This window comes from Erithacus rubecula (genome assembly GCF_903797595.1).
Source record: "Erithacus rubecula genome assembly, chromosome: 25".
Lineage (NCBI taxonomy): Eukaryota > Metazoa > Chordata > Aves > Passeriformes > Muscicapidae > Erithacus > Erithacus rubecula.
Window position 1 is genome coordinate 6,375,677 of NC_136677.1, and position 280,815 is coordinate 6,656,491.

The 280,815-nt window shown below is 45.8% G+C and overlaps 1 protein-coding gene across 5 annotated transcripts; it reads right to left on the reverse strand.

Annotated features, from left to right (window-relative positions):
- Positions 1 to 3,665: 3,665 nt before the first annotated feature.
- On the reverse strand, positions 3,666 to 239,901 carry ARHGAP32 (Rho GTPase activating protein 32). Of its 5 annotated transcripts, none has more exons than XM_079326640.1 (23): positions 239,725 to 239,901; positions 149,915 to 150,023; positions 134,005 to 134,096; positions 132,919 to 132,960; positions 132,318 to 132,402; positions 97,627 to 97,713; positions 81,063 to 81,200; positions 79,156 to 79,248; positions 77,596 to 77,718; positions 75,492 to 75,569; positions 68,479 to 68,560; positions 40,787 to 40,936; positions 26,758 to 26,860; positions 23,854 to 23,998; positions 22,520 to 22,602; positions 20,260 to 20,367; positions 18,901 to 19,046; positions 16,726 to 16,927; positions 15,820 to 15,965; positions 14,827 to 14,901; positions 13,418 to 14,269; positions 11,916 to 12,775; positions 3,666 to 10,065 (listed from the first exon to the last, which is right to left on the reverse strand). In XM_079326640.1, the coding sequence occupies exons 2-23, from the start codon at positions 150,020 to 150,022 to the stop codon at positions 7,828 to 7,830; spliced, it is 6,036 nt and encodes a 2,011-aa protein (XP_079182766.1). In that variant the 5' UTR covers position 150,023; positions 239,725 to 239,901; the 3' UTR covers positions 3,666 to 7,827. The 5 variants fall into 5 exon arrangements, with proteins under 5 accessions (XP_079182766.1, XP_079182767.1, XP_079182768.1 ...); XM_079326641.1 differs by lacking the exon at positions 239,725 to 239,901 and adding an exon at positions 179,007 to 179,106; XM_079326642.1 differs by lacking the exon at positions 132,919 to 132,960.
- Positions 239,902 to 280,815: the final 40,914 nt, after the last annotated feature.

The window sequence follows — 280,815 nt, forward strand, 5'->3', positions numbered from 1 at the left end:
AGTCAAATACTCTTCTCCAGCATCTTTAAAAAATGGATGAATGCATTTTTGCTTGAAAACCTCCCCCTTTGCATAACCTGTCCTTTCTCCTTTCTCACCTGTCACACCTACAATCCTTGCATTATTCTAAATGCACAACCCCAGCAGGGTCAGATCTGTATTAGCACCTCATTCTTCCCAGCTACCTTTGGTGTTTAGAAGGGCAACTTTCCTTGTTCAGAAAGGAACTGGCTGCATCTGCCTGTAATTAATGAATTCAGATACTCTGTACAGGATGTTTCTGGGGGGATCCATCTTCCTCTTCCCCTTGTGAGGGAATCAGAGCAGTGAAGTTCCCCCTGTGATGTTGAACAGGCATGACAGGCCTGTGTCATGGCAGGTTGGCCAGCAGCTCTGGCCAGGGCCTGGAGGAGGCTTCATGGGGCAGGGAGACCTTCCCAGGGGAGCCTGTCCTGCAGTTTGACCACAGAACACAGACACAGTCTAGACTCAAGGTGTCTGCCTGAGGCTGCTGACTTTCCTTGGTCCATTGGGAAGGATCTGGAACTGGAAGGATTAAGATGCCCAGGATGGAGTTGAGGCAGCTTTCATTTCTCTGTAAAATGCACCAAGCCACTCCTTTTTCCAGGACAGCCCATTCCCTATTCCAGGGATGGAATAGGTCACACCCGTGGTTTGGGTTCAGCTGCCTCTTGAATTAATGACTTTAGGTGTGTGGTTTGGTCACCCCACAGCACACTGCAGTGACTGTGTGTGTGCTCAGCAGCCCTGCTGGAGCCTGCTGCCCCCAGGTTTACTCAGGTTGTGGATGATCCCTTTGTCAGGACACCCCAGCCTTTCCCAACACCCCTGACTTCTCCCACTGCCTCTGAGCACCCAAATGACATAGGATTAACAAGAACCCTTCAGGAAACGTTGATGAAGTGATGGCAGAGGGGCAGGGGAGCAGTGCTGTGACAGTTCCTGATGCAGAGCTGTCTCAAAGCTTTTGCAGAGGTAAAGTAAAGGGCAGGACCCTGCCCCCTCAGCTCCTCCCGAGGGAGGAGTGGGAGGAGGCTCCACAGCCCTGGAGCAGGGAGCTTGCTCCTGCTGTCCCTGGGAAGGATGAGAGGAGCAGGAAGGATTACTTTTCCCATCCATTTTGGCTGCTGCTCTTAGCTCCACATCACGAATTCTCCCTTAGGAGTGGCCAGGCTGTGCTCCCAGGCTGTGCCTGGGCAGGATCCTTGCCCTCTGTGGCAGCTCTCTGGAGGGGCAGGCAGGCAGTTCCTGCACCAGGAATGCCAATCCAGGGGATTTGTGTGACCTTCTGCATCTCTCCCCCTCTCTTGAGATGCTGCCAAACTCTGTCACCCCTGCTGGAGAGGGACCCCAGCAGCTCCCAGTTTGAAGGGATCTGGGGCAGTCACTTCTGTCCCCCTGGCCCTGCCTGACCCCTCAGCCCCTGGGTGATGGAAGCTGAGAATACAAATGCAGGCTTGGGTTTGGGAAAGGAGGAAGGGAACGGGAAGGGAGGCTCAGCAGTGGCATGGCTGGGATGGATTTGCCCAAGCCTTGCTCTGGCAGGTGCTGGGCTCAGAGCTTGTGCTGGGGGCTCTTCTGGCTCTGTGAGCTCCTAATGAATCTTAGCAGGGCATGCGTGCACCAGCTGGAGGGAGGGAGGAAGGACTGAGCATCTTCCTGGCTCTGCCAGCATCAGTTGCTGGTTTTAGATAACTTTTATCGTAGAAATGAACATATTGTTGTGTTCCTTAGGGATGGGGCCCTGGAGAGCAGCAGTGGTGGGGCTGCTCAGGGTTTGGGGTGAGTGAGGCTGCCCTGCCAGGAGCTCACATGGGGCTGCTCCTCAGGATGCTGCCGGCATTTACCACTCTGCACATCTCTTCTAAAATAAAAAAAAAAAAAAAAAAATCAAAGGAAACCCATGCTTAGACGCAAGGAGTTGAAAAACCGAGCAGAAACTGCTAGAAAGGAACATCATCATCCTTTTCAGTGGCCGGCCAGGTCGGGTTTGGGAGGCAAAGGCGGTCTAACAGCGCTGCCTGCTGGAAACTCCTCGGGAGGAAAAGCGATTCTGCGCCCCGGCTTCTACCAGTCCTTTGGCACAATTCAAATCCGTCTTCTCTTTTCCTCAACCTGCTCTGCTCACAAACCTCAGCTGCTCGGGACAGGCTGATGGAGTTTCCATGCGGTTTATCCTTACAGCAGCAGCTGGAGAACTGGGTGGAACCCGAGCCCTGTCCCGGTGTTGGAGCAGCCCCGAACCCTGTCCCGGTGTGTGAATCCCCGAGCCCTGTCCCGGTGTGTGGATCCCCGAGCCCTGTCCCGGTGTGTGGATCCCCGAGCCCTGTCCCGGTGTGTGGATCCCCGAGCCCTGTTCCGGTGTGTGGAGCCCGAGCCCTGTCCCGGTGTGTGGATCCCCGAGCCCTGTCCCGGTGTGTGGATCCCCGAGCTCTGTCCCGGTGTTGGAGCAGCCCCCAGCCGCAGCTCTCGGCTCACCGGGATCCCGGTGGCATTCAAGGAAATTCCCGTGGTGCTGCTTTTAGAGCACTCCAGGCCAAGCCAGGCTGGGCTGGGGGATGTCACTTTGGGGCTTTCCCTGAGGAAACGCCCTTGGGGTTCATCCTCCAGCTGTTCCCTTACCAGCCCCAGTGTCCTGTGATAGATTCACCCACCTCTCTTGGCACTGTGCTGTGCAGAAAACGGGCTGAGCAGCTACCAGCACTTCAGTTAAGATACCGTCTACTGAAGTTAAAAGGCTGCCAAGTCAGCCTGGTCAGCTCTGGGGTCCTCCCACGAGAGAGGGGCACTGAGCACAGAGGGTCCCCGTGCTGCAGCTTCTGCTCCAGGCTCTGGAAGAGCAGAATTCCTGGCTCAGGCAGGAGGAGTGGTGGATGGGTTTGCTGGTGGGACCTTACAAGGATGGCAGCACAGTTTGCACATGCATTAATGAGCAGATCTGGACTGAAAGTGAGGATCTAGGAGCAGATGAGGCAGATTTCCAAAGCCCTAATGCAGCCCCCCTCTGGTCACACAAAGCCTCTGGGCAGAGCTGGACTGCACAGGCGTCACCCCTGCCCCACAGGCCCACGAGCAGTGGGGTCACCTGTCCTCCAAGAACAGAAGGATTATTAATTAGGCTTTTATTCCTGGCAGCAGTTCTAAACTCTGTAACATTGACTGCATGAAAAGACTCTGAGAGCTCCTTCTTAAGAGTGTTAAAAATGTCTAAAATTCACTTCATTTAATCATCTTTTTGCTATTAATTAACTATGAGCAGTGTTACTGCAGTGCCCAGTATCCCTCCTGGCCAACTCGGAGGTGGTCTGTGCCATCTGTTTGTCCTGACTTCATCTGCCCTGTGCCTTCAGTGCCAGGGCCAGGCTGTTTCTGCTCATGCTGTCGTGCTAGGTGAGAGGAAAGGGACACTCAAACAGCCCAGGCAGGTTTATTTATTGTTAGGAAGCAGCAATGGGCACAGGTGGAATGGCACAGATGAGCCCAGGCCTTGGCATGGGAATTCAAAGTCACCTCCCTCATCCTCAGCTGCCTGCCAGGATCCCTCCCTCCAAGGCATGGCCCCAAGCTGGCTCTTCCTGTTTTCTTTTTTAAGCACACTGTTAATTAACGAGGCAGAGGAAAAAATACACACAGGCACACCTGAGTAGTTTTTAACCTGGCTTGATTAATGCTGTCAAGTTGCACATCTGAGTGTGAGCTCAGTGGGACTGTTGCTTTTGTTTAATACCACAAGACACCTCAGTCTGGATTGTTGCATTACAGTACAAATAAAAAACAGAAACAAAACCACATCTGCATCATACAAGGTGAGAAGAATATGAGAATTCTAAATATTTACAGAGAAGGGCAAGTGGGGAAATCACAAAAAATATTTACATAAAAATACATGAGCTTGTCGGCATATACATTTTACACCAGTTCACAAAAAAAGACACTCTATAAATTAAAGTGAAGGGAACTCCAAAGGTAACCCAAGACTTTCTGGGATGTTTCTCTCATGCGGCTCAGGGAAAGAAAAATCAAGTCTTCTACAGCAGGAGAATGAACGGCAAAACAACCCTTTTCTCCTCCCCTCCCTCCCTCCCTCCCTCCCCCAGCTGGACGAGGCAGGACTCTGCACACAAGGAACCGTGGTGTCAGCTCACACCACACCGTGCCCTTCTCACGGAGCTGGGGCTCTGGGGAAACAGGAACATGCCTAAGCCGCTGCAACCAAAGGAAGGAAAACAACTTCTCACCCAGATTTCCTGACATTTAACACACCACTCGAGTCAATGCCCTGTCACCAGCCCGGGGATGGCAGAGCACACTGGAGGTTCTGTCCCTTCTGGGGTCAAAGAGGAACAGGACATCTTCAAGTCAGTTTTGGTTTTGTGCAGCAACTTACTACCACTGTGCAATCCTTACTGATCCCCCCAGCGGTGAGCAGGGCAGGGGGATCGCTGCAAAGACATAGGCACAAAGTTGTGGGGGTGTTCTCAGAGATGCATATAGATATCACCTGATAAGACTCTGCAAAAATCAGAAATTAATGCTTTACGTAAGACTTCATAGGGGCCAAGTCCTCATTACTCACCTATGACTTCCCTTCCCAAGGAAGGTCTCCTGTGGCTCACATCCTGCTCCAAAGCAGAGGTGACAATCCAGAGCTGGAGTACACTCCTGGAGCCCCATTCCTGCATGCACTGGACACCCTTGGCTGAAAACAAGAGTGAGTGGCAACTGAAGATGCAGGCAGTGCATATGTGAGGGAACTGCTGGGGAACAGAGCTGCTGTCACCTCATGGGCATGTGGTTAGGCAAGGAATGGCTGAGCCTGAGCACAGCTGCACTTGGATTAGAGATTCTTTGCGTTGCTGGCCCCTGCTCTCTCCACTCTGCCACACAGAACTGGGCTGTCACCATTCTCCAGCTCAGCCAAGACTCCTGGTGTCACCTCCCTGCCTCACTCTTATGCACAGCACCCTTTCCAACCTCACCTATGAATTCTGGGGTTCATAAGGACGTAAAACTCTCTGTAGGACCAGCAGACTGAGCCCAGAGCAGGAGCAGGACTGCATAGTTCACTGTATGGCTTGGTGGGATGGGATCATGCAGGATGCTGCTGAAGCCATGGGCAGGAGCAACGACAAAATAAAGGTGTTGGTCTGTGTTACCTGGGAAAAGCTGGTGCCTTCACCTTTTTTAATTCTGCACTGTGGCTCAGCAGTGCTGGACATGGGTTTGGGTTCTTTGAGAGCTTCCACCCTTGGAGCACACCTGGCTGTGGCTGTGTGCTGAGGAGGAGATGGCTCGGAGTCACTGCTCTGCTGTCTTCCTCTCATGCCCACAAGGCTGTTTGCAGCAGCCCTCTGGGTCAGGGGCCAGGTGTGCACCTCCAGAAGCCCTTTGGGAGAGGAGCTGAAGAGTGTGTTTGCAATGGGATGGGCAGGTGCTTCACACAATGCAGGGAGAGCCCAGCTCAGGGGAGCAGCACAGCACTCAGGAGCAGAGGCTGTCCAGGGATGGCACTTGGGCTCTACAGGGACTAAGTGGCTTCAAGCAGGAAAACCCAGAGGTTCACAATTAGCAGGAGCTGGGAGAAGCCCCTGGTAGTGGCAGGATAGTCCTGGCTGAGTAAGGCCCAGGCACAGGGAGGGGGAGGCTGCGGGGTGGGGGGAGTTAAGGCTTTCACGGAGACAGAGGTTGGACCTGCAGCTCTCATTACCTGAATCCCAAATAGCCTGAACCAAACACTTGTCCCTGCTTCAACTGGAGAGCTGGCAGATAACCAGGGGCTGAGGCTGGTCCTAGCCATGGCACAGCACAGCTCTGCTGGGAGCACAGATAATCCAGCCTGGCTCCTGAGGAACTGGGGCAGCTCAACCGTTCCTGCCAGAGGAGACAGGGTGGCTCACCCAGTGGCCCCTTTCTGTGCAGTTCTGTCAGTTTTCCTTAAAAGAAAACTTTACTAAAAGCATTCCCTCACCAAAAACCTCAACCCCTCTACCTGGGAATTCCTTGTGAGAAGACTGTGGTAACCTGGATCACAGTGCTGCTTTTTTCTCTTTTTTTCCCCTCTTTTTTCCTTTTTTCTTAACTGCCAGATTTCCTTCTGTAACATGTGAGAACTCTTCTAAACAAAATGCTTAAAACACCAGCATTGCACAATAAAATAGAACCAGAGAGCAGTTACTGAAACAGCCCCAGACAAGGCTCCAAGATTAAAAGAAGCAAACAGATAGAGAGTAGTCAGCAACTAGAAGCAGGTTTTCCTTAGGATTTAAAAGTCCCAAAATAGCCATGAAACCTTTTGTTCAAAAAACCCCACCCAAGCAGCTGTGTGCAAACTGCAGGACTTCCAGGTTTTTCATAAAACATTAGAGATTCAAAACAGGTAGAGAAGTTCTTCAACCACGCAGAACAGAAATGGCCTTATAATTTATCAGTGAACATTTAAAAACTGCTAAATCTCAAGTATTGCTTGCAAGCCCTACCTAATGGAATGGATGTGCTTTATTTGTACAGGGGGTGTTGAGTCCAGGGGAGTCTGAGAGGCAGCTGTTTTTACAATATCAAAGCTTTTCAACAGCTTGGACACCATTTTTGGTGTGTTTTAGAGTGCACTGGCCTTCTGTCCCTACTCACTGGGTACTGGAAGAGCAGCACCTGGGCACATCACTGCTCCATGTGTGCCACAGCTCCTCGGGGATCTCTGCCCAGCATGAACTCAGAGGCTGCAGAGAGTCTGGAGACCTCCAGCTTAAGCTCAGCAGGAGCATGCCCTGATGGAATTGCTGCAGGACCTGGCCCAGGGTAGCTGCTCATGCAGACAACTTGTCACACACAGCTGGCAAGGTGGGCTCTGATTTACATAATGCTATAGAGTTTTTTTTTAACTTATTTTTCTAGTATTTTTTTTTTTTTTTTTTGGTGAGATGATGCAGTCTTGCCAGCCATTGGATGGAATGAGCTCATCTGGGCCACGAACAGCCTTGCAGCAAAGAGGAAGGACTGGCATGGAATTGGTGTGCTGTTCCCAGCTCTGGGGGTAGAGTTTGGTGTAGTTTTGTGTTTTATTTCTTTTGGTATGAGAAATGCAAACCTGCTCTACGTGGCTCCCGCAGCTGGCCTCTGCTTACAACAGAGAAATGTGAAGGAAATGAACTTCTTGTAGGCAGAAGCAGCTTGTTAATAAGCAAGAAATGTAATGAGTGTGTCATGTTCTGAGCTGGCTTTGGAGCCTATTCCACAGGCTTGAAGTCAAACCAGGCTCCCACCGAGCTCAGAGCAGCTGCAATGGGAGCACTGTGCCCATGGGAGAGGCAGGGCCTCAGCAAGGAGAGGATCCCTGGGGAGCCCTGCCCCAGCCCCCTCTTGCTGGGGCTGAACTCTGAGGTTCCTCCACGGCCCTTTCCTGGGAGCCAGCCTGGGATGGGCAGTTTGCAGCAGGACAGAGCTGCAGGCACAGTCCATCGTGCACAGCCCATCGTACACGGGACTGTGGGCGTGGGGAGGAGCAGCCAGTGTCATGTCTGGGAAGGGAAAACTCCTTCCCTCCCTGCCCCAGCATCCGTGTCAGCCCTGCCCAGCCTCTGGCAACCCCTGTGTGCCAACAGCCTGCCCTGTCCTCCCAGGTGGCTCAAAACTACATGAAAATCTATAGCTCTACTACATAAAAACAGTGAGTGGGGGCCAGGGGAGGGCTGAGGGGGGTTTGCTTTGCTCACTGGGGCAAGGTCGGGGAGTTTTTCTCCATCACTGAAAAAATAAAACAGTCCACTGTCCAGCAGAGGCTGCTTAGACTCTATCCCTAGTCCCCCCAGCTCACTCGACGTGCACCTCAGTTTCGGGCCTCTGCAGACACAGCTCTGTGGGGAGGAAGGCTCCCTGCCCCAGCGCCGTGGCGTAAGTTCTGCTGTGCACGTGGGGGAAGCCGGGGGGCACGAAGCCCCCCGCTGCAGCATAGCCCCCTCTTTGGTGCTGAGGCAGGGTATGGTAATCCTCCAGGTTGTCGTACTGGGACACCACAGTCATCGTGCTTTGGCGCTTGCCCAGGGTTTGGTAGGGGTACAGCAGGGCAGAGTCCCTCTCCATGGGCTCGGGGTGCTCCCGCATCCGGAGGCTGTGGCTCCGCTCGGGCTTGGGCGGTGGTGCCACGGGAGGGGCGGCGTGCTCCTCCTCCTTGTAGCAGTCTCTGGAGTGCTTCTCCACGGACGCTCTGCCTCGGGGCCTCTCCAGATCCAGCCTGTCCTCTGCCAGCCTCCCGTCCTTGTGGTTCAGCCTCAGGGTCTCCTGGCCGGCCGGGATGTATTTGCTGCCCGCGTGCTGGTAGCCCATGGGCTCGGAGGGCTCCAGGGTGCCCTTGGGCCTGTAGTCGGGGTAGGGGGGTCCATTTTTGGGTTCGGAAGGCTGCCTGTGGTTCGCTTCCTGCTGCAAATGCGTCCTGTGCTCGCTGCTGCCGCCGCCCGGCTCGTGCATCTTCCTGTTCCGGATGCTGCTCTGCTTCTGGGGCAGGGACGGCTTCTCGGGCTGCCCGTTCCCGTAGCCCCCGCCGTGATAGTGGGCTCTGTCCAGCTCAGGCTCCGCGTGCTGCCCATAGTAACGCTCGTCCCCTTCGGGCGTGGCCGCCTTGGCTGGGTACCTGCCCTCCTTCCCTTCCGCCACCGTGAGCAGGCCGCTCTTGCCAGGATCGGATTTGCTGCGCAGGTGGACGGCGTCCAGGCCCCCCAGCTCCTCCTGCAGCAGCGGGGCCACGTTGTCGTACTGCGACATGAGGGGCCCTTTGACCTTCTGGCGCGTGCGGCTCTCGCGGCGGATGGACTGCATGCGGTACTTGTCCATGTCCTCCAGGTCCCAGGACATGTACATGTGCTTGATGTCCGGGGCGGGGGGCACGTCCCTGCTGACGAAGCTGTGCTCTTTGCCCAGGTGGTTGATGAGCCCCGCCCGGGGGTAGGCGGCCAGGCTGGGGTAGCGGTACAGCCCCTTGGCCGGCAGCCGGGACGCGTAGGGGCCGAACTCGCGGCCGGGCAGGCCGTGGAAGGGCCGCACCCGCACGGTGCTGTAGGGGTCCAGGTCATAGAAGCTGCCGTCCGCGGTGTAGTACGGGGAGCTGGAGGAGCTGGAGTAGGGACTGTAGCGATAGTGGACCCGCCCGTTCTCAAAGTAAGGCTGGAGTTGCGTGACGTGGTAGTCGGAGTGGGGCTGATAGGGCTTGTACTGGTAGAGGGGCCGCGGGCAGTACACGGGCTCGTCGTCCGGGGGCACCTCGGTGCGGGAGATGGGCACGGAGCGGATGGCGGCGGCGGCGGCGGCGCTGGGCACGTGCAGCGACTGCACCCTGCGGATGGTGGGGTACGGGGGGGCCTCCTCGGCGTAGCCAGCGCCCCGCAGCCCCGCGGGGCTCACCGAGGACACGAAGTCGGTGCGGCCGCGGGGCTTGGGGTGCAGGCCTGCGGCAGAGCCCTTGCCCTGCGTGCCGTAGGAGCCGTAGCGCGCGCCCGCGGCGACGGGCGGCTCCGGGCGGGGCGGGTAGGGCTGGTGCTGCTCGGCCTTGCCGTGGTAGCCGTGGGCAGGCCCGGCCTCGGGCCGGTACTGGTGCTTGCTGTGCAGATAGCTGTCAGGCCCCACGGGCTCGGGGACGCTCTCCGGCTTGGGGTGCGGCACGTACACCGGCTGCAGGGAGGAGTGCTTGGGAGGCGGTGGCGGCGGTGGCGGCAGCAGTGCCTCCTCCATGGACGATGCCAGCATGGAGGAGGCCAGGAAGGAGTGGTAGTTGGAGTTGTTGATGGACTCTGCGTTGTTGGAGTGCATGGCCGCGGCGATCTTGCTCTCCAGCGTCCTGACGGGCGGCACGGGAGGCGTGAAGCTGTAGGAGGAGGGAGCGGGCACTGACTCGGAGCGCAGGTGCAGCGGGGGAGCCCTCGTGCTCTCCCGAGGCTTTTCCATGTGGCCCTGCTGGCCCACAGGCACGGAAGAGGAGCCACGGGCACTGGAACTGCTCTCAGAGACAAAGGCAGGCGTGGGCTCCAGAGGCTTTTCAGGTGCAGCGGTGCTCCACATCTGCAGGCAAGAAAGCAGACAAAGTCAGGGACAAGCAGCTTTTCCCTGCTATTCTGTAGTCAGAACATCCAGACACTTTGCTGTGTGGAACAGCTGCATTCCAGCATGTCTGTGCCTGGTTTCTATTTGCTAGGGAAGGACACAGATTCCCTCTGCCAGTATATGCAGAAATTATGCCACTGGCAGACTTTGGGACCCATCACAACTGCTGTGTTCTGCAAATGCCAAACCAGAGGAAGGGGAGGAGGTGTCTGTCTCTTCACATGGTGCTCTCATTGTTTTGTTAGGTGGTCTGCTTTTAAATGTCTAGTGTTAATGAAAATGTTCCTGGATGTACCCTCCTCAGGCCCTGGTGAGCAGATCGAGAAGTACAGTAGAGCAGAAATTCCTGCCTTAAATGTGGCTGCTGGGCTCAGGATGAGCTGCAGCCAGGCACGTTTCATGGGCTGGGGGGGGTTTCAACTTCTGACAGAACGCTTCCAATCCTGCACAAGGAATCTGACCTGATTTGTTTAACAGAATCTCTGAATTACTGAAGTTGGAAAAGACCTCTGAGACCATTGAGTCCAACCTGAGACCAATCCCCACCTTGTCACCAGTCCAGAGCACTGAGTGCCACATCCTGTTGCTCCCTGGACACCTCCAGGGATGGGGACTCACCCCACCAGCTCCCTGGGCAGCCCCTTCCAGCACCTAATAACCCTTTCTGTGAAGAAATTCTTCCTGTTGCCCAATCTAAACCTCCCCTGGTGCAGGGTAGGACTATGTCTTCTCATTCTGTCACTGACTGGACAAGAGCCTAACCAGGATGCTGGAAGAGGACCTTGTCAGAGGATGCAAAAATTCTTCTGAGCACTCTGAACTATCAATCCCAGTTAGCTGCCTATGCAGACACTTTGTTAAAACCAAGGAGAGTGGGTATTCTGGGATGCTGCCTTAGGAAAGCAGCACAGGATTTCCTGCAAGGATGTGCCTGTGTTACACCCATGTCAATCCCGGTGTCCTGCAAATCCCCCTCCCCCACACCTTGCAACGTGGATTTGGATGGATGTTCCTGTGCTGAGCATTCCAGGGAGCAGTGCAGGGAGCAGTGCAGGGTGGGGAGCGGGGCAGGGAGGAGTGAAGGGAGCAGGGCAGGGAGCAGGGCAGGGAGCAGGGCAGGGAGCAGTGCAGGGAGCAGGGCAGGGAGCAGTGCAGGGAGCAGTGCAGGGCGGCGCAGTGCAGGGAGCAGTGCAGGGAGCAGTGCAGGGCGGCGCAGTGCAGGGAGCAGTGCAGGGAGCAGTGCAGGGAGCAGGGCAGGGAGCAGGGCAGGGAGCAGGGCAGGGAGCAGTGCAGGGCGGCGCAGTGCAGGGAGCAGTGCAGGGAGCAGTGCAGGGAGCAGTGCAGGGAGCAGTGCAGGGCGGCGCAGTGCAGGCAGCAGGGCAGGGAGCAGGGCAGGGAGCAGGGCTGGGAGCAGGGCTGGGAGCAGGGCTGGGAGCAGTGCAGGGCGGCGCAGTGCAGGGAGCAGGGCAGGGAGCAGTGCAGGGCGGCGCAGTGCAGGGAGCAGGGCAGGGAGCAGTGCAGGGCGGCGCAGTGCAGGGAGCAGTGCAGGGAGCAGGGCAGGGAGCAGGGCAGGGAGCAGGGCAGGGAGCAGGGCAGGGAGCAGTGCAGGGAGCAGTGCAGGGAGCAGGGCAGGGAGCAGGGCAGGGAGCAGGGCAGGGAGCAGTGCAGGGCGGCGCAGTGCAGGGAGCAGGGCAGGGAGCAGTGCAGGGAGCAGGGCAGGGAGCAGGGCAGGGAGCAGTGCAGGGCGGCGCAGTGCAGGGAGCAGGGCAGGGAGCAGGGCAGGGAGCAGGGCAGGGAGCAGCACGTACCTGGCCGGAGCCGCCGGGCGCTTTGGCCGCTGGCACCTGTCCCACGGCTGCCTGGTGCTCCTGTCTCTGTGCCGGGGCCGTGGCTGTGCGGGGTGCGGGCGGGACGGTGCCATCGGCCGGGGGGGCGAGCCCAGGCGGGGCCGCGCTGGGGAGGGTGCTCAGGTAGGGCACCGTGCCCGGGGCGCCCTTGTCCCCGGCAGGAGCCACGGAGGGAGACGGCAGCTTGTCCTCGGCCGCGCAGGGAGCCTGCAGCTTGTCCCCAGGCAGGCCGGGGCGCGGCGGGGGCTGCTCCACGGGCAGCTCCGCTCCGGGCGGCTCCCGCTCCGGCGGCGCCCCCGGGCCGCGGAGCGCCGCGGGCTCCCAGTCCCCCGCCTGCGCCGGGAAGGGCTCCTTGTCCCCCGCTCTGCCGGGCTGGAAGGCGGGCTGCTCCTGCTCCGCATCCCTGCTGCCCGCCGCGTCCCCGGGCACGCCCGTGCGGAGAGGCGGGGGCTCCTGGCCTCCAGGTGCGCCGGGCGGGTGGTTCTGCTCCCCGGCCGTGCCTTGGCAGTCCTGCTCTAAAGGTGCCCCGGGCTGGAAGTGCAGGTGGTTCTCGGGCAGAGCAGTGAACAGGTGGAGTTTGTCGGGAGCGCCCGCAGAGAGATGGAGCTTTTCTAGAGCTGTGCCAGCTTCAGCCTCTCCATAATTTGTGCTTTCAGCATGAGCATCTCCTGGCCTTTTGTGGGACTGGGCCGATGCTTGCTGTGCGGACTCGGCTAATGCTAGGGCCAGCATGCGCGCTGCGTTTTTCGGAGGAGGAGGAGGGATAAGAGACACAGAACTGACGGGAACAGGATCCTGGGGGGAGTCGAGGGCAACTGCTCCTAATGGGGGGAAAATTGAGAGAGAGAGTGATTTTATGTTACCCAATAAGGAGAGTGACCTTAACGACTATTATAAAAAAATAGATGCTCTCCACATTTTCACAGTGGCAGTTCCTTCTGATGTGAAACGCTTGTGTCTCACAGGCAAACACTGCTCGACAGCACAGCAGTTCATCACAAAGAGGAAAAAACCCAAGAGATTGTCTAAAGGCTCCTCTTGCTTTTCTAGAGAGGTAGGAAGGAGGTAGCAGAGAATGAGATACCCTTACACAATTTTGATCATAAGGTTTTAGGCGGAAAGGTCCCTTCTTCGAGTGTTGCCAGATTTTTAATTTAAAAAAGGAGAAGTCTTATATGGTCTATTGGCTGAAATGATTGAGAAGGATATGCTAGAGATTTTCACATATGACAGGATGGGGGGAAAAAAAAGCAGAATATAAAGCATTATGGAAATTATCCGAGATTTGTGTGATGTAGGGAGAAGGCAGAGGTTAAGACTTTACTGATCTGCACAGCCCTGCAAGACACTCGTGACCAGAACTGACGGGCAATCCCCTCTCCTAAAGGCACGCAGAGGAGGACGGTTCTGAGAGCAGCTCCCCTTTGGAACTTACAGAAAGAATGGAGGAAAATGCACTGTACCTGGCTGGGTGTGTCCACTGGGTACAGTCTTATTCTGACTGCTTGGCATGGCTCTCTCCCCTTCTTCTGGCAAATCTGCTTTGCAAGCAGCCACTAGCTGGGGATGCTGCAGCTCTTGGTGGGCTCCTTCCCCTGTTCCTGTTTCACTGTTTTTCAGGGGCAAGGACATCTGGGTGGGGGACCTGTTTGTGATCTCAGTGATGCCAATCTCTTTGCTCCAGCTGGAAGCAGAGGAGTTCCTGGATGTGGTGGGCACTCCTCCTATGGCCTCTGGCACACGGCTAGGCAGCACAAAGGAGGCAGGCTCTGTGCTCAGTGGTGGTGATTTGATGGGTTTTCGGGCTGTCTTGGGCGAGAAGCTGAGGGGTTTGCAGGCTTGCTCTTCCGTGGGGCTCAGGTCCAGCGTAAAGAAGGGACTCATCTTCTCCTGGAAAGGGGACACTGGCTCAGAGCTCGTGGCACTGCCTGGGGTCTGGGACTGGCTACCCGATTCAAAATCCTTCTTGAGCAGGCTGGGCTTGTCCTTATTGATATCGACAGACTCCAGCAGGGAGGTGCTGCTGTCCAGGCACTCGGACTCCGCCTGGGGGGGGCTGCACTGGAAGGACATGGGGTCGAAGTCCAGGCTGGCGACGCCGATGTCCGGCGGGCTGAGGTCCACGTCCTCCGAGGAGCGGGGAGAGATGAGGGCAGGCACGTGGATGAGCCCCTCGTCGCCGTCGCTGTCGTCGTGGGGGAGGTTGTCGTAGGAGTTGCAGCGGTTCATGCTCCCCAGCAGCTCCCCGTTGAAGGAGGCAGACAGGGCATCGCTGCTGGACCTGGGCCTCCTGGGCCGGAACAGTTTGGATTCACCTGGAGATGAGGAGACACCCTGGGTTAGGGAGAGAACCTCCTGTCCTGGGGGGTGTCACAGCAGTCTAAGGCAGCCAGAGGCTCCCCTGGTGATCTCTGCACACAAAGTAACATTGTTGGCACTCACTGCTTACTCCATTTGCTTAAACTCTTCTACAGCACTTGCCAGGCACGATTTGGTCTGAAACGAAGCTGTGTGCCCAAGCAAAGACACTTTAAATGTGCTGAAGGTCTGACTAAGAGAGCACTTTCCTTCACAATGCTGTCCTGTCAACCTTGAAATAGCAAGGAGAGGAGCCAAGGAATGAACATCAGCAGTGCCAGCTACACCAGAACAAGAAGTTTTCTTTTTTTAACCTTAAAAGCAGGAAAAGCCATGAAGAGCACTTCTGTGAGACCCATCTGTGCTGGGAGCAGGAAGCTGCTTCATCAGTTAGCAAGTTCAGCTTCCCCTGGAGGGGTGAAAAACCTGCCCTGCTGAGTATCTACAGCCAGAGATGTCCAAGTGCCTCCCTTAATGCCCATTTCTCAGGGGTGCAGGGAGGATTCTGCCTTACCATCCACAGCATGCAGGGAGGTGAGGGACTCCTCGCTCTTGGCCGAGCGGAGCGTCCCGCTTTCTCCTCGTCCTCCTGAGGGAAGGAACCACACAGAGACAGGATCAGTTAGGAAAGGCTTTACATTCAGCTGGATAATGGTGGCAGGAAAAACACAAATGCATTTCTAGCACCATCACTGTCCTGAGAGTAATTCTGTTTTGAAGGCAGGTTTCTGACTCTCGTTTTACCTAGAGATGGTAACCCATGCACATGGTGACTGCTGCAGGTGACAGGCTGGAAAACAACTCCCCACAAGTAAAACCCCTCAAAAAGGGAGAAGGAAGGAACATTTACAGACCCTGTTTTATGAGCACTAAACAAGCATAACTTCAGTATCTGAGGAGACAGTCTTGAGGAGGATCATAGAGAGTGTGAGGACTGTGAGGGTAAGAATTTAAAGATCAACCTGGGAGATGAGGGAGTAAAAGTTCTCCCGGGCCCATGTTTTGGGATTTGTGGTGTGTTTTACTGCAAAAACAAGTTGATGCTATTTTTAAGTTTGGAAAGAGACAGAAAATTATATTTGGAAAAGGCTGAGAATTCCACCTACATATCCTGGCTGTGGCTACAAAGGGTTGTTGGGCTGCCTTCTCTGGGTACGCTGGTAAAGCTTTTGGAGGGAATGTGTTTGTGGGAAGGTGCCTTTCTCTTGTTTCATCTTCTGAGAGCACCAAGGGGAGCCAGAACTGTATTCTCATTTCATAATGGGAGTGTCAGAAGGAATTATCCTGTGACTTATTATAGCAGCAGCCACATCTTGCCTTTCCAAAGCTGCTCCAAGCAAAGCACAGAGGTGTGAGCCCCGGCAGGCTCCAGAGCTGCCAGAGATCCATGGGGAAAGAACAGCTACTGGAGGTGTCATGCACGGCTTGGACGCTAGAAGGAGGTAAGAGCCCACAGGAAACATCACTCTGCACTGCTGGAAACCTCGGGTTTGGAAGAGGGCCTCACCTGCCAGGGCTATGGCTTTCATTTCTGAGGGCTCGCTGGGGTTGCGCTGCAGTTTGCGCTTGGACACGGAGGAGGATTTTCCCAGGTTGAAGAAGGAACGCCAGCTCCCCACTGGAGACTTCTTTATCTTGCTGGGAGGCCTTTTCCTGGGGAGAGAAAAGTGGAACACATGATGGAGGGGGGTGCTGCAGCTCAATTCTGGCTGCTTGTTATCAGCACACTCTGCTTTCTGCTCAGGAGCTCCTGGTTTCTGCTTGGAAACTCCCTCTTTTCCACAGCTGAGGAAGTTTTCATTCTTCCAGCTCGGCCCTAAAGTCTTGCTGTGTAAATTCTCCCAGCCTCTGCAAAGCAGCTGCAGTGCAGGTGAGGAAAGGCTCTTCCTTGTCTGATCCAGCAGCCAAGGGATGGATTTTATGGAAGAAGCCCCAGCTCTCTGGGAAACTGGGCAGCCATAAAGGTGTTCAAAAGCATCTCTCACTCCTGTTATAAAACCACCTCAGTCTCCTACACTACCATGTTTAATTTCCAGTGTCCTCAACTCTGTCCAAATGCTCCACTTCAAAGGAACCTGGATTTGTGACAGGCAGTTAGTCCTGGAAAACCCCAACGTCTGCAGGTGCTAACCCTGTTTACATCTCTGTGTGTGACTCATCCAGGCACCTCTGCATCACAGACAACACAGATTTATATGCTAAATGATATCCCTGCTGAAAACAAGAGGGAGTGGAACACAAATTATTTGGCTAAACCAAGACCACTTATGTGAGCTGAATCCTCCCAAAGCAGGTGGAAAACTGGCTGCAATACATCACATATTTAACAAGTCTCAAATCACTATAAGCAAATTCTTGTTGTATGCAAAATAACACAGTTATGACACATGCTGGGAAGGAAACCTGTCTCTACCTTTCAGATGGGAAGTCAATGACAGTGTGGAATTTCCCCTGCAAAGCTGCTGGGCCTTCTCCCACTTCGATGTACTTGCTGTCTGCCACGATGGGAGAGTTGATCTGGGCCTGTGTCCGTGCCTGAGCCTCCTCCAGGGTGAGCAGCTTGGTGGAGGGGGAGGACACCAGCAGAGACTTGGGCCGGGATAAAGAGCTGTGCCCTGCAAGGGAAAACCACAGGCAACAGGGAGAGTCAGCAAGCAGAGTGCAGAGATCAAAGCTCAGCTTGTGTGTCTAGGGAGGTGCTGTGTTTTTCTGAACCTTTGTTATCCCAACCATTGAACGATGTGGACAAAACAGGACCACAATGGCAAAGATACACTGATGACTAAAAGAATAATGGCTTAGTGTATTAAAAATAAAAAGCAGAGAGAAGCAAGTAAGATGGAAACCTCTGTGACATACTTTCCTTCATCTACATGCAAGAGCCTGTAAAGAAAACTGTATTTTTCCTTTGCATAAAGCCTGGCTGGGTCATTCCCAGATTTCACCTCTTGGTGCAGCAGGAAATGCCATGTGTGACTGAAGCTGCTACAAACAAAAGTGCACCTGGACACAGTAAATACAATCTGTGTGCCTTGCCCATGGTCTTTAGAGCTTGTGCCTGAATTTGGAGATGAATGTGTAAAATCTGAAAGCAGCTGCTGCTGCCTCCTGCTGCTGCCAGCTTCAGTGGACAGATTACAGGGAGCCTTTCCTGTGTCTGTCATTGCCTCTTGTACAGGTATTTCTAGGGTTATTCCTAGCAGAGTTCAGGACTGTGGGGGAGATGTGCCAGTGCAGAACATCCTGCTTGGGTTCCATGGCTGTTCCTGGAGCAGCACAGCTCTGTGTGAAGGATGCACAGTCTGGGGGGTGTGGGAGCTGTAAATGCTGTCCTGGGTGAAGTTTAGGTTAAACAGGTTTGGCAGCATCACTTCCCTGTCTCACAGGCAGGTGCAGGAGCTGTGCTCACACCCAGAGGCTCCCAGGAAGCCATTCTGGAATGCAGAATTCCTGCATTTAGCCAACCCAACAGCCTGACCCTCCTCCCTGCCAGGCCTGTGTCAAAGCCACTGAATGCAAATGATCAAGTCATTAAACAATTAGCCGAATTTACAAGGGCCATTCTAAGCCTGGATAATCATCTGGCTGGGATTCTGAGCATGCTTATCTTCCTCCTCCTGGCAGAGTCAGCCTGCTGGGGCTGGCACTGCTCAGCCAAACTAACCTCTGGCTTCCATGGACTTAGAATTGCCCTACAGCAGAAGAAAAAGCTGGACTTGGATCAACTCACCCAGCCTAAAGAGAGGTAGGGTTTGTTTAAAAGAAGGGAGCAGCAAATACAGTGGAAACCCAGCTCTCTGAAATCCCCAGGTGGTGGTAACTGCAGTGGCTGTGCATGTTCCAGGCAAGGGGAGGTTATCAAGGCAGATGGTGCAGCCCTAATGCTGCTTAGGAGTAGAACAGCTTGTGGCAGCCACACTAACACAGAGAGTAAACTTTCCTCCTGGTGCTACTCTGCTCCTCCATGCAAAGGACATATGGTGTTGGTTGCTCAAGAGAATTTGTAGGCTCCAAGGCTGCACAACTTCCAGGTGTTCCAGGTTCATTCCTCATCCTAAAGCAACAGCAGCCTGAGCTGTGTGGCTGCTCAGCCCTGCTCACGAGCCCACACAGGCTGTGCAGAGGGAATAACCAGCACAGGAGCTGTCAAAATAGCCCTTTAAGAGCAAGATATAAGTTTCTTAGCCTCAACATTACTGAATGCAGAGATTCATTCCTATTTGTGTTCTAAGGTATGGATGAGGGCAGACAGATGGGCACACTTACCCACAGCTCCAATGGGTAAGTATGCAGGAGCATCAGTAAAGATGGTTTTAAAAAGGAGAGGGAGCATGGGAGACAAAGATTTAAGTGATTCCTTGCAATTTCTCAGTGGTAGGACATAAAAGTAGAAGGCAAACATTCATCTCTGCATTCCTGTGGGGCATCCTTGGCTTCTAAGAAAGGTCCTGACAGCAATGGCTGAAACCAGGCCATTTCTGTGTTCTGACACAGCCCAGAAATGTGTCCTCGAGGTGAGAATAAAGCATGTCCCCATGCAGAGGGGCCCAGGCAGCCATGGAGCTGCTGCTGCTGCACAGACACAGACCTGCCCCGTCGCGGATGACGGAGCTGAGCTTGGAGCTGAAGAGCACATCCACGTGGTTCAGGATGAACTCCACCACCACCGACTGGATCCGCACCTCCATGAAGGCGGCCGTGCCGCTGAAGCACGCTGACTCGATCTGCTTGGACCTGCAAAGGGACACAGTGAGGAGGGGCTCCTGCTGCTCAGGCACCTGGGGGCTGCAGGACCTGGGCTCAGGCACAAAAGGCTTCAGAAAGGGCACTTCTGGGGATGAATCTCAGCAATGCTCACAAATGATCACTGACTCTGGGCATTTATGGCCAAACTTCACATCCAGGTTCAAGTCCTACTGGCAGGGCGAGAGGAACACTGGGCTGGGAGGAAAAGGGAGTGGGACAGGTCTAAATTGAGGTTAATACACTGAACACCCAAAATGAAGAGCTTTTGTTAACCCATATCCATGACTGCCACAGTTTAAGGCAGTGCTGCTGTACAAACATTCTGTGGCCTCTAAGAGGATTTTCCCTCGAGCAGGGAGTGTCTCCAACTGATCCTGCTGAGTGAATACCCCAGGACTCACCAAAGCAAACTCAAACACAAGGTCACTCCACTGCTCGTGGAACTGCCAGAAAGAAGAGCCCACCTGCATCAACTGGGAGTGCCAATGCCAGGTTGGACAGGGCTTGGAGCAACCTGGGATAGTTAAGGTGCTCCTGCCCAAGGCAGCTTTAATACCTCTCTCAACCCAAGCCCTTCTGGGATTCCCTGATGAACTGCACACTCAGATTGCTAACAAGAGCAGTTCAGAAATTAGTACAGTAAAGGGCAGGGTGATATTCCTTTTTTCTTTTAAAGCACAATTTTTAAGTTACACCATTAATTTTAAAGTGCAGATATCATGCAGATTCAAAACAGATTTATCCAAGATCATTTCTGTAAGTTTGAATTCTTGCAGCCAAAAGCTGTCAAATTAGATTCTAGAGACTTATGCAGTGTAAGATTAGTGATGCTACTGCAGAAATTTTCCTGGATGACCAAGGACACATCAGTCTCATCTAACCAGGAGATGAGAAATTATCCTCTAAAAGAGGGTTGAGGGAACTCTTCCTTGTCACTACTGACAGAACTGCAGCCAGTGGAACTGTTTTGTGTGAGACAGGATAATACAGGGGCTGTTTTATATCACTAGGTCAGGAACTTGCCACTGATCTTAAATCCTGCTTAGAGTAATTTCCCATATTTTACAGGAGGAGAAGACGACACTGGGTGAAGAAAGGAAGAACTCTTTCCAGCTGCTGAAAGCTGGGATTTTCTGGAGTATCTGTTGCTTATGAATGCAAACATTTATCTTGTATTGAAATGGGAAAAATCCCAGAGTACCTGAGGAGGTTTGGAGCCCAGACTATGGCCAAATTCTTGGTGTGCATATTTGTGATGGAGCAATAATCAGCCAGACGAGCCAAATGTCTCATTAGGAACTCCAGTGTCCTGGAAAACAGGAGAGAGGCAAATGTTCAGCACCACTGAGCAAAGCCAGGCTGTGATCCACAGCACAAACCCAGCTCATTATTTCCTTTTGCTCTGACAGCTCCCAGAAAGGATCACTGCACTCCTTCCCCTCAGCCCCATGGTGGAGCTGCCTTTGGCAATGCTGACACAGCCTGGGGGGACTGAGTCTTGTCTCCTGACTTGGCCAGGCCTCAGGAAAGGACAGCTCCAGAAAAAGCCCTCAGCAGCTGTGTGACAGCCATGAGGGTGTGCTCAGGGATGTGTGGGGAAGGATGTGGAATGCTAATCCTGGGATGGGGGGTGTACTGATTTAGACCCAGGATACTGAAAACCAGCCAGCTGTACTGAGTTCTACTTGGGAGGGTTCTGGCTGCAGGTTTCTCAGAGTAAGGCAGATAGATTAAACTTCACAGTCTTTTGTTCACATTAAAAAATGGTGGGTTCTGTATATTTAAGCACTGTTGTGTTTGGGAGGAGGTGAGCAGGAGGTGAAAGTGAAAATGCTGCTGTACCCTCCTGGTGCCCCTGGCTTTTGTCTGTCTCACAGTCTATCCTTTTGGGGGAGGGGGGGGAACTGAGATGGAGCAGAGAGGCTCAAAATTCCACAAATAAACAAGATTGGAAAGTGAAGAAAAGGGCTCTGGCTGGAAACCAAACACCTCCTGCCTGCAACTTCTCATCACTGAGCAGCAGAAATATAAAGTGTTTTTTCCTTCTCCAAGCAAACCCCAGGAAACCAGAGCAGCACCCTGTGACCTACAGCATCCCATATCCAGCTGTTGGCTGTGCCCCCTCTCTGAGACTGCTGTGCTGCTGGTACCAGCACCCCAGTTTAACACACCCCATAAAGGAAAAATCATTTCAGGGAAAGGTGAATGGAAAAGAGGAATGGTTTGTTTTTGAAAGGGCCACATTCCCTCAATTAACATCAATATTGTCATTAGTTACTACAAGCAGCAGCTGTTGCACCAACTAGCCAACCTTATTTAAAGAGCAAGTAACACAGTTGTAGTTTATAACAGTTACCTTTTATAATTAGTTATTTACATCATTCATTGCAGCATTGTACACACATCACAGTAACTGAAATTTAAACATTTATTGGAAGAAATTACTATAAAGAGTTATCAACAGCTGTCCTTATGTGTTACTACACCTGACCCTTAGACCAGAATTCTAACTTCACCTGCAGATTAACATACATTATAACAATCAATTGAGGATTGTAATGAAGTATTCTAATTAGGTATCAACAGCCAAATAACTCCTGCATTCCCCCAATGGTCACCTAAACCACTGGGACACATCAGGGGAGCTGGCCCAGCCCATTAAAATAGTTACCCATCTGTAAATAACTTCCACCACATGTTGTCATCAGCTATTTCTACTAATTACAATTCACAATTAGTGAACACAACTTACCATGCACCACTCATTATTAATATTAAAGTCTCATTAATGTATTATACTGTATAGAACAGTATTCAATATAGTTATTAAAACCATTCATGAATACCAGTTTGTCTGATGCCTTTTCCCCATACCCTGCCATAATTTTTAATACTAAAGACTGTTAAAATGTTGTTCTTCTTAGTCAAGACTCATTACCATACAGCACAAGTTCTTATTATAACTAATTAGCTTGAATATAGTATTTTAATTGGTGATTTTTAAACACTGTATTATGCTACTCTAATATATAACATTAGTATAATTAATTACATCAGTTATTCTCAGAGCATTGCTGTTATTTGCTAGTTATTATTTCTGCAGGGAGGGGGCAAATTGGAGACAAAATACAGTTGCCCACATTTGGCTGAAGGCAAGCAATTTTTTGGCTATATTTAACTTTTTTTGAAGTGCTCTAAGCACTGGTATTGTGCCCCCAGTACAAAAAAAGAAAATGTTTCCTTACTCTGACATAACAAGCTCCTATTTCCCTCCCAGACAGAGCTTCCAAGGACATTTATTTATTGTACAGTGTTTGGTGAGGAGCTAATTAAAATATAAAAAACTTTCTACAGCTATAATCATTTGGATATGCAGAGGCAGTGTGGCTGTCTTGAGAGGGCAATTGGAATTACAAATTCCTCTCACAAAATGCCCAAAACAGCACTAAGGCTGCACTCACCTGTAGTGGGGAGGGGGCAGCTGCTGAATCACATCATGGATCTTAACCAGTCTCTCCTCATCTGTAGCAGCAGAAACAGCATCCTGGAATGAGGCAGGAAAGGATTTAGCTGCAAATAACCCCCCAGTCTTGGTAGCCAGGTGGGTTTTGTTGCTCTTCTCCCCCTTGGGTGAGGGGTCTGTCTGGGGGACAGAGGAGCATATGGATCATGTAAGGAAGGCCAAATAAGACATGACCTGGGGCATGTTAAGGGCACAGAGAATTCCTGCAGAAGACATTCAGCTCAGAGCAGCACTTGCTTTCAATTTCATTCCTGGGAAATGGCACACAAGAGGGGAATTCCTGCAGTGTGGGAGCCCAGGGTGTATCCCTGGCCTCCTTGGGGGTCTCAAAACCCCCCTGGCAAAGGCCTCAAAGACCTCTGAGTGAGACCCTGGTGTCACAGGTGCTGAATTCTAACCGCTGGGGGAAGTTGTCAGCACAAAGAGAATGGAAACAAGCTACCAAAATTAGTGAAGTGTAAATTAGATTGTTAGAACATAGATAAATAGACTTTTTGGAATGTTTATGTTAAGGGACACATGGCCAAGATGGAGAATTTGGGGGGTGGACACCTTTTCCTCCTTCTTCTCCATGTCATCCATGTTGGGTGACACATTGGCACTCTTGGATTGGATGGGGTCAGGGCTGGACAATTTAATAAAATTGTATTGTATTGGGAAAATTTTGTAAACATGTAATAGGTAGTACAAACTATATAAGATAAGCCCTGCCTTCACCAGGCAGATTCCACCATGGATGCCAGGCTGAGCAGACCCTGCTGGCCAGGCAAAAAGTCCCTGAGATAAGAAATAATAAACAATCCCTGGAAAAAGAAAAAACCGTCTCCAGCAATCTCTCTTTGGCTGCTTTGGGGAGAACCGGGGTTTGAAGCACCTCATGTCCCTCTGGGGTGATCTTGGGGCAAGGGAGGAACCTCAGAATGGGACACTGCAGAGCTTGGGAAGTGTGCCAGGGACCTCTGCTGGGGCTCCACAAGTGGAACCAACACAGCATGGCACAGGGGACAAAGGCAGCTGTGAGTAACATGAAGGGGACACAGAAAAGGCCCCTCAGACCCCAGGGCACTGCCAGCCCTTTCTGGAATGGCAGGATGGACTCAGCAGTGTGGGCAGCACAGTGTCACACTGGGAATGTTGGTGCCACGGCTCCAAAAGCCCCAAGCAAGGCAGAGCAGAGAGGGGAGTGTGTGGAGGCAGGCCCAGCTGCCAGGATTTCTGTGCTCCAGCAGCTGAAGGCCCAGGGAAGGGAAGTGCCCCCTGGTCTGCACTCACAGAGAACTTCTCATAGAGCTGGTAGGTGAGCAGGGGGTTGGGCAGCTCACGGAAGTACAGCTTGCACAGCGAGCCCACGCAGTGGATGTCCTGGATGTAAATGTCCTTGGTCAGGTCGGGGATCTGCTCCGAGTCAAACTCGTGGCTGCCAATGAGAACAGGGAGATGGGTGAAGGGGGGGGAGCAGAAGGAATGAAATCAAACCCAGCACTAAGTACAGCAAGGCTTTCCTGATTTACAGGAAAAAATAGAAAAATGTCACCAAAGCCACATGACCCACGGTTGTGGGGCAACCAGTGGGGATACTTTCCAAAAAAGAGACTTTCCACTTTTCTAGTAAAGCATTTTCAGTTGGTTTAACAACCAACTGGCTGCAATCCCTTTTGCTGCCTCAGGGCTTTTCACAAAGTCTCCAGAGAACACCTTCCAAAACCACAAGTATAACTCCCCAGAGCTGTGACTGGGATTGCCCATAAGAATGATGAAAGCTGCTGTTCCTCTGCACTTCAAATGCCTGGAAATGGCAATGATATAAGCCCTGCCAGCAGCACTTCCACTGGCTGCACATGGAAACCAGTGAGTGCAGGAATTCCTGGGGCATGAGCTGGTGAGCTGAGCCTGCCTCTGCTAGAGGGAGAAGACAGCCAGGAACCACATGAAGAAAACCCCACAGCACTCCCTTGGTTTTCAGAGAGAGAAAAAACCCCAATCACCGATGTTTATGAAATAAAAGCTGAGCTCAGAAGGCCAAGGGCTGGCTTGCTGCTGGAATACGTGCAGAGAAGTGCTGTTTCCAATTAGCAGGACACTCTAGGGGCATGAGAGTGATGAGCCAGGCCCTGGGAGCTGCAGAACCTCGGGGTCCCTGCCAGAGTCTTTAGGCTGCTCACAGCCATGGGGACCCACCCTGCCAGCACAGGAACTACAGCTGGGGCTGGGTGTGTGGCATGTCCCTGTCTTGTCCTGTCCCTCACCCAAAGCTGGCAGGTCGTGCCCAGAGGGTGACACAACCCCTGAGCTCTGCCTGAGGAGCAGGATGTGCCCAGGGCAGCAGGTGTGTGTAACTGAGCCCTCCTGGGACCAGGACGAGCTCTTTGCATCCCTGCACAGGGACACTGTTTGTGGGAAGCCCTTCACTCCCCACACAAGAGGCAGGACAGGTCCCCCCCTGCTCAGGGTGAACAGCCCATCCCTCCCTCACCCTGAAGACAGCAGAGAAGGCAAGGAAGGATTCAGCTTTCCACATCCCCAGGGTCCAGCACACACCACTTCCCACACTTTTTCTTTTTTACACACCATTTTTCTGACTCACCCCTTGCTCATATCTGGCACAGAAACTCAGCTCCTGCACTTGGCTCTACAGAAAAGCTCAGGAAGGCACCAGCCCACCCCACACAAACACACTCAGCCCTGGCTCCAATGCCATGCCCATATCCTGCCCTACTCCAATGGTTTTTCCTAGGAATAAAGGACATTTATTCACACTGTGTCAGATGTTCCCCTGCAGAAGTGAATGTGCAGGGAAGAGAGGAATGTCCCACTACATTCAACTCCCCTTCTCTCTGCACTGGCAGTTTCCAGAGTTACATGCTATTCCTTCAGACCTAAAGGAAGATTTTGTTAGGTGAAGAACAACTCCACAGCTCTAAGGAGGAGTCAGGATAGCAGGGATCAACACCCCAAATCAACAGTGGCTGCTTGCCTACTTGCCAAATAAAGGCAGCTACTGCCCTACAGAAGAGCCAACCTCTGTCCCATGTGGAATAAATTCTCTAACCTTCTCTGCAACCACAAAGACATTTAAATTCAGGAGATCCAATTCTTCTATGGGAAACCTAAGCACAGTGATTCATTTATGAGAATACTGCAGGCCCAGCTTTGGAATGAGCCTAATGCCCAGTTTATACAGCTGGAAAAAGCAGCAAGACACGTCCTATGTCCATCAAAACACTCAAAATCTGTAGTGATTTACACATACAGGACAGTGTCAATAAATTATTCCATGTATTCCCTTCCTTTTGTCTTTGGAACATCTCAGTAACCTGGAAAACTGGCTGTCCCTTCATTGTCTGCACTAGAACAAGGAATGATGTCATCACAATTTTAGAAAACTGTTTTTAAAGCACCTTTGATACACGATGAAGGAGAAAATGGTCTTGGAAACACAAATGGGAAAAATAGACTAGAACAGAGATTAGAAGGGTGGTCCAGCACAAGTCCAAATGGGGAATAAAGGGATATAAGTGAAGCAATGGCAAATGTTTTATTCAGACACAGCTCCAGTCAGAGCCTTTGGATCCTGCATATCAAAACCTTGGGACCAGATTTTTAAAATGGGACTTGCTGGGAAAAGAAACAGGATTAATCTGAACCAGAACAAATCCATCCATCCAAGGGTTTGAACAGTCACTGTACCAGCTCAAACCTGCCCTCTGAGCCAGGGGACAGCTGGTACAGAAAAGGTACTCTGCCCATGCAAAGAGCCCTGTGCTGCCTCTGCCAGGCCACAGACTGGAGCAGTGCTGCAATGAGTCACATGCACTCAGCACATCACAGCTCCACAACAGAACACTCCACACCAAACAACAGCAGGAAAACAGCCTCATGAAGGAATAAAGGAAGTTTGCTGTGGTGGGAACAGCTCCTAACCAGAACATCCTCCTGGCCCTTCCCTGTGCAGCCAAGCAGTGCCACCCACCACACTCAGGCACACACGAGCACATTCCCAGGGAAGTGCTGGCAAGCCAGGAGCCCAAGGCAGCAGGGAGAAACTCCACTGCTCCTCAGGGAACAGAACTGGACCACCACAGCCCAGTGGCAGCAGCACCCTGACCCTGCACCCTGAGGGTGAGGCTGCCTGAGCCCAGCAGCTGTGCCCTGCCAGGGCTCCCAGGCATTCCTTACCGCAGCTTCTGGATGTTGGAGGCGATCCCGGAGAGCCGGTAGATCCCATCCACGATGCCGTGCTTCTCGATGAACTCCGTGCAGCTCTTGAGCACCTGGGGCACTGAACAGCAACACCTGGGTTAGCAAAGCCCTCCTCCAGCCTGTGCTCTTGGCAGCTGCCTAAACTACTCCTACCTGGCCCCTGGCTTCAGCTCCTCCTTAGGGGAGAAAGCCTGTAGGAAATTTAACTTCAGGAGGTCAGAGGCATTCCTGCTTTAACACGGGAATGCCAGGATATGAATCAGGTCAAAAAAAGCCAGTGCAGGTCCCATGACAACTCCCATGGGAACTGTGGTGTGAAATCCCATTCCAGAAGAGCTGTAAAATGGAATAAATACTATCTTTCAAATCTATACAGGTTAACATATCCTGCTTGGTTTAAGGAAATATAAACATCAGAGAGATGCTACTTTTGGCAGCACGGACAGGAGAGCTTTTACAACTGATAATTTCATCCTAAATGTCTGCTGGAGCATGGCTGGATATGGAGAGCTCCACAGAATCCCACACTCACAGAAAGTGCAGACAGAGGGGGGCATGACAGAATGGAAAAATCAGCCCAGGGGATATAATTAGGTGTCAAGTTAATATTGCAGCCGCTTCACCACCCCATTCCTTCCAGCTGGCTTCCCAGGCTCATGCACACCCAGTGCTGGAGCCCTGTGTCCACCCATGCCAGCTTGAGGAGGAGCACATCCCTGCATTTCCAAATGGCAGCAAAACTGTTCCAAACACAGAGAGAAAATCAGGCTGGAGCTCCTGTGAGCATCAGCAAACCTTCATGGAAGAAGCTGAGATCCCTGTGGATCCCAGTGGCAGCCACTGTTTTGCAGCAGCTGATCTGTGTGCTGTTCAGATGCCAGGTCTGATCATTGTGCCATGTGACACAGATTCTGAGCAGGTCATGTGGCAAATCCCCTTACAGCATGCAGCAAATGCCATCTGCCAGGCAGGGCTCCCAAGTGCTGCTGCACTTGGATGCTCTGTGCTCCCCAGCCTCCACAGAGCTGCTTTCCCAGCCTGCAGCAAACCCTCACAGCTGGAGGAAAGGCACAGCTGAGATGGTTCCCTGGAAACCAGCAGGTGTGTCCCAGGATAAGGGCATGCCTGCTGCACACTGGAGCACAGCACAGGTGAAAGCTGTAAATCCTGCAGCGTGTGTCAGTCACAGGCTCAGCCAGAGCAGATTAGACCCTGCACCTGGGATGCTCCAAGAGCCAGCCAGGCTCCAGCATTGCATTCCCAGGGATTTACAGCAGCTCTCACCATTTTCCAGCCAGGCCAGACTTTGAGATGAGTAGAACCCTTGAACATTAAGCCAAGAGCCTTGGGAAGCAAGTGCAGCTGTTTTGGGGAACAAAAACTGGTGGAGGTGAAGCCTTGTGCTACCTCAGCATTGGTGAGCTCCAAGGAGGACCACAGAGGTGGCTTCAGGAACCAACAGACACACCCTGAGCCATCTGAGCTGGGACAGGTGAGAGGCTCTCAGCAAACACACACACACAGCACATGGGGGATACATCCATCAATTACCTACAAAGACAGATCCAAGCAGAGCAGGTGGAACACAAGGCCTGGAATTCTAGTGACTCAAAAACATTTCTGGAGGACAACACTTATGCCTTTATTCAGAAATATTCAACATCTCTTGAAGGAGAAAGTTTTTAAGGCTGGAAGTGGACAGGGAAGGAGTTCTGTCCTACCCAAGCCGTGGCCAGAAAGGGATGAAGTGTGCACTACAGCACTGGGAGAGGAGTGGAGCCCAGGTGTGAGTGTGCAGGGCTGCAGGGTGGAACAGCTCCATCCCATGCAGCAAAGGACAAGGACAAGGCTCTGTGTGCTGACACAGCCAGTGGTGTTTGTCCCCTGTGGGAGAAGAGCAGACTGCCAGACACACCTGAACCAAGACCCTCAGGTGTCCCTGTGTCTGTCCCACCACCCCCACTACAATGGGCACAGATCTCACCAGTGACCTGCACAGGGCTGAGCCCCCATCAGCAGCATCTCCTATACACAGGAGTCCCAGAGGATCAGACAAAAGGAGTTTTCCCAAGCTTTAAAGTGCTGTGGCAAGACCTGCTAAAGCTGCAAATCCCAAAGACCTTAATGATCCATACTGCAGCCACAGGAGGGGCCCTCTAGAATCAGCAGAGCTTGTTGAAATAACTAAATCAAAATGCAAATAAATAAACAAACAGGCAAATAAATCAAGAAGCAGATAAATAAACAGCACTCTCCCTGCTTGCCCCATTCCCAGCAGGAAGCCTGGAGTGACAGTGGAGCAGGGCAGGGGAGCCAAAGAGAAGGCAAGGGCTGCAGCACCAGTGCTCTGCCTCAAGTTCTCTTTTGGCATGGAAGGGCCTGGGCACAGTGAAAGTAATTAATGCACCCTGAAAAGATCCCAGCAGGCTTGTTCCAAGCATTTCCTCATCTGGTTACCAGGACAATATGTTCTTTAAGCTAAATATACCATACCAGCACCAAGGATATTTTGGGAGAATTCTGCATGGTAGAAGAAGGGACTAAAATTCAAGTAGAGCTAAAATTGTACCTGAGGAGCCTTTGCTGGAATGGTGACTTCATTTTTCAGATTTCTGAACAAAGATGACACCTGGCCATTAGGTGTGTGTTTAACCTCCCTCTGTCTGTTAATGCCTATTTTAGAGATGTAAATTCACACACGGAGGGAATAGTGACTGTTCCCTCAGAAGCAAAAGGCAGGATGACAACACAAGCCAAGACTTAATTTTACAAATGTCAAGTGTGCCCAGACCATCACCCACAGCAGCCTCTGACACCACACTGTGACTTTTTCAGGCACCTGTGTCCACCTGCTGCAGAAATCCCTCCCCTGCAGGTGAACTTCTCAGTACAGGAACTGATTTTGGCTTCCAGATCCCAAACCACAAGCCAGATTTGAAGCAGACAGGTACCTCAGCCTCATCCCAGCAGGGAACCAAAGGAGATTTCCACTCACAGGATGCAACAGCAGCAACACTAAAGTTCTCCTAATGGCAGTTAATTACTGTGGTTTCCTGCAATTACAACAACAGACTGGATGGCACATGTGGTTTGCATTAAGAGCCATAGAGGCTCACCTGGGTCAGCTCCTGGTGGTGTCCAGCAGCTTTGGGAAAGTCAGGAGGAGGAGGGGACAAGCACAGGGTGACAGGATATTCCTGCATCCTCATCCAGGGAGCCTCTGGTGCCTGGGTTATCCAGCTGAGCACACAGCCCTTTCCAGTGCCTCATTCCTAGGCAGGTAACAAGAATCACTCCTCAGTGTGATTTTAGTCCTTTTCTGAGCCAAGGGGTGTTCAGCCAGTGATTCCAGAAAACCTCCCTGCAGGCAGCTACAATCCAGTGCCAGGTGCTGCCTGGGAACCCCCAGCTCTGCAGTGGACACTGCACATGCCTCCCAGAACAATCCCCCCCTTCCCTCTGCTTTCTCCAACACCAGGTGGTTCCAGTGCAAAGGGCTGCAAATGTGGCTGCCTCACCAAAGGGGACCCCAGCACATTTCATCACCACAGCAGCCAAAGGAATTCATTCCAGTCCTTCCAGAGCATCTCTTCAGCTGGTTTGAAGGGTTTATTGCATCTCCCAGGGCTTGTTAACTGCTTAATTCTCTGCCATCACGAGAAAGTAGAAGTTCTATGGTTTTCAAAACATTTTTATTCATCCTCACATGAGGCATATTGCTTTTCCTATCATCTTGTTGGGTGTTTTGTTTGTTTTTGGATTTTTTTTGTTGGTGGTGGTTTTTTTTAGTATTTTGTCATGTTCTCTCCCTGGGCTTTGTGAGGCTTGCTTGTGTTGTGGTTTGTTGGGTTTTTTTGTTTTTGTTTTTTTTTCCCCCTTAGCACATTACTGGAACCAGAAGTGTTTGTTCAGCCTGGGGCACAAGGCCTCCCACCAAGCCCCCCTCTGGCACTGGCATTTTCCCAAAACACAGCAGTGGGGTGCAGGTCCCACCAGGCCCTGGGGCTGGACAATGGCCCAGAGAACCCAAAATGCTGCTCCTCACTGAATTCCACACACAGCAGAGCCACAAGGGAGCTCAACCCCCAGGGGCAGGGAAGCCTGAGTGCCCAGCTCTGCCTCAGCAGTGACACCAACATGCAGAGTCAGCAGCCTTGGGACACACATGGGAAACCCACAGCTGGGTTACAGAAGGTTAAAGGCTCTTTTCAGCCATCAGGTGAAATGCAGGTGGAGGAGCTCAGCCCTGGCTGCCCAGGCTGCCTTTGGGAACAGCAGAGAACACACACACCCAGCACAGCACAAACTGTGCCACTGCAGCAGGATGAGCTCTTTTCTTGGAATTCTGGGCCTGGCCAAGACTGACAACTTCCAGACATCTGGAACTAGCCATAAATCCCAACCCCTTGCCATTAATGCAGAATTATGCAAAAAACTAATAGGGAATACCCCCTCTTGAAGAAATACAGTTGCTTTTACTCCAATAATTCCCTATTTTAACTCAATTTTAGAACTGTTAGGGTTGGAAAGGACCTCTCAGATCATCAAGGACATTTTGCAAAAAACTGTCCAAGTATTTCCTTAAAAAAAAAACCCAATAATATTTCAGCCTGTGACTTCTACATTTCTCATTTTTCTCTCCACCTTAGACAAGGGTGTGAAGTATCAGAGGAGAGAGGTTAAGGATTTTCTCTTTATTGCTGCATGATGAGCTCCCTGTCACACAATATTGTACCTGCACAAACCCTTCCACAGGCACACCAACCCCACCAGCCCCTGCACATTCAGAAAAACATCAAACTTTAAAAGACTCCCTTCACAGGACTTTTGTCTCACTCCCAAATCCCCATCCTCATGTTTGAAGCACCAAATGAAATACAAGACCAAACAGACATTTTCTTTCCAAGATGCCCAAGAGCAGGCTGGCTGGGGCAGTGGAAGGTGTCCCTGCCTGTGGCAGCAGAGGGGATTGGGTGGGATTTGAGGTCCCTTCCAACCCAAACCAGTCTGGGATTCTGTGATTCTTCAGGTCCCTGTCCCTCATTTGAGTCATCAGCCACATGTACATCACCCACAGTGATGAGCTGGGGAAAGTCCAAGCTGCTGCTCACACAGCTTTATCTGGAGTGGGACTTTTGCACCTAGGAAGTGCAGAGTGGATCACAACCCAGAGCTGGATCCTGACCCATGCAGGGCTCACAGTGCCATCCATCAGCACCAGACTCTGCTTCCTCAGCCTGAATTGTCTTTTATGGCAGCTGAGGCAGGACTGTGGAGGCAAAGTGCAGAGTTCAGGCCTGGCAGTGTGAGGCAGGCAGGGCAGGGGGCTGGGCAGCTCCATCAGCAGATCAGCACCATCCCTGCTGGGCCAGGACAGCCAGAGCTGCAGGGATCCTCTGCCACCAGCCAGGATGGACAGGCACAGCCCACCCCACCCTGCTCCCAGGGCTCAGCTTTAACTGTCTGTAACACAAAATATCACACAATCATCAAGGCTGGAAAGGCTCTGAGTGCAACTGCTTTCTAAACACAGCCACAGCTGAATCACATCCCCAGGTGCTACAGCCCCACAGCTTTTAAATACCTGGGCAGTTCCAGTACTTGACAACTCCTTCAGTGAAGGAATTTTTCCTAATATCCAACAAGACACTAATACTCAGATTTGGCCAGTGTGATAGACCAATTACACTCCCTCCAATAAACTGACTGGGGGAAATCTTTTCCCTGTGCTAAGAACAGTAGGATAAGAGCACAAGCAATTCCTGTACTGACTGGAACATTTTTCCTCATGTTTGTTCCCCCCACAGCTGTAGTGTTTTGAAATGCAAATTAATTTTCAACTCCCAACTGTCCTCAGGGTCACTCAGGCACAAAGAATCCTCTCCTCTTGCAGCAGCAGGCTGGGCAAGGGAGAAGGGAGAGACAAACTGGGTCTTTTTGAAGAGCAAAGGCTTGTGTTCCCTGCCCAGCAGCCCCAAGGATGTCCCCCTAAACAAGGATTCTCCACAGGATCCCATGTACCCCTTTGCAATGCTGACCCCATACCCAATAATCTCGAGCTGCAGCAACTCAGAGGGCAGATGGTAAAGCAGTAACAGTGTCTGTTGTGGTTGGAAATTTGCCCAAAATAGCTCAAAACTATTTGCCTTTGAAAGTATCAACTTGTGTCCAGTTATTTTGTGCAGCAGGGAAGCTCTGCAGCAAGGGCAGCTCTCTGCTCATCCCCAATTTGGGTCAACTGTTCCCTTCTTTTCCAGGCTGCTGGATCTGCCTTTGATGTCACACCAGGCTGGTGTGCAAACACACTCATCACCACATCCAGGGGGACCTCAGGCACCTAAACCACTCTGGCTTGCCACAGTTCAACATCAGAAATGTTCAGACTTGGGATGCAAACCCAACCCAAGGAAAAAAATGAACACGGGGGAACACAGAGGGAAATTTATTTAATTCCTACATGGCACTGGATGTCACATGCTAACCTGTGCTGGCACTTAGATAAATACTATTTGATATTTATATCCCACTACTAATCTCCCAAGTACCTCCTGGGTATTAGGAATTTACTTTGTGGCACCCTGGGGGCAGATACAGGTTATTAGTTTGGTTGTACAAGCCTGGAGATGGAATGGGAGATAACAAACAAGTTCCCCAAGGCCAAAAATTTGTGGCAGGGACAGGTTTGAGCTGCCAGCCCAGGGCCAGAACTCTGTGCAGCTGTGACCATTCTTTTGAATTTAAAAATTACTATAAACCAGGAAATACCAAAAGGAAACTGGTTTTGGCATGTTTGAGGCTGCCTGGTTTCAACATACTGAAAATTCAATTGAAAAAGGGACAGCCAGGACAGCAGGATGGAGGTAAGGGATGCCTAAGATTACCTGGGACAGCAGTTCCACAGCATTCCTGCTCCAGAATTCAAATTTAAAACCTTTTCCCCCTCATTTACATCTGTGTGCACAGAGCTATGAAGTACAGGAGTCACTCAGGTGCAAGTGAAAATGCTGAGAGAGGCCAGTGCTTCTTCAGTGCTAACACTACTGTGAGGCAGAGCAGGAGCATTTCCAGTGTCCCCAGTTAGGTGGCCTTGTCAGGAAACAAGATCCATCCCTGATTTGTGAGCTGCAGCTCCATATTTAAACAACCAAGCCCAGATACCCAGGAGAGCTTTAAAGAAATTACTGGATGAGTAAGGGTGCATTGTTTTTCTTGCAGTGCTGATGGAGAAGTTAGCATTCCCTCTTTAAAATACACCTGGAATGGGGCAGAGAAGGTGAATCACCTCCAGATATTCCCACTGCTTGGGTAACAAGTGTAAAGGAGACAGGGACTTTAAGGGACTTGCCAAAGTCACACTAGAAACGTCTCAGCAGAAAAGAGAACTGCAAACAAAAACTTCAGAATGAAGATTTGTGTCCTTATCACTGACTGCTTTAGACATACAAATACTTTAAAATAGAGACAGAAAGAAAACTGGGATACCAGGATGCTAGAGCTCAACCTACTTGGAGGTTTGAAACTTTTCAGTTCATTCAGACTTGTCAGCTTGGATACTTTGAAAATACGTATGAAAGCACAAAGATGCCTCAGGGGTTCATTCCCAGAGTGAGCACATCTAACACAACCCCCAGAACCAGAGCCAACATTCCCTGCCCCTGCTGGCATGGCTGTGGCCCATGTCACCATTCTGAGGGAAATGTCACACACACATCACATACAACCAACACTTCAATAAACCTTTGTACAGGAACAAGTTGTTACTGCCTGAACAAACCCAGGGATGTGGCTGCCAGCAATCAAGGCATAACAATTCCAAACATACCTGGGAATCACAGACCAGGCTGCTGAGCTGCCACAGACCTCCATGGCAGCTGCAGGTAAAAACTGAGGGTCTACTTCACATAGAAGCTCTGCAAATATTCCCAAGTCTTTCTGAAGAGAAAATCTTGGAGCAAAGCCATTTGGAGCAGTGATTTCACCTGAAATTCACTGAATCCCAGACAGCTTTGGGTTGCAAGAGACCTTAAAGCTCCCTCAGTCCCATCCCTGCCATGCACAGGGACAGGGACATGGCAATAACAGGGAGTGGGAACTGGTCACATTCACTCTCTTGGAGTTCAAACGGTAAGAAAAACTAAAATTACTTAATCTGTAAGACTCAGCTGTCCTGAATTCCCAATCAAGGCTTCCTTCAGCATGGCAAAGATTTCAATCCAGCCAGGCAGCCTTCTCTTATAATGACAATTCTGAGCTGCTGAAAGGGCTCCTCACATCAAAACCAGGAGCCAAAGGGGTGCCAGATTGCCAAACCTGTGCTTGAGCTGAGGGAGCCAGGCTTTCAGAGATCCCAGCCCAGAGGCTGCCAAGATCTCATTCCTTGTATTCTCTGTTCTGGTACCAGCTCCCTCTATACCCAGCTCTGCCATAAATGACTATCAGAGGCAAATGCACCACCCAGCTGCAGGGACAGGATGGCTCCAAGGGATGGATAACTCCAGAGTCCCCCAAACAAGCCAGGATGTCACCAGGAACCCCAAGGTGCTGCTATGGACCTTTCTGAAGAGCATCAGAACCAGCACAGGACAATAAAACCACCCCTGGCAAACCCTTGCTGCTCCTGCACACTATATAAAGGAATGCATATCCTCTATCTGCTATTTTCTGCTATTCTCTTCCATTTTTAAAATTCAATTCTACCCACCTATCCAAATTAATTCTGAATAAGCATGGGGAACTGGAAGAATAGGAAGGACACAGAGCAAGATCAGGTGAGTTAGTGAACTTTGGCTTTTGTAGGCACTTACATCTTCAGAAGAAGTCAATGTCTCTTGCTAACCACACAGCATGGGTATTTGATAAAAATTTTAAAATCATGCATCAATCTTTCACTATAGGAAACTTATGAATTAAAAATTTCATTTGTGAATTTATCTTTTCCAGTCACATAAGCTGATGATGTATGAATATGACAAAGGCATAGAGATACAAAAAATGTCATGTGCCATTAACCTACCAAAGCCTCTGTGGATACAGCTGGTTGTGTGATGGGTATCTCTGCAGGTGAATCCTGACACCAAGGCTGGCCTGTGCTTCAGTCCAATGGCTAAGGGAGAAAGGGTCATTCCCAACAAGTGACAGACAACAGGAACACCTCTGGCTTGGAAGAACAAACAGTGTCCCCACCTCTGCAGTCAGTCCAAGCAATCCCAGCAGCATTTGAAAAAGAGGACATTGTTAAGTAACCCCTCACATGCTGCAGCTCAGGGGTCCCTCACTCACAGAACAGCAAAGTGGCTTTTCCCTGCTGGGTGCTGACCCACCCAGCTCTGTGCTGACCCACCCTGCTGGGTGCTGACCCACCCAGCTCTGTGCTGACCCACCCTGCTGGGTGCTGACCCACCCTGCTCTGTACTGACCCTTCCTGCTGGGTGCTGACCCATCCCACCCCTGGGAGCAGCCCCAGCCCTGCCTGGGCTCCCATGGGCATTGTGGCTCCACCTGGCCCCTTGTCCTTCCAGCAGCACATCAAGAGCATGCCCAGCTCCCTGAGCCTCTCCTGCAGACCAGCCCCACTCACTCCCACCCATGTCACCTCCCAGGAGCCGTGGGGAGCTCCCTGGCCAAACATTCCAAGGCAGGAACCAGAGCATGGTGCAGCTGCTGCAATGCAGCATTCCAGAAGCTCCCACACTGCACAAACATCTCTGCCAGCACAATCCTGTTAATTGGGGTCTACATTTAAGTTCTATTTAGTTTCCTTCAAGAGAGAAAAACTTGGGGGGGTAAAAAAATCTCTGCCTACAAAGGGAGCAAGAACAAGGTCTCTTCAGGAGCCAGGGACTGGGGTGGTTTGCTCTATCTCACAACTCCATGCAGCTGTGACAGCACACAGGGAATGGCTGGAGCTGTGTCAGGGCAGGGTCAGGCTGCATTTAGGGAAAGGTTCTTCCCTCCCCAGAGGGGCTGGCACTGCCCAGGCTCCCCAGGGAAGGGGCACAGCCCCGAGGCTGCCAGAGCTGCAGGAGGGTTGGACAGCACTGCCAGGGATGCTCAGGGTGGGATTGTTGGGCTGCCTGTGCAGGCCAGGAGCTGGGCCAGATGATCCTTGTGGTGCCTCCCAACTCAGAATACCCTGTGGATCTGTAAAACAAACCAGCAAGGCAGGTGGCAACTGCACCAAGCCCACTGGGAGCATTTCTGAGGGCAATGGAGAAACAGCAGCTCCCTGCTGAGCCTGGTGTGCTGCCAAGTGAGGTTCCCTGGCAGGGAAGCACACCAAGCCCAGCAGCAGCCAAGAGATGAGTAAGGCACTGCATGGGAGCCAGACAGGACTCTTCAGGCAGGCTCCACGGGGTGTCTGGAGAAATACTGTGCAAACCAACATACTTAAAGGGAGCATTAGGACAGGCTCTGCCAACAGACAAGTCCAAAATCCCTCATATCAAAACTGGTTTTACTCCTGCAGGTCCCAGCCCATCATTCAGCACTGACATGTGACAAGAGAGAAGAAAAGGACACCCTGCTGAGACTTTCACTGGAAGCAACACACCTATGCATACCCAGCCCCATGCCCAGGAGCCTTATGACTCCCAGTCCCCTCTTTCCCAAGCAGCTTGGAGCACAGATGATTTTGAAAAATAATCCTGTGATCTGCCCATGACTCAGAGCCTCACCAAAGAGACTGGACAGCAATGCTTCCTTCCCTCCTTCCCCTCACCTCCAAGGGCTTTTGGGGAAGGACTGCTTGTCACCTCATGGAGGTGTAACTCCTACCCTGGAAGGGCTCCAGCAGCGTTTGTACAGCTCAGAGTGTCAGCACAAACCAAACTGGAACTGAAAGCAAACACACCAAACCCAACCCCCAGGACACTGCCCAGCACTCACCACAATCCCCACCATGAATCACCAGAACACAGGAGGGTTTCAGGGGCACTGCTCATCCCTTACATGGCTATTGCAAATACTTGTTAAATCCTCACCTCCCTCCCTGTAGCTGCTCAGTGTCCCTGCTCAGCCCACACAGGAGCTCAGGAGAATGACAAGCCACATCCTGCCAGGGAGCAGCACCACCAGACTGCTGCTGCACTCCTGCCTTCCCCAGACAGCCTTCCCTAGGGAGAAACCTGAGTACAGACATATCCTACCCTGCTCTGCAGAGCTGCAGTTGTGTCCCACCAGGCTGGGAGGCACCTTCCAGCAGGGAGAGCATGGCTGCAGCACAGACCCATCCCAAACCTCAGGCAGCCACCACAAATGTTCTGCCAGGCCAGGACTGGGCAAGTGCAGCACGTGGAGCTCTGCAGAATGGCATGCCAGGGCTATAACCAGGGCACATTCCTGCATCACTTTCCTCCTGTGCTCCCAGGCCAAATCTATCCTCCTCCCCAGAGCAGCTCCGAGGATGCAGAACGAGGGATTACGTGCTGAGCCCACAGAAAGACAAGGTACTGCACTAAGTGAAACATCTCCTCTGTGCTTGTAAATCCCCTCTGGGTACACAGCAAACACCTTCTTCTCCTGCTAGGCAACTGGGACAGATGCCTCAGTGGAGGGTTTATTAAAAAAATGTTACACTTATTGCAGTTTTTGTCCTTATCCCTTTTATTCTCTCGTTCTGCTTCCTGCTCACTAAAAATGAGCACAGTTCCAGAGATTCATGAGTAAAGAATTTGGGCTGCTCATGCTGTTTCTCAGCAAATTCTTGAAGATTTGTCATCTCCACAAAGCTAGTAACTAAGAAAATTCTTAGCATCCAGTTTGTTTCAATATTGCATTTTTGAGGTGCACATGATGCCTGGTCACTCACTGCAATCACTAGTGGCATTTGCCCCTTCAGACCAAATTATTAATATTTTTGGGGATTGGGATTATTTTGGGGCATTGACCCAACAAAACTATAATGAGCTTAAACAAACCAATGAATGTCCTGGGTTCTTTTTGTTCTTCTGAACTCCCATGTTCTAAGTTGTGTTTCCAAAATATCACCAGAGTACCACACACAGACTTCAGCCAGAGTGTGCTATGAGCCTCTGCAAAAAGCACTTGATGTTCTGATTATGAGAAGCAGCTTCATTAATTCACCTCAGACCTCTTTCAGCAGGTCAGCACTGCAAGAAGCTCCACAGATGAGCTACAGTAATGCTGCAGGAGATCTTAAAATGCTGTGCATGCACAGAGCTCAACTTGCAGAGACCCAAAAATATCTGCAGGAGCCCCATGGTGGGGATGACATCACTTGGAATATAGGTCATGGAGCTGAACCACACAGAAAACAACAATCCTGCTGTGGGAAATGGAGCCATGCCCCTGCCAGCAACACTCAAACTGGATCTGCTTTACTCCAGGGAGATAGGAAAGGGTGATTAAATCAAGGGTGAAAGCAGCTGGTGACTCCTGAGCTGAGGGACCTCATTAGCCCAGCCCAGAATGTGTCACCCCAATGTGTGGGATGGTGGGGAGAGACCAGAACAAGAACAGAGCTCCCAGAGACCATCAAACAAGAACCTCCAGTGGAGTTAAAGCAGTTTAGTTCAGCTCAGGATGTGTCTTTGAATGCTAAATAAACCACTCCTTGAAGGCAGGGGAAGAAGTCAGTGCAGGGGGCAGGGACAAGCTTTGGGCAATGCTGCCTTGTGCCTAAGGAAAACAGACAGGAGGGCTGGGGATGAAAGTGAATTCCCTCCTTCCCTTCAGTGAGCTCACCCTGCTGGCATGGCTCCTGCCCTCCAAGAGTGCTCCCACTGCATGCACAGAAAACCAGCTCCAGAGCCAGCCAGTGCTGTGAATTACCTACTCCTGATGCAGCTCCACATGGGTCACTGTCTGTTCCTGACTCCAAACCATCTCCAGTGCTTTTCAAGCCCCAATAAGGATCTCTACTGGTTCCAACTGAGCCAATGAGCCTTGCCACAGCTCTGACTCCATAAGGACAAGCACATACTCTGCTCCAGCTGGTAGTGAAACATATCAGGTGAGGGAGTGCACATCACTGTTACCAACCAAATCAGCTGGAAAAAGAGCAGAAATTACTCCCTGCCCTTTACCAACCCTTTTTCAAAAGGCATCTGAACAAACAAGGTGTCTGAAGACTCACTGAAAACAACTTTAACACAGAAACTCCTTCTTTGCCCCACACATCCTGTCACTTCTCCCTCTGCCTGCACACAAAAGCTGGGAGACATCAGATGGACAACTGTGGCACAAGAGATCTGCTGTAAAGCCACCCAACAGATCCCACCACTGCTTTCCTGGTGGCCTTAACTCCTGGGCACACCACGTAGAGCCAACAGCTGCTCCAGGCTGGGCTCCCAAATATCCCTGGCTGTGGGTTCCCAACAGGAATGGCCAAGCCTGGGGACCTGGGACAGCATCCCAGTGCTCTGGCTGCTCCTCAGCACTGCAGGACCCTGCACTGCAGGAGGCACAGGCAAAGGGCAGGAAAGAGCCTGTGAAATCAAAGTCCATCCCAGGAAGAGTGGTAACAACTGTGTAATTTTTTTCTTGCAATGGAGAGGTTTTCTCCTCTGCCTTACTGAATTGTTAATGGGGAGGGAAAAAGGACTCTGAACAGAGAGGAAAAAGCAGCTGTGAGGAAACACTATATCCAGTTAATTCCTGTAAATCATGTGAAACCCAAGGAAAAGGCAGATGAAGGATTTACACAACAAATTATGCTAGAATCATACAAAGGCACTGAGTTAAAAGAGGTGTAGGGGTTTAACACGCCTGTTAATTAACCACTGATATTGACATACAAATAAAACTTATATTCCTGAAAAAAAATTATTTGAAGACTTGAAGAGGTTGGAAACCCATCTGCAGGAGCTGCAGCCACATTCCATGCTCCCTCATCAACCACAGTGCTTCCCATGCCAAAGCATGTCTGCTTCTCACCAGCCTCAGCTTCCCTTCCATGAATTTGTGTCACAGTGTGTCCCCCAGCAGGCCCCTGAGCAGCCTGGCAGACCCCCAGGAGAGGAGAGCTCAGGAGCAGGCTGTTCCTTACCATCATGGCCAGAGTTGAGCAGGTGCTCCCCCAGGTCACAGCCAAACACCCTTTCCTTGAGGATCCCCCGCTGCTTCAGCTTCTGCTTCGTTGGGCGCGACTTCATGAATGTCCTGAGGAAGGTGATGAGCTTCCCGTGCTTCTTTGACACTGCACAAGACAAGAAACAAACCACTTCACTCCACACCTGGCAAGCACTGAGCAGAACTCCTTCTACAGAGCACAGAGCTGTACTGACATTCATATCAATTATTTACAGGAACAGATTTTCCAAGGTTCAACGCTAAGCAGAGACTTGGCTTTTGTCCCAACCCTGGGCTAGTGCAGAGTTACCAGGACCAACACAAAGAAGGACCAACACCTTTCTCTGCAAGGAGCTTCAGGCAGGAGCCACCTGGGGGGCTGATGGTGGGCAGCACCTGGGAAGGGCAATTTCATCTCTGGGAAAGGCAATGAGGCTCAGCTGAGAAATCTGGTAATCTCCTTGTGCAAACCACTGTGGAATCTACACACAGAAATAAAGCTTTGTGAGTGGCCCTCGTTCTGCTGTGAGGCCCCTCCAGAACAAAGGGCTGACTGTACTCTCTGAGGCTGAGCAGGTGCAGCTCCCTGGGAGCCCAACCTGCCCTCCCAGCACATCAGGGCCTCCCTGCACCTGCACAGGCACTGCCCTGAGCCTCAGCCACTCCTCTCTCAAGCCATCACAAAACAAGAACACAGAAACAGTCAATGAGGTTGGAAAAGCCCTCCAAGGCTGTTGAATCCAACCTGTGCCAAATCCCCACTCTGTCCCCCTGTCCAGAGCACTGAGTACCACATCCAGGTGTCCCCTGGACACCTCCAGGGATGAGGACTCCAGCATCCAGTCCACTGAACAGGTCACTGAGGCAGCTGATTGAAGAGATGCAGTTTATCCCCTCTGGAATCAACACAAGCAGCCTCCAAAGAGATGAGAAGTGGCTCAGGAGCCACCTTCCAAGCTCCTGCTCTGTCTCCCTGGGCTGAGCTGGGGAAGCTGGTCCCTCTGTAAAAGCACCTGCTCAGGAGCTGCATCCCAGTGCAAGGCAAGGAGAGCAGTGGGTGACACCAGTGACCTGCCCGGGAGAGAAGCTGCTCAGGTTGAACGGGAGAAGAACAATGCCCTGGAATGTCAATGTTCCTCCAGAGGCCCCGGCAGCCTCCCAACAAAAGTGCCACTGTGTAACGATTTAAAAGCAGTTTAATTCAACAGAAGAGCTCTGTTGAAGGAACAAACCGCTGGGTACAAAGGGCCATGCTTTGTAAGGAAGCCTTTGCAGCTCGGGAAGTCAAAGGCTCCTGCAGCAGCAGCAATCCCCTCCCCTGCTCCTCCCTTTCATCCCAGACAGAAAAGCAGGGCTCGTACATTCCATCTGCATTAAACCCACAAATACTGCAATCAAGTATCAACGGAGTAACACCTTCCAAAGCAGCAAAGACCCCTGGGGACAAAGGTTCATCCCCTCAGGGCCACCTCTGCTGCCCAAGGAAATGTGCAATACAGAGAGCAGCTCTGAAAGTGGGACTCAGCAAAGCAGAGATGGATGGGCACTGCTTCACTCAGGGGCTCCTTCAACCAGGGAACATGGAAAACCTTGTCCCAAGATCGTGGTTACACCCACAACACTTCAGGATGCTTTAATCCCTTCAAAAAGCTGAATATTTCTGCTTCCATTTTACCAGGCATTGACATGGTCCCTCTATTGATATATATAATAAACCTAATATATTTATACTTATACCTATAACAAACCTGATTCCACTGACCTTAACAAATTTGTACTGACGTGAGAAAAGCAAAATTCTTCTGCACAAAGTCTCCTGTAGCAGTACAACACCAAACTGATCCTCAGCACCACCTGAATATCTGAAATCCCAAAATCTCCACCAAACCCCACATCTGCATCCTCAGCAATCAAACACAATTTACTTAACCACAGGAGCCTTGAGCATGACAAACTGTGGCTGTGGGGGCTTTAATTAAAGGAGTTTTTGCAGTTTGATGGGGTTTTTTAATTGCATGCAATAAAGGAACATATTGTGCTGACATGCCAAACAAAGTTAGGATAGGGTTTGGTTGTATCCATTGCAGGAAAAGAAGGGCTCATTTATCACCTCCTAACAGCAGGGCTCAAGGATAAATGGAGACAGTCTGATCCTGACTTGTGTGGAATTCCCAAGGTTAGCACCCTGGGGTTGGAGGTGAGAGACCTGAGACAGATGCTTTTACAACAGGCAAACAGAGCACCCACTAATCCAAATAAAGCAATCATTAATATGTGTGTATTCACTTGAATAATTTCACATTCTGTATACTATATACCTTGCTTGACTTAATGAAAAATGAGCCCATCAGAGAATGGATTTTAAATGAAGAAAAATGTATCCAATTTAGTACTGAAGAAATTCTACTACTAATGCAGATCAACAAGTGACTTTTGGGTGCCACCTCAGCTCTAAAACCAGATAAACTGTAATGGATGCACTTCCATGGTCCAAAGATGTACTTGGTATTGGCAGCAGTGACCAGAAAAGCAACCCGAGTTTTTAAAACACAATAAATCTGCTCTGCCTTTAAGCCACTCAGCACAGGTTAAAATAGTTGTCCTGCTTTCTGCACCATTAAGCAGACTCCCACAAACTCCCTGCCACAGACAAGTGGTGCAGCAGGCAAGGACTCTGTGAGGGCAGGTTCAGCCAGCAGAAATTCCCCTGTGCCCAGCCTGTGGAAGTGTTAGCTGGGCTCCTTGGTCACCCAGAGCCTGTTCAGTTCACCCCAGAGCAGTGCGTGCCCTGCACAGCCTCTGAACCCAGCTCCCAGGGCTGTACCCACGCAGAATGATTCACCCGGGCTTCAGCTGGGAGGGGAGAACAAGAGAGGAGCAAGAAAATCCAACAGTCATCTCCCTGCTGACAGGCTATTAAGGAGAACAAAAGCAGGTAGGTGTCTGGGAGGGATGAGCTGTGCTGCTGAGCTGTGGGAGCTGCCTCCTGCAGCACCATGGAAGGTGGGACCCCTCCTCTGGCATTACCCACCCTCCAACCACGAGCACATCCTGAGGGATTCCCTCCTGCTGCATTCTGCTTTAGGGGAATGCAGCACAGCAGCCCCAGGCTCTGGATAACATTACTGTCCCACCTAATATAAAGCAGGGACATGATAGAGCTGATCCACTCACAGCTTGCATCTCCACATGAGGTGCTCATGGTAATAAATTTGGGAACAAGCATTACTAACAGACAATTCCAAATGGTTGCTGTGCTTTAAGTTACCAACTGAAAGCCAAACCAAACTAAACAAAAATTCCAACATTTGTCCATATTATTTTCCACCTCATACTTAACCACTATAAAATACACTGTTTACCAAGAAACTGAGACTTTCCTAGAAAGAGTAAGGGCTGCATTTCCTCAGAAAGGCAGATTTGGCTTAATATCCTGGCCTGAAGAAGCAAAGAGAAATTCTCCATCCAGTGGACAGAGCCTGGCTGCAAAAAACCCCACATGAAACCCAACTGAAAAACCCCACCTGAGTCTGGATCATTTCTGAAGTTTTGCTGGCACAAATGTGTCAATTAGGAGCATGCAAAAATCTCCCCTCCTTTGCTGTCATAACTGTGCTGGCCAAAGGCTTTACGGGGTGGGAAGGGGGGAAAGGAAAAGGGATCCTTGTGCCAGGTAGTTCATTGTGGCTTTGGGAAGCTGCCCAGTGCCTTCCCCAGGAGTATTTATGAATCAGACAGTGCTGCTGATGCTACACCACTAGCACTGGTGGTGCAAGGGAAGCTCCAAATCCCCCTGACACTGCTAAAAGCTATTAAATAACACTCACTTCATTAACAGTGGGACTCCTTCACCCTCAGGACATGCTTTCTGCAGCTTTACTGGAGAGCTGTGATCAGCTCTTCATCACCTTCACACTCCTGGACAGCCCAACTCACCCTCCTGGAAGGTCACAGGGACTCCTTGGGATTTGCTGAGAATTCCTGAGCTCAGCCCACAATGGCACTCCTGGGTGTCCCCACACCAGGAGCTCAGCTCACAGTGGCACTCCTGGGTGTCCCCACACCAGGAGCTCACTCAGCCCACAGTGGCACTACTGGGTGTCCCCACACCAGGAGTTCAGCCCATGGTGGCACTCCTGGGTGTCCCCACACTGTTCTCTCAGGCTGAGCTGAGCCACTGACGTGACTTGGATTAGGAATAATCTGCTGCCCTTGATGCTCTTAGGGCAGAGCTGGGCCAGCCCAGGTGAGACTGCCCAGAACTGACCTGCTCCCCCTGGTCCTGATCCCTCCTGGGTCCCATGGATTCCTTAGGGATGCAGTTATTTGGGACTCACAGCACACTCCAACACCACCACGTGGCTCAGCCCAAACTCCACGAGTGATGTCTGGCCACAAAATCCTTCCCAAGATCACTGCAATATTTAATTTTAAGTGCCCAAAGTGCTGCCCACAGAAGGAAAAGTAGGATGGCAAAGAGCACTGGCTCCTTCTGATTCCTTGGCTTTGGATCACAGAAAAAAAACAGGAAAAACTTTTAACAAACAAACACAGCCTTACTGTGTCCCCAGATTTGCTCTGCTCAGCAAGAAAGGTCCCATGAGGCAAAGGCTCGAGAACAAAACACAACCCTGCAGCAGGGCAGCATCTCCCAGCTGACTCATCCCAGAGGCCAGGGGACACCCAGGCAAATGGTGACCTGGCAACACATTGTAAACTCGGAATCCCAGAGTGGTTTGGGCTGGAAGGGACCTTTAAGCTCATCTTGCTCCAAACTCCTGCCTCTGGCAAGGACACCTTCCACTAGAGCAGGCTGGTCCAAGCTCCATCCAGGGCAAAGGCAGCTTCCTCCAGGACACCCTCCCAAACTCCCTGCCTGTTCCCTGCAGCCTCATTAGCCCTTGCCAAGGGCAAACAAGCCCCTGCCCCACGAGCCAAGAGCACCTGTCCCATTCCCTGCTGGCAGCATTCATATGTGGGGTTTGATGAAATCCCCTTCTCAGGGTTAGAGCACCATGTTTTCTGATGCAGGGTTTGCAAACCTGGACTCCAAGAGAATAATCTTGAGGGTGTTTGCTGACCCACATTCCCAGCACATGGGCAGCCTGTTTGCCTCTGTTATTTCCAGTGATTTTACAGGTCACAGCACCCAGCTGGCCCCCGCTGGGAGCCTGGTGCTCAGACCAAAGCAACAACACATGTGGCTGCAGAGCTCCACAGCAATCAGCAAACTGCACTGGCAGGCACAAAATCAAAGATGGGAAAAGGTGTGGGAATGCCATACAGAAAAGCATTACAAAACAAAAGTGAAATTCATCCTCTCTGAAGGGAGATTTACAGCAAACCAGGCAAAATTTTTCCAGGCTATTAGTCCCTCCAGAGCCATTCTCTTCTAAAATTAAACTGCTGCAGGAGAGAAGAAGCAACAGACTCTTCTAAAAAAAAAGAGCAGCACCAGGAATCAGGAGAAGAGGAGCTGGGGTTGTTCTTGCCACACATTCCCTGTGCTCCTTCCTGATTCTGCACACTCAGGACCCCACTGAAGGGTGGGAGCTGAGTGAGGCCAGTCCCCACACAGCATCAGTATCCTGACCCCTCCTGAAAACATCTGCCAGTACACTCAGTATCCATCCCCTCACACTTGGAAAAACCCTCTCTGCAGACCCACATCTCACCAAGCAGAAACGATACCAAGCCAAGAACTGAGTCACATCTCCCAGTTCTCTGTCATGTTCCTTAGCAACAAGACACTTTCCTCCTTCCCTCCTGCCACAGCACATTCTATTTTGGAAGCTCATTTACACAGCCCTAAAAACCCCAAGCAGAATGTGGAACCACGCATCACCAAGCACCATCCCTTAGTCCTTGAACAGGATGCTGGGTTTGAAGAAGGACCAACCAACACAGCAATAATCTCACTAATCTCTATACTGGGCTCACTTAGCAGGTATAAAGATTTTCAAGTGATAATTTTAAATTCCATAGATATGAGAGTCTAAAAATATCTTTCTATCTCCAATAACTTTCATAAATGTGTACTGACTGGTTTGTCACAAACAAGAGCAAAATAAATGTGTGTTTTCTGATCCTGCAGCATTTCTCTTGTGCCAGGCTGCCATCAGTTAAGGCTGGGCTCTGAAGTGAAGAAATACGTTAAAGGTGATTGATTTTAGTGTCATTTGATAAAAACCATTCAAATTAACTAAGACAAGAATCAGGAGAGATTTCCAGCTACCACGAGAGCCCCACATATATGGAGAGTAAAGTAGGTCATTGATAAGAGCTGGTGCTGTTTATTCACAAAGCCTGGTAATAAGGAAGCTGCAAGTCTTGCATCTGCCCAGGCTCCTGCAGCCATCCTTTGGGCAGAGTCTGTGCAATGACCTCAGCACAAATCCAGCTGTTCCCCATCCCTGGCAACAGCAGTCCTCAGCCCAGGTTGGCTCCCCTTGGTCAGCACAGGAATATCTGGCACCAGAGATCCACCAGGCTGGCAACTCTCAATTACACAATTCCTTCAGCTTCTGCTGCATCTGGGTCTGGTCACTCCTCTGCCAGAAACAGGACACTGCAAATCCAAAAGCTACCAGCATAGTGGCTACTTCCATTTAACAAAAATCACATGTGGTGCACGAGGATCATCAACAGTGTGAATTGCCAAGAAGTTTCTTTATGGCCATGAGAAAACACAGACATGAACCAGGAGCTAATGGACAACATCCTCTTCCTGTGCTCTTCTGCCAATTTTTTTGTGTGTTTGCAATGGCTTAAGAATGATAACCACCAGGTTAGTCTGATGCAAAAGTCTATCACCCATGTCTGGTACCAAGAAATCTGTGCTATTTCCCAGCCTTAAGACATGACTGATCTTTGCACAGAATCTAAGGCAATAATGGTGCACTGAGATGATACAACCTGACCTCCTGAACAAACAGACCCCAGGACATCTTTGAATGCATCTCTGAAGGACAGCACACCTGCCCCAGGGCAGTGGTCCATGGCCAGAAGATATAAATCAGGTATTTATGTAGCTGAAGGCTAACAGAGACATGAGAGAGGTTTCAAAGGTTCCAGGGCCAGCAAGGTCAATCTATTAATTCTATTAACAAGTTTAAATTGTATTTTAGAAAAAAACAACAGTGCTGACTAACAGAGTCCCAGTGATGATGCAGCAGGGACAGGCTGGGACAGGCACTGAGGGAGGAAATAATGATGAATGAGGCTGTGGTGCAAAGGAAACCAGTTATTAGATGCCCAACCTGGAAGAGGACTGGGAGGCAAAAACAAACCGATAGAGGTTTAGCACACGTGGCAGTGGGGTCAGCAGCTCAGCTGACACAAAGAGGTCACAGGGCCAGCAGCAAAACTGGGAGACAAGAGGAGCAAACTGGAAAACATGGAGTTAGGAGAAAAATAACCAGAGGGACACTTGAAATATCTTTTTTCTCTTTCATTCTAGCTAAATATCTGTGTTCTAGCAGAGCTTAAGGCAGTCCTTTTGCTTATCACATCTACCTTGGAGACTGAGGAAAGTCTTTAGAAAGGCTGCTCTGACTCAGGTAACCATCACAGGCAGAACTGAACACCAGACCTGCCCATCAGGGAGACAGTGTCAGCCTCCCACCCAATTCACTTTGGCACATCAGGATTGTTTAACCTCCCGTGGCCAAGCACACACCACACCCAAAGCTGTGAGATCTGACAACAAAACGTGCCTGTGTGCAACACTTCATTCCCACTGAAGAGAATGTGACACTGTGACTGGAGGGTACCTCTGACACACAATTCACATGGTTTGAGAAGAAACCCAATTTCAGAACGACCCCAAAGGTTGTGGTGATGTGGCCCATGAAGGGTGTTACTGGCTAAAGGAATTTCTAGAACCCAGCTGGGGCAGCAGCATTAAGGGTAAGCATGAACACCAAGAAGCAGCACCCTGTGCTAGATAACTCTGCAGACACTTGCACCCCAGGGAGAAACGGAAGAATGCTCAGTGTCACCTGGGCATCAGGTGACAACAGAGCAGGGCCATCTCTGCCAGAAGCTTCTCCAACTCACCAGTCATCACCAACAGGAATGTGATCCACAGAGAGACAGTGACAGCAATGCCACACATTCCCTGCTGGAGGTGACTGGAGCTGCTAAATCCACACAGATGGAACTGCCTAATGGACAACCTCACCCTCTCTTTAGGACAGCCTAAACCAAACATTTGTTTGTCCCGACCCCAGCGGCCATGGCCTCAGAGAAGTCAACAGCTGACTGCTCCCAAACTCACACTCTGTTGAAGGCAAAGTGCCTTTGCTGTGCCCAGTTCACAGCCCAGCTATGCTCCATGCAGCTCCTTCCCTGATTAAAACACTTCCCACCAGCCCCGTGGAGCTGCAGCTCAGCCGAGCCTGGCCCACGCAATCCTGCAAGCGGCAGCAGCACTGCAGGAGATCTTCCAAAACCTGACAGTAACCCAAGCTGCCCTGCATCACATCAAATGCTCTGGACACAGGCAGGCAGCCCAGAGCCTTCCCAAGGCAGCCCAGGTGTGGATCAGCCCCAGTGTGGATCAGCCCGGCAGCACCGCGCTCCTCCAGCCCGGCGCTGGGAGGAGGAGAGCCATGGAAAGGATCTGACAGCAGCCAACAAACACCCCAGTGCAATACTCAGGAGCTTGGCAGATGGAGCCCAAAGCCACAGCAAGAGGGTGTTTGCTCTTACATAAGGCCTTGGGAAGGCACGGGGTAGAACAAACCCCTTGGATCCCACGTGGAAGGAGGCCCGGGCCAAGGCACAGTGCCTCGCTGTTCCCGATGCCCAGGGCACAGTTTTTGCCTCAGTCCTTGCCTACAGGCTGTCCTAAGGTAGGTGGCAGCCCCAGTATGCCAGGGAACATCCCTGCTACTCTCCCAGTCCCTTCCCAAAGCCTCTCTCATTTTCACTGGCCCGAGGGCAGGTGTGTGCAGCCCAGAGCAGTCACTTCTGAGCTGCAGTGTCCTAGCCTTCCAGACTGACAGGCCCTGCTTCTTCTCCTGTTTACAGCCCTGACTTCCCAAACTGTTCATACTTTAGCTATTAACCCCTGCATCCAGCCCTGAGACGATTCTGCCTCTGGAAGTCAAGTTTCCACTCACCTGGAGTGGAAACGAAAAAAATACTGAAGAGCATGACCACACTTTTCACTCACATTACAGTCACTTTATACAGCTCAAGAAAAATACAACAGCTATAAGAGGATAAAAATTACGTTTTCATATGAATCCTCCTTGCACAACTAAAGAAGTGCAAAAAACTTCACTGAAAGTGAAAATTGGATGTAAAAGTTTGGGGATTTGAGGTGAATTAAATCTGCTTTTTAAGACTTAGGAATGCAGATAATGTATTGTTTTGCCTGCTTTATATTCTTTTCCTTTCACTTCCCACTGCAGGGCTTTGATTTCAAATGAGCTTCTTTTATCAAGCCTGTATGGTGCCCAGAACAAAGGAAGAGTGGAAAGGAAAGGCCTCCTGTCTTCTCTGTCACAAATAATCAGATGCTGCAGGGCATTTAGTCCTTAAAATGGGCTCTGGCTTTTAGGAGGTTTTCTGAACAAATATGAACAGACGAGCCGTGGCTACTTGCAAAGTGTCTACTGTGATCACAGTAACGTCTCTCCCTGGGAATTTTATTTTCCAGAGTGTGCATTCCCTGCCCCAGGGCTCCAGCAAACAACAGGCTGTCTGTTTTCAATAGGAAGCCCCTTTCTCCCGACCACAGCATCGATAATATTAATGCTTAGGGATGTGCCAGTCTGGGGAGGGAGGGAAGACAAAAGGATAAAGTGGATATGCAAAAATCTATTGAAATTTAAATTGTAGACATTTCCCTCTGTCAGCTGCCTCTTTGGGAGGGAGGTACACATCTGAGAGGGAGGCACTGAATTCCAACCCTGCAGCCCCAGCACCATGGCTGGGGTACGGGGGTCTGCACACTGGAATTCCTTCCCTGCTGGGACCCAGCTGGGGACCCTCTCTCAAATGATCCTGGACATGAAACAGGCTCCCTTTAACAGCTCCAGTTTGCTACACCCTCATGACCCAAGAACAAATCCAATAAAACCGTTTACAGCCATGGACCCAGTGCGGAGCAAGGTGGAATAGAAACCTCAAGGCAGAGATCAGTTAGAGGGAAACAAAAGTAAACAATTAACAAGGAGGGGGAGAGGAGTAAGTATGTGAATTTAATCGGTACTTGGTGACCAAGCCAGAGAACTTGCCCAGGGGCACGGATCCCCGAGGATCTTCTCCCACTGCAGAAGCACAGGTCTGTAAGCAGCAGCCAGGGATGAGAGAGACATTCCTGACACCAGGTATATTCTACCTGGCTGGAAACAAGACCCCAGGCAGGGAGGCACCTGAGCACCCCAGAGCATCCCCCCGTGCAGGAACAGCTCTGACACCCAGCACAGCCCAGCGCCCCTGGGCACAACCAGGCGGTGCCAAGTACCACCAAATCATGGAACGGTTTGGCTTGGAATAGACTTTAAAGCCCATCCAGGGCCACCCCTGCCATGGCAGGGACACCTTCTCCTGTCCCAGCTGCTCCAAACCCCATCCAGCCTGGCCTTGGGCACTGCCAGGGATCCAGGGGCAGCCACAGCTGCTCTGGGCACCTGTGCCCGGGAACAATTCCTGCCCAACATCCAGTGTAATGTACCAAGAGCCTCCTTCCCGACGCACCACCACCACCGGGAAAAAAGAATCCTCATCCAAAGGCACCCATTCCCCGCACAGACATTGAGTACCTGGCAAGTTACTAAGCAACAAGTGGCGCAGACACCCCCGCGCCGTGCCCGCGCCCCGGGCCGGGCGGCCCGGCCATCGCTGCTCACCTGGCCCCGCTCCCGGCCGGGTGTCCCGCTGGCTGGCCCCGCTCCCAGCCGGGCTGCGCTCGCCTCCGCCGGCCCTCGCAGCCTCTGCGGCTCTGCCAAGCCCCTCCCCGGCTCCTCCTCCGCAGGTGCCTCCTTCCTTCCCTCCTCCCCGCTTCCCTCCCGCCGCCGCCCCTCCCGGGCCGGGCAAAGGGCGCGGGGTGCCCGGGGCGGCACGGAGGGCAGCACACGGCTGCTCGTCTGGAGAAGGTCTAAAATACCTAACAAAATGCCAGACACAAACATCTAAAAAGGGGGTGTTGAGAAGATGAATCAGGCTGTGCAATAAGAGGAACGCGCAGTTCCAGCCGAAGGTGAGAGGAAACTTCCCCGAGCAGTGATCAAGCGCTGAACAGATTGTCCAGAGCGGCTGTGGAGTGTCCCTCAATGGAGCTATTCCAGAGCCACTGGACACAATGCTGTGCTCTGGGATGGCCCTGCCGGATCAGGGAGCCGGGACCTGGTGACCCTCTGAGGTCCCTTCCAGCCTGACCCATCTGGGATTCTGTGACAATCTGGTCGCTGCCTTTGCTCCATGTAACCTCCGCCATGGGGACAGCCCAGTGCCACTCCCTCGGCCTGTCAGCACCTGCAGGAAACACACCGGCCAGCAAAGCTGCACTCACCTTTACCCACCTCCTCCTTCCTTGCTCCTTCACTCCACAAAAACTGCCCAGGACACTGGTGAGGGCCACAGCCCAGCCCCAGCAGGACAGAGCTCAGGGGCACATCTGTGCCCCCATCCCTACCCCCAGTCACTGCTCCCCTGCAGATCCCGAGGCCACGCTGCAGATGTGTCTCGGCGTGTCCAGAGGAAGGGAGGGACACTGGGCACGCCTGGGTGCTCAGACAAGCGTGTCCCAGCTTGCAGAGGGGACAGAGGCTGGCCCAGGGCCCTGGGGACCGTGTCCCTGCTAGTGACATCCAGGAGCAATGCCCCCTCCACTGTTTGCACTGAACTGAATCGATGGTCAGATCACTGAAAACAAACCCAATTAGAAACTCTCTGGGAGTTCTGCTGTTGGAAAGCAAAGCCAAATGACAGGATCATTTCCCAGTGACCCAGTTCCAGCAAGCTCCAGCCCAGGGCAGAGCACAGAGACCCTGGGACTCAACCCACCCCAGCACTGCCATCCCTGCTCAGGCTCGGCCAGCACCTGGAGCAGGGACAAGAGCCAGGAGGGCAGGGAGCCTCAGCCAAGGCTTTTCCTAGTGCCAGTGAAGCTGTGACCTTGTGCCTTTACTGCAGGTTTGGGGGATAAGGTCATTGTGCTGCTCCCCCATTAGCACCACTACATCAATCCCAGTAATTGCTGTCACTCACTGTAAAATGTGGGCTTGCCTGCTAAAGGTGGGCAACCTCAGGGTCAGAAGGATTAGGGAAGAATTTGTCTCTCCATCTGAAGACATCTTGATAAGCAGAAGGGGAAAACTCATTTCTTTGGGTGCTCATGCTTTCTGCTCTGTGCTATTTTCAAAACAGTTTGCTGACTCACATCTCCTGACAATCCTGTTCTCCAGCTACTCCCTACACTTGGTATTCACTGCTGGACTTGTTTGGCCTGGACAAGGAGCTCACTATCACACCAGGGTTTACCTCAGCAGCCAAGCACGACCCCTAAATCCATTTCTCTCTGAATAATTACAAGCACAAACCCTTCTCCCTGGTAGCAGCTCACCATTCTGGGAATGTTCTTCCTATCAAACCCATTGATCAAAGCTGGGAAAATCCCCACACAGATGAATAGAGCAGAAGCAATGCTATTCCAAATTAACATGCAAAATGCACATACAATTCCAAACAGCAGTCAGGACTTCAGAGCAGTAACACTGAGCTGCCCAAAGCTGACAGGATGTGTTGTATGCTCCCTATATAAATGCATTTCTTTTTACTCGAGGCCAGGCTTGGCTAGGAAGGCTCCTTCAAGGCTGGTGGTCCCCCCATTCACACACTTTGCTGGTGCCCAGTTTCAAACTCTGGCCAGGAGTTGCCCAATCCTATTTTTGCTAATTAGAGCAGGAATGTAACAGCTGCATCCTCAATAACACAGAGCTGCCTCAGCTTCAGGTTTGGGTTTTACCTTTGCATTTACTGCTCTGAGGAGGTGTTTTACTACCTGGTGTACAATGACACACCTTTCCCCCATTTGCACTTTGTTTCCTGTAAAGGAAAATCTTTAATCCTTCTTAGAAACTGCCTTTCTTTTAGAAATGAAACCTGAGCAACCAAGACGTGACTCTTCTGCACCTGAGACCTTCTGCACCTGCACAGGGGTCCTGCTCTCCACTGCAATGAACACTTCTGTGATGTCTTTTGCTGCTTCTGAATATTTGACTGGAAATAAAAAAAAAATCACGACTCTCATTTTTTGTTCTAATTTCCTTTGCCTGACAATTGTAAGCATTATTTATTTTTTTTTTAATTAAGCAAGTGAAAGAGATGCATTCCCCACTCCTGAGGAGTTGGTCTGCTTGCCATGGAGCAGAGGAGGCAGACAATACCTTTTACTCTCAGCTAAGAAACCCAAGCACTTGAAACAACAGAAAAAAGGGTCCATCCATGTGCCTGTCAAAAACTCAATCCTCAAGTTCCCCTATCCATAAAAAGTTATTTCAGAGAGAAGAACTGGAAAGGAAAAGCAACCCAGAGAATGTTATTAGTGCAGCCTGTAGCTTCTTCCACTTTCTTGTTTTGCAAATGTAACCTTGAAGGAGGTTCAAGCAATCATTAGGAGTTGGACAGTCAGGATTTTTCCAATGCTGCTTCTTACTCAGCTGGATTTATCCTGCAGTCAGCTGCTCCCAAAACACACACACACAAAATAAATAAACAAAAACCCCTTTAAAAACAAGGGGTGTTGCTGAGAAACTATAGATGAAAGCAGAGTAGGGTGTCAAAAAACCAACAGAACTGAACATCATGGCATGGAATGCCTTAAAATGACTGGATCTGATTCAAAGCTGACAACAACCAGATCTGACATCCAGGTATCTCATGCCACAGAGTATGGAATCACCAAATCCCAGAAGGGGTTGGAAACTGAAGCTCATTCAGCCCCACCCCTGCCATGGCAGGGACACCTCCCACTGTCCCAGGCTGCTCCAAATCCTGTCCAGCCTGGCCTTGGGCACTGCCAGAGATCCAGGGGCAGCCACAGCTGCTCTGGGCACAGTGCTACCATGTGGTGGATGAAGCCATGGTCTGTCATGGTTTGGAAAAAAAAAAATATTCCAGCTACTCCATTTATGAAGTCTTTGTGCACAGAGGGATGGTGGTGTAACCTTTATGAACTTCCCAGGACCAGGTTTTAATGGGAGAGTTGAGCTATGCACTGGCATGACCCTTGAAAAAATTCAAAGGCCAGAGAAGAGATCAGAACTTTGTGCCATCATTTATAGTTAAAGCTGCTTGAAGTACTTTCAAGCTACAGTCTGACTCCCACACTAATTTACAGAATTATTCAGGAGAAAAGAAGAAGGAAAGCAGAGCAGAACAAATTCCCTCTTGCCATTATTTCAGAGCTTTTAGCATAACTGCAGAGTTTTGCTAAGCCAACTATTATTACAGTTAAGTCCCATTTTGACAGAGCTTGTGAGAAAGGAAAAAACCATCTTGTTTAAAAATAACAGCCCCCCCCAATCTCAGTAAGTGGAGAGCAGGCAGAGTGAGAAAGCAGCATAGAACAAGGGAAAAGGAAAGTGGCCTTATTAAAGCACATTGGTGCCTCCAACACTCTGCACTCAGCCAAGTTTCACTGCTTTGCTTCACACTACTCAGCCTATTTTGGGGGATGCAGCCTCTCAAACAGAAAAGGTTTCCATAACAGACACAAACACAGCTCTTTCTTACCTGCACAGAACACAGATCTATGCAATTATTCATGAACTGATGTGTACAGACTCTGCACAGATCCACACACCACACTTGTTCCTCTTCTTTTCCAATTAGAATTTCCCAGGAAAGGCCAAGGCTCACCACAAAATTGCCTGTCAAAGTGTGAGATGCCTGAAGCTGTTTGTTTATGGGCTCAGCTCCTTTCCAAAGCCTTGGTGACCACACACACAGAGAAACTGCACTGTAGGGAACACAGGAATGAATCTGCCTCTTCCCTCTACCTGTGTTCCAGGCATTTCCCTGTGCCTGCAGGCCAATTTCCAGTTCTGTAATTGCACCAGCAGTGCCTCCCAGTGGGGATGTTGTAGGATATGCTGGGATGGAGCAGAGGATGCTCCTCAAGTGGCAGAGCTCTGCTGCTCCCCTTGCTCCCCAGAGCTGCTAAATGGCTCCTAAGCCAGGAGCCTGGATCCTGACAGGGGATTGGGGTGGGCAGGGATGGGGTTTTTTGTGCCAGCTCTGTGTGGGATCTTTTCCATACTTCCAGGAGACTCAGTGATGCCAGGGAAACCTGAATGCAAACTTGGGGGCTGGACACAGAGGCTCATTGACTGACACTCCACCTGTGCCTTACTGGGATTGTTCAGAGAAGGCAGAAGGTCCCTGAGGCATCCCCAGGCTCAGCCTGCCCCTGATGGTCCCACAGGACAATGCTGGTGTCCACCAACTGTCCTGGGACCAGTGACTTTGCACTCATGGCACTTTCTGAGGGGACACAGGATCCACTCCCTCAGAGCTGAGAGGGCTCCAGAAGGGCCTTCATATATTAGAAAACTCTCTTGGAGTTCAGCTAAAAAAGCAAAGAGGATATGACTGAAACATCAGGACCAAAGGGTACCTTTCTCTTGCTCCTGGGTCCCTGAGCCTGAGGGTCCCTTTTGTTTCAGTCCAGCTTCTCTCCAAAGGATGGATCTCTTGCCCTGCCCCAGCTTCCCCTGTGACCTGCAGACATAGCACTAAATCTCAAATCCTCCTTTTCCACTCCAGGCTTTCAAATCCAAGCCTCTTGAAAATGTCAAGCAACTCACTCACAACTTCCTGAGAACCACCCAGACAGTTTCCATAGCACCCAGGAAATGTCACAGAAACATGGATTTGTTCTCACTGCAAATACTGCATCAACATCACCTAAAACTCCTCAGTGTGGGGTAAGGAACAGCCAAGGCTGCCCCTAAAGCACTGCCAAAGTGCACTCCTGGCTCTCACTGCCACTGTCAGAAACATCTGCACCGTTAAAGGATTAAAGGATTACAGAGCAAGAAGAAATACACTGACTGCCTAATGCTCTGCATCCTTAGGAACTTTGTGAAATACAATTCCTGCTTGTCTCTCACTTAGGAGTTAGCCAAGGCTTGGAGATTTTGTTTAGGTGGACAGGAAAAGTGTTTCAGATTTGCCACTGAAGGCAAAAGGCAAAACCAAGTTACAAATAAAAACATGTCCCCATGAGACAGAGGGTGCAGGAAGAATATTTGACACTTTGTAACTCTAATACCTGCTCCTTGTAAATCCACTCTTTGTCCCAGTTTGGTAAAGAACTCCCAAAACTGCAATTCCCTGCTATCCTGTGTGTATGCAGCTCCTACCATGGTACACTATGCAGAACCCTCAGGTGGATTTTCATGCAGGTCTAGAGGAACATCCAAACCCCACCCCCTTGCAAAAGGGAAACAGGACATTGAGAAGATAATTCACAGCTTCAGCTGCACACCTGGGAATGCTGTGCTTCCATGGAATGCCAAGAGCATCCTGCTCTTGTGGGGAGAGGGGAGCAGCAGACCCAGACCCAGAGCCCTGATGGTTCCTTCTCCCAAATTACTGCTGGAGCAGCAGGGTAACACACATGGTGCTGGCTGGCTGCAGCACAGACTTTCTCCAAGTCCAGTCCCACAGAGAGGGCTGCAAGCAACTTCATCCCAGGCAGGACAGATGCTGCTGCTGCTTTTGGGATGCTCCTACATCCCATTCCTACTTGCCCAGGGAACAGAATTCTTGCCATGTCTGTTCCCTGCACACAGGCTCAGGAAGCTGTTCTCTTCAACTCCTACTTTTCCAGCAGAATCACAGATTTTATGGTGCAAATTTCATAAAGGACCAGATGAATCCTCTATTTAGCAGCACTTCCACAGATCAGCCCACAGCTCTCATCCCTTTCTGCCAAAAAAAAAATGGGAAGGAACAAAAGACGAATTGCTTGAAACAAGGGAGGAATAGCAAAGAGAAAAAGACTCCAAGGAAATTAAAAACTCAGGAAAATGCTGCTGCAGTTCTGATCTGCAGATTTAAAGACTTAAAAATACTAAACAGTCTTATAGTCCTGGGCAGTCCCTGCAATAAATCCCCTTCTCCTAAAACCAGGTACTGCAGCAGTTCAGGGTAAATAAGCACTTTCCAGAGCTCACTGCACTGAAATCCAGCAAAACGACACAATTATTGAAGGTGAAGCTTGGCATTCCTAATGTATCCAAGATTCACAGTACCAGCAAAATACTATTTTTTTTTTAAAGCAAGCTTTCAGCACTTCTGATGGGAGTGAAATAAAGCCCTAAAGCCTAGTTTAAGAATAAATCCCCCTGTGATGACTGGAAAAGGTACAGTAAGAATCCAGATAAGGACTGCAGCAGAAGCAGAGCTTTATACCTAAGCTACAAGAAGATTTGCAATCAGTTCAAATACAATTAGAAGAGATGCCTGGCACTACCAAGCAGTTCAGTCACCCAACTGCACCAGCACTGGCTCCTTCATAAACTGAACTGTTCCACCAGTGCTGCTGGGTACCAGGAAAAGGTTCTTCCTCTGCCCAGAATGGTCACAGCTCCAAAGCTGCCAGAGCTGCAGGAGCATTTGGACAATGCTCTCAGGCACAAGGTGGGATTTTGGGGTGTCTGTGCAGGGCCAGGAGTGGAACTGGATGATCTCTGTGAGTCCAGGACAGGGGATTCCATGATTCTGTGGTTTAGTGGATAGCAGGATTCAAATGAGCTCTGACTGGCTGTATTGCTTTGATGTCAAATATCCAATAATAACCTGCTCATTTAACCCAAAGAACAGCTTGGGATGAGCTCTAGGAAGGTGCAGTTCAACCCCAACCCCAAGGGAATGGGGGGAACAAAGGGACACAGGACAATGTTGACTGAAGCCTGTGCAAGAACTGCAGCATTTGCCTTGGTGCCAAGCCATGGCTAGAAATAAAGCTCCCACACACTGCTGCTCTGCCTCTCCTCAAATCCACCTACAGCCTCTTTCCAAGCACTTAGGAGATCCAGGGAAACAGAAGTCCCAGGATGAACACAACAAGCAAATAAATTGAAATGTCTGTTGTCCAATACCTCTCAATAACTGAGGATCAAATGCTTAATTATATAAAATGTACCAGGGACACATCTCAGCTCCTCAGTTCCACTGGAACACTTTAATTTTACCTAGTGCCAGTTCTGACAAGCAACAGCCACGTTGTCATGGCAATGACAACACCACACAGTTGTTTTCTGCTCTCCCAATGCACTGGGCACACAGGAGGGTCATTTCCATTGCCATAATACTATATATATATATATATATATATATTTAACCACATTTCTTCACTCTCTTATTCAAGCAAGCTCTTCCCTCCAGAGCGTGGTCACAGACATGGTTTGGCAAACTCTGCACAGTGAGGCACAAATTGAAAGCCTGGGAAAAGAAGAGTGTTTTATATTTAGAAAGGCGGCAGCTGGGGGGGGGAAAGAAGCTGATTTCTGATACACAGATTAACACCCACATGAAGGCTGCTGATACTGCAGAGTGTGCACAAGGCAAGGCCCAGGTGTGACAAGCATCACCTAAGATCTGGATTCACTCACTGGGTCAGATAATCTGCCCTTAAGAAGATGGGCTCTCAGAACTGGCTTTTCTACCTCACAGGTTTAAATACAAAAAGAAATCAATAATTCTCTACTTCACTATTTATTACACTGCATCTAGTCACTGTATATAAATAAATGACTGCCAGCAAGCCTAGGGGTTAGTGAGTGGTTATTGCTACCACAAACAGGGTTAGCCATGGTTAGAACAGAGAGTGATGGCACAGAACAGGCTCTACCTGAGCTCAGGAGGGACTGGTTCAGAGCCTCGGTAACAAATGCAGAGCCTGGTTTTACATTATCCATCTCCAAATCTGATAATCAGGGTCCAGGGAGGGGGCACAGGGACAGACAGAAGGCAAGAGAGGACAAAGTTAAAAATCTCCTGGAGGGACTGAAGGAGACCAACAATTCAATGTGGAGAGACAGCAATTAGAGACAGAGCTGGAGAAATCCAGAGTTCAGTGCTGGGCATGCAGAGCTGGGGCCTCTCTGGGCTGTTCTAGGCCTGAATTGTTCTTGCCCATCAATGTCTGTGTGCAAACAGGAGCAGGAGGGAGGTGATCCACTGAGCTGACAGTGTCAACAGCAGAAAACAATGAGGTGAGCTGATCTAAGCTGAGTGAACCCCCCAGTCCCTGGAAACAGCTGCTGGAGGTGCAGAGGATGGTGCTGGTCTGAGCAGCTGGGCTTGGAGCTGGCTCAGGAGCAGCACAGTGTGGGCAGGTAGTTCCCAGCTCCAGTCCTGCCCATGGCAGCACGTGGCACCAGGTGATCTTTAGGCTCCCCTCCAGCCCAAACCAGTCTGGGATTCTGGGATGCTGTGCACAGACCACCCTAAGCAGGAGTTTTGACTGTAACAGGAAATTAAAAATTATATAAAATAGATGTCAGCTTATGTTGGCAAATGCTGGAGGAGTAATCAGTGATTTTTAACAGCACAGCTCATGCAGGAACAGCCTTTGCTGTGCCTGGGACACCAAAGATTTTGGGCTTGTGGTCAGGGGCACTTCCAGCCCCTGCCTCCCTGTCCAGAGCTCAGCTCATTTATCTGAGCCCAAAAAAGAAGTTCAGACCTAAATGAGCCCAGAAATGAACTTCCCCCTCACACCAGCAAAACCTGAGCAAGACCTCAAGTCTTCATACTTTAAAAAACCCAAATGTTTCTAAATTTCTGGCAGTGGAAGTCATGCAGCCATATCTGTGGGACACAGATATAAATATATAATATAAACCAGCCCAGAGCCCAGGGGTGCTCAGCCAGGGGAGATGTGGCTGCCCAACTCTCCAGTGCTGCTCCTGGAGCAGCCACAGCCAAGTTTGTCATCTCTGTGGCAATTCTGTGACTCACAAAGGGACAGGGCTGTCACAAGGAATTAATTTCACAGGAAAAACTAGCAGTACCACTGATAAGCCTCATAGCTTTGAGTGGAAATATTAGAGCTGCTGTGTTGTCAGAATCTTCCTTCTCACAGCTGAGAAAGAGGGGGACTCAACACTGACCACTTGCATTAAATAACCAGAAAGGTGGCCATTCCTTGTTTTTCTGTTAAAAACATAATTCAAAAGCCTGCCTGAAAAAATAAGACAGGCTAAAGCCTCCTGTATTATCTGAATTTAACTGCTGCTGCTCTTTGGCAGGAATTGCTCTCTGAAGGGCTCAAGGATCCAAGGAACTTGACTATACAAATGGAAAAACATTAAGGAAAAATCTTTTCTCCATATTTGTGTGCCCAAAGGGAGCTTCCTGCTTATAACAAGATTCACTATTCTGATTCACCCCAAATTTTCTGTCAGATTATTTATCAGTGGACATGGCCAGTCACAGCAATAAATTCTTAAAACCTCTATCCCAGTTTCAGCATTCCCTGGCTCCTGTGGGTTTGGGTATGTGCAGTGGAAGAAGCCTCACCTCACTGTCCATGACATATCCCAAATACAAATACACTTGATATATCCCTGTTCTGCCCCTCTGGACTCTCCTTCTGCCTGGAGGGCTCTGAAACCAAATCTTCACACCAGGAACAGGTTTTCTTGTCCTGGAGGGAGCAGCAGGAATGGGAAGCACTGCCTGTTCCCCACTCCACAGGGACACCAGTGGGTGTGTGGGCAAAGGATATATCTGTGTATATTTACATCAATAGTAAATATTTTATAATTATCTCTTTACAATATTTGCAGTTTTCAGACTGACTTAGGGAATCCAAACAACATCCCAGCGGGAGCTGATTTCTGCAAGTGAGGCATTTACTGTAAAAATGATAAATCAACACAACCAATCCCAGATTTTACTGACACCAGGTTATTGCTGTGGGGTTTAGACCAGCACTAGCAGGATCTAAAAAAGACCATGGCAAGGTGAAGCAGCACTCTGAATAAATAAGCCACATATTAGTTCACTCTGGGCACTGTTAGATGTTAGGTGCAAACACCATTCCCTCATTTAAAAAAAAAAAAACAACAAACACCAAAAGGAATTTTGGCTTCTGAAGGTTGTCATGTTCTAACAAACTTCAAGAAATATGTTTAATTCCTCCCCATCACCCTTTTTCATCTTCTCTTTCTTTCACACTGACATTCATACTTGGTCATCTGGCAGTTAATTTCTTTCTTTTTCATCTTTTCAATCTTTTTATGGATTCAAAATGGTTCTAACAACCCCAGAAAAGAGTTATAAGCAGCTTTGTTCTTTCCCTCCTGTATTATTTTATGTCCAAATATCTTTTAAAAAAGCACCTTAGAACAAAGGCTTGTTTTGGTTTCCCCTAAATATCCTTCAGGGCATCAGTGCTACTGACCTGCATGTACAGAAGAAGAAGGAAAGAAAAAGGAGACAGAGAAACAAGGCAAGAATGAAAGAAGGCCAAAGGAATAAATGAAGACATACAAGGGGGGAAATAGCTCCAGGACGCTGGACGGGCTCCATGGGCAGGGGACACTGGGAAGGGAGAAATAAATAAAAAGGAGAAAAGCAAAACAAAAAGCAGCTGGTTAAAATATGAAAATGGGCTCATTTCACACAAAGCTGAGCTAGGCTATGAATAGCACAATATAACACACCCAATCCTTCAAGTTATTTGGTGCTTAACACTTGGGAAATTCAGCAGGACCCAGGAATTCCCACCCTGTGTCCCAGCTCAAAAACCCCCCCAACCCTTTGCATGTTTGACCTTTCAGCACAAGGAACATCCCTGTCCTGCCAAATAGCACAGGGTTTGTTCTATACTGAATTTTCTTATATATTGAATTTTCCTTCATTTTCACTGCTACTAAAGTAGAAGTTGCAAAGAGCAGAGTCCTTGTCTCAGAGCTGTGTTTTGCTGCTGTGTTCTTGAAAATCATGAACTGCAGAGGAGGGAGTCCAGCTCTGCCTCAGCCCAGCCTGTGCTCTGTGTTCTGGTGTGGAGGTGGCACTTGGGGACATGGTCTGCAGGTGCATGTGGCAGTGCTGGGTCAGCATGGAGCTGTGCAGTCTCTGCTGCCTTCCAGCCTGGGGATCCCTGCAGCCCCTGGACAGGGGCAGTGCTGGAGTCAGCCTCCAAACCCCCTCTCTGCCTTCCAGCCTGGGGATCCCTGCAGCCCCTGGACAGGGGCAGTGCTGGAGTCAGCCTCCAAACCCCCTCTGCCTTCCAGCCTGGGGATCCCTGCAGCCCTGGACAGGGGCAGTGCTGGAGTCAGCCTCCAAACCCCCTCTGCCTTCCAGCCTGGGGATCCCTGCAGCCCTGGACAGGGGCAGTGCTGGAGTCAGCCTCCAAACCCCCTCTCTGCCTTCCAGCCTGGGGATCCTTGCAGCCCCTGGACAGGGACAGTGCTGGAGTCAGCCTCCAAACCCCCTCTGCTCCCGATTCCCTGCAGGGTTTTGCTCCTGAGGCTGGCAGGGCTGTCTCAGTTCCTGTCTCAGCAGCAGCTCTGGGTGCTCATCCCTCTGCTTCCTCCCCTGGAAATGGAGACCTGCCTTGGCTCAGCAGATTTCCACTTCATTCAGCTTTGATGGGACACTGGCAGGAGCACCAAACAACTGCTTTGTTTACTTCAGATTAACAAGATTGGTACTAATTATGTACACTTTCACTTCCCCTGTTTTCTTTATAAAAGCACTAATTAAAACATGATGCTCTTATCAGTGTCAAATGGCTGCTCAGCCCGGGCATCTGCAGATTTTAAGCTCTATTTGCACTTTCTTCTTTCTGATTTTTTAAAATAAAACATTGACCACAATATTTTTTTTTTTTTTTATCCAGGGATTAGAAATAAGAGCTTGTTTCAAACCAGGCATGACCTTGTTGTGATTACAACAGGTCAGTGAATGTGTCTCAATTTGCATTTTTGCAGTTAAAATTAATTTTTCCAGCACTGACAAGAGCCTGCAGAAGGTCAGGCCAGAGCCTGTGGCCTGATCCAGAGATAAATTTTCAATCCTCCTGAAATTCAGTGGATTATTTGTATCAGGTGTGCTGACACAGATCAATCTGTTACTGATGTTTTAAAAAGAAAATTAGTCATTCACAACAGCTTGTAATACTGACAGGGGACCTTTTAATGCTATGTCTCATAAGAGCACCTTCACCTCTCAAAATAAATGGATGAGACAGGAATCTGAAAACTCCTCCATAAAGCTGGGCAGAGCTGCTGGGTTATACATTCTTTGTGAGAATGACCCCTGAGACTTTAAAAATGCTTATTTTGGGGGGCAGGGAAGAAAGTGAAACATTACCTTCTAATCCCCCATTTCTTCTCTTCAGCTCTAATTGTCCCCCTGCAAACTGTAGCTTAATTCTGTGTTTCCCCACTGAAAGCAGCTGCTCCCCAGCAGAGACCAAGTGTAAAATCTTCCCCAGAATGACCCTGCCAGGGCCCCTGCAGCAAAGGTGGGTCAGAGGAAGATGCTGCTTGTTAGGAAAAGACAAAAACAAACTGCAGGGATGAGTTAGTTGAGAGATGTGGGTTAAGATACTGCTGAGCTACAAATATCCAGAATTCTGAGGAAGAAAGGGACTGAAAGAGCTGAGACTGCCTGTGACTGAGGAGTGGGGACAACATGAACACACAGGGACATAAACAGACTAATCCCAAAAAAGGGAGATGGACAGAGGGGGATGAGAAGAGTCAGCACAGCCAGAAAGTTCAGGCAATTCACAAATATTCACTAGAAGGAAAATCCAGAGCAGCTATTCACACTTTTCCTTCTGAGCAGCACTGAATATTGAAAAGGTTCACTTCTCTCTGAATATCTGAAATTCAAATGCAGCCTTTATCCTGATCTCTAAAAATCTTCATGAATATGAGCTGATTCCATATATCTGGGCACTGAAATTCAGCTAAGTTGATAATATGAACTATGAACTAGCAGATATCAATCCAATATAATATTTTATTCTAAATATTTTAGGCTAAAAATTATAATTAGAGTATTGTGTCCCACTAAGAATACCAGGAGAATTTAGAGAACAGGAAAATGCCCAAGAAATGTGGGATTTGATGAACCTTCCTAGATCTTCACAGGGCTTTTTACATAAATAGAAACAGTCAGGAAAGCATTTGCATCCCAGCTGGAAAACAAAAAAAGCATTTTCTTAAAGGACTGAACATGAAAAAAGATAGGGCACAGGCTTAGTCCAACACAGGATGGAAAATACCTCTTGACAGGTACCTTTGTTTTCCTGACTCCAAACTTTATTGTCAAATATATTTGAGAAGTGACTTGGAGCAAAACTGGTATTTTTTCATATGACTCTGACTGTTCAGAAGTGAATAAAAAGCTTTTCTGTATGGCCCATTTTCCATCACTTATCCCAGGCCCTGGCTCCATCACTTCTGGTACAAAGCATGTCCTGCCACAGCCCATGAAAATATTGTTTCCAAAAGCAGAGTTTGCCCTCAATCCCAGCCCTCCTCTGCCTGCCCTGTGTTTCATCTCCATGGAACTGCAGTCACTGCCCTGCACTGCAGACCACTGCAATATTTCATGGCTTCATTAAAATGCTGTCCCCATCCCTTGTGCACATCAAACCCTCTAATTATAAATAATAATAGAAACCCAGGGCAGGAAGTTCCCTGCTTTCCATCTGCTTTTCATTAGGTTCCTCAGCCCAGCCAGATCCAGGGACAATTAAGCAGCACGAGGAGTTCTGTGTTTGGAAATTCCTCTGTGGCAAAGAGCTTTACTCTGCACATACACAATGTCCTGCATGCTCCACACATCATATTTTGATTAAAGAAATCAAAGTTGGCCTGCTGATAAGTGCAGCTCATCAAGGCCAAACCTAAAACTTCACATTAATTCAAGATGAAATACCCTGCTGATGTCAAATGAGGACAACAGCTCCGAGTGAGACATTTAGGAAAGTCTCTGTTCCCTGGGGACACAAACTGATGTTTTAAATACAGGTACACAGAGAACAGTCATTAATGGGGGTATTGAAGTGCATGTGTGTATAAGGTAATTGTATATTGGAAAAGACAAAATGCAGGAACATGGGTGAGGAAAAGTGCATTAATTAGCCCAGCAATGCATTCCCACTGGCCCTGCAGGGTGCTCTTGGGGAGATCCAGTTTCCCATCTGGCAGCACCCAGGCTGCTCCAGCACCTCAGTCCTGCCCTGTGCCACTTCCCTTGGCACACCCGGAGCTGGAACTCCTTCCTGCCTTCCTCCTCTCACCCATCTCACACAGCACTTCATCCAGCCAGAGCTCCTGGAGTCCTGCAGCACCACATCCAACATTCCCCAACTACAGGAACCTCATCCCTGACTCCTCTCCCACCAGCTTTTGCAGCATCAAGGAAGGAATTTGAGACTCCTGCCAACATCACCCAAGTGCTGTCACTTCCCAAGGTGCACAAAGAATGCACCCAAGGAGTGGCATCAGGAATTCTGTCTGCAGAGGAGGGGCAGGGTGACAGAATCAGCTGCACCATTCCTTACATCTCAAAGCTCATTAGAGTTCTCCTAGAGCAGCCACACAACAACCATCAGGGAAGGTCAGGGGACACCCTTGTGACTTGGCAGTATCTTCCAACTTACTCCTTTTCATGGGACATGGGATTGTGGTGACAACTTTATACCAAACATTTCCCAGGGCTGAAAAGGGAAATCCACCCCCAGCACGTTGTTGAAGCCAAATACAAACTGTTCATCCATTCTGCTCCATTATCTCCCTCTTAGGCAGACACTGCTCCCCAGCAGCTCAGCACACTGTCCTGCCTTGCAAAGCAGGCTGTAACCAGAAGTATGGATTCTATCACCATCTGTTAAAACCAGCTGGGGCAGTGATCTTTATCTTTCCACAGCCCATCCTCCCTCCAGGAGATATCTCCTGTTCATGCCCAGTGAGTCCCAGTGCATGACTGATAAAATTCCATCATCCCACTGGGAGATGCTCCAGCCAGGGGAGGAGCCAAGCCTTTCCTACCCAGAGAAAAACTGAGATTTTGGACACCAAGGTACCTTCTTTCCACTGGATTCCAGAGGAAAGCCAGACCTTTCTACATCATCCCTGGACCTTCAGAGGAAACTGCACCTTCTCCAGGAGCACTGCTGCAGCTGAACCACATCTGCCACTGCAGGAGGATGCAGCACCATTGAATGGGACTGCTGCCACCACCCTGACTGACTGATGGGTGTCAGCTTGGATTCTGACTCTGGCAGTGTTTGGGATTGTTCTTTGTAATACTGCATTTCTATTTTAATTTTCCTAGTAAAGAACTGCTATTTCTATTCCCATAACTTTGTCCAAGAGTTCCTTAATTTCAAAATTATAATAATTTGGAGGGAGGGGGTTTACACTGTCCATTTCAAGAAAGGCAGAAGCCTTTCTTAACAAACACCTGTCTTTCAAACCAGGGCACACACCAAACTGCCTGAGTCAGGTTTAACAATAAACACTTGCTGGTGCTTAGGGTGAAAGCTGCCTTTCCTGCTTTAGCTGACAGAGCAGTGACTGAGCACAGGCAGGTCCTGGATCCAGGGAATGCCCATCTCTGTGCCTCTGATTCCAAATGCATATTCCCAGGAATGTCAGAGGCTGCCAATGCCAATGGCTGAGGACACCCTTGCCCCAACCTGCCAGCTCTCCAAAGCACACAGATCACTGCAAAGCATTCACAGCTTGGGCAATCCATGACTTTCTATCAAACTCCAGAGCTCTGAGCTGTTAAAATGCTGTTATTTCCCTTGGTAGAAGTCAAGCTTTTGAATTTGTTTTAAACTACTAAGTCAGCAATCTGCCAAGATAAGGAACATGGTTAAAATATATAGAAGAGGGATGAGAAGCATACCAGTTCAACACCAACTCCACTTCCCAGCTGCTTGGCATTTTAAGAAAGAACAGCACATTCAAACTTCTTCTCAAAACTAAAGATATATTACAGAGCTCTCAGTTATGCCAGCACACCTAATGCCAATCACTTGGAATGCTGAAAGGATGGGAAGGTTGACAGTAGAGTCAGATCCAAAATCCCATTCTCTGTTTATTTTTTCTTTCTTCAGCAGAGCTTTGGATGAATTTACCTGTTTTTCCTACAATACAGAACTCTCCAGAAGGCAGGAGGAAGCAGATGGAGCCATGTACCCAGAGCACAAGCAACCAGCATTCCAATTCTGTTACATCCAACTTCCTGCACTTATCCTCAAGCAGAAAGAACCTTCCAGTACCAAGGTGATCTATTCCATCTGATCAGCACAAATATTCTGGCTCATCTATGTTCTGTATAAAAAATCCTGACGTGCAACACTCCCTTGATCACCCAGAACTGGGATCATGGTTTCTCTCATTACAGACTGCTCAAAGTATCTTGAAATTCTGACCTTGGAGTCCAACAGGTCATTGACACAGGCCTGTAGAGCAGGTGAAAAACATTCAACAGTGGGAACTCCCCAGAGAGGGGCAACGTGTGGGTGACTGACACACAGAGAGGGGCATGAGGATGTGCAGGGGATGATCAACACTCAGGACACGTGTGGAGGAGTATTAAACATGGAACACACAAAGAGAACTCCAGTCCAGTTCACTGCATCCAAAAATCTGATTTACACACCTGGTTTTGGCACCGAATTGGTCACAGACTGAGGGACTTTGTCGTTGATGAGTTCAACACATTCACTGGGAAAGAATCCAACCTGGAGTGAAACAGAAAGAGAAAATGGAGTGTTATGATCTGGATGTTCAACCACCATCTCCCCTCAACTCCCCCTGCCTGATGCTCCCTGACATTATCCAGCACCAAATGACCAGCAGCCATGGACAACTGCAGGTTCTGCTCTGCTGCCAGCACCCTGAGAGAGAACAATCTGAGAGCCCAAGGCACTGCAAGCTCCTGGAGTGATTAACTTCAAAGGTTAACTTGCAGTGTCCCTGCACTGACCTTTAACTCAGCATTTCTCCCTGCAGCCTCTCAAAGGCAGAAAGGCTGGAGAGTCCCTCTAAAGCAGCATAAGAGTTAAAGGCTATGGGGAAGGATCCTAAGGTTTTCTTGGAGTAGGATGTGCCTGCAGACATTCCCATGCCACTCAGGAGGAGCTGCTGTACCTGGGGAGAAGTGAAATTATTTCCCTTTCCCTGCTGGAAGATTCAAGCTAAGCTGTGACCAGAGAAGAATTTGGCACTTCCTTGCACCCCACCTTCTCTCTTACTTCCCAGCATCTTTCTTCTTACTCAGACCAGAGCAGACCTTTGGTAACTTTAATCCATGGTCCATCTTTCCCCACATTTTCTCTGTGTTTCTCACCCAGCACAACTCTTGCATTGTGAGATGATGTAACTCAGGCATCACCACCTCCCCTGACTCCTCATCTGAGGCAGGGCAGGATTCCCTGTCCCATGTCAGTGACTGGGACAGGTGGAAGCACCAAGTTTGCTCAAACACCACAGGAACATGAAGGAAAGAGCCAGAGGATGGGTCCTGAGCTCATCTGAGCAGAACTGAGCCAGGACTGTGCCAGTCATGTCAGCACATCCATGAGATCTCTGGAGGCACAGGGCAGTTAGCACCAAGCCTGGCAGACAGTCCCTCCTCTATTAATTCATCTCACACAATTCCCTTTTGTCTCCATGGGAAAAAATATTGATCTTCTTCCTACTCCAAGTTGATTTTCACTCACCAACCTCCCAGCAGTTAGGTGGCAGTGTCATGTGTGGGATATCCAGACTGAAGTTATTCCAAATTCCCCAAAGGAACAACAGTTATCAGAGCACACACCTTCCTCTTCCCACACCCCAACATCCAGCAGGGCAGTGTTCTGCACAACCACAAGGACAAGCTGTCACCCATTACACAGTGTCACAAATTTGAAAGTGTCAGGACTCTGGGGGCTCAGGGCAGAACCTGCAGTGTCAGCACTCTGGGCCAGCAGCACCCAGGCTCTGAGCTGGGCTCCTCTGAACTGTGCATCACCAGGGACTCACAGAACCCACCCCAAACCCAACCACTACCCCAGTTGGGTGTACCACCACTGCAAGGACATGGCATCCTGGAGTTAGGGAACACATTGGGGGCTTCTGTGCAGTTTATAGACAGAAATGTGCCAATTAACAGCAGAAAATGAGCATGAACAGCAGCATCACATAGAGAGGTCCTTCCTCTGGCAGTTCATGGCTCAGGAGTCTGCTCTGTTGGGAGATGCCAAGGAACAGGTTGAGTGGCACAGACACTGAAGTGCTGGTGTTTAATCAAAATAAACTTCATAGTTTTAGATAATGGAATACCACCATGGGTTGGGAAGGGACCTTAGGTATCATCCAGTTCCACCCTCTGCCATGGGCAGGGACACCTTCCACTGTCCCAGTTGCTCCAAGCCCCAATGTCCAACCTGGCTTTGGGCACTGCCAGAGATCCAGGGGCAGCCACAGCTGCTCTGGGCACCTGTGCCAGGGTCTCATCCTTCTCACAGGAGGAATTTTCTCCCTATATTCAACCTAAATTTCTCTTTTTTCCATTTTGAACCATTTGAACCATTCCCCCTTGTGCAGTCACATCAGTTCCTGATGCCAAGTCCCTCTCCACCTTCCTTTGTAGTTTCTCCAGACACTGGAAGGTGCTCTGAAGTCTCCTCTCCTCTCCCTCTCCCTCTCCTTCCCCTTCCCCAGGCTGAACAGCCCCAGCCTGACAACTTCACTGTAGCTGAGACTCTCTGCTGGACATTTCCCATGTGAGAGATACAGGAGGCAATTTCTAAACTGGGAAAGATGCACAGATCCAGGGAAGGTCAGCCCACCACACAGACATCACCTGGGAAACTCCACAGCTGGAGTGATGAAGTTTCCATCATTTTCATTGATTGCCCACATTGAATGTGTAAAGAAACCCAAAGTCCTGGGACCCCAACCTGCCACTAATCATCTAAATCTGGATCTAAACCCAACCCCAGATCCCACACTATTGAACATTTATATCAAATGCTGGGCATGAAATCAAAACTCATTTGCCTTTGACTGTTAACACAGTATTTCTCTCCTGTTTCTGGATGCACTGAAAACACAGTAACCAGGAATTCAGAAATGAAAGACCCTGGATGGTTATGTCATTGCTTCCAGATATCCCAGAACTTTCTCAAATCAAGCGTTCTACGTGTTCTCCATGTATCACTTTTGCCATGTTAGCATCAATAATTACAATGGGATTTTTAGGGGCAAAGAATTGTGCTGGCTCCCTAATGTTAACTAACTTCTAAAAATTAATTATAATTTCAGACTTACTTATTCTAACTTTTCTTGCAAGATGCCCAGGAGATCCTTGTTGGGGTTTTAACCCACAACTTGTGCCTCATTCCCACCCACTTAAAAGTGCTACTTTCCCTCCCATGGGAGGTTTTCCATGATTTTGTATAAATAAATGAGTTTGGTCCAAGAGTTAATCTCAACAGATGTAGCAAAGCACTATTAGAGCTTGAGCCAGGATTAAAGGATTTGGCAATGTAGGAAAATTAATAGCCAGGGTAGTATATATATTTAGATAAATGCAAGGTCATCTAAAGGTTAAATATATCACTGCAGACCTTCAGCAGAGGAGGCAGGTACAGGCTGCTGGTACATGAGAACTGTTCTGCAACCCCTATTGCAGCTTTATCTTTGCACTGCTATGCCAGTGGCTGCTACAGCTGAAGGACACAAGAGGCTTTAAGGGGGAAAGTCAGAGCAACAATGAAAATTTTCAGTTTATGGGGAGAGAACTCAAACAAATTAGGAAGTACCAGCAATGCCAATGGCACATGAAATATTGTTTGAGACATTTGGATTGGGTTTTTTGGCCTTGATATAATCTAAAGTATGGACTCAATTGAAGTAAAAAAGTTTTCTCTTTTCATTTTAAATCTGATGACAGTCTAGCAAAACCTGACAGGGAAACTGCAACTTTTTATGGCCTGCTTGGTCTTTCTGAGCAGAATTTTCACTATTTGCCAAGTGACTACACAGAGAGCAGGACACCCTCACCTGATTCCCAAAGGAGCTCCTGCTGAAATGCTCTTCCACTGTAGAGCACAACTGACAGGAGGAACAGACTGTTACTCCTCTTATCCCACTCCTGTTAAAGAGACTTGAACACCTGGGCCACAAAACTAATTTGATTTCTTTTATTCACAAAAAACTGTCTGTGTGGGATGGTCCTTGCTGATTATCCATTCCTGACTAGTGTGCCAGCAGCACTTTGGGAAAGCAGGGAGCTGGAGAGGGACTGGGGACAAGGGATGGAGGGACAGCACACAGGGAATGGCTCCCACTGCCAGAGGGCAGGGATGGATGGATACTGGGAAGGAATTGTTCCCTGGGAGGGTGGGCAGGGCTGGCACAGGGTGCCCAGAGCAGCTGTGGCTGCCCCTGGATCACTGGCAGTGCCCAAGGCCAGGATGGACATTGGAGCAGCTGGGACAGGGGAAGGTGTCCCTGCCCATGGCAGGGGTGGGTCTGGATGATCCCTAAGGCTCCTCCCTACCCAAACCATCCTGAGATTCTGTGGAATTGGGACCTGCAGTCCCAGAACCAGTTGAAGCTGTTGCAATCACAGCCTGATTAAAAGCAGCCCAGACCCCCCTGGCTGCACAGCCTGGTTTTGTTACCTCTCCAGCAGTGCAGGTTGTGGGGCAGCTCTGCACCTCAGCAAACTATTCCTAAAAATCAGAATAATTCAGGACAACCAAAGGCAGTTGTGCATCAAACACGAGCCTGTCCCCAATGACTCAGCTCCCTGACACAGAGCTACTGATTGAAAAGACAAAGCATGAAGCAAAAGCAGAGCAGAACAAAGAGAGCTGAAGGCTGTTAATGTGGAGGTGGCTGTAATTTAGGTAACAATCTTACAGAGAAAGCACTGACTCACACTGAGGGCATTGGAAGAGAAAAAATCATTTTACTTGAAGCAGAGCAAATGCTAAGAAGCCTCATGGGTTGTTTTTCACACAGGATTAGGTGTGTTGCAATGCAGTCCTGAGCTCAGGTATGCAGAGAGCAGGCAGGTGCCAGAGAAGTGTGATGGATACAAAGCCAGTGAGTCATCCCTGAAGGACAGCTCTGGCTGGCAGAACACTCTGAATTCCACCTGAATCCAAGCTGCAGGTGTTGCAGCCTGTCAGATCTGGTTTTTGGCTCACACCTGCACAGCTGCCTCCAGTTCCTCACCACAGCCCTCCCATTATCCCAAGGGATGCAGGACAGGCAGGAGTGAAGGCACTTCTGCCTGGGCACACACAGCTCACACCTGCTTCAAATGCACAAAAACAGTTCAAGTCAAGAAGTAATTTTTTCCCTTTTCAGTGAAACAAGAAATTTTTTCCCCTGTTCTTGCTCTCCTCCTATCAAGACATGATTTATAATGGAAGCTGTGGTTGCTTGATAAAACCCTGCTCCTTCCCTAACATGAAGCAAAAACCCAGTAACAGGACAAGCTGTCCAAACATTTGGTGGCAGGACCTCCTCCTTTTATCTGCTCTCAGAATCACAACTATCTGGCAAGAGGGCTGTGTTGATTTATTTTATTAATTCAAATGACTGGATCAACAGATTGCTATCATTGCAATGTTCCTAAACAAGAACAGAACTGTTTGCCTCTAACAAATGGTTTAGAGGCTGCACAACTTCATCTGTCCCTACACCTCTTGCTGTAATAACATTCTTCACCTACACACTTTTTTTGAGCATCCATCAAGCATACACTTCTGTCTGTAACTCATCTCTAGGTCTGCTGTAGCAACAACAGAGATAAATTCCCTTTCTCTGAATTCTCACTTTTCCTGCCATCAAAAGCCTTTGTTCCCTCAGGAAATGTACACTTTCTGTACATTCAGAGCTCATGAGCCCTGAACTCGACACACAGGTTAAGACAGAGCTGCATCTCCATGGTGTGTGTGGCTGTCACCTGATCACACTGTGACCACTCCTGCTTGCAATTAAGGACACACAAGATTACTCCATCCCCAGTTCTCTGTTAGCCAGAATATGGTGCTGTATTTCTGCAGCTGCTCATATCTGTTGTGTCAGGAGCCTGACTGTGCAGGGACACAGAAAAATCCCTTTTCAGGCAGTTTGCTCATCACCTTATTTTTATGCTGGGAAAGCACAACAGGATCACTGTGGTCTGAGAGGCACAAAGCTGGCACAAACTGCAGAAGGGCTGCCTTGCTTCTGTGCCTTTAATCAGCACTGCTATTGTCCAGACCTGGTCCCAGTGTCAGCCAGCCTGATGGTCACACTGAATTAAGGGATCTACATCCCACACAGGGATTCCAAACCCTGTGCAGTGTCCACACTCAGGCACACACACAGAGTAGCTTTGTTTTGCTTTACTGATTCACTTGGAAGTTAATCATGGCACAGGTTGATCATTCCAAGCACTAGCACAGCATTGAATTGATTGAGGGTTGGAACTGATGTCTGAGATCCCTTCCACCCCAAGCCATTCTGTGATTCTATGACAATACAGCATATTCAGCTTTAAGACTTCTAAGGTTAGAACACAAATCCAGTAAAGGCAAACACGGTTCAGAAGCAGAAGTTTGTTGAAGTAGTACCAGTGTGTGAGTCTAGAAGCAAATGGAATTTCAGAGCAGGTTTTCTATGCCCATGCTGCTCTGATTCCACAAATGAGATGTCACCTGAACTCCCACCCCTAACACAAAACCAGCAAAGCTGTGTCTCCCATGCCCAGACAGCACGGGGATGCTGCAACTAGTGCTGGGATCCAGCTGGGATTGGGAGATCCAACTGCTGGGCATTGACAACAGCTGGGCCACAGGCTGGCTCTGGCACAGAAAGGGAAAACCTGAGGAGCCTTGAGAAGACTTTCCATGCCAAATTACACAAGTGTCTGCTCAATCCTGAGCCTCTGCAAACTCCTCATCCCACCCACTCACAGCCAGCAGCTGCAGATGGAAATCCCTGTGGCTGAAAGCAGCTGAAATGTGAGATGGCACAAGTCAGTCCCTCAACCCCCAGGGGCTCTGGGGCTTGCTTGGTTAAAAGAGACTTTTAAAGCTTTTGCATTTCCTAACAGCAAACTCCAAAGGATTAAAAACTCATTGGAAGGACAGTGCCATTTCAACACACAAGGTTTGGTACCTAACCCCCAGGTATGCTTAGGACCTTTTGAAAAATTCAGTCTCCATCTCTGTGCTGTGACATTTACAGGGACCAGAAACATTGACACCACATAATAAACACAGACATGGATGGGTGGCTTGTCCAAGTCAGCAGCACTGTTTCATCAGCTGGAATTCTCCAAATTCTCTATGTTCTGCCTGATCTGGTTTTAGCTACTGGAAGGAAGGGGATGATGTGAGTAACAGTGTCAGCTGCCTTGGAGAGGGTGCAGCACAAGCTTCCACTGCCATCAGGCCAGCTGTCCATCACAGGCCATGGCCAGTCCTCCTTCCATGGTGAGGGGGGAAGGAAACTTCCAGTGGAGAGCCTGTGTCTGCTCCAGCCCCAGCCCAGAGAGAAGAGAAGTCCCCTTACACCAAGGCAGGGACACCCTGCTCATCCCAGGCATGGCAGCTCCAGGAGCACAGCACTGAGCTCCTGCTTTTATTCCAGTCCCACTGCCATGGCTGTGCTGGTGCCTACCTGGAACCCATGTTTTCCTCTCCACCACGAGGTCAGCTCCTTTGGTGGCATGTCAATGACAGACACGATGTCCCCCACCTGCAAAAGGTTGACAGCATCAGTCACAGCCAGGAGGAGAGCACAGTTCCCATAACCACAGTCTCAGGACTGCAAAAAACTGCAAAACTCTGGAGCAGCTGCACATCTGCCTTTGCAGAGCCAAGCTGGGAGTGGGACATTATCCAGCACACAGGATCCAGCTGTTCCTAAGGAAAAGGACCTGAGGAGCAGCAGGCCCCTGGCAAGGGCTACAGAAGAGTTCTGGTTAAAGTGTCAAACACTTGGGAGAACCTGCTCAAGTAGCTGAGCTGATTTTTACTCCCTGCCCTATCCAGGTGTCTGTGGGCACTCTCATGTCTCCTTGCCCCCTCTCTCAGCAAAGAGTGCAGAGCTGAATCTGCAGCTCCCAAACTGCCCCAGATGAGCTGCCCAGGGTTAGGAAGTGAACAGAGGAGAAGTGGTGCTACAGCAATGGGATGGAAAATGGCCAAGGACACCAGACAGGTTTTCTGAAGCTTTGCTCATTCCCATAAAAATATAATACTGCAATGGTTCAAAAAGAAATCAGTATAATCAATACTAAATTTGGCTTGGTTTGAATCAGACTCTGTGTGGCCTCCATTACAGAAAATGAGAAAGGACAGCACCTAAATAAATACTGCAGGTAGTTAGGGCAAAAATTCATGCCAGCAATGCCCAACTTTCAGCAGATATTTTAAACTGATTGATCTCAAAATGTTTCACAGAAAACACAACACAATCCCTGTTTGCAGACAGAGATGAGACCTGGGGAAATTATTTCCTCCAGAGAATAGTGAACCAAAAGCACAGCAAATGTCCATGAAGGAACTGCTGCCACCACAGGAGCAGAGACACTGAGGATGTCCCTCAGAACTGGGGAGCAAAGCCCAGTCAGCTGCTTGTGCAACTGCCCATTAGAAATTTAGAATAGTACACACAGAGATAATTTGGCTGAGGGGGCAGGACTGAGCACTGTAAAACACCTGATCCTGTTCTGTGTCAGTCCTGCTGAGGTGTCTCACTGCACACCCTTGGAAGCCACACGTGCCTCAGTTTCCCCTCTGCACAGAGCAAGATGTACAAGCAGGAAGTGCCATTTCAGGGCTCTCACAGCTGCCAAGCAGCCTGGATCCTGTGCTGCCTGCATCCCAGCTCAGAGCTGCTCTGACCACCCCTTCTTTGGGGAATGCCAATACTGCCTTGACTCCAGCACCAACAAACCCCTGGCAGCACCAGACTATCACTGTTATTTTTAATTCCTGTGCTGCACACCAAGGATGTGATTGCAAAGCTCCTCAGGGTGTTTTGTAGAAACAGAACCATTGCACAGGGCAACCAGAGCATAATTATTGCTTTTTGGGTAAAACAGATAACTGCCAGACAACCAAAAGGTTCCAGAGTCTGATCTGGAGATCTCAGATGGGATATGGAACAACCCAGAGCTACTCTGGGGCTACTAGAAGGTGACCCTGCCACTGGCAAGGGGTGGAATGGGATGGGTCTTAAGATCCCTCCCAAGCCAAACCATCCTGAGATTCAGGGATTTGCTCCACAGCAGCTCCTGTGCTGGATTTTCAGACCAGTTTTAGTTCATCACCTGCCCTTGAAGTAGCAATCCTTTGCCAGTGTGGTTCTTTACTTCTCATGGGGGCAGAAGCTCTTAAAAATGGTTAGCAACAGGGACTTGCTCAGAGGAACCCAGGTGGTGTAACCTGGGCAAGGAGAATGAAACTTGTGTCCACACACACAGGGACAGGCCCTGAAGAGAAAACAAACAGGCTGTGCTCAGGGACAGCCCAGAGAAGCTGGCAGGAGCTGGTTAATCAGAAATAGTAATGCCAAGTAAAGCTGTATTTTATAGATGACTGAACATCTCCCTGTATCCAACTCTTTGCAGATCGAATATTTAACTCAGTCTTCCAAGCCTCACCTCACAGAACTTTGTGGAAGTGTCTGGACATACTCCTGATGGGCACACAGACCCAGACAAACAGATTACTCTCATCTGTAGCTGACAACAAGGAATGCAAGTGCTTTTATTTACCTCAAAGGACAGTTCATCTGCTGCTTGAGCAATGTATCTCTTAATGACATGGGCAGCAGCAATAGCAGGGACGTTAATGGATGATTCCTCATGGACCAGCAGGTGATTCCCCTTGTTATCAATCTGAAACAAAGAGCACAGGGGACTGTGAGGCAGCTGAGGACAAGTAAGAAGGCACTTCAGTGGTGCAGAGGCTTCAAGCTGATTGAGAGAGACAGCCCAGCCCTGGGCCCCAGGAGAGAGGGCACAGCACAGACAGAACAACTCATGGGGGGTTCCAGAAGGTCAGGGGTGCCCATCCATGGGCTGGTGCAGCTTTGTGTACAAACAGCAACACACAGTGAGGGTCTGCACCTCCCACACCAAATCATAGTGGTTTTTCATGGCAGTACAAAAATCCTCTACAAGGATTTCCTCAAGGGAAGAAGAAAATGCTGTCAAACTAAAATCCAGTGTTGCCTTCCATTTTCCCCATCCTTTTTTTTTTTTTTTTTTTTTTTTAAGAAAATAGGCACCCCTGCTTGCAATCATCAGCCTACACCCAAAACTCCCAGATTTCTCTGTAAAATTCTGTAGGATTCTCAGTGAGTCACAAAGGTTATTCTGCACTGCATGTGCATTGGGTTTGCTGTGATCTCCAAGCCTACTCTTTGCTGTGAATCCTACATCTTATTTCTCTCCACAATTTCCTCCCTCCTTTTGCCACTTTCCAAGATTTTTCTCATCCCAAGGGATTTCAGGGTGAAGAGGATATCAGTGGGGAAAATTGCAGGAAAACACACTGATAAATCCTTATCAGAATTTGAAAGGAGCTGCAACAATCTATTAATAGCTGTTTCTATTCCTGGTGTGCAGGGATGGAAAGCCACACGTCTGCAGGCAGCCTGAGCAGGGACAGCTGGACACTCACTCAGCCTTCCCTGCCCTCCTCCCACTAAGGGCTATTGTTTAAAGGCTACAAGAGCATTAAACCTGAAACCAGAGCTGCAGCTGCAGTTACAACACACAAACTGTGACACTGCAAGCACAAGGCTGCCTCTGTCTGCAGGGCTGCCAACAGGAGCACGGAGTATTTACTGGGCTTGGAGCTGCCACAGGGAAAAATGATTAAAAAAACCCCATGACAGAAGGGAAACACCATAACAAAGACAGCTGAGTTTTAGAAATGTGCCACACTTGCAGCATGGCCTTGGCAAAATGGAGAGCAGGAATAAGTGAGCTTTGAAATAAGTGAGCTTTGGAATAAGTGAGCCTTCTACAACCCACCACTGGGAGGTTCAGCCCTGAACCCAGTCCCACTGGGACTGCCACCTCCTCTATTTGTGAAAATCAGCAGGAACAATATGTTTCTGAGAGACAAAATCCAGGTAACTGAAAAAACTCAATATTTTTAATACTGGTTCTGATTCTGTATGTTCTACACTTCTGCGTGCTGCTAACAAGGGAATAAAGCTTTCAGGATAGAATTGCAGTGACAACAACAGATCTGGAAAGAGCAGGTGAGTGCCTGCTGCATTTCCAAGGTGAGGAAACAAGGACCAGCCCAGGTTTGTGCTGTACCTCCATCCATGTGAGGGCAGGGCCACAGTTGATCTTGTTGCCTGCGATGTTGGAGAGCCGAGCCAGGTAAGCCATCAGCATCTGGGTCACCAGCTGGGACACAAACACACACAGTGGTTAATGCACCTGCCTCTGGAGAGCCTTCTGAGGCTCAGGGAAGAGCAGAAACCACCCACTGCCACAGGCAAGAGTTACAGAGATATATTCCCTTCTGCAAATAAAGGGCATTCCAAGGACAGCAAGCTACACACAGGGTTATAATGATCACACCAAAAGAAAGGGTGAGGAAGCATTATCATTTTGTAAGATTCATGCAGATTTTCATAACTTCCCTTGTCAAAATACCTTGAATCTACTTAACACACAAACAATTCATGTGTCTTAGGGCCACCAAACACACCTGAGAACCACTCAGTGAACAAACTCCTGGCTGCCACTTCCTCATGTTCACAAAGCCTTAAGAATGTGGCAACTCAAACTGACCCCCTGGCCAAGGAGCAGTATTTCAAGCAGTAGAAGAGGGGTTTAAAAATACACTTTGCCATGTCCCTTCTGTAACAGTAAACTGGTTTTTATTACAGAGAAGCCACTGAGGTCTTTCCAAAGTCTCACAGTGACAGTGGTATAAAGCAGCATTGTAGCCCAGAATCTGTAGGACTATTTCAAACATTGTTTTCCTCAAACATCTGTTCCTATGTGGCCAATTCAAAATAAAAAAATTTGATGAGACACCCCACAGCTATAGTTACATTTCACAGCATCCTCACATCCTCTGTGCTTGTAGACAGAATGCAGATTTTCAGGCTCATGCTCTAAAGTCCAATCAAATCAGTGGTACAAGTAAAGATGCAAGAGATAGGAATGTCTGAAATATAATTAAAAATAAACCAGAAATTCATGGTCCTGAATATTGCTGCTTCTGCTGAATTTAAACTTTAAATCTTTCTCAGAAATACCCTGTGTGAAGCCAAAGCAAGTGATAAATCAGTCTCTCTGCTGAGTGATGGGGCTGCATGATCAGCTCCTAAAATTCCATGACAAATACCCTGTAAAATTCCAGGGGGTACTAATTTCAGTGTCCATGTCCTCCAAAATGATGCAGCCAAGATTCACCTGCTGCTTTCCAGGAGATTTTTCTGGACATGGATAAATCTTCCAATTATCAGCAGCAAGAAGCTGAGGTAATTTCAGCTCATCATACTCTGGGTGAAGACAGTAAATCAAGAAATGAAAAGTATCTCTTGAGGGAAAAAAAAAACAAACCCTCATTGAGGATAAAGAGCTTTTTAAAGACCATTTAAATAACACACTAATGCAAATGCTCTTAAAAACAGTTTAGGAACAGGCAGTTTAAAATGGAAGCCAGCACTCTGAATGGGACTGCTCTGCAGCGCTGCAGCCTTAGGCAGCACAATTTCCTGGCAATGTTGAGCTGGTAACACTAAGCCATGAAATACCCACAACATTGACAAAGATTCCAAAGGCAAAACCAAATTCCTATCTAAGGACAGCTGCTTTTTGATACTCAATTACCATTCCAGATTCAGGAGCTTAATTAATTTGTCCGAACTGGCAGGACATTTCCCTTTAGATCACTGAAATTAGGTGTGGACAACACTGACTTTACTTGTGGTAGCCAGTTTTCAGATGTGACCCAGGCTGCAATAAAACTACCCTGCACTAGAAATACCTGGAATTTGGAGGCTGGAACACCACTAAACCATGTCCCCCAGTGGCACATCCACACACGTTTGAACACTTCCAGGGATGGCGACTCCACCAATGCCCTGGGCAGCCCCTGGTACCGTTTGCCATGAAGAACCTGTCCCTGGCAGCCAGCAGAGGGGCCCCAGGGTGCCCCAGAGCAGAGGCAGTGTGTGGTGCTGCAGAGCCCCAGGCTCCCTCACCTCGGGGCTGTCCTTGAGGCCATCGGAGCGGGGCAGCTCCGCCAGCTGCGAGAAGCGCCGGTCGTAGATGCACAGGTGCAGGTGCTTGTCCAGCACCCTGAAATCCTCATAGCTCCTCTTCACAATCCAGCTCCTGCCCTGCACACAAGCACAGCACACTGTCAGCAGCTCCCCAGCAGGAGTGAGCAAAGCAAAGCTGAGCACAAACAGCACTTTCTCCTTAAAACATCTGAAAGAGATGGAAGTGTCTGAGTAACATTTTCACGTTTTCATTTGCAGCAGCCATTCATGCTCAAGCCAGCTGGTAGTGGTCCTGTTTGAATTATTTAACTGTGGGTTGGATGGGCCCAGCATCATGAGATCCATCCAGAGCTTTAACTTCCACCTGTCTTACAAGGATTTTGTAGTGTTTTTCCACACAAGGTGGCCTTGCACAAATGTAAATCACCAAGTGATTGTATAAACGGCATGAAATAGATTCCAAACAGATAGAAGCATATAAACCCAGAGATCTGAAGGCAGGGTTGAAGCTTGCAAAATTTCTGCCAGGTGCCCCAGGCAAACCTTCAGCTGAATTAAGAAAACAATCCATGATGAACAGCTCTAACTGCAGATTTATTCCTGAGTGCATATCATTTCCCCAATTAAAATATAGACAAGATACAGACTGCTCCAGGGGACAAGGAAGGGACTGTGGCAGCACAGAACAGGTTGCTTTGTGAAGTTTTAATATCTAATGATGACTTTTAAATGCTCCATGGCCTATTATAATTAATAAAAAATGCTGTAATGCAGCAGTTTACAGGTCAAAGCACTTTATGAAGAGTCATTAATCACAGAATCCTGGAATGGTTTGAGATAGAAGGGAACTTAAAGCACCCAGTCCCACCCCTGCCATGGGCAGTGACACCTTCCCCAGTCCCAGTTTGCTCCAAGCCCTGTCCCACCTGGCTTTGGACACTGCCAGAGATGTGAAAGAATCAAGGAATTAGATTGCTCTGGGTTACAGGGGCACTCAGAGGCAGTGCTGGGGGCTGGAAGGGATACAGGATGGCTGGAGGTGGAGCAGAAAGCAGGGGATGTGTGGTGCCTGTCAGGGGGACATACCAAGGGACAGAGCTGTAAGTGCTGCCTGCTGTGCATGGCTGGCAGGGCTCTGCCAGGTGCCCTCTCCCCTGGGATACAAAAGGCATGGCCATTCAGAATTCCATTTTAATTCCTCTACGCTGTTTTCTTTGTCAGCAAAGTTTTAAGCATCAGTTTTACATTGATATCCAAAGCCTGCGAGGCGATTGCAGATACAAACACTCTAACCCAGCTGCATTCCCAATGCTTTAAGACAACTCCACACTGTGACTGTGCCCATAAACTCTCCTTTCAGTTCATGAGAAATCAACATATTTCACAATCCTACAAAAGGCACCTACACAGGATAAATTTCCACATTATATCATTTCACTTTTTGTCTAAAGAAGAAAAATAAAACCAGGAGTGCAAGGCTAATTCTGTTCAGGGAGCTGTAAGCCTTCCCCATTTCTCCATCTTTTGCAATTAAGGGATTCTTGCTCTCTCACTGAGCTGCCAGTGTGACCTTCAATGTTCAGTCCCCAGTGTAGGGAACAGCAGCCTGAGAAATCTCTGCGATCCTGGATCTGCCTCTGCCACCAAATCAGGCATTTCATTCCTCCATGACCACCCCAACAACAAAATGATCTGTCAAAAAACCTGCCACTAATTCCCTTACATTTCATTTCAAAGGCTGGCCTGTAGCTTTGCAGTCTGGTTGCCATGAAGGAGGCAGTAGGAGTTAAATGCAGCCGGGAGGCAGAGCTGGGTCAGCCCCTGCTGTGCCAGGGTGCAGATCAGCCTCTCCCAGCCCAGCCCAGCCCACACCACGGTCACGGGGCTGCAGCAGCAGGGGAGGGGATGGCTGGGCAGGGACAACTTACCCCACAGCAGCAGCAGAGTCCCTGGCCCCACGGGAGGCTCCTGGAGCAGAGCAGGCAGCAGAGCTGGAGCGTGAAGGGAGCCGGGATCCTCCTGCACCTCCAAACTGCAGCTGCAGCTGCTAAGCAACCAGCAGAGCTCTGCCTCACTCTGCCATCCCTAGCTAGCCCTGAGCCAGCCCTGAGCCAGCCCTGAGCTAGCCCTGAGCTAGCCCTGAGTTATCCCTGAGCCAGCCCTGTGCCAGCCCTGAGCCAGCCCTGAGTTATCCTTAGCTATCCCTGAGCCAGCCCTGAGTTATCCCTAGCTAGCCCTGAGTTATCCCTAGCTAGCCCTGAGTTATCCCTGAGCCAGCCCTGAGCCAGCCCTGCCAGCAGCCCAGGCTCCAGCACAGGGATGGTGGAGGTGCATGGAGGCCAGAACCTCATCATCATTCTCAGATCACTCAGCCCAGGATCGTGGATATCAGGCTCTTGTGCAATAAGATCACAGGACACTCCATGGAATCATGGAATATCCTGAGCTGGACCCACAAGGATCATCAGTCCAGCTCCTGTCCCTGCACAGACACCCCCAAATGCCACCCTGAGCATCCCTGGTGTCCAAACTCTCCTGCAGCTCTGGCAGCCTCGGGACTGTGCCCATTCCCTGGGGAGCCTGGGCAGTGCCAGCCCCTCTGGGGGAAGAGCCATTCCCTAAAATCCAACTTAAACCTCCCCTGGCACAGCTGCAGCTGTTCCTCAGGTTCTGTCAGTTCTCTCAGGAGAGTTCAGCACCTGCCCCTTCACTTTCTGGGCACGGGGCTGCCAATTCCTGTCTCCCTCAGAGTGATGGTGCACAGGCTGTGCTGGCACAGAGCAGCTCTTCAGGAGTGGTAACACACATTTCCACCCAGCAGAATGTCATTCCAACGCCCTAATGGGGAGTATTTACCAATATTCTACAATTTTAAGCCTGCCATAACTCACTTCAAAAATCTCCCAGCTTTAGGTTGGACTTCAAGTTGTATTAAGCAAAGTTTTTTTTTCAGATTTGGAACCTAAGGTACAAATTTTTCAGCCACATTTACATGGCATGCAATTAACTTCACAGGAAGGAATCACTGCAGCAATTGAGGAAGGAACTGGACTGTATTTAGTGCTTGCCCTTAGATCTCCAGCACAAATCACAGGAAAGCAAAGTCTGGATTCTCCCAGCCAGAGTCTCAGAGAGGCACAGCCAAAGCAGCAGCAACAGCAGCAGCCTCATCCCAGATCCAAAACACTGTAAAGGTTTCCCTATACCAATATAAAAAATGTACATTTTGCTCCCCTTTCCTGAAAGTTCTCAAGTGCCAGAAAGGTTTGGCAAAAGGATTATTTTTTAATTTAGAGAGTTAATAAAACATTAGACATAATTAAGTGCCTGTTAAGTTGGTCTTGTGTTGTCAACTGTGTTTTATAGCAAAGCTCAATATTTCTGGTGCTTCAGGCACTCAACATCCATATGGCAAAAATATCTTCTTCACATTTTTAATGATTTCCATAAACTGTTGCTCAAATAAATTTTTGATCAGCCTCTAATTTTCTAATTCAATAATTACTTTTAATTTCCTTAATTATTAATGGTCCTGATTTACAGAACCACAAGCTAAAATCCCATTCACTTCAGTGGGACACAAGAGATGAAGATAAGCACAAAGTGATTTCCCAGACTGAGACCTTCAACTACAAACCTGGCTGTGACAAAGTTCTTCAAGATAAAAAATCAAGTACCAAGTGAAGATTTTAATAATGCCATTAAATAGTTTCAGGATCTTTAAAAGGAAAAAATGACCATTGACTCAAAAACATGTTCCTCCTGAAAAAAAAAAAAATTCAATGTACTCTTTGAAATCTCTTTTTACAGATATGCTCACAATGAAAAGCATCATGACAAATCTGGAATTCCTCACAGAATGGAAAATCTGGTCTCATGCCTTCTCTTTTTCCACCCTGGTCTGTTCTCCCTTGCTCTGCTGGGTAGGATTAAATATATGATGAGAGCCTGGTGAGATTCAGACTGCCCAGAGCTGCTGACTTTGTTCCAATTATCAAAGGAAGGAGAGCTGTCATGCTAAAGAAATGCTTGTGGATGACTGGACTGATGGTTTAATCTCCAGTGAGGCAGAGACTGGAGCCCTCCATCAGTGGCACCACCACAGCCAGATGACAGACCAGAGACACTCCAGGCTCCACCTGGCACGGGAGGAGACTGGAGGGACAGGGATCCAGAGCCAGCTCCACAAGGAATGCTTTCAGCTCTGCTGATCCAGTGCCTGCAGAGCACTGAGCAACCACAGCCTGGACTAGTTTCCTACTCCCTTAAGCTCAGCCCAACCCTGTGGCACTTGAGAAGTGCAGCAGTGTCATTCCCATTCCCGTTCTTCCCAATCCCATCCTGACACCCACTGCTCAGTGATGGCTTCACTACCAACAGACAGACACTGCCCACTGCAAATCTGAGAGGAAGCAGCTTTAAACCATTCCCTGCATTTTCATTCCCATGGTCAAAGCCTCTCTGTGCTCCACCATCCCCAAATACTTCAATTATCAGTACAAGAATTGTGCTCATTTCTAAGCAGGGCTCCCCTAGTCCAGGTCAGTTCCATACTGGAATATTTGAACATGGGTTTAACTGGTTCCACTCAGCATCCAGCAGCAGGAACTCTTCCTGCTGTGCCCTCAGCAAAACCCAGAGGCACCTGGCCTGCAAGAGAGGTCCAGCTGCTGCCAGGATTTGTGGTACCACCCATCCACAAAACTAACATGCTAGAATTTCGTATTAAAGATTTATAGATCTTCCTGCTGTGTAAGAAAAACTCTTGTTTCCAGCTGGATCTGTCTCCATGTCAGCAGACAGGACCACATCCTGTCCATCAATCCCTCTCTAAGCCAGCCAGGCTGCCACTGAGTTCCAGCACACACAACCTTCCTGTCCCACAGACTGACTGGGTTTGCTCTACAGCACTTAGGATTTATTTATTTAAAGACAGGGATAGACCTTTCTCTTCTGGTTCACATGCTTATTTCCTCAGAGAGAACACATGGATGCTCTCCTGAACCCACACAGAGAGCAAGAGCAGAAAATGAGATGAAAGTATAAGGCAAAAGTCAGTTCAGAGTGACCCCTCAGTAAGAAAACAGCCCAGGCTGAATATCTGGAGAGGCAGCAGCACCCAGCAGGAGAGGCTGACTCTGCCAGGGGTGACTCACAGCTGGCTGGGGCTCAGGCTCTGTATGTTATTCCAACCTGACCCTTCAGCCCTTTCATGTTTCAAGTCACAGTGGAAATGGTTTAGAGATTTAGTCAAAACAGAAAGCAAGATGGATCAAATCCATCCCAGGGAGTTCACCCAGGAAGTGTTTTTAGCTGGTGCCTTAGGTCACTTTATCTATACTTACATTTGTTTACCAAAGTGATTACATGACTTTTGGTGTGTTATTCTAACTTGAAGGAAATCCTAAATCTTTTAAACTTAAAAGGAGCTTGCACTAAGGCAACATAAAAGTACTTTATTTCTGAATGAAACACTAAAACCTCAGCACTCCACCTGGAATCACAGCACATGGGCACAAGGGAGGAACAAGATGGAGGGAATATAAAATGGACAGAGAACAAGGCAAAGAAGAAAATTTGGTATATTTATGTGGTGAACCCTTATTAGCCTTATTCCACAGCATAAATTAATCTCTCAGCATTAATTATCGGTTCATTATCAATTAATTGCATTCACTAGTAAAAAAAAAGGAATTTAATGGAAACCACTGCAGCTTTTCCCCCATAAAAATTAGGCTTTGTTGTGCTGCTGGATTCCAATAACAGATGGGAGCCCCAAAGCACACGTGGGGACACAGGGCTGAGTGACAGCAGTGCCATCCTGTCTGTCTCACAGTCTGGGAAATCACCCCCTCAGGTGTGTGGTTCTCCAGGAGACAAGGGGACACAGCATGAGCTCCAGTGGTTCCTGTGTCCCTCAGAGGAACAGCTTTGCCAGGAGTAAACAAACCCTTGGCTCAGGCTCTGGGGTGAGTGGGTTTGTACAGGTACAGAGGAGAAGGAGCCCAGCAAGGCAGCTCAATACAAACAGAGTGCCTGAAACCCTAAGGGCCATTTTTCCTCCCAGAACCAGCCCATTTCTGAAAGGCAGCCTGACAGACCCTGAACTCAACCCAGGATTTACATGTGAGTGAAACCCCTGCTCTCCTGACACGCTGTAATTTAAACAGCTCCATATCCATCATCTCTTTAGCAAAATCCCATCATGGAGCAGGGGGTCAGGGCTGAGGGGAGGGCAGGCACAGTGTGGGGGCTGCTTCTCTGCACTTCAGAAAATTGTACTTGGACACGAGAGCTTGGAGCTCTCAAACAAACCCTTCAGAGCCACCAAGCAGAGCTCAGGGAAGGGAACTGAAATTCCACCAAGCTCCAGGTAGCAGGGCAGTGAGGGGTGCATGCACAGCTACAAATGGTTGTATGGACATTAAGCACAGCTCCCTCCTTACCCCACAGCCCAAATGTGCCATGAACCACTCTGCACTCAACCACAGAGTAGAGTTCCTCAAAGCCAGCAGCCACCACAGCCTTCAGAGCAAAGGGAAACAAACCTTTGAAAACTACTTGCCTGAGGTTATTAAAACAATAGGACAGAAAAATCACAGAACCCCAGGATGGCTGGGGCTGGGAGGAACATTAAATCCCATCCAGTCCCACCCCTGCCATGGCAGGAACACCTTCCCCTGTCCCAGCTGCTCCCAGCCCCATCCAACCTGGATTTGGGCACTGCCAGGGATCCAGGGGTAGCCACAGCTGCTCTGGGCACCTGTGCCAGCCCTGCCCACTTTCACAGGGAACAATTCCTGGCCAATATTCCATCATGCTCCCTGTTAGTGGAAAGCCATTCACCCTTTTTCCTATTTCCAAAAACTTCCCAAATTCCTTGCCTGAGGTCACCTACAACATCAGCAGCTTTGGCAATCAGAGATCTCAATTTTCTTAAATCTCATTTCTCAGGCAGATCATGGAAGCAAACAGCTGACTTTGAACACACACACACACACACACACATATATATATATATATATATATATAATTGATCAGAGCACAGAAGCATTTTTTTGCAAAAACAAACTACCAGAGAGAAAAGGAGAAAAGGGAAGGAGAAAAGAGGCTTTTTTGTAGGTCCAAATCCAAAAAACTTATTTGAAAACCCTCCCATGACCCTTTTAGGACTGCCATGCCATAGAGCAGACATCCACCACATCATTTACAAACAGCAGCCACTCAAGAGCAGGGAAATAACAAAACCCTGCTGTGTATGACACTGCTCCCTTCCAGTTCTGCTCATCCTGACACCCCAGAATGAAGAAACACTTTGGAAAATATCACTAACAGAGTAGGAAATGCCTCTGGGCAAGGTTAAAGATAAAAACCATGAGTATATCCATGGAAAAGATCTGCAAGCAGGGTGTTAGAGATGCAGCTGATCAAGCCTCAAGGACAGAGGCTGGAAGGGTGAAATACTATTTAGAAAGCACAAGACACAGAAGCAGCTATGGGAAGGTTTGTGAACAAAGCTGGAGCCAAAATGGAAAATCAGCTGCTTTTCTGGCAGCTGCAGCCATCAGTTTTATGAAGAAGAGTGAAAAGTGGTGCCAAGACCTAGGAGATGAAATATTTAAGACAGATCAACTTCAACATCCAATGTCCCTGATGGGGGCTTTTAAAAACATAAACCACAATGTCTGAAATAAAGGCACAGTTTTAAACCCAGAGATGAGTTAAAAATGCACCATCTGAAAAACAGAAAGTCCTTCCTGATCTGTCAAAATCTGAGTCCTTGGTGCCAAACCTGCTCTCCAGCCTTGGAAATACAGCCTGTGTTTATTTGTGATGCCTCCATCCCCCAGCCTGTGGCACATCCTCAGAGTGACAAAAAACACCTTCTCCATCAGTGTAACAAATCTGGGCCCAAGCCAGCAAAAAATCGGGGAAAGCCCCAACAATTTTACAATTCAAATTTAACAATTTAAACTCAAATCAGGTTCCCCCTGAGAATTGTGTGATTGACTCCACTAAACAAAACTTATTTTAATGGAACATGCAGTCAGGCAAAGCACCTCTATTTACTGAGTGCAACAGTGGCACTCTCAGCCTTCTTATTACCCAGACAGCTCAATTCCAATTTATCTACAGAGAATCACTTTAATAATCCATGAGAACTTCATAAAACTGTTGGGATTGTGTACTTTGCCACTTGGCTCTGTGCCAGTAAATACTTGCTACAAACAGTGAAAATTATGCATATTTGATTTACCCCTGAAGTATCTTTAGGATAAGATGCCCTAAGGAGGGTTAGGTTGGATAACAATTTGGATTATTTTAATGGAAAAGGTTACCAAGCCCTGGCAGAGGCTACCCAGAGCAGTGGAGTAGAGTCCCAGTCCCTGGAAGAGTTAAAAAAGTGTGCTGATGTGGCATTTGGGGACATGGATTCGTGGTGGCTTGGCAGTGCTGTGGCAAAGGTTCAGCTCCATGGTTCTGGAGGTCTTTTCCACCCTAAATGACCCCATGAGTCAATGATTCTGCCTTTACACACACACTGTTTATTTTGATGTGGTTTCTGTGCCTTTTTGAAGCCATCCTTTCCCAACCTGCCTGCTCTGCATTTTATGTGCAGTGAATCTGTGATTTGGAAGTGCAGATGCTGTTTCAAGGTCTGTGAACTCCACCTACCCTGAGGCTGAGCACCACAACTGCTCACCTGGGCTGTCTCCTGCTTCCTCAGCCTGCTGGGGATCAGGGCAGCCTTGCACAGGATGGGATGGAAGAAACTGTTTTAGGTGATTTGTCCCAGCAGTCTGTCACCCTTCCCAGGTAAACAGGTACTGAAAATGTGTGAATGGAAAACCTCCCCATAAGGAATTAACATCAAGGCAGGAAAGAATATCCACCACAATCCTGCTCTCATTCTGGACTTGGAAAAGCTGCAAAACAAGTAAACTGTAGGCAAAGGGCTCCTCTGCAAAGCATCTGCACTTGCTCAGTTGTGGGGAGGACTCAGTGTCTCATCAGAACTACCCAAGTGTCCCCTTCAATTTGTGGCTGGGCCCAGCCTTGTCTCCAAAGCACCACTTGAGAGTCAGGAGCCCTGCCAAGATCCATCACAGCCCTCTGTCCCCATGGATTTCTGCAGCCACCCTCAGTGCCAGAGCCCAGAGCACAGTCTGGGGACAAGCAGATTCTGGCCTTGTTTTCTGTCTGAAGGCAAAATGCCCAAAGGACACAACATTAACAAACTGTCATGGAATTGTGAGAGCCCTTGCTGCTCACACAAACCCTTTCAGGGCAGCACTCTGATGTGATATTGTGCTTTATCCTGAAAAATTATTTTCTCTCTTGCTCATTGTCCCTCCCTGGAGCAGGGACCGGCCCTTCCCCTCAGCTGGGGGGTTTCCATCAGGGAAACCATCTGAAGTTGTTATCATCACTCACATTCCCTTTGAGCAAGAACTGCCCAGCAGCCCAGCCCCATGCAGGTCTGATGAACTGGGAGGCTCTTGTCTTGAGGAGGTATTTCCAGATTCTCTCTTTTCCCAGCAGAACCCATCCTCAAATAAATTCCCCAGAGCATTTTCCACTGGAGGTTGAGCAGAGAAAGCCTCTGTCCCTGCCATGCTGAGGGGACAGCTTGAAGTGCACCTGCTGAAAAAATGTGCTTTAGCACCAATAGCTCCACAACAGTTTTTATTTCTGCAATGTCACTCTATAAATAAATTATTCCATTCAAAATCCACACACAGCTACAACCCTGGTTTTGCATCTCATGCATCCAGAGCTAAGAAAAGAAAGAGCTGATCCCATTTCTGTCACAATACACATTGAAATAATTAAATAGAGAAAATAAAAATCCAAAGAGGGCCATGAATGGAGCAATTAAAGACTAAAGTTTAAGGGTGACAGTAATTTTTCATATCTCATTAGCAGTGGATGGATCTCCACAGCAAAGCAGTGAATGTGCCCTGGCTGGAGCAGTCCCAGCAGCAGGGAAGGGAACCCAGAGCCCCAGGACACATGGATGCAGCTGGAACAGTGCAGTGCTGCTCCTGGATGGGACAGAAACCCCTCCTGCCTTCAAACTGACACTTCCACTGTGACATGTCCAAACAGGACAAGAGGAAATGGCCCAAGCTGTGCCAGGGCAGGGCCAGGCTGGAGGATTCTCCTGGAAGGGTGGTCAGACACTGGAAGGGGCTGCCCAGGGAGGTCCCTGGAGGGTCCAAGGAAGGCCTGGAGTGGCACTCAGTGCTCTGGGCTGGTGACAAGGGGGGATCAGGCACAGCGTGGACTCCATAGTCTGAGAGGGCTTCTTTAACCTCAAGCACTCCATGTGAGGATTAAGGATCAGGCTGAACAAAGGGAATGGTGAATCTGCTTCTCAAACAGCACACAGCACACTCTAATGTTAATCCTGCTGCATGGGAGTGCTGCCCTACCCAGTTCTGCAGGAAAACTCAACACCAGCCAGTCAGACCAATGTCCTTAATAACACTATTGCAATTACTAAATTACTTTATCCTTCAGTGTTACCATGCCAGCTACAGAGTACTAGGTGTTAATTATCCAGTTCAGATTTAATTCAACCCCTACAGAAGGCAGTTTACTTCCCCAAAGCCTGGAACAGAGCCAGGGGTTTCAAAGCCCCTCCACCTTGGCTTTGGGATCTCCTGAGGTCTGAGGCAGCCCAGCAGCACCCTGCAGGCTGCCTGCCAGCTTCAGGCATTCTAGGTTAATTCTCATTCCCACTGTCACTTCGTTTTTATTTACTGCTGCAGGGAGCAGGAGGCAGGGAGTGTGTGACCTCAGATCCACCAGAGCACAGCACGGGAGTGATGGATCAGCAGGGTGGAAACAAGGAATGCTTCTGCTTTCTTTTGCTAATGTGAAACAGCCCTCCATGCCTGAGAAAAGCTTAGGACAGAGGTTTCAACATGTGGAAACATCTGGAAGGATGGGGTAGAAATATCCAAGCCAGAAAGGCCTGTGGGCAGGTTTTAAAAAGGTTTTGTGGATTTACAAAATACCCAGAGAAGCTGTGGCTGGCTCATCCCAGGATAGGGCTGGGAACAACCTGGTCTAGTGGAAGGTGTCCCTGCCCAGGGGGTAGAACTGGATGGGCCCCAAGTTCTTCTCCAACTCAAACATTTCATGATTCCATTTCCAAACACCTGCACACATGAGGACTGAACTCATGGACAACCTCTCAGTGGAAATTTCATTTCCCTGGTCATTTTCAGGCAAATGGTACCAAGAGGCAGAAAAGAAGAACAGAAAACAAGGCAGGGGAAAGGTCATGAAAGGTCATCTGGTGACCAGAATTTTAACGGATCTGAAAGCAGAGCAGCTTTTATGAGCCCTGAGCACACACAGCCTGGCCCTGACCAAGGAGTGAGGACACACAGGCAGGGACAGGAGGCTGCATCCTGTGAAAATTTACTGTTTAATAAAAGCACCCACTAACTGCTTTTGTTTTGTTCCATAAAATCCTAAATCAAGGCAGAAAATCCTATACAGACATGGAGAAGGAGTTAACTCACATTCTGAAAACAGATTTTGCACTGGGAAGGATCCACCTGGATGCCCCACACAGATTATCCCTTTAACAAAGGCCTGAAAGCTTTCCCCTCTCTGTATTTCTATATGTATATAAAGCACACAGAAGAATATCTGTGAGTTAGAATCTGTCCTTCAGTCACCTCTTTAAAGAGCTTTTCACAGGAGTGAAATAGCCCTTACTCAGTTCCCATTCTCCAGGTGTTTGAGTTTCAATCAGAAACTAATAATAAAAAAGACAAAGAGCCCAACCTTACTTTGAATGTTTGACTGAAAAATCCTCCTGCAAGCAATTTGTGGTTCCAGCCTGGACTATCCCAGGCAGCCAGAACCAGCAAACCACACTTGAAATGTTGCTCCTCTGAGTAAGATCCTGTGGGAATTATCTTCCACTCTCTCCTCCCCACAAATCACCCAGGATGGGGAGTCCTGTCTGCTCTCCCTCCTTGGAGCCTGTTTTTTTTCCTGGCCTTCCCTCCTGTGTCCTTGAACATGAATTATAGCACAGGAAATGTGGGATGGGGATGCCTTCAGAGCTTGGCAAATCCTGCTCTTCAAACAGAAGGTGCCCAGCTCAAATCTCCTGCAGGGCAGAGCTGGGACAAGTGGCTGAGGTTTGGGGCAATATCTTCCTCTGGTGCACCAGGGACCTGATTCCACCCATCAAAGCAAACAGCCCCTGCTGGAACAAAAATCAGGAACAGGGCACAGCACTGGGCATCCTGTGCCACAGAAATGGCTCAGCTCCTGCCAGCCTGAAAATGGGAGCAGGGAAATGGATAAAACCCTGCTTGGACCACAAAAGTTTCTGCTCTGGGAACAGCCTTAGAAATGCAGCAGTGCTGCAGCAGAAAAAGGCTTCCTTTGTTGGCATTACCCCTGGAAATAGCAGGAAAGGTGCTGTGGCTGGGCTGGCAGCACAGCAGGCAGCCTGTGTTTAACCACTGAGACTGTCAGCCCTGCCTGCTGCTGTGCAGGCTGACATCCCTCTGAGCAGTGCCTGTCACTCCTGTCCCAGCAATGCCCTGGGAGCATGGACATGAGCAGCCAAAGCCTTGGGAAAGGCTCCCTCAGAATGTGAAAACATCTCCAGCCCTTGTTCTCTCTCTGACACTCAAAATGTCAACAAAATGATGCTTGAGGTGTTCAAACAGCACAAATTCACATTGCAACAGCATTTACAAGTTTCCTTCATTTTTCATAATAAAAGCTCAGACTGGGCATTCCTCTGCTATAATATTTAAATAAGTGCACAGGGAGCTTTAACATCACAGGAAAAACCCCCAAACATCCAAAAGCACATTTTCAGCCCTCCTTATGGGGACTGCCTTAGCCCATTCCAGCCTTTTGCAGGCTCTGACTTGTGCTGATGTATTCTGCACAAACAAAGTAACCCCTTTCAAACATGGTTCAGACTGTGTAAATTCTTTTCTTATCCCTGTGGAAACTCCCAAGGATTGCAAACACCATCCAAGGACTTTCACAGAATTCCTCAGGGGTCTCAGCCATCCCCTGTGCTCCCCCAGGAACCACAGGGATTACCAATTAATGTCTCCAGGTTCAGAGGGTTCACAGGTACAGTCCTCACACCACCCTTGCAGGACTTGACCCTTTACTTTAATAACATCACTCTTTTCACAGCAGTCCTGAAATCCATCTTCTAAAAATACAAGTTCAGTGCAATCTCACATGGGAAAAAAAAGAAAAATCCACCTGCATTGCTGAAAAAGACCCAAACCAAACCCTCCCATCATTGGCTCTTCCCAATAGGATTTAATTCCCTTCCTTTGTCATTTCTGAGTTTTCATGCTTAAATTTGTTGAAAGGAATCAAAAGAAGAATCCTATCTCTCCTCTTCTCTGAAACAGTTCTCTATATATTCCCACTTCTTCTTAAGAACTAATAAACTGGATTAATTCTTTTAGGTTTTTAAGTAGAAGGAAAGCTGAGCTGAGCTAACCCAGCCCCATGAACCCTGCACAAAGCCTGGATTTCACAAGCTGCCTTGCAGCACAAATACACCTCCCAAATAATGCCTTCTCAAACCTTATCTGGGAAGGTTTTGCAAAACAGGCATCAAGCACTAATTCTCTTTATACCACTAAAGTGATACTTACAGCTGGCAAGGAGTGGGATGGAATTCCCTCAGTGTGAGTAGCTGTGTCCTGCCAAAGCCAGCTAAGGCTGAGCTGGATGTGTGGGATATCTGCTGCTCAGAGCCTTGCTCTGCTGCCTGCTGCAGGGGCACTGGCACAGAAAATGCCATTTGAAGGGCCACAGCACACAGGGTGGGTCTGCAGAGCCCCAGCTGGGCAAGGCCCAGCACTGACCCCAAACCCAGGGGCTGAACTGAGCTCTCCAAGGCTGCAGTCACCCTCACTCTGCTCTCTGCTCTGCAGAAAATCACAGCTATTTCAGCTTTTCCACTCCTGTGGATCCAGCCTCCCTAACAGAATTTCCTGTGTCCATCTGAGCAATCCAGGATACAGCTCAGGCTGCTGCATTGCCTGAACACCAGCAGTGGAAGCAAATCCAAAGGGTGAGGAAAGCCAGATTGGGTTTTCAAGGCTTCTTTCCTCCCTCCTTCAATATTTCTGGCTAGATCCAGATGCACCCTGCCAAAATCTGTTCCCACTGCACCATCATTCCATGAGCTATTTCACACCTCCCATTCCATTCTCCTGTGGAGCAGACACTGCTGGTGTCCAATGTGTGATGGAATGGAATCTTCCCCTGGACACTGGGAGAGGCCATGGGATGGCAGGGGTGAAGTATCTCCATGGCAGAAATGATGCTCAGCTGTGCAGTTCCTCCCATTCCTTCCTGGTCATTGGATCCAAATGTCACCAACTTCTCAGCTTTCTATGGATCTGAGAGACAGGGACATGGGAGAGGGAGATCACAGGCTTGGGAAAGGGAGAAGCCTGAGCTAGCCAGGGGGAGTACTTTAAAACAGAAGAAAAATAGGAAAAAGAAAGAAAAAATAAGGAAAAAAATACAGGAAAAGTAAGAAGAATACAGGGAAAGAAGAAAAGGGGCAAGAGGAAAAGGAGAAAAAAGGGGAAAGAGGAAAAGGAGGAAGAGAAAAAAGGGAATGAGGAAAAAGGGAAAGGGGGAAAGAGGAAAAAGAGAAAAGGGGAAGAGAAAAAGGAGAAAGAAAAGACAGAAAGGGTGAATGGGAAAAGGGAAAGGGGAAAAGAGAAATAAAAGAAAGTAAAGATAAAATGAAAAAAGGAAGAAATGGAGACAAAGGTGGCAGGTTCTATGCCCATCCTTTAACTGGGCCAACTCCCAGTGTTCCCAGTTGAGTTCAAACACTGGGGAAGGGGAAGGGGAAGGGGAAGGGGAAGGGGAAGGGGAAGGGGAAGGGGAAGGGGAAGGGGAAGGGGAAGGGGAAGGGGAAGGGGAAGGGGAAGGGGAAGGGGAAGGGGAAGGGGAAGGGGAAGGGGAAGGGGAAGGGGAAGGGGAAGGGGAAGGGGGAGTTTCTCAGGCACTGAGCCTGGTGCACAGCAGCTGCAAAGGAGCAATTCCCTTTGCCAAGGCTCAGAATTCCCCCCATTGTCCCCACACAGATGAAATCCATGCCTGTACCCCAGACACATCCCTGCAAAGCCCTGGAGAGTGGGTGCAAGGTGCCAGAGGAATGGGGACAGGCCCCACCTCCATCCTGCCTCATCCCAGCTCTCTGCTGCTCCTGAGGGATACTCCAGCAGGGTTTGGGACAATTCTACCTGAGGCCACCCTCAGGTGACTCTCTGGGAGCGTCAGTCAGGTGAGGGAAGGATCAGAAGTGATGTGCTCGGGACCTAGAGAAAAATAGCCAGGGAATAATCCAGAGCTCATCCCTCCACTAAGCACTGTGAATGTACCCCAAATGTGAGGGCTCAAAACACACTGCAATTCCAATTTCCTACAGTCCCCTGAAACTCCCTTTCCCAGGCACTCAGGGTTTGGTGTGCTGCCTCTCAGCCTGGGCAGCTTGGCTGGGAAGAGCTGCTTTTGTGCCAGACTGGCTCCAGGAGGTTACAACAGCCCTGAAAAATGCCAAAACACTGGCAAATTTGAGAGATGGAGCCTCTTTTCCCTCTCCTGAGAGTACACTCATAAACATGTACAGGAAGATGTGAAGGCTGCCCACTGAGAGGAATTCCCTGCTGGAACTAACACTGCTGGAGCTCAGCCTGGCCAGCCTTCATCTCCAGAACAGGGCAAGAGGCTCTGTCCTTGGGATGCAGGATGCTCTGTTCCTCAGCTCTCACAACACCCTATTTCAGCCCAGAGCTGAGGCAGCAGAGCAGGGACCCTCCAAAATCACCACCTGTCTGTGTGCACTCACTGATGAGACAGATGCTCAGGGGGTGCTGAGGCCAATCATGGAAAGAGCTGTCCTAAAGCCAGGAAAACAACCCAACACAGGCAGTAACCTGCACTGAACCCACCAGTGCCCTGCATCTCCCACAAAGAGTGACTCACTGAGCATATTAAAACACACCCATTATGTAGCATTTAACAAAGTCACATAGATGAGCAGATGAAGAACTCATGGGACAGAGCAGCAGATTCCTCTGCACAAAGCCTCCTGAGATGAGAATTCCATGCCAGGTGTCTGGGAGCAGATCAAGACTCCTGTCAGCACACAGTAACAAACCACTGGCTGGGATTCTCCCCTTTGGGGTCACTGGTGTGTCCAGGTGTCCGTGTTCCCCTCTAAGTGGCCTCAGCCTGGGCACACCCACTCCTGTCCCTGGGCTCATCCCTGGGTATCAGTGAGGATTATTTGCCTCAAATTCTCCCTTTTCTCCTCTCAGTGCTTCTCATCTCCTAAAAGGAGCTGGTGGCAGCACCACAGGCAGCATCCCTGGGGCACTGAGCCAGGAGGAGGTGGAGAACCCCAGACACACCACAGGGAAGGAAGAGTCACATCCCAGCATTCTGGGACTGTGCTGGGAAGAGAATAAAAGCCAGGCTGGGGAGAGAAAAAGGGCATTACCTGACAGGAGATCTGCACCAGGTACACCAGCTCCTTGGACTCACAGCCATTCCTCGTCACTTCGTTCTGTTCCTCCGGGAGCGAGAGCTGCAGGGAGAGGCACAGAGAGGAGCAGGTCAGAGAGGGCAAACCAGCAACAGCCCAGAGCACAGCATCACACCAGCCTGCTCCAGACTGCCTCAGGGAACAGGGAATGTGTGCCTGGGGCTGCCACTCAGGGCACACAGACCCTGGAATGCCACTGGATTCTGAAACCACACCTGACAGGTTAAAAATAAAAATGTGGTTCAAAAATAAAACAATTATGGGGAGGCAAACGGTTTGCAGCAGGAATTAAACCTCCAGCTTGGAAGTCTGCAAAATTAATTAGTCACTGAAAACATCTCTATAAATATTCATGGAGAGTGAATATAGAACAGTGCTTCTCCCTATCCCCTTCCCACATTTTATTTACTTTTTAATTTGATACATTCAGGCAGACATTAGACAATAAAGCATATCTCTTTATTTCAGTGTTGTCAAGCAATTCCCCCCAGCAGAGAGTTTTACAGCACCATTCATCACACTCAGAGTCATTAACTGCATCATCAGGATGTATTTGTGTGAGAGCAGTGAAGAGACATTTCTGCACATGGACTGAGCCTGGAGCATCCCACTCCTGGCTCTGTTATCCCACTAAAATGGCTTATGTTTAATGATCTTCTCTGAGAACAGAAATTACAAATCATTGTAAGCAAGTTAAGACTGTTTGCAAAGCAAATAAATAAAGGAAATGTGTACATAAAAGGCCATAAAAAATCTTAATTAGCCAAGAGCAAAAAAAATCCTGAAACAAATGAAAGCAGGAATGAAAAAAAGACTGAGGAGAAGAATCCCAAGTTGCTGCATTTAATGAATGTAAGCAAGTGAAAATCAGAAGTGGGTAGTGAGAGACATCTCATGAAAGAGGGAAAAAAGAAGGCATAGTTCTCTCCATACAAATGACCAGGACACCTGGAATTTATTTAACTTTATTCTGCCAGAATCTCCCTTCTTTCTGCAGAGAAGTCCCACCACACACAGATTCAATCCTCTCCCATCACCAACCCAACCCCTGGAATACTCATTTCTTTTCTGATGGCTGTAGACAGGTAATTAACAACATTCCTGGACCAAAGAAGGTCTTTGGATTAGTACAATTTATTGTCAGCACAGGCTGCTGTATTAATGTGATTAAACACAACCATTGCTTCTGGATTGCACCTTCCCTCCACCTTTATCATTATTCTTTGCTATCAAAGGTCACATCTGAAGTGCTAGTGAGTTTTGAAACTAAGGCCAAAGGAAACCCAAAGCATGCAGTAAAGGAGGGCTCACACATGCTGTGGGTATTTTCCATGTTTGCCAGGTATGGGGAGCTTGGCTTCAAAGAGGCCACAAGGATGATCCAAGGGCTGGAGCCTTCTGTAAGGAAAGGCTGAGAGAACTGCAAGCGTTCATCCTGGAGGGGAGAAGCTCCAGGGAGAGCTCACAGCCCTTTCCAGGGCCTGAAGGGGCTCCAGGAGAGCTGGAGAGGGACTGGGGACAAGGGATGGAGGGACAGGACACAGGGAATGGCTCCCACTGCCAGAGGGCAGGGATGGATGGATATTGGGATAGAATTGTTCCCTGTGAGGGTGGGCAGGGCTGGCACAGGGTGCCCAGAGCAGCTGTGGCTGCCCCTGGATCACTGGCAGTGCCCAAGAACAGGCTGGATGGGGCTTGGAGCAGCTGGGACAGGGGAAGGTGTCCCTGCCCATGCAGGGAGTGGAGCAAGATGCGCTTTAAGGGCTCTTCTCAACCCAACCCAATTCTGAAATTCTATTAATCAAATGTGGGTTTCCTACTCCTGGAGAAAGGTTTCCATCCTCTAATGTCCCCTGTGCTCATTGAGGGCACACAGACCCCCCAGCCCCAAGGGAATTCCAAGTGTCCCTTCACTGAGGGTATCAGTGGCAAAGTTCATCACCACAGGCGCCAAAAAAACAACAGCTAGATAACAAAATCACCAAAAGGCAAGTGTAGAGCTCCCTGAAAGGAACCCAGGGCAGCAGAATGTGGGGCAGAGAAAGGCAGGGGTGAATGCATCACCTCCCTCTCACACTGACACCAGTCTGGGCTCAGCCAGCCCAGGCTCTGCACAAAGCTCAGGATCAGCTGCAGGTGTGAGCAGGACACTGAGGTACAGCAATCTGCCTTCCCAAGGCACACCTGCCTGAGGACCAGCCCACTGACACATTCAGGAAGGGTACACTAATTACACTGGGATGTTACACTTATTACACTGGAATGTTACACTGGAAGTTATGGCACTGACCCCCCCAGTCAGCCCCACTTCAGCCACTGCTCCCACAAACTCACTGTGGGGACAAGTGATGTTCCAGCCACTGATGGTCCCACACCCATGCACCTGCCTCATCTCAGAGGGAACTGTAAAAACCAGCTGAACACTGCTCCTCTCCCACAGGCAGCCTTGTGCTGACAGAGACAGAAACTGGCTACACAGGAAAATCTCTGGGGTTTATCCTGCAATCCAACTGTCCTCACAGCAAAATGCTCCCAAAGATGAATATTCCCTCATGTTCCCTGTCCCCACGTGGTTCAGTTTGTATTTTGCTTTGTTAATAGACATGCACCAAAGCTCTCCCAAAAATCATGGATGCCCTGATGTTTAAAAGCCTCTCCTGGTGCTGCATTCCTTGTAAACAGAACATCCTGGAAAGCACAGCTGCCCCCAGGCTTGATTTGAAATCCAAGCACAAAGCAGAGGTCTCTCCTGACCTTACTGGACTCTGAACATGACTCACAGGCAGAACCTGGTTGGCTCCAGAGTGGGACATTGATTTTTGTGTTCTTAAAGAACAGAGCAGCCAGTGGGGCCTGATGCACATCCCTGTAACTGTGCCAATGTGTTTTCCTGAGGTAAATGATCTGCAAATAGCATTTATTGCAACTGATCAGAGTTAAACAGCATATGCTTTATAACATATAATCTGCAATGTTCTTTCTTCACACTGAACTTGGCTGATGAACAATCATGAGGCATTAGATCCCATTAGGTTCATTTATTGTTGGAATACATATGCTTAGCTAGGATGAGTGGATATGACCAATTGCATAAATGACATTTAGAGTATCCTAAACTTTCCATTGGTAGCATTTCATGCTACACAAAGAAAGCCTTAAAAACAGTCACACCACACTTCATGGATAATGCAGAGTCTTGTAAGCATTAAAGAATGAGGGAATCCCAGAATGGTTTGGGTTGGAAGGGACTTTAAAGCCTATCTGGTTCCTTGGGCAGGGACACCTTCCACTGTCCCAGGTTGCTCCTCTGGGCAGCAGTGCCAAGGCATTGCTCAAATTTGTATTCACACAGCTGGGGACAAGTCTGGGAGTCTCCACCCTGCACAGGCTCACTGAGAACTGATGATGAATTCAATACAGACCATTTTTCCTCTACCAGCAAAGCTTTGGGCTCTTTTTGCCCAGAAGAGCAGTGCTTGCTGGCCAAGACTTTGCTGATCATATATAAAAGGAGTTAAAATTCAAAATGTTTCTAGCTCATGAGACAGGGCTCATCTCTGGCAAACTGGGTGGTAAGGGGATTATTACAGGGGTCTCCTGAAGAGGAAAATTTATTCATCATTCCTCTTGCAGGGAAGAACAACAACAAAGCAGGAGGCTGAGTTATGATATGGCACATTCAGAATTAAAAATAATTAAAGGCTAACTCTTGAGATCTGTGCAATCACTTTTTTACTTCCAACTACTACAGAGTTTTGTCTCCTCTTACAAACTGCAAAAGCTGTGAAAAATCATCTGAGGAAAAGCACTACATAAATCTGCTGCCAGGACAGGGACTGCTGGCTACTAACAAAGTGCCGAGTCCTGACCAGGTAAGACCTGGTGCCCCTAAGCCCCAGATGTCAAAGGAAGCTCATTCAGCCAGCTTTAACCTTCACCTCCTTGTTTCCTGAGTGATGTCAACTCCATCATGCAGCTCTCCTGGTGAAAGGGCAATTTGTGAGAAGCCTGGCAAGCATAGATTTGATTTGTCTGTGGAACTTATTTCAACTTCTGCTTCACAGAGCCATGAATGCACTGATCTCACTCCTGCACATCACAGCAAGTGAGTAATACAGAGCTGTGGCAGAGAGCTCACAGTAAAACTAAAATATAGAAGAAAGAGAAAACAGAAAAGAAAAGAAAAGAAAAGAAAAGAAAAGAAAAGAAAAGAAAAGAAAAGAAAAGAAAAGAAAAGAAAAGAAAAGAAAGGAAAAGAAAAGAAAAGAAAAGAAAAGAAAAGAAAAGAAAAGAAAAGAAAAGAAAAGAAAAGAAAAGAAAAGAGAAAAGAGAAAAGAAGAAAGCCCAAACAAATCTCCCACCCCAAAAGAACCAGCGTTAAGGTTAGAATTGAATCAGAGGCATTCAGTAATTAGATGACAATTAATGAGAACTGTAATCTAGAAAAATATTCTTGATTCCAAGTAGAAGGAGCAGATCATCCTTCCCAAACTCCAGACCTGTCTGTGCAGGTCATGGTGTAAACTTTCATCAAACTTGAATTAAACTAATCCAACTGAGACCCCACCTCGTGTCAGGGGTGTGGAGCTGCACTGACCCAGGACACAAACAGGGAATAACAACTCCTACAACTCTTGGGAGCTGGTTTCAGTGCCCCACACAGCATCTCCCAGGTTTCATCTGAATCCCTGGACAATGATACCCTGGCTGGGAGCCAGCAGAAAGCCAAGAGCTCCACAGGTGATGCTGTGTGTGCTCACCAGGGACTGCTCCTGCAAGGGGCTCTAGGGACACTGTTAGTGCAGAACTGAGACAGGATCGAGTCACAGGGAGCAAATGGGAGCCTCTTCTGGAAAATATTGGGACAATCACAAATATCCATCACCAATCTGAGCTGGCAGAGGCATTTCTGGCATCTCTCACAGATGGTGACAGAAACCTGCTTGTCCTTGGCCCTGAGGTTTCTTGTAGAAAACAGACATTTCATGGCCAGTCTAAGGAATTCTGGAGAATCCTGGAATTGTTGAGGTTGGAAAAGCCTCTTAGATGATGGAGTCCAATGTTCCTCCAGCACTGACAAGGCCACTGCCAAGCCACATCCACAAGTGTCACATCCACATGGATCAGAAATCCCTCTGGGGCTGTGCACTCCTCTGCTGGCCTGGGCAGCTGTGTAAGGGCTGGACAGCCCTTTCCAGGAAGATATTCCCCCCAATATCCAATCTAACCTCCCCTGGCCCAGCCTGAGGCCATTCCCTCTTCTCCTGCTCCTGTTCCCTGGGAGCAGAGCCCCAACCACTGGCTGTTCCCTCCTGTCAGGGACTTGTGCAGAGCCACAAATTCCCCCTGAGCCTCCTTTTCTCCAGGCTGAGCCCCTTCCCAGCTCCCTGGACAAAAAAAACACAGCTGCTCTCTATAGCTCTTTCTCTATACTTCAAAATATTAATTATTTAATATTAAGGATTGCTACTGATAACACCATTCATCAAATAGATATAATTACATAGTCATATGTATCTAAATATTTGCATATGAGTGAATTACTTGTATAATAAATATTATTATATTTATATAATAAATACTATTATATTTATATAATAAATTATACCTATAATATAAAATACAATAAGTGTACAATTGTATTTACATACTGAATATAACTTTTTTCAATTTTTACCTTTATTATAAGGTAAAGTACAAGCAAGTTGAGCCTCATTAGCAGACCCTCTCCCCAACACAACCAACTGGCAGGATCTGGCCCAGTGATCCAGTAGGGATGAGGAGCTCACATCTGTAGGAAACTCCAGGAGACAAGGGATAAGACAGGAACACTGACCAAGACTTTAGCCAAGAGTTTTAAGTCAGTAGAAAGGCTGCTGCTTTTCCTGGCAGAGGCTGTGCCATTGTCCCAAGGAAAGCTGGTGACCTTGTCATGTTCTCCCAGGATGGAATTTCAGATTAAACCCCTGGGAAAGGCAGTCAGACCCTGGCAATGGGAATTGCTGCTGCTCACACTTGGTCATGGCAAAAGCCCATTAAGCCTCCAAAGTACTGTTGCATTTGATAACTTTTCTCTGACACTATTAGGAATTACTTTCTTTTCCCTCCCCAAACCACCACACTTTAATGTCTATTAATTTATGATGTTTGTGCAATTTAGCAAATCAAACAAGACCAAAGCTCCAGGACCAGCAGCACCTTTAAGGAATGTGTGCAATGGGTCTGTCTGGTGGCCAAGAGCAAGGAGCAGGAGCTCATTTCCCTCTGAAACATGGCTATGTTTGATTAAAAAACAGCAATTCTAAGACCCAAATATCCTTGGGACAAATCCTGAAGAAATTAAAAGCTGATTAAACTCCGAGATGCTGCCTCATTATTAGGAAAAGCTTTGACCACATCTCTCAGCTCCAGTCACCAAGAGCCAGTTCCTGCACCAGTTCCTAAATTATCCTGCTGATCCAAGCCCCACTCCACTCTCATTACCAGGCCATTACTCACAGCAGCTTGTCTGGCAATGAGGCATCATCCAGACCTGCCTTTTGATACATCTGAAGATTTTATTATATTTGAAATTTTAAGTTGGCAAATCTTCTCAAACAGGGAAACGTTTTCCACCTAATTATTCAGACAGCATAAATGTATTTATATGGCCTATCTTGCCTCACTCCAGCTTTATCTTGTTAAATGTACTAATTATCCTCCCACACACTTCCCATCTTCTCCTGCTTTCTCATTTCATCCTCAGCTGTAGCTTCAGAGCAGAAAAAGACCATTATCCATGGAGGGGTTTCTTTACCTAAGCATAAATATCCTAAAGTAATGATCAAAGTAAAGACAAGGAAGTCCTGTTTAAAGAGCACTTTTCTATATGACTCTCCTTTTTCCCCTGCTATTCTAAATTACCTCTTTGACAACTCCACCACATTGCTCAAAAAGCAGGAAAAAATACACAGCAAATCACAGAGGGCTTGATAAGAGAAAGAAGGGAAATGTATCTCCTGTAATGCCACACCACCACTGCTCCAGGCTCCCCAGGGTGTGAGTAAATCCCCTGCTGCAGCTCATCTGAACCACATGGAGTGCTGGACATTACACTGCACAGTCCAGGGAGCACCAGGGCCCTGTCTATCCACAGCCAGCACATCAGCACCAGGGTGAGCAGAGATACAAGCACAGATCCCCCAGCATGGCTGCACTTGGATCTTTAAGGACCCTTCCAAACCCAAGCATTCTGTATTTCTCTGGTTCCCACCCATGCCTGTTTTGTGCAGAGTGTGAGAGATATCACTATGTGGAAGGGTTTGGATGGTGCAATTAAACTCCAAGGCTTTCCTCCCTAGGAAAGAGGCAAAGCATCTCCATGAAGAGATGATCTCTGTGGTGCCCAGTGACACACAAGGAATGGCTGGAGCTGAGTCAGGGGAGGGTCAGGTTGGATATCTGGGAAAGGTTCTTCCCCCAGAGGGGCTGGCACTGCTCAGGCTCCCCAGGGAATGAGCACAGCCCCGAGGCTGCCAGAGCTGCAGGAGCCTTTGGACACCAGGAATGCCCAGGCTGGGATTGGGGGATCTGTGAAGAGCTGGGGCATGGACTCAATCCCCCTGGGTCCCTGCCAGCTCAGGGTATTTTGTGATCTCTGATACCCTGTTTTCTCCCCATGGTCTGAGCACAGTACAGCAGAAAACATCCCTGCAATGTGTAAGGATATGAGGGATAGATGTGAAAGGGACTCACAGAATCCCATAATGGTTTGGCTCGGAAGGGATTCAACAGCTCATCCCATTCTACCCCTTGTCATGGGCAGGGACCCCTTCCCCTGGCCCAGGCTGCTCCACACCTTGTTCAGCCTGGGCACTGCCAGGGATCCAGGGGCAGCCACAGCTGCTCTGGGCACCCTGTGCCAGCCCTGCCCACCCTCACAGGGAACAATTCCATCCCAATATCCATCCATCCCTGCCCTCTGGCAGTGGGAGCCATTCCCTGTGTCCTGTCCCTCCATCCCTTGTCCCCAGTCCCTCTCCAGCTCTCCTAGAGCCCCTTCAGGCCCTGGCAGGGGCTCTGAGCTCTTCCTGGAGCTTCTCCTCTCCACTGAGCACCCCCAGTTCTCCCAGGCTGGCCCAGAGCAGAGGGGCTCCAGCCCTGGAACATCTCCAAGGTGTCCTCTGGAGTTGCTCCAGCAGCTCCACATCCTTGTGTGGGTAGCCCCAGAGCTGGGAACAGTAAATCCCAGCAGACACAAGTTCCCATCCAATCACAGGTTGGGTTTTATGCAAGAACTCACACTGAGTAGAAGAGACTGTGGGATGTGTGTTTTGCCTGTAGTTACTTCCAGAACTATTTTAAGCTTGCAAATCACACAAGACAATTTCTTCCTATGGCAGGATGATTATTCAGCAGTCAGCATCCCTCCATCCAAGCTTCACCTTCAAGACTAATAAATCCATGGTTTATAAATATGAACAGCTAGAGAAAAGGGCAAATCCCAACCCTAGTAGGATCCTCAGGGTGCTTCACTGGTACTGAATGCAGCAATGGCTCCACATGTGCCTAATAAACACAATAACAGGTCTCCTTTGGGCTATTTGGTTATTGTGTTTTTAATATAAGCTTCCAGTGAGGTCATGCACAAGTGCTACACATCCTGGTGCTTCTGAGAGTGATGAGAACAGCTGGGACACTCCTTGAAGTCCTTCAGAATCAGAACTCCTGCAGAGAATAACTTTAAAATCACAGAATCTCAGAATCCAATATGGGTTGGAAGGGAGTTTAAAGCCTATCTCGTTCCACCCCCTGCCATGGGTAGGGACAGGACAACTTTCACTACCCCAGGTTGCTCAGAGTTCTATCCAACCTGGTCTTGGACACTCCCAGGAATGTGGCATCCACAGATGGAATGTATGAACACTGGAAAGAGCCTGCTGGGCTCCTATGGAAAAACAGAGCTCCTGGTTTAGGACAAACTGCTGCAACTTTTTAAATACACATCCCCTGAGCTCTTCCCAGAGTGATGGGAAATGGCATCACTTTGAGGTGGCAGTGAAGACACTCAGACATGACCTGTTGGGTTTTCAGTTTTCCAGGGACTGGGGCAGGACAGGTCCACTCTGGTCCAGGGTAAAAGGTAAGGCGTGTTAAGGGATATTAATCAGCTAAGAGAGAAATCTAGAATAAATATGAAATCAGGTAAACACTTGCTCAGTGCCACATTTCTCTTGCATGCAGCAAGAGGAATGGAAAGGCAATTCCTTGTGAATTTTACCATTTCCAATCTCACATGCTGTTCTGGTCAGGAGGGCCGTCCCCATGCTGCTGCTGCAGAGCTGCTCTGAGACACAAATCACAGAGGATCCAGCTGGTGCCTCTCTGGAGGTGAAATCAGGAGTAACCTTGAGCTAAATGCAGTCAGAAATGCACAACTTGGAAAGACTCCCCTTCTTCCAATCCCTAGTCCCAGGTGGAGCTGCCAACACAGGCCCCTGTTGTATAACTGCTGGAGTCTGTTTAACTCCTAAGACAAGACTATTGGATGCCTAAGCTTGTTGAGACACAAAATCTCAGAGTTCTATCAGAGACACTTCCCTCAGATTTTCCCATATTAAGCTGCAAATGTTTTCTCAAGTGGTCTCACCCTTTTATCTCCTCTAAATGTGTAAGAAGGTCAATCTACATAAGCAATGAAATATTTATAAAAACTTCTTAGATGCAGTCACTGGAGACCCCATTAGGCAAAAACAGCCTCTGAATATCTGCAAACAGAATGTTTTCATGGAATTAAAATATCTGAGATTATTAAAAACAAAGCAGGAACACCCCTGTGCCTGGCTGCAGGCAGAGCAGGGCCTCAGGCACTGGGGACTGGCACAGAGCACAGAACATCCTGGATTACTTCATGGGCTCCATTTGCCACCTGTGGGCTTTCTGCTTGGAATTTCCTGAGTTTCTCTATTGTCTCTAAAGCTCTCTATGCTGAGAAACTTCCAGGCTCTTTCTATTTCAGAATTGGGAAATTTCAGGATTCCAGGCTACGGAAATCACAGCCTTCAGACAAAGTGTTGAACTATACAGACTGAAGCCACTGGGTTGAGAACTGCTTCTCACTCTAGCTGGGGGCAGCCTGGATTTTATTCTTTTTTAATGACACAGAATCAAGGTCACTTGGAGCTATTTGGGAAGATATGGGGGAAACACAGAGGTACTGCTAGATTTGCTTCATGGATTTCTTTCCAGCAGGTTCTTTGGGGGGACACAATTTCCAGTCCCTGGGGTTTCAGGAGACAGCATGGAACACACCACTAAGCAGAGGCTCCCAAACCAACAGCCACAGGCACAGCAAGCTGTTCTCTCACCAGACTTACAAGGGGTAGGAAGTTACAAAGAGTGAGAGCCTGGAAAGTCCTGAGCTCAGTACCTGTGCCCAAGCCTGGCTGGGAGCAGGGCTGGTTCAGGCAATCACATTGCCCCTGAAGCTTGTCCCAGGGAGATCAGGCCATTCCCAACACCACAGAGCACAGGAGTGACCTCCCTGTGTTCCCCTGCACATGCTCCAGGGACTGAGAACTAGAGAATGAATGAGCAGAATCTGTTACAGACTCCCATCTACGACTTCTGGCCACCAAGAGACATCCCATGGGAGCAAACACTCAGCCCAGAGCTCTGCCAGCACACCTCTGGTGGGAATCTCAACCACAGCTCCCCCAGGGAGAGCTGGCAGGGCCAGCTCAGCCCAGCTGGGTCTGGCTCAGCACACACAGAGCCTCCCTCCACTATGGCACACTGCTGATGGAATGGCTGTGCTGTTGTTTGGGAAAACAGCCCCATCCAGGAACATGTGTGATGTCCTACTCTTGTTCCCAGAGCTCCATCCCTGGCCAGCCTCACCTGGAGATCTGCATCCCCTGGGGCTCTGCTTTTCCCAAGGAAAGGAAATGACTGTGGTGCAGCCACAAGGAAATGAAAACAGTCTTGGGGTGCATAACTTATCCCTTCTAAATTCAATTTCCATAAAAAAATATGGTATAAATGAAATATTTCCTTAATAAAATAAATTGCAAGGCTGGGTTAAATGACTGTGGGCACTGGTGACAAAATCTAATTACAAACAACAGCAATTCCTGGCACAGACTCCTCCAGGCACCACAAACAAGGCCCAAGCAGAGAGGTTTGATGTAACAAGAGAATGGAGACATATTTGAGTGACTTTATGAAAAGTAACTTTTGGAGTATTTTGAGACCAGGCAGAGGATCTTGAATTTCTTGTTTTGTTTCAAACTTCTGAGACTTGGCTCTCATTGAGCTGCACAGTGGTTGGAGGGATGTACCTGGAAGTACCTCCAGAGCAACTGAATTGTTCCCCATGAAATTGGGATGGGATGGGATGGGATGGGATGGGATGGGATGGGATGGGATGGGATGGGATGGGATGGGATGGGATGGGATGGGATGGGATGGGATGGGATGGGATGGGATGGGATGGGATGGGATGGGATGGGATGGGATGGGATGGGATGGGATGGGATGGGATGGGATGGGATGGGATGGTTATTCACAGAAGTGTGCTGTAAGGAATCAGTGTAAGGAAAAAGCCACAGGTCAAACAGATTCCAAATAAAACACAACGCCCCCCCTCACGTTTCTTTAATTCCTGGCAAACGTTAAGCTCAGATTCTGAGTGACAGAGGTGCTGTACCAGCAGCAGCAGCAACCAAATTAAAAGTGTCACTCAGCCTGACCAATTTATGGAGGGAGGCAAAAGCCTGAGACCATTCCCTCTCTTCATATATGCAAATCAGGGTACTAGGGATGAAAGGCTCAGTGGCCCTTAGGAAAAGGAAGGAGCAAAGAGAGGCAGGGAATAGGAAGCAGTTTAAGTCCAGCTCTCCTGCAAAATCGCCAAGGAGCTCAGCCAGCACAAAGGGAGCCTTGGGACACATCCTGACAGCTACAGAGCCTTACCCTGGCAGGGCAAGGAGCAGGGGAATTCTCACAAGGATTTAGCACTGGAGGGCTGGAGAGGCTGAGCACCCTCTTGTGCTGCTGACTGGGAGCCTGGAGCTGCACTGAGCTTCCAGGGCACAGACCAGAGGTGGCACACAGACAGTCATTCCTAGAAAGTCCAGATGCTGATTTTGTCTGGTTAATAATTTACTGGCTATGACTGAAGAAATGCATGTAACTTCCTAAAACTTCTCTGTCGACTGCAGATTGCTCTGTGGCTCCTGTCAGCACAACATCCAAGTGAGCATTATGTGTCCTGGCACCTGATGAAAGATTTATCCAAGTCTGCTTTACATACCCACAGTTCTGCCTCAGAAACACAGAATAATGGTCTACTAAATCATCCAGGTAAAAGTTCAGAGTCAATATGCACTCACTGTCACAACAGATATTCCTTTATATTCCAAGGATTCTTTTTAAAGGTGTATGAAAGAACAAAGAAAAGGAAATAAATGGTAAAATCCCCTTTATTAACTCTACTCTCATAATAAAGGGTATGTCCTAGGAATTATTAGCAATAGTTCAGAACACATTTAGCACCAGAAAATGCAAGACACTTCTTTTATTACTGGCCTCTCATTTCTCTGCTTAGTAGGAGATGAACTACAGGTTTAAAAACATTTATCTCAGCAGCCAATCCCTTCTCCTGAGGCAGAAAAGCTCTGCTGGGATGTTCCCCACCCCACTCCCAGCTAATTCCCTGTACCTCATTAATATGGCTTTCAGACTGACTGCACTTCCTCACTGCAAAAAGATCTTCCCAAAGGCCACAGGTTAATCTCTGGGAGGAGAACCACAGTTTGAATTATCCTGAGCTTTAAAATCTGTCATGAAAGACCATCTGCACAAAAATACAACCACCTCCCCCTCCTTTGAACTACCTCTGAAGATCCTGCAAAGAACTCTTGTTAATCTGGAATCTGAATTGTTCTTTATTGCCACAGCAGCACTTGGTACCACGCTGCAGGCACCCTTCCAGCCACTTTTATTTTATCCTGATGACTGTAGCAAACAAAAAGGATCTCAGAGCAAGCCCAGAGGGTCTCTGGGGCTGTGCACCACTTACCCCTGCTACAATGCCCTGTTCTTGCCATGGATGGGCTCTCTAGCCAAGGCCCAACAGCTCCAGGTCTCTCCGCAGCCTTCCAGCAGCCAGTTGAGAAATCCTTGCCAGCATCAGCTCAGGTGTGGAAAGCCACAGGCTGGGGCTCAGGCAGTGCCCACAGGGAGCTGTGCCACCAGGGAGCTGTGCCACCAGGGAGCTGTGACACCAGGGAGCTGTGCCCACGGTGGGGATCACAGGGAGAAGCTCACAGTGGGGATCACAGGGAGAAGCTCACGGTGGGGATCACAGGGAAAAGCTCATGGTGGGGATCACAGGGAAAAGCTCACGGTGGGGATCACAGGGAAAAGCTCAGGGTGGGGATCACAGGGAAAAGCTCAGGGTGGGGATCACAGGGAGAAGCTCACGGTGGGGATCACAGGGAGAAGCTCACGGTGGGGATCACAGGGAAAAGCTCACGGTGGGGATCACAGGGAAAAGCTCAGGGTGGGGATCACAGGGAGAGGCTCACGGTGGGGATCACAGGGAGAAGCTCACGGTGGGGATCACAGGGAGAGGCTCACGGTGGGTTCCCTGGCTCTGTTCCTGTCCCGGAGCTGCTGCAGCCCGGCGCTCCCAGGGACGGCCCCCGCCGCTGCCACGCTGTCCCTTTCATGCTCCATCGGCAGCGCAGAGAATCCAGCGGTGCTGCCGCTGTTCCTGCCGCTCCCCCTCGCTCTCAGACCGGGAAGGCCCCGCGGGACGAGCCGCGCAGTTCGGCGGGAGCCAAGAGAAACGGGAGGCAGGGAAGGCAGGCAGGGGCTGCGCTCGCAGCGGCACACGAGCGCTGCACACAGCCGGGAGCGCGGAGCAATGACAGCAGTGCCGGCACATGTCCGAGAGCAGCGCGCTCCAGCCGAGCTGCCTCCTGCCCGCTCCGCTGCCCCGGCCCCGGCTGCAGCCCACGGGATTCCCCCGCAGCGCCCGGGCACCGCGGGGCTCTGCCCACTGCACAGCCCCCACCGAAACGAGCATCTAATGATGAAAAGTTTGCTGCCAAAGCCTTCCCCGGCCACTGAACAGCCTGAACGCGTCTGTGTGTCCGAGGGGTCCGTGTGTGACTGAGTGAATGAGGCTCACCTGCAACATCCAATATTCCAATATTCACTGGCTGCACTTCAGCATTCAGCACCTGAGACCCGATGAACGCTGACAGGGACATCACCCCTTCCCCACAGATCCAAAAACAACTTGGGTTCAACGTCGCTCTCAATTGTTAAAGTTGAGTGGTAATTTAACAGAGTGATTATTCTCACAGTAAGTGAATATTCTCATAACAGACGCCATGTGCTACTGCCACTGCAATTCCATAGCACCTCTGCCAGTCCAGAATATCCAAGTTTAGTCCCTTCTCTGCAGAAAGAGGCATTCTGGAAATCACTAGCCGTGGAAGAAGTTCTATCCAGCCATCCCATCCCTGCCTGCTGGGAATTTCACCACCAAAGGGAGGGAATGCCATCAGCTCTCTCTTGTCATGGTAATATTACCATATTTACGGTAATAAATATTACCATAATTATGGTACTACGGAAATACTAAGATCTGACATTTTCTCAGCACAACCTCGTGCTTTTATTACATTTCACTTGGTCACAGAGGTCCCTTGTCAAATTCAGGTGTGACTTTTGCAGTCCAAGTCAGGGAAGTTGTAGAACAAAGTCAGTTCTCAGAAGCTGCAGGTCCCTGTCAGAGCCTTCACCTTCCACAAGCCATGAAGAGCTTTTACCCTGAATACATCAGAGGCCAGTCCTGTATTTCACTTATTATTTTACTGTAGATGCTGGACTGTTTGAAGGCCACTCTGCTTCAGACTGCCAGTGTCAGAGAAGGGCTGGGCAGCCCAAAAATGCCAGGGGATGATCCCTCAGCAGCCAGCAGAGTGGGCTGGCTCAGCAGCACCACACAACAGGAACACCCTGGAAAAGTTTCTGTTTTCAATCTGCAGAGAATAATTTTCCAAATCTCTTGCCCACTTTTCAGATTTATTTCTCCAACAACCCAGGGAGGGGACAGAAGAGTTCTGCCCATTCCAGCCCTGATAGCTCTGCTCCTGCCCATGGGCACTTCTCCAAATTTTCCCCATTTGCTGCCTACACTGACAACAAACTTCAATCTATTTTACCTGTCCCTTGTCCATATCCTATATAATGGTGCAACACAAACACCTTTGAGGCCTAAAAGGCATCTTCAGGTGGCTGTGAAGACAATCAGCTTTTCTTTCTCACAAATGACAAGTGTAGCACAGCACCTACAGGAACATATACTTTTAGGGTAGCAAAATGAATTTTTACAATAGGAACATAAAATTTTTCAAGCCTTCTTCATCAGCTGATAGCAATTGCCCCCTCTTCAAAGTTTCCCTTTGTTCTTTCAGCTCTGAAAATTCCATTAAGAATTTGTAATGCTCAATGCAAGCTGTTTAAATAACTGAAAACTAGCATTGTTAGAAAGAAACTCTATTTCCTATCCAATCCTATTTCTCCCAAACCTTGGAAATTTCCTGTGCAATAAACTGTCAAGAAGGCCTTTAACTGTTAACTGAAAAACTCATCAAAAGATGCCACTGGTTGCTGTATTTTCAGGTATGACAAGCTGGGAAAATTTATGAGATGGCTTCTCATATCCCCAAATAAATGAGACTGTGGGGTGCTGCAGCATGAAGAAATAAACATTCAGGGAATGTTTATGAAGGAAATCAGTGCCTATAAATTGCACAGCCTGGGCTGCCCCTAGAGCAGCCTTATTTAATGCAAACAGGGTATAATCAGCAAGAATGAGCCCTCCATGTGCTGCTCACCCCTCAGGGTCCCTCATCCCATCTGATTCCCAATCCCCTCCTGAACCTGGTCATTTCTGATAAAATTAGAAAGCAATTCCTGACACAGAGGTGGTGTCACTACACATCACTATGTGCAGCCTGGCCTGTCATACACAAAGGGATTACAGAAAGTGACAATGAAAAAAGTCTGTTCTGAGGATGGAGACATATCTGCTGAGGTCAAAAGCATCCTAAAATGACCTGTAAGAGGCAGGAGAGGGATGTCTAGTGTGCTCCCTACCACATAATATCATTGAATTATTAAGGTTAGAAAAGACCTCCAAGACATCAAATCCAACCTTAGAGTGAGGAATTTGCATTTATGGTTTATAAACACATGGAGCTGAAAAGGATTTACCCAGTGTAAAACTAGCCTCATCACAAATTTTGCTTCTTCTGATAAACAAGCTCTGGTACTTGATCACATAATTCCTACCAGAGAGCTGATTTCCTTCTAAGTGGGAAAAAACCCACCAGCAAATAAGCAAAATATTCTCATTCCCTCTACTGAGAAATCACGATATGGACTATTCTCTGAATTGAGTTCATTAAATGAAATCACCCTCATCCAGCTCTCACTGGCACAGGCAGACCACAAGCCTGGTTTAATTTCCAACTCAGAAGTAATTTCTCTTTGATCTCCTGGTACTGTGGGTGTTTATGGACTTGGGGATGAGCTGGGCCAGTTTGGGAGTGCACACAACATGCTTCACACCCCACCACGTTCATGTCTCCATCGTGAAGTTCTCTACAGGAACAGAGCAAAATTTCATTCAATATGCCTTAACTCTTCCCCAGAGAAATCACCACCAAATCCACAAGTTTCCCAGGAAGCCAAGTCCAGTTGCTCCATGGACCAGGGAGTACCATCCAGGAGTAGCACTGTGTATCCTGCCAGGTCCAAACCCTTACAGCACCCCCAGCACCAGTCCCTGAACTGAACAGGTAACCAAAAAATCCTTCTGGCTCAAACCAACCTCTGCCTCCAACACCCAGTGCCATCAAACTGCAGATGTCCCAGGGCAGAGCCAGCACACCCAGGCTGTGCCAAGGACACCACCTGCAGTACCTGGCTGACGGCTGGGTGCAATGCCAGACAGGTGGAGAAGAGCCCTAGGATGCTCCTGGCACACCTGGCACCCTCCTGTGCACCTTCCAGCACAGCCCTGCCCCAAAGGCACAGCCAGGCCTTCCCCAGCACTGCCCAAACACAGCCCACCAGCTAACAATGGGTTACAGCACCTTCAGGGCTCTGCTTGGGGTCTGCCATGGTTGGTAATTTAAAAAAGAATAAAAATTCCCCTGATCTTCCAAGGTCTCCACAAAACACACGTGTTTCAAAGTCCTCAGTCAAATCTGGAGCATTTCAAACCCTCTGAATGGCTCGAGTTTAATTTGTTGTTGTTTGGGTCTGTGTTGATTAACACATGTAAATAAAGGCAGCTGGTGTTACCTCTCTCTACTTCCATTTCACACCCTATTAAAGCCTGGTTTCACTATTAATTGAAAGCAAAAGGAGATTATTCAGAAATTAATCCTCTCTGGCAGGTCTAGTCAAAACCTGGAGAGACCCAGTCCCCCTCCTGGAAGCATCCAGCATCTTGGATACCACACACAACACCACCAAAACAGTGCTGGAAAAGGAAATACAACCCCCCACATTCCTCAGCACCAGAGAGGGGAGGGTTCCTCTGTCCTCCTGGCAGGAAAACTGTATTCTTCCATGTGCAGAATTTAAGAGATCAAAGTACCAACAAAGACAGACAATGAAGAAATGCTTCACCTGCACCCAAAAACAGGCCCCAAGGAACAGCCCAGCCATGTTCAAACACCTCCAGTCTGGGGCAGGAGGAATTTCTCCCAGTGTGGAGGCAGGACTGTATCTCAAGAGCCATGAAAGCACAGCAGTAACAACTGGATATAAACACCTGACAACCTCTGGACCTGCTCTGAACCCCAAAAACTCACTTAGGACACAAACACAAAGGCTACAAAGGCAGCCCATGATCACAGAAATCTCCTCCTTGGACTGTGCCACTGTGTCTCCTGCCCTTTTCTACACCCCAGCCCATCCTCACTGCCAAGAAACCCCAAGTAAGCATCAAGATGAGAATATTGAAAACTGCAAGTTCACAATGCTAAAATTTTATTAGAAACATCTCCACCATGTCATAAACCCATCAAATCTCAGAGTGGTTTGGGCTGGAAGGGAACTTAAACCCCATTTCATTCCATGGACAGGCACACCTGCCACTATCCCAGGCTGCTCCAAGCACTGTCCAACCACTTGAACACTTCCAGGGATGAGGCAGCCACAGCTTCTCTGGGCAGAAATTCATCTGTGTGGAGCTGCCTGGAGTTAGATGCAGGTAGGAGAGCACTGCTGTGCTGAATTCCCAGAGCAGGGCAATGCTGAGAGCCCTCTGCACACTAGATGGCATTGCACTCTAAAGCATGGCAGGGATCAGGACAGGATGCTGGATCCTGGAACAGCAGCAGAATCAGCCTCTGCTCCTGCAGCCCTTGTTTTCATGGGAGCAAAGCCCAGCCCAACTGTGTGAATATTTACAGGGCCAAGACAATGGAGATGGCTCTGGAAGAGGAACCAGCACTTGGTGGCTTCAGGCTAAAACAAAGAGGCAATTAAATCAAAGGACCTGCCTGATTTATTAATTTATTTAAAAGAGAAGTGGTCCTGCCACAAAACAAAGCATCCTTTCTTTCACTGTCTCCCCATGGACCAAGCAGTATTCTTCCCTTGGCTGCTGCCAATCAATTAACAGACACAGCATTACCCATCAGCTACCAGGGGACCATAATTTATATTTATTTGGCTCATTCAAGAACCACTTACACAGAAAAGCCACATGAATGCACAAGGAATGAAGTTTTCTACAGCGTTTGTCCATAATTTTTTTGCAGGTTCAGTTTATGTGCTGGTGACATAGGTAAAGATATAAACCACTCCAATCCATAATGCATTTAAGCTTATCAAGAAGTGCATTCATCCACAGTCAAAAACATAAGACTAAGGCAGTGAGTATCATTTTTTATACAGCTCTATAAGAAGTATACAGTTTTTATCTTCCTGCATATGGCATTTCATAAAACTGCTGACTTTCAAGGAAAGTGCATTAAAATCACAGGGTTAGTTATGACTGTCTTTTTTTCTCTGAGATCCAAAATCCATTTCATTCTGTGGGAGGCCAGTGATGGTTTCACTCATAGTCTATTTCCATTTGCTGGAAACAAGCACATTATTCCTCTGAGGGAACTGAAAATTGATATAGCCCTGTCATTCCAAGCTATTAGTCTCTTACTCACTTCTTCTGTTTTCTCCCCCACTAAATCAATATTAACTTCTTTTCCATGCTGATAAGAATCAAAGTCACTGGAAAAAATGCCTTATATACCTGAGATATCAGCAGGAGTGCCAAGGGAGGAGAAAAAAACAACACAGAAGCCCCAGCAACAGTAATTTTGATGGAGGGAAGAGTGCTGTGGCAATGAGCAGCTTAATTGGCTTAAGGGAGTCATTGATCCTGTCTCACTGTCACATTTTCTAAGCACATTTTCTACTCAGAAATACAGATACATTTATACTGTGATTTCTCAGCCCCCTGTCATCCAAAGATAGGTATTTGTGTGATCTGAACTGTGCTGTGCTGAGTGAGATCTGGGATTTCTCATGCATAGAGAATCAAGAACTGAACTCCTGCAGCAAAGGCAGGAAACACAACTTACCCAAGGCACACAAGGGAAAAGCAAACAGGGACTGGAGAGCCTCGGGGCAGGAGCTTGGTGTACCACATGTGGAGGCACAGGATGTGAATAAAGCTGAATTCCCAGCAGGAACTGACTCCTGGCTCTCCTGGGAGCAGTTCTGCTGGAGCACAGCCCCACCTGGCCCCTTCCACAAGCAGGACTCAGAGCTGGTGAGGAAGGAAGGCTGGGGGTAGCAACACCAACATTCCTGACAACTCCAGAGGTGGAACACTGTCCCCTCCCAGCATCCAACACCTCCAGTCTGGGGCAGGAGGAATTTCTCCCAGTGTGGAGGCAGGATTGTATCTCATGAGCCATGAAAGCACAGCAGTAACAACTGGATATAAATACCTGACAACCTCTGGACCTGCTCTGAACCCCAAAAACTCACTTAGGACACAAACACAAAGGGTACAAAGGCAGCCCATGACCACTCCAAGGAGTGGTCCAAGGAGATTGGAGTGGTCCAATTTTCTCCAAGGAGAAATCTCCTCCTTGGACTGTGCCACTGTGTCTCCTGCCCTTTTCTATACCCCAGCCCATCCTGCCAAGAAACCCCAAGTAAGCATCAAGATGAGAATATTGAAAACTGCAAGTTCACAATGCTAAAATTTTATTAGAAACATCTCCACCATGTCATAAAACCATCAAATCCCAGAGTGTTTTGGACTGGAAGGGAACTTAAACTCCATTTCATTCCACATCTTCCACTATCCCAGGCTGCTCCAAGCACTGTCCAACCACCTCAACACTTACAGGCATGTGCAGCCCAGAACCCCTCTGGGAAATTACAAAATGTATTTTTTCAAATGATGAAGTAAGGTTTGTAATAAGAATAAATAATGCTGGCCCAACTTGCACAGCTTTATCTTTGCAGGATGTGCATGTCCAAGAGCCTTGTCAATCAAAACCAAACATCCCTGTCAGCTGCAGTGACTGACACCAAGAGCTGACACATTCCACCCACAGCTGCCTGAGCAGGACCTTGCAGGACAAGGCCAAGGCAGAAGGCAGTGAGAGGAGAGCAGTGGAACCACAAGCACATCTGGGAACTCCTTCCCCACAACAAACAATATTTATCATCTAGCTCACCACCAAATTCTCTTGTCAACAGGAGCAGCAGCAAATGAAGGACAATAATCTCCCCTTACCTGGCAGGAGAAAGTGATAAAAGCTGGGAGGAAACTTGTTCCATTTCCTCCCATGACCCCACAGCTGGGAAAGATCAACAAGCACTCATGTGGACAAACCAGGCTGTGTGCACTGCTGGCACTGAGGCTGTGCCTACAGCCCCTGGCATGAGCAGAGGCCAGGCTGTGACAAACAGACTGCTGGATGCACTTTGAGAGAACACAGCCACAGCAAGAGCACTTCCCAACAAAGTCCTTTAGCTTCCCACTCTGCCAGACCTGAGCTGGGGGAAGGTGCAATCAGGATTTTGTGTGTCCATGCATGAGAAATACTTCAAATGCTCACATCTCCAATCTGCCCCCACCCTGCTTTTTTAACCAAAGAAACAGTAAGTCCTTGTCCCACAGCTGGGACAGATCTGACATATGTTTTATAACCCAACTGTCATTTTTGTACAACTTGAGCAAATGCTAAACGTGGAACAGACTCAATGGAAGCACTTCCCTCAACTTAAGGGGAAAGGGGGGCTGGAAAATGAGCAGCAGAGGTGCATGGTCAAACTGACTTTTTAAAACAAAAGCTTTTCTAGGAATAGAATCCAAAACTTCCCCCCTTAGCTGAACGTTGCATAAAAACTTCAGCCAGACTAAAAGTATCTGGCATTAACAGGAAACTCACAGCTCTGGATTTTATTGCATCTTCTCATCTCTTCATGTGCACAAACACATCCACACACATGGTCCTCCCTCCTGCTGCTCACAAATCCCCATCCTCAGCTCCAGCACATCTGCCATGTCACTCCTCACCAGCAACAAGGACAAGCTGTGCCCTGCACAACTTCTCCAACTGCTCTCCTCTGAAGAAGGGGTGTCCCAGAGAACCTTAGGCAATATTCAACTCACACAAGCCTAGAGAATTCAAAATGCAACTGACAAGTAATTCAGGTGTAGTGAGTCTAAGAGCTAAATATTTTCTACATATTGAAAAAAATGACCACACACTCCAGGTTTACCTGCTTTGCACAGTAAATATTGCCCAGACTGAAGAGAAACATTTATACAAGGTGCAGAACAAGCATAAGTCAGTTAAGACAAGGCACCATAACCTCCCTCACACACATGATGTTTTCATACAAGATTTTACATTGATCAGAAAATCCCAGAGTTGTTTGGGTTGGAAAAGACCTTAAAGCTCACCTCATTCCACTTTCCACTAGCCCAGGCTGCCCCATCCAGCCTGTAATCAATCCTACAGCTACAGGACACAGAGAAATTAGGCTGGGAAGGAACTGAGTGTGTTTATGCTGAAAACATCCAATGACACTTCCAGGAGTTAAATGATTTAAAGAAACTGCCCTGGACCCATAAAGGAAGTTTTACACAGTACACCCAGTTGATCACTTAAACTCACAGATTCAGCAGTGATGGGGATGGGGAGAAGAGGATGAAGATAAAGGACAGAGAAAATTCTGATTCTGTCACATCATGGGAAACTCACAGCATTGTGACAGAGGAAACAGGATTCATGTCCTCATCATCAGTATTACTCTATGTACCAAAACAGAGATGCCCACACCAAAAGCAAACAGGCACCAATACAAGCCCTAAAATGAGTGGTTTGGTTTGGTTTAGTTTTATCTCAACCCAACAAAGGAGGAAAATCTCTATGAAGATACTGAAACTTAGATGTTTCATCTGAGGCTCCATAAGACTCAGAAACTCCATAATGGTGGATATATATGACTCCAACCCCCCAATTCTGGCAAAAGGCACTTCCCAGCAAACACAAAGCTGCTCCAACTCAGCCATTAAGAATAAAATAAATGGTGCCACAGTTACTGACTTTCAGTTCTGAGAAGAAATGAGTTTGGGAAAGAGACTGAAATGATCATATTGAAATGTTCTCTTATAAGCAGTTATGGGTGAAACTGAAGTTTCTTCAAACAAGCAAGTGTCTTCACTCTGGCTGGGAACTCCTGGAAGATACCTATACACTTAAGGGATTGCACAGATAAAACGCTAAGGAAAAGTGAGACTTATTTTGAAATTTTTAATCCCTACCATTTTTTATCTCATCCTGTAGCTCAGAGATATTATTTCTTAAAGACAATAGAGTGGAAAAACTGGATTCTACTGTCTGTGGTTGGTCTGGGAGGTCTTTCCAATCTCAGTGACCATGTGTCAGTCCAGGGACATCAAACTCATGACACTGCACTGAAAAGCATCCTATGCTCTGAAATATGAATTGCAATTGACTACCAAAAACTGAAGGCAGGGGGAATTTAGAGCTCTTCTGGTCAGTCACAAGATGCCAAAGTTGGCCTTCTGCTAATTTTTGCCCAGAAGTAAAGCTCTTAGTTCACTAAATAAGCCCTAGCAATGACTCCCAGGCAGTCAGTGGGGTACAATCCTCTGGAGTAAAGAGAAAGGCCAGGAAAACTAGACTCTGCTGAATCCAGAACACTGTGCCATCCAACCTCTCACATTTCCTGACACCCACACTGGGAGCACTTCAGCAGCACTGACTTTTTTCTAGGGGTTACAGAAAAACGTACAGCAAGCTCACAGAGAGGCCAGCTGGAAAACATGTAGCTGTATTTTCCAGAACACAAGTACACACAGGAATTACCCTGTTACTTGCCTGTCACAGGTTATTTATGTCCTGTGCAAGAGCACTATATCCTGTAGGGATTCAAAATCCCAGGGAAGGAAGAAAAATGCTTTCACAGACAAAATAATGCAGCTTCTGTATGCTGACTCAGTGAAGGGCAGCAAGAACAGCACAACAAAATGCCTAAAATTCATGATATTAAAGAAATTATCTTGCAAACCCCTAATAAATAGGATGAGCTTTAATATTGTGAAGTAGTTCATAAACAGTGTCTAGGTTTTTTGATCCATGTGTCAAAATCTTAATTGGTTGTGTCTAGAAGATGGACTTGAAGAGTTAAAAGCCTCCAGAGGATAGACTTGAAGAGTTACAAGGTTAACTGCATAAAGGATCACAGAGAGATCTGCAACTCTGTTTTCATGTTTAATTTAGAAAATTCTGACAAAATGCCAGAGGCAGGAGATAAAATAGTAGAGATATGAAAAGAATATTCTAACCTTTAAATTTCCCATATGACAGTTCAGGGAAGGTGGGTTGTGAACAACTCGAGTTACACTGGAAACAGGTCCATGTCCTGGGATCAATGTCCTGTCCTAGCCAAAAGCTTCTCAGTGGAATTGGAATTCTGGTTTTCAAACCTTTAATTCACCTTCCAAAGGCATTAGTGTAACCCTGCCCCTGTGCAAAGCACTCCTTGGAAGCTCCTGTTCTCCACACAGAGGCATCATCACCCTGCAGCCCTGCCCTGGTTCCAGTTTCTGCTTCAAGGGAAAAGGGTGTAGGATTCAATTCCTGCCAGAGTTCAAACACACAAGCAGAGGACAGGAGTAATGGCACAACCTCTGCTGGGACCTGGAGTCACCTGGGCTGGCACTGCTGTCACACTCAGCATGACCCATTAACTAAATGATGCTCATTAATCCAAGTTAAATGGCCAAGCCCTTAAATCACCACATAAGGGAATTAGTGGTCACAATGACAAATCTGGGACCTCACAGAGGACAGCTCTGCTTCACACACCAGGACCAACACAGAAGTAGGACCTGATGATCTCTGGGGATCCCTTTCAACTCAGAATATTCTGTGAATCTATGGAAAAATAGAATCTTTCCAGAACAAGTTCCCAAGCTGCTCCACACTGTGGACAAATGTGACATTTAAACCTTTATTTTGCTCTCAAATATTGGTATTTCAATTAAGATTTATACTAATAGCATAGTAGTTTCCAAGAGAAAATAATGAAATTATAACTTACCAGAAGTGCTGTGTAAAAGAAACATTCCTCTACAGCAAATACTGATACAACAACTTGTCTAAATGGGCACACAAAGGAGGTTAAAGGGTCCAGCCCTTCCCACAGCTCAAACCACCTTCAGCTATGGGGCCAAGCACATTCAGATGTGAACAAACTGCTGTGGAACACTGAGCACACACAGACCTACAAACCCCACAGCAGTGGCTTGTGTGGAAGGTGCTGCCATCCAGATCAGTCATTAATTCTGCAGGCAATTCAACTCAGGGTTACTGCTGCAGACACAGTTTGGTTTACAGGGGCTGTTTTATCCTTACTCTGATCATCACAACTTGCAAGACACAGACACTCATAATCCTAACAGAAAACACATCATCCACATCTTAATTGTTTTTATAATACAACAATAAACCACTCATCCATATGGTGCACCACAAAGAATTATAAGAGCACATGGATATTCTGCTGTTTAAAATCCAAGTCTTCCCTCTCCCTTGGGTTCTTTTAAAATCACAAATGGCAAATTTGGAACACTATTTTCCACAATCTCTGAGTGAATTATTAATGGCCAAAATTCTGCATCTTTGTGACAGGGGATAGGCCTGAGAAGTTCAAGTCAGCTGGGAGAGCAGGACCAAAGTCTCCCTATGCCCCTGATCAGCACTGACCCCAACAGCTCTGCAGAATCCTCTGCTGTCTTTGAACTCCACTTAGTGGAACATAGCTGGAAATTGAGGGATATAGGGAGGCTTAAAAGAGTTCAAAGGGATGAGGGGCCAGGGGAAATAAAGCCCAACACGCCTGTCCAGGGTGTATTCAGAGTGGCCATCAGAGCTCAGTGTTCCTGCTAAAACCCATCCATAATTCAAAGTGCACCAGCCTAAGAACTCACTCCTCCACAAAGAGCTTCCAAGCCCAACCCAGCTTTTATTTAATCTGAAAGCAAATGGCAAAGCACAACACTAAATCAAACTCTGAGCCAGGGGACCCTGAACCAGCTCTGATGCTTCTCAAGTCTCACACTTTTCATTAAGCATCAATAACCCTGAGCTCCCCTCACCTCAGCAAAGCAGCACCACTGTCCTGACTTGACATTCCCCTCCTTCCATGCAAATCCTTTCTGCCCCAAAGCTCCAGCTCCCAGTGGGCTCCCTGCCCATTCCAGAACTGCTACACCTACAATTACTGCAGGACTTAGCAGATAAAGAATTATTAAATAATTTAAAAACATTGCAAAGTGAATTCCTGGGCTCAAACTGTAAAAATAACAGAAGAGATTTTGGTTTTTTAACTACTTCAAGCTGGTAAATGGGAATCTGGACAAAAATCAGCTTTTTTAAAGGCTGAATGTTTTGACACATCATATTTGCAATAAATAAGGTTCATGCTTAAACACCACACAGAAGAATTACACAGCTCTACTGCAAAGTAAATCAGAAAAATTTCAGCTGGGATCTAAACATAAACTGGTAGGACCAGCAATGTCACTCCCCCAAGAAGTGCACTTTTCTAGTCAGTTTGGTTTATAACCATATTTATAAGTTTAATCACTTTTCCAATTGAACAGAATGGATTTTAAGGCCAGTTCAAGAATTCAGAACATATATTCTGAATATATATGGCATTATGTATTTTTATTTCCAACTCATATAATACTGGATTTGTGTCTATTAAGGAACCATCTTCCCTTTAAATTATTACTTACATAATTCTGAGTGTGATGTTGCCAAAAGCTCTCTCTGCAGTCAGAGATGTCAAATCTGACTGTAACTCCCAAACCATGCCTTAAGCCTCCAAAAAACATCCTATGGAGCTTGAAACAACTCTGTGCAGATCTAAACAAGCTTCTCATAACAGCTCCTTCTGGGAATTGAACTTTTTGAAAGGAAGAAATTCAGGATGGTGACAGGGAATGTCTTGCACCTTAAAAATATGTTCCAGAGTAGGTTTTTATTAATATTTCTTTTACTCATCTGGTCAGGTGGAAACAAAAATTAATGAGTAGAATCAAAGTTTGTTCACTTAGTTTTAAGAGAGAAAAGAAGTTAAACTTCAGGAGAGGGGGTCTGAAAGAAGCAGTGAGACAATCTCATGCTTCTTCATGTAAGTATTTGATTTTCAAAGCCCACAGCCACACATCCATGTGTAATGGAAGCATTCCCTTTCCCTTTGATGCTTCTTTGCTAGGAAAACAGCAGCCTGAGTTTGTGGGTTCTGCTGAGAAAATGCCCAGAAATGACAAGCCAGAGGAGGTAACTGATACCTTTGGAATTCTGAGCCAAGATCAAAGAGCTCTCTGCTCTGGATGCTCAGGAGAGCTGAGGGCAGTGCCCTGTCTGCAGGACAGGGAAGCAGGAGCCTCCATCTTCTGCTCACAGCCCACAGCAAGGGATAAAATCACAAACCCATCAAAGCCCACCAACTTCTCCAAATGCATTCCAGACATCCAACAGTCCATAAGGGGGGAGTGTGTGCCTGATCCTCCTTTGCAAAAGAGAAATCTGCCTGAATCCAGCCCCTTGGGAATGTTCATGTTCGCAGGAAATCTCTTTTGCAAGTAAAACAAACAAAAATGTGGTCTGAGCTCAGCAGATCTAGAAACACCCTCTGTGATCCCTGAGCAGCTGCAAATCCAGACCCTGGCCCAGGACAGCAAACACCTCCACATGGAGCATCCAAACACCAGCATGTGCAAACACCACCGAGTTCTTCCCCCTCCCCACAGGACAGGCCAGTGACAGGCTCATCCTGAGCACTCAAACAGCTCTTCCCTGATTTTACACTGAGACAACAACCTTGAGCTCATCACACCACAGTGCAACACTGAGCCCTGAATGTTCCAAGACTGGAAATCACCTGGAAAGCAGATCATGGAACCACCCTGAGGAAATGGTCCCAAGGTTCAGCACACAGAGCACACCTGGAGAAAGAGGATAAGCATGTCTGGTGTGCTCAAACCTTAAGCAGAATTATATCAAAGCCAAGACAGTAAACAAATGTTGCAGGAGCAGGTTATATTCTAGACACAGAATTACAGAATCCCAGAAGGTTTGGCTTGAAAGGGACATCCAGCCCAACAGCCCATTCAGTGCCAGCCCCAGCCATGGGCAAGGACACCTCCCACTGGCCCAGGCTGCTCAGAGCCCATCCAGCCCAGCTCCCAACACAGCCAGGGATCCAGGGCAGCCACAGCCTGTCCAGGCACCCTGTGCCAGGGCTGCCACCCTCACAGGAGGAATTCTCCCAGCATCCCACCCATCCCTCTCTGTGCCAGCTACTGCAGCCTGCCCCTCCCTCCAGCAGGGATTGAGTGAGCACATTCCTGGGGCAGGGCAGGGCAGGGCACACACCCAGGGAAGGCTGAGCTCATGAATGAACATTTAACACCCCAGCCTGACCTGCTGCCCCCGAGCTGCCAATTCTGTCACCAGCCCTCCAAATTCTGACACCTGAGCAGGCCCTGAACAAGCTGCCCTTTCTGGAGGCAGGTACAGGTCAAACACAGCACGGGAAGGTTCCCACAGAAGTCTGGTTTCACAGCTCATCCATCCTCAGGCTTGACAAACCTCCCTGAGAGGGGAAACACAGAGCCCTGCTCCTGGAAATCTCAGGGATCATATCTACAAGGCAGTTATTAAATCCCTTTAAATTCCTCCAGCCTGGCATGCTGGCAGATCCAGGAGCCCAGTATTATTACACTGCATTTTAACACCATTCCTGGTAACAGGCTGGCTGGCTGCAGCCACAAACAGATGAGATTTCATCTCCCTTCCAGCACTAACAAAACAGGCATCATTTTTCTGGAGTGCACAGACTCTCTTCAAGTTTATAACATATTTTAATTATATGTATAATACAGCTTTCAGTTTTTTCCAGGTCATTAAACTGCAGGGAAGAAAAATTTTCTGTAACAACTGTGTTCCAGTTACTAATTAAACCAATTTTAACACTTTTCTGCAACATGTTGGTAAAGATGATTTAAGGGGCTGGCAAACAGCAGGAGGTCAATGTCAAAATAACAGCTAGGCTTATTACAGCCACTTGAAGATTTACTCATGCCATCAAATAGCCACAATGAACAAAAAAACCTTACAATTCCACAGACAAGCTTGCTGTGTTTCCAGTGGTAAATGCTGGAGAAGGGAAAATAACCTGGACTGCTGCAGGAGGTCTCTGTTTTCTGTCCCAAATGGGTCTGTTCTCCTGTGGAGATATGGCTTATTCCCTATAAACTCCTAAAAACATCCAAAAGAAAAAGGAGAATGTAAAACAGCCCCTAAAATACCTGTTGTAATCAACCAAAAGGTAAAAATCTAATTTGGTTGCAATACTTCTTTGTGGGTTCTAGCCCACCCTTCCATGGGTACAGCTTCATGAGCATCTTTTTAAAATAAAGAACACAGATGGAAATCAGAGCTGATTAAGATAAATAAATCTAGGGAAATATGGAGTCCCTGTGAGTGGCCATTCCATCAGCTGAGCAATGCCAACCCAATTACGTTTTCCTTTCTAAAAAACGAATCAAGTATTCATTTCAGAACAGTCTGTCAGAGAGAGCAAAGGGTGTAAAACACCTTCAGAATGATTTAGCTATAAATCCACAAGGGAACACCAGCCTCATTCTCCTTCCTGCCCTGTGGATCAGTCACAGCTCCACACTTGAACTTATCCTTCCATGACAAAATCCACGCTGGATTTCTTCCCATTTCACCAGAGGAAAAAAACAGGGAACCTGGAATTTCACAGGTGTGATCTTGTTCCAGGGAAGAATTTTTCTGAGGAGCTTGTGGCACACTGGAAGCAAGACCAGGAAACAGCAGAATCCAAAAACTGAGGTGAACTTACTCGAGTATTTTCCTAACTCCTTTGGCAGCAAAAACCTTGGCCCAGAGACTCCAAATTTAAAAATCTGTTGATCTTGGCAGGAGACTGTGCCAATTTTAAGGGAGTTGTGGTTGGAATTATTAAGTTAATAGAGGCAATTTCCACCTACACTCTGAACAGTTGTTTTTACATACCCACGTCCTTAAAACAGCCTTTGCAACATCCCCACCACCACTTTGGAAGGCAACAAGGAAATAAATCACACAGAGAAGACAGGGAAAGGGAGGGAAGCCCTGTGTTTGAAGGAGGGGAACATACCAGAATCCAGCCAGGTAAGTCTGAGAGGAGACTAACAGCATCCAAAGATGAAGGACTGAAAAGGGGCCCCTCTTCACATATAATCTGGCTCTGCACCTCACTCAAATATTCATACAGACAAAGCAGAACACAGCAAAACTGTCTTTAAAACCCCAACACCAAAATTCAGGCCAATTTTTATGCTTCTTACTGACAACTTGCATCTTTTAGAGGGACTGGGATGGAGAACTGCTGTTTTATTTTTTGTTTTAACAATCAATATTTTTCCTTCTTAAACACTTCACAAAACGATATTGCAGCCTGGAGCTACTCAGGCTGCTCCTGACTGCCATGCACTGAAAGCATTGTACCCACAGAAGAGCTGGGGACAAACAAACCCTCCTGCACTGCAGGAACTGAGCAGGCTTGGGATCAAATCCCTGATGGAGAGATCCAGGCTGGGCTGTGTCTCCTCAGACATGCATGGAGCAGGCAGCATCCCCATCCCTGTTGTTCCCAGCTCATCCACAAGACTCCTTGTAACTATGGCATCTGAAACTATCTCAGTTAACCCCAGCCAAGGGCATCTGGCCAGGCTTTACCAGTTTTGTTTCCTCTGCAATCCCTCTTAGGAAAAACATAAGAGACTCCTTCAGAAGCACATTCCCCCCATGTCCCCCTTCCCTAGGATATCATTAAGAAAAAAGGCAAACCAAAGGAAGATGACCCCGAAAAGGATCTTCTTAGCAGGCTTTGCTGACAACAGGCACAGAAGGACTGAGCTGCTCTTTGCAATGTTTTGGGCACAACAGGAAGATCCAGTTGCAGGGGCAAAGCCCATCAGCTGGGCCTGAGCCATGCAGAGGCATTCCCACAGCCACAACTCCTGCCAGGAATTGCTGGCAGCTGCTGCCTGCCAGGCGGAAGTGATTCTGCCTCAAATACTTCCCTTACCACTGATAACACAGTTCCTGCATGGCCCTGCCAAGGCTGATAAGGAGAAGATCTGTAACCCAGTGCTGCTCCCACAGGGATTTATTTTTAGACATCAGATACAGCAAGGCAAACACAGAGACTGTGCTGTTCGGAGGGATAATTCTGTGTCAAATGCAAGATGCTGAAGTGATATGAATGTGCATTACAGCACTTGCCTTCAGCAAATGGCTTTTAAGGGAGAAAAGAATATAATCTGGGAAGCATAGAACTGATCAGCTCTCCATATTCCATTGCCAAAACCTACTCAGCTGAAGATAATGTCTTAATCCTTTCAAGTGAAGAACAGAGTATTTATTCCTGGCAGGAAGTAGATATTTACGGAATTCCTAATCACTGTTTCTCCTGTTTATATTAATGGCATCTATTAGTAAGGAAACTAAAATCATATTTCATAGAATCACAGAATATCCTGGGCTGGGAGAGACCACAGGAATCATCCAGTCCAACTCCAGTCCTGCACAGACACCCCCACAATCCCACCCTGAGCATCCCTGAGAGCAGTGTCCAAACTCTCCTGGAGACCTAGTAGAATTTTTTTAGAATATAGTTATTGAATTACATTAATATCTTCTTAAATTATAATAGAAATTTAACTATGTCTCAGTCTGGAGCCAGTTCTTAATGCAAGCAAAAGGATATGGGACTACATACTCATTTTTCTATCTCACGTTTTTAAACTTGATGGATTTGAAGTTGCCTCAATAGGTCCCATGCAGTTTTGATGAGTTATTTTCAGTAATTGATTCAAAAACTGGATAGAAAACCAACAGATATTTTAAAAGCTAGCACTTGCTAGATGCAAAGTGCTGATGTTGAACAGTGCGCATTTTTATCATTTCACAGGTTGAATTACAGATTCTTTTGCACAAATGCAATTTAACCACTTGGAAATGACCTTCTATTTGTACAGAGATTTTTATGTAGACTTACCACCAATGTTCACCCACTGAGAATCAGGACAAAAAAAGTTAAAGGGCAGATACCTTGTATCTTATGTAAACTGAGAAGAAGCTAAATTAGGAAAAAGGTAAACTGAGAAGAAACATTGCATCTCCTTGGGAGACAGACCATGAAGAAGTTGAACCAGCTGGATATTTATCCCATGTCAGACTAAAACACATGTATGAAGCAGAACCTGGCTTTTCATTAGAAATTGAAAATGAATGATGCAGCCCTTAAAATAAAGGCAGTAAGGAACATAAGGTATTTTAGCAAAACACCAGTGAATTCTGGGCACTGATGCAATCTGTGGGGCTTTACCTGTCAGCACAGCTTTGACATCACTGACTTTGCCTGGCAACCAGCAATTTCCTGGGATGCCACATGTGCCTGGCTGGCCAGCCACAGGTATGGGTAAGATATTGCTGTTGGAAGCAGTGTGGAAGGACATTTCTGAAGAGTAAAAGCCCCCCAGAATGCACCCAGCATCACTAGCACAGTGCAAGGATAAGAGGAGAACAAATCCCTTTTCATACCTCTCAGCAATTTAATTTAAAATGATCTCATGAGGTGAAATGCCAGGCTATTAATACCTCCTGCACCATGAGACCATATTATAAGTGACATAAACGTTACAAAACAAGCTGAAATTTGGCCAGGCTGTTAATAGACAGCATTACACAATTCCTGACATGGACAGATAATACTGCATTTCTACTATGCAAATTTCTAACAGTGAATAGATTTTGAAAGCAGTTAACACCCACCACCCCTCAGATGCAACTCAGTAATTCTCTATTAGGTGCCAAGCTGTCACTTCCCATCACTCCAGCCCACTGCTATTCCCTGCTCTACCTTGGGAGCACAAAGGAGTCTCCAACTCCATTAAAATGCATGAGCCCTGTGTGAACCTATTTTTAAATCTCCCAACTAGCACTGCTGTTGTATTAACAGCTTTCATTTATTTTACCATTAATACTGGTATTCTAAGAAACTGCTGCAATGCTTTATATTTTCACATTTCAGCAGCAAAGCTCTTGTTCTCAAAGAGATTTTTCACCATACAAAAAATCCTGACATGTGGGGATTTATCAGAAACCTTGCTTAGGAAGAGGAAGCAATTAGTGGCACAGAGGGCCTGAGTCACCTTATTTAGGCACTAATTCTGCTTTAGGTACACAAACAGCTAAACACACAGGGTTTTTCAGAGGCAGATATGGTAGAAACAGAGAACTGACCCCAGTTCTTCTCATGCTGCCACCAGCCCATTTTCTTCCTGGTTTCACAGCACAGAGACAGAAAACAGCTCAGGGCTGATAATAACCAATAACAGCTCAATAACCAACACATTCTTATTTCCTCTGGTACATCCTCCCACAATTTCTGTTTTTCAGGCAGACCTCCTCTGGTTACAGCCTCTGGTCAGGCTGTGCCAGGGGACCACTGAGCAAGAGCAGGGGAAGCTGCAGGAGCAGCAGTGACATCACAAAATGCAGTGCTAAACCACTCCTGCCTGTGGGAACCTCCCAGCAGAACATGCTTCAGGAAAACCTGGAAAGGATTATTACCTGATCTTACTTCTGCCTCTCACAAACATAAAGATGAACCCTCCAGGTCTGCCCTGCCATCCTGAAAACCTCCCAGGAAATGCTTAAATCCACAAAATAATTGATTGCTGGTCATCAAAACCCTGTGCTATGCACAGCTTGTGCTCCCTCTCCAGCTACACATTGTGCTGAACATCCCTGGATGATGGGAGGGAGAACTCAAAGAACCACAGGAAGTAAAAAACACACCTGTGTGGACACAGACCTGCTCCAACATAAAAGTTGTCTCCAGAATGACTGAAAAATTGGTTGTGTCAAATCAGCAAATGACCAGGAGACAGAAAGCAGGGACATGGATCAGGCACACTGCTCCTACACACAGAAAATGAACAGTTTTCAGCAGAGTGAGGACTGCTCCTGCCTGCCCATTTCCCAGGGACCTCCATGAGCTCTCTGCACTCCCTTTGGTGCCCAGTACTTGGTGCCTGTGGCTCTGTCAGTGTGTGCCTGTGTCTGCAGAGCCCACACAGCAGAACCAGCCTCCCTGAGCCCCAAGGGTGACAACAGCACATCCCAGCCCTGAACAGGACACAAGCTCCTTCCCAGCTGGAATTTTACAGAGACAGAAAAAAAAACACTCAGCTGCATAATTCCACTTGCAAAAGTGTCAAGTATGGCAGCAGGAAAGGCTGTAAATAATTCACTCAGTATTACAGGAAATGTTTTACAAATGAAAAGGTTGTAACCTCCTTTTGGCTACAAGGCTGGCAGATGCCGGAGGCATTCCTGCTCCTCTAAGTGCAGAACAAAATGTGTCCTGTTTGTAACAAACTCCTGAGTCTCAGCCCTCCCCAGAAAACGCTCCTGCCTCTATTCCTGAGGGAGGATCACAGAGGAGCAAAGCCTGCACATTGCAGAAATGCAGCTCTGACTGGCAAGCAGTTTCTGGTGTTTTGATGACACAACTGCTGCAATGCACAATGCAGAGCTAAGGGAAGGGGTAAATTTGATTTATTTATATTGACATAAATACATTCACACAATTGTTTAATCACACACACACACAAACCAAAAATACACACACGGTGATTACTGATGACTCAAGACTGAATGTTTGATACAATCTTAAAACAGTGACATCAGCAAAATACAGTGGAAACAAAATAATCTCCAGGCTCAAAGGAAAGCTCCACATGACTGAATGCAGATTCTGCCCCAGCACACAAATGAAGTCTCTACAGCTTTAACTTCTTATCCCTTAACATTTAGCAACAACTAAATAAGCCTCAGGGGAGGTCCCTCTAAACCTCCCCACCAGGTCAGCTAGCAGGAAGCACAAGGTGTTTTGTGTATAACAGAAATCCAACTCACCTGTATGTTGCCAAAGTCCACGTTTTCATAGTGGAAATGTGCACACTCAGCCATCTTCGGGAAGTGCCCCTTTGTAAAGGATAACCTGGAGCACAGCAAGAGCACACCATGAGAAGGATGCAGACCACTCAACAGAGATAAACAATAGGTACTGATACAAAACAACCTTCTCATCCTAAAGCCAAGGGAACACAGGGATTTGTTGATGTGATGCATTAAAACAGTGGGGAAGGGAATCAAGTGAGAAAGGAAAGCTGAAGTGCCAAGTGCTTTCCATTGCATCCCTACAGAGCTGTGTGACATTCCAGCAGCACCACATCCCATTGCATCCCTACAGAGCTGTGTGACATTCCAGCAGCACCACATCCCATTGCATCCCTACAGAGCTGTGTGACATTCCAGCAGCACCACATCCCATTGCATCCCTACAGAGCTGTGTGACATTCCAGCAGCACCACATCCCATTGCATCCCTAGAGAGCTGTGCCATTCCAGCAGCACCACATCCCAAGGTTCCTGGACACTGAGCAGGGACAAGCAGCTGCAGCTCACAAATGCACATCCACAGCCTTACACGAGACACGAGGAAAGCACAACTTTACCTGTGAAAGGCATCACAGCCCATCAGTCCCGGGGGGATGTATCTGAGGGTGCAGAACAAACTCTATTTATCCTTTGCCTTTTGCAAATTCAAAGGTCAGGCATAATTATTCCCAAGTGTCTCCAGTCACACTGGTGGCTGCCGGGGAGCTCCTGTGGCTCTGCAACATGCTCCTGCTTCTGCTGAAGCTATTATAGACTCCTATAGATATTCCTGGTGCTGAGCCAATGAGATTGTCATTATCTAGTTCCCTCTTCCCACGGGAATACAAGTGGGAAGTGAGATGCAGCATCTGGCTGCTCAGCACTGGAACAAAGAGCCATTTCCCTCCCAGCAGAGCACTAGAGGGGTGAGCTGAAGGCTCAGATCCATCAATCTCGGGGAGTTCTGCTCCTCAAGTCAGCATTTTTAGCAAAGTAATATTGATTATTTCTGATCCCCGTTGCTGCAAGCATAATGACTTCACTTACAGTCTCTGGGAGACGAGCAGAGACAGAAATACAGCATAAGCAACACAGACCAACAAACCGGGAGATCAGGAAAGAAAAAATATCTCTTAGAAGGGAAAACTGTGTAAAATTCAGTCAAGTAAAGTTACAGATGGCAGAATGCAAAAAAAAAAAAAGAGACAAAAAATCAGACAAAAAATACATACAGGCCACCCACTTGTCCTGGTTTAGCTTCCCAGAGCATAAGGAGACAAGGAAAATTATCTAATTTATACATTGCCTGGGCTTCTTTTGAGATTCTTCTCTATATGTTCTGTTGAGGTGGGGCTTTTTTTAATTAATCACTTTCAGGAAGAATCGCTAAAGAAAACTAAAACCACTGCAAGAGTGAAGTTCAAAACTCTACTTAGCTTCATTTCTATGGACAGAAGGAGTAGAGTGAGCCAGCAAAACCTCTCATGCCCAGTTTTAGGTTCCATTAGCTCAAACTGCCTCAGTTCCACGTGGATTTTGGTTGCTCTGCTGAAGATCCCCATCACAAATTGCTGCTGAATGCCCTGCACTGCAGCACAACAGCCAGAACTCAGCACAGCAAAACTGGAAGCCCAGGAGAGGGGGGAGAATCAGAGAACTCTTACTTTCTGACATTCTTCACCTTCATGCTGGCTGTGCTGCCACAGGAGCGCAGGGGCAGCTCCCCCGGGATGTCGGGAATGTCGGCACCTCTGGCCTGCAGGGAAGGACACAGGAAAGGCAAGAAGTTAAACACAGCTGCAAGAGCAGGAGCCCCCCTGCTCTGCATGGTGGTACAAACCTCAAATATGCTGAAGTTGAATTCTGACTTTTAACCAGGGAAAACTGGCCTTTGGGATGGGGATCAGAGAGGTGACAATCTCTTCCTGCCCCAAGCCTTGCTAACACCAGGTGTAACTGTGAAATTCAGTATTTAATTCATTGTTACTTCTGGATTCTAAAGTGGTGATTTTCAGAGGTGGGAGTGAAATAGATAATTCCAAACTCCATACATGGACTCCTCATCAAGTACCTGATTTTCCAGACATCTGTGTATTTAGACTCAGGCAGAGGCACTGCAAAAAGCTGGATTGCTCACAGAGTGGAAAACAAGTTAATACAGAGCTTATATGTGGGAGGTGAACTTCTAAAATAGATGTTTGAAGCTATTGGTTTAAGTGCTTGAGGATATTAAAATTCCTTAATCACTAAAATTCATTTACTTCAGTGAGGTCAGAACTCCAAACTCTCTGTTCTGTTCTGTCATACTTTCCCATCCCTTCCTTCCTCCAGCTGCCTTTGCCAAAGCCATGAGCTCTTCTGGGGTTGAACTGTCCATCACAAGGGACACAAACACTCAACTCCAAGGGTTTCTCCCACTGTGATCCAGAGGAATGAGGGTCTTCAGTGAGGCTTTTATGGAGAGAGCAGTGATCAAACAGCAAGACCAGCAAAGACTTCACAGAGAAGGAGGAGAAAAACAACTGATGCTGCCCAGAATTGCCCATCAGTGACAGCAGCTGAACGAGCTTTTTCTGCTTTACACAATGCACTAAAATCATTGCTCCAAAAAGGGACTGCTGAACCAAGAGGAAGAAAGGAACTTCAGTGTTACTTCTCTTACAGGCCTGGAACCAAAAGCATTCCATCAAGTCCCTTTTCTAATGACAGAACAGATGATTGCCCTGATGTTACATCAGTCCCAATGGTTCTAATCAGGTCCAGCAGATGATCTCTGAGCAGAGCTGGATTCATCCCAAAGCTGTGATTGATAACAGAGAACAGCTGCATTCTGCAGCGTAAAATATGGAGAAAATGGTCTCCAACCCCAAAACTTTACAGCTGGAGCACCACAATCCAAGCTAGCAGCCCATGTGTGGGATGAACACCAGGACAATCTCTGCCACCCCTCCCTGAAGCTCCCATTTCACTCTGACATAGGTCACCTGTACCTGAGCTTCACCCAGAGCTGCAGTGAGTAAGGCAGTGTCATTCTCCTGCTTTTTTTTTAATCAACTGAACCAGTGCCAGAGAGAGAGGGATCCCAGACAGGCACAGGAGAAAGGCTACAAGCACCTTATCCATGGGAGGGTCCTGCTACAGTCACCAGGGACACTCTGGTACTGCAGGTCCATTCCCCTGCTTCAGACAATGAACAAGAGGCCTGGAAGGGTTTGGGTTGTAAGGGACCTTAGGGATCATCCAGTCCCACTCCCTCCCCTGGGCAGAGACACCTTCCACTAGCCCAGGCTGATCCAAGCCCCCTCACACCTGGCCTTGGACACTTCCAGGAATCAAGGGGCAACCCCAGCTGCTCTGGGCACCCTGTGCCAGGGCCTCACCACCTCCACAGGGAAGGATTTCTTCCCAGTATCCCATCTAACTACTCTCTGTCAGTTTGAACCCACTCCCCTTGTCCTGTTACTTGAGGTCCTTGTCCACAGTCTCTTCTCCATCTTCCTTCCCAGCCCCTTCAGGCTCTGGAAGGCCACATTTAGGTCACCCTGAAATTTCTCTTCTCCAGCTGAACTGATGCCTTAAGATCTCAGTTTTCAGTTCTGCTTGGCTGTGCTTACCCTTGTGCTTTAGGGTGATAAAGGTGAAATAGTCCAATACCAGCTATGGACTCAAGGACAGTTTCTTCAAACTCCAGGTCCTCAGTATAAACAACGTGAGAAGAGGAGGGCAGGCCAGCCAGGAGGAGAGGAGGAGGACACCTTACAATTCAAGACTATTAATTGGACTGCTGTATGAAAATGGACTGAAGTCTATAAAAATGTGAAATCATGTGACCAAGCTCTCTTTTACTTCCATCTTGGAGCTATCAGGCAGGGCAGGGGCCACACTGTGGCACTGGTACTGCCAGGGTGTGGGCTTTGCAGGCCTTTCAGTAAATACCCATTTGATTTCCCCTAACTCTGTGATCTGTTCCAGCTCCTAAAGGCAACAGAAGAGTCCCAATTGTCTCAGCCTGTCCTCACAGCAGAGCTCCTCCATCCCACTGACCATGCTGGAGCCTGCTCTGGACAAAGCCAAGCAGGCTGCAGGAGCCCCAGGCTGAACCTGGTCCTGAGGAGAGGAACCCAAGAGCTGCAGCTGAGTCCAGGTCACTCTGTCCCAGCTGCACCTTGCACAGCCCTGACCACAGCATTGCTCTGACCCCACAGCCCTGGACCACAGGCAGAGCCACAGGAAAACAGGAACAATAATTATACACTTAAACCTACCCGGGGCTGATTGACTTACTGAGCACACAATCACTTCAGGATGTAATAGGACACTTGAGAGTCTCATTGTGAATTTTAGCATTAAGAGGATCACCAATTTAATAAACCTTACAGGTCTTTTACATAAGAAAATAATTAGTTAGAAGAATACATGTGCCATTCCAATAAGCTGCTTTTAGGCCAAGCTGGAGTGGTTGCTTAATTTTCTAAGCAACAGAATTTCTGTAGGAAGAAAAGCAATTTTTCTTCTCCATCAGCAGTAGGAGCTGGTGGGATACAAAAATGGATAAACAATCTGACAGAAAATGTGGGCTTCAAGTCAGTTTGCAGCAGTGGGCAGAGACCTCCCTGGATCTGACTCATAGCAGAGGCATAGGCAAAACTCACACCTCCAGCAGCCTGAAATGCCAGCACCTCTCTCGGAAAAGAATTATCCTCTCCTTCCCAGTGGAGTTAAGTCCAAACTGAGCTGGATTTCTGCCTCTCCCATTTCCTGCATCCAGCCAAGTGGACATCAATGAGATGGAAGGCAGTAATTAACTCTGAGGGCTTTTGCAATTAGATCTGAGCTCCATGAGTGCTGCAGAACAAGGATCTCTCCAAGGCTCACAGCTGAGGCAGAAGTACAGAAAGGTAAGGGCATAGAGCTTGTGCAATCTCAAATCCCTAAGAGGTACCAATGAGACAAAAACTTGGTAAAGAGACAGATACCAAAAAGGAACTTGCTGCAATTTTGGAAACTGCATTATTCTTTAATAACCATAACTCCTTTCCATTCAAACCAAAGACACACAACTACATAAAACAGATTTTATACACTACTTTTTGCACCTGTTTTGATGCAAAACTTGGCATGTAGCATGCAGGTCACTCTTCCCTCACAACACAAAACCCTCCAAATGAGATTTGTCTTCTTTTGTGCTTTGTGTCACAGTAATTTAATTTTTAAAATAATTTTGAAACAGTTGGATTATTTACATCCGAAAATTAGCTACCTGGCATCATCAGTGGCTTCTCACTTCCCTATTCTCTATGCATCATTGTGCTGTGGAAACCTGGTAATTGCAGAGCAAATCTATTTATGCAAATTGTTTAGTCCCATTTTCACAGCTGAGTGTCACTGCTGTATCAATCTGCTCCAGTCCAAAACTTGGTAAACAAATCAGAGCACTACCCAGAACTCAGAGAATTGATTTATCAGAAATCTCAGTCTCTTACCTTTGCTTTGGAGAGACACCACTACACCAGCTTGCCCTAAACCAAGAAATTCTCCTTCCAAAAGCTGCACTTGTATCAGCAGTAATTGAGACAATACTGCAGAAAGTCAGTATTTTGTCCCAGGTACTTGCAGGCACTGCCAGGCAGGGAGATCTCAGTAAACCCTTCCCCTAGGGAGGAGGAAGAAAGCCTGTCTGCCTGTCCAACCCTGCCATGGATCCCAGGATCACAGAATTATTCAGGGAGGAAAGGCCTTTAAGATCAAAGCCATCACACACTGTCACCACTGTGCTCACCACTAAACTGTGTCCTGAGCTTCCACATCCACACTTGTTGTTTTTGGAACACCTCCAGGGACAGTGACCCCACCCCTGCCCTGGGCAGCTGAGTCAGGGCTGGACAGCCCTTGCCCCAATTTCCCCCCTGAGCCTCCTCAGGCATAACTTGAGGTCAAGCCCTCTCCTGCTGTCCCTGTTCCCTGGAGCAGAGCCCAATCCCCCGGCTGTCCCCTCCTGTCAGGGAGCTGTGCAGAGCCACAAGATCCCCCCAGAGCCTCCTCTTCTCCAGGCTGAGCCCCTCCCCAGCTCCCTCAGCCTCTCCTGGGGCTCCAGCCCCTTCCCCAGCTCCATTCCCTTCTCTGGACACGTTCAAGTGTTGCTCCTAATCCCCCTGGGAATCCGAGAGATCTCACAAATCAGGCTGTTTAGCTTTAAGCATTTGAAATTTCTAGTCCTTTTATTTATAGACATGATTTAGAAAACTTCAGCTTTGTGCTCCCTAGCACACAAAACCTTAGTCATAAATAATTTATATCTAACGATTCCACAGCATAATATGAAAGGATTTTCTCCTAAAAAGTCTCCCTGCATTTATCAGAAAATATGTCAAGCTGTTTCCCTCACATGCAGAGACATAACACAATCTGAAAATATATGTAAAACTCAACACAACAGTCCAGTGAACACAAAGTGATGAAATTTCCACCTTGGTATCCTTGACAGGGGAGAATATTGAACCAGTGCAGAACCCACAGCCCTCCTGCTGCTTCTGACTTACTCTGGGATGCTCCAGAAACCCTGGAATCCCACCAGTAATCCCATAGCTGGTTTTCCACAGGACTACAGAAAGACCCCTGAGGAGGCACCTCGGACACACCTCAGCAGGTGGCTGAATCCAGGTGAGGTTTCTGAAGGCAGGAATTTAATCTAAGGTTATCACAAAGCAAGAGTAACTATTAGACTATTAGACAGGCACCAACATTTATTCATTTTCCACTGTCAGTCTCTCACCAAAGCCACTTTGGAGGGACCAGATTGCTCTGGATTCTGTCAGCACATAGCCTTGTTTCTAAAAACAGCAGACCCGATTCAAAATGCTGCTTGGTTTCCATGACAGTCTTTCCTTTACATCATCTTCATTTCCCCTCGATTTTCTAGGAGGGAAAAAATACAAAGAGAAGAAAAAAACCTAAACCCCTTTAAAGCTCTCAAAAACCCTAAAGCTTTGCTTCAGTTTTACTACTTTGGAGAACAGCAGGGAACAGAAATGTTTCAGAAGTCATTACTCTGTAGGGAGCAGTCATTTCTTCACTTGGTACGAGGAGGAATGAAGAGGTCTGAAGCAAGTGTTCATGTACAAGGACCTCAATAGCTACCCCAAATTTTGGGTACCAACTCACTACACAGAGCTGGCTCAGCATCCACTCCATCAGAGTTTATTCTGCAGCACTAAAAAGAAAGTGTCACACAAAAATCTTTGCTCCCTGGTGGAAGGTGGTGACTCCATCACCATCTGCTCTCAGGAATTACTGTCCAGAGAGCTCCCCTGGATGAAGCACAATGAAGGAAGAAATCTGGTCCATCTCAGCTTTGACCCCACTTTAACACACCCCACAGAGACAAAGTTCTCTCTGCTCTTGCTTCAGGTGTTGTGACAACCAGCCTAGTTCTCCACAATAAATAAACCAACAAAGGAAAGAAAGAATGCTCCACTAAACTGAAAGTCACCATGTCCAAGCTGCTCCAAATAATTCTGAAAGAAAGGTCCCAATTCTGCAGCATTTATCACTGAGAGGATTAAGATGTACTGAACACAGCAAGGCTACAACAGCAGAAATAAATGGGAATGGATTAAGAGAACATTCACCTCAAAATGTCAGAGGTACAGGGGTAATATGATGGAAATGCAAATATTTGCCAAGTTTTTCATGTTACCACTTTCCATGGATTCATTTAGTGGAACAAATTGAATTTCTTAATTATTTTCATACAGCATGGCTCTGCCACATCAGCACATTGCAGCTACATTTTTCAGAGCTGCTTAAGATATTTGTAGACATTTAAAATAAAGAAGCAACACCTGGTTTAGGTAACCAGGTCTGACAACGCCATTGTAAACAAATATATGTGCTTGTCACATACATACAGCAGCTTTACCAAAGAAGTTAAAAATAACATTAAATATCCCCCTCCAATTCTGCACTTCTTAATTGAGATGGGAGGTTGTGGTGTCCCCACCCCTGGAAGTGTCCCAGGCCAGGCTGGACAGGGCTTGGAGCAACCTGGGATAGTGGAAAGTGTCCCAGTCCATAGCATGGAGTGGCACTTGATGGGCTTTAGGAGCCCTTCCAATACAAACCACCCTGTGATTTTGTGATTTTAAGGATTAATGCTGTGCTGTTCATGTTCTCATCAGCAGAGTGCAGCACAGGCACATTCAACCAGCACAAGGATATTTTCCAGAGTGAGAAACACTGGAACCTTTTAAATTTTATTTTCTGGGGTTTTTTTTATTGAAGTCATCACTTAGCTCCTTCCAAATATCTTTTCTGACAGGAGGGGTGTTTTATGTGCAGAGCTCAATGCCAGGATGGCCCAAGTAATTAGAGGTAGTACTGACCTTTTAATTTAGCTCTCAGTTTGGGGACTGTAGAATGTGGAGATGTCTTTAAAATCTCATGGCAACTGAGATAAAGGGATAGAGAAAAGGAGTGAAAAAATGACAAGTGCTTACAGTAAGGAAACTTTGAACATTGGCAATGAACATTCTTAATCCCATGTCTAAGAAATCTGCATTCAATAAAGACACTTGAATGTGTATCATTTTCTGAGTTTAGAACTTCTAATTCCATTTTCCATGTTCCCAATTCCGAATTGCTCCAACCAGTACTTACTTCACAGCATGAACAAAAGGGAATTCTTCTCTTTTTTTTAAAGGACCACACAGAATGTGTTTTTTCTACTCTCAGCATCTCTCCACTAAAAAAGGGGAAAGGGGGGGGGGGACAAGAAAAAGCAAAACAAAAAAACCCAACACTTGAAAGGATTGCCATGAGCTGGCAAATTCAGGGAAACCTGAATCTCATACCAGAGACTTTGCATCACTGAGGAGTTAGTCCAGGGCCTCCATTTACCACAGTTAAAAGGATCAGCGTGGAATGAGCAAAGAACAAATTTTTAACTATTTGTCTGCTGTGTTTTCAAATAAAGATCTGCAGCTCATGGATATGTGAGTAAAAGCCTCTCCAGCTCCCATGTAAAACCACTGAAGTGGAATCCAAGACATGGACCAAGCAGCTTGGCAGCTCTGAGCACCTCCTTTGGCAGAGCTTGGCAGCTCTGAGCACCTTCTTTGGCACTGCCACTGCGACCAAAATTCACCTCTGCACAGCAGAGTGACTCTGTGCCATGGCAACACCTCCCAAGGGAGCCTTAAACAGACACACATGTGAATCCAAGGCACCCAAGGGGTGCTGGTGATTTCCAGCAGTACAGTCTCACACTTGTTTTCCTTCACAGAACCCATAGCTTTAGGGCTAAAAGGGATACAGCCAAGCACAAGTGAATGGTCAGCCACCCAGCATTAGCATGATAACTCCCTGACAGCCCTAAGTTTGGATCTGACAGTCCTATAGTGAAGCCTGATTACCATTCCCAAAGCCCTGGGCCCAGGAGCTGCAGGGTACAGTACACAGCCTTACACAATGGCAGGGTGGCTCAGGAATGTACTTTCTTTAAGAACAAAAATCCCACATACAATGCGCGTGGGAAAGGCAGGCAGGGTTAGAGTCCTGCTTCTGTGCAGCCTACAAAATAAATTATAGAGAAAAGCCACAGAAAATAGAATATCCAATAAGAACAATACTTTTGATTCTAGTTTCTTGTTGGTAAAAAAAAAAGACCCTAAAGATCTCAGCTACTGTTTGATGATCCTAATCATGGCTTGGATATAAAAGGACAATTGAAGCTTTGGGTTGTTATTGTAAAAAGCAATTTCTCATCACAGAAAACCCAACAGAGATGGACTCAGTCTCAAATAAGCAAATCCCACTCTGTAAGTCCCCTGGCCACAGCCAGTGATTATGCAAATAACAGTGTGTTGTTATGTTATAGGTATAAATCAGATTAGCAACTCAGGAGTTGTCCCAGTGCAGCAGCAGCAAGATGGGGAAGGTGGAAAAAACAGCAGCCTGACGTTTAACCCCAGCACTGAATCAGTACAATTAACAGGAATTTATATTTCTGTGTGTTAAGCCAACCTGGGCTCAGCTTTTGTTTATAGAAAAGAGCTGTTTCCAATGGCATGAGCACAAAACTGGGATCCACTGCTCTCCCTGTCCAAAGCCCTGTGACAACACAGCAATGTGAGGAATGTGTCTGCCTGCAGTATGCACTTTATACCATACACTGACCATAAACTTCTGACCAACTCAACAAAAGAGTCACTTCAATAACTCTGTCCAAGGGTACAGGGAAAGCTTGGCCTGGGATCACACAGCAGGGTCCCCAGACTGGGAACTCCTAACTCCTGCCTGCCCACCAGGAAAGGCAACACGTGCTGGAAACAGGACACTGCTCTCCAGAAATGGCCTGGTGACACCCAGATGAGGCTGGAGCAGGACACTTGATACTGCAAGAGCTGGGAAGTGAATAATGACCATGGAGCTGCTCTGGGGGATGGAGCCCCTCTGCTCTGGAGCCAGGCTGGGAAGCTGTGGGTGCTCACCTGGAGAAGCTCCAGGGAGAGCTCAGAGCCCTTTCCAGGGCCTAAAGGAGAGCTGGAGAGGGACTGGGGACAAGGGATGGAGGGACAGCACACAGGGAGTGCTCCCACTGCCAGAGGGCAGGGATGGATGGATACTGGGCAGGAATTGTTCCCTGGCACAGGTGCCCAGAGCAGCTGTGGCTGCCCCTGGATCCCTGGCAGTGCCCAAGGCCAGGCTGGATGGGGCTTGGAGCAGCTGGGACAGGGAAGGTGTCCCTGACCATGGCAGGGGTGGCACTGGATGGGCTGTAAGGTTCCTTCCAACCCAAACCATTCCATGAATAATCTGTGCCCTGGTAACCACCAAATCCCAAACACAGCAGTGACCAATACTGTGCAGTAAGGCAGAAATGTAGGGAATTATTTAAACTAGAAAGTCAGGCTAATGACTGCCAACATCTTCAGTGAATAATTAAACATTTTATAATTAAGAAGGCTGAATCATGGCCAAAAAAAAAAACCCATTAATGCCTACAACCTTCAGAAAGACAAACTGATGTGATTTGTTTGTCTCTTGGGCTTAAACTGGGGTGGGGAATGGAAGGGGATGGATGAGCAGACTGTTGATACCCTTCAAAAACTGTTCCATCTTTTCCTGCATTAAGGTAACTATTAACTGCATTAAGAGGACACGGACACTGATTAAAAAAAAAAACAAAAAACAAAAAACAAAACAGTTAAAACGAAACACTTATAAATATAAGCCTTCTTTCTCTTCCTAAATGTTCCACCTTATTTTTAAGCAGCTGGGACTTAAGGAAAGGTGATTGACAGTAAATAAATTATAAGTTTTATCTCCCAAATAAGTACATTTCAAACAATTGTGGAATTTCCTGTAATCTGACAACAAAAGAGGCATAAAAAGAGATCAGCTTTGGAACAGTGTGGGAGGGAAAGAGGTGGAGGGTCATGACAGTGTAATCCTGACTCCAGAGCTCAGGGTAGGGAATAACCTGGATATCAACAACAGCATGCCCAGGACCACAGGAACAGCACCATCAGCAACAGCAGCCTGGCTAGGCCAGAATTAGGAAAGAAATTATAAACAGGGTGCATTAAAAATAGTGATCATGGTGCACAGTAAACTGCACTGATCCAGCCTTAGCAAATTCCAAACCATTCCTCCATTTGTTGTATAGAAAGAGACTTTCAAACAGATATTTACAAAACATAATTTGGATCTCCTGGCTCCCCACTGTAGTGCCAGAGTGCACACACACTGGAAAGGCTGTAAATGTAACCAGAAACTATTGCTGCTCTTGTCTATGAAAACTAAATGAGTGCTATGAATTAATACTTCCTGCCAAAAATACACTATCCATTTTGCATTAATTGAACTTATTTAATTGGCAAACCCAAATGGAAGCCAGTGTGCCAATTAAGTGATTGCCCCAATTTCTGAAGATTCTTGGGGACAAGCTCCATGCTGGGAGCCAGCCTGTGAAATGAAAAGGCCTCTAACCAAGAGGCAGAGAAAGAACCTCACACAGCAAGAGAAACCCTGCCAAAAGCTTAACAAGGGCAAGTAATGCTAGATTCATGCAGCAATAACAAGGAAAAGCAAGTTATGGGGATTGAAAAGGGAATACAGGTTTACTGCTGCAATGCCAGACCAGAACTGCTTTGACCAACATATTATTGCTCCTGATGCCTGCCTGGTGTCTGGTCTGTCCCAAAACATTTGTGTCAGAGCAGTGCCTGTGCTTCCCACACTTCCTGGACTCCTATCCCACCCTTAGCTCTGCTATCCCTATTCCCAGCCTGAGCTGCAGCAACTCCCATGGAAATGCTGCCCAGTGCTGGAGACAAGACACACTGCAGCTCCTGCAGGATTAACACAGCTCTGACTCACTAACCTGGCAAGGCAAGACTTGAGAACCTTCAGTAGCACAAAGCCAACACCAAAGCTACAGGTAACATTGTGGGTCCCTTCCAGCTCAGGAGATTCCAGGATTCTAAAGTCCATTTCTACTGAATTGTCCAAGCCCTTTAAAAAATAGCAGAAAAACCCCAAAATTTTAGCTTCATAACTCCTAAAATTTCCCCTTGCACTTGAGAGCTTAAAACTTTAGACTTTAAAAAAAAACTTGCAGCTGGGCAGTTGGAGCTCAAAAGCATATTTTTCCCTAAGAATTTTTTTTCCATGATGTGGAACCCATCTGAGAACAGGATCATCTGACAAAACTCTGTCAGTGACTCCAGAGCTCCCAACCACATTCCCAGCTGTAAAATTCCAGTGTTGGGTCACACACATACAAAGCATGAAGAGACACAGGGGAAAAAAAAATCCAAAATATAAATTTTAACATGTTTAAGAGTATTATATCTACATATCTCAGAAGCTAAAATTAGATCACTTTAGTAAATCACTATCTGGAAATCACTATAGCATACAGGGCCAAGCAAATGGATCCACCACATTCCCTTTTTCTTCAGATTTTTCCACAACTCCTAGGAGTATTCATGTTACCCTGCATCAGAAACAGGCCTGATGCTTTGTGAATTAAAAACCAACCAATGAACCAACACTAATTAAAAAAGAAGCCCCTTCTATCCTATTTTTGGCATCTATTCTTGCAGAAGTCACACTCAAGACCTGGGGCAGCACTGGCCAAGTGCTGTACAAAGAATGAGCAACAAACACTAAGGACATAAAAATCTTTCTTTAAACCCTTACAATGCACTAATCTCTGCACACATTCATAATTGCATTTAAAAATAGTTTTCTCCTCACTCATGTCCCAGATTTAACAGTGATATATTGAGGTCTCATTAAAAAGCTTTTATTGCCTTAGTACCTTCACAAGCCACAGCACCTTCCCTATCTGCCATTAAATGCTGCAAAAGTACAGATCTCAGAATCCTCTGACCTAAGAATTAAGATTACTACAGGAACTTCACAGGACAGGCTCTAACACTGTGCCTAAGGCATTTATAGGCTTGCATTTCTCCTAAAAAAATTCCATCAGCATAAGCCAAAAATGATGATGGGTACCAAGGGCAGCTGCTGCCTCCTTGTGCCCTTATCAAATGCAGAGATTCATGAGAGTCTCCTATCTGTACTTTAGGTGCTCCCCTTTTCTACACAAGTGACACCCAACTCCAGCTGTCACCTGTTACAGACAACAGAACTCCCAGATCCCAGGAGGTCCCAGCCAGAGGAGGAAAATAAAACTTCCATGGGGTTAGGGACTCATATTCTAAAGGCTTCCAAAGCCAAAGGAATTGGAAAAGTGCAGGAAAAAGTGAGTTTTTCAGAAGCACGTGGTAAATCACAGAAGCTGGAAGGGACTTTACTGCTCATTTCCTGTCACCCCCTCCCCTGGGCAGGGACACCTTCCCCTGTCCCAGCTGCTCCAAGCCCCATCCAGCCTGTTCTTGGGCACTGCCAGTGATCCAGGGGCAGCCACAGCTGCTCTGGGCACCCTGTGCCAGCCCTGCCCACCCTCACAGGGAACAATTCCTTCCCAATATCCATCCATCCCTGCCCTCTGGCAGTGGGAGCCATTCCCAGTGTCCTGTCCCTCCATCCCTTGTCCCCAGTCCCTCTCCAGCTCTCCTGGAGCCCCTTCAGGCCCTGGAAGGGGCTCTGAGCTCTCTCTGGAGGATTCTCTTCTCCAGGTGAGCACCCCCAGCTCTCCCAGCCTGGCCCAGAGCAGAGGGGCCCTAGCCCTGGACCAGCCCCATGGCCTCCTCTGGACTCACTTCAGCAGCTCCAGGTCCTTCTTTGGGTGCATTTCCCTGATCTCCAGTGTCAAGTGAATCAGCTTCACGTGGCACCTTTGTGTGTCAGCACATTTGCAATGGGTGCATAAATGAAGAATTTTGTATTTACCTCAGCATTTTAATCCTGCTTTCCCACAAAATTTAGTCAAGTGGAAGAGAAAGGCAGAAGGAACAGAGGGTCTGTAAGCACAGCCTGGAGGGGGAAGAGCCATTGGCTCACTGCTTTTAAACAGTGAAATTCCCTGAACTCATGAAGAGGTGAAGGGAGTAACTCAGAAGGTCAGCAACATATGCTAAATGTAATATTAAGCACAAATATCAATTTATGCTAAAGTTAATGCAGGCTGAGGACAGCTGTTTTGTAGGCTCATGTGAGAAATATTATATAAAGGCTCTTTCACAACTTCATTTCTTGTACCTCAGAAATAGAGCATTCACAAGGGCCTGACAAGGAAAAGATAACCCTTTCCTTTAAAATAACATTACTGTCTTGGAGAAATGTTAGAAAATCCATAAACTGCAATTTTCCTTGGCTCACACAGGCTTTGCAGACCCAGCATTCAGAAGTGTTCTATGAAGAAAGTCAATATGATCGGCTACATTTCCTGAAGTGGAGCAGAGGCAGAAATCCCAGGATGTGTGAAGGTTACTCAGCAGGTGCAGCACAGTGGGAATTAGGGGCTGAGACAGCCAGAAAAAAATGTGTCTAATACATCCAAATTCTAAAAATACAGAGCATGAGTTGGGGGAGAATACAAAATATAGCTATGCTTGAGGAGCACACAGGCAGTTGCCTCATTACCCAGCGACTGGGATCCCTGTCCAGCCAGGGCCACCTCTCCTTCAGCCTGGACCTACCTAAAACACAGAACTGCAGCAGAAATACTGAGCAGCAGATGTCCCACCCTGGAACAGTCCATGGCCAGGCTGGACAGGGCTTGGAGCCTGGGACAGTGGAAGGTGTCCCTGCCCAGGGGGTGGAACTGGGTGAGCTTTAAAGTCTCTTCCAATCCAAACCATTTCACAATTCTGGGATTTCCCCCCAAACAAACCAGATCTTCAACACAGAATCACTTGGACTCCTGCTAAACCACAAACATAAAACAAGCAGTGCTAAAAAACAGATGACAATATAAATAATAAACTAAAGAAGACAAAAGAAGTTGCATCAAACAAAGGACTGAAGCTACTCAGGTGCCCAGATTAAATGAGAAATGACAGAAACATTAAAAATAAGAGTTTCTGTCTCCTTATATTTACAGTATAGGAGGACATTCAACCTCCAAATAGATAGAAAGACCTTCAGTTTATTTCTTGTTAAGAAAGAGCTCTGGATACAAAGCCCTTATATAAATTAATAATAAGCCCTTTGAAAAACACTATGGATAAAAGTGAGGAGTAAGAGTAGGGACAATTTGTTCATGTAACTGAATGCATAAATTGACTTTTCTTAACAAAAGCATGCACCAAGGCAAAGTTCAGGAGACAAATGCCAGGACTCTCCCAGCTCTCTGCAGTGTCCCTTGTCTCAGCCTTTGCTCATCTGGCAGAAGGTGAAATTCAGGTGAGGGACAAAGCCTGGTGCCCATCAGGGCTCCAGCAGCAGCCAGGGGAACCAAGGGAGGGAACAACTTCTCCAGCCCTCCATTCTCCAGTATCCTCCATTCCCTGGGGGTTGGGGCTTCAAGCAGCAACAAAATCTAAAATCTGCATCTTCAATAATCACTAACCAAAAACTAGATGTACTGTGGCACTCTGAGACAGTCATATACCATGGAAAGCACAATCTCTGGGACAAGGCTGAAGCAGAGGCTGCTAAAAAAGCAGAGTGAAAGAATAGAGTGAGGGAAGAAATCTAAGGCTTCATACGATCAGGGAAAAGGCAGAATATTGAATCTATGCTAGCTAAACAGAGAACAGTGTCAGTACTGAACAAGGTCCTGCAAATATTTACATCTAAAACCAACACTGTGATCACAAATCCAGTCACCCTAAATACAGATTCAGTAGCTTTACTGTCCTTCATCACACCAAGTCACTGAGCAGCAATCCCAGCTGGGAATTTCCCTGTTTATCATCCTCTAAATCTTTTCTACACTGGATCAGTCCATTTTGGCATTACTGGCACAGAACCATGCAACAGGGCATGTTCCAAAATGTGATTTAATTGGGCAGTGAGAGGAGCATGATGCAGGATCAAATGAACACTGAACAGTGTCAATGTGCACAAAGGGCTCAAGCAGGTGAACATTCCCTTCACTGCAAATCAACCAGGAGAATAAAACACCACCACATGAGGTTTGCCAGGAAACTTGTGTCATAGGTGAGGACACTGAATTGCAGCCTGACAGCTTTGAGACACACCTGGAGGTCACAGACAGCAGCAAGGTGTCACACAGTGACTCCCACCAGATTCCAGGGTGTGGGAAGCTCTGAGCTGGGAGCAGAGCTAGAGCTGCTGCCTGAGCAACACTGATGGGAATAGACAGTGCTCCCAGCTGTGGCCAAGGTGGGGAGAACACACAGACAGCCACACACGAGGAAAGAAAACATTTACAAAGTGAAAAGTGAAAAACTTGACAGGCTGGGAGAGCTGGGGGTGAGAAGAGAAGGCTCCAGGGAGATCTCACAGCCCCTCCCAGTTCCTGAATGGGCTCATAAATAGGCCTTGTCCTTATACAGGACATGGCTTCCCACTGCTGAGAGCAGGATTACATGGAGATTGGGAAGGAATTGTGAGGGTGGTGAGCCCTGGCACAGGGTGCCAGAGAAGCTGTGGCTGCAAAAACCCCCCTGTATATTAAGGTAATCCAGTTGTCTGTGGCCCACTGCCCACCTGAGTGCCTTCTCAGATGAGAACAGCACCTCTGTGTGTTTGCTGCTCTGCAGCTCTGGTCCCTCTGGCAGGTTTGTTCTCAGGCTGAGGTTTTACTTATGTAGACTTAGGCAGCATTCTGCTAAAATTGCATTCCTTCACAATGCTGCATGCTTCAAAGAGCACGTTTTTACAAGAAGTTCCCTTCATGCTCAGAAGTCTTGCTGAAAAAGAGGTTAATGCAGACTGAAAATCGTTGTGACATTATGGACCTTTTAATTGGTTATGAGACCTGCTTTGGGGCACATATTAATAGGGCAGAAGCGTTGTGAAAGCTCCTTCCCTCTCCTTGACAAACTGCCAGAGGAAGGAAAGCAGTTTGGCCTTGTTCAAAGTATTGTGCAATCCATTTAAAAAGCTGAAACTCAGGGAGTATAAATGGAATAGAGGAGTAGAGTGCTCAGAATGGAAAAGAATGGGAAGAGAAGATGAGCCCAGGTGTTTTACCATGGCACTGAGTGTCTCCTCCCAGTCTGGCCTCTCCCTGGGATGGATGCTCCTCTGCAGCTCTGGAACAAAGTCATCCTCTTCTGTGTGCACAGAGGACTTCATCATTCTGGAAAAGAGGACAGAAATTGGATATTCAGTGACAATTCAGGTATTCTCATACCCAGTCTGTTACAGTGCTCAGTTATGTGACAACATAAAATGATTTTACACATCCAGAAATCCCACAGACTCCTGAGTTTCTCCCACTTCCTCATTACACAAGCAGGACAAGAGTTTAAATCTGGTGGAGAGAAATCTGCACTTCCTAACCAATCAGTGGATAATTTTGTTTAATCACTGCATAATTTGCAAGTCTCACAACACAGAAAAATGCAGAGGAGTGATTTTCAGTCCAGTTCAGAAAAATAACTCCTATTGCCCAGGCAAACAGCAAGAGAAACACACGTTTGTAAAGGGAAATATACACATTTGATTGCTCCTCCTTTCAGGAGGTTTTGCCTGAAAAGAGAGTAAGAATTTCCAAATCTTAGTCTGAGTCCACATCTCAAGGCCTGATCCATCAGCTCTCATCGCTTCCTCATCCTATCTGAAGAGTGAGCACCTCAAAACACTCTGATGTACCCAAGTGAGACTTTTTTCAGATAAGGAAAATACCCTGTGAAGGTTATTCCAAGCCTGCACAGAGATCAGAGGCCCAAAATGAAAACTGAGAAAGAATTCACAAAAGCTTCTCAGCCCCTCCACATGGCAGCACTCTGTAGATACCTGTTTTTTTCATTTTCTGCTTGTATAAATGTGTCTTTGCAGAGATTATGATGTAGGCTTGAAGTACCAAAGGCCTGCTCAAAGTCTGGTATCACCCATTCCAGTTTCATTAAACATGATACTCAGGCAGGCTTTTATTGCCTTAAGAGATTGCCACTTATGTATTTCTGATAAGCATTTTGATAATCAGCAGTGCAAAGGCTTGGGTAAAAAGGGCTGGTTCCTAACCCTCCTGATTTATGCACTGCTTGGCTGAAAGACTGGTGAAAGCCAGTTAATAAAACTCCTTTGCTTCAGATCCAAGATGTGAAGTTCTGAAACCCACACATGCTGTTGACACTGGGCCAAATAATTTCACTCAGCTTTGTTCTCTCCAAGAGGGTTAAGGATGAAGTAATTAACACTGCAGTTAATGGCATGGCTGGGTTAAGAATTACAGACTCTATAAATTCATCCCCAGCTTTGTGATCATATTTCTGCTCCAAGAAAAAACACATCCCAGAGAAAATGAGCCTCAAAAGCAAAAGTCACAATGCCCCAGGAAAATGCTGCTCACAGGGTCTGTGTGTCATTCTCACCCTAAATGTCACCCAATATCCTCAGGAGGGAAAAAATCCACCTACCTGGGGAAAGCTGCAGAGCTGAAAAAAATCTGCATGAAAATGCCATGATTTAGAATAGAGAGGTGCAATGTCAGCTCAGAAAGGAGACCCTCACCTTTGCAGTAGATGTTTAAGAGAATCTGGGGGTTGAAAGACTAAAAATTTGCTGTTTCAATTCTCCTTTGAACACTGAGAGGAGGAGATGGCCTCACAGCCCCAACTCCACCAAAAGAGAGGTTTCCCACTTAACTTATAACATAGGAAACCAAGTTGTGCAATTCAGAAACAAGACACAAACAAACAAAACAAAACAAAACAAAAAAATACACCCAAAAAAACCCCCTCGACTATTAAAATCAATGTCATTATTTTGAAAAAGGCTCAATACAGTTTTCCTGAGCATTTCTAGATGTTGGGGTTTGACCATACTGCAGCTGAATAAAAAGATTCTAGATAAATTATCCCACAGTAGCTCAGTCTAATTCCCTGAGGTGATGGAATGGAAGGAAGGGTGATGTGATCAAGACCCACCTTCTCCAGCAGTTAAAGCAATCAGCTTATCAAAGTGCTTCCTCAGTTTAAAGACTTGAAAATAATGGGACTGCATTTACATCTTTATCAGCACTGGGGAGTACAAATGGATTCAGTACACAGATTCTCAGGCTTCTGGCAATTCCTGCCAGATTTCTCCTCTGAAATGTGTTGGCTGCAGTGGCCAGAGTAGCTGAAGAGGATAGCATGCCCTATTTTAAATAATCTTGGGAATCAGGCACATGTCCAGGGTCTGTACTCTCACACTGGATCAACATGGATGTCACAGCACCCAGCTCTTTTTACCACACTCCAATCTATCTACTCACATTATTTCTTTAATTTATGCCTATAAAACTTCCACAATAAACTCTTCACAAACCCTTCCCACTGTGATCCCAAAATGCAGTCCCATTATTCTTTCTGTGAAGGTGTTCTGGACTTTTACTGCAAATTGGAAAAGCTCCATGTGCAAAATTGAGCTTTTAAAACTGCCAATTCTCTGAACTTTTGCCAGACTTGGAATATTCTACTGCTGAGGGAAATTCAAACTTGGTCACAACATCAAAGAAATATTGGAAATGATACTGAAGATTTTCTCTCTGACACAATTATCAGAACTTGATAACCATCTGTGCACCTTTATTAATATTTAATAGCCACTATTTAATTCCATGCCATCTGAGACAGAGAGCAAGGAAGGCTGAAGATGCTGCAGGTAATATTAGTCCTTTATGGATTAAGGCTGGTGGCTTTTTCCTGCCATCAGTGACATGGATGAAAGAAAATAACTTTGTGAACTTGCAGCAATTAAACATTGAGAAGAGCAGGGGCAGAAAAGGGGGAGAGTAGGAAGAAAAGTAGCTTCTGAACACACTCTCCCTTTTACAGTGTTTCCTCTAGGCATGTAAAACCTTAGAGCAATAGCTGGGGAAGGAGCTCTCCTGCCAGCCAGGCACAGGGAAAACCCTGGCCTCATCCTGACACAAGCCTGGAATATTATCTCTAGGTGTAATCACATCCACACATTTTTATATGCATGTGCATGAAGTATATTTGACATTATTTTAATTTATATAATAAATAAATAGCACAACATACATATGTCTGATTCACCACACATGTCAAGCTGCAACAAGACAAATTATCTTGTTTCTGCCATGGATTCTTTTCCACAGGAGAGGAGAATGCCTCAAATCCCAGGAGCACTCACACAAAACACTGTCACACACTGAAGGGCAAACCAACTAAAGGAGCTGCTCTATAATGCTCCATTTGGGTATATATATTTGGGGCAGATGGAAATGAGTGAGAAGTCCCTACGAAATTTAATCCTGGTCATTAGAATAGAAAGAGAATTTTATTCAAAATTCCACTTCCTCAACCTCTCAGCAATCCTCTGCCCTTGCAATGAAATGTGACACTGTTATATTAATAAAAGTTCTGGTGTACAGAGGCCATTAAGCAATTCCTCTGCAGATGAATGAACCCTTCTTCATTGTAAATTGAGAACCAAATGTACTGGAACAAATGTTTACAGGACATTTCACAAAGGCCCAGCCCACTTTCACACCCACCCTTTGAAGTTCTCTGGTAGGTCAAGTTGATTAATTATTTAGAACGTGCATATTTGTACATGACAACTGTATCAAGAAAACATCTCATGTCTTTCTCCACCTTCTCAAATCCAATTAGCTGTTCCCATCATTTATGGTATTTCTGTGCCATATCAGGAATTAAAACCCTCTGGCACCCCATCAAGCATCAACTCCTGCCTGCTCACACTAAGTTGTGTCACAGACCAGGAAATACCTACAGAAGATCTGCAAGGTGATTTGCATTAAGTAAACTTCATCTCAAGTAAATGTAAACTTTGTATTAAACAGATAAATATTCAGCTTGATATCACTGAACTCCACAGTTACTGCTTGTTTGTAATATTGTAAATTCTAAGTACACCTATCACCAGACAAGAACCTCCCCTATGGCTTTGAAGGAGGCCCACATCCACAAACCCAATATATTTTCACATTTCTTTTTGCATAAGAGAGAAAGAATCACAAAAAGGGGGTTTGTGGAAAGAGCTCCTGAAGTGAAACAATAGCAGAACTCTCAGAACATTGGGAGAGCCCTGCAGGAGTGTGTGCTCCCATCACTCAGGTTCTCTGGCACACCCCAGTGCCCCCGCAGAGTTCAAATGTCACAAATGCCACCGATGTCGTGTTTGGTGCCATGTGACACCCCAGCCAGAGGCAGAGCAGGATGGTGACAGAGAGCCCTGCCAGGCTCCTGCCAGAGCCCATTGTCTGCCTGGCCCAGCCCACTTGTCCAGGCACCACATTCATTAGGTTAAATGCCAAGTATGATTTGGACTTGTTCTCCTCCTTGGGGACATCAGGTACTGCAACTTCTCCCTCCACTAGTGCCTTTTCATCCTGACCTCCAGCTGAGAGGTGAGAGCCAATGAGAACTGATTTATTCTTTTATTTTTTATTTCTATCACACTGTTGTTGTGCCTGGAGATTGCTCCCCTGATGGAAAAGAACAGCTCTGCCCTACAGAGCCAACAATTCAAGAGGATTTAGAGCTCCACAGAACTCCAAGATAGAAATTTTACTTCAAAGGCTACAATTTAATTAAGGCCTGTGCTGACACCAACCTAGACTGAAAAGCAACGAGCTTCAAACATTATCTGATAAAATCTCGTTGTTTGTTTTACTCAAATAATTTGCACAAAAGGCAAAAATAACACATCCTAGCCTAAGTGGAGCATCCCCCCACCTTCCAAATGTAACAAGTAGAGTTTTAATCCCATTACTCTCAATCACAGCTTGGAAATTTGTGATCCAGCAGTGAATCAACAGAGAAACACTTTGAACACTTTGCTTCAGAGGGCTTAAAGCAAGTCAATCAAGACATGAAGTACTGTGGGTGTCACCCTGCAATATGTGACAGGAATTAAGCCAACTTTTCACATCTCATGAACTGCCCATTGCCACCAGGAAAGGAATAAAAAACAAGAACTGAGATTTCACCCAAAGTTTATACATACTTGGGCAAGAAATTGGAATCATGTGAGAAACCCTGATACATCTTTGCTTCTGACCTTAGATTTCCACCACAAACACACACAAAAGTTAGGAAATTATATTAGGGAGATGGGGAAAACACCAAAATGCACATAGCCCTTTCAGCCCAATTTTCCAAGTAAATTCTGTGTCCATGAAATTAAAACTAATACAGTGGAAAGGAATAAAATAATCACACAATATGGAAAGCACAGATAGCTCATGAGCCCCAGGAGAAAATGAAAGAAGACATGGGAATTGCAGGCTGACAGTGCTGACCTGATCAGGATTTAATTTCACATGTTTCAAATCAGCTTTGTCAACACCTCCCTGATTACATTATGTCCATCTGTATTATATAAAACAAGATTTCTGAAGTCTGACTCTAGGATCACACAACACACAAAGCTGGAAAAGCCTAGCAAAGGCATCTCCAAGCCTACCTCATAAATAAACAAATGCTAAATGGATTGTGTTTAATCCTTGGCCACAGAGTGAGAACCTGGCACAACTAAAGGGTTGCTGTGATTGATTGGACAACATTGAAAGCTGTAATTGCTACTTTTGATGGAAGTTCATCATCGGAGAGCCAAAATTCAATTACTTGGGAAGGCATTGCACAAGAAAAATCTGAAGAGCAACAGTATATTACAATAAGAGAGCATCTAAAAATCACTGGAATGAAATGTCATTCAAATATCAACAGAGTAAACTGGATTTCTCTGCACTCTGGGTGCTCCAGGGCTACTCACGATGCATTTATTTATTGCCTGGTTCTGAGCTGAGCTCAGTAGGTTTCAGCCAGGGGGACGTGGATATGTCAGGGTCTCACAGCTGCAACCGTGGGCAGCAGAAGTCAAAGAATTCAAACAAGCTCACTGTGCAGTGCAGCTCTTTAGTTGACATGCCCTTCTCATGGAATGTAGGCTGCCCTGGCACATCTATCCATGTGCACAAATAAAGGAGACTGGCAATCTCGAAACTACGGGAATAGAGCTCTGAGCAGGATCAGCACTGTTACAGTGAACATTATTCCCATTTTACTGGTTGTGATGGCTTCCAAAAATTAACCATGTTAGTTACAGCCACAAAGGTAGTTTTAAAATACTTTAAATACCCAATGTTCTGGGTTTCCCAGTGTTCAAATTCCGAATTTATGGCACACCTATGCCCAGGGAGCCTGAGCTCACAAATGCAATAGGGTGGCTGGAAGGTCTCACAGGATCCCCAACACCAATTACTGTCATTCAGCTACAGAAGGCAACCAGACACCACAAACCACCTCACACAAGCTTTTAGTTCAGGGGTTTCTATTCCTACTAAGTTGTCGAGGGTTAAGCTTCTTTTTTTTTGTTTCTTCTTACCTATAGAATCTTTCCCATGAGTAGCTGGGAGACGCTACTGCCGGTACTTATGGGGACTTGAGAAAACAAAGGTTTGGCTGGGCCCAGGCAAAAGGAGGGCCCACTGCTGCAGGGAAGGATGCTCAAAGCTGTTCTCAGGAAAAGGAATTCACCATAACCCAGCCCGGAGCTGCTGCTGCTTCTCCTTCTTCTTCCTCTTCTTCTGCTCCTGAGAGCAGCCACTGACCCGGGTCCTTGTTAACTTCTACCTCACTAAAAGAGGGACCTGCCCCATGTGCTTGTGATCCCGACGTGAAAAATGAGGTTTACTTTCTCGGTAGATTTTAAAAGGTTTAATAAAAGATAGTAAGAGATGAACAATAAAGCAAAAGGTTGTAATGGCTGGGTGCTTAGCATCTAGCCAAAAGCACACCTGCGGTTTTGGAGACAACCCTTAAATTCATCAGCCTGTTGCATATTCATAGACTTATTACACATTTTCAAACTTTCCTATTTTTATATTTCAGGAACTGTTTTACATGGCCACTCCTCGAGTCTGCCTTTTTAGAGCATGCGTGCCTCTTGGCTGTGGTTTTATTTTTCTTATTAGTCTAAGCTTGGGCTGTGGTCTTTAATTTCCACAGACAGTCGGTGCTGGTGTATCAGTAGCAGGTGTCTTCACTGGCTGTTACCCAAACAAGCAGGCAGCTCCCTTACTACAGACACTTTATGTTACTCCTAAAGAAAACTGTATCTTAAAAACTATTTCAGCACACACATATGGTATCCACACCAATATTTGGGAAAAGGCAGTCCCACAGTATGTATTTACCCCACTGGGAAGCCTGAGCCCAGCCCCAGGCACGGGTTTGTTCCTGTGCTGCAGCCCCTCAGCCCTGCCCCGCCGGGACACCGCACAGTTCAGGCACTGCACCGACATTCTGACACATCCTCCACCCCGGCATTTCTGCTCGTTCCTGCCCTCAGTGCTCCTCCGAGTGCTGCAGGGCGCCGGGAGCACTGCCCCAAGCCTCCCCTCCATCCTTCCTGTCTCTGCTGTCACAGGCTCCCCGCGACTGTCTGTTAGCAACTCCCTACTTGTTCTTTTGTTTGCCCTGTTACACATACCAGTGAAGAACTCGGGAAAATTAATCCACAAACACCAGAGGTTTATGTCCAAAAAGGAGACAGATGAGTCCTTCTACTTCATTTGAATAAATGGAGAGGCCATGGGGCATTCCCCTGGGATCTCTCCAGTTTTTGGAGGACACAGCCTCCTTTTCATCCTAATTTCCCCTTGGGCTGAGGTATTGAGAGGCACAGACTTGACACCTGACACCTGAGATTCCCCTTTAATATATAATCCTCTCTTTTAATTTTTAATTCTTACCGAATTCATGGTTTTTCCCTATTGCTTTTTTCATCTTTCAATATCCAATTTCATTGATCAGCAAACCTACAGTTTCTAAAGGCAAATATCTTTTTCCATTCATCAATCAGTGAAATCCTTCATTGTTTCTTTTATCTCTCAGTGCTGGTCTTATCTATCAGCAGCTTGTTTGTAAACACAAATCTGTCATTCCTCTCAAACTGTTATTCCTATCCTCATATCTTTGCCTGAAAGCCCCTTAATTTCAAAATTATAATAATTCAGAGGGAGGGTCCTGCCTTCCCCAGCAGATACATATATTTCAAACTGAAACAAAAGTATTTTTTTAAAGAAAATAATCACTTTCCATTTGATGGAAAATGAGCAAATGAGATTCTTAGCTGCCTGAAATCTCTTTCTCTAGGGAAGGAAAAAAAACAAGTGGGTTTTTTTGGTTGTTTGTTTGTTTTGTTTTTTGTATTAACTTCTCTTCTTAGATGAAGAATATATTTAGAAAAACTGTTTAAAAATTAAATATAGTAAGTTTTAAATACAGATATTTTTGTAATCAGCATTATCACTTGATTAATTTTTAAAATGCCAGAGTGGACATGACAACCCTTGCACTGTGTATGCTCCTCTGTAGAGGGAGGCAGACAAGGCCAATGGCACTGCAGAGATTAATTAACATATTGGTTTCCTGCCCTGCTCCAGCTCTCTGGACATGCTTAAATATAAGCTCCAATACAGCCAGACAATTACCTTTGCTCAAGGGCTTTCAGACTTCCAAAATCTTGTTTAATAATTTACAGGAACATTTAAACCACCTTTTCTGAGCATTTGAAGAAAAGTTGCACTAAAAACCAGATTACCTGGAATTTAAAACCTGTGGACAGAAGGGCAAGTCTGGGCAGGTCAGTTCTCATTTCAGAAAAAATGGCATCTTCAGGTACCACAGGCAGCCTCTCTCATCCTGGGCATCACCTTTTTATTCCAAGTGGACTTCTTGGTGTCCCCCAATACTGAGCATCTCCCAGCCCCTCCTAACCCTCACTGCATAAAGAAAGCCCCCAAGCCCAGGGGTAACATGGCTTTAAACTGAAAAGGGATAAATTTAGATTATATACTTGGAAGTAGTTCTTTTCTTTGAGGTTTACACTGGCACAGGGTGCCCAGAGCAGCTGTGGCTGCCCCAGCCCTGGCAGTGCCCAAGGCCAGGCTGGGCAGGCCTTGGAGCAGCCTGGGACAGTGGAAGGTGTCCCTGCCCATGGCAGGGTTTGAACTGGATGAGCCTTAAGGTCCATTTCCACTCAAAGCTGCCCAGGATTTTGTGATTCCAGAGCTTGAGGGCACTGCCCATGCTCTCACACAGCCACAGGGCTGTCCCAGCAGGACCCTGGCAACACTGGGCAGGTTCCAAGGTACCAAACTGAACATTTCTCCCACCCACCGAGGAAAGGAGGAGGATGGAAGAGGAGAAGCCAACACTGTACTATAAAACAAACTCTCTGATTGTCTCCTTTCCTCCAAGCACACTTCAGTAAACAGTAAAATCAACCCCAAACCACCATCAATAAAACTCTTAATCTGAAAGCAGAAAGAGACTCACCTTCTTTTTTCCTACCCTTCCAGCACAGTTTTGGCAACCTCTTGTCTCATCTGGTTGTGTTTTATGTCTCAGTGTAGTAACAGGCATCTCCAAGTACCTAAGTGAGTACACAGAGATGCACTCCATGTGCTGGAAGGGGCTGGAACATGGAACTGAGAGCTTTGTGCAACTGGGCTGTAAGAATCTGCATTCAGGTTTTGCACAACTGGCATTTCTTTAAGTACTTTATGAAAATGATAAGTTCTTGGAATATTCAGCTTTTACAAGCTCAGAGACCTGTTCCTAGTTTAAAAACCTTCATAAAAATAATCACAGAATCCTCATGCTTTTGCATACATATTACTGAACAAACCCACTCTTTTATTTGGCAACACATAAAAGATGTTATTTTAGTAGGTCCTCAGCATTTTTTTTTTCAGAAGAACACAGTGACAGTCAATAAAAAAATTTCTCTGAAATAGATTTCTCTCATCACTTTGCCCAGGATGAGAAAAAGAATTGGGAAATCACTGAACAATCAGAATTACTGAGCCCTGGCTTGGATTTCTTTTGTTTGACTCGGGAACAAGTATAGAAGTATTTTACAAAATACCTCTAGGGAAAAGGGCACAAACCTCTTATTTACCATTAATAAACTGCTACAAGCAGCTCTAAAGCTGGAGCACAGAAGGGAGATGGGAAAGGATGCTGCTTCTGCCTTCCTGCTCTGCCAAGGACTCTAAATGGGCACATCAGCAAAGGCTGCTCGTGGGCAGTGGGATGTCCTGCCCTGGGGCTTTCCCACTCCCACTGGCTGTGGTGGGAATGATCTACACCCTCGCTGCCTGTCCTCACCAAGTGACACCAACAGGGACCTCTCACCAAGCTCTCAGCAAGAAGCTGTTCCCTACACTTCCTCTGCAATCTCCTCTTTTTGTTTGTCTTAGTAAGACCAAGCTTTCTCCCACCCAGCCTTTCTCAATGCTGCTCTGCCCCTTGCTGGACCCTTGAAACTTCACCAGTGCACAAAGCAGGAACAAACCCCACCTGCTCTCAGTTGATCCAAATGCCACACACATCAAAGGACCCCAAACTGTACAGAATGGCCTAAGCCTAACCCAAGGACATGCATCTGGGCTCATCTGGGGTTTGTAGCTCAGTGCCAATGCAAAGCCATAGCCAATTTAGTCCTCCCTCATAGAAGCACATCCTGGAAAAACGATGTTTTCAGCACATGGAATGATCAAGAGCAATCACCTCATCTGTTACAATCAGCTTCACATACTGCTAATGACAACTGTTGATAACATGAAACAACGTTCAGAACTTGCCCAGTCAGACAGCTGCTGAGCAGGAAAACCTTCCTCATATAAGCATAAGCAAATAAATAGAGAGTAGCTCCAGATACTCTGACGTAAATAAATAGCCATAAATGATGGGTGGTCCTTGCATCATATTTACAACAGACCTCCTCCTACCCTCCTATTATCACTGCACTTCGGTGGTATCAAAAGCAAACAGAAGGCTGCTCAGTCCTTTCTCTATCTAGAAATCACTACTTATATATTTCTCTATCATTATTCCTACTGGATAGCTCCTGACTGGCTAAATGGAATTAAATGGAGGCTTCCAAGTGCAGCAAGTCATCATCAGGGACAGATTGAAGCAGGTGGGAGGGGGTCACACGGGCAGGGAATGTGCAAAGCCACACTGTAATTAATCCTCAACAGCAGAGCCGTGAATCCAAACGATTCAGGATTCCCTGGGTTCAAACAGCACTGGGACAGACCTGCCCTGCCACCCCAATGCATGGAATGGGAAGATGGAAGTGGGAGGGGTGCAGAAGACACAGGGGAGACAAGGAGAAGCAGTGCCTGAGAGCTGCAGAACTTCAGGGGCACAGAGGTCAAACTCTCCTGCAGTGTCTCACTGCACATTTCCCTTCAGTGACAACACACACAGCACTGGTGAATCTTTAACAATCAGAAACACATTTACCACATTTACTTTGGCTTTTGGAATAATTTCCAATTGTTAATTAGCATTTTCAGTGCTAAAAAAAAGCCCAAATAAGAGGAAAGAGCTCCTCACTCTCCCTTGCCTGGCTCTCAAGGGTCCAGCTGCAGCCACTACTGCCCCTTTCCCTGGACAGCCACAGGCAGTGTGGGACAAAGGCAGCCAAGCTGGCACTCTCAGCTGCTCTCAATGGAAACCCTGCTGCTTGGTTTCCTGATGCCTCACAGAGGAATACAGAAAGGACAATTAGCCAAGCCTTCAGCCTAATTTAGATGTATTTTTCTTTTTGGAGGGGAGACAGAGATGGTACATCATAAATCCAAACCTTAACTCTAAAGCTGCTCAGAGGAGTATAACACTAAAACACCAGGTGTAATCTGCATTATATGGACTTCTGAAAAAAACCACTGACTCCAGTTATGCTAAAAGCTGCACTTGGGTATGTCAGGAGACCACAAAACATTAATGCAAGGACTGTTTACATCAAAGCAGACAATAGAGTATCTCCAATCACTTTCCAAAAACGAAAGTAACTGAAAACTAAATTGTCCAGTGTTTTAGTGGAAGATTGGCCCTAAAGCAGGAAATAACTTCAGTTGCCCAGTCCATTAGATAAGGAAATATCAAACACCTTATCAGGGCCTGGAGGAAGAAGAATGGAGGCTCAGGGAGAACAATACCCTCCTGGTGCAGGGGATCACACCCTGCTCTCACTCAGTGCTTGCCATGCTGTATGTACCCTGCTGAAGCAGAGACAAGAGCCAGCCCAGCTCCCAGGCCATCAGGGCACTCTCCCCAGGAATATGAGAAGCCTCTCCCATGAAGGCTCAGGAGTGGAGCTCTACCCTTTCCCAGCCTGTGCCTCTGAGCATGGAGAGTGTATGCAACAGCTTCTTTTCACTCTTTACTTTAGGAACTCCTTTCAAAGAAGGGAAAAAGACAAGAGAAAGCAAACACTACACCCAGAAACACTGAGCAGGATCACTAAAGTGGGCTGCAGAGAGCAGCACCTGCAGAGCTCAGAGCCAGCAGGCCCAGGGACACAGCCCTGCCAGGTGTCCCCACAGCAGCAGCTCCCACCTCCTCCTGATGCCCAGCAAAGGGGCTTGCCCATCTCCAGACACTGCCCTGGGGAAAAGCAACCCATCCATGCAGGACAGGCTCTGTGCTGGACCACAAGAGCTGCCAGCAGCTGCTGCCAGGCAGCTCAGAACTCCAGGGTGGGGACACTGCTGCAGGCACAGCAGCACTTTGGGTCACCTGCACAGAGAGCTGATGAGGGACATCATCACTGGAGACCTCCTGACCCAGGCCACCCCCTGGGCTGTGAGCCCCAGGGGGCTTTTGCCCACCAAAGAATCCCTGCAGGTCTGGGCTGGAGGGAACCTCAAGGACCATGGAATTGGATGCCCCTGCCACAGGCAGGATGGCACTCACTAGATCCTCCTGCTAAACCAGACTGAGGATCCTGCCCTGTGCTCAGCTGGGTCCCTTCCCACTAACTCAGAAGCTGGACATTGATCTTTGCTTTGCAAATGCTGGAGCTGAATCCCCAGGCATGGTGGGGCATTCAAAGCCTCATCATGCAACATCACCCTAATCCCCTGGGAATGCCAGAGATCAGGAAAAAAGAATAGTTTTGTTGGTTGTTGTTATTTTAATTAACTGGGGGTGGGGGGAGGAAACATCTGAAACACAAACACTTCTGGGAAAAAATACATCATATTTATGTTTTAATTTTAAAAGCAAACTATGGACAACAAAATGTAAGAATTACAGAAACAACCTGTGACTGAGAATAAGGATATTTTAAAACTGGGGGAAAAAAATGCAACCTTTTAAAACAAAACATTTTAATTGCATTGCTTCAAAATTTTGTGAGCTTATGAAACCTCCTGAATTTTGTATCAGGCCAGACAAGAAAGTCTCTGAAATACCAACCCAATGTAAAAGGCAGAAGGAAGGAGGTATAAAGAAAGAAGAAAACAGTGAACTGTATATTCTTAGTCAAGACTGAAAAGATACTCAAAGTCTAGTACATCATAGGGGATGAAAAATATGAAAGGTGTTGAACTGCCTAAGCAGATGTCAGCAGTGCAATGCATGGAAAATCAAAAGCAGACAAGGTTTCCTGTCCACTAAACTCCACGAGAACATGTCTGCATCCACCAGCTGCCTCTGTGCAAGGAAAATGAACAATTTCAAAATCCCAGGAATAACAGGTCCCTGAGCACAGGACAAATCCTGCCATCAGAACGTGCCTCACTCACCCTGATCACAGAGGATACCATGGGAGCAGAACTGCAGGAGTGCTGCTACACTAGATGCAGAGGGAAAGCAGAAACCCATGTGACAACCAAGTCAGGCCTCCAGAAAGTAAAGCTCACAAAGGACTGGTAAACTGTGCAATGACTCAGCAGGAGGGAAAAAGAAAAAAAAATACAGCAGGTGATAGGTAAGTCTTTTCAAGAAGGACAGGTACCATAAAAAAAGTAAGTGAAGTAATAAAGAGAAGCTGAGTTCCCAGGCTGAAATTCTGCCTGTGTGCATGCAGTTGTCTCTGCTGTTAGTCCATGCTGACTCCCACCCAGCACACCTGAGGAGGCAGAGGAGGGAAAGCCTGGCTTTAACCCCTGCCTCCTTGGCTTTAAACCCTGACTCCCAGCACCTGCCAGGCTTGCTTCTCTTGCTGAGCAAAGTGAGAGGAAGCTACAGCCCAGGCAGGAGTCAGGAAAGCACAGAGCAGGCAGAATGCCAGCCTGGGGAAGCCAAGGAAAAGAGCAGGAGTGTGGCAATGCAGGAGAGTCAGCCTGCTGCCCTGCTAGGCCCAGGAATGTGGTCAGGACAGGAAGGTGACAGAGCATCCCTGCACCTCCTCAGTTGTCCTCCTGAGCATGAAATTCCACCTCCTGTTTGTCCTGCATAACTTTCCAGGAGGGCTCTGCCATGACTGCTGAGGCTCAACAGCACCTCCTGAAATGGTAAGATTAAATGTAATTTGTTAAATAGAAATAACATGCTCCAAGTAGATGGATGAGCAAGACAAGCTGTGCAGACTGCACTGCTAAGTTTGAACATATACCCATTCACACTCTCCTTTGCAAACCTTTATGCAAATAGCTTTTCAAGAATATTTAATCCTCCACCCTCCCAAATTACCACTGCTGTTCCTTCAGTCTGGAGCCCAGAGAGACCCCAAGGCACTGGGTGTCTGCCTGGCCCGAGCCAGGTGACATTCAGTGACATTTGAGCAGATGCTCATGTGCTCTGCAAGGCAGGAGGAGAAAGGAGATGTATCAGGTAACTGCAATTCCTTTCCATCATTCCTCCCTGGCAAACCCAATCCCTTCAAAAGCACCATGTCTTATCTCTGCCTTTTGAATCTCACCTGGCCTGGTTCCACTGGTATCAATTCTGATCTCTGCCACCATTCTGCTTCTGCACCAGAGTAATAAAAGAGGAGAGGATGCCAACAGCTCCTCTGTGCAGCAGAATAACTCAGTGTAACTGTGTTGGCTGGAGCAGGGAACTATAAAATCAGAGGGGAGGGGAGAAAAGGGCAGCTGAAAGGTAAGAGCACTAGGAATGATACTCTAAACATTGTCCTTTGCCATCACACCACCCCTGATAGCCAATACAAGCTGTGAAAACTACAGAGAAAATTAACCCCTGCAAGGCAAGGAAAGCTGGGGCTTCATGACTGGCACACAGAATTACACGAGTTAGAAGAGATGAGGGATCAAAGGGGACCCAGGCCTGGTGTATCACAACCAGTTACAGTTACAAACAGGAAACCAGGGTAAGGGTAATCACAGCATCTGCAACATCCTCCAGACATCTCTGTCAACATCTAGCCCCCCAGAACCTCAGGCAAAGCTCAGGGGACTTGAAGGGTTGGGATGAACAAGGACAATCCTGCTGAAAATGCAACCCACCTTTCAACACTCTTTCAAAAGACTAACAGGAATAGAATAAAATTTTTCCCTGAAGTATTTTTTCTATTTGAGCTATGCACCTCTCCACAATTAAGTCAAAATGTTCCTGTAAAACAGCTATTTTTGGTACTCCTTCTTTAAAAATGGCGTAAATAATGCACAAGAAGACTCAGCATTGTCTTAGTCAGTGAAGCCTGGAATAAAACCCAAGAGTTCCAGCTGCTGTCTGTCCTCCATAAAAGCCTTCTCTCCATAAAACATGATCATGGACACTGTTTTAACCCATGCTGACAACCTGTTTGCACACAAACACTGAGGAACAACATTCCCCCTCCCAGGAGCTCCCAAAACACTGTGCTTTGGGGGAAGGAGCTGCTGGAAGGGCAAAGGAAGCATAAGGTACATGAATTGCTCATTTTCAGTATGACTAAGGTAATACTTCATTCCAGTTGCTTGACAGTAGAGGCTGGAATATTTCACTGCAACCTTCAATTGTCCTGACTCACGCTGTCAGTAATAAAATACCCTCTTGGGAAAACAAATAAATAGACATATAAAGCCTTAATGATTTGGTTAAGCACCTAGCAGTGAAACTCCAGTGTCCATTATTTTGAAGACATTCAAAAAGGTTGCAGGTGTGATATGCTAGAGCAAGTGATGAAGGGATTTACAGCTTTGTCACTCTGACAAGGGAAAATAAAACAACCAAAAAAGAAAGTATGGAGCAGCTTTGAAAGCATTTGTCTCAAGCAACCAAAGAGTTGTCTGGAAAATGAAAGCATTTCTATTCCACTGGCACTTGTGCAGAGCAGCAGGATAATGAAGTGAGTGGGCTATAGCCCTTCCCAGAGCAATGAGATCTTGCTGGAAGCAGCATACATTAATCTCAGTGCCCAGGGAAAGGGCACTAAACAGTGCTCTGCCAGCCTCTTCCCCCCTTTCTCAGTAACCAGGATCATTTTAGAACTGACACCTGCAACAGAGACTTTTTAGTGCATAATGAATAACTCGGCAAAAAGAGAAGGTTATGAGAGAATGGGTAAAAATAAAGTGAACAAAGGAGTAAAATTACAAGATATAATGCAGCCTCAGTGAACAGGGCAGCCTGACAGCAGCACTTCCAAAGCCTCCTGGTGAGGATGTGGCTTACAGAGTCACGGAGCAGGTAATGAACTGGCCCAGAAAAGCACCTGCTCCTTGCTCCCACATCCCCTCACTGGCAGAACACTCAAACAGACACCCTGCCACCAGGGCAGGAAAAAGCCCAGGGCAACACAAAAGAGCCTGTAACCATCCCTGAATGTCCTTGCCAAAGAGGATGGGATTTCCTATGGCAGTGATAGGGGCGTTAGAAATGTGACTGACGCGGGGTGAGTCGCTGTCAGTTTGTGGGAAGGCTCATTCCCCTGCTCTGCCAGAAGGTGCCTGGTGCCCTCCCACAGGGATGGGCTCGGTGGCTCCCCCTGCTCCCAGGCAGCTCACAGACACAGACTCTATTCCATGGGACAGCCCAAGCCACAGCTCCTTCCCTCCCCTAAGGTTTTTCTTTCCCAGAGACAAATGAGCTCACTGAAACCTTCTCTGCAAACTTTGCGCAGAAATTGGGGGTGGGTTTTTATAAATATTTTTTCCTTATTTGGAAAAACATTTCATAAACCACAGTTTACAAATGCTAAACACAAACAGGTAGGGCTGGGAGGGAGCTGAAATACCACCCAGGTTACTATCGCAGGCTGCTCCAACCCCTGGCCTTGAGCACTCCCAGGGATCCAGCCACAGCTTCTCTGGGCACCCTGTGCCAGGGTCTCAGCACCCTCATAGGAAACAATTTCTCCCCTATATCATATCCAGCCCCGACCTCTGTCAGTGGGAAGCCATTCCCCTTTCTCCTGGCAGTCCAGGATCTTCAATTTAACTAGGAAAGTCCTTCAAGCAAAACCTAAGCAATCTCTAAGCTATGTAAGTGACCTCTTCAAGCTTGCTCTGCTTTATTTTTCATGCAGTAACTGAACAGGCAACACAACCCAGACCTGATGCCTCCCATTACACCGTGGAAAACCCACAGGAGAGAGCATGGTTAGTGAAAAAGACAAACCTTTCTGTTCCTGAATGGAGATTGCTATCTTTCTGTATTCCTATTATATAAAGCTTTCAACACACTTGTTTTATTGTAAATCCAGCAGCAATTAAATTTGTTCTCTAAAAATAACATGATTTTATTTTCCCTTGCAAACAGATCCAGTGCACAGCTAGAACAGATCTCCTGCCACACAAAATGTGTCTGCATGTGAGCTTCCTACTAGACCACACTCACACCATGCCAACACTTCCCACTTTCCCAGCTCCCACAAAGAGCCAGCATCAACCCTTTGCACACAAAGCAGCACAGCCAGGAGTGATGACAGAAAACAGGGGACCAGCCCCTTCCTCAGATCTGATGTCTATTTTCCCCTTACATGCTGCCACATACTCATTATTGCACAGAGAGCCAGTCATGGTCAATCCACTTCTGTTAGCACAACCAAGTAGCAAAAAGTATAATTTTTATGAAGTTCTGAGGTTCATGACAGTGGCTAAATATATCCCCTTGTTTTCTTGGTTTTCCTTCCTGTTCTGTTGGCAAAGAAAGTGTCAAATATCAGTGGGTGCTGTTTCCCTGATTTACTGACTTAGGGAGTGTTTCTAGATAACTGGGAAAGGGGGAATGTTTGGGATTGAGAAACAAGGCATCAGCAGCCTTATAAATACTTTATTTATGGTACCAGGAAAAGCAAGAATATGTCACCACTTCAGAATACAAACCTGGACATATTCTAATGTACTTATTTGGCTGCTGGCTTCCTTTGAATTCCTTATTTCTCCAAAGAGAGCTGTATCCCAGTTTTTAAGAAATACACGTGCAAAGGTAAAATCAAGAGTGGGCAAACAACAAGTACCCAGAAGGACCTGCAGTTTCTGTTTCAATATTCCCCCTCCCTAAGAGTGCTGAACACATGAAAGTGTCTTCCCAGACCAGTATTTCCAGTTTTTTCTCCGTGCTGCACAGGTGACTGAGCTCCCTGCTGATCAGCACTTCCAGAACCTGATGGATGATGATAAAACACCTTTAAAGCCCCAGCTACTGCAGGAATCTCAACACTGGCCAGTGCTTCCCACATGACCTGGCAGCCAAAGGGGCTGAAGCACAGAGAGCTCAGCAGGTGACACCTCCAAACTTCATCCAACACCACAGCATCCATTCCATCCCTAACTGCACAACTCCTGTTCACCAGGGAGCAGCAGTGTGAGGTTATTTCCTATGAGCATTCCTGTTGCTGCACACCCAGACTTTGCTTTGCCCTTAGCAGCACCAAGGAAATTGTCTGCACAAGAGAGAATGGGCCAAAAACCTTACTTTCTTTTATGAGTTACTGGGGATTTGTCAAAAATGTTCCCTAAGCAGGGGCACATCCTGATTGAGAAAGGGGCCAGGTACTAATGAAACATCCTGTGTGTGCAGCAGCAAGGGTTTTACATCTCAGTGGTGTCTGTTTCCAATGCCATACCCCATGTCTACTCCTTGTTAGCTGTAATTAGATCCAAAACCTCATTTACAAAGTCTGCATCAGGCAGAGCAGCACCTTTCCTCCCAGTGTCACTGTGGAGCTCATGAAACATGTTACACACTCCAAAGTCAAGGTGGCATTTTAGTTATTTCAACAGGATACACAAAAATAATCAAAAAATACAGATCCAAGTTGCTGTCATTTCCCTGTGGGAGGCACCAAATAACTCCACAAGGCCAGAAACATTATCCCAGTACTTCTTCCAGGACCTGAAACTCCCCCTTCATTCAGGCAGAAGGGAAGATGAGGTTACCTGCTGGTCCTCTGCAAATATTTATAAAGTCCTACACAAAGCAGGAGATGCTGCCACAGGGCCTCACAATTCTGTGTGAAGCTGTACTTAAAATCCCCTCAAAAGAGAGCAAGAAGTGTGTGCAAATTTAACAATACATATGCAGAAAAGATGTCCTGCTGCTGGTTTTCAAGGAGCTGAAGAAAAATGCAGAAATATTTTTACTGCCAGACCAACTCCCAGGACTTAGAAGACCAGTACAAATATCCTTGGGACTGGCCACAACCTTGAATTATAAACATTTTAAAACAATGTCAGAACTTCTCACCATTTCACTGCAGGTCTCTCAGCATTTCATATTTTAAAGCTCCAGTCATGGAGTCAGTGACGAAATACTCTCAGTTTTCAGTATAATTATTAAATTATCTTGTGGAGGAAAGGTGAACAACATGACCCATCTTGCACTTAAAAACTCAAACTGAAGGGCAAATAAAATTATAACCAAGCACACCTTGAAAGGCATAATTTTTGAAGTCAGACTTATGATTTTCAGTAACTTGACTGCTGTTTTTTAAATGCTGGATGAGTCCTACCACAGATGAAAAGTCCCTGGAAAAGGTGAGCATTTCTTTCAAATGAGTCCTTGGGTGCAGAAATGAAGTGTTTTGCTCCCTCTCCTCAGGCTCAGGGCCAGGAGTCAGTGCTAGACCACAGGGACCCTTCACTCTTCTCCCCTGAGGTGGCCATGGGTCCTGGGCAGAGGAAATTCAACACCAATGGACAGAGGAAAAGTCAAAACCCTCCCTGGGAGATGACAGGAATGTGTTTTAATCAAACCAATTTCAGGCACAAGGGCAAACTTATAAAAGTTAAGTTCACTGCACTAGAAAAACCAAACAAGTACATGAAGGAGAAATCCATACTGCATCCACTCATGGACTTGCTTTCTGTAGGTGTAAAAGAGACCACAGGCAACCTTGCCCCTAATAAATCACAGTTATACTAATTAGCAAAGAAGAGGAATAGCCTTGCCCTTAGTGGGTGTGACTAATAATGGTAAGTGCAATAAAAGGGGTGGGGCAGGTGGTCCAAAGAATCTTGGAGGCAGAGGGCCTGGAGAAAGAGGGTCCTGAGGAGGTACAGGAGAGCTGAGGAAGAAGGAATGATCCAGAGACACACAGAGAATGAAAGAAGGAAGAGAGGTGCTGCTGTAAGTGATCTGCTGTGAGCTCAGTCTGGGTCTGATGGAGTCAGAGTCTGCAGCTGGACCCCACAGTAGGAGCCTGCTGTAGTCACAGTCAGGATGGCTAATCTGTAAAGAAGAATAACCTGGACACTTTCTAAGCTGTTGAATGGGAGTCTGTGTCTTAGCTCATTTCTACCCCTCCTGAGAAGTCTGCTGCAACAGTTTTCCATTTTGGAACAGAAGGAGGAAGGGGGAAGGGGAAGGGGAGGAGGTGCAATATATGCAACTGCATTTTATCTTTTTCACTCTACTCCTGTGTATACAGGCAATTTTAGTAATTTTTAGTCTGTCCCAAAAGTACTGCACTCCCCTAACAGCACTGCATGGCAGCTCTGAGACAGGTCCTCTCTGTCACGCAGCTTTATCTCATTCCTTGATCAAACAGCTGCTCCAAAAGCCAGTCAGATCTGCCAATGCAGCACTTGTAAAAGAAAAATTGGAAATACACGATTACCTCATACCACTCCAGATACTTCTTCCCAACTGATGCTTGGTTGTGCTATTTGCTAGGAGAATTAACCCCACTGTACACAGATCCCAGGACTGAACACAAAACTGAAAACACACTGGAATTTTCTGCTGTTAATTTCGGCCGTGATGGTTTATAAAGTGTGACTAGTAGAGTTCAAAGGGTGTGAGTCTATAAGGCATGAAGAGAGTCAAATAAAAACATTTTACTAAGTTAGCTTGAACTTTTTCCCTTTCAGTAATGTTTCCAGCAATCTGCCATCACAGCTAGGTGGTGTTAGCACCCAAGTACATCCTTTTTAACACCCTTCCTACTGCTAAAGGAGCAGAACATGCTGCAGAGGCCCAGGAGGAGGTTCCCATGAACCAGCAGGGTGTGCTTTCACCATTGTTCCAAAGCAACTGGAATCTGCAATTACAGAACATTCCTTGTGTGTTATTAAACCTGTCTCCACAAAATCCAGAGGCAAAGTGCACGGTCAAATCCCTAAGTGGTACCACTCGCCCCCAAAGGGTTCCAGAAGGTAGGAGCTGTTCTGAAGCACACAGCTGCTGGAGTGCAGGGAGCAGAGCCACCCATGGAACCATTCATTCTGCACAAATACACTTGTCTCTGGGTGCTCTGGCTGCAAACTGAAGTTTAAAGCCCTTCCCTCCAGCCCCACGAGCTGAGCCCTTAGTGCAGGGCTCAGCAGCAGGAGGCAGACCCACAGCAGCTGCCTTCAGCTGGCACTGCTGCTCCTGCTGCTGCTCACAGGCTCCAGCAGGGCTCCAGCACTGCAGCCTGGCTGGCTGGGGCTCTCCTGCCTGTTCCTGCAGCAGTGCACTCAAGCACCAATTCCACCCTCGCGGACTGCACGCTGGCTCAGCTGAAACTAATTCACAGCATTTGTAACCATCCCTGCTCTGACATTCCCTTGCCAAACAAGACATGAGAAATGAGGAAAATCAGAATCAAAGAGCTGAATTCAAGAGCCTTGGAAGGGAAATCTTTATGTTCAGAGTCCTGTGGCCGAGTGGCTCAAATAAAGGGCTCAAATAAAGGGCTTTTCCCTTGCCAATGGTTCCAACCTGAGCACTGAACTGAGTAACAAATTCTCAGGGGAATAAAGTTCTCTCCTGAAATTCATAAGCAGCAAGGCCAAGGGCAGGATGGAACAGCTGTGCAGATCCTGCAAATCCCACAATTCTTGCTAAAGGGACACTGACAGCAGCAGCCAAGCACCTTCTGCCTACCAGCCCCAAATGGAGAGAAGAACACAACAACAAATAAAAACAGTTTTGCCTTTTGTCTGTGAATTTTGAGACTTATGTCTTGAATACATCTTTTAAATGAGCAAAGAGGTGATCCTGAGCCTAAAAAGCAAGGAAAGGGATTGGAAAAGGTCAGCACAAACAGGCTCCATACAAAACAGAACATTGTATTCAGGGTCTGTCGGCATCTGGAATTATTTGTGAGCAGCTGCTCCTGAGAAGTTCCATGTGTGGTCAAAGCACTGGAAAGGCAGAATGTGCTCAAACCCAGGGACATTTGCAGGAGGAAAAGGTTTTTGTGTGATTTGTATGTCTCCAATGTTTGTTAACACTGAAGAGTGGAGAAAAGCTGTATTACTTCTGCAAGTCATCAGTCCTGCACACAAATAAAGAAGCAATATCTCCAAGGTTCTACCACTCCAGAACTGAGGAAAAGCCTTTTTTGTCAACTGCAGAGACACCACTGGGAAACTGGGGGAAATTAATAAAAAATGAGGCATGGACTTTGCACAGAAAGGGCTGTGAGCCGGGTAGATGTCCATGGAGATCTAACAAAGATTTGGGCAGGTTACCATGAATTACGTGATGAAACTGTTATCACCTCAACAAGGCTAAAAACAATGAATAAACAAAGCCCAGGAGCATAACACAGCTTCAGAATCTATACTTAGTTGAAGTTTTGGTTCATTCTGTGCTGCTTATACATAAACACACACAGAAACTGAGAGTTCTCCTTCTTCATGTTGGATGTTTTAAAGAAAAAGCTTCCCATTCTGCACTCAGAAGCAATCAATCATGGATGCTTTAATAAGCAGGGGAAAACATAATTTAGGTGTCCAACTGCATTCCTAAATCAGACCACAAAGTGTGTAATTTTAAAGCAACAAACTTCATTAGAAACAGCAAACTTTTTTGGGGTGAAGTTGGTAAGGAAAGCAAAGGCAAGAAGGTAAGGAAATTCCAAGTGCTCCAGGAGAACACTGTGCCTGCACACCACATTAACTGGGAAAACAGGAAGGGAATTGGTAAGTCTAACATGGCTTTTTCCCCACAAGAACTCCACTTGTGATGCTGGGAGCTGTCACAGCAGTTTTTCCACAAGTGTAATTATCTCCCTATGAAACTTGCTTCCCTCTCCAGAGTCCAGCAGGGGGAAGGAGGGGGTGTTTGTCTTTTCTTTCCAATAATGAACCCCTGGCTGGCAGCCTCAGCAGCTCTGCTCTGTTTCCCAAACTCACGCTGGCTCCAAGGCTGCAGATGGAAGCTCAGCTCCTCCATCATCCCAGCAACCACATCCTAACATGTCCCATAAAGAACAACTCTGGGCTTTGCCAGAGCAGCCCCCACACACGACCAGCAGAGCTGTGACACTTTCACAGCTTCCCAGGGGGATTTGAGGATCAGATATGGAAGCGATCAGAGGCTTGTTAATCTCATTATATTGCTCCTGCAAAAAGCTATGAGCAACCATGGCAGTATTAAATAAACTAGTCTGTACATGAAAAAACTCAACACAGCTTTGGTTAACCTTTTGAATTTAAAGAATTTAATGGCTCTTTGCAACCACAAATACCAGGATTTAAGAATGATCATCCTCTGAAACTGATATCTGGTGTGTGTTGGCATTGTTCTCCCTACCGTTAACAGGGAATGGAGATCCCCAGGCCCATGAAAATCTAAATGCTTTCATATGTGCCCAAAAGTAGCTCCCCTGGTACCACACTGAGCTGGGAAAGTCCCTTTAAAGGAAGCTGTCAACACTGAGCATCAGATGAGACCCTGCAAGATGAAGACATCAGCATAGCTTCCCATTCTTGCTCTATTTTTCACAAGCCATGCCTTGTTTCTGGCTAGGCAAGTCCTCCAGCCAGCCTGCTCTCCCTCTCAGTGCTCCAAATGAGACCAATTTAACCACAGAAAAGGCTCAAATCTACTCCTACACTCTGGCTGTTCCCTGGCCTGACACCACCAAGAGTTGGTTTCACAGCAGGTTTTGTTTATGCAAAAGTATGTTAAGAGGAGTCACTGCCTTTATCCTCACAGAGAATGCCCGAGCATCCAATCCAACACCTGGTATCAAATTTGTTAGGACACATGCCCAAGGTCAAAATCCACTTTTATTTCACCTGTACCAAGGAGTTTGCTGGGTGCTTGACTCCATTCAGAGTTCTAATAAAGGAAAACAAGAAAATCTGGTCCTGGTCCCTCTTCCCATCACTCCAAATTATGAGATTTGCTCAGAAACCATGAAAAAAAAAATGTACCAAGGAGTTAAGTGCTCTTTTTATTTACCTTTTGAGTCTCAATTGCATGGACTTTGGGTAGTCTAAAGCTTCCTTCTAGCACATCTGTTCTAGAACACAAACAGATTTTCACAAAGTCTCTGTACAATTATGCACTTAAAACAGTTGGATATTTTATGTAAATAATTTTTTAAAAGCACGGCATGCACTGGTCTGGTACATTTACTCCCAAAACAGAAGCCAGCACAGTGACACTGCAAAGAGATACAATGCACATTTACAAATGACATTTATCTCATGCAGCAAGCAAAGCTATTCCACTGAAGTATCAGTAAGAGCAAATGCACAGACAACAGACTGAAAAGGCTTGGAAATATTGTATTTATTATTTCTGAAAAAGGTTTGTGTGATATCTTGTTATGTTTCACTTTTAAAAGGACAAAGCCTTCTGAAACACACAAACGAAAAAAAAAAAAAAAGGTGGCCAGAGAATCAAGCCTGTTTGCACAGTTAAAATACTCCTTAAGGGCTGAAATCTCATCTGCCACATTCCAGTCCTGAACAAGGTTTGGAGCACTAATTTATAAACCCTGGGGGAAAAAAAATGTTGAGAAATCCTTGACTATTCAATAGCCCCGTGAATAGGAAAATCTCAGTATAATGCACAATGAGAGGGAGAAACCCCAGCCCACTGGTTCATTAGTGTCACACTCAGAACAGGGAGATGCACGTGGTGATCCAGACCTGGTGGAGAGTCCCAGGCACAGAACTGCCCCTTCCAAGGGTGATGAAATCCCACCAGGGCTGCACACTGCACTGAACCCACCTGCCAGGAGAAAGCAGCCACCACCACTGCCTGTGTATCAGCTCTGTATCCAGGAAAACATCATCTCTTACTGCAGAACAGCCACAAGATCCCCCAGCTGAAACTGCCCCCAGCTTGAAATGTCTGAGCAAGAAACAAAGAACTGAGTTAAACTCTTGTCATTGCTAATGAACAACGGCTTTAACATTATGGGAAGTATCCAGTTAGAAGTCCTCCCCCAAACTGGATTAACTGGAGAATTTAGACCTTCGAGGAGCCTCAGACTGAACCTAGAGTAAGTGTGTAAGCCAAGGAGCAGCAATGCTGTGTCACCTCTGGAAGCTTCAGGAGTTTAGTCAGGCGTGGGAGCTGCTGACGGGAGAGGCAAGGCCCAACCCTTTAAAATGCAATAATCTGACACAGATGATCCAACACAGCCACTGCAACCAAGGGTGGCCTCTGCCACCACAAAGGACCGTACTGAGGGAAACTGGAACAGTTTTAGCAAGTACTGCACTTTTACTGCTGTTTTACCCAGAGGAGGAAGCAAACTAGATCAGATGTGGATTGCATAAGGAAAGGCAGCTGATGGAAAAGCAGGTGTACGTCACCTCCAAGGTGTCTCCAGAGGTGTTGGGATAACTAATTCCACAGTCACACTTTCAGAAGGAGTGAACATGGGGTGTAAGAGAAGCTGGAATACAAATGGCACTTTAAAGCAAGGTACCAAGTTCAAATTCCTGCCCTCCTTCTCCTGTCATCCCCACTCTAAATCACACATGATCTTCCCATCAGCCAAAGGAGCAGCTGGGAGTGTGAAATGAACCCAGGTGCTGAAGGTTATACTTCAGCTTCTTTCTGAATGCCCAATTCAGATGTGTTTGCAAGCTCTAGAAACAGTACACACAACCTCCTTCAACAAACAGACAAGAGCCAGCAGCTGAGTGGATGCACCACCCCAACCTAGGGAGCTGGATGGAATTCTAGAAACACCCACTGTTTCTCAGCCCCTGCCACTGCATCCTGTCACTCTTCCCAATATTCAAAAAAACACACAAAAGGTGTACATCTGCCTTTTTTTTTCCTTTTACATGAAAAGATACTGGAGCCTACACTGCTCTAACTCAACAGCTAACAAGCTGTTTGCTTTGGTCTTTATCCTCAGGACTGGAAAGCTCAGATCCTATCCCAGTTTTCCTGCTTTCTGTCCCTCACACACCATTTCAAATTCACCTTCTTTCACCTTATTTCTCCTTTTCACCAGGGATTGAGTGGTTTTTTTTTTTTTTTTACTCTTTTCTTCAGACTGGTAACTGAATGGAAGCTGGGAATAACACTCCTATTTTTCAACATACGTGGAAACTAAGAGATTTAATTCCCTTTAATGACAACTATCAGGAGCAGAATATCAAAAGATTAAACTGCAGTCCCTGAGACCAGAGCATGAAGTTTTCATAAAGTATCAAATAATAAGGGGAAACACGATTCAATGCAAAGAAAGATTAAACAAAAAAAACCTCAACAAAGCGGGATTAAATTATTATTTCTGTATTTTTTATATAAATACTGAGGATATGTCACACAGGACATTGTTCCACTGGTTGTTGCAAAAAAACCCCGGGGAGCCAAGGACATGCTCACTAACGGTCCGATAAAATAGTCCCCTCCTTGCATAAGACAAAATGCAGGTTTTTTTCCACAGAAAGCATGGCAGGGAGCCAGAGCCCGGGATAGCTGTGTGCTGGAGGTGGAGGGCACACAGGGCAGGAGCAGAGGCAGCTCAGCCTGAGCAGGACACACCGTGACACGCCGGGCTGCCCGTGCCCCGTGCCCACGGCTCGGGCGGTGATCCCATCCGTGCCGGGAGCACGGGCGGCTCTACCCCTTCCTCCCGCCCCTGCCCCTGCCCGTGCCCCGTGCCCACGGCTCGGGAGGTGATCCCATCCGTGCCGGGAGCACGGGCGGCTCTGCCCCTTCCTCCCGCCCCTGCCCGTGCCCACGGCTCGGGAGATGATCCCATCCGTGCCGGGAGCACGGGCGGCTCTGCCCATTCCTCCCACCCCTGCCCCTGCCCGTGCCCCGTGCCCACGGCTCGGGCGGTGATCCCATCCGTGCCGGGAGCACGGGCGGCTCTGCCCCTTCTGCCGCCCCTGCCCCTGCCCGTGCCCCGTGCCCACGGCTCGGGAGGTGATCCCATCCGTGCCGGGAGCACGGGCGGCTCTGCCCCTTCCTCCCACCCCTGCCCGGCCCTGCTCAGCTCGGCTGCTTCCCTCCGGCCCCGGCCCCGAGCCGCTCTGATGGGAGGGAAAGGACTCTGCAGCCCTCCAATGTGACACTCGGAAAAGGACATTTTTCCTCAACATTCACCTTGATATCAATAAGCAGCAAACTCCCTGCATTCCAAGCATCCATCAGGAGCACTGGAATGAGAACAGAAAGTTAAAAATACTCCTATAATCCTGTTAAATGCAAGCTTTGCTTCTAAAGAATCCCAATTTTACCTTTGTGCAGAAAGGCAGGACAAGAGCAAGAGATCTGCCTTCAGAGGGCCAACCATAATAAGCTCATCCTGAGTTCTCTCATACTCTGGACTCTCTGCACAAGTTACAAAAAAAAGGGGATGTCACTACCAGAACTAAAATCTATTTAATCTGCAGACTTCATGGATGACAAGATCCATTCAGAGGAAAACTGCATAGATTTTATCAAACCACTGCTAAATTTTGACTGTCTTCAGCCAGAAACCTCATACTGCACATACTGACATTGCCAGCTTCTCACAAATATCAGAGCTCTCATTCCCAAGGGAATTCACACCAAACAAATCCTGTAGTTCCAATTTACAAAATCCCCTCTGGCAAGCATGTGGCTCTATCCTTGGGTAACAACACATTGCCAATATATTGCATTTTGTGCTTTTTCCATGACAAAGGAAGCTGGAGAGTGTAAAGCCTTCAGCATTAGCACACTAGACACAGTTAATTTTTAAGTACAGTTTTGTTACCACGTAAGTGGAACCAAAATTTTTCAACTACCTTTCTCACAGTGCCCAAGTCAAACAATGAGCAGATATCCAGCAGCAGCTTTCCTAAGGATAAATACTTCAAGGAAGAAAGAAAACACAGGCAAATTCAAATAAATGTTGCAGTACTGATATGAGCTACTCTCCTTCGGTTTCTGGCAGTGTAAGTGAAGTAGGAGGAGTCAGCATAAATTACCAAGACTTTGTTGATAATTTGTTATAACAGTGAAATAAGAACCTGCGTCTCCAGCTTCTGGCACCTTGGTTCATAAATAACTCCTGGTGTGGTAAAACCGCCTTGATCTGTAACCAGGGTAGGTGGTAACAGCAAATTTTAAGTGATACTGGGTCCACAGCTCCCTCCTTTTTTCCTCACCAATAAATATTTATTCACTCTCGGCCCTGAAGTAGAAAATCCCAATTGAACTGCAGCAACACCAGGTATACTTTCTATCGAGCACAGCACAAACCAGAGCCCAGAATGAAGGAGATGATTTGTCCTGAAGATAATCAACACTGCCTCATTCCACAAGAATTTTAACAACACACATATGATAACCTGACCCTCCAGAACTATCACTCCTAAACCCATATCCCATCAACAGCTCTTAGTAATCCAGTAGAAAGGAAAAAAAAAAAATATGATCAGCATAGAGCCCTTGTGACTATTGCTGCTTTCACACAAAGTACACACTGTGTGCTCCTCTCTGCTATGCACAGGATATAGTACATTTTTTAATAGAACAAATGCATTTTCTCTCATGCTGATAGCCGTATTCTACACACTTTACCCGCAAATGCCTCAAGGACTGCTGTCACAAAAAGGACTGGATGGAAAATAAGAATTTGTCTGCTTTCTCCATGCTGGTGGAAGCTACACAGCATAATCTAGTCTGAAGCAGGCAATAAACCTTTCTCCATTCAAACGCTCAACCGCTTAAGACACACGGCTATTTACATAGGTTGAAAAATACAGCGAATATGAAAATGAACTTGCATTTGCTGGGTGGAAACGCCACGCTTGCCTTCCTCAATCCCGCTCTACATTTTTATTAGGCATCGCCGGCTCTGACCAAGTGTGAAACAATTACATCCCCCGGAGATCCGGTCTCAGCACGCCATTGACGAGGGTTAAAAGAAAGGGGGGAAGGGAGGCTCGTCCCGGAGGAGCGTCCTGAGGGTAGGGCTGGCACTGACCTGTGCGATCCATCGAGGCCGCTCCCGGCTCCGGCGGTGCCCGCGGGCAGCGCGGTCGGGCGGCTGCCGGGAAAGGCGGCGGCGGCGCCGGTCCCTCCCTCCATGTTGCGTGTACGGCACAGAGCTCAGAGCACAGAGCTCAGAGCAGAGGGCAGAGCGCGCACAGCAGCACGGAGCCGGCAGCGGGACGGAGCTGCCGCGGGAAGGGAAGGGCAGCGGCTGGGGCAGGGGCCACTCCCGCGCCAGCCCCGCCGCGATGCTCCGCAGATGCAGGTTTAACCTCCCCAGAAGGGGGTTTTCAGAAAGGAAAAGCACAAGGCAGCTCGCGGGTCTGGGCTCCCATCCTACCCTCCCTCAGCAGCACCGATTCATGTTTTCCTGAGGCTGCTACAGGGCATTTCAGCTGTAACCCTTTACCGGCTGCATCTCTTGTCCTGAGCACCTCCACCCCCGTCCCTCGGATCCATGCTGGGATGTTTTCACCTGCTCTGCATGATCCGACCCCTAAAGAACACTTAAACAAGTGACCAATAAGGACCATACGAGCAGGAGTTACTCCCAGTTCTGCCAGCTGGTTAACCTTGGAGATACCACGTTAATGTGTTTGCTGTTCTGCTTCCTCCTTTTGGAAAACAGGGCAATATTTACTGTGTTCCCAGAGGAGACTTGAAAGCCTTAATTTATTTCTGTTTATGCAGCCAGTTTGAAAAAGAGCTATGTAAAAACTGCTATTGCAATTTCTAGTTCATACACCAAACCAGAAATGAGAAATAATTATTGCAACCCAACTTTCAGATCCCACTAAAAGGCTGAAATCCTTCATCAGACCACCAGTGCAGCAGTGAGGATGATGAGCTCTCCATCCCAGGTAGCGAGGTCTAGAAAATCAGAGGAAAGCCTGGATGATGGATAATCCTCAGTCCTGGCTTGGCAATCAGCTTGTGTGACCTTCATCAAGTCATTTTAATCTTTCAGTATCAGTACAGAATGCAGAGCTCTGCATTCTCACTTCTGTGAAATGGCCCAAGACTCTGTTGTTTTCACTGCTACTGCTGCCTCAAGCTCAAAGATACCAGCTAGAATTTGTAGCAATACTGGATTTTGTCCAGCCGCAGCCCACAGAAACTCCATGTGGAATCTAAAGGTTTTGCACATAGCTTTCTTCAACTCAGCAGGATGATGCTGAGGGTTATCAGTGTGGATGAAGATTTTGGGGAGGTGAAATTCTGTATGCTTTTTAGACTCAGCAAGACAAAAGTTCAGAAAGACAAAAAGATTTCCAAAACACACTTTTTGTTTAAAATTCAACAGAAGACGCTGCACAACCCCAAATTATACAGAGCAGTCCTATGACTGTTCTTTTTCAGTCTGTAATGGTTGGATCAGTGCTGCTTACAAAATGCTGTATAACTGAGTGACAATAACCTGTTCATCAGCCCAGATGCCTAAGGACACAGCCAGGCCAAGCATGAGCTCAGCACTTACAGGAGACAGGGAAGATTCCAGCTTGGCAAAGCTGAGCAAAGTCAAACAGGTTATACCTGTTCTGTGCCTAGAAAGCTTAATGATCCTTCCCAAATCCCTCTTTCCCAATGCTAATTTTTCTTTGTTTCACCAAAACAGACATGCAAGAATGGGACAACCTAAAGATAGAAGAACTTAATAGGAAACAACATGTCCATTTAGGAAAAAAAGCTGTTCTCATTTTACATCCCTGGCTGCTGAGCTGCAGGAGCTGTTTAAACACACATCCTGCCCCTGGACCTCCCCTGCAGCTCCCAGTGACAGAGACCAAGGAGTACTGGCTGGATTCATCCCAGGGATTGTAAACCTCAACTGGGCTTGACCTCTCTGACTTGCATAGGGAAGTTAGCTCAAATTCCAAGACAGGAGAAAGAAGCACATTGAGAAGGGAAGGATTTGCATGAAGTGATGGGGAGAGAGCCAGGGCAGAGGTCCCCAGTGATTCAAGACCCAAAGCACCAACAGAATGAGAACACAAGATGAGATACCCTGAGGGAATTCTCTACCCAGGCATACTGAGTACATAAAATACTGCACCCTAATGTGACCAGAGATAGAAGATAAACCTCTGCTTAAAGAGGTGAACCTAAACCCAGTTCCATAGTTCCTGGTGAACAGTGTTCAATCCAAGCTGAATGAAACCAAAGCAAAACCAAAGCTGTCACTTCAGAAAGTGATAAAGCATAAAAGCACAACAGACACTGTCCACACAGCATCTGCTACAGCTTAAGGTCTACTACCTTGCTTAGAGGAGTAGAAATAGCTGTGGAAAAAATTAGGGAAATGTATTCACTACAGCTCCAGGAGACTCTTCCAACTATCTGGAAACCCATGACATGCAGCGAGAAGGTGCATTTCAGTGCAGAGACTGAGCACATGCCCTCCTTACACAGGCAGGTGCTGGGGGCACAGCACAGGATTGTGCCCTGCTGCAGCTTCCCGTGTTTCCATGCTGAGATCCCAGCTCCAGCTCCTGTCTCCTCACCAGGGCTACCTGGTCTCCTACACTCCAGTTGCAAACCTGCCAAGGCCAGAGCCTCTCTTGCTCTTTATCTGTACATTTTTCAGTGCAGCACAGCCTTTTTCCAAGGCCAGGGCTCAGAACCACACAGCTAAGCACTAAAAAGGATTTTGTTTCTCAGCTAACTAGAATTCACCAGTTATTAGGAACACCACTGTGCATGTCCAAGTGTCACATTTAAAGAGGTCTTTAAGATGCCTCCTAGAAAACCAAGCTCAAAACTGTTATGATTTAATAAAACCTCACAGGTTTCCTGCACATGGGTTGGGTTCTTTCTGCTGGAGGTAAGCTCTGACAGTAATAGATAATTTTTTTAATGCAGACAAGATCTCTCTCCAGCCAGCTTTGTTTTCCCTCTATTTAGGGCTTGAATTTTCACAATAACAAAACAAAATTAAAAGTCTGACTCAAACAGGGGGTTTGCTGCTGTTTTTTCAATTAGGAGAGCAGAGCAGAGAGGTATCACTAACTGCAAGCTCTAATCTGCTGTTAAAATAATAATTGGCTTGGAAGCATTTTACCTCTTAATCCTTGGAGTAACAGGGGACGGCTGAGAATCAAATTCAAAACAAATCTCCAGCCTGTGCTGCTCTATGACATGGTTGCACCCATGACCAATTAATTTAACTTCAGGTTGATAGAGTTAACATGGATAATTTGATTACATAACAATTCAGCTCTCTACCACCTAAACAAATTTTGGGAAGCTGCAACAGCAACTCCTGATTCAGACAATTCTAACAAATTTCTGTCAACCACTTAAGGAACAGGATTATGCAATTCTTTACCACTTCTCACCTCTGCCAGTACTTACTTTTCACCTTTGATAGTTTCTGTGAGTTTAAATGCTATTCCATTTAAGAAGATAAAAGTGCCAAGCAAGAGAGGATTTCAAATATAACCTCTTCGATTGCTTGAGGTTATCTAGGCAGAGAAGGACCAAGGATGCTGCAAAGCCTTCCTCCCTTGCTCTTTGCATAATTTTTCATTAAAATAAAAATGGCTTGCCATTATTAATGTATGCATAAGACAGTGTAGGATCGCTTTTGTTTCCAAAAGAAAATTAATTTAATGCAAAAACAGTTCAATGTTAAGATAGACAGATTTTTGAGTAGATTATTTGAAGCATCACCATTCTTGTAGGGTATTTTACAACCACAAGGTTAGCTCAAGTGCTGCTCAATACACACTGAAGCACGTTCAGAAAACAAAGACCAACTGGACAGCTGGAACCAAGAAACTAAAATATTTAAAAGAAACTCTTGCTGCTAGCCCAAGTTGAGAACTATTTCATTGCTAATTAATGATACAGGTCACAAACTGCTCTCTCCTGAGGATTATGACAGGACATTTCCCTCCCCCAGCCACAGAGTTGTTCAGGGCCTGTTTAATGTAATTTTATATGAAAAATGGTGGTTTTACACCAGAAAGACTCAGTGAATCACAGCACAAGAAAGAGAAAATCAGGCTACACTTTGTGACTGACAAAACATATGTAAAAGCCTTCAAAGCTGTGCCCACATCAGAGACTCCTCAGACACAGATAGGGCTGGATGAGTCTCTGTTTGCAGCCCTGCTCCCACATGAAGGCAAAAGTGCTGAGCAGGCACCTCCCAATCCCTGTCCAGAGGGACATTCCTGCACATTCTCCTGTGCAAGAGCTATGCCCAAGGCTCCACTTTAAATACAAGTGTATTGCCACTGCTGCACACCTCCCAGTTAATCATCCTGAGGACCATTTACCCAGCTATGCATTGCACCTTCAGGACAGTTCCTGCATCTCCAGACCTCTGTCCTGCTGAATTCCTTGGTACAGACCTTGTGTTTGTGATACCCAACCAATCTGCTGCAGGTGTGTTACTGATTTCACAATCTGCAGAGTCTATGTGTTTATCAGGGGAAGGAGAAGAGAAACAATTCAAGATCTCAGTGAAAACTCAGCCCTGCAAACACCTCATAGCAAGAGGGTGATTGGGACGTGGAGACTAAGCTCCAGTCACACTGGATACATAACATGGGACATCTTCAGCTCCCAAACAAGCCTTGTGTTTAAAGGTGTCAAATGCAGCTTTTGCTACAACACAGGCTGTAAAAGGAACACTCAGCAGCACAGTCATTGCTAGAGATGCCAAGCAAACACATGGCACTGAGTGTCCCACCTCCCTCTCCTAAACCTGAACCAGGCTGAGCCATCAGGTGCTGTACCTGTGCAAAGACACTGCACATTCTGTGGCACTCCTGCACAACCCTAATGCTGCAAAGCCTGACACTCCACAGTCAAGCCCACGCTGAAAACTCAGATCTTTTCGAGTTTGCATTACAACATGCAAAGTGTCATGCTCCAATAGGATACTCAGACTTCAGACAGCACACAGAGGACACTAAGGAACCCCTACCTGGCTCCAAGTCCTGCATGGCACACACAGCATGTGTTTTTAAGTCATGAACCACAATCTTCATTGCTGGAATGCCTGCCAGAAGGAACAGATACTCCCTGCAACTTACTGTTAGCAAAACCCTATTCCAGGGTAAAGGGAAAGCAGTCTTGTGGAGCAGACACACAACTAGATGAGTAATTCCAGCATTGCCACACTGCCTTTCTTCCTCCCCCAAGAAGTCTGAGCAAGCTACTGCTCAGGACAAGTTTGTGCTTGTCCTGAGGTGCTGTGTTTAAGGTGTGTTTCTGTGTGTGATCCACCTGCTCTGTTCAGCACTGTCCATAATCCCTCAGCACCAGCCCTCAGGGAACGAGCAGGCACTTAGAGGTATTCCCCTCAAAAGTGTCTTAGACATGGCAAAAGAGAACTCTACAGTGCAAAGAAAACAGCAACCTTTGTTAAAAATTTATATTTTCACAAGTTCACTATGGAGAAACAGATCATCAGTGTCACAGCTGCTCAGAAGCAGCTCCTTCCTTGGACTTGTTTCCACCTGGCTTAAGACTTGAAAACCTGTCTCACTGGGCCTTGAGAAAGTGCAAGATAAGCTACAAGGACAAGAAAAACTCCTGAGGGATGGAGAGAAGACATGAGAGAGGGAAGCATGCACAGTAATTATCACACACAAGGTCTGGGTTTCTTCAGCCTTGGAGAAAACAGGAGCAGGTTCAGCAGCAGGGAGAAGCAGAGGCAGCTCAGGGGAAAGAGGTGTTTGAGCTCTGCCACTGCTGTGAAGAGCTCTGCCACCCTCCAAACTCACAGCCAAGAGAGAAACTGTTCATTAAAGCTGGATGATAGAAGTGGCCCATGAGGGAGAGCCACAGTTTGAGACTGAATGTGGCGGGAAGTGACCAAGTCCAAGCACTAGGGGAAAGATCAAATGGCAACAGCACAGACACATTTCACTGCCCCCAGGCACAGCTCCCCTAGGAAACAGCTGGCCCCCAAAAGAGCAATTCACAGAGCAGCATCTCCACAGCAAGAGCTCTGTACAGCAAGGACACACAAAGAACATCTTGTACATTATTTGAACATCCATGTATCTATAACCAGAGGGGACTGCACAGGAGTTGAAAAATTTCAAATGCTTCACCCAACGTCCATCCCTCTCCTTTCTGAGCATCATTCCACATTTACCCAAGACTGTTTTCAGCCCAGCCACTCAGTAGAAGCTGATCCTCTCTTTTGTCATACGAACTGAAAAAAGTGTGTCAGTTGTGAGCACTGTGGGCAGTTCAGACCACCAAAACAGTGCACCTTTAGGCTGCAGGAAGGTATCCCTTAGATTGCACATTCCATCCTCTGCAACAGGAGGGATCCAACTCCACACCTGCAAAGCAGGGAGCTTCCCACATGGAAGAGCTAGGAATTGCATTAAGCATCTCTGGTGCAGCTGTCAGGCACTCAGTGTCTAAATACACAGTCCTACAAAGGACTTGAGTTTGCTTTTTCCCCTGGTGTAAAGCTGGCAATGAGCTGCTCTGGTTTTATATTAGGCAACCATAATTTGACTCACAGGAATATACTATAATTGCTCTAGCAATAATTCTGCCTCTATCTCACCTCAGTCCCCTCTCCTGGATGAAAGCTTTTATTTAAAATATCCCTCAAGACAATTGCAAGGAGAGAAAGGGAGGAGAATTTCTGTCTTCTGTGTCCTTGCCTTATCACAGCCATCATTCTCTTTTCACTCTGACTGACCCTCTCTGAAACAAGGCTACAGTTTTGCCTGTTCAGACATTGAAGTTTGCAGATACTGTGGTTTAAGTACCTCCATCTGTACAATCTCTCCATTGTAATTCTTACTAATCATGTGCAGGCAGTTAAACCTTCCTTCTCCACACTCAGTATCCACATACTTTATCTACTAAAGGATGTTGCTGATGTGCTCCCCATGAAAAGCAGGGAGTTGAAAGTCAGTAGAGCAGTGATTACTCAAACATTCCCAAAGCTGCCTGTGTAACCTCTCAGAGCCTGCACTCAGTGTCATGCCACGTTGTCCACATTAACCCATAAAGAATGTGCACTATTTCCTCAGAGATCAGTGATTTGGGACAGATGAGGAAGTCAGGGCACACATCCCAGGAGGCAAGCCTGTGAATCCTGCAGGAAGCTTCACTTGACTGAAGCTGGATTCTGCACAGACAGGTACCTTTAAATGACCCCACATTACCTCTGCCTTTCTCTCATATTATTAGGATACATTTTCAGAATTGTTCCTCCTCTACTTAAGTGTGTTTTAGGCCATATCAAACACCCCAAAACCTGACACGCAACTTTCACCTTGCCCTGCTCTTCACATTTTCTTCATTGCTTTACTTCATCAGGTTCCTACTCAACTGATTTCTGTTTTTCAAGTTCTCATCCTTTGTTTCCTGCTCTCCACCTATCACCCCACTTTCCCACTCACATCCTTCATTGCCCTGATGTTACTTCAGCCCTTCCACAACCTCTTATCCATATTCTTCCTTCTATTCTTTCATTCCTTTGTTATCACAAATGTCCTATGTCTTTCCCAAGCATTGCTTTTTAAGAAACTACTTCACCCTCCTACAATTAAAAAATCAAATCTCTTCAACCAAGTCTTGCAATTTTCAAACCTATGGAGAGAGGTTGGAAAAAGCAGAGGAACACTGCTTAGTTTTAGTTTTTAAAACTGTCTTTCTGCTGCCCCTAAATCGACATTTTATACCAGCTTTGATGGTCAAATGAAATGCTAATAAAATCCAGCCAAAGTTACATCAGTTATCCAGAGGTCTTGCACAAACATTGACACCTTAACACCAAGAACACTTGACAAACTACAGGATTTGCTCTCCCTGGTCATTTATCCTGACACGGGACACACTGTTATGCTAATAGAGATTTGTTTTCTTGGCTCTAGAAAAATGACTCTGCAAAGCATTCCCTCTCCAAGCACAACACAGGTAGCTGGAATACCCCAAATAAATGAGGTATGGAGTTTGTCCTTCACAGAAGGTGCTGCCTCAACAAGAGAAACAGCCAACAGGACAGAAATGTAACATGCAGGAAGTTCCAAAATACAGCAGAAATTTCTCATTATCCAGGGATAGTCTTATCTTTGCCTACAGGGCATTTATTTGGTCAGTCACAGCTCTGTTTCTGCAAATCCTCCTCCATTCCAGTGCTGTAAACACACGAATATTCTGGTTTATGAGGCTTCAGTAATATTCATGTCACTGTCACTGGATCTCATTCTGACATTCACTCTGCATGGAGAAGGACGAGATCACTGAGATCCCCAGGAAAGGATCATTCTGCTGTTACTGGGGAGGTTATTTCTGTGTGTAAACATTGGAGAAGGGGATAAAGCATGGAAATGAACATCTTGTGTTACATAACATAAATGTTGCAAAGCAAGAAATGCTGCTCCTGCTCCTATCCCCAAGGAAAACCAGTGCACCTCCAAGCTTTAGGTCATCCTCTGATGTTCCAAGGTAAGGATCAATTCTGGCTACCACTCAGAAAAATCCACAAACAAAGCACAGAACACATTTTTACCCTAATCTCTTAATGAAAAATCACTAATTCTGTTAAAAACTGGACATAAATGCTTTTTGCTAAGAGATAAGTTCTGTAGTTTCTCAAAGTACAGCTGGGATTTTTTTTCACCACTGAAAGCTTTTTAACATAGCACACAGTTAAAGGACAATAAAATGGCTGTTTTGAACATCAAGGAGATTATACTTTTTCTGAAACAGTAAGAAAAGAAGATGAAAGACAAATCTAATTTTCTCTCATTATAATCCACTGATGCACAGATTTTTGTTAATTGCTTTCCTTATGGGTATAATCTAAACATTTTAAGCTATAATAAACCTATGAAGCACCACAGCAAAATAGTAGAGAAAGAGCCTGGAGAATCTTTTAGCAAAATTTTCATTACTTTTGCAGGGAGAACACAATGTGAGAAGCCTGTGTGTTATAGCCAGAAAACATCAAAGTGTAATAGCCAGGGAAAAAGGACACACAGAAAAGGATTTTCCAACCCTGCTCCCCAGGCCCAACATCCAGAATTCCTAACATTCCTGGAAGTCTCCAAGGCCAGCCTGGATGGGGCTTGGAGCAACTTGGTGTTGTGGAAGGTGTTGCTGCCCATGGCAGGAGGTGGCACAGGATGGGCTTTGAGATCCCTCCCAACCCAAACCATTCTGGAATTTCATTATTTGTTTGGTGGGAAAGGGAATAACAGAAGCTGTCGAATACATGTACTAGAAAAACTAGCTGTAATATGTTCCAAAATATGTCTGGGAAATAAAAATCAAGTTGTGTCCAGTGTATTTTACCCCAGAGTCAGGAGAGCTCAGCCAGGCTGGCTTGCACTGCAAGGCTGGGACACCCCTGGCCACCCAGCCCCCAAAGCAGCCCTTTTCACTCCATATTTACACAGTGTAGCAGTTGATCATTTAGTTAGGGGCAAAACCCAGAATTTTACAGGCACACAATACTCTTTTTACTATATACTGAACATACTTCACTCAGCAAAAAGGTCAGTGAATGTTTTGACGTTGCCAAATGCCAGGGACCTACCAAAGTTGTTCACTTACTTTCTTCTGCTACAGCTGAGCAGAGGAGAAGGGAAAAAAAAAATCAACAAAGGGCTCATGAGTTGAGATAAGGGCTGGAAGAAAACATCCTAAGGGCAAAATAGGTTGAAATTTAAAGGCATAATGTAAATTTATTATTAACAGAGGAGGGTAACAAGAAGTAATATAAGCCTTTAAAACATCTTTCCTCCCCCCAGCCCTGCCCTCTTTCCCCCCAACAGTGCAGGGAGACAGGGAGTGGGGCTTGTCAGTTCATCACTCGAGATCTTCTGTTTGCTCAGGGTGGGGAGTCTTTGCTATGCTGTGGGGTCCCTCCCATGGGCAAACAGGCTCCCCAAAACTGCTGTGGCCTGGGTCACTCTTTCATGGGGTGTAGTCTTTCAAAGGCTAGGCTGCTCTGGTTTGTAAATAAGGGCCTTTTTATGTCTATTTCTGGAGGCAGGGACCCTCTCTCTTCATTTGGCTGTCCCACTGGATCACAGCTTTCTCTAGCATCCATCCACTCGGATGGGAGCACTTTTCCCATGGACTCCATCTCTGCATCCCCCATGGACTCCACCTCTGCATCCCCCATGGACTCCACCTCTGCATCCCCCATGGACTCCACCTCTGCATCCCCCATGGACTCCACCTCTGCATCCCCCATGGACCCCATCCATCCCAAGGGGAGGGTTTGTTTCCCCTCCCCATGGCCCGCAGAGGAACCTCAGCTCTGACACCTGGAGCACCTCTCCCCTCTCCTCCCCCTGACCTTGGTGCCGCCTCATTGCTCCCTCAGTCTCCCTCCTCCTGCTCTCTGAGTAGAATAACTGCTGCTCATGGCTGCCACTGCCAGCAAGTTCCTCTAATTCAAGGATCCTTGCAGCCCCTCAGTGGGGGCTGATATCCAGGTGCCCCACAGGAGTCATCCCCATTCCCTCTGTGTCCTGCAGTGTGGGCAGTCCATGGCCTCTCCTCAGTGCCCCGGCCCTGCTGCCTGCACCAACGCTGTTGGGCTCCTTCTCAAGCATGTCTACAGAGGCACTGCCAACCTCTGACTGGGCCAGCATGGCCATCTTCAGAGCCACCAGAGACTGCCTCTGTCACACATGGTGGGAGCTTCCAGCAGCTTCTCACAGAAATCAGATAGATTCTCCCCTGCGCCCCCCGGGACTTCCTCCCCCACCACTACCAAAAACCAGGCTGTGCCACATCAACACACCCCCAAGGGTTATCACAGATTTAATGGCAACAGCTTAAATCACCAGAGCTTAGGTCAACAGCCTGAAGCTCCCAAGTCATAACACAAGTCCCTCCTACAGGTACAAGATGAAGGATCCACAAAGATGCTCCAGTGTTGCCTGCCTTGCTGCAGTTGGTCATGCACAGACTTTTAAACACACATCTCAGTGACTGCTTGGAATTACAGGCTTGAGAACAGTGCTTGAGAGGATTCTGCCCTTGGGGGGAAAAAGGGACTGCAGACAAACCCAGCCTAAAGAGCAAAAGAGAACACTTGTTTGGATCCTTTGTAACATCCTAAATATGGGAAAGTATCATTCCCCTAAACCCACCTCACTGGTCAGGCCACCCTCTCTTCTGGTTCACAAACTCACTTTCATTATTTCATAAAGAACTGCTGCTAGCATAAATCAAATTCTTCATAGATTAAAAAGAAAGAATCCAACATAAGCTGCTAAATAGAAGCTTTTCCTGAAAAGCACTACCTGAACCTTGGCTCACGGCTTACCCATCAGGGGGAACAGGGACAGGATTTCTTACACATCCATTGCCATTATTTTCAACAGATATCTCCAGCATCTATTCCATGGGTGTGAGAGATCAACAGCATCAAAACTTCAGGACAAATGATGTCATTAAATCAAAAGAAAATACAGGCTAAGATACCAGCACCTGAGTGATTACTATCATTAAAGAAAGAAAATAAACCCACTTTTCCATTTAATTAGTTCCAGTTGTGTCTGGGAGTCCCAGCATTGACTGAACTCTGCAGTCCCAGCACTGACTGAGCCCCACAGTTCCAGCAGAAACGTTCAGCAGATGGGAAGAGTCTGCACAGAAAAGCCAGAGAAGAAACAAAGGAATGGGGCATTAAATGACCTGTCTGAGCACAAAGTTGATTACTGTGGAATATCAGTCAGGTCTCCAAAGTCCCAGCTCCATCTCTCCATCCCTCAAAGGCCATGCTAGCTCACCAATACAGATTCCTCTTCCTCAGTAAAGCAAGAGGAAGAAAAATCATCAGCTGGGGCCAGGCAGACAATCTCCTGCACATTTTGTTGAGCCAAAATGAGCTCTTTGAGCTCACCCCTGAGCACCCACAGAAACCAAACAAGCAACAAATCTTTTCATAGACTGCAAAAGGAAATTAGTGTTTCATTCAAACCAATATAATTGTAAATATAAGATAATTGTAAATAGTGTAGCAGAGCAAGACATTATGCATCAGCAGAGAAGCCTTCAGTAAATCATGGATAGCTGAAGATCAGACCTGCAGCAGGGCAGAGCTCCTACACCAGCACTTACTACTGTGAGTAGGACACAACCCCACAGTACCTGCAGGGTGACATGGCAAGGTAAGGTCACTGTTCCCAGAGGAACACACGTGGATCATGTGGAATCACTTGTACAGTCCCCCCAGAGACTCCTCAAATCAAACATCTCTGATTTCTCTCCAGGAAGAATAGGCTGTCTCAACAATCCACACATGGCTTTTAAGATGTCTTGAGACTCAATTTCTCTAAGAGGAAAGGAGAGAAATGAGTAAGTCACTATGTTTAAGTCAAACCTATAAAAAGAAACACGAGTGTCAGACTCCTGGGTGACAAGTGTGGGGTGGCAGGTGACTCATGCCCTGGCACAGGAACACTGTAATTTGGTGCAAAGAAGTCATCATAATCAATATTTACAGGTGGGTATTTTTATAAAAAAGTGCACATTTGCCACAACAGATTTAGAGACTGCGCTTTGAATACAAATAAAAGCATCAGATGAAAAATTCTGCACCCCTCTCAAAAATAAATGTCTTCAAACAGAAATACATCTTCAAACCTGACCATACAGATGGACATTTACCCAGGTCAAAAGCATCACTATAACATCTCCACTTGCACCAACACCCAAAAGCATGGGGTGAATTTCTTCACAGAAAGGGTTGTTAAACACTGGAAGGGGCTGCCCAGGGAGGTGAAATCCCCATTCCTGGAGGAGTCCAAGGAAGGCCTGGATGTGGCACTGTCAAACCAGGACAGGCACTCAGTGCCCTGGGCTGGTGACGAGGGGGGGATCAAGCATAGGTTGGACTCGATGGCCTGGGAGGACATTTCTAACCTAGATCCAACCTGATCCTGCAATTCTGTGATCACTCCATGGGGAACTTATGAAACTTGTTTAAAAGGATCAGAGCTATTATACAACTGTTAAATATGTTCATATTTCCAGCATGAAAACAACTCCTCAGGGATTAATCTTGGGAAGCACCAGATAGATTTCAAGCACACGAGGTGATTACTTGGATGTTTCTGACAATTTCATGCCTAAGGGCTACAATTGTGAACCAGAACTGGTGGCAGAGCTGGTGCCTCTGCTAAGGGCCTCTGATCTGCAGTGGCAGTTATAGTCTTTTGTATGTGTCCTATTATCTGGGAAACACAGAATAATGTTACAAATGAAATTAGGAAAAAAACCCTAAACATGCACAATAAGCTTAAGAAAAGCTAGATCTTATGAAAGAAAGGAAATTTAAACTCTACTCTTTGCACCACAGTTACATACAGAACACATTTATTTCTCAGGCTTCTAATGCTCACTGCAGGCTCTCCATATGATCAGCTGATGCTTATGATGTGCTCTCAAAATATAACATTAAAAATAGTTATATACAGGGCTTACCTGCAAGAAGGCCCAATATTTGCAAATTAAAAACAACACCATCCCTGTCATTTTTAAATCACTATAGAAAAGCCCAGACACATCTTTTCTAGATCAAATAGGAAGACAGAGCTGATTTCATTCCAATTCTGTTAGTGCCAAACACCCAGCATTCCACACCTAGTAAACTGTGTGTCCAATTATCACTCATAGAGTTTAAGAGGCTGCATTTAAAAGAAGATTATAAAAATGAAAGGGACTCAAAATGCACTTCTGACTAGAGAAGTGAGCATTAAAAGTGATAGTTGCTCAGGGAAAGCATTTCTAAAAATGTTAAGTCTTTCCACGTGTGGTTTTAATAAAGATTTAAAGATTGCCACATTATTTTCTTGCTGTCCCTCACTCCCATGAGTGTCACCCCATGACAAAGTAACCCATGAGACCAAAAAAAAAGGCAGAGAAACAAAGATTTTCAGTAAGAGAGATTCTGTGTGTGAATGAGAACAGGGGAAAGATAGATTGAGGGGAAGAAAAGAAAAACATTTTCTATAAAGATTAAAAGAAATAAGCAACCCAAAAAATAGTGGAAGTTAAAAGCATTAGAAAAAGTTTGCCTCTAAATGAAGAGCAGACACTGCAGAAAGAAAAGTTTGGGCATGCTGAAGCACCATAATTAATGGAAAAATGCAACTAGGCAGGTTCCCTAAGTGCAGCCCCACACCCCTGTGAACCAGCACACCCAGATGCCTTTTCCTTCCCTGACACTTCTGGGGCAAGTTCCCTCTCCCAGAGTACACAGTGACCAGCACATCAACCTTGGGCTACAGCTACAGAATTGCTGCCTTTTATGTTTCCATTGCACCCAGAGAAGCTGTGGCCACCCCATCCTTGGGAGTGTCCAGGTTGGACATGGCTTGGAGCACCCTGGAATAGCAGCTGTCCCTGCCTTGGCAGGGGTGCAGTGAGATGGGCTTTCAGGGCCCTCCCAACCCAAAATATTCCCGATCAGTTCTAAGGATGGAGATCCACAGCTCCCTGTTACATTGTTAATTCTAAACAAGCAATGTGCCACAATGTTCTGTTCCACCGCAGGAACAGCACAGGTATTTCATGCCTAGAAGAGGATTTTGAAAGGGTCAGATGGGTTAAAAGTGACCCATTGGGTGAACCACTAACTAAAATAGTATTTCCAAATATACCTTTAGGCAGAAGTTTGAAACCAGTAAGTCATGTCCCTCAGCAATCTCAGTCCTGGTGCCTGATGCCCAAGTGATTTCCCAACATTGCTTCCAAAGCAGAAAAAGCACAGAAATATTTATTACAAAGAAGATAAAAATCACCTGGCATAATTTTACTATCACAGGCAGGAGAAAGATGTGTGAAGAAGAAAAGTGGCTACAAATATCCCTGACTGAGGTTCCTACACAGCAGACAAAGTGATGGATTTGATGCATTCAGCAATACAACCTGTCTCTAACAAAATCTACTCCAAGCAGATTCCTGGGGCAGCAAAAGTTATGTTTGAGCCCCTTTGGAGATGCAGAAGAGGTTTTCTGAACGAGAAGGCAGCAGCAGAGCTGAGACTGGAGCAGCTGAGGACTCCCTGCCTGCCAGACAAAGTGAGCAGCCCAGCCCAGCCCAGCTGCAGGAAGGAGCCGCAGCCTCGGGCTGGCACCGGCTGCTGGCTCACCTGAGCTGTGCCAGGCAGGCCTTTCCCTTGGGAAGTGCACAAAGAGTGCACAAAGTGCTGTGTGCACGAGCCAACATGTGCATCATGTGCATCAGCCTTGTCTGCCCTCAGTCCTGTCACACAGCCCATCTGCTGGCACAGGATTGCCCTTTTATCTAACTAAAGCTTTTAGAGCAGACTAATGCAAATGTTACCCTTGCTGTGACCGGACTCCTGGGCATGGGGCACAACAAGCACTGATTTTAGCCACAGATCTCAAATTAAAACCTTTATGGATTTCCCATCAAGTGATCCAGTATTTAATTTAGCCCTTTTAGGTGGGCTGTATATAAGAGTACTACAAGTAATCACATTCTGAAGAATTACTTCGAATCACATTCCTAGTCATGATTAAATAGATGGAATTCCTGCTCTTGTCCTTCAGAATTATGGCTACCATATAAATTCAGCCTCTCTGTTTTCATGCCAAACTTACTATTGTCAACAATGAAAGCAAAACCCATATTTACTGCTGGACAGAAGTTCTGCTCTTTCTTGTGACTTGATCTAGATGTAGGAAGTTTAGAAATAATAGTAATTTTAAAAAACAAATTAATAATCATCAAATAAATAGTCCCATTGAATATTTAAGCCAGTAACCATCTCCTTAAAAATTTCTCCTGGGTGTCTCACAGTGCATGTAATTAAGAATCTTAAAAAAATCCTATTTTTCAGATTACGTTTCTGTAAGATTCAATATGGCTTTGTCATTGTTGAATATCATTACATTCCTACAGGAAAAAGAAAACAGAGGAAGAAGGAAGAGGAAAAAAAACTAACTAGAGCTTGCAAAAAGGAGGAAACATTGCTCTTCTCCCAGTGCTTCTTTATAGAAAGGCTGATGAAATTAAGCAATATATACAGCCCATGCATTCCAACAGAAGCTTGAAACACCACTTTAACATAAGACAAAGAAAAAAAAGAGAAAAATACAATAAAGTAATTTTAAAAAGCCCATATTACTGAGAGACTAATTTTGTTTTCATATTTGGAGTCATGAGTTCTTGCTTTATGTGGTATCTGAGGACCCAAATGGATTATTTCAGTGTTTTCCAGCATCCTCAGTAGCCTGTTCCTCTACCATTTTTCCTCACACATCATTCTTCAAACTTGCAGCTAATCAAAAGAAATTTCTGGGATTTTCACTGCCATTTTTAGTGCTGGCCTAGTTAAAAAAAAAAAAAAAAAAGGGAGCCCAGCAATAAATAGAGACAGTGCTCTCTTTTTGTTGAAAGAGTAAAGGGAAAGAATCTCTCTGTTCCTCCTTAATCAGATTATTGAGGCAAACAGGCTCTTCAAGAGCAGTTTGCAATGCACCCAGCCTCATGTGAAGTCTGGAGGGAAAGGAGAAGGGAAGAGAGCCAACCTGCAGCTGAAATGCATTCAATGCAGCACCGAAGCAGCCACCCCCATAGCATTCCTGGGAAGTGCTGGTGGGACACCTTGGCTGTGACTGAACTTCTGGACTCCTGTCCAGTTCACTTTGGGTGGATTCAGTTAAATTCACTGAACAAGCAGGAACCTGTCAGACTGTCCCAGCTTGTTTTTAAAGTCCATGAACTGCAGTTCTGTTCAGGAGGGACATTTTCAGAACTCTCAGTTACTCACAATGCCCTGATCAATTTTCCCAACGATTAAGGATGAATGGCTGGTAACAAACCTTGACAGGTCACATGGAGGTAGCTGACTTCCATGACCTGAGCAAGTGAAGCTTTGGAGAAAATGAACTGCACAGGCATCACCAGGTTTTTCCCATAGAAATAAGTGAAGACCCAACTCCGCCTGGATTTGTACTGTCCTGAATCTTCCTTTCCCTTAAAAACCAGCTTGCTTTATGCTAGTGGAAATGCAAGACGACAGAAATAAAGACTGAGTAACAAATTAAATGAGAACACAAAAACTTGGGAATACCCCAAGAATAGATTCCATCACCATGGGATTTCACCTGCTCAACATCGCAGTAGGATCAGGTACAGATATCAGACACTCTGCACATAAAACAGTCTGCATCCGATTTCTTGGGCAAACTCAGTTTCAAAGTGACAACCTGAGGCATTCAGTGTTCTGGAAGAGACCAGACACTTCTGAAGATGGATTTGCTGAGCTGTTCCCAGTACCCTGAACTGCAGAGGAGAGGAGAGGCTGTGTGTGCTCAAATAACCCTGCGTGAAGGGGCCCAAACACTGCCAGGTGTCTCTTCTGCAGAGAGCACTGCCAAGGAAGTCAAGGATGTCCTACTCTGCAAATCATTGGAAACTGGAGAAATAACATCATAGACTTCCAAACCCACCCTGAGTGAAGGCACAAGTGTAAATGAGGTGACAATCTCTTTCTCAGTTCTGAGAGGCCAGGACATCCTCTCGCTCCTGGCACAGTCCCTGAGCAGCACCTCCAGTTCTGCTGCAGCCATCCCCACCCCTTGTGCTCTCTGCTCAAACTCCAAGGGTCTAAAATGCAGTAATTAATGAACCTGCACTTGAAGGAGGATTGGGGAAGGAAAATCTGATGTGCAAGTCCCTATGGCAGCAGCCTGAAAGGACAGGCTTCACAATTCTGTGATCACTTCACCAAGGCAGCTCTCCTGCCTCTGAAGCATTTCTGCTACAGCTTATCCCATGTGCTCAGCACTTCTATTTATACAGACGTGACTCACCTTAAAACCACCTCACACAAGGTTATTCTTCCACCTTCCCTTCAAAAAATAACAGGAAAATACTGTAAAAGTAAGATCTCTTCCTAGGGTTCATCCCGAGTCGGTGACAGGGCTGTAAAGACAAGGTGACACACGAGGTTTGGAATGCTCAGAACTGCCATGGGGATCTGGGGTGAGCACAAAGGGGAATTGCTGGACCAGAAACTCTCACCCTGATCCCACCTGACACTGCCATATGCCCAGCCCCACAAAAGCAGCAGGAATGGCAAGATCCAAACCTCATCTGCATTCAGAACATCATGTCAAAGGTGTCTTCAATGGGCAGACACGTCACACTGTCATTTTTTACTGCAGTCCCTGAAGTGAATTGTTATGTTGCTTTTATTATTATATTGAGGACATTCATTTAAAATAAGAAAAATAAGGACTAAAGCTGTGAAGCTTGTCTGGAAAGTTGGGTAGACATGTCCCTGGAGATCTCCCATCTAAAGTGTGGGAAAAAACAGCTCTAATCTCTGGTACTCCTTAGACTGGAAAAGAGAAACACTTGCAGATGGTGTTCCTGAGGGGGTGTGGGAAGCACAGAAAAATAATTTCTCTAGACTCGGCCTTCCTATAATGTGTAAAGGTAAAGGGAATTGGATTTCTCTCACTTCTTCAAATTCTGCATTATGGGTTGTTTTGGTTTTTTTTATTCAGCCCTGGTTGCTTCCTTCTCCCAGTTCCCTGGATTCCTAGCCAAATGCTCCCTCTCCACTACACCTCATCTCCCTCATCAAGGCAACACCATTCCAGGGCTGCAGCACCTCATCACCAAAATCTCACAGTCCTCACTTCACAACAGCTCTTTCCTCCCAAGAACTCCCTAGCAGCTGTACCAGGAGGGAATTTTGTCTCTTTTCTCATCTGTGTAACACAGTCAGAAGAGCCAGACTGGCTCACAGACACCAAAATGGACATTCCAATGAATCAGGGAGTCTTGGATACACGTTCTTCCTCCCACATAGGACTGGGATCTGAGCTTGTGGGTTCAGCTTAACTGAAACTGAGAGTCACAAAAAGTCACAGTGGTACAATTTACAGGTTCATTATCAATATCAACTGTCAGTAATAAGGCTGATTTGATCAACAACTTCACACCAAAAAAGCAGTTTGGACAGAAATAAGCAGAACAGCTTCCCATCCTGTCCTCTCTCATGCCCCAGCTCTGTCAATTAATTGCAGATGATCCTCATGTATAGCAATGCCTTTTGCTTAAAATTATTTAGTGTCAACTGCATTGCTGGTAAAACTCCCATTTTCTAATAAGAAAAGTGTTTTCCTTGTTTGTTTTAAAAGCCCAGTACAAGAAGATCAGTTTCTTCCTTTATGCTGATGCTCAAGTGGGCAAAGCTTCATAGTAATAATCTTCACTGGGAAGAGGCTGAGTTGTTCTTCCCCAGTTCCCCAGCTATAAGTAATCCTGTGTCAACCACTGAGAAAGAAGTGAAATGCAGCTTGTGCTCCAAGTGAGCTGAAGTGTCATCATTCCTCACTGAGGGCCAGGGTCACTGGGAGCACTTCAGTGCAGTTAACTATGTGCTCAAGTGCTGCTGTGAAGTGAACAGCCAAGACAACCCTCTCTAAACAAACCATTTCTCCTGCTCCCTGTGTGCTATAGTGTAAAATACAGTTTTCTTGGACACAGACTCCACCATCAGCCCACCCTAGAAGAATTCAAGGTGAGCTCTCCCATTTCAGCCCTGCCAGGTACTGTTGCTAAGTATTCTTTCAAGGAATTCAGCCACAGATACATCACAGGACAATCCAATATGGACACCAAAGCAGCACAGACCTATAGGAATAGGAAGGAAATGCTACCCAGCAACTCTCATTGCTGCCTTTCCCAGCAGGATGGAGCAGAATAAAGCTCTGACATCACCAGAGCTATTAGGAACCAGGAGGTGCTGCAGTTACCTGCAGACTCACTCAGACCACAGGATGACTGTTCTGTTAGAGAAACTGCAAAGGATGACCTTGGATTTCCTCCTGACTTGAAATCCTATTTGTGCATGCCTCACCTCACAGATGCTCCAACATTTCCAATGCCATCACTCAGATGTCCTTGGCTTCCATGGGCAAGTCCTATGAATGGAAATGGAACCAGAGCAGAGGCTGCTGAACACCATTTTTGCTTTGCTGCTGCCTAATTAGATGATGCTGACTAATCCTCTGCATTACTTCACAGTGAAAGGAACCCAGCAGGAGTGCTAGGATGGATCTGAAAGAGCTAAAAGCCATTAATTATTTCCTTTTACAGAGAGCATTTCACTTATACAAGTTGCTTCCATCAAGTGTTCCTTTCTGAGATTATATTCCCCACAAAATGTCTCTGTGGCCTCCAGTGTTGCAAGTTCAAAGAACAGCAGACAGAAACAGAAAAATAAAGAGAAAAAAGCTGGGTGCATTTCCCTGAAATGTTTTCCATATTGAAACAACCACAGTGAGAAGTGATTTGCAGGACTGGCCTCTTGACCTGCCATTAAATAAGCAGGGGCTATACATTTTTGCTCTCCTCTTGCAAAACTGTAAACCTGTGGCTAATCCATAATGCAGCCCCTGAGCAATTTCACAGAGAGCAGCTCGTGGGTTTAGAGTGCAACATGCACCCCTTGCAAAGCTCAGCCCCACACTCGAGAGTCCTGCTGGGCTGAGAGAACCTCAACAGACTTTGCACTGCCAGAAATTTAAACCTAAAATGTCCTGATTGCCTTTGTTTCCTGCTAAACCACAGCTGCAAAAGACACAAGGTGAAAAGAAAGGCCACAGACCGAAATATTCAAGGATAGGAAATCTTTTATAATCTATCTTTTTTAAGCTTTAACAGGATAACATCATCAGCTACCTCATTAGCTGAGTTGGTTCCTATGACAAGCCTTCTCTTTCTCCAGGCTTATCCTGGTAAGTGATGATCCACAGGAAACACAGCAGTGCTACTGGAAAGACAGGGGAAACAAAGGCAGCTCAGTCAGCCAGGGGGTAGGGCAGCTCTGCTTAGGATCTAATAGAGCTCCACAGCCCTGGTCAGTATGGAAAGCATTCCCCATTTTCACAGAACCACAAAATATCCTAGTTGGAAGGGACCCACAAGGACCACTGAGTTCAACTCCTGGCCCTGCCCAGATGTCCCAACAATCCCACCCTGTCCCTGAGAGCATTGTCCAAACACTCCTGGAGCTTTGGCAGTTCAGAGCAGAACATGATGTCAGCAGATGAAAACAAATGCACTTTGTTGCTGAGTTTTCAACAAAACTTAAAGCATAATGAATGACCTCAATGCTCCAATGTTTTACTTTTTATGATGCAGAGTTCCCCAAATCATTCAAGGGTAGACAAAACTTTAACTTGAAGTCCAGTTTCCACTGTCACTTGAGATAATCAAAACCAGCCCTCACTGCCCTGGATGAACATATCTGAAGAACATTATAATGCACTTCTGGTGCTGGTGACTGGGAGAAATTTAACCCTCTCCAGTCAGGAGCTCAAGGCCTCCCACATTGTATCAGCCTCCTATCAGCCACAAGTGAAAGGCTGGGGTGTGGGGTGTGCTCTTCAGGTTCCTCCATGTGCATCTCAACTTCTATTAGAAAGCACCTCTTAGGAAAGAACAAAGCTTAAACCAGTTTTATCCTTTAAAGTAACAACTCCACACAAACAGCCTCTTTCCTCAACAACACAGCTCCTGAAAGCTGCCCAAGGTCAAATGTGCTCCTTCCTTCAGTGACAAAACCAGGCCAGCACAAATGTGACTTCACCTACAGCAGATCCCCCAGATGTGCCAGGGCTGCATCACTCACTGAGGGCAGCTTTTAGTCTCAGCCTTACCTAAGCACGGAAGTTGGCTGAATATTCTGTTAGCAATTACACAGAAATTTGGGTCAGTGATGGAGGAGAACACGAAGCAGAATGACTAAGCTCATATCCACAGTTATTTTCAAAGTAATTTGGTTTCCAAAAAGCTTCCCAGGTGTACCTACAGGTCAGTCCCTACTGCACATCCCCTTTTAGATCTCGTGTTTTTATTGACAGATGATTTTACAAGTACATAGTGCAATAACTCTCCAAAAAATGTAATGCATAAAATATTCCTGCATACAATTAAACTAATAATTAGTTCCCAACAAGGACATGCATGCAGGAATGTGGAACAACAGCTGAACAGTGGAAGTGTGCAGGCATTCATTAAGGCACTACAGAAATGCAGGAAGATGTGCCGCTGGAAGTAACTTTTGCTCAAGGTCACTGGTGGAGTTGTTTTAATGTAATTAATTCAGTAGCGTTTAAAATAATAAAAACTGGCATAAAGCACTAATTCAACTGAAGGACAACAAACAGCCATGGAGTGTGCATCATCCATAAACAAAACCACGACAGAGCTGGCAGTGCTGTGCTGGGACAGGGTTAACCAGCCCCTGCTGACTCACTGGACAGCTCTGCTGCCACCATTTCTTCCAAACAGGGGGGACAGCAAATGTCCCCTGAAAGTGAGAATCCAAAATGCAATTCCAAGCGTGAGAAAGAAAGGAATTCAGTAATTTTAGTGCTAGCTGTTTTCTGTTTTAGTAAACAGCATGTCCTTCCTCTTGGTATTTGGATAATGTGACAACATTGAGGAAGAATTTTGGTTGTTCTTAAATGAATAGAAATGAGAAACCATTTCAACCTCTCCTGTTAAAGACAGAAGGCTAAAGCCTCCTTCTTTCCTTCCAAGCAATCTTGTCTTGTTTTTGCCCAGCCAGCAGACCTGCCACAGCAGGCAGGAGGAAGATTGGAGAGCAGCAGCCAAGGGAGGATCCAACACCTCGGAATGGACTTCAGGCCCAACCAAACAGATTTAATAATTTTCAGCACATTGTATTCCAAATAGCATGCGACCTATTTTAGGCTTCACTCTGAGCTGACTATAATTAACCATAATTTGTACAGATTTCAATTTAATATATAAACTGAATTGCTAAAAAAAAAAAAAAGAAAAAAAAAAAGAAAAAAGTCAGGGTAATCTCCAAAGTTAAAGGAAGTCAGAAACCCATTTTTAAGTTCAAACATCAGATAAAAAGCACATTGTATATTGGCTCTATATAATAATCTTTCCAACACAACTCCAAGGTAAACATTTTAGAGGCTTTTAGTACAAGGACAGAATGTGATTTCATACACTGAAAAACTCAACTTCCCTTTAATAAAAATGCAGCTAATATTTGCTTTCTTAGCAGCAGTGTAGGTTTGTATTTCAGAATTTGGCTAGGTTTGGGGTTTTTTTGCTGTGACATAAAGCACAATTGTGTTTAGGTTCAAATGAGATCTCCAACTCTGATGAGACCTGTCCTTATTTCCCCATCTCCAATTCTCTCCTATTTCATTACTCAAGAAAACACCACCATTTCCAGCACCCTGCCACTGCCACCCCCAGTGTCACACAAAATCCCAGCAGTGAAAATTAAGAGAAGAAAGCTCTGTCTCAGAGTTGCATGTGGACATGCCCCCAGGGAAAAAACTCACAAGAATAAACTCTTATTCATTTACATCCAGGCTTCTCCTTTTTCCTCCCACCCAGGCACTCTTATCTATGCTACAGAATTTTCTCTGCTGTAGGTGAGTTATCACAAAATCCCTTTTACAAACAATATGGCAAAGAAAACCAGAAGAACCCCAAAAAGTTTTGAATCAGAACTTGACACTTGACATATTGTACAGTTCCAAATGGGTAAATCTGCCTGCCCTGCACCTCCCTTTTAGTACTTTAATTGAATTTCTGTGCTTTGCATCCCTCCTTTGTTGGAAACTTTTATTTCTCTGGTAACTTCTGAAACAAGACAGTTTGTCAAGCAAAGACAAATAAACCTGTGAATTTTTTTTAAGGGAAGAAAAAAAGAAAAACTCCCAGTGCCCCATCTATATGAGCACCTGCATAAAAACACCCTTGGATTTCTCTCCAGCACATCCCTCCAATGCAGGCAGCCACGTCTGCCTTGGAATTCAGCATCATGCTATTGCCAAAGTTTTCCTGACTAATGCTGCAAAGCCTGGCTGTGAGCTAAGCCACAGTGACTCCACTTGGAAAGCAAGTCTGATAGTTCTGCAGTGCTGTCTGGCTCGCCAGGAAAGAGATGAGGGATGCAGAGAGTGATGGAAATGGAATTAAGAAGTAGTAGATGAGGTGACATTCAAGAAGAGAGAGAATATAAAAACAGTGATGCCATTTTGACTTGACACACTTTAGATAATGTAACTTCAAGCTGACAGAGCATAAACAGCCACTGATGATGTAAAAACAGAGTTACAAGTCCTTGGAACTATTAACTTTTCCTGGGCAACTGTCATTCCTACAGCCCAGACAGAACTTTTTTGCTTCTCTGCAAGTTAAATGGCACCATTTTGCTTTTGGCTTCCAAGAAAACTCTGTTCTAATTCAAAACAGTCCCTTGAAGAGCAGAGTGAGTTCCCAGCACCACAGTAAATGAATAAATGCAGCAAAGGCAGATGCAACGTTCAGAACGTTTTGAATTCGTTCAAGAGAAGGCAATGTCCAGCCAAAATCATCACAAAGCCCAGGACAAACACAAGCACAGCCCAAATTCACCACTGGAGGACAAAGTATGAGCAGAAGAGCATTGCAGAAGTGTAAGAGGGTTGGGCTCCAAAGCATCCACACCTTTGTGGCTCTGAGCTGAGCTCCCTGTCAGCAACACAGGCACACTTAGGTGGGAAAACACCACTGGGATGTGCCTGAAAGTGCCAGAGGATGTGCACAGAAAGGCACCAAGCTCTGGTACTCCACAGAATAGTGAACTTTCAGCACACTGCAAGTGCTCTGAAGCTGAAAGGAACGATTCAATGAAAGCCAGGGCAGGAACAGCTGGATTACCCCAGATGTGCCCTAATTCCCAGTCCTTCCTTGTCCCTTGCAGCAAATGCAAACCATGAGAGAGAGGATCTTCCCCAAAGTTCCAGAGCTGTCCCAGCAGTTCACCTTCTGCTTCTGCTTCTACATCAGCCCTCTTAGACAGGGAGTAACCACAGGATGGCTGAAATGTCCCCCACACATCCATTCACAGCAAAAGTGTCACCCCAAACAAATCAGAGGGAGCAGAGAGCAATACCACAAAAACATCAGGAAAGAAATACAGCACTGGAACTAGAAAAGAAACTCCAAGGAACACAAAAAGGGATCCAGAGACAGGAACCAAGACAGTCCTTGGACTGTGCATCACAACATACTTGGTGTGGCTGCCTGTAGAGGGGTAGAAGGTGGGGCAGAATCATCATTTTCTTGAAAATGCTATGATTGGGCTTTATCCAAAATGAATAGCATTAATTGTTTACACCAGTTTACACCAGCAGCAGTCGCTGTCATCACCATTTTTTTTTACTCCTCTTTGGCTTCCATTTTTTCCTGCTGTGGTGGCAACTATTCCTTACCCTAAACAACAAAGAATATTCCTATTCCTTACTGTTTCTTACTTGTGCACTCAACCCACCACTCTCAAATACAGGGCTTGTCACAATGATATTTAGTAAAGAACAGTGACACTTCTAAAGGACCCCCACTGAGGACAGCATGGGGATTTTGGCCATCTAGGAGCAGTCATAGAGGAAAAAAGCTTATTTTAAAGATAGCAGCTATTTAAAAAGCATCCTTGGCCTTCAGAGCTTGAATCATCAAGAGTTTAGCCTTTCTGACAGTTGATCAAACTAGTGCTGCCCGTTCTGAATTCCAGCTAGCCCTTTATTTCAACCAAGGTAAGATTTTTATCTTGCCAGCCTATAGACTTTTACACAAATGTCTTTTCATCTAAGTCAAATGAGTTTTCAGCCATTTTTCTGGGCTGTAGATATTTACATACCATGTAACAGTGATGGCATTGCAGAATTGGGACAACAGACAGAAGAGCAGTGCCATTAATTCTTTAACATACTATAGGTGTATTTAAGGAAGGCAGAGGGGCTTCCTTTTTGAACATCCCAGAAAAGCAGCACACTCTTCCAAGCTGATCATGTGGCTCTCAGCAAGCTCTGTATTTTGCTCAACCAAAACACAAGCCACGCTGACCACATCACTGAAATGTGGCTAGAAAATGGAAAACATTCCCCTCCACAAATGTACTCCCAGGAAATAAATAATCACTCATGAAATACAGAAACAAAAACAAATGACATTGCCTTGTTTAGAGCTGGTTTGACTTGTCTCAATTTAGAGTTTCTTTTTAAATGAAGTCTACCAGCTGAGTTCTCAGTAACTACATGTGGCTCCCTGCCTGTTTCCAGTACCTGGAGCTGCCTCGTGACTCGTGTGCCTGAAGCTCTCTGATGAACACACTCCTTTGAAGAAAATAAGCTGTTAAGAGGGAAGCACAAAGGAAAATGTGCAGCTTCCAGATTCTAGAATAGACTTTGTAGAGTTAATGGAGTCAACCACAACAGCAGCAAAGTATTACTTCAGTCCTCCTGGAGAATTTGTTATTTCAACTTAAAATGCTAACAAGATCCACCCTTTCTCCCAAAAGTCCAACTTTATCTTGGATTTTGAAGGGGAAAACCCCAAACAACCAAACACTGATACTATAAACACGTCTCAACCCAGCATGGGAAATAAATACCAAGTGAAGTTCAACCCTGGGATTAATCTTTGTTTCACTTGCCCAGTACAAGCAAGGGAGTTACAAAGCCATCTTCACTGAACTTTGGCCCCTCAGACACAGTAATACATGACAGAAATGATTGAACACTCATCATTCACCCACTGCCTTTAATCTTCAGCTCTGCCTACATTTCAAGGCAAAACAAGTTCTTGCCCCAACAGGCCTGGCTCATCCAGAGACTCCTCCTCCATATTTCCCTGTGCCAGCTTCCTCAGAAGTATCTGGGATTCAGAGAAGCAAAAAGCACCAAGCACAGTCACTTCCAAAGCATTTAATGCATTTCAAGGAGCAAGGTGGCTGATCCCATCAGTCTCCAGCAGGGAACAGCCTTCCTGCAGAGCTGCTCCTGTGGAAAGCATCCAAACATCTCTTGCTCTGCTTGCTGCAGAGGATGCTCAGGAATGGGGATGAGAGGATTTTGGGATGGAAAGGGAGAAAAAAAGAGGGGGAAGGGGAGAGTAAGAAGGCAAAAGGGGGGAGAAGAGGGGGGAACAAAAGGAGGGGAAGGAGGAAAAGGGGGAGAAATAGAAGGGAAAGGGGGAGAAATAGAAGGAAAAGGGGGAAGAGGGTCTGTTTGCTAGTTTGCAGATTGTTGCTGTGCTTCACCTGTTGCAAAGCTGATGATAAACACAATGCATAGGAGAACAATTTCAATGACATCCTAGTCTCTGCAGCCTCCACAGTTCTTCTCAAGAGGGGCAAAAGGGACTTTTAGAGCTCAAGATGAGGTAAAATATCTCCTCTGAGACATGGGATAAAATTAAACATTGATTAGCACTGAAATCCTGTAGCCTTTCCAGAACTCTTTTTTTCGTATGTGCATAGTGTTTAAAAAGTTATATTTTATCTGCAGACCTTGTTCAGAGATACAGGGATGCCAAACACTTAGTACTATTTGCATAAGAAATCCAGGTGCAAACTACTCAATCCTAGATTACATTTAGAGTCCTTGGAAAAACCCTGACACACTGCTCAGGGGGAATTAATCTTATCCTCAGGCAAGAATTAAAGACAGGTCAGCTTCATCACCCTGGGGAGGTATTTGTTTGTCAGCATCAGGTGCTGAGGAAGCCCAGAGGTGACAGCCATCCAATATTTAAACTGGATGTTGGGGCAGATGTATCTAACTCCATTAATCTGGTCCAGTGACTGGGACATTTTTGGGAAAAATATCAGGACTCCATACAACATAAAAGGTCACTCAAGGTCCTGGTACAGACTTGGCTGAAGAGATAAAAAAACCCACACAAAACCAACTGAAGAGTCCTAATTTTCAATATTCCATTAGATCACATCCATTCCTAGCCTACAATTTATGGGGGTTTTGTGTTGACTTGGTTTTACAAAATTTAAGTACAAAAAGTGGGGTATGAACAGCTGAATCAGATGGATTCAGTGGCCTTAAGCATAAAGAAAAACAAAGCTCTGCTGAAGAACTTGTTCACATGAAGTTTCTTCCAGCACAGCTGTCATATGGTTATCAAGGGACACACCACTCCCTCTTTATCTCCAAATCCTGCCCTTTGTCCTCACTGTGAAAGCAAAGTGCTCTCTTCTCCAAAGGAATAATGCAGTCTGTTGTCTGTCTGCATTTAACAAGACATACTAGCCAAATATCACCAAAGTTTGCTAGAAAGAATCAAAAATTGCCATAATTTGTGTCTTTTTTACTCTGTATCCCAAATTGACTTTTCATACTAAAAATACTGATTAGTTCTCCTCCCATCTGACTACAGAGATAGGAATATAAGTGCTGCTTCTGCTGCTATTCTGTTTTCTCAGCACTGCTGTCCTCAGACACATCTCCTTCAGCTGCTGTCAGATACTCTAGGAGACTTATTTCTACATGGGCTTCTTTGAGCATCCTAGTGAGTCTAAGTAAAACAAGAAAAGCACAGAATGTTCAGTGTCAACTCTAAAATATCTAAAATTAAACCCTTCCCACGGGTGCCAGGTGACATTTGCCCTGGCAGGTATGAGCCAGCAGTTTCACCAGGTGAGACAAAAGCACAGCACTAACACATTCAGCAGCAACAGATGCCTTTGAGGGAGGGTAACTTCATTCCCTTCCTCCACATTCATTCCCAATTGGAATGATGATGTAAAAGCTACACTATTCATAAAAGACAACAGCCAAATGAAGTGCCAATACACAGGGTAGGAAATACAGGGAGGCAGAGGGACATCTCCCCGTTTTTCCACAGCTTTGCCTCCTCATGAAGAACATCTACAGTAGAGCAAAATATGGGAAAAAAGACAACAAAATAAGCCAAAGAGAAACAGCTCCACTAATTTAACAGAAGATTAAGAAAACTCCCACAAAGCAGCTCATAGTAGTGCAGAGGCATTTTAGGGCACCTCAGAAATACAGAGATGGTTCTTAAAGCCCACAAGGGCTCTGGAGTTTTCTTTTCCCTTCTCCCCCACACCTAATCTCTCTCAGTTGCACATGCTGTATAAACAGATGAGGCTCAGAATACAACAAAACAATTGTGTGAAAGAACAACTTTGTTCTTCTGCTTTATTAAAACTAAAAGGCAGAAGGGGAAGGTTTGAAGCAGATTCTGAGATGGGAAAGCAAATAAGAATTTAGTCCCAGCAAACCCTCCTGGATCACATTTTTGCTGCAATGCAAACCAGCTCCCTGTTCCTCCACAGCAGACACCCAGGCTGGACCTTCTGCCCCACTGCACTGGGACAGCAACAGGAATATTCCCATTAATGCACAGCTGGAGAAGGCACTGAAAACGACAAGAGCAGTTATACACAACAGGGGTGGAACTTCCAGCAGCACCCACAAACTTGCTAAACCTCCCCAGGAGAAATGATCTAAGCAGCAGCTAACCCAAAATGCCAGACATCAAAGCCTGTGCACTGACAAATAGTTGGTGAAAGAACTACTCCAAGAGCTCAGAGATGTGGATTTGTAACAGTCCTGACAGAAGATAAAACCACAGCTCCAGCAACAAAATGAACTCTTTGATCGTAGGAAGAAGATACCCTGGGAACCACACAGCCCACTGAAACAAAAATGATTAAAAGAAAAACTCATCACCTAAACCACAGAGTTGATGGCAAAAGCCTAAGTAGGAAGAAATGGAGGAAAAGGTCACCTTGTCTGTGACTTGAAGATTTAAACAGAAAAGCAATCAGCAACAATATATGCCACTCAAATTCATAAAATCACCTATTAAATCACCTCTTTTCAGTCTTAATTACTGACAGAATTAATTGATAGGCCACCCTCAACTCGAAGACAGCAGTGAAAAATTTTGCTACACAAAGTTTTTCCCAAAGCTTAAGTAAATTTCTATCGCATCCATCCACTCCCACAAATCCACAAAGGTAAAAAACACAGCAACACAGTTCTTTGGCCACTGTGGCAGCAACTTAAAAACAAGCCAATAAAAGATAAGCAAGAGATTCTCTTCCTAATGAAAGAAATGTAAAATATCTTAATTCATTAATTGCTTTCATCTTAAAGAGAAGCCTGAAGATGCATCTTGGGTATGCAACGTGAGACTAAAATTTCACTCAGTTTCTGTACTATTAAATACAACTGAGGGATTTGATGAGGCTCTGAAAATATATCATATATAGCATTGAAGGGATCCAACAGTTAAAGAGGAGGATTCAACCTCCTGGCATTTCTCAGAGATGAGCCACTCAACCATTCTCAGCACCAGCAGTGCCACAAACTACATGTGCCCACAGCAGAATCCTGCTGTTCACATCTACACTTGGGTATGTGCCCTGCAATTACTTACTTTATATTTATATGAATATAAACAAAACGTGGGATTCAGTGTGGGCACAAACACCATTTATAGAAATTGAGGTTATGTTTAGAAACCCTGACCTGCAATTACCTCATTCTCATGTCCTACACTTAGACCACATTCACATGTACAGTGCACAAACCTGTTCCCAAACTCACCCAGAATGAAATCAAATTGCTTCCTTACCAAATTCCAGCCTACAGCTTTCATATTTTTTTAATTTAAGGTGAAGTTAAAATGAAAACAAGAGGCAGGTGAGTATTGCCCACACAGAGCTGTATTTACTGCTCAGATGCTGAGTATATACTTAGGGAACACCCTTCCTACCTTTTAAAATGGTAGGAATAAAACAGGAAGATGTTCAGAACACCTCCTAGGGGAAAATAAAAACACAAACACAAATACTATTTCATTGATTCACCTGAGAATTGGAACTTATTTCATTTCCAGACACCCACACTGAAGCCATGAATCACCACATCCTCTGGCTGGAAGCCAGTGCTGCAGCTCCTGTTTCCATGGCAATCCAGATGCCTCCCTGCTCCAGAGTCTTCCTATCAAGGTATTCATTCAAAAATAAACAAGGGGAGGCCTGCGAGCCAAGTGATGACTCAAGAAAATGCTTTAAAATGCTCATACAAGATTCAAAACTTGCTGAAAACACAGTGAGAAGACAGCCAATCATCACAGGAACAATTTCTGCAACAGGACAAGGCTGAATTTCCTGAGTACCTCTCTCTGGATCAAAACTTTCCCTGTGTAGGCTTCCCCTCTTCTCATGGCAGCTAATGCAGAGGAAAGGTCATTTTTAATCTTGTTTTTTTTTTTGTTTTTTTTTTTTTTTGCTTGGACATCTGTTTGCTTCTCTCTGAAAGGATACATTGTTATCTACATGCATCCTGACCCAGCTACTAATCTTCAATTCAGCTTAAACTGTTCCCAATTTGAAATCCTTGGCATTACAGGAAGAAAGGGGACCAACTCCTACTCACTCAAATGAAAGTTTTAATAAAACAACATGCCTGTTCTGGTCTTCAGACTGTTTCTTCCTGGATTTTACAAGAACAACATGCCTGTTCTGGTCTTCAGACTGTTTCTTCCTGGATTTTACAAGAACAAAACAAGTTTAATGCACAGCTGAAATATACACTGATGCTATGGCACGCTGCAGAAAAATCAGGGTGATGTTTCAAGCCTCAAGCATGATATATGAAATCATTCCCATGATGAAACACAAAATTCTGCCTTTTCAGAGAGAATTTCACCTGCTGTCAAAGAGCTCATCAATCAAATGAGGGGTTTCTGCAAAGTGCAGCAATTTTAAATCAAACACAGGGTTATTCCAGATTAATCTCCTTCAAAACACAACTTTCACTTCTTCCAACCAGTGAGGATGTGAGGAAGTCAGCAGCACTCTCAAAAGGAGATACATTTTGGAGGATTAACATTCTTATTCTTTACATACAGTATTAAAGTTATGCTGATCATGCACTAATGCAGAGATGCTCCCTTTAATCACAAGTCTTCAGTCTCATCCAGGCAACCTGGGTAAGTTTTCTAAAACAAAGGCAGAAACAGCATCTCAAAAAACACTGTGGCAGAAGGAACACCATATCTGCTGGGAGTACAGCATGGTGACAGGCACACAGCCCACGCACAAGCCTGTGGAAACAGTCAATGGGAACAATAAAAATGAAATAAAGCTGACAGTTCCAGCTATAGTCTATCTCCACACTACATGGGAGCACCACAGCCTTTTAAATGCACTTAGCCCATCCAGGCAGCTCTGTGTTATCATCCCTGCTGTACAGAAACAGTCAGAGAAGTGCAGTTTGTCTGAGTAACAGAGACAACTTGGGTAAGTGAACAAAGCAGGTTCAATATTAAGGTTTCTCACTGGAGGGCAGGGGTCACTTTCCCAGTCCAAGTCTATGGCAGCACAGATCGTGGTAATTAAAAATAAACTGCATGTCCTCCAGCATGTGTTTAACACACCACTGAGCAAATGGAGCCAAATTACCTGGCAGCATGTCACCTGACAGGCAACACTGCCCTCCCTCCCCTCCATGGGAACTCAGGAGCCTGGGAATGGCAGGAGCAGGAACACCTCACTTGGAATGCACTGCTCAGCTGGGCTATATTCACTTTGCCTCAAGCTCTTGAAATTAATTTCCATTATGGCAATAAACACCACTTAGCTGACATAAGTTGTTTATTTGCAATGTAATTGTCCTCAGAGAGTTGCAGTGTCATTCCTCCTCATTATAAAGGGCTGTGCAGTTGTCACCCATGGTTTTGCACCAATCTCCATAGATTCCCCCCTCTAATTATTAATAGAAGTTAATATCTTCACCTCAAACAATCTGCTCTTCTCCCTGGGAAAGGCACTTCTGTTGCAAGTCCCTTTTTGCACTATGGCCTCAGTTTTGCAGCAGAAACACATCTGGCCCTCATTAGAAGCATAATAAGGTACAGCTGAAAGCATTCTCACTCAAAAATGCATAAAATTCACACTAAATAATGAAATTGCCCTTTGAAAAAGAGGCTAGGTCATCCAGTCACTCCAAAAACCAGCTCAAATCCATTAAAAAAAGCTTCCTGTAGCATTCTGGAGTGCAGAAGTTCATCTGAACACCCCAAGGCACTGCCCTGCAGGAAAGCCCTGCGTGTAAGAAACCAACAATTAGCACAATTAGCACTAGTCTCATTCTTCTCTTGCTTTTCTATTTTTTTTTTTAAGCTTCAAGAGTCTGAAAACTGTTTTGTCTAGAAACTCTCTCTCCTATCAAAAATAAAGAGTTGATAACATTAGAGACAACCCTTAAGGCCTGGTAACTGAGAGCACCAGATCCACATGACTACATGTGCTACTAGAAAAGCCAAATAATCCTAACAATTTCAGTACATCTGCTAGATTTAAAGATTAATGCTTTATATAATTCAATATATGCTCTTTTAGAATTTCAGCAATGGCATCTCACAGCTAAAATTACAGGGGGGGAAAGGGCAAAGCAGTTATAATCTTATAACTTCATGTCTTATGTCTAGCAAGAAGCAGGAACACACTAGTTGGCTGGTCAAATCTTTTGGGATTTGCAGGGCTGGGGTGGAATTTTGAATATTTGATCTTTGTATGTTTTTTCTCTTCTTTTAATTATATACTCCAAGCATTCAGGAAGTAAGACAGGTTTTGTCTCCTGTATCTTCATATTTGATGGCACTTGGGATATTTAATAACTGTAGAATCCTCTATTTAATTGCCAAAAGGGATGTCAAACCTTGAGGGCATCACACCTCTAAGCTCACTTTAACCACACAAATATATTTGATAAGTGAACACAAGGTTTAGGAAAAATACAGAAACCACATCCATTTGAGTGCCACAACCTGCAGACACTGAAAAACACATAGAATAAAAATAAAAAGCTGGTAACAATATAATCCTGAGAGTTTACCAAGCCCAATGGAGCACTGGGAAGAGCAGGGAGAGTAAGAGTTTCTGGAGAGCAGCATACAAACACTTTCTCTTTAGTAGGGAATTTGAAACATGTTCAGACAAATGGGTTTTGCCATGTTTCATCCTGCCTAGCTTTGTAAGGCCTTCCAGGTGTGCTGCTATACCTGCATATTAAAGAATTGCCAGGTAAAAAGGAATTGTTTTTTACATTTGTGAGCAATGCTGACAGTACTCTGCTCAAAAAGGGGTTTCTGTAGTTTGCCCCTCATAGTATTAAAGGTGAAGGACAGCAAGGAGCCAAAAACAGCTGTTTCCTTTCCACAGAAAACAAATGTACTGAGCTGTCCAGCCAGATTTCAGGCAGCTGGGCAAGATTTAGAGTATGGAAAAACAGGCTAGAGAGGGTAATCCTGCAACAGCCAAACACAAGTACTACAGCAGATCCAGGCACAAGAAGAGCATGGCTGAAGGTTTCTCTCAGTCAGAAGAGTTCTTAGTTGGTTATGAAAATGAACAAAATTCAGAGCAACTTCTTCAGTGCAGCCACTTCAATCAGGAAAAAACAACCCAAAACCAACAAACTCAGGCAAACACCCAAATCCTGAAGTGCTGTATGAAGGGTCAGAATCTGAGTTTCTAAATAGTCACATTAAAAAGAAACAAAACAAAACCCACAAAAAAAAACCCTTTGGTTTTGGGAGATTTTTTTTGAGTAGTTACTCAGAACTGTGAAAATTTTGTGCAAATAACTGTAAAGGAGGAAATTAACATTTTCTAGTTTAATTTATTCCCAACACTACAATAACACTAGCAGTATCCTTGCTAGAAAATGAGAGGAACATCATAGAGTATTCTGCAAGTCAGGCATGCCTGCTCAGTATTTCAAGCTCTAGAGTCATTTTTTCTTTGACACAAAGGCTTCCCTGAGCAGTTTTATTTCTCAGTAACCTCAAATGATTACAGTTTCTCTCCTCTATGCTTTTGCTTTTCCATGTCCAGACTGGAGACAGCTCCCTTATTATCTCACAGCATAATTAGCAACTCAATAATTGCAAAATCATGACTTCACCAAATAAAATATGCTGTAAGTAACTGTGTAAACTTCCTGTAGCTCCTGTAGCTCACTCAATACATGGTTTTACCTCTTTTCTGGCAGTCAAAGTTGTCCTCCACTAAGAGAGCAGCACAAATTAAGCACATCCCACATCCACATCCACACACACAGGGGCTGAGGAGTCAAAGGCTGTAATAGAAGCAGGGGCTGCAAAAATATTTCATTTCTAAATCCCTATCTGCAATTTGTTTGTTTTAAATTATTTCCAAAGCCACAATCCCAAATCTTCAGAAATAATTTTGCTTTTCAGTTATCTGGGAAGAAAGCCAGCCTTAGCAGGAATGGTAAAATGATGCCAAGAGAAGGGACAAGTTCGACAGAGGCAAAAAAATTTACCTGCAGTTTACCACCACCTCTAACAAGGTGCTTCTTACTCAAATCAGATATTCAGCACAGTGCTGGTTTATGGAGCAGAAAATATATTTTTTAAAGTGTCTAGGGATGAAATACACTTCTTATGGAGTTGAGAAAGGAAATGGGGAGCCAAGAATAATCTCTGGTGTTACTACTAACCATTTGCACAGCAGTGCTGTTTGAAATACATTATTTAATGGGGCTTTCCTTCAAACAATGACAAAAATTATTTCCAAGATTAACAAAGTTGATGGAGGCAAGATGATGGGCAGAATCCACAGTGAAGCCTTTCAGCCTTGTCCTTCAGGGCATATCTCAAACCATGGAATCTCACAAAATAAGGCTGTTCCACAAGCAGAATTAGGCTGCAAAGGACCCAGGAGTATTTCCCGCCCACATCCTACTGCAAGGCCTGTCCTGAAATGGAAATCAACAGTCCTTTATAGACCTGCTCCATCTCTCCCCAGAGAGTGCTAATCAAGCAGGGAAGCAAAGGCCTCACAAAACCTCCCACTTTGTCAAAGCAAACTTCTTTCCCAAAGGGCAGCAAGGACACATTCCCTGCCCAGGAGGGACAGAGGACTCATTTGAACAGCTCACAGCACACAGCAGAGGCACAAATTTCATTTACAATTCTACTCAGTTTTGAAGAATACATAAAAATTGTTTTTCACTGCATTTAATTCTTTCTTTAATTCCACCCTGTTCCAATCACCATCTATTTCAACAAAGCAACCTTTGGTATTTTTCTGCCTGAAGGTGGGAGCATCAGAAATACTAAAACACAAAGCAACCCAAAAAGCCCTTAGCCAGCTCTGACAAGAGTCAAGGCACATGGTTCAAACCCCTTAAATAATGAAGTTGAAATATGAAAAAAGACAATACAAACTGAAGCTTTTAGAGTGCCAACAGCATCTCCAAAAGGACCTTCTAGGGTGTACACAGATACTTTATTCCCTACAATCTGTGTCTGCAGTGAACAAGGCATTTTTGTGCTTCCTGTAGCTTTTACCTTCTCCCCCAGCACTTCAGTGTTCAAGAGGGAAGCATCATCCATAGCATCAGTGATTTCCCCCCAGTATTTTTTTTAATCCCTTAGTCCAGCCAAAACATTATTCAGGTAAAATCTTTCATCTCTAACTTTTCTTTCTAAAAATCTTTCAGGCATGTTTTTGTCTCTCCATTAAAATAAAAAATAAGCTTCTTGTCACTCCTCTACCCCTGACAGCTTTCTAAACACTGATTTTCCCTGGAAGCTTTCTCTTGCTCTGGGCAAAGCCCTTCCTCTACCTCTCCTCTCACACTCATTCCTTCCCACCAGGCTTTTGAAAACCCTGCATTGCTAAAAACTTCACAGCTGTGCAATTTGCACTGTCTGGCACTACTTACTGCCAGTAAATAATCCCATTACTAACTTCTGGAACCATTTCCATTATATGCCATCCACAATGCTAAAACTCAAGGTGAAGTTCGTGAAGAGAAGACTCCATGCTCTGGAACATTCTCCTTAGCACAAACTATTCCACTGGAGAAGCAATTATAATGCCCACTTGATGTTACACCAGGAACTTGAGACGACAAGTACTCTCCCCAGGAGCTCAAAGTAACCCCTGTCTCAGGATAATAGAAGTCATGACAGAATAGATGTGGGGGGAAATAACTCACCACTCAACCAAAGTCTGTGAGTTTAAAAAGTAGGGGTCATGAACAAGCCAGGAGCAGAACTGGGTTCATCACATTTATCAAGTTCAAAGTATCACCTAAAGCCAGGCATGCAACAAGATGACATTCTGCAGTCATTCCAATAAAATCTTCCCAACGAAATCCTGATTTATGACCGAGACTGCTACTCCAGCCAAGCTTTGAAGTGTGGGAGAGGTTCTTTTTACTACTGAAGATTAAAAGAAGAAAGCAGAGTTAAAACTATTTATTTTCTAAAGGAGGGTTAACCCCTTTTGTTTGTAGCCTAGCAGAAGAAAAGAGGAAAAGGCATCTCTTACAGCCCAAAATCCTGGAAGGGCAGGTTAGAGAAATCATTCACTGCCTTTCCTGGGCAATGTCCAGACACAGGAACGTGTGGTGGTGCACTCATTGAGGACTCCACTTAAACACCCAGGATAGCAAATTCCACCTTTACCAGCTACACAAGGGAGCTCCATTCAAGGTGGAGGGGGAAAAAAAGTCTGAATCATCTGCAAATGACACAGTCTAATTTACTGCTTCCCAAAGTTCCAGACTGTCACTCTTCCTGCTCCAAATATAATCGCCAAAATCTGATTGCAATAATTTGCAAACACATGTGAAAACCCTTCCCCATCGTCGGGTTAATTGGTGACTCATTTCACAGCATTGCTGAAGGATTTGTGCTCTTTCCTTCTCCTCCTTGCTAAATTCATCACTCCATTCTGCTGTGCCGCTAAGCTTTTCCAAGCCAGCACTGGCTCATCTGTTGCCATAGCAGCCACGAGAAACAGAATGCAACGTTAACAAAAGATTATTCGCTCCCTCCCCCCATAATTTATTTATATGCAAGTAACCCACTGCGAGCTGACAATAGCAATGACTTGTCATTCACTCTACAGCAAAAGGGGTTTTATTACTTTTTTTTTTCACATGTGTGCTACCAAAAATAATTAAAATTCCTCTGAAGAGGGAAAAAAATCCTGAACTTCTTAGGATTAAGGAAATGCAGTAGCAGATCTGCATAGGATGCCGATTTGGAATTAGAGCATGGAAGCAAGAGGCTTAACACATACACTGCTTGAATATCCTTCCCCAAAAACCTTTTCACTATTTTCAACAGCGCCATAAGAACCAGTGAGAGGCTCAACTGTGGAAAAAACTAATTCCAAGTATTTACATCTAACTAAAAACCTATGGGAAAAGGAAAGCAAGCTAACTAGAGAAAGTCATAAAGCCTTTCAAAAGGTACCTGTTCCTGATGTGCTGGTTACCTGCACAAGTTGAATTCAGCTGTTTGGTTATTAATTCCTGTAAGAACTGCTTAGGTAAAAGGAGCTGTTTACAGATAGTGAGACAAACAGTTAAAGTGAATTCTATCCTGGTTCAGGTGCCTCTGGTGTCTCAAAAACAGCCAGACTGGATGGCAGGATCCACCATTCTGGAGCAAAACTGTCTGGTTGAATCCATGGCAAAATCCTGAGCTAAATGCAGAACCTGGAACAGAGTTCTGATCAAAACAGGTAATGTCCAATTTGACACCTCCCAGCTCTAGAAGATCTGGTATCTCACACATATCTCTAAAACATCTGCAGCCTATGCCAAAGGAAGTTAATGCCAAAATGAGAAATCCCAGTATTTTCAAGGCATAACGACTACCTCAGCTGAAAGATCTCATGCTGCCTTTAAGTGGGTTTAGAACTTGATATATTAAACAAATTGTAGATTAACCACCACTATAAAAGAGTGGAACATTAAGAGAAATCAGAACAGAACACTAAACAATGCTTTAGGTAAATGTATTCACAGAGTGTGGTTTGTGGTTCTTAATGGATTACTATAAACAAATACACACAGTCCCACACTATTGTGATGCAGTTATTCCAAAGACAACACCAGACTGGAGGCACGTCTGGTTTCAGCTCCACTAAAAATCCATAAAGATGCATCAGTTTAAGCGAACTGGCCCATGAAACTCACTCATTTGGTCTTCTTTTTAGAATAGGGGTAGGAGTGACCCTTCAGACACCTTTAGTTTGCATTAAATAACAACTCAGATGTGCCTGGTGCCTCCAGGGCAGTGCTGGGAGGCACCAACTCACAGTGGTATCACTGCAAAGCATCTGTTTCCTTGGGTGTCCTTCTGCTCCACAGTTATCCAGTGTAAATCAAGGAATATGAGACAGCACCATGTTCAGGTAAATTCCATCCCTCTCCCTCAAAGACTTCAAACTTTAAATGTAAGGGGCAAGTCAGCAATATTGGCTACCAACCTCTATATCCCAACCTCCACCCCACATTTCTCATTATTCTATTTATTCTGTTTATTTTTCGAGCCATCACATACAAGGTGGTCACTTTTAAGAATCTAATTCCAGGGAGGGCAATGGATTGAAACCCCACTACAGAGAATTTCTGCATGACAGATGGAAATATTCCACTTCCTGCTTCTCACTGAAGTCATAACTGCAAAGTTTTATGTATTCTGTGTACATACTCTGCAAAAGAACAAAATAAGATGTAGCCGAACAGTCAGAATGTAAAATACTAGGAAATAAACAATTTTAAAATAAACGTGAAAAAAATACTTTGGAAAAAAGATTAGTTGTATGTGACTTCTGCAGTTTCACCACCACACACTGTTGTTGTTGTTTTGTTAAATCATCTTAAAACTGGAAGCTACAGCAGCCTGTTAAGCAGCATTCAAACCATTTTAAGCAGTTTTACAACTAAGTAGTTCTTCCTTGAGCTTCTTTATAAAGAGAATATATCTACCTTATAGATAAATGGAAGAGTAGCATTTAAACTAAAGAACAAGGAGTTGAGAACTAGAACATCTACTGTCTTATGCTGGGGAACAATTCTCTAGAAACCTTTATTTGACAAAATCTCACAGAGCCAGGTGTAGGTAATTGAGTGCTTGACTTCAGTTAAGTATCTGTGGTTTAGATAAAAAATAATCCCAAAATGAAATAATACCTGGACAGCCCTTGGCACACAACACCTCAAAACAAGGATGATGCTGCAAAGTTGAATGTATTTTAAGTATCAGTCTGGGAATAGAGAACACTCATTTGCCAGCCCAGAAGTTCCATTTTTAGGCAGGAAAATTCCTATACTTTGCTTATAGCTCCCTTTGGAACATTCTGCAGTTATTAGTCTCCCCATTATTTGATTCTAAGTATCAAATATACACCATACGAATTAAAAATACTCCCCAAAGAAAATGGGTTTTATCATTGCATATCTTCTGACTAACCAATTTCCTAAACAGCTCAATTAAAAAAAGCTTTTGAAATGCCAGATGAATTTGGGATGATTAGTTTGCCAATAATCAATGCTTTCATATCTGCTGGAGCTTTTAAAACCCAAAGTGTGCTGTGCAGAATCATAAAGATGAGTTGCTGAAGGTTTATGTTTGAAATAATGCAGAGAAACGTTTGATTCCAAGGCCTCCAGGCCCCATTTTGAAGACACACTTGGTTTGATGAGCAGCTTGAGCCTGTGCTAAGCATTTCCAACTCCACTGACCACAGACCAGACTCCACACACACGGTGGGAGGAAAGGGCCTGTGGGAACCCTCACTTGTAGCTGCAAATCAGGGAGGGAGGATGAACTCCATGCAATGAGCAAAAATTATTGCAAGCCCCAGAATAAACAAGTATTCACATCTGGAATAAGCATCTGATCCAAGCCACAATCTCACCTTTGCCCAAAAGTCAGAGTTGATTTTTATGTCACCAACAGCAGCTGGAGGAAAGCCAGGAAAGAAAGGAAATGTACAGATTTTTCAAGTAGTAATTCAAAATTCTTTTCCATGAGTTCTGTGTGCCTAGTGCTTCTCAGTGATCTTTGAAGTGCTCCTAAAACTTTCAGTGGAAGCAGAAAGCAATGCTTAATTTAATGACAATAATGACATTTCTTCCCTCAATATATATCCTTGTTATATTTTTTCTGTAATTGAGGACATCCCTTTGCATCATAAACCACCACCACTGTTCTGCTCTAACATCCATGGAAAACAAATCATAACTACATTCCAAACAGAGACAGGTCTCCAAAGTTGTTAATTAAAAAAGTTCACCTTTCTGAAGTATTTGCTGCAAGGCATAAATTATTCTACTTTAAAAGAAGACTTTTAATGCCATGATTTATTGAATGTGACTATAGGCTGAAAAATTCTGAGTCATCAAAAACACTGAAACAAAGTGGACTATAAAAAGCTCTTTCCAATACACACAAACACACATTTCACTAATTTAATAATCTATTAAGCTCAGTAAAACCTAAAGACACATTCTAGGATGCAGCACTAAGGAAGAGTGAGTACAGTATTCTGGCTCTATTAGCCACTTCCATTTGTGCTTGCCAAATGCAGAGGGCCAGTTCCAAACAGCAATACACAAAGTAGGCTGTTCTCAAAGGAATTCAAAGAGACAAGTATGCTCTTTTGCAATTCAATAACCCACTTTTTCTCACGCTCAAGTGGTGACCTCCTCTTAAATACACAAGTTGCTGAAGAGAAGGTGCAGCCAAAATCCAGTGTTTGTCAGCTAGAATAATCTATATTTAAAGAGGCAAGACCAGACAGACAATACAAGCTTCAAATTTTGTTCCAATAAAAGGGAAAAGGCAATGGAAAAATGGAACTAGTGTTGTGGCCTGAACTCAGATTTTCAGTATCTGTTGATAAGTAGAAGGTCAGCATGGTAGAGTCACTTAAACCTGGCAGGTTTTTAACCTAAACTCTCCCTTATCATTGAGTTATGAATGTTCTGAGATGTCTCACTGCCCAGACTGAACCCAAACCACTTTTTTTTTCCCCCATATGTTCTCTTGGTAAAGCCATTTCTGGGTGGGGAAGAACTATGAAGTTTCCTATTTCAAAAAAAAAAAAAAGAAAAGATAAAAAAAATACATGAATCTTAAAAGGTAACACAGAATAACCAAACATGGGCAAAATGCCCTTTTACTCCTAAAAGTCCAGAGCAATGGTAGAATTGACAAAACCCAATAATATCCTGGTTTGCATCTGATTTCAGCTCAGCATATGCTTGAAGTTAAATCCACACACTCCCTTGAATCCGTGGGGTTGAGCTGATGGTTGAGCAGTGTTGAAGCACCACCCCAAATCAAGTGCATCTGCAACTTCAATGAGTAGTGGGAAGGAAACAAATGGTTGCTGAAATGTTTGGCTTTCTGCACCTCCAGAAGTGTGAAGGCTTGTAAAGGGAGCTGAGCAAAACACACTCACTTGAAAGCTTTCCCTTTCCCATGAAGTCACTGTAGCTCATCCCCAGAGCTACAGGAAAGGACTGAGCCTGGAGCACAGGCTGGGCTGGCCAGATTCTCTTCCACTGCAAATAAACCAGGCAAAGGATTTTTAAAAAATGCACTTTTAAAAACAAGATGGTCGAATTATTTAACTTGAACACAACTGGTTTATTAGCAAAGAAAATAAACAGGAACAAACTATTAAAAAAATCTTCAAAATAAAACTATGTGAGGAAGATACAGCCCTAAAGTCCTGTTGGTTTTGAATGTAAAATTTCAATTACAGTGATTTTATTTTTTTCTGATAATGCTGTGGAAAACATTGTTCCCCATCCCCTCCATGCATTTTAAGTTTCTGAATGTATGAATGATGCAAAAGAGCTCAATTAAAGGATTCAAAATGCTAGTTAATGAAGGCTGCAATTAACATGGCACAAAATGTAAGTGAATCACCAACAACAGTTCTACAATAGGAAAACAAGTTGGTTTCAGGTGTGGTTCATGTTGGCTCAAACATTTCCACAGCCACAAAATTACTCCTTCAGACAGTGAATTAAAAATATCCTTCTTTGACTTGGGCTTACATTCTAAATAATATTCTGCAGCATGTCCTCCTGGTACTTACACAGGACCATGAAAATATGACTGAAACTGTCACTCCTGACACCTGCCTGATCCTTCTCTCTCCTTGTTTAAGGCTGACAAGCTCTTACTTACAAAATTTCAGCTGTACATGAAGGCACTGCTTTCTGAGGCCACAAGTTACCTGTAGCTCCTTGAAGCTTCAGAGGGAATAACAAGAAGGGGAAAAACCACCAAAGCACCACAAGAAAATCAGTCAGAGGCACAGAAAATTAATTAATTTATTTGTTTCTAAAACTACCTTGAGTCAGGAATTTTTTTCCACCATATCATTTCAAGCTGTGTCATGGTCATTCCACTGCGTTCTGCAAACCTCACATCACAAGCCATATAATGCATGTTTTCTTCTCAAAGGAGAAAGAGACATTTAAAAGTAGTGTGCAAAATTAGTAATGCCAAGGTTGTGGCCTCAATCTCTTTCAATTCACTTAAGAGTTGGACTTCATGATCCAGGTAGGTTCCTTCCAATTCAGAATATTCTGTGATTCTTTGAAAAGTGTTGCTTTAACAATTCTAAGAATAAACAACCAATTATCATCAACACCCATGAAAAGCAAAAATATTATTTTAAAAATTATCTTCAAAAATCAATAAAATCCCCAGGGGGAGATTAAATAGATAAATAAATTTATAAACAGCACTATTTGCAGCATCTTGCTTGCCATACCAAAGATTTTTTGGCACTGACAAATCTCTATTTACACTTGGAAGTGTTTTATTCCAAGACTTCAGTGACTGGAATTCCCTCTAAAAGTTCTCCCACGTTGACCTCTATTCCAGTACTTTGGAGACCTGGAACCACTACACTGTTGAATGCTGGTTCTACCAAATGCTGCTGCTTCTTCCTAAATGCTGAACATTTCAAACCCATTTGAAGTCAGCAGGAGCACCGCTACAGAAAAGATACACAGAAATTAAAGTTAATATTGAACTCAAAGCTGCTGCTGGCCCAACATGACTGGAGCTGGGACTTACTTCCTAGACTTCTCAACATGGTCTGGGGTATTCCTACCCCAGAGAGCTCTGGCAGAATTGGGTTAAGGAGTGACAACATGTGCCAGCCTGGGGGAGGACAGCAAGAGCAGTGAAAAGATGATAATTTCTCACTGCAGCTGAAATAACTAAATGGCTCATGGCTTAATACCATAGCCAAACACTGGAGGAGTATCAAACCACTGGGGGAAAGAGTTAAAAACCATAATAAGTAATAAATTGCAATTTTCTTTTCTTTGTAGAAAGAAGAAAACCTGCAACAAACCACAACTACTAATCACCTACTACAGATTCTAAAAATAAGTCTACCCAGAATTAAAGAAAAAACAAAAAATACCCACAGATGCAGAAGAAATGAGACAGATGGTGACTCTTACAGAGGGGAACATTTGTGCTGAACAAACATAATTTTGTTTTTGGTCAATAACATTTAAACTGTCAGAAACAGCACAGCTAAAAATTACTTAAAGATTCAATCTCATCCACTGTCCCTACAATTCAGTAATTCAGAAATATTGTTGACAGCATTAGGATGACAGATACCCTCAACAGGTAAATCATATCTAAAGGCCTAGATAGGTGTCTGCTCAGCAACAGCAATTCTTCATTGTATTTACTATTGAAAACAGTGGTTTTACACCACAGAGGTGTCATGGTACAGTCCAGGCTTGAACTGGGCAGGGTCACTGCTGCCAAAATATACACTCCCATTTCATCACCTATGAAAACACATTGCTCAGTTCTGCAGAGGACAGCAGCACAAATCCACTCAAAGTTAACCAGAAGAGATTCAGAGAATTGCACAAGAAATCAAAAAAAAAAAAAAACAAAAAAAAACCAAGCAGTTGCCTCAATTCTACACTTCAGACCTGTCCCTCAAAAGCTGGCAATATAAAGTAGCAGCCCTAAATTTTTAATTAGTTTAAAATAAAACTGCTTCAATAAAAGCACTTCAGGAACCTGCATTTATAACTTGATTAAAAAAAAAAAAAACCAGCCACAGACAAGTGATTTATTTGTTCAGAAGCTGATTTTGAAGCATGCTGTAGAAATTCTTAACATGGGTCTCTACTGGTTAGTCTTGCTATAAATGAAGAATGTTAGATGAAAACCAGTTTATCTTTTGGCTAAATGGGAAGTTAAGGCAATTTGCCTCAACAGTCATTCACCTTTCCTGTTCCTCTTGCTTCAAAGTAATATTTGGGGCTATTTAAAGCAACAGTGAGTTTAAGATGTCAAACACTCATACATCAAAGGATGCAAAAATTTTACTGCTCCGCCAACATTTCCTCCAAAGGATGGACATCAAGGCTGAGGAAAAGTTTATTAATGCCACTTCACAGAGATTTATCCTCACTTCCAAAACATGGCTATTTAATCTCCCCTTTCTACACTGAGGAAAAAAAAAAAAAATCTAAAATGCTTCTAATAACATGGCTAAATAAATGAATTATTTGAAATTAAAAGTAACAGGAAATTCATTTGTCAACCCTTTTTTTTAACCTTCAAAAAAGCTTCTTTTCAAACCTTAGGAAAAGGTTCAAATTCATCCTTCAGGTTCTGCTGAAGCAAAGCAGCACATTCTGCAGTTTGACAAATATCTTGAGGGAAGTGAATGAAGACTCTGCCCCACACTTGAGTAAAACCCAGAGGATCTGATAAACCCAGAGAAATGCAAGAGCAATGAACAGAAGGCAGGGCTGAGGTTCAGGGCTGCAGCATCCAGCCAGGTTACAGCTGTGCTAGGGAATCAGAACTGAATCACAGGGAAACCTGGCTTTGCAAGAAACAACTGCAACTGGCTCTGCTGACCCCTGAAATTGTCCTGTCCACTGGTTTGGAGGCATCTGGAGCCTTGATGGATGTACATTTCCTACAGAAAGCCCGGGGGTTTAGGCACTGGCACACCCAGACCATGTGCTTGAAGGAGCTCCTTGCTGTAGGGCAGAGCTCCCAGCTGATGGGCAGCAGGGTCCCAGTGACATTTACATCACAAAGATCCTTCAACACCAGTAGCACTGAGACAGGGTCCTTATGGCCACTGGCAAGTGGCTGTTCCTGTGCTATCCCTCTTTTTGGACATAAGCTGTGAGCACAAGATCTCTCCCACTTGGTGTGTCAATTTCCACCTCCACTGAATTCCAAAAGAATTCTGTAAAGAACATCTAGAGACAGGCAAAAGAGGAGAATACCTGATGACACTGCAATATTCTTTCAGGCAGGAAACCCTCTGATACCACAATAAACTGATTTTACTATGGCACCAGGTTTTTAATCACATAACTTTCAGTATGCAGGTTAACACACAGTCAAACATACCTCAAAATACTGACAATTTTCCTGATTACCAACAAAAAGGTGTAATTTGGCAAACTTAGGATAGCACAAAGTCCCACTGGGAGAGAAGAACATGTAAGGTGTGTTGGTTTAATGCCTCCAGGAAGGCATGCAGTTGTGTTTACATTTTAAGCTTATTTAAATATATGGCCTCTGTAAGCAAAGCCAGTCCTCATTTAAACACTTTCACAAGAATGTTTTACCTAGTTAAGAAAGCCTCCAAAGGCTGTCTTCTGTATTTTAAGAATCAGACTAGACACCTACATTGCCTCCTCCTAATTGTGGAGTTCTGACATCCTTAATCTCTTCTGCGTATTATAAACACTGTTTGGGAGAAACAAATTTATAAATGGCAAATCCACACAGATTTTTCTAGTTAGAATCTCTTAATCTTCACAAAGCTTCCAATAAGTAGAGAATACTTTTCTCTATTGTGTGAAAGAGCCTCATACCACAAAGAACTTAATAACCTAAGTAAAACTCCTTTCCTTTACATTCTGCTTACCATTTGCACTGACAATATTACAAATACCAACATTTAGCATCCTGGAATGAGATTCTCTATCCATATAGCTGGGATAGAGTGGAAATACAGGAAGCTGGTGGAGGCTGGACCTTCATTTCAAAATTTTTTACCACCTTAACATTTAAGTAGCATCTGTAGCACTCTACACAGGTTTATTGCTTAGAGCTTTGACCACCATTTCCTTCTGACTCAGGAAAAAAAGAAAATAAAAAGGCAGAGTAGCATAGGTGAGGAATGGGGGAGGAGAAAAATTTATTGTTTTCGCTCTACAGGAATGTTCACAAGGTGACTGATTGCTCAGAGGGAAGTGGGACAGATCTTGACACTGTTTTATGAGGATGTAGACCCATACTTCAATCAGAATGTTCCCAGTGAGACTGGAGGAGGTGAAAGTAGAACTGGAGCAGAGGAAACATCCTCAAAGTGTTTGTATACTTTTCTAATTTCTCTTTCTGTAAAACTGCAGCCTCTGCTAGTGAAATGACAGTAATATAAGCCAGAGAGATGGAAACAAGCTCAGAAAACACAAGCCATTCTACATCTCCCTGTATATTTCAGGTCCTTTTCTCATGTCTCTTTTATGTAAATCTACACTTGAGCATTTGTTTCATTTCTGTTCATTTTCTTAAGATTTTCAATTCTGCATATAAAAGGGAAAACCTTAAAGTATTTGTTGAAAAAGCAATAATACAAAAGCAAATAAGTAGTATCTTCATTGCAATATCTACACAGCTGGAAGATAGCAAACCCACCAGCAACTGCCATGGTATCAGGAGTCATGCCTGGAAAAGCCCAGAGCATTTTTCTCCCTTTGAAGCCTTTTTATTTCAACATCTCCCACCAGGGCAAAAAGGACTGACTCTTCCAGAAACTCCATCATCTCCATCGGCCCAAGTTTTAAGATAACAATTTGTCCCATGTTTTTTTTATTTCTTCTCATACAAACCAGATTTTAACAAAAAATGGCACCTCTTGACATCATTTGTTCATCTTCACTAACACTGTTTCAATAGTTTGCTATTCCAGGGGAGAACTAGGATGACTTGAAAAGATGTTACACCAGGCTGCATTAGCATTTTTTCCAGTCCGGTAGTTGGCCTGGCTTCCATTTCCACATCATAGGAAGGTCTGAGACAAACTTAGAGGCTGCAGGTAAAAAGCTAAGAGAGATTTTGCAAGTGCTTGATGCTACTGAGACCCTCAGCCCTTGAAGCTCTAAAATCTATTTACAGAATTTAAAAAAAGGAAGAAAACAGTCACAAACAGATGGGACAAGCAGAATAAAAGGGAAGTGTAAATTGACTTGGTCAGGGCAATGTTGGAAGATGTCTGCAAGTATTTAATAGAGTTAAATGTTTAAAAAAGAAAATCATTTCCCTGTAAGTTCAGGCTCTGAGGTGGTAAATAGCACCGTATGCCACACCATATGCCAGTCAGCAAACAACCTTCACAAATCATCTCTCAAAATCCATTCTTTGAATCATCTGGATTTCCCCACACAAGCAGGAACAAGCAGTGACACAAGAAAATCCACACACTGTCCATGCATCAATCCTTTCAAGCACAAGACAAATACAGGACAGGAGTTCAGTGCTTGGAAGGTGTCACAAAAAAAAAAACAACAAAAAAACAGTGGCACTGACAGGAGCAGAGTTTAGACTACACTCACTGAACTAACACACTACTCCCACTTGAAACAAAGACTATTTTTTTTGCCACTGTCTTAAGCAACAAGAACAACTCAAGTTCTTCAGTTACTGATTTGTCAGACTTGCTGAGCTCAAGAGCTGCTGAACCAACTGGAGAAAATCTATGCACTGCTTCCTGGAGTTTACAGGGCCTGTTGTATAGGTCTGACCACACAGATCAGTCTGATTTCGAATATACAGCACTTGGGGAGAGAACAAGTTACCTATGAATTTATCTAGAAAAATTCAATATAACAGGGAGATCTTTCAAATCTTATCCATACACTTCTCTAGCCCCTCATACAGCACTTTGTCTAGCAATGTGCTAATAAAATTTCAGGCAAGAATTAGAAGGCTTAGAAGTGAATACTTGAAACTCATCGATATGTGCCCATAATTAACATATCAAATACCTCCTTCATTTCTTGAAGTCCCTACTGGGTAGGTAAACAATCAATAACACTAATGAGGAATGAGATTTTTCTTCATTTTAAGAAGATAGTGTCACCACTCCCAGAAGCTGGAGAAGCATGATGAATGCCTTGCACAGAGAGAAGAAAAGACCTTCAAGAGATGCAGGAGCACTACCCATGTATGCACACAACCAGGGCCAGAAAGGAGTTCAAGGAGCCATGAAAACCCCACAACAAACAACTCCTGGGTCTTACTGTCATCTCACTGAAACTACTATTTGCATAAATAGCTTTAAAAACTTGTGAAAGGTAGGCAATTCAACAATTGCAATAACTTTTAAGCAGAAGCATTTCTGCAGTGTGTGCTTCAGAAAGGCAGCAGATCTCTGCCTGTCCCAAAGTACACGTCATGGGATTTCACTTTCCAGTTATCAGACACAGCTGGTCCAGAACCACGTGTTTGTTCAGCAATCAAAACCTCTCCTTACTGTCACAGTATCTGGGAAACTAAAATACACAAATTATTTTCCAACTTGTTTGTTGATGTTTAATTTATCCTTCTGAACACCTCTGAGAGGCCTCCAGAAATGAAGTAACAAAGTCAGAGAAGGAAGACCTAGAGAAGATTTTACACCTCATACATTGCAAAGGTTATGGGGCTGCAGTTCCCTAATGAGGATATATTCTGCCCTCTGTTAAATCAAGATTTGCTGCTGTAATGCATCAAAAAAATGCAGAACTGAACTAAATGCAGCAGAGCTAAACATGTTATTCGCAAAATTCAGTTAATAAAAATCTCAACAGTATTTAGAATGTAAGACTAGACTAGGTAGTTCAGAACTCTTGAAACTTCTCACAGCTTTTCCATTTGGACATTTTATTTGCACCTTGGATTCAAAACAAAGTGCAGTATCCATATAGACCCTTGAGTCAGCCTAAGTCACTGCATTTCTAATGAATTTTAAAAAGACATTTAAATATTTCACAGATTTCTCCTGGGAACCCATGGGCCAAATAATTGGCTCAGCAGGGGATGCTGAAAAGACCTTCACCCCAGGAGTGCTGGGAGCATCATCCTGCCAGGTTTCTCCAAGATGACAAGGTCACCAGGTTAAGTGCACCAGGCTTTTCAGGCATTTGGCTACAGGATTCTGCTGACTTTGCTCTTCACACTGAGGAATCCTTCAGACCTGTTTAATGGGTTGTCAGCTTTCTGCTTCACCAGCCAGTCCCACACTCATTCTTCATGCAAATGGGTGCAACCTCCAGCAGAAATTACAACGTCAAAGCATTCACAGAACTCAGTACAAAAATACCATTCAGGGGTTACTCATGATTTTGAAGCATCCCTGTTTTTGAAAAGCTAGTTTGAGTTTACATAGTAATGAACAAAACATTAAACATTCCACCCTTGGGTCTGTTATGTCAGCAGCAAACACAGATGTGAATACTGTGAATACATCTCTGCATTTCTCCTGACAGCTCATGTTTTGGGTTCCTTATCTGCAGCAGTAACCAGTTCTCAATGAACTCTCTCCCTGCTGTTTGTGGGAAAAATGCACATGTAAAAAGCCTCAATCCCACTGGTCACATGGAATTATTTCAAAAGTTTACATTATAATTCCTTCTCAACTGTTTCTCCAGGTGAGCTGAACAGTCTCAGTTCATTTTGCCATTCTTATTTTATACTCCAAAAGCAGGCAATGTACTGTATAAATCTGTCCTGAAACTCCAATAACCAATTACCTTAGAAAAACCCTGGAAATCAATATCTACATTAATTCCTCTTCTTCTCCTTATTTTAAATACAGATAATTAAAAAGATTAGGGAAGGTAGACTGAGAAACACTTTCTATGTATTTATGATGTATCCTACAGACTCTAAAGCCTTACATACCTTTATTTTTCACCTTGTCACACCACAGTTGTGACCCAGGCTTTCTGAAGTGCAGTTTTCCACACCTGCTCCCACACAGCAGCACACACACAAACCTTCTGCACTTTTTGCCTACAGGAATATTCAACAGGGAAATTCCAACATGCATATGCATAAGTTAACACTCTGTTGGAAATCCAAAATTATTTAGAACTGCAGTTCTTTGTTTATTCAAATTTTCCTGAAATTTTAACACAAATGAGAAAAGCAACACAGCCACCAGAAGCAGCCAAAGCTCCCAGTGCCAGGAATCTCTGAGCACTGTCCCAGCTGGCCCTGACAATGGGGCCCAGAGCAAACCCTCCAACACCTCCATGCTAAGGAGCTCCTTGCCCAAAAGGTTAGGCAGTATTTTTAAGTCTCACACAGGACTATTATGAAGATTAATTAAGTTCTGAGCAGTGCTTTGAAGATCAAAACTGCTATGCTGTTATTTATTATTAAAGAACAACAAAGCACATTCTTGTTGTCTATAATTCAACTTCAGAGAAAACAGTGGACGAGCACATGTTCAAGTGCATAAATTAATTCTCCCTGCCCCAACAAGCTGTGATTTGCATAACTACATTTTTAGCCACCAAAACCCCACCAGTAAGTCTATACTCATCCCTTTGAAATATTTTAAAGGCCTGAAGGAATATAACCAATACAGTTTCTCTTCTGATTCTTTTCCAGGATAAGCTTTTCCTATCAGATATTTCTGCTTCAGTTCAGCAAATGCCTTTTATCCTATCAGGAGCCCTTGGATTATTCACAGCATAATATTAGACATACACTAAAGCACTTTCCTAAATCAGTTCAACACCTATTCTGGATGTTTGCATTCAAAAAGAGGAGCAAGGAAGACAGTATGGCATGGTGGGTAATTTTTTTTTTTTTTGGAGGGGGAGGAAATCACAAGTACTTTGGAGCTCTGCTTTCTTCACAGGTTTTCCCATCAGAAAATGACTAATCTCCTTTATAGATTAGTATTTCACAAATTAAGTATTTCACAAAAATATCCACTGCTGAAAAATACATAGAAATACTCCACTGCACAGTGTATGACTAACTTACACTTCCTTCAAATGCATGCATAAATACAATTTGAAAACATTTACTAGAAACGCTCCCATATTTCAACTACAGTTGTATTATTAAAACAGGAGATCACATATATTTTGGCAGCATGATCACACACATACACACCAAAAAAAAAAAAATGTTAGTATCAAGAAAAATTTTAAAAACATAATTACAAGTTGTGAATAACTACTCTCAAACCTTGCCACCACAGCCCTGTCTTCCTGATCTTATTCATAAAGTTCCAGCAGATTGTGTTCTCCACCATTCCAACACTGGGCTGCAGCAGTGCAAATATTTAAAGTAAACAAGGATAGGAGCTGTTGGACCTTGGGGGTGGTGAGCAGAAAACTGGTGTAACTGGGCAGCTCCTGCCACCCTTGCAGTGTGCAGACACTGCTGAGAAAGGCTCCAGTATCTGCTGAGCACCTCCCAGCGTGTCATCCCCATCACCTATCACAGGAAACACACACATTCTGGTGCATTACTTTTTGGCTCTCTTCCCATTACCTTGCTCTGCACTCCAAGTCTGCAACACATTCTTATTAACAACACGGATACCAGATTGTGAATTCTGTGCTTTTTAACTGCTTTCAGGAGCAAGTTGAGTTATATTTAGCAGCCATATGGCATCCCTCCTCCACACGTTTGCTAGAGATAAGAATTGACAAATCAAGTTTTCTAAAACACCGATCTATGTGTTTTCATTTCCAGTTTTAATGGTGGATGTGAACTGTGACATCTGCCACAGTTAATTGTTAATTGTTAACCCTGGCATCTGCCAAACAGGAAATGAAAAGGGTACTCCTAGCAAAGGATGCAACCACAGAACTAAGTTTTCTTGCAATATAGGTGAAACTGTTAGGAAAGCTCCTAAACTGTACTCCAGACAGCTACATTCTTCTTAAATTAATACAATATGGCTACATAACTAAATAGCCACGGGTGTATTGGCTTCCTTACACAATTGGCAATTGCTCTGTGTACGGATGACTGAAGATAGGTTACCCCAGCAGCTCAAGCTGCTGCATATCTTAACAGGGGAGAAAGTCAAGAGCACAGTGACAACCAATTCATATCCCATAAAGAACTTCAAAGACAAGGGCAACCACCACACAGTTTTCCCATGCTCCTGGGAACCAGATTACAAAACTGAATTTCCCTCCTGCCCAGCCTAATCTCACAGAAACTGCGGCCAGAGGTTAGAAAGAGACCAACAGTTTTAAGAACCAAGACAAGGCATTTGAGAGGTGCTGTCATTCAGGACAGCTGAAAAGGCAGTCTGAACACACAAGGATCTACAACAGCCTCACCCTGAGTGCCATTCCCATTCTGAGTGCATCCCTCAGAGAAAAGGGGAGAAGGACTGGAGACCCCTGATCATTTGAAAGAAATGGCTTTTTTTTCCTCTCTAGCAGCAAGAGCAATCACTCCTTAAAATACTTATCTGTCAGCTAAATCATACTCAATGGCTAACTCCTCTTTCTGGTATCTGGAGCTTTCCCAATTCCTTCTGTGATTATCTGGGAACCACGTTTGCAGGAACACCCCAAGAAAAGCTCTCACTCAGGTGGCTGCAGTCACGAACATCACCTGGCTGCACACTGGTGTGAGCCATCCTCTCTAAGGGTGACTGCACAAAAGCAACCAGATTCCAGACCTCCACTTGTTCTGCACCTAATTCGATTCTTAAGGGGCAAGCCGAGCTTCTCCCTTCTGTCCAAAGAAGTGCAGACAGCAGTGTTTCTCCATCGGGGGAGGAGGGACACATACGCATATTACACGCATGCCTGAGCACACTCGTGAGCTGCGTGTCCGGGATGAGAAACAAATGAACAACTCTGCTTCTTCCAGACGGTGTGTTATGCTCACTACTCAAGGAAAAAGAATAAACCCTCAAAACTGTGGTTTCTCTCCCTGTACACAAAGCAATTTGGAGAATCTGTTGATCAAATGCAGCCCATCCGCCGCTTAAGCCTTGCAAAACTCACGAAGGTGAAGGATGAGGCACAAACCACTGCCTGCAGCAGAACCTCCACCCTGGGCAACCCACTGAAGACACTATGTGCCAGTCAACACATTTTGCAAAGAAGTAACAGTTTCTTCGGGACACTGATAATTCCCTACGTCTTCCTTGTGGAGACGGCTACCAGTGGATGAAAAAGAATTGTGAAGTCAGAACAACACCAGGAAGCAGGGGAAACAAATTGCTTCACACGCCAGAATCCCAAGCACAGAACATTTGGGAGAGAACAAAACGTTTAAGGATGCAATCAATCATTAAGATTTCTCCCAAAAAAGAGAGCACACACATTCATTTGTTCAAAGCTTGCCTTGGTGAAAAAAAAAGGTAAGAATAACCATCCCTGCATGCTTGATTATCAGAGCTCGGTGGGAAGAACAAGTAAGAGAGTCTTCCAATTAGCCAACTTTTTTTTTTTTTTTCTTTAAATGCAGTCATTGAACACTGCTGGAGAAAGATGTCGGGAAAAGCAAATCCCTGGTCTTCTGGCAGTTTTTTCCATTCCTGAACAATTCTTCCCTCAGATGCACAGCCACAAGGGTTCAAAGGTCCCAGCGGCCTTTGTTCTCAGTTCCAGAGCACTTACAAACAAACTTTTGTTCCTGTTTCTTCAATGAAATAAGCTGCAGCAGTTACCAATGACTGAACTCTACAGCTGAAGCTCGCCTTGTGAATCGTGCAACAGGAGGCCTATGGAATCCCATTTACACTTCCAAAAATAAGTTATCAGAACTTTTCCTGAAATAAAAATTAAGTGCTCCTTACTGATTCAACCTCCAGTGAACACATTACAGCTCTGCATATTCCTAGAAGCAAGGAAGAAGTTACACATTCTGGTTTGCAGATTATGCCAAATGATTCTTTTTGGTTTATCTGAATATCTGTAGCTATTGCTCATTCATTTATGAGTTTTACAAAAATTCTACATTTTATACAGTATTAGTACAAAAGTGGTATGATAATCAATACATATAAACACACACATATAAACGTTAACAACAAATCATGATACCCAAACAGCAATTTTCATTTCTATCCCAGACAGTGTGAGGGATAAGATGGTAATCATAAGAGCAAGTTATGGAAAGTAGCTACTGAAACTTATTCATAGTCTGTGAAAACTTGATATGGAAATTGTTGATAACATTTGTAATGATTCCATCACATTGTATCAGCTGCTATGTAAATTTGGGGAGAACAAGCAAGGTGCATTATCGAGCAAGATAACAGTCTTTTTGAAGTCAAAATAAATTTTAAAAACTAATGAAATCACACTGTTAAAAGACTGATTGTTCCCAGCAGGCAGGAGCTGACACTCTAGAGATGCTTCTTGTAAAACACAAACACAAAAAGCCTGGCACAAGACTGCTATTATGAAATCTAATGAAGACATTCATGAATCATAACAAGAAGGAAAAGGGTAGATATCACCAAACACTCAAAGACTCTTGCAACAATTAAAATTCTGCACAAACAGGGTTGTCCATCTGCATTTTTGTAATAGCCATGCCTTAGTGAAGTCTGTAAGAATATGGCCAAATTATACCATTAAGAATTGGAAAACTTCTTGGTTTCACGCTGGTGCCAAAAAAAACAAACTGCTTTCAAAACACCAAGCACTGTAACTTCTCTCTTCCCCTAGAGGATTCACAGGCATTCTGAGTATCAAGGCCAAAAAGTTCATCTTTCAAATGCCAGGAAACAGTGTTACTGAAATTAAAGGGGGTAAGCAACACCTTAACTTTAATATTTTAATAGAAATGGTTTTAGTCAGTAATAAATATCTCTAAGATAACAAAATACACAGAGAATTAAATATGTCTTTCTGTAAGAAGCAAGAATTTCAAACCACACATAACAACCTAACACCTTGTCATCAAAGTTATTTTTGGGAAATCTGATTTTCTCAATCTGCCAGTAAGTGATAACAAAGCTTTTAGCAAACCATCTTTCATTCACATATCCTAACAGCATTTCACCCATTGGAGGAGTTGCCACCAGAAGACCTAAGGCCACAACTGTGGCTGACCAAGTGTCCCTCTACCCAACAAAAAACCTCAAGGATACTTAAGCAGTTAACTTTACCCTGAAATCCATAGGAAGTCAGGCTCCAAAGTGCTTGCAGTCCTGGTTTAATGGTGGAAATTTGAGAAACTCCAATTTCCCTCTGATTCTTAATGAATTATAATAGATACACTAAAAAAAAAAAAAAAAAAATCAATGCTTTCTAACCACAAACATCAGTACTGAGATGAGGGAAGACAAAAGTCCTAGGCACACCAGGGATGGGATGGAGGGACAGCAATTGCAGCTTCTTCATCAGCAAAAGTAATTGAGATGACCAAGAGGGTGAATGATTCATTGCTCAGTAACTGATGCACAGCTATTGCTTCAACCACTGACTTCACAGCATATCAGGACACACTCAAAAGTTGCAACATAGCTACAGAAACAAAGGTGAAAGACAATAAAGGTGCTTACTATTTTAAAAAGTGGAGATGTATTTTATTTTCTAAACTATGGGTTAAAAGCTGCTGAGCCATATTCTCAGAGAATATTAAGAGATGACACTATGAACTCCAGAACTGCACAGGTGTAACTTAGGCACAGAGCAAGAACATCCAGTGAATGGTAACTTCAGTGTCAATCAATCATCACCAGACAATACTAAATACATTCAAACCATGAGCATGATGAGAGTTAACACCGGGTTTCATCATAAAGCAAGAAAATAGCATGAAGAAGCACATGGCACATTTACCAATCTGATTACAGTAAACCTGGTAGCATTGGTTTATCAGCTTAACCAATCAGCAGGTAATTAACTGTGCATTTAGCAACTAGGCAGTAAAGTTTGTTCCTAGGGAAAATCAGATTGGAAAAGTCAACATCAGCTTAAACACGATTAACTTCCTGTCCCACTGCTGGCAAAGCAAATCCAATTTACTAAATAGTTTAAAGGGCGGTTTTTAATTATTTTGCACACTTCCAAAGAATGCAACACCACATACAAATATGGATAAGCAGATCTACTGCAGTGAGCACAGACCTGAGAACCACCAAACACCACTGAAATAAACACCCAGAGACAGGCACAGCACTCTGCACTGCAGAAACCCCATATATTATTGGGGATATTATAAAGAAGAGGCCACAAACAGCTGTAGCTTCTTGTTCTGTGCAACAAAACCCTAACTTGGAGCATCTCCTTCAGACTTCTCCAGTACCTCATAATTCTAAAACAATCTTAGAAAACCAATATACAACAAGTAAATCTTGTGAGTGAGATTTACATCTTTTACCGGGTTTCTACTGGCACACACACCTCCCTAGGAACATAATCAATAAATCTAAAATCTTTTGCACTGTAGGAATTGAGGGCTTGCACTGTATATGACAGTGTGGGAGAAACACAGCAAGGCACACACAGAAACAAAGATTCAAATGAGCAACTCAGTTTTGCTGCCTCCTTACACTTCTTACCCAACACAATAATTAAAAATTGAAAACCGAAGTTTTTCAACTTTAATTGTTCAGCAGCAAAGGTATTAGTAACTTTTCGGCTACAGCACAGATTTACAAAAATAAAAACTAAGTAAAACAAACAAAAACCCTCAAAATTAGTATTGAAGAAGAAAGGTTTTGGCCAAACCGGGTGAGAATTGCTAAGTGACTCCTGACCCGAAGCATCACATCCTGGCGTTACTCACTTCTCCAAATTCTGATTGGCTGGGAAACCTAATCTGCGTAACAATAAGTACCAAAAATGGCTTCTCTTTCGAGTCCTCGGTGTGCACACCCCTCCTCTCCAACAGCCCTCAGCCAGCCAGCTCAAAGGATTAGCATAAGAATAGAAATCACTGGTAAAATCCACATGCCCTGACTGCCCAGACTTGTTGACCTGCTTCACCCCAGATACCAAAACGACTTATTTTTGCAAGGAAAGCAGTTATGGACTTTAAAAGTTGGTATATACTGCAATCTGTTTCTCTTTTATCTAAATATCAGGTATCCCAAGAACAGCTACCAGAGCAGAACAGAGACACAGAACAATCTCCGCTGTTGGAAGCACAGACTCACAAAGTGCTCAAGTTCAAATTCCTGCACAAGTCTGGTGGAGAAGAATGGCTCTGTCAGGATCATTCTCAGCTTGGACCTACCTGGCCCATCATCAAACCCATACAAGCAGCAAGTTCATCAGCCTTGCTGGTACACAAGCTGCTCCTGCACAGGGAAAGCTGAAACCAGATCCAGCAGCTGCAGGTGAGGAGCACACCTGGGAGAGAACCCAGCCCTGTGGATACCACACCTGGCAGAGGTCACCTGAGCTCACAGTCCCACAGGACCAATTTAGTTCTGCAGCCAAAATTTATAAATTTAGATACATCTTTCTCCATCTTCTTCCCTTTCTGTCCTTACCCCGGCACTGGGAAAGACAATAGCTCTTGCCTTGGTCACAGCCACTGGTACCAGAACTACTGCAAAGATAAGAATATTTTGAGGAAATGCAAATGAAAATAACCCCCCAGTTCATGAAAAAGTCAACATCGTCCTCTTATTGGTGGAGAGCAGTTCACAAAGGCCAAGGGAACCCATCTCAATCCTTCCCTCCTACATGAACTATTCTAGCCATAATAAAGTATGAAAAACATAATTTACTTTTGGAAATATGGGCATTGGTCTCCTGCAAAACACAGAGTTTTTGTATAAACATATTACAATATTTGATGTGTTTGTTTTGAAATGGGAGAAGTTGACTGGAATCATCCCCATAATGTGGTCTGACACTTCATGCAAAACAATGCACTCAGACAGCAAAATGACATTTCCTTTTCAGAAGTTCACAAAAGAACCAGAAGCCCAAAGGGAAAATGGCCAAAGTAGCACTATTCCCCTTTTTTGTTGGATTTCCTCCACTCCCTCTGGGATCTTCTCCCCAGCCAGGAGGACACCACTGCAATCATCCCCCTTAAATTCAACATAATGATCATCATTCCCCTCACTTTGCATTACAGAAAACAGATTGTTAAGGGCTGTGATCCTGATGTTTCACAAGCCACCAGCAGCGACACAAAACCACTGCAACATCCAGGTACAAAATGGACACAAAACCCAAAAACTAAAGCAGTTCCCTGATGATATTTCTGCTGACTTGCTTCAGATGTATTTGTCATTTTTGAAGAAACAAAGAGCACTTTAAAAAACCAAACCCCAGATTAAGACCACAAGCTGAAAGACTGGCCAATAATTTGATTCTGGCAATGGACTAGTATTTCTTCTGTACATGATACACGGCATTAATACCACAGTAACACTTCCAGTTCCGTTTCCCTAAGTAACAGCTTTTGCATTTTGCCAGACTGACCCCATTTTCCCCCACTTTATTATCTCTACCACCATATGCTCTCAAATGACTAAAATTTTGATTCTTGCAGCTGGTTCCAATGATTCAAACACTACAAACCCATCATCTCAACATGTACACACCCTGATAAGGCTAAGTTTCACAAAAATAAACTTTTCTCAAAGAAGGCTAACCTGATTTTAGAATGAGAAGACATCTGTGCAGTGGGAAAGGAACTGGACAGTTCTCAATACACACACACAGGATATTTGTCCCTATTCTGCAGACGCTCCAACCTCAAACACTTGAAATAGATTTTGAGTTTTGGAAACCAACCCATTCAGTTCATTTCAAAGAAGTGTGTCTGGTCACCTTTAAATTATATATTTACAGGTGTTTCTTGAAATTACATGGCATATTTTAAGCTTCTACCTTGTTGCTTTTCCACCTATTCCCCTCGACTGCATTCTTCCCAGTGCCAGGACCAAACAACATAACAAACTGGGTGCCCACGGAGGCTGTCCGAGCCTCTGTCCAAAGTGCTGTTTTCTGCACAATCTCATGTGGAAAGGACAGAGAAAGAAACAAAAATTGACTCGTTCCCATCACTTCGAACAATCCAGCAGCCCTCAGTCAGGTCTGGCACGGCTGTTTGCCACAGGAGACACATTCCCAAAGGAGAACAAGACGGGACGCACGGTTTGCAGAAGGAATACAGCGTTGTAGGTGGGTACACATCTTCCAAAGGTTGATTTACCTTTTTCCCAAGCTGCCACAGCTCGCTCAGTGTCCAGAAATGAACGCTCCCCTACATGCTCACTCCGGCATCCACCGCTCACCTCCTTCTGCAAGTGGGCGGGAAGCCCACCGAGATAATTGGGATCAATTCCCTCCGTGAGCACCTGTTGGGCGCCGCTCCGTTCCACACCGTCCCTGGACAGGGCTGGCCGCGACACGAAAGCTGCGTGTCCGCAGCAGCCCCACAAAGGACAATGGAGCCGCACAAAGCCGCGTCCCCACGCCGAGCCCCACGCGGGGATGGCACGCACGGGCTGCAATGCCCATTATCCCTCCTTGCCAGCGATTGTCCCCCGGCCACAGGCGAATTCATCCACCTGGGAGACCCTCGGCGGCACGGGCGGAGCTCCAGCGGCGGGAAAGGGGAGGAAGCGGGGGGAGCCCCGGGACGGACAAAACCCCGCCACGGCAAACCCACGAGTGCTTTTAGTCGGGGATTTTTCCTTTTTCTCTCCCGCCCATGGCGGCAGCGGCCGCGGCGCGCGCCCCATCGCTCACCCCAGCGCCGCCCTCACGACGTGCAGGGCGCTGTCGCGACACTATCGAGACACTGTCGCGACCGTCGGTGCCATGCCTACCTGTCCCCACAGCCCTCCCCTCTGCCGGCCGCGCTCACCTCACTCCGCCGCCGCGGGGCCGCGCCCCGACCGCCGCTCAGCAGCTCCGTCCCGCCGCCCGAACCGCCATGGCCGCGGCCGCCGCAGGTGAGGAGGAGCCGGCGGGAAGGGGCCGGCAGGGCCCGGCCAGGGGGATCCGCGTCCGGCACACGCCCCCCGCTCGGGCTCGGCTCAGGCGCAGGCGGCGGGGCCCATGCGCGCTGTGCTGCTGCCGCCGGCTCCGCCCCGACGCCGGGAAGGGCGGGCGTGAGGCGGTGGCCGAGGGAGGGAGGAAGAGATGGAGAGCGGGATAGGTGGATGAAGCGGCGGGTAACGGGGCTGGAGGATGGCGCGATGTCGGGGTGGCCGTGAGGGGGACACGGAGGAGGGAGCTCAGGGGGCTGGCAGGGCGGTGTGTGCCTGTGGGCAAGTCCCTGGCAGGAGGCTGGAGCCTGCTGAGGGTCGGGCTCTGCCCTCAGGGAACAACGCCAGGACGAGAGGACATAGACTTAATCTGTACCAGAGAAGGTTTAGGTTCGGCAACAGGAGGAATTTCTTCACAGAAAGGGTGATTAGGTGTTGGAAGAGGCTGCTTAGGGAGCTGGTGGAGCGCCTGTTCCCGGATCTGTCCAAGGAATGACTGGAAGTGGCACTCAGCTGGGTTGGGTAACGAGGTGGGGGTCTGTCACAGGGTAGACTCCATGGTCTCAAGAGTCATTTCCATCCGAAATGACTCTGGGATTTCGGGACCAAAGCCAGCACAGCTGGGCTGCAGCTGATGGGGATGCTGTGGGTCTGGGCATAAGGAAATGTTTTCCCTCGGTGTGGGAAAGCGCTGCCAGGCCTGGTTTAGGGGCAGGAGGGTATGAGGGCTGAGCTGGACTGTGAAGCTGCTGGGCTTATTTCACAGAGCTGGAGAGGCCACAGAGGGTCACCAGGGCCTGGCTCCCTGATCCAGCAGAGCCATCCCAGAGCACAGGCACAGTATTGTGTCCAGTGGTTCTGGAATATCTCCAGTGAGGGACATCCCACACCCTCTCTGGACAATCTGTTCAGTGCACAGATCACTGCACAGGGAAGAAGTTCTTCCTCACGTTCAGCTGGAGCTTCCTCTGCATCAGTTCCTGCCACTTCCTCTTGTCCTGTTGCTGGGTACCATGGAGCAGAGCCTGATGCATCTTTATCCACATTGATGAGATACATTTGGGATTCAGGGATGTGCAAGGTGCTGGGGCTGGTCCAGAGGCAGCAGAAGGGATGGAGCTGGCAGGGCTTGCAGTGGCTCTGTGTGTGCTGTAGTGAGGCCAAGGCTGCTCCTGTCACAGGATAGTGGGTTTGGAAGCGACCTCTGGAGATCATCTTGGCCAATCCCCCCACCAAGACAGGGTCACCTAGAGCAAGTGGCACAGGAACATCTCCAGGATGGATTTTGAATGTCTGAGTATGCAAAAACTCACCCAAGATGCCCCGAAGTTTGTTGGTGTGGTTTTTACTGTGTCTAAGGCACATATCCTCAGAGGGAAGGGGGGGTCCCAGCCAGAAGGGATGTACCAGGTGCCTGCCTGGACCACAACCCTCCCACCTCACTGTGGTACTGCAAGACCAAGTGTTTTATTGCAGTCACAGACACGTTTGGCTGTGAACAGGCCATTTGCACACCCTGTTCACAATTCCAAACTTTCCCTTCTAGTTGAGTTTCAGATTTATTAAACCTGTATGGGACAGTGTTGCTTTATCAGTAAAAGCTGATTCACACTTTTAAGTGAGGCTTAAGTGTTAACCACAAACTCCTTCCTCCAGGTAAGTGCCTCTCTGAATGCAATGATCTGCTGTAGTAAAGGATCTTGGCTACCTACATGTGTTGTTTTCAATGACTGACCCTAAACTGCTTCTTAATGTGCTTTACTGTTTCATTAGCATAGCCAGGAACACACGACTCAATCTTGCTGGCAGTAGGAAGTGTGGAAACCCCTCCCTGATAATTACAGCATTTGGTGACCGCAGAGCTTACAGGTTTGATTGCTGGTGTTGTTTACTCCTCCAGCAGTGGCACTGCAAGGCAGTTATCCTGGAAGCACTCCTTGCCTTTGGCCAGGGCCCAGGGCCATGGGGTGAGGAACATGGAGTGGGGGTGTGGATCATGCACCTGGCTTTCACAGAGAGCTGTGTGTGGGGTGTGCTTGGGCTTAGCCACATTTGCATTGCAAAAGCAAATATGAAAAGGCCCACTTAATACGGTTTCAGAAATGTTCCAAATTAAAGGCATAGTTCAAATTGCTCTGCAAGCTGGATTTGATGCATTCTGGTTTTCATTTCATCTGTGAAACATTCTGAAGGAAGTATATAATCTACATTAGTGATGAAACCATCTACCCTGGGTGTTTGATACCACTGTTTGCTAATGTACTGGGTGACTATGAAAGGCAAGCCTAGGCACGCAGAAATTCCAAGTTGTGAGTTTTAATTTAAAGGATTTGAAGAATTTCTATTTGTTGTAATGAAAATTTTCAGAGACTGTTGTGAATAACTGATGGTAACTGTAAATGTGCTGAGTCTCGAACAATAGCTCTGAGACCTTGGCATATGTTGGCATATGTGCAAGATGCCAACAAACAAAACTGGAGTTAAGAACATTGGTGGGGCTGGGGCTCCACAGGTAAGGAGACAGATGTTGCACAGTAGTCCCTACAACAGCAAAGAGCTTAATTATGTGAGCTAATAAGCAAAAAAGTGGCAGAAAATATGCAAATTACAGTGATGACAAGGCAAAATGATGTAATGTATTGTGCTGTATACAACTCTGCTCCTGTCAAACCTGACAAGTGAATTAGGATGAGGCAGGACAGTCCCTGCATGGCTCACTGCTGATAAACATCAGTATGTCATTAGCAATTTGTTGGCTCAGTATTTAGGAGTGAGAAGTTTCAATAATGTGCAAGGAGGTGATTCCTGTCTATCCATCCCTGTTCTGGTGAAATTCCTGGAGGAAAGGTACCCAGAGCATCCCCAAACAGCTGAGCCTTTCTTGCTGTAATAGATGCAATCATCTCACTTTTGTGGTTTTGCCTCTTCCTGATTGTGACTGGCTGTTGCTGCATGATTTTTGCAAGGCATGTTTGTTGCTCTTCCCAACAGAGCATTTTTTATTATGCCTCTCTAACTAAAAACAAATGGTGGGCTGCATGTGGGAATGTGGCTTGGGAAAACTAGAGATCAAAGAAAGGTCTTGACTCAGTGCTGGGGATCTTGCATGAATTTCCCTTTAACTGCCTCCCATCAAGCTGTGCCTTGTGATTTGAATCTCACTGCCTTCACTTTTGTGTCTGAACATTTTACTTTAAAAAGATAAATAAATAAGGGGAGAATGTTTACCCCTCCCCCTTCTCAAACTTTCTGTTTCTTGTCAGTTCTTGGTCTTGCTAATTTTCCATGGCTCTTGGAGATGGCAGGAAATGCTTCACCAGCACAGAGCCCTGATATCCAGTTCTCCTAAACAGGAAAGGACTGATCTGAACTGCTTCAGCCCTTGCCAGTTATAGGTTGCTGCTATGTGTCCACAGGGCCTGTCTGCCCTTTCCATGGATCTGAAGGTCACTTGGCCCTCATCACCTCTTCAGCAAGTTAGCCAGGGCATCCAGGAAAAAACTTCCCCAAAGGATGAGAGCAAGGGATGTGACCAGGTGGCAGTTCCTCCAGGTCTGATTTCATGGTTTCAGCTTTTAAGAACTGATGCATATCTATTTATTGGCAAGGGTACCTTTTTTTTTTTTTTTTTTTTTTTTTTTTTTTTATCATGAGTGAGGATTTTTGATCCATGTGGTTTTCTTTTTCTGCTAATTTTTTTTTTTCCACTGAGGAAGAAGATGAGGGAAACTGAAAGGAATTTTGCCTAGCTTGGAATTGTTGGGATTTTGAGGTTGGCTTTTTTGCCTGGGAATGTCAATGGTAAGATGCCTGTGCTGAGAGAAGCCCTAGAGAGCAGCTCTGTGCTAGCTGGTGCAGAATTTGATTCTGGTTTACATCAGCTGGCCTGACTGCTTTGAGATGTTGATGTGAGGTAACTGTGTCTTTCATTCCTTCCTTTACTTCATGTTCTTCTTCTTTTAAATATTCTTCTTTGAGTGAAATGATAAATATTTAAGAAATCAGTTGCATTTGGAGACTTCTGATGTTTGTATGTTTGTTCTGAGAAGATGCTGATGCCAAACCGTACTAGACTCTGTTTACAAAAGAAACTGGGACCACAATGAAGACAAGTGAAAGGATAAAGGGTGGGGAAGGGAAAGTGAAAGATCATGTTTCTGTTCCTGAAAGCTGCTTTGCACTTCTATAGCACCTTTCCTCCCAGTGTTTCAGGACTCAGCACAAGCATTAGTCATGGCTCATGCTAGATTTGGGAGATGAGTGAGGCAATTCCTGTCACCCTTCAGAGGATGAATCTTGGGGATATGAATAAGCCAGGGAGAAAGGCAAGTCCTTTCTGGAGCAGGGCTGTGGCAACTTCTGCTAGGGGTGGTGAATTTGGGCTGGAGCTCTGAGATAATCAGAGACATGAACTGGCTTATCAGAATTCTTACACTGGTTTTGCCATCAAGGAAAAAACATGAGCATAAAGATATGACTACTTTTATTAACTTCAGTTTTCAGCTAATCTTCATTCCTGCTGGAAAAGCAAGTAATTCAGCTAGGATTGGGATATCAGGTATGAAATCTTGCCTCTCTTGAAGCCACCAGGAACATTGCTGTTGACAATTGAAGCCAGACTCTTTCCCAAAAATAGATATTAATGATAAGAGCAAGAGATTTTAAACAAGTAACTTCAGCAGCAAATGTCTGAGAGGATGCTGCAGGAGGAGAGATAAAGGCTCTAGTCATTACCAATATTCCAACTCATGTTTTCTGAGAATAAATATATCTTTTCCTGGTGATGGGTGTGTTGACTCTGGCTCATTGCTCAGCTGGTCACTCTGTTGTGACAAGTTGTGCTTCATTCCTCAGTGGTTTGTTCTCAGACATTTCACCTCATAGTTATCAAATACAGTAGATTCTTTTTCCCTGCAGTATTTTATGGCTAGAATATTTGTTTTTAAATATGAGACTTCCCCTGACCCATACAGGACAAACCCAACAGCAAACCTTTATTATTAAAGCTGCTCATCCTTGGAAAAGGAAGGATGTGGTGTTCACAAAATGAGAGCTATCAGTCTGTGACTGGTTTTGTACCTCCTACACCCAGTGACTGTGCCATGAGTATTTGTCACTGGCAATGCCACAGCTGGTTGCTGTTGCATGAGGTTTCTTAAAAGCAGTGATAAACAATGGGCATGTCAGGTGTGTTGCTCGTGTGTGCCTTGTGCATGGTTAGAAACAGAGTTCAATAACTCAGAGATGGTGTTCAGGATTAAAAACTCCTGGTGGGGAAGACTCCCCAAGGTAAAACAGCTACCAAATTTAAAAGTATCATTGGTACAGACCTTCTAGCTAGGCACATTTCTGTACACACACAGAGCTCTGTGAATTCAAGTGACTTCTGGACTCACAAAGATAACCATTCAGAATAACTGAGATCAGATTTTTAATGAACCATTCATTTAGACTATTTAGCAAAAAAATTACCCTCCTCTGAATTGGTTTGCCTGAAGTAGTCTCTGAATACTCAAAATGCTTGTGAACAACAGTCTAAATTTGCAATATTCTGTAGCCTTTACCCCAAGAATTGGACATTTTTTCACTCTTTTAAAATTATTACTATTCTGTCATCCGTGTGGAGAACATTGTGTTTGGTCATATGAGGCAATGAGAAAGATTAGAAATGTAACTGAATTAATTGATTTTTTAAAGCCTTGAACCTCAGTGTTTACAAAATACTCTTAGTGTACACTGAGTCTCTGGGTTCATAAAGTTCAGCTGTGTATAAATACAAGCAGAACAGAATATTACTTTCTCTCCCAGCCTGTCTCTTTGATGGTCAAATTCACCCAGATGAGTGTCCAGGCTGCCAAATGGAATCCTTCCAGTTACTGGGCTTCTCCTTGCGTGCAAATATGATGCTGTGCCTGGGACAGAGTAAAACTGCTCTTTTGACTGCTTGCTTTTTCATCTGTCCTTCCCAGTCTCACAAATGCTCCTGGAGTGACTCTGCCATACAGCATCTGTGAAATGAAGTGACTCGCTGGGTCAGTCACAGGCTGCTTCTCCCAGAGCAAACTTCAGGCGAGCGCATTCCAGCTGGTGACCTTGGTGCACAGGGAGGTGGGAATGTGTTACAACTTGTTCACACAATCTCTCTCTTTGAGCCACTTGTGCTGCATTTGCTTGGAGGTTGCAGACTTGCAGTACTGCTGGTATAACCTGGGACAGGCCCCTCTGCTGTGGGATGGGTTTGCACCACCAGTTTTCCAGGCAGTTACAGGCACTGGCGTGGGTGGAGAACTGGCACAGCTTGCTCTGGTAATGAGAATAGAAGTTGAGAGGAGTTAAGGAAGCAGGGCCCTGCAAGACTTAGCACTTGTGCACCTTTATGACTTGCTAAACAGCTGCTCAGGACCTCTGTTGAGTAACTTGACACTGGGGTATTGTTTCTGTGGAGAGCTGACCCAGGGTTTGGGAAGCAGGTTGTGAATTACAACACACTGGTGCTAGAAGCTGTGAGAAAAGCACTGAGAAAGAACACAAATGTAAAGCACCGTGTGATGAGTAAAGATACTGGGTGGAGAGAAATCCAGCAAGGCCCTGGAATGCATCTAGGAAAGGATATCCAAGGCACTGTGGGATGGAGATCAGATGTGCAGGGTAGGCCAGCTCTTGCCTTGTCCTCAGAGAGACTGATTCAGTGCTGTGCTCCCCACCATATTTCATGCAAATTCTGTTCTGTAATAAATTGTATATTTGTGACTGTGTGTGGCCAGCGGTGCCTATTCCTATTCCTGTCTCTGCTAGAATTGCCTGGAGTGAGTGAAAGTGGCAGATTGGAGCAGGCCTGACATTTAGCTACACAAGTTGGACAAGTATCCTGTGAGAAGTGCACTGAATCTTGTATTTTTAACCTTAGATTTTCTCCATCTCTAATAGAGAGTGGCTTAACTCCTGATGCAAGAGCTGTGACAGCCAGTTGTTGAAATAATATTAATTGTGGCATTTCCTTAGAACCGAATGTTGAACTAGGCTTGGCTTCTAGTTGGTCAGCTGTAACACTGAGCAAGTGGGATGAAGTCTAGAGGCTCTTTAGTTTGGAAAAATGGTAAGATGTTGTAGGATGACTTAGATGGGGCCTGAAAACATCATGAGAAAGAATCTGAAAGTGAACTGCTGAGATGGGGAGAGCTTAAAGTGACGGCTGTCAGGGTTGGAACTGGGATGGGATCTGAACTCTGCCTTCCCACTCACACACACTGAGTTACACTCCTGTGAGAAGGACAAGTGAAAGCAGAGGAAGTGAGGGGCCAGGAATGGGCTCTGGTTCCTGCTGGCAGAAGCAGAGCTGCTCTCTGGAACTGGGATGGATGGATGGTATTTGAGGAGCCTCCAGCTGAGCCTGCCAGAGCTGTCAAGTGGGAAATGTCACACACAGTGCAGATGCTTGGTGGGCTCTGCCTCATGGAAATTTGTGGATGGTTTTTCCCCTGACATGCACTTTAGACACTTAGATCTTAGCTACACCCAAGAGAGTATTTTTTGGGGGGAGGAACTAGTGAAGTGCATAACAGGAAAAAGCTGTACTGTCAAGGGGGCTCATGAGCAAGCAGGACAGAGCCAGACCTCATTATTTTACTGTGTCCCATATTTATCTTCCATTTATTCCTTTCCTGAACTGGAACACTTCATCTGATCATCATGTAAGCCTGATGTGACGAGCTCAACCCTGCACTGTGTGTTAGGTTGGTTAATTAGCATGAGGAAATCAGTGAAACTTTTGGTGAAATCTCCATCTACCTTAGAAATCAAGTGCTGAGGCAGCTCTTTTGCTGTTCTGTTGTTGTTTCAGGGAACTGATCCCATGTCTAAGGAAAGAGGGATGATTATTTTGCAAGTTTTTGTTAATTTTTTTTCTTGTTAACAAATCTACTGTGAAGTTCAGGTGAAAGTAAAACTTCCCAGCACTTACAGTAAGAAAAGCCACGACTGAACCAAGTTCTTTCATTTGGCTGTGAACTTTTTAAAAGCTCAGGGGGTTATTTGCATCAAATACACAAACTGAGAATTCCTATCTTTATAGATTTACAACTAAGAGCAAGATTTTTATTTTCCTTCACTCAGTTTGGAGCTGGGGGAAGCCCAAGTTGATCCTGACTTGTTCAGCTGTATAATTATAATCAGCAGCACTTGCTGCCATAAGATACTGGCATTAAACAGGAATCAGTGTTGCATATTTATCCAGAAGTTGAAAATATCTACAAATATCTATAAATATATTCAGTTATTATTAGAAGAAGTATTTAAGTCTTATAGTGCTTGGGTGTCCCAGATACCAACTGAAGGAAGGGAAACCTCCTCTTGCAAATGAGTTGCTGGATAATTTTTCACCACAAGTTTTGCTGCTTCAGGGCAGTTTTCATGGGCAGGGCACTCATTTCAGCTCAAGTATTCATCTCATCCTTCACAAACTTATTTCACAAGTGTAAATATTTGTGGCAACTTGCCCATGTTGTATGACCTTTGCACAATGACAAAAACACTCTGGAAGGCTGCTGATGTTTTAGGGCACATTCTTTAACAAAACTAATTAATCTAGCACTCAACTAATGGTTTTTTTTTTTTTTTTTGGTTTTTTTTAAGAAAACTACATTTGTTAACCCAAAATACTGGTTGGTGATTTGTTTAAGCAAGTAAATGATACTGTAGGAATTTAATAATCTTACAACTAAATGTAAGAGTCTTTTAAAGTGAGTATCACATACTCTCAGCCCTCACAAGCTCCCTGCACCCGCCTTTGGGCCTCTAAAAGTTAACACAGAGCTATAAAGGCGAAGCCTTTAGAACAGCTCAAAACTCAGTGCTTATCTTCATAAAATTTATAGCAAAAACGGACTGAATTACTTAGTAATGATCTAAAACTTCATCCTGCCTTTTGCTGAGAGTCAATTTGTAATCTTGCTGCAGTAAAAACCAGAAACCACACTTATTTTTAAAGGCAGGTTGGACCTCAACACATAATTCTTTTAGACTTGTATAGACATTATTTCACTTATGATACTATATAAAAACCTTAATCTGTAGATTAAAGAAAGGTTAAGGCTACAAAGTTTAACCTGAATGAATGGACTAGAAGAGAGTAGATAGAAAGCTTAGGGTATGAACACTGAATTTCACAGCTCTGCAGTTTCAGGTTGATATTGGGCTGGAGAGCTTGCCAGATAGCATGACCACAATGCTGGGGGTAAAAGGTGATTATTGCTGGTGTGTTTCAGACTTCTGGATATTGGTATTAGCCAGCCTGAAAATCTGGAATGGGAGAAGGAGAAGTCCTGGACTAAATTGTGAGTTAGTAGAAAAGGTGGTAAGAACAGAGCATGAGAGATGTGGTAAATGCAACAGAAAAGGTGACACATTCAGCTTTCTGCCCAACAGGGCACTGCAATTCCAGGGTGAGTAAAGTTCTCCTGCAGAAGGCTTCTGCAGGAATTGAGCTGGAACCAGCAGATGGAGTGTTTCAGACTTGTGTTCATCCAAGAAAGGCTCCTCTGTCCCTTGGGCACTGGCCAAGAATCCCAGATGAGAGGAGGAAACATCACAGAGAGCCAGAGAGCTTCTGGGGCCAGAAGGGACAACCTGGGGGAAGAAAACACTGGAAGGAAGGGAGAATTTGAGGGTGGCTTTGGGCAATGGGTAGGACAGAGGGAGTATGAGAAGTAAGCAGGGAATTTTGCTAAAAGGTTCTTTGGCTGATTGGTTGAACTTATGCTGGAGAGAAAGTGGCCTTAGGTCACATCTGAAATGCTTTTATGTGATTGCTCTCCCTCTGAGCATCCCAGAATGACAGCTGGGCCAGGCACTTTGGCCTCTGGGCAGCAAATAAGAAAGGCATAAGAAATGTCCCTTCCAAGGACAGTTCCCCAACATATCCTTTACATGCCCATTCAGGAGTCTTTTTTCCCCCTGGGTTCCTCTCTTAGGAGGTGAATAGGAAGAGCACCCACCTCCCTGTAGCTGCAATTTTGTTTAAAATGCTGCATCATCAGTTGTGGCACTTTTTTGGAGCTCATTTATGATATGGAAACTCTCCGGCTGTCCTTGGAGCAGATCCATGTGCTACCAGCCCCTTGGAAATACATGTTGATTAAATATGTAGGTCAGAAAAGAGAAAGCATGTCCCAATTTATTTGCTAGATGGGAGTTCTGTTGCCTAGTGCTCATCATGGAGCTGCTGATCAGTTTTTGAAAGTAGTATGGTAATTGCTTTGTTCTTAGCTCAGAGGTTAAGGAAGGTCACCAGGTATTGCTTCCCAAAGGGCAGTTGCAGGTAATATAGGGATAGAACTCAGGGCAATGGCCTTAAGATGGAGGAAGGCAGGGTTAGATAAGGAATTAGGAAGACATTGTTCCTAATGAGGATGCTGAGGCCCTGGCACAGGTTGCCCATAGAAGCTGTGTCTGCCTCATCCCTGAAAGAGTCCAAGGCCAGGTGGGACAGGGCTTGGGTCACCCTAGGCTAGTGGAAGGTGTCCCTGTCTGTGGCAGGGGGTGGAATGAGATGCACTTTGAGGTCCTTTCCCACCCAAACAATTCTGGGATTGTATGATTTAGTGGCATTAATAAATAAAAATACCTACCTGGGAATAAGGATGAGGACTGGCCTGAAAGATTTACTAACAAGCAGCAAGGTCTTCAGAATCTCTCTCTGTTCTATAATCGGCCAAACATAAACCAAAGTGCTTCTCCACAGTTAGATCAAACCAAAAAATAAGCCTGAAATCCTGCTGGCAATTGTTGCCCCTAAGCCTTCATTATGGCACTATTTTTTCCCTCATCTTCTAGCCTGAAGGAATTGGCCAGGGAGCTCCTCCTGGCTGGCTGGTTTGTGCTGACTGTCCTCCCCAGTTGTGCTTTCTGTAGCAGCCTCACACAACACTGAGTGAAATTAAAGACATGTCTGGGTGACTGAATCATTCCTCATTAGCTCAGTGGGCAGCAGATTTAGGAGCTAAATTTGCAATGAACACTTACTAGATTGTGTGTCTTCTGGGGATAGCTAATTTATTTTTTTTATCATCAGATTCCATGACTTAGCAGCATAAGTAGCTATTAGACATATATACTCCATTCAAGAGCTGCTTTTTATTTTTTTTTAAGCCTGCTTAATCTAGGAGAGGTTTTTTTTTCTCATTTATAGGGGAGTTTTGCAGTTCTTCTGACAAGTACAAGATAGCCAGTGGAAATGAGACCTGTAATTAATGCATTCAAGGCTCAGTGAGAGCAGGAGGCTCTTGGATGAAGAAGCTGTTCTGGCTCTGTCAGGTGTCTGACAAGAGGGCAAACACTGTTAGTCAGAATGATGGAGCCTGTGATATGGTGGAGTTTACACTCTGCAAATTCATTTAATGTAAGGTATTGAGGACAGCAGAGAAAATTACATCTTTCCCCATTCCCCTGTTTTGAGCAGTCACATGTGCTTGATTCTGCAGTTTCTCAGTGAGAGCTGATTCACTGGCTTTCTAGTAACAAAAATAAAGTGAGCTCCTTTTTGTAGGTGTGCATGTGTTGAGGGGGTGATGTGTTAAAAGGGAGTCCAGCAGTGAGAGCCTGAACTGTGGGAGGTCCAGATTCAGCTGGAGGGTGCCACAGTCAAGTTGTATGAATGTGGTCACATATCCTCACTGTGCTTTGGCTTGGAAGCCATGAAAATAATTTCACAGATTCTGTGGTAAAATGAGAGCCCCTTGGATGCTGCAGTATTAGGGTGTTTTGTTGGTTTGTCATAAAATGTTAAGGGTGGTGGAAGCCTGGAATTGGGATCTTTGTCCCTTTCAATTAAGTTCTTCTTTTATATAATGCTGCTTGGTTTCTTGCTCAGGAAATATGCTTGTTTCTCAGCTCTCTGGCTACAATGGTACCTGCCATTTCTTGCAATTTACTTTGGAGGCAGTTTTCCAACTGCCTCATGTCCTTGGCTCAGATGCAACCCCCTTTGATTCCTGTTGTCCTTTTGTCTTTGCTCACTTGGCTCTAAACATTTTGTTCCCTGAACACGGGCCCAGGTTCTCCATTCTCCCATGCTGCAGCAAACCAAACACTGCTTCTGAAGCAATTAGTTGAGAACCATTGACACACACAAGGGGAATTAGGACCCTTGACTATTAATTTTTTCCCAAGTTTTATTAAGGATTCTGTACTGCTTTTCCTAAATCTTCCAGTATTAGTCCAGGATTGAGTGACTGCATTTTGAGTGGTAGCACACATTATTATTTCCAGTTGCCTGATCATCCTTTGCTGCCTTGCAGTCACAGCACAAGCTACATCACCAGTTGGAGCTGCCTGGCCCCTGATGAACTTAGCTGGATGGATATCCCAGAAGACAGGTATGTCCAGACAGCCATGTTCCCAGGGCAGATAGAAACCTCACTTACTTGGTCACAAGACACTCAAAACATGGAGTGGAGATGGGGGCATCATTGCTACAGAAGGGTGCAGAGCCTGCACCAGGGCTGGCTCTGCAAATGGTTTCCTAGTGGAGTTTGCCAGAAAGAAGGAAAGAAGTTACTTTCTTGATGTAAAAGCTGCTTTTCTATTACCTCTCCTGATCTCCAGGGAAGAGTGGAAATGGCAAAAAATGGAAAATAATTAAGGTCTGAACAAAAATAAATGTCCCAAAGTCTCTGGTGTTATTTTGTCACAGCTTTATTCAGACTGAGTCCCTCTCCTATTTTATTGCTATATTCTGTGTCAGAAAGGGACAACCTCACAAATATTGGGCTAAAATGCTGTTTTCACTTGCACCGTAGCACTTTGGTCCTCATGAGCACCTATCTGTCCTGGAAGTGGTTTGCATTCACCCAGCTGCTCTTTCCTTGGCTTTATGGCAGATGTTGCTCAGCTATCTCAGTCTTAGACAAAACCAAAACAAAACAAAAAACAAACAAAAAAAGAACAAAACAAAAACCCACCCCAAGCAAAAAACACCCCCCACCCCCCCCCCAAAAAAAAAAAAAAAAAAAAAAAAGCAACCCAAATTACAAACAAACACAAAAAGACACACACATACACAAAGAGCAGTAACTCTCAAGGCCAGGTTGGATGGAGCTTGGAACAACCTGGTCTAGTGGAAGGTGCCTCTGCCCAGGGACAGGGCAGGGGGTGAAACTGAGAGAGCTTTAAGGTCCTTTCCAACCCAAACCATTCTGGGATCTAGTAGAAACTAATCTGACTGCTGAGATGGGGCTGAGAACAGGTTTTGCTCTTCTCTCCTGGATTATGCCAAAATTTACACATGAGTTGAAGTGTTTTGCTGCTCAGGTTAGGGCCTCTTTAGCTCTGTGCAAAGCTACAGAGCAGGTCCCATCCAAAAACTATTTACTTTAAGTTGTATTTAGCCTTATCAGCCTGAAAGTACTGGTCTCTCAATATTGCTGAGAGAGGAGGAAAATTATTAACCCTGTTTTGTAAATGGCCAAAGCTGCAGAGGTCGGCTGGAGTGGAGCAGGGACTGTAATCCCTAATTTTAAATTCTCTATTAAAACCCTAATCCCTGGGCCATCCTTCTGCTTCAGGCAGCGTTTGGGATGGATGGTGTATAATTTATCTGAAGTGATGCACCTGCCACTGATTAAAGCCAGTTATTTTCCTTCTGTTCCTGTGTCAAAGTTGCTTCTTTAATTGCCAAATTTATTTTTTTGCTGGAGTGATTAAGAATTGCATCTGCTTGTATTTTGTAGGTCTCTGTCAGAGTCCTGTTCAAATAGTTCAACAAATTCCATGTAGACTCGTAGTATCTTGGGACTGATAAAGGTTGATGCCTGGACTGGTTAAAGGGGAAAATCTAAGCATGTGGTTTCCAGAATTCACTGTCTGGTGAGAACCAAAACCTCTTCTCATTTGCCCAAGGATCCTAAATTTTTGGACAATTTTTATTTTTTTTTTAAGGTGGAAAAATATGGATACTTCACAGAGAATAAAGATAGAAAAGAACAGCAGGATGGGGTGGGGGGGTGGGGGGCGATGTGGAAGTAGGTCAGATGCATTGCAGACAAAATCATTATGATTAGGAGAGATTAGGGAAGACCAGAGCAAACAGCATCAAAGGAATCCAATTTATCAAGCCATTCAAACAAGACCATTCCTTGCAAAGCAAGTTCTCCATACTGTTCATAGATTTGGAGCAAAATGAGAGGAGGATGTCCCATGCTGTGTGTCTAATTTAATGTCTGGTCTTCTCTACAGCCAGCTATGGAGGACTGAAGAAACCTTTTTATAATTTTCATGAGAACAGCCATTGCAGAACAGTTACTCACCTTCCTTGCTTGAGTTCTTTTAGATTGTTCATTTTCTAAGATGTAATTCCCAGTTAGGTGTGTAGGTGAAGGATGCAGCCAGGGTAATGGCAGTGCTTGCTGACAGCTCTCAGTCACTTCTGCAGCATCAGGTGTTTTACATGAAATAAGGAGATTCTCAGCTTGAAGGTTTCATATAAAAGGCAATTTGTAAGGATGAAGTTTTTTCATTTGAGGATATTAGAAACTTGGCAAGAACAAGTAGATTCTCTAGCTTAATTTTTGGGCAACCAGGAGCCTGGGAGATGTGACTAATATGCTGTGACTTGGTCTCCTTTTCTCCCTTTTTTTTATTATTTTTGATGAGCTTATGTGTCCTATGTACCATAACAGCAAGGAAGTAGATTTTGATTTGGATGCCTCTTGTATCAAGACAGAGATGAATACTGAAGGCTTTAGCTCTGTAAAACAGAATATTCTGCTCCTTTGGCATGTTGGGTTTTTTAAGGTACCAAACAGGCCATAATGTCAAACGTGGCAGTGCCTCTTAATTTGCAGGAGACCCACAGCCTTTTGTAAGACAGGCCCTTTGTGGTAGGAATTCTGTTGGAATCTGAGAATCTGGGGCCTGTTTCTGTACAGCATTACTTTTGTTGAGGTAGAATAACTACATTTTCTTTGATTTCACCAAGCTGGAGTGCTCATTGAATGTTTTTAACACTGGCTTGAGCCCTCTAGACAAAAACCACAACCTCTGAGCTGTTTGACAGAGCTCTGTCATGTCAAATGTTTTTTAGCAGGAGCAAGCAGTCTGAGAAATTTAAACAAGATGTGGACTCCTCTTAACAGTGGGTTAAATACTGGCTGAATGTCTTCCCAAATATCTGACTGCTGCTGCCAGGGGCTGTGGGCTGGTGTGCAGCCTGAACCAAGCCTGCAGAATTGCTGACTTTAGTCCAAGCATGGAGAAGGTTTGGCATCATAGTAGCTCTTAATTAACAGCACCTTTTATGCCACTCATTAGTTTCCTATTCAGGAGGAATTGGGGTATGAAACAAGCTGAGAGTTTCAAGGGGTGGTTGCCTCTACAGCTGAAGTTACAGCTGGGGCATCCTTAGTCTTCTGAGCTGAGAAGTCAATTCTTTCCTGGAGCTTTTGCAGCAATTTGGGGCAGTACAAGCCCAGACTTCAGTTAATATTTTTATTGCTGACTGCCTGCCACATTGCCACACTGACAGTGTTTCTTTTCAGGTCCAAGCATTGCCAGAACTCTCAGAAGACTGAGCTTTGATGGAAATAACCTGGTTCTTCTTTGTTTAGGCAATAAAGTGAGTGTGTGTGGGAAATCTCACCCCAGTCTTGTTTTGGATCTCTTCCAAAGTTTGGCATGAATGTTGAAGCAAGATATTTCTCTTTTTGTCATGATGAAACTCCAGATCTTGATGGTTTTATGCATGCTGAAGGCTTCCTTCAAGTCTATTGCTACCACAGCTTAGACTCAATTTTAAGTTGATCTGGATTTTCTGCCTTCAATAAAATGCTGGTAAATTACCCCTGGTAAGATTTTAGTCCCTTATTGCTATGTGATTTTTGCCTGACAGGAGCAGGTAACTCAATCTCAGCAGTCTGTGCTCCAGCACCCTGTGAAACCTCAGGTATGACATTGCAAGGTTTCACATTTTAAGCACTGCTTTGGCATGCAGTGTTGAGGATTGATCCAGTCTGATGGTCTGTGGGCTTGGAAGAAAAAGGAGAGCAGCAGGGCATGAAGTACAGCTGCTTCTTATAAATCTGCACACTAGAAACACACTTTAATTACAAAGTTCAGAGGAATAAAGAGAAATTAGGCCTTGCCACAATGTTCTGGGTATTTCTACTCTGTTGCCTAAATGTGTTACTAACTCCTGTGACACCAGCAAGTGCTTTTAAACACTATGTGCTTAAGATTTCCATTTACAAAAACACTGGCAATGGTGTAAGACTTAATTAATGATGAAGAACACTGCATTGCTTTGAGAGCTGCTGGAAGAAAAGGGCAAGTCTTGCCATTATTATTAGTAGTATTGTTCTGTCTTTAAGCTGTCCGATTACATAAATCTAGACAGATGCCTTAAAGCATTGTGTGCAGAGGAAAGCTCTCTAAAGGAGCAAATTCCATTTTCCTTTGTTTTGGACTAAAATACCATAATTGTACGTGAAGATAGGACAGCTCTTACTGAAAAGAAGGTACAAAAGGGAAGGAAATAAGCTAATGCAGCACTCGAAAAAGAAGAGATGGGAGACAGCTTCATCCATACTGATAGTGAAACATAAATTATTCCCAAACTGGCCTTTTGAGAGTATGCCATAAATATTTAGACATTAAGAGGCTGTGAGACAATGGCTGTTGTTCCTTGAATGCAAATGTAATACCATCAAGTCTGAGATATTAGCACTTACTGCTCTTCCTTTTTTTAGCCTGTAAGTCTCCAAAGTGTTTTAAGCATCAGCTGGACACACAAACTCATTTGCCTTTTTCAGGCAACCTTGTCCAACTGATCCATAAACTTTGTTTCAGAGGCTGTAAGCCTTGACTTGACTGTTTCTGTGGGAATTGGAGACCAGGGCTCCTGTGGGAATTCTACAGGGTACTTTTAACCTAATGTGAACATGATGAACAGAATTATACTGGTGATTAATGGATCTATGAAAGAGAAGTATTAAACCATGTTGCCCTGTAATATTATGAGTTACCTATATACATTCTCCTTTTCTTAATCCCTCTCCAGGGCCTCATACAGAACTTTTTAGGCTCTTTCTCAGGCTGCCACCATTTGTTGTATTGTACTACAACAGCTGTGACATATCTGCTGCATTTTGATGAAATTACTGGAACTGGAATCACCAGTGGTGCAATTATTCCTTATACAGATGATTTAATTACAGCAGTGAGATGTTACAGGGTTAATTAATTGTTGCTTATTAAGTTCCTTGAGACCTTTGAATGAGAGATGCTATGTATGTGCAAGGGATGATTATTAGTTATTAACAGCAATGCTCCCAGCTATTTGGAAGGTAAAATAATTTAGTTTCATTGTGAAATATTAAATTTGCAGTCTAGTCAGATCCATGGCACATTTCAGGTTGCAAGTGAAAAGCCAAGTATATACTTAGCTAGTGATGCACTGTGCCAAATTTGCCATGTGGGAGTGGTTCCCATCGGTTCCCCTTGGAACAGAAAAGAGCTGGAAATGCAGCAGGTTGCAGAAACTGAAGGAGGGGGTGATGTGGGAGGAGGTTCCTAAGCTTTCAGTAAAATCAGTAGGCAGTGGAAGAGTTTGCAGGAATATTGAGGTGCAGGCTCTAATTTAACGATTTAGCAACAGTTATTGAACAGCATCCATTGCCTTCAGAGCCACCTTCTCCTTTTGAGGCTTTTTCCTAAAAATTTTCTCCACCAGCAGCAACTGCAGGCTTGCCCAAGCCCATGGACAATGTATCTGTGTGGAAAATCAGGCTCCCTAAGCTCTGGTATTTATCCTGGAATTTTGGCGGCAGTGCTATATCTAGAGAGGTATTTCATCGATTCTCAAAATTTAATGACTCAGTGTGTCAAAATATGAGCTGTTCAATTACTGTAATTCCTTTACTCATTTCAGACAGATCTCTCTTCCCTTTGCTCCTTCTTTCCACACTTATTCTTTCTTATATTGAGGAATAAACTTATTTACTGATGAGAGAGAAGGAAGAGACAGATTTTTGTCCTCATGTTGCTTCTCATGAAGGAGCACAAAGTGCCTTTTAAGGCTTATTTCCATACCTGGAAGTTCAGTACTTGTCTCCATCCCAGAGATGAGCCCACTGACTGGGGGCGTTTGTGTGAAGGTTCTGCAGTGCCTCAGAGAGGAAGGAGGAAAACAAAATGAACTCTGTGAATCCTGTGCCAAGCAAAAACGACTGACATCATTAAAATTAAAGTCTGTCTCTAGGAAAGTATCATGGACATAGAGAAGCAGCAGCTCTTCAGAGTGCTAACCCATCTCAGAGGGGAGGATTGGGCAAGGTATGAATACAGGTGCCTCAAAACATCCCATGAGCTGGGGAATCCAGGCAGGGGGGCTGGCAAGGATGTGATCTGTGGGAGGTTAGTGCCCACAGCTCCTGCTGAATTGCACTGAATTGCACTGCTCAAACCTGGATCTAGGTAGGAGAGAAACAAAGGAGTTGCCAGGGAGTGGAATGGACCCCTGCAGCATATTTCTAAATTCTTAAACTGTCTAAACCAACCTCTAGATAGAGCTGGAGCCCTCCAATAGAGTGTCTCCAACTCCTGCACACCTTAGGTGCTTGGTTTGTGATTTACAATCTTTTCCCAAATCTCTGTTACAAGGACAATGTTTGTCTTGCCAGCAGGATGCAGAGCTGCCACTTTCCTGCTCAGGCATTCAGTGCAGCACGTTCTGAGCACCATGAGTCACTTTGCATGGATGGGTTGTGACCTGCATGCTTAATGCCTCCTAAGTTCCTGCAAGCCTTAATCTTGCTCTGCAGGTGCTGTAGGAATGAGCTTTACATACCCAGTGGATATGTTCAGGTGTCCTGGATGCAGAACTGCCTGATCAGAACTACTGCAGCATACCCAGAAACCCAGAAAAATGCATGTGGTCTTCAGTTCTACTTGGATAAAATCTCCTGGAAGGAAAAACAACAGCAACAACAACAAAAAAATCACGTGTATCTGAGGTGATATCTAGATGAAAGCACAGCTTTGAGGGAATATATTTGGGTTTTTTTATTTTTATTTTTGTTTTTGTTTTTTGGTTTGGTTTGGTTTGGTTATTTTTGGGGGGTGGGGGGAGAAGTTGGGTTTGTGGTTGTTGTTTTTTCACCGCTGTGCTTTGCAGTGTCCAGTTGAGGCCTGAATTGTGTCATCTAAATGAGACAATTTTTAGGAAGTGTGCAAGACTGTCTAAAAGGTTCCTCTCAATTAACTGGCATTATTCTCAAGGAAGTTTTCACCAGTTTTAGTGGACCTTGGCCTCTCTGTTGTCAATGAGGAAATATCTGGGTCTGTTTTCCAGCTTGATGGTTTTGGGGAACTTAATTGTGTATGAACTGGCTTCATTATTTTGGTGTTATTTATTAATTTGTTATTTTTTTATGCAATTGCTTTACATCCAGAGAGCAGAGATGTCTGGAAGTGTAAATCCCTTTCCAGTTGTAGGAATTAGCTGTGTATATGTGTATGGGACACAAGGAGGATTCAGCAAGTCTGATCAGAGAAACTTCCTGGGGTGAAGCCCGTTGCTGTTTATCTGTTCAATAACTGGTTTTGCTGGGCTAGGACTAGGATCTGAGATACTCCTGCAACCCTGATAATGATAGTAAAAATACCCCACACATCATTGAGTCAAGGAAAACTCCATCAAAGATACACTTAAATCTTTATCTGTTCTGATGGTGCAGGTAGGGATTTCTGGCTTCAAAAGCAGGAATGGGGATGAAGTCAGGGCAAATTCCATTGAATTCCTGTATACATTGGGCTCTTCTGTAGTATGAGATATTGCAAATGCTGTGACAAGCAGAGATGTGCATTTGTCTCAGTTACTGCAACAGCCCAGAAATGCAAATGCTTTTTATGCTACAATTGTTTTGACTGGAGAATTGTTCTCTTTCTTGGGTTCTGACTCTTCTGGACTCTGACTGCTTGCTAGCCAAGGAATGCTGCTAGGCAGAGGCAAAGGGGAATGGCTTGGTGCCCATCTTTGTGGCTGAAAGTCTATTTTATTAAATCTTTCTGGACAGTGTGTTTCAATTTCTATTGCTCCAGGGCTCTGGAATCTGAGCCGCTCAGAGAAAAAGGCTTCCTGCTCCTCAAGATGCCAGGAGTGATCTGAGGGGAAATGAGAGTGGTGGCCAAAGCTTGTGACCCAGGATTCAACCATTGACTTTCCCACTGTGGGGGTGTTCAGAGACACAGAAATCCCCATGGGGAGATGTTGCTGGGTCATGTGAGTCACCAAAGAAACACAGCCTCAAAAGACAAGGCAGAAAAGCAAATTGGTTTTCTACGGATGAGTTACCACACAGTGATTTACTAAAGATGATCTATAAAATTTGTAGGACTTGGTTTACTGTTCTATTCATGAAACCATTCTTTTAATATTCAGCTCTTGTTCATGGGGTAGAAGGGGTGGGAAAAGCACCTGCAGTATTATTAGCAGTCTTAGTGTGAAAGGGATCCCTTAGCAAGGTGTTGTGGAAGTCTATTGTCTTCCTCCTGCTTGAGCCAGCCCTTCCACCCCTATCTCTTTATTCCCTTGCTTAGTCAGCAGGTTCTAAAACAGATGAAAGCACACAGCCCTAAAAATGCTGACTTCTCAAAGTACTTCACCCTGTCAGTCAGGCACCCAGGAACAGAAGTACAACCAACATCTTCCTCACAGCAGACTTTAATCTTCTTCTAAAGGCAAACATGGAAAAGGGAAAATAATTTACAGTGATGGTAGAATTAAAAGCTTAGAAGAAATAATTCCTTATTCAACCTGAAGTGGTTGGCATACAGAAGAAAGAGGGAAAAATCAAAACCAGTCTAGTTTTCCCTTTTCTGTGTATATTGCTTTTTTTACAGCTGTGATAAATCAGCCTGGTGTATTAACCTTCCAGAGTGGTGGAGAGAGTGCAGCCTTGTTTTTGTGTCTCACTCCACTCGAGAGCCTTTGCTCACAGGTCACATCTCTCACAGTTTTGTATTCCTTGCAGAACAAACTGTCAGCCCTTTACAGCTGGAATGGGAATAGGCTTGAGGAATGGCTTCTGGTACTGCTTTGTCCAGGAATCCCACTGGCTATCCCAGTGATAATACCATACTGCTCCTACAATTTTCCATTCCATGAGCTGCTCCAGTCCCCTTGGCTTGGGTTCAGGGCACTCTGGCAACTCAGTAGTGGAGCAGAGAGATCTGAGGCTGCACATCCTGAACTGTCTTCCCAGCAGTGCTTAGAGTCTGTATTTGATGTGGGACACTCAGCTTTCTAGATTTATTCCACATAGACTCTTTCCAGCTGCAGAGAGAAGTAAAGATTAATGTTGATTTAATGTCCAAACTTTTTCTGCCTTTTAGGAAGGCTCTTTCAGTGTAAGTCAGTTCCCTCATTTCCCAGAGTAATTTAATTTTAATTGAAGACTCAATTATATAGTTGTACAGGTACAATTGAGTACAGTAATATTGAATGAAAAGGAGTTTTAGCAAAGCAGAACAGAACAATATTGTGGAGTTTTTCTGTTTTATTTGCTTTTGTTTTGCCAATTGTCTGAGGCACCAGGTTTTGCCTTTCCTGCTGCTGCCCTTCACCCTATGGGTCAGAGCTGTCTATGAACCGCTAAATGATGCATCAAGAACAGTCTCTTATCTCTCTGCCTTCAGTGGGAGTTTGTCTTTGATGCATCCTAGCTGAATAGGATAAAATAATCCATATTCACAGTGGAACACTGCAGCCCAAGCCAGAAAAGGAGTCCAGTAAAAAAACCAAACAACAACATGAGCCTTCTTCGAAAGTCACAGATGTTTCTTACCTTCACAACTGCTTGAAGGACCAAAGCTTTTAAAATCTTGTTTAGAGAAGGCTCTAACAGCACCTGATTCATCCATTGCTTCTTTAAACTGTTTTCCTGTTTTCAATACAAAATCTTGGGGTCCTGTACAAAGCAAGGTCAGTGTTCTTACATGTTTCAGAGCTGAGGAAGCTGAGACACAGGCTGAGTGGATGATTTATGCAAGATCACACAGTGATCACACAGACAACTACAAGATGCAGTCCTGTTTTTAAGCTAATTGATGCAATCTGAAATTCACATTATTTTCCATAACTGTCCTGATGTTGAAATTCCTGCCTGCGTTGCTGTATTAATAGAGGAGCTGTTTTTTCCCGTTTTTATGTGAAGATGAGTCTGGGAGATCCTGGGGATCTTTAGGGATGGCAAAGAGCTCTTTCTGTAAGAATAAAGGCTTGTCTCACTGACACACAGCTTAGGGTGCCAGAAACCAGCCCTTGCTCTAGGCCTCTGAAAAATTGCAGAGGGACTGTCATGAATGGAGGAATGCCTGGTGTGCAGGGAAGTGGGGGCTGGAATGGTGGGGGAGAATGACAAGGAAGAGGGCAAGAAAAATATGTGAGTACAAGAGGTTCAAAGACATTCTTTGGCTTCTTCTGCCTCCTGTGCTGGCTTAGCCAGTGCTGGGGCCACGAAGACACCTCTTAATCTACATTTCCTTTTCCTCTTTCACTGGGAATGGAAGAGTCATGTGTAGTTGACCCTGCTCGCCCCCTCTTTCCCTCTCCATTTCCTTTCCCAGCAGCGTCTCTCTGGGATACGCAGCCATCTGGCTGTTTATTGCAGCATGAGCTGAACTCTTAGATGTATCCTTTGGAATTTGCTCCTGGTTTAGTGATTTCTCTGTCATTCCTTTGCATTTTCCATATGTCTCGTTCATGCCCCTGGAGCCACTGCTGTGTGAGTGCACGCTGTCCTTTTGTATCCCACGTACTTTCATGTTTCCTCTTTGCCCCAGAACTTCTCAACATTCTTGTTTGGTTTCTATTATTTTTATTCCATTTTTTCTCACGTTTCTCTGCTTCCTGTTAGCACAGAGAGCACCATCCCACTCTGAAACAGTCAACTGAGGGTAGGCATCAGCCTGTCTCCTGCTCTAATCGAGTCCCCCATGGGTCAAGACACTGACCTCAGAGGGATTGCTGGAGGCGGAAAGGGAAGGTGCAAACGATTACAGAGGAAGTTCAGCTTTAAAAGCTTTTAAAATTCAGCACTGGGATAATCAGCAAGAGTCCTCAGCCCTCTCCCTTTGTGCTATGAGTAAAATGCACAGTTCAGTCTGCTTAACTCTGTCACTGCCAGCAGCAAAGGTGTTGGTAAAGAGACAGGGAAACAAAAAGGAGCATCTTCCATAAAAAATCCATCTGTTCTGTATTGGTAAGAGAGCACGAGATACTGAGAGGATAATGATGAAATAGAAGTCTGTCCTGGATGCTTTCATACTTCTTTCCTCTTCCAGCATTTCTCACAAGAGAATGTTACACATACAGATGCTGAAAATGGATTTATTGATGGATTTCTCATGAATGAATGGATTGATGCTAGGAATGAAATCTTCAGTTGTGTATAGTGGTGAGATAAATTATGACTGAACCTTTCTCTCTTCTCACATATTAATTCTCTGATTCTTAGGGATGTCCTGTGCAGGGCTAAGAGTTGGATTTGACTATCCTTATGGGTTCTTTCCAGCTCATATACTATGATTCTGTTAGAGTGTTGCTCTAGGCTCTTGCAGTATGTAAGAGTTTTTCCATTTAATTTCTTTTCATCCCTCTTGCTGTAACAGTGAACTTGCCATGGTTGTTTCCTTGTGCTGGACACCATGAGGGCAGGGCTGAAGGTGAAGCTGATGTTCCTGTGCCATCACGAGTGTTCCATGTGATGAGGAGCACCCAGAACTGGGATCTGTGCCGAGGAGCTTGAATGGCCACTGACAACTTCACAGTGGCAAAGGATATGGAATAATTAAACAACTATGTCTCATTGCAGCTCATGACAGCTTCCAGATGCTGCTGAAAGTGATTCCAGATGTGTTGTTTGGAATCTCTGGTTTTGAGAGCACCCATGTCTTAGGAGGGTAAGAGTACATCCTCCTCTCCAGATGCACATGGCATCTCTGCCTTTCTCCCTTAGACATGAGAGGTCAGCAGCACTTAGAAATACAGCCACAGGGCAAAACATTTCCCTGACGCTGCAGTTCCTCTGTCGTTTCAAGAGCTCACAGATGTGCACAGCTGTGCAGTTGAGCAGGGCACAGAAAGTTTTCTCTACCTGTGTCCAAGTTTAGGACAAATTTGGGGAAAAAGGGCCCCCCCCCCCTTTTCTTTTTCACAATTCCTTCCTTCACTGAGCTCAGAAAGAATTGTTCTTCTGGTGAAAATGGAAAAAAACTTTTTTATTAACAAAAATACAAAAGAAACACTCCCCCAACCCAAACCCAGATGAGACGAACCCAGCCGGTCCTCGCCGGGGAGAGCGGCAGAGCCTCCCAAGCCGACCTCCAGCAGCGGCCCCCGAAGTCCAGATCCTTGTCCTCCGGAGTCGGTGCAAATCCCTGGAGCAGGGAGAAGGGAGAGAGGGGGAGGGGCAGCCGGGAGCAGGCCCAAAGCAAGCCCAAGACAAGCTAAAGCGAGCCCAAGACAAGCCAACACAGGGGCACAGACAAAACAGCTGGGGGAAAAGGAAAAAAAAAAAAAAACGGCCAAAGCAGCCAGGGGAGGGGGTTACAGCTGAGCAGACGGCAGAGAGCAAGACACAGCCCACAACCGAAGCGCAGCAAGAGAGAGAGCCGGAAAACACCAGCCTAGATAAAACCGTCCGAGGGAGGGACCGGCAGCTGCACGGGGGAAGCAAGGAGAGGAGCCAGTCCAAACATCAGCCCATAACAACCTGTCACCTGTAAACTTTTTCCCCTATGCACAATTATCTTTAGGGCCCGCTGTGTCCCATAAAGAAGACATGCAGACAAAGCGACCTTAGTGATTGTCTTGTCCAGCAGCTCAAGGCAGGAACTTCTCCTGGTTAGCCACACATCCTTGGTTTTCCTGGCCTGATGCCTCCCCCTGCTGTTTTCTGTCCTTTTGGCACTCGGCATCCAGCCCCATCCCAGCTCCACTTCACTCCTGCTGGTAACTCGTGTAACTCCGGAGCTGAGGTCGCTGGCGTGGCAGGAGAGCAGAGGCGGGGAGTGAGTGAGGCTCACAGGGCAGGAGAGTGTAAAGGGGAACGTGGGCTTGGCATTCTGAACGAGCTCTGAGTAGGGAAGGACTCAGAAATCAGAGGGCTTCAGCTCTGGGAACCCCAGTACTCTAGTACTGGCTGTAAGCACTTCCCTGTTTCCCCACCTTTAGGACAGCACCCCATCTCTCAGATCTGGGTTTAAGTGATTACTTAAGCTTTGCATGGTTGATTTTTTTTCATTTTTATTTTGTTTTAATGATCGTTTATACACTCAATCCTACTGTCATTAAAATTCTTCTTTTGTCCTTCCCAGCATGAACACTTCTAGGCTAAGACTGCTTTATATTTCAGTGGTTTTAAAGTAACAAATATAATGAGTGCTATAACCATGGGAGAATATAGGGAGAAAGAGGAATGTTACTTGTACCTATTCCAGCCTCTTCACTGCACCATGTATGCCTGTCCTGGTTTGAAGAACAAGTGTCTGCTGATAAAGGCAGCAGTTCTCCTTTGAAATAGAGACTTTAATTCCACTCCCTCCAAGTATTATGAATATTTGAATCAAGGACTCTGAGGCAGAGATAAGGGGGTAGGAATAACAGCTCTTTTACTAATATATCTAACCGTACAAGCAGAAACAACAGCAGTTATTAAAGTTACCAACAAAACAGAACAGATAAGTGGGTTCCAGTCCTTTCTGTAGCTGCAGGCACACTCTCTGTGCGCTCAGTGCCGGTGCTGCAGACAGAGCAAAGCCCGACAGCTGCCGAGAGCGGGCGGGAGCGCAGGCGGGAGGGGCGGCAGCAGCTGAGCCAGTCTCAGGTGGGAGCGGGCTGGAGAGGGCAGCTCCTCGCTCACCGTTTGGGTTCTGGGGGTCAGCTGTGTCCGCAGAGGCAGGAGGCTGGAACGGGGCAGATGCAGGGCAGGTGATCACAGACCGTTGGCTCTCCTGCATTCAGTCGTGGGGCCGGGCACGAGGTGTCCTGCTCCGAGCTCACCGGAAACATGAGTAACCCCTCGAAAAGCCGCTGCCACCCACCCCTTTGTCTAGAGTCGTCAGAGACCCTGGGTGTAACCTGGCCAGCTCCATTGGCATGATAATGGGAAAAATTCTTTAAATTGACACAGTAATAGAAAAACACTCTACCCCCAACAATGCCACCCAGTATGAAGCAGGCAGGCAGTTTTCCCAAGGTATGTGCAGGGTAAGAGTATTCCATCTGACTTCTACCTAGGAGGTGGCAGGGGAGAAAGGGGGCTTCATCATATGTGAGGGTGTCCCAGAGAAAAGGAATAACATTAAACTGTAAAAATCCTGGTGAAAGTGACCATTTTTATTGCACAGGGATTGAACATCCTGCACAAAGTATGTTTGTTCACCCTGAGTGCCAGCCTAGTAAAAGCAAAAAACAAAAAAAAGACTAAACGCACTACAAAGCAAAATAATAAGTAGAAGTTGGCACATTACAAATAAAATGCCAAACAATCTTATTAAATCAGCACTTAGATGCTAGAGCTGAATGCATTCAAATTAGATATAAAACTTTGATGTTACAGTGGCACATCTCTGCAGACATGTGAATTCCCTGTTACAGATGCCACCACATGAAGACTGTGGATGGTTTTCTAAAGATGCTGCTTCATGCTGCTTCACCCCAGAATCACCAACCAGAGCAGTCCAAGGACATCTGCATTGAGCCAGTGGTTAACTTCATGGTACGTGCATTGACTCCCTGAGTGTGCTGCCATTGCTTGGTAGGAGAGTGACTGGAAAAAGGAATGAGAAGACTGGGCTGGGAAGGTTCAGAACACATGGTCTATGCTCTGCCCGTGGAAGGAGGGGGCTGGTGGTTGTTCCATGAGCCTGGGTAGCCGTGTCTGTGGATGTTTGTTTAGAAACACAGCTACACCAGCCACGCTGGGTCAGTTACAATGGAATTGGCTCTAATGCTTTCCTTTTCAGCTCAAATGTACTGCTATAAACTGACCTGGCCTCCCAAACCCTAAATCAGCCTGTGCCCACCCAATGTTTTCCAGTACTTTTAGGAAAATCACTGTGATGGAAACCAAACAGAGCTGAGTCCTGTGTGGACTAAATTGGAGGGAAGATTATTAGTGTCTCCCCCTCTTTCTGAGACTCAAGAATGTGATTCATAAGGCAGTTCCTGTCTGTGATGAAGAATTATCCAGAAACATGGATATGCAGGATAGTCCTGATATTCCTGATGGGCAGGAACTGAGGATAAGGCTGGTAGTGACTTAGGAACAGAAGGAAGGAATGACCTAGATTTAGGTTTGTATAACATGTATAAGATGATTTCTATAACAAGTATAAAATACTCATCCCAGGCTCATTCCCTAGTCTTTTAGTCACCATTTTTCTATGGTAGGTCTCTATCCAACACTGTCACTGTGAGCCAGCCTGTTGAACCTTAAGTGTTTTCATAACTCCTTTGAGCAGAAGGATGCAGACTTTGGCTCTGATTTTATTTGGTTCAGCTGGTGAACCTGTCCTTGGCTTTTTAGCAAACAGGGGGAAATGTTCTATTTAGATGAGCAGAGTTCCTGCAGGGAAGGACTATGACACAAGACATCTGGTTACACTTGAAATGCTGATATGAAAATCACTCTATTTCCCTAGACAAATCTCATCCTTCATCTTTGCCTTCAATTCCCCACACTTGAGGGGAAAAAAAAAAAAAAAAAAAAAAGAAAGAAAGATAATGTTGCCTGATCTGTGGGTGCTGGGAGAATGAATCCACAGCAATTTGCAGGGCACTCAAATGCTGTGGAAACAAGCTCAAAGAAAAGCCAATCAATAAAGAGAGTGATGAAGAACACAGGCCAATGTAAACCATTGTTTGGCTGTGGTACAGCTCAATTTTAATGACTCATGGTCTTCTGCAGTGTGAAACAACACCTCCGTTTCTGATAGAACAATAGTTTTATGTTGCACCCTGCATCCAGTATTCCCAGACATGCACAAGGAAAGGCAGTTTTATATTTTATACACATTTGATTTTCAGCCTCCAGAAAGACTTGAGTGGGGTTTGTTCCAAATCTACAGCAAAGCCAGTGTTTCTTCCTGAAGATTAGTAATTAGATCCTGTGGCGGCACTTAAATATTTTGGTGATGGGTCTTTTAAAAGTGTCTTAGATTAGATAGCCAGATAGGAATGCAGGATAATAAATTGAGCAGACAGGGCCATGTGCTGAGGTACTCATTATCACTTCAATCCAGGCTGAATTGTGTGAACACACCAAACTCAAAAGGCAGAAAAGTAAAGTGGGCTTCTTAAAAATTATACTCTCTATAATTGATTATATACACGTTTACTCTAGAACAATCAGAAGACAGGACAAGGAATATGTCATTTTATCCTTGCCTACCTTTTGCTGACTTCCTAAAAAAATGCAACTTTGACTAGATATGATGATACTCTGAAAGTCTAAATTATGTTCTATTAAAAACTTTTTAAATGTGCCCTCCATGAAATAGCAGCTCTGTTGGCAGCAAGGCAGACTATGTTTCAGTGGATGTTAATGGGAGCTCTGCTGCCTCCAAACACAGCATTGGACACTTGTAGAGGGGAATCTGATCCCAGAAAGGCCCTGCAGGATGCCATTCACAGTTATGATTAGAAATGTCCCAGGAATGTGTGGGGAAGGATGAGTGCACAGCCTGCCTGAGGTAGTGCCAGCATGCTCTGCAGCTCTCTCCAGAGGAGCCAGATGGCATTGTCCCTTTTTCCCAGTGATTTTGATTTGATAAGGTTGCTTTTTCCATGTGCTCCACAGTAACAGCTCCCTCAGTCTGGCTGCAAAGGACCTGGGAGAAGGGGAACATCTGACTCAATCTTTGCAGTGGGATTCTCCCAGGATTTGCTGCTGGCCCCACTCCCCAGTGCTGGCATCCAACTCCATTCTGCAGCACTCCAGCAGCACAGTGTCACCACCCAGACCTTCTTACCCTGACAGCCAGATTTCCACTCCCATCTTTTTCCAGGCTCTCTGGCAGCTAATGAATCTTTACAAGGGTTTTTCCTTCCTTTTGCCAGTGTAATAAATTTACAGCCTTGAGATCACTGTACAAAGAACTAACAACACTGCAGCACTAATAATGTCATTCTGAGGGCTAAATCAGCCCTCAACAAGTTACTGGCTGAGTATAATTTCTTTAACTATTTGTCATTATCTCCCTATATGCTTTGATTACTTCTTTCCTTGACATGCAGAGTTTGTGATTTGCCTGACATACTTACCTTTGAGCTTTATTCAGAACAAGCCCTAACTCAAACTTGGATTAATTGAAAATATATTTTTAATTATATATTTTATTTTATTTTATTTTATTTTATTTTATTTTATTTTATTTTATTTTATTTTATTTTATTTTATTTTATTTTATTTTATTTTATTTTATTTTATTTTATTTTATTTTATTTTAAATCCTGTTTTTAAAAAAGACTTGCAGCTGCAAATCTTGCCAGAAGGTGGAACTAAAGCTCCATCTCTCAGCAGCTGCTCCAGCACAACTGACAGGAATGCACTTAAAAGCCTTGGATTCAGTTAGTCCTTTCCCTCTTTCTCTCAAGGCAGCTGCTGGAAAGAACTCTGTCTAACATTCCAAGTGGATTAATTATTCTGTTAGATCTGTTTTAACGAAGTCCAATTATCTAAACATCATATCAGATCTGAAGGGACTTTTAGTACTCATTTAAAATCATGAAGATTTTCTTATTACAGATACTGCCTGAAAGAAATTTTTTTTTGTTTGGGCTTTTGGTACTTTAGTTCCTCAGCAGTCAGAGTTTACCAGGCAGAAAGGTGACTATTTCTAGTAGCAGAACTCAGGAAGTTGGTACTTTTAGCGGAGTGTCAGCACATTTTGCAATGAATTATTGGGTCACATTATTCAGTCCATTCCAGAGGCACTGATCAAGATGCAGACCCTGAATGTGAGGTTGTTCCTTTTCAGCTGTATATAGAGTTCTCCAGAGAGCTGTCAAAGCAGAGAACAGCAAGAAAAAAGGCGTGCTGCTACTTTCCTGGGGTCACAGTGCTGGCAAGTGGCACAGCAAGAATTGCATCCACCTCCTGAAACAGAGTTGTTTGCAGACAGCACCATGCCTTCCCAGGGCACTGCAATTAAATTTATTAATTGTTCAGTTTAGCAATACATCCATTATCATTCCCTCCTGGTTTTTACTTCTCTTTCCCCTCCCTTTACCCAGACTCTCAAACCACAGCCAATTCTGTACCTCTTTTTGAGGAAGAGAACCACTGAGAGGGACTCACAGCCTTAAATGTAATGGAAACATTTGCTAATGAATGAGCCCTCGTTATGCACATTACAAGGAAACACTTAATTGGCAGTGGCCACCAGATAACAGGGTTTAATTAATAAATCTATGTGGCGTCACATACACCACAGGAAGGGATTACAGGGGTTAAAGTGTCTGTCTGGTGGACTTTTATGGAAGAGTTGTGTTGCCTGTCTTTTACCATGAATAACCCGCGTGTCTGTGCCTAGCACTTGCAGAGGGAGGGCCAGTTGGTTCTGGGAGCACGCAGCCCCGTCTGCGTGTTTGAACATGGCTTGGGTGGCCTCTGAAGCACACCAAAGGTACATTTGTCTCCTTGCCTCTCCAGCCATCTGGGCTCCTATGCTGCTGTCTGTTCTCCTGCACACATGCCCCGAGTTGGACAGACAGGCTTCTCAAGCTCAGCAGTTAATGACCAGTTCATTAGTGCCTCAGACAGGCTGTCAGCACCCACTCCCCCGTGGGAGCACGCTCCTGAAACGGGACTTGATAACTGTATTGATAAACTAATGAAGCTCTGCTCACCTTCCTCTACTACTACAGTGACTCCATAGCCAGTGGGGAACAAAGCTCTGGAGATCTCACTGCAGTCTGTTAGGGAGGATGGATTTCTGTCACTCTGACCTAAAGCTGTTTTCCACCTTTGCGTGTGATGTGAAAAGGTCGCAGGGAGTCCAGGGCTCATGATCAGTCTGGTTTTTGGTAACACTGGAAGGTTCTATGCCAGTGGCAGGGGTGGAAAAAGGTGAGCTAGGAGATGCCTTCCAACACAAACCATTCTGTGAGTCTGTGATTGCCATCCTCTTCTATTTGTATGTTCATTTTAAAGGTGAAAGTGTTTGTTTGTGACACACAAAGGGGTAACATTCACAACCACCATCAGCCCAGGAACATTCACCTTTACCCACTCTGCTCCTGCTTGGATGCACATCACCCTCAGAAATCCCTGCAGAGGGGTAAGAAAGCAGCAGCTGCCCACATGAACCTTTGCCCAGGAGAGCTGTACCTCCCAATATCAGCTGGTCAAGTCCTGTGGAACCAAAAGAACCAGCCCCATTTATCCCAGACCATGGGCCAGGCAGCACATTATGCCCAGAGTGTCAACTGGGCAAGAGGGGAACAAAGGCTCTGTGCCTGAAGTGGTACCTCAGACCCAGAGAGCCCTTTGGGACATGGCAGAGTTGTTTGCTCTCCTACACACAGGAGCATCTTGGAGAAATGTGGCCATACCAGTTCTGCTGGGAACAATTAGGGACAGAAAACCCTTTAACCCGCTCTTTGCCTTCCCACCAATCCGTTGTGGCTTACCAGTACAACCCCAGCCACCATCCTTAGCCTGAATTACAATGTCATTGTTCCTGCCTTTAGTATATATGTTAAAAATAAATTAAAAATCACACTAAATTGAAAGGAGTAACTTTTCTTAAGGATGCAGGTCTTTATTGTTAACCAGTTACATATTCAACCAAGACAACAGTTGGACCATGGAGACCTAATTTTCTGGTAATTATTCTCAAGATTTGCCTTATCTGTATCACAAGACAGATCTTTATCCTCTAAAATCTCATTGCAAGCAATGGAATAGGAATCATCCATTAAACTGGGTCCTGCTCACAGTCCCAATATTCTGGAAGAATGGGGATTTTCAAACCCAGGTCAGCAGAAACTGCAATTACTTAATTACTATTAGTCACCATCAGGCTATGAAGGAATAGTAATAAGTTGAAAAGAAACATGGTTTACTATGAAAAATTGTGTATTTTGATTTGTTTTCTAGCTGCAGCTGAATAATTTCTTTCTGCGCTCTTAGAAGGAGACTTTCCATAAGCCCTGACCTTTCCTCCAAGTGTTACTGTACATACCTACTTTAATGCTTCTATATTAATATTCTTTTAGACTTAGAGCTACAGCTGTGGTAAACCATGATTTTCTTTAATACACAAAGCACAGTATAGGACACAGAGGGGAATTAAGCCTAAGGAGTCTCCAAATGCTCTCCGACCCCTATAGCTTATAAGGGGATTTCCTGCCTACACCAGGGATCTGTAGCTGATGGAAGTAAAATTTCATGTGAGCTAGAAAGACTTCAGAAACTAAGTCTTAGAACATTCTTTTTTCAGTGCTAAAAATACATCAATGGGAAATTTAGCATTGAGAAAAAAAGAGGTCTGTATAATAAAGAATAATCTATAATAATATGCCCTTACTCTAAGAGCTCAGACCTGTCTTTTCTTCATGGCATCCTTCTAGGCCAACATTGTGCAATTATAACTTATATAAGCTCATTTTACATTAACCTTGCCTATTTTAACAGTTAAAACACTTTGTTTTCAATTACTGAGATTAACATTCAGCTATTAACACGTATAAAGAGCTACCATAACTATGACATCTCTCTTAGACTGGCTTGTCCCTTTCTTACAGTGCAGAAGGCATTTAGCACAATGACCTCTAGTCATTGCTTGTGGGTGGAAGTGCCAGGACTTGGACATCTTATGAAAGGGGGAAGAGCCTTCCTTCTACTTATTTCTCTTTTTTTCTTCTCCTTATAGCAGGAAGACTTTCACAACAAAACATGAAGTCCTGACTGAAGAAGGAAGGTGTTGCCCCAAAATGAGAGCATAAAATGGAGCTAAGCTATGAAGAATTTAAATGTAAAATATTAGTGCAGTTAAGTAGGAGCATCTCTGGAATATGAAGAAATGTTAATGGCAGGCTGGTGGCAGACAGGGAGCAGGGACAAGCTTCCAGACTGAGTATAGAGACTTTTCTTTTCTGTGTTAAGGATACTCTACAGTTGCTGTTGTTGTTTCTTCCATAAGGAAAGTGGAACTTTATCTACCCTGGGAAATCTTTGAAATGGGTGGAAGGCAAATGAGAACAATTCTGCCTTGCAAACAGACACAATGAGGATATGTGGAGTCTGGGTTAAGCCCTGAGTGAAAGACAGTGCTCAGTTACCAGCTGAGACAGCCCTGAGGCTCCCAGCAGCTGTAAGATCCACGGCAGTAGGGATTAAAGTTTTTCAGAATGCCATTGGAAAAGGACTGGGGAGAGCAGGCAAGGAAATAGATGATGGTGAGAAGAAAAACAGCTCAGTATCAAGTATAAAGCTGAGACTACGGGCAGAAAAAGGGAGCAACTGAGTTATGGGACTTGAGGGTGCTTCTTAAATAAGGGGGTTGGACACACTGGACACATGCCAGTTGTTTGATGTCCTACTCCCCACTTGCACTGATAACACAGTGAAAGCTCTGGGGCTTAACTATTGGCACCAGGGTCTTAACAGCTACATGAATTTGAACATCCTAATCACAGGGAATGGCAATGGAATTAGAGCTGATTCCTCCCTGTTCCTCAGTGGCTGCTTTGTCTGATCCTGAGGCTGGGGTCAGGGCCTGTCTCTGCATGGAGCTGGGATTACCCAAAACCCAATGTCTGTGTTGCAGGGAAGGGAAGAGAGACAGAGCCTGGAGCTGGGCAGTAGCACAACCTGATGGATTGCAGATTCCTGCAGGAACCTCAGTGCTGTTCAGCAATCCAGAGTGTGACAGATTTGCTTCCAGAGTGGCACTGGTGCAGCCAGGCCGTTCTTCAGGATCAAACCTTTAGTCCAGGACTGCTCTGAGGGTTTCAGTGTTCTGAGCACCTCTGACTGAGCTGAGGCTAAAGAAGCTGAGTGCTCTGCAGGCAGCCCCATTGTCAGTGCAGTGTCCTCTGCTGCATTCCCAAACCCCTGGAGTTGAGTGCTGGCTCCCAGCTGATGTTGAAATACCTAACTGCTGCAACCCAGGCAACAAATCCTTCTGGGAATGGCACAGTTCTCAGCTCTGGTGATGAAATTGATTCCTGAGCTGGTACAGAGGTAAGGATTCTATGACTTTGTGGAAGGTCAAGAAATGACACAGAGCATGATAGGAAACTAAACTAGGCAATTTTAATAGGAGAGAGACTGTGTTTCAAGCCCCAAACTCTGCCTTGGCTGATTTCCATGCGCACAGCCAGTCCTCTGCCTGCTCCTCAGGAGGGTAAATTTGGCCAGGAGCTCTGGAAAGGACTTTTCACTGTAGCTGAGGTTTGACTCTTTCCTTGTTTAGAAGGAGTTCATCTATTTATAGGCATGATCAGGCTCTTCTCTGTCCTTCCCCTTAGCATTAGGCAATGAAAGTCCTGACCTTACCTGTGGATGCAGGAATGCTACAGTAATTTTGGTGTGCTCTGTTATTTATTTAGTCCCAGAGCCCCTGTGTCTCCTTGTTTGTCCTTGTATCAATTAAGTACAAGATTACCTATAGCAGTGAATTGCAGCAGCACAGCACCTGGTAAATGAAGAGGATGTGCTGGGCTGTTGCAGCACACTGGGATAACTGGCCTTCTGGCTGGCAGCTCCTGACTCTGCAGCTGTCAGGAGGGGAAGCTTGAGGAGTTCCTGTAGGACACTCAGCCTCTGGGGCTCTCTGGGAATGGGGGTCCTGGTTTCTCTTGGATGACTGTACAAAGATCTATCTGCAGGTTTGGAATGGGGTCCTGCAAAGCCCAGAATGATGTAGGTTGTCTAAAACCATTAATAAAGATCAGAACTCGATGTCATCAATAACTTCCTTTGGGCTTCTTGCAGGCTGAGATAGTGGCAGATTGTCAAAATTATTTAACATCCTGGAACACCACCCATTCCAGTATGAATAGGTTTCTTGTGCACAACTCACATGATCCTGGTGTTTTCCTGGTGTCTCTATGGAGACTGGAGACATTCTTCTGGCCTATTGGTTGGGAATCTTTTCTTAGCTGCTTTCAGGTAAATTGTCTTGTAGAAAAAAAAAGCAGAGATAATCCTCTGAATAATGAATAAAGCATCAGTCACAGAACACCAAAACATCCTGGCTGTTTTATAGAAGGAGTTGCAAATATTTTGATTTTTCCTGTTTTAAAACACTACCAGCTTGGCAGAGATTTAGCAAGACTTGTGCAAAAAAGAATTGGCCTTAGGCAAAGCTGGATGAAGCATTCACATGTGGATCCTCATCCAAATGAGGCTGGAGCATGGATTAAAGAGTGAAGCAGTGTTAGATTTGGGAAGCCTTCCCTGCCAAAAATTGGGGGTGTTTTTTGAAAGATGTTCCAATTCCAAACACACTAACTTTCATGAGATTAGATATTTCCCCTCACAATTGGCTCCAGTCCCTCTAGGAAAGTGAATTAAATGAGATTGTTGTTACCTTGGCCATATTAAAATAGTTGTCTCTGTTTTCACTGGCATCCTGGAGAGGACAACAATGTGGGTAGGAGGAAGATGATGGTTGGATTCTTCCTTCCCTTAAGGGTGAGTTGTCACAGCAGTGTGTGATTCACCGGAGAAAGGGGAAAAACACTGTTTATTGTCCCATGAATATTTGTGATGACTAGTAGGGGACCAAGTGCTTCTGTCTTGCCCAAACTGAACCCTCAGGTGGCACAGAATGCACCTTTGCATTCCTGGTTGCCATTCCTAAACTCTGCAGCCCTAGTTTGTAAGTCCAGAATGTGGCCTCTTAGCTATTGCCTGGAAAAACCAATCCCACTTGCTGAAAGATAGGCTCTGTTCCTTGGCATAGCCTCTGGTGTACATGGTGTCTGTGCAACTCCAAGAAAATCAGAGCCACCCCATACATATCTCTCTAAATGCCTTCAGTTCTGCCAGTGAGTCTGTCTCAGGATTCATAGTGACTTACTTCTTCTGGTTTGGTTCTTTGGTGCCCTGGGTGGTGGCACAGAAATGCCCTGGGAGCTGAGGGAAATACTCCAACTCCAGTGCCAGAGTCTGGTTGGGTTTTGGTAGCAGCAGAGCCTAGGGAAGGAGAAGCTGCTCAGGTGCTGTGTGCCCTGCAAAGAGGTAACTGGAAAAAAATGAACACCATGTCTCAAAGTGTGCTGTGGAGGAAGGAAAAAATGAGGTCATAGAGGAAAATTCTGGGATTTAGATTCTGTTCTGCCTGGAGAAGACATGATGGTGAGTGAGATCTGGCTTCTGTCCCAAGCATTAATAGAGGGAAACTTTGCCTCAGTTTCTCTGCATCTAGATCTGAGGCCACATTTAGGACTCCTTTTTAAGGGATTTTGCAATTATGTCATGAACTTTATGGCTTGTGTGTTCTGAGCCTGCTATCAGCACTGATAAAAATGGTTATTAGCTGTACTATTGCTTTAAATCAGAGCATCTTAACTAATTTGGGGACTGGCCAGTCCTCCAGTCACCTGATGAATACCCTTATACTCTATTTCTAGATGATTCAAAATTGGCTCTAGGCAAGGGAGATTAGGTTTAGGGCTTGAGGCAGAGCAGGAAATAAAACAAAGGTGTCCCAATTGATAGTTCAGCTTTCAGTATAATTTTATTGAAGAAAGTAACACAAGCTTTTGTTTATTCTGAGCATGTCAAGGACACCTTTGTAGTGATGCTGCCCTAAGCCCAGTGCTGTCCATTAAGGGACAAAACCAGACCCAGGAATGGTTTGGAACCACACAAATGCTGCAGCATCACAGTGGGGGGATAGGCAGTAGGAGGGGAATCAGCTGGACTCAGAATGAGGTCTGGTGACACTCAAAGAGGTTGCAGGCAGATTTAAGGTGACAGAGGAAAGAATGTAATTGGAGACAGGCTCCATGGCTTTGGAGGCTGAAAAAAAATTTCCAATGAAATTGCTGGATTTGGAGCAGTCATATTCCACAGTCACTTAGGCCAGGAGGGAAATTTGGTTGTAAAGATAAGCTGGGAGCAAAGAGTCCCCTCTGAAGGTGATGGGGTGTCTGAGGTTGTGCAGTTGCTGCTCTGCAGTTTCTGTTTCCTTGGCTGCTCAGAGGTGTCATCATCTGCAAAGGGGCCAAGGTAAAGTTCAGGGTCAACAAACACTAGTTTCTTTTCCATCCTCTGCCTTTACAAGGCTTTCCAGGAGATGGCTCAGAGGTGGCTTTCTCTGAACAAGCATTTCTGTCAGGGGAATGCACAGGACTGAGAGGTTCACTTGCCCACCAGTCAGGTGAGTTTTCCTCCTATGTGCATGGGTGGGATGTTTTATACTCTCCCTGGCTTTAAAAAAAAAAAATCTTCCTGGGCAATCCCCTTTTCTCTGGCATGGGGCATATACTAGAAACTCTATTTATGTGAGGCAGATGCTGAGATCTTTTACTCAAAGGGATTTTTATGCACTGAGACCTTTCATACCGAGAGAAAAAAGCCTCTGGATTCCCTGGAGCAAAGCACTAGTCCAAATTCTGCCTTCCTCTTACTAGCCACACATTTGATTTTTCTATACTGGATCCAGTATCAAGACCAGTATCATGCTGAAAAAGGCATGGACTTGAGATTAGAGTGCCAGTTTTTAGCATGATTTTGTCTGTACAGATCTGTTTTCAAAGGTGGTTGAATTTCACTGGAAAAGGGACTTCTCTAGTGATTAAAAATGGTAATGGCAGGGGCTTGTGAAAGGTATTTTTGCCCTTCTGATATGGCAACAGGAATTCAGCCTGAGAGCCAATGCACTTTCAGACTTTAGCACTTTAGTTAATCCTGCCCATTCAATCAAAATAGGTTTGTATTTTAAATTCTGGAAATTGTGGAAACAGGTGAGCTGAAAACCCAACAGACAGCATTTTTCTCTTTAGGCAATCCCAGTGTGCTCAGCAATGCACAAATACCGCAGCAAGTGATCACAACCAGCTGACTCTGCCCTAAGCAGAGCCACTTGGGTACTACCTAAATCACAAATTTAGTAATACAGCAGCCATTTAATTCCTCTTGCCTTAATCACTGTCTCTCATGGTAATGTTTCTGCTGGGACTAAACAAGTCAACTCAAAGGTGCTTAATCATTTTCCCAAGGTGCACCACACCTGTGGGGCTCTGGCACTGCAGACAAAATTAGCATAAATCGACTCCAAATGAAAATTAGTTGTCTCCAGAAACCCCACTTTAGAGAGTCTGCTGCCATATCTCTCATGACTGAACACAACTGCTATCCTCGACAATCTATTTCCAGCTCTCTGGTGCTGGATTGACCTCCCTGCTTTTCCTTAGAAATTACTTATTACTGACTGACATGCTCACAGCAGTGCTATTTTCCTCCTCAATTCTGCTTGAAAAAATGCTTTGGTCAGTGAAATGGAGGATTGTGTCCCTTGGATTAATTCTCTCTTGGAAAAAGGCAAAAATCCTGGTCCCAGCTGCCTGGCTGCCATTTGTGGCATGCAGGTGCTGGCGTGGCACACAGACACTGAGTCAAACCTCCTGCCCTCCAAAGCTTCCCGAATGTGCCTTTCACTTCCCAGCCTCCTGACCGGCCCCAGCTCTCAACCATGAGACAAACCTCAGGGAGAAGCACTTATCAGCAAGGCTGTCCTACATGGGAGGAGTGCTAGGGCTCCAACAGCTGCTTGGGCTTTGAGTCCCCTTGGCAGATGTTCACTATTCCAGCCACTTCATTAATTTTGGAAACAAAACCCCTGATTATTCCTGACCAAAGCACCCCCTTTTTGACTGACAGCCAGTGTGTGTTTCATACGACATAAACTACCGTATTGCTCTGGCCACTTACTTTCACATACCATTAATAAAAGAAATAAAGTTTCTAGATGTGTCAGTGTGGGCTAATCCCACCTGCCAGTTCACCCGCTTGGGCTCAGGTGAGGGCATCACATTTCCAGAGTACGGGCAGAGGTGACAACCACACACCTGTGCATATTGAGCCCTTCAGCTGTGAGACAGAAACATTTAAAGACGAGCAGAGTCTCTCGCCCCGCCGTCACTTTGTGAGCTCGGCGAGCCCACGGTTTGCATCCACTCTGGATTTCTGGGCTGCATCTAGTCAAGCTCCTGGAATACTCTTCAGGAAACATTCCTCTGCTGTGTTGTGTCAGGTTTTGCAAAGGCAGGAAAAGCAGGATAAATTTGAAGTGGGGGTAGGGAGGCTGCAGCTTCTGGCCGGACCCCGAGGAAACACAGAGCAGTAAAATGCCATTTGCTGCTGCTTTGGGGCTTAAATAAGTGGCTTGCTCACTGTTGCTTCTGAAATATTCTTTGCAATAATTATCAGCGAGTACTAATTACTGAAGTTAATATTGCTGGTAATTACTTTGTTTCCTTAAAAAAAAAAAAAGGGGAAAAAAAAAGTGTCTGAAAAAGACGAAGAAAATGTGCTCCTGAAATGGTTTATGTCTGAATGAAGAGGTGAGTACTCATAAAACTACATTCATAATAAAGTCAGTTCATCTGCTTAAATATCTGTAGTTTGTTTAGGAATTAAAACAGCAGCTTAAGTAATTTAAAAATAGTTGTAATGTTGTGGAGGAGAGAAGTTCTTGAACTCCTTAGTTGTTACCATTCTAGCTAAATTCGTCATGGTAAAATGGCTTTAGTTTCTCAAAATAAAAATAAATAAAACCATTTCCAACCAATTTATTTTAAATGAGAATGTCATCCCAATGGTTTAAAATGAGGAAAGCACTTCGCTTTTTTTAAATATAATTTGCTGTTCTATGTTTTAAAAAACTGTAATGAGGTTTTAAGAAAAAAAAAAAAATCAATGGACATATTGGAAGTCTGATATATTCTTGTGTCTGCCTTCCCATTTTAACAGTGTGTGGACAATGCAAGTGTCTTATTTTGATTTTGAGTCTCTATAAATGAGCAACTGTATCAATGAATTTAAATGAAACTTTGAATTGAAAAAAGAAGTAGTACTTTTATAAAGGAGGCTAAAGATAGATTACAATATTTTGAACGCTTTTCAAAAATACAGTTAAAAAAAAAAAAGTTGTTCAAATCGTTGATTACAGTTTGAAATGGTTGTTGCCTTTTGCAAAAACAGATTGAGTTTTCTGTTACTAAAATAAGAGTTTGCTGTCATTTGGATTGCCAAAGCATGAGAACCAAAGGATGGCTTATAATTTTTTGCAGATTATATTTAAATCCTTGTGTGAAACCTGCAAATAATATTTTTTGGGGGGGTGGTAAATCTCCATAATGAGCCTCTCTTTACCCGTTTAAAGTTAGTGAGCTGGCTGTGGGTTCTGGAAAACCTACAGCAACCACTTAATCCAGAGGATTCCTCCTGATACACTTTTCCCTGAGTAGGGTATCCTGGTGGTTTCTGTCGGAGGCCATAGGGATGAGAAATAAAACTCAGTCCACAGCCTGGTAGGAAAACTTCCAGTGAGGAAGACTCAGTACCCCTCAGTAGAATGGGCTGAAAATTCAGCTTTGAAAAATCCAGCTGAATTAAGCAAGGACCCACCAGAAAATAATCTCAGATTTAGGGTGCAAGTAACGCCGTTCCAGAGAAAAATAACTTCTACACAGCGCCCTGCAAGACATCTACAGACAGGATTGTTTCCCCCTCCTGCCACTCTCCAACACTTTGCGGCTCGGAAATAGGTTTGATGCTGTCCGGGCCGAAGATGCGGCACTCTCCTCCGGCAGCCCGCCTTTTAACTTTTTTAGATAATTACAATCTCGAGAAGAGGAGGAGGGGGAGAAGAAAGGAGAATAGGGAAAAAAAAAAAAAAAGCCACACACACCCCAGTATCTTAAAATAGCGAGCAGGGAGGGGAGAGGAGCGGCG

Excerpts from the sequence above, each read along its gene's own strand:
- ARHGAP32 (XM_079326640.1), bottom strand. The coding sequence starts at position 150,022 with ATGATGAAGTCCTCTGTGCACACAGAAGAGGATGACTTTGTTCCAGAG. Across the intron at positions 23,999-26,757 it reads TCCAACATCCAGAAGCTGCG|CCACGAGTTTGACTCGGAGC; the intron begins GTAAGGAATGCC and ends TCTCATTGGCAG. Across the intron at positions 20,368-22,519 it reads CTGCCCCCTCCCCACTACAG|GACACTGGAGTTCCTAATGA; the intron begins GTGAGTGCAGCC and ends CCTGTTTTCCAG.